General features: G+C 40.1%; 4 protein-coding genes, 1 long non-coding RNA gene, 1 other non-coding gene and 1 pseudogene across 31 annotated transcripts; 5 read left to right on the top strand and 2 right to left on the bottom strand.

Moving 5' to 3' along the window:
* The first annotated feature begins 11,028 nt into the window (after positions 1-11,028).
* Positions 11,029-11,715, top strand: LOC131765541 (chromobox protein homolog 1 pseudogene; annotated as a pseudogene).
* A 3,480-nt stretch (positions 11,716-15,195) lies between these two features.
* PFN4 (profilin family member 4) lies at positions 15,196-20,908 on the bottom strand. The gene is made up of 5 exons (XM_067008032.1): positions 20,897-20,908; positions 20,012-20,140; positions 19,368-19,505; positions 18,454-18,559; positions 15,196-15,224 (listed from the first exon to the last, which is right to left on the bottom strand). Exons 2-5 carry the CDS (start codon positions 20,126-20,128, stop codon positions 15,196-15,198), a joined length of 390 nt encoding a protein of 129 aa, XP_066864133.1. The 5' UTR covers positions 20,129-20,140; positions 20,897-20,908.
* A 204-nt stretch (positions 20,909-21,112) lies between these two features.
* On the top strand, positions 21,113-54,575 carry LOC131765531 (protein FAM228B). Of its 11 annotated transcripts, XR_010835620.1 has the most exons (11): positions 21,113-21,420; positions 21,996-22,123; positions 26,886-26,954; positions 28,730-28,921; positions 29,579-29,659; positions 33,055-33,142; positions 33,237-33,393; positions 42,577-42,684; positions 50,760-50,818; positions 51,396-51,464; positions 54,560-54,575. XR_010835620.1 is itself a non-coding variant. In XM_067008024.1 (10 exons), the coding sequence occupies exons 2-9, from the start codon at positions 22,028-22,030 to the stop codon at positions 50,815-50,817; spliced, it is 849 nt and encodes a 282-aa protein (XP_066864125.1). In that variant the 5' UTR covers positions 21,113-21,420; positions 21,996-22,027; the 3' UTR covers position 50,818; positions 51,396-51,482. The 11 variants fall into 11 exon arrangements, 9 of the variants coding, with proteins under 9 accessions (XP_066864125.1, XP_066864128.1, XP_066864126.1 ...); XM_067008024.1 differs by lacking the exon at positions 54,560-54,575 and having other exon boundaries at positions 51,396-51,482; XR_010835622.1 differs by lacking the exons at positions 50,760-50,818; positions 51,396-51,464; positions 54,560-54,575 and adding an exon at positions 48,225-49,529 and having other exon boundaries at positions 33,237-33,399.
* A 707-nt stretch (positions 54,576-55,282) lies between these two features.
* Positions 55,283-61,275, top strand: FAM228A (family with sequence similarity 228 member A). Its single transcript, XM_067006929.1, is given in 8 exon segments — positions 55,283-55,340; positions 56,177-56,333; positions 56,996-57,134; positions 59,158-59,269; positions 59,912-60,074; positions 60,175-60,259; positions 60,261-60,320; positions 61,234-61,275. Coding segments are annotated over 8 exon segments (816 nt in total).
* Positions 61,276-64,088: 2,813 nt separating this feature from the next.
* On the bottom strand, positions 64,089-209,497 carry ITSN2 (intersectin 2). Of its 16 annotated transcripts, none has more exons than XM_067008009.1 (40): positions 209,239-209,497; positions 183,246-183,309; positions 170,484-170,576; positions 168,319-168,382; positions 166,995-167,158; positions 165,455-165,661; positions 165,226-165,322; positions 164,257-164,396; positions 159,378-159,441; positions 158,231-158,368; positions 157,441-157,526; positions 156,494-156,756; positions 155,479-155,628; positions 152,651-152,791; positions 152,130-152,217; positions 146,097-146,236; positions 144,966-145,046; positions 135,187-135,323; positions 131,010-131,146; positions 129,866-129,963; positions 121,611-121,780; positions 121,160-121,304; positions 118,146-118,351; positions 115,862-115,926; positions 113,489-113,655; positions 101,717-101,762; positions 101,515-101,636; positions 99,693-99,789; positions 99,072-99,263; positions 79,681-79,802; positions 76,663-76,769; positions 75,207-75,390; positions 74,402-74,500; positions 71,303-71,470; positions 70,319-70,534; positions 69,626-69,747; positions 68,813-68,895; positions 66,143-66,226; positions 65,517-65,690; positions 64,089-65,003 (listed from the first exon to the last, which is right to left on the bottom strand). In XM_067008009.1, exons 2-40 carry the CDS (start codon positions 183,274-183,276, stop codon positions 64,846-64,848), a joined length of 5,046 nt encoding a protein of 1,681 aa, XP_066864110.1. In that variant the 5' UTR covers positions 183,277-183,309; positions 209,239-209,497; the 3' UTR covers positions 64,089-64,845. The 16 variants fall into 16 exon arrangements, with proteins under 16 accessions (XP_066864110.1, XP_066864112.1, XP_066864108.1 ...); XM_067008011.1 differs by lacking the exon at positions 209,239-209,497 and adding an exon at positions 209,123-209,235; XM_067008007.1 differs by lacking the exon at positions 209,239-209,497 and adding an exon at positions 208,924-209,210.
* On the top strand, positions 115,385-115,457 carry TRNAK-CUU (transfer RNA lysine (anticodon CUU)). Its single transcript has one exon. It is a non-coding gene; the product is annotated as a tRNA-Lys (tRNA).
* Positions 209,450-226,238, top strand: LOC136792177 (uncharacterized). Its single transcript, XR_010835623.1, has 3 exons — positions 209,450-209,732; positions 218,057-218,223; positions 226,146-226,238. It is a non-coding gene; the product is annotated as an uncharacterized lncRNA (long non-coding RNA).
* The last annotated feature ends 1,048 nt before the right edge of the window (positions 226,239-227,286 follow it).

Below are 227,286 nucleotides of genomic sequence, written 5' to 3'. Positions count from 1 at the left end.
TCAACAGTTAACCCCTGGGCAGTCTTATTGTGTCACATCAGGAGAGACATAATGTCTGGTTGAGTCTCATTTCATGTTGTAAGACATCCTGCATTCAGGTATTGCCAGGTGGCTCACTTCATTACGAAGTTCCCCCCATTAGGTTTTTCACCTGATTATTCAGTAGCCATTGATGATCATTCTGTAGATCAGTTTTCTCCAGCTTTATTGTGCATAGGTGTCACCTGGGGATCTTGTTAAACTATGTATTCTGATTCAGTAGGTCTGAATTGGGGCATGGAACTCTGAATTTCTAACATGGTTTCAGGTGAAGCCAGTGCTGATAGTCCATGGATCACACTTGGAGTAGCAAGGGCCTAGATTATTTCATTAGGGCCTTCCTTTCTTTCAGCAACTAATATTTGGTTACTGTGAGCAATAGCTTGTACCAAAAAACCCCAAACAGGTAAACAGTATTTACCAAGCTTCAAAATAATGATTTGATTTCCTGGCATCTTCCAAAGATGACTTATGATTTTTTTTTTAAAAAGTAACATTATAAATCATAGACTTCAGCATAGCTGAGGAGTTTCAACCTATTACAATTATTATTGTTTTTGAGGCCCAACTTGTCTCATTTTTGGCCAGTGGGGCCGTGCTGTTTGGTATGGCAAGATGTTTCAGGCTCATCTTGTACACTTCCTACTCAAATCTGGATTCAGTCATTTCTCAAAGGAGCCTCTTTCTATTATTGGAAAATGGCATTTAGAGACCACAATCTATACACAAGGGATGCCTGATTTCTATGGCTTTTGTTTCTAGTCCTTCTTAGTGGACAGAGCTAGGAAATAACTATTTTTTTAAAAGAAACATCAAGAGTTTCAACTGATATTTCCAAGTCAAATTTAGGATTATAGGGTTTTAACGTAACTCCTTTGAGTTTATATATATTTTTCCTGAAAATCATGGCTTCTAATGATCTTAGTATACTTGTTTATTTGATTTAATCTATGCTATATTCATATAATTGTTTCAGAATACAATTATTATTAATAGTAACATGATCACTGAAAACAGTTTAAAATTTCATTGCTGTTCTTTTTTTTTTTTCCATATTTACTTTCATTTTGGATGATCTGTCCATTGGTGTAAGTGAGGTGTTAAAGTCCCCCACTATTATTGTGTTACTGTCGATTTCCTCTTTTATAGCTGTTAGCAGTTGCCTTATGTATTGAGGTGCTCCTATGTTGGGTGCGTATATATTTATAATTGTTATATCTTCTTCGATTGATCCTTTGATCATTATGTAGTGTCCTTCCTTGTATCTTGTAACATTCTTTATTTTAAAGTCTATTTTATCTGATATGAGGATTGCTACTCCAGCTTTCTTTTGATTTCCATTTGCATGGAATATCTTTTTCCATCCCCTCACTTTCAGTCTGTATGTGTCCCTAGATCTGAAGTGGGTCTCTTGTAGACAGCATATATATAGGTCTTGTTTTTGTATCCATTCAGCAATCCTGTGTCTTTTGGTTGGAGCATTTAATCCATTCATGTTTAAGGTAATTATCAATATGTATGTTCCTATGACCATTTTCTTAATTGCTTTGGGTTTGTTTTCGTAGGTCCTTTTCTTCTCTTGTGTTTCCCACTTAGAGAAGTGCCTTTAGCATTTGTTGTAGAGCTGGTTTGGTGGTGCTGAATTCTCTTAGCTTTTGCTTGTCTGTAAAGCTTTTTGATTTCTCCATCGAATCTGAATGAGATCCTTGCCAGGTAGAGTAATCTTGGCTGTAGGTTCTTCTCTTTCATCACTTTAAGTATATCATGCCACTCCCTTCTGGCTTGTAGAGTTTCTGCTGAGAAATCAGCTGTTAACCTTATGGGAGTTCCCTTGTATGTTATTTGTTGTTTTTCCCTTGCTGCTTTCAATAATTTTTTTTTGTCTTTAATTTTTGCCAATTTGATTATTATGTGTCTCAGTGTGTTTCTCCTTGGGTTTATCCTGTATGGGACTCTCTGCGCTTCCTGGACTTGGGTGGCTACTTGCTTTCCCATGTTAGGGAGGTTTTCGACTGTAATCTCTTCAAATGTTTTCTCTGGTCCTTTCTCTCTCTCTTCTCCTCTGGGACCCCTATAATGTGAATGTTGTTGTGTTTAATGTTGTCCCAGAGGTCTCTTAGGCTGGCCTCATTTCTTTTCATTCTTTTTTTTTTTTTTTTATTCTGTTCTGCAGCAGTGAATTCCACCATTCTGTCTTCCAGGTCACTTATCTGTTCTTCTGCCATAGTTATTCTGGTATTGATTCCTTCTAGTGTATTTTTCATTTCAGTTATTGTGTTTTTTCATCTCTGTTTATTTGTTCTTTAATTCTTCTAGATCTTTGTTAAACGTTTCTTGCATCTTCTCAATCTTTGCCTCCATTTTATTTTCCAATGTCTTGGATCATCTTCACTATCATTATTCTGAATTCTTTTTCTGGAAGGTTGCCTATCTCCGCTTCATTTAGTGGTTTTTCTGGGGTTTTATATTGTTCCTTCATCTGGTACATCCTCTGCCTTTTCATCTTGTCTATCTTTCTGTGAATGTGGTTTTTGTTCCACAGGCTGCAGGATTGTAGTTCTTCTTGCTTCTGCTGTCTGCCCTCTGGTGGATGAGGCTATCTAAGAGGCTTGTCATTGCTGTTCTTTTTGTTCCTGGGATATATCCCCGGACATACCACTCAAATTATTGTGTTTTTAATTTAGCATCACTTGAAATTACCTCTTTCTGTGTGGCTAACCTATCAACTGGAAACACAATTAAGGTTATTTCTTTAATTTTGAATTTTAGAGATTTTTTTTTTAACATTTTAAGTTTGTTTTGAAATTATGTAAAACATTTACATGGTATCCAAATTAAATCTTCAAAACAGGGTACATTCAGAGAAATCTAGCTTCTATACCTGTCCCTTCCACACTGTTTCCTCCTACTCCCTAAGATAAACATTGGTTAACTTTAGTTTTTATTTTATTCTTTTTAAATATTTATTTATTTATTTGGCTGCACCGGGTCCTAGTTTTGGCACTCGGGGTCCTAGTTGTGGCACGTGGGATCCTCGTTGTGGTGTGTGGACTCCTAGTTGTGGCATGTGGCATCCAGCTCCCTGACCAGGGATTGAACCCAGGCCCCCTTCATTGGGAGTGTGGAGCCCTAGCCACTGGACCACCAGGGAAGTCCCTTGTTTTATTCTTCTATTTTTAAACAATAAGCAAATATGTATAGATATGTTCACATATTTTCCTTTTCTAAGATAAAAATGTAGGATACCAAATATATTGTTCTGTATTTTGCTTTTTTCTGCTAAACAACATATTTTGGAGATTACTCTATAGCAGTTTATGTTCCTTTTTATACCTACATCCATTGTGTGAATATACAGAAATTTATTCAACAAGTCCCCTCCTGATGGATATTTGGATGGCGGTAGAGAGATCTGAGATAGAGGAAATATGTTTGAAGGCCCTGTGGCTGGAGGAGGAGCAGGGTGGGAGATGAGGCTGCAGAGATAGGCATGGGTCAGTCTATGCAGACTTGTTGGCCCTGTAAGCTTTTTATTATTACTCTAGAAGGAATGGAAGACTACTGAAGTGTATTAAGCAGGGCTGTGACATGATTAAATCTGCGTTTGAAGAGCTCACTTTTATTGCAGCATAGTGTTTAGGTTAGAAAAGATGAGTGAGTATAGAGAAATCTTTTAGAAAGTATTGCAGTAGCCCAGGTGAAAGGTGATGGTGGCTTGGACTAGGGGAGATGGCAGCACAACAGAGAGAAAGGGAAAATTGAACGGTATTTAGAAAATAAAATTGACTACTTAGTGATCTTTCGGATATGGAGTTATAAAAAGGGTATCAAGCACGACCTCGAGATTTCTGGATTCTGCACTGGATGGATGGGAGCACTATTCTCAGAGATAGGAAGCCCTGGGAGAGGAGCAGATGTTGGGTGATGATTATGTGTTAAATTTTGAACATATTAAAGTAGAAGTTAGGGAATTTCCTGGCGGTCCAGTGGTTGGGACCCAGCGCTTTCACTGCTGAGACCCAGGTTCCATCCCTGGTTGGAGAACTAAGATCCTGCAAGCTGGGCAGCATGGCCAAAAAAAAAGTAGAAGTACCTTTGAGACATTTGAGTGGAAAATGTCAAGAAGTTGGTTTGATATGTGTGTCTTCAGCTCTGTTTCGGAGTTAATCAGGCTGAGAACCTTAGTTCTGTCTCACATTGGTCATAAAAACTGTCCATAGCTGTCCCCACGGGAGACAGGTCCTGGTCGGCACAGGGATTAGAGGTCAGGGTGCGTCGCGGCGTCAGTGAGAGGCTCAGAGTTGAGGGTGAGGGCAGTTTGAGGCCTGAGTTGGGGTCAGCAGTCAGCATCAGATGACAGGGTGGAAGGACTGTAGCTTTCCCTTCTGGCTGCTGCCCTAAAGGGCAGATAACCTACCTTTGGAGGAAGGGGTGACCATCTTTTGTCCAGTCCTGTGCTAGCCCTGCAGTGGGCAGAGAAGAGGCAGTACAGGCTGTGGATGGAGGATGAAGAAGGCTGGGGGACAGGTCACAAGTCATAGATGTGGCTGTGCTCACTGGAGGCTCACAACACCCCAAAGAGGCAGGCAGGTTATGAGGTCCAGATGGAGAAACTGAGATTCAGAGCTAAATGCCTTCTAGGACCTCAGAGCTAGTCAATGCAGAGCAGCTGCTTGAACTCAGGACTCCTGAGTTAGGCTGTCTCAGCAACACTCTCACCTAAAGGCTTCCATTGAAAGAGGAGGGAAAAGGGCAACAAATGGAGAGAAGGAAGGACACTGTAGAAATAACTGGGCCTCACAGGAGAGAGAAGGAGGTATTGCTACAAAGTTGTAGGGGAATTTATGAGGTTTCCCTTGGTGCTACACAGACTTTCTCCATCTCTGAGTGCACTAACCTCCCTAAAGGGTCAGCAGAGAGTTCTGCTGCAAACCCCAGAAAACAGGTTTGATTTTTTTTTAATGTATTTTATATGTGTATATATATATATATATTTATATATTTATATATTTATTTATTATTTTATTTTGGGCTGCATTGGGTCTTCATTACTGCATGTGGGCTTTCTCTTGTTGTGGCACATGGGATCAGTAACTGTGGCTCTCAGGCCCAGTAGTTGTGATTTGTGGGCTCTAGAGGGCAGGCTCAGTAGTTGTGGCGCATGGGCTTAGTTGCTCCGTGGCATGTGGAATCTTCCCTGACCAGGGATTGAACCCATGTCCCCTGAATTGGCAGGTGGATTCTTAACCCCTGTGCCACCAGGGAAGTCCCAAGGTTGATTTTCTTAAAACAAAACATCCCCTGCTCCAACCCCTTTTTGTCAAAATATAAATTTTGGGATTGGGTGGTAATTTTCAGATGAACTGGTTGCAGTGGCAGTATTCCACAGTCCTCTACATCTCTGGCCTCTAAAGGGACTCCCCAAAGGTTCATGGTTTAGCAGAACAAGAAAGATCTTCTGTGTTAGGAATGAAGTGGAAGCATGTGTCCCAGAAACCCAACTGATGTGAGGGTACAGCTGCTGCTGCTTATCCTGAAAGGTTAATGGGGGTGGGGCTATAATCTCTCCCAGATGTCCTCTGAAGGGTTCTGTGCAGTTCTGCTGAGTCACCTTAACACAGCAGTTTCTGTGGTAACCAAGCCCAAGCTAGGGCAGCCCAGCGGCTCAGTGGTGACTCATGGTTCTGGAACAGCCTAAAGGCTGACCTTTCCCTAGAGAAGCTGGGGCAGTTCACCTCTGGGTACTGTGCCAGCTTCTGTCCCTACATGACTTTCTCTGGGCTCTTCCTCCCCTCTCTCCATGGGTACTCCATCCTGAGGTTGGCAGGGTGAATCCCAGGAGCAGGGATTCAGGAAGGCTCTAGGAGAGGAAAAGGCTTGGAGTCCGCTTGGTGGAGTTGCCTGTTTGGTTACCTGCCCCTGCCATCTTCCTGGGCATATGGGCCCAGGGCATCCATATCGCTCAGGGCTCAAGACATTTCTTACTCCAGGCAGTGGTTTTCACACTTTTTTATTTGCAAATAGACAAAAAGCCTTTTCAAAAACTATGTGTCCCCTCTCACATTTTAAAGTTGAGATCTAAAATATTTCATCTTAAATTTAAGTAGTGCAAAAGATATGATTTCTGGTCCTAAATACTGAATTTAAAACTCTTATATCAGGCTTTTAAATGTGTCAAGTGGAATTCAGATTTCAGAGCAATTTGGTACTATAATCATCTAAAATGTACCCAAACAAGTTCTTCTTTAAACAGAAGTTTTAAAATTTCATTTTTCTTCCAATATTTATATTTTCATTCTACATAAGAATTACATCCTGCTATATTTTATGCTTTATTGATCATTCTTATCTGCAACAAAATATATGTAATCTGACATTAGTTTAAAATTTTATTTTCTGTGACCATAGGGCTATAAGTGTTAAATTTCTTCTGGATTTAATTATCATTACAATATTATTAGTGCACAGCTGATCAAAACAACATTATTTTAAATTATTTTTATGTTATTTAAAGTATTATTTCAGGGGAATTTCCTGGCAGTCCAGTCGTTAGGACTCTGTGTTCTCACTGCCGAGGGCCTGGGTTCAATCCCTGGTTGGGGAACTAAAATCCCATAAGCCACATGGTGCGGCAAAAAAAAAAGTATTATTTTAAATATTAGTAATTATTGAACATAAAAAGTAAAATTTTATTGGACTGTTGGTGAAGCTGAATTTTTCCAAATAATTATTATATCTGTGGATGAATATAAATTATTGCTAGAATGAGACTGGGCTCAATGTTAATTTCTTTCTGTTTTTCATTTTTATGGACAAGCTCTGAGAAACCTAATTTGCATAAATTAGATGGGAAATAAATTTCATTATAGGAATGTCAGCCAATTATTTGAATACCTCTGAGTTATATGATTAAAAACCATATAATGATCTATCATCAAAAACTATTTTCAGTGATCTATTAGCTGGCAACTTAATTAGGTATTCCTTCAATTTTGTTGAAAGCAAAGATTTGGAAACCACTCAACCTGTAGAGGATTAGTTACTCAGTCATAAGTGTCATTCCGGTTCTCAGCTTCTGCGATTATGCCAACAAATCTTTGCAAAGATTTATCAAATGATTATTAATTATTTCTGCTACTTTTCCACTTAGAGGCACTTTATTTTTATTTATTTATTTTATAAATTTATTTTATTTATTTTTGGCTGCGTTGTGTCTTCGTTGCTGTGTGTGGGCTTTCTGTATTTGCAGGGAGCGGGTCCACTCTTTGTTGCCGTGGGTGGGCTCCTCATTGCGTTGGCTTCTCTTGTTGTGGAGCACGGACTCTAGGTGCGCAGGCTTCAGTAGCTGTGGCTCACGGGCTCTAGAGCACAGGCTCAGTAGTTGTGGCCCCTTAGCTTTGTTGCTCCCCAGCATGTGGGATCTTCCCAGACCAGGGCTCGAACCCGTGTCCCCTGCATTGGCAGGCGGATTCTTAACCACTGCTCCACCAGGGAAGCCCCGAGGCACCTTGTTTAAATTGATATACTCAGGAGGATAACAAAAGTGTTAATTCCAATACCCTTTTGCTAAGACAATCTTTTTGGACCAAATCCTTTTACCTTATCATGTGCTTTAAATATATTTTTATTAGGGGAGGGGAGGGGTAAATTGGGAGATTGTGATTGACATATACACACTACTATATATAAAATAGATAACTAATAAGAACCTACTGTATAGCACAGGGAACTCTACTCAGTACTCTGTAATGACCTATATGGGAATAGAATCTAAAAAAGAGTGGATAATTGTATATGTATAACTGATTCACTTTGCTGTACAGCAGAAACTAACACAACATTGTAAATCACTATACTCCAAAAAAATTAATTAAAAAACGAAATACATTTTTATTAATATTTTGGAGTTGTAGACTTGACCCATTTATGAAAAACAGCTGTGACATTCATATTGGCAAAGCCAGCCATCATTGTTTTAAACTAATCAGCCAAATCAAATTACTTTCTATCAGAAAAATTTCTCATTTTTCAAGTAATCTTTTTTTTTTGGTTTTTTGGCCACAAGGCATGTGGGATCTTAGCTCCTCAACCAGGGATCGAACCTGCACCCCCTTCATTAGAAGGCGAAGTCTTAACCACTGGACCACCAGGGAAGTCCCTCAAGTAATCATATTAATTCATGTCCTTATGAAACTGAAACTGTCTTGCTTCTGAATTTTAAGAAACATAAAGACAGGAGTCTTTCTCTCCTAGCTGAATTATGATACAAAGATTTTCACTATTTCTCAGTGATGCTCTTTTTGCAATATTCTCTTGAGACTCTTCTTCACATATGATGTATTTTTGACACTGGAGGATGGAAGAGGTCATTAAATTTTAAAATATAGAGAACTTTCCTTTGGCACCCTGCAGTTTTTACCTTCCAAGCCAAGTATCACAGTAAGATTGGGACTGGATGAGAGTAGGCCTTTCTTTTGTATACTGGGAGAAAGGTGGTTGGAGATGGGAGATGGAGGAGAAGAACTGGCATTACTGCTCAATCACAACAGATAAATTTTAGGAAAGTACATATGGAAGTTGAAGATCTGGGAAAAATGAACCCCTTAAGTCCATTCATGCCTGTATGTGCCATTTAAAGTCTTTCTGAACTACCAGGACACATTTCCCTGGTTTGGAGCCCGCTGTTTCAGAAGATCACCTGCTCCCGGGCACTTCCACAGGTACTGTGTAGCTACCATCAAAGGGTCCCTTTTATGGGTCTCCCTGAGTAGCTAAGCCCAACTGGAACTTTGTAGTGAGAATTGTAGGAAGCAACTGGACCGCCTTACATAGGAGGGTTCCAGACAATGAGGCATTTGCCTTGATGAGGTTTATGAAAAAGGCTCCCACTAGGCACCCAACAGTGCAGTGTGTGTGTGTGTGTGTGTGACTGGGAAATGCTGGTAAGTAGCCAAGAGGCTTCATGATGGGCTTCAGTACTTTAGAGATCACTGTGATCCAGGGTCAGACCTTCTGCCTTGTAGGCTCAAAACCCCAGCTTGTCAGCATGTGGAGAGTAGGTGTACAGTCCACATAACTAAGTTGTAACATTCAGATGTCAATGTGCTAATTTAAAAGGAGAAATCATTGGCAAGAGGTCTGACCCCCAAATCTATAGGTAGATCTACATGGAAAGCCAAATGGTGAGCGAAGATTCTGGACAAGGTGGGATGATTGAGATGAACTGAATGTTTAAAACTTAATCTGGCTAAGACAGCAGGATATATCCACCTCTATGCCTGGTACAACCTTGCCATTAAGATCAGAAGTGATATAATAAAATATATTTAGCCTTTGTCCCTGGTTCCTGGCACAGAGTTCTGAAACTCTTGGAATTTTGTGAATGATAGGACTGTCTTTTGTTATTCATGCTAATGAGGGGCTGGATATCTTTAGAATGGGGGCTAGTCAGTAGTCTTAGAGGGTTGAAATTTTCAGCCTCAACTCCTGATCTCTGGGGAGGGGAGAGGGACTGGAGACTAAGTTCAATCAGGTGGCCACTGACTTAATTATTCATGCCCACTAATGAAACCACCATATAAAAACCCTGGAACAATGAGGTTTGGAGAGCTACCTAGTTGGTGAACACAATGATGTACTGAGAGGGTGGTGCACCAGAGCATGGAAGCTCTGAGCCCATTCCCCACCTCCGGTACCATGCCCTAAGCATTTCTTACATTTGACTGCTCCTGAGTTGTATCCTTTATAATAAAACTGTAATCATAAGTATGGCACTTAAGTTCTCTGAGTCATTCTAGGAAATTATCAAACCTGAAGGGGGGATGGTCAAGGGAACCCCCAAATTTGTAGCCAAGTCAGAAGTGTGGGTAACCTGAGGACCTGGGAGTTATGGCTGGCTTCTGAGGTGAAGGCAGTCTTATGGGGCTGAGCCCCTTAACCTGTAGGGTCTGCACTAACTCCAGGTAGTTAGTGTCAAAATGGGATTGAATTGTAGGACACCCAGTTGCTGTCAGAAAGCTGCTGCTAGAAAATACCAGACAACTTGAATTGTTTGCTCAAACATCCTCCCGCCTGGAATGGCCCAACTAGCCTTTGCTCCCATGACTCCTTATCTAGGCTTCCCTGGCTGACCAGCTTCCACTTTTTATGGTTACATCTCCCTTCTACACGCATCAGCATGTTCAGATGTTCTAGTCTTGTGGGCCTGAGTGCTATTCTTTGCATGTCTCTGCTCTAGTCCACCCTGCTTTGATAATATAGTGTGACTTTAGCCTGAAGCATTCGCCCAAGCCTTCTGTTTAGCTCTGGGCCTTGGCATGCCTGGACACCTTTGGAGTTGTATGTAGAAGTCCCCAAATGTTTCCTGGCTTGTCCTGCAAACCTCATGAGTATCTCTATATCGTACAGGAGCAACTTTCCAATGTCACCATGATTTAGCACTATCTGGATTCAAATAGTAACCTGCCTCTCTGGTCTCTGACTCAGCCAGTTCAACTGACTGCATTTCCTCTTTCTCATTTACTGAGGCACTCGGTAAGATTGCCTCAGACCCAATCCCACAAGCACAGGAAACTGATGAGTTAACAGCTGAATTACATATAACTCCCTCTCTGCCCACCTACCCCCACAAAAACCCTGCCTCTTATTAACCATGGTGTAAAACTTCTCTGTTAACAAAACAACAACAACAAAACTACAGAGAGCTGTAAAGTTGCTCATACTCTGACCCTGAAACTCCACTTCCAGACCTAAGGAAATAATCAGAGACACAAAGAATTATGTAAAAGTTGTAAACTGCAGTGTTATTTATAAAGTGAAAAAGTGGATATAACATAAATAACAAAGAGGAATACTATGTGATATGCAATGATTAAAATATTTTCTAAGCAATTTTAAATGAAATACAAGATTTTATGACATTATGCTATATGAACAGGGTGGGTTGTCAACCATCTGTGTTAATGATTTAGGTTAGGTTAAAATGTATATATTGTGGTCGCCACTCCCCTGGCCGGCCCGACAAGACGCGCCAGTAGCGCGGCACCGATTCCTCTCGGGCTCGTGGGTGCTGCTCTGAGCGGCGTCACCCTTTATACCAGAAAGCTGGCGGGCACTGTGGGGAAAAAACAAAACAAGAAGAAGGTGGCAGAGGTGCTAGAAGAAGAGGAAGAAGATGTGGTGGAAAAAGTTCTCGACCGTCAAGTGGTAAAGGGCAAAGTGAGTACCTCCTAAAGTGGAAGGGGTTCTCAGATGTGGACGACACATGGGAGCCAGAAGAAAACCTGGATTGCCCCGACCTCATTGCTGAGTTCCTGCCGTCACAGAAAACAGCACACGAGACAGATAAATCAGAGGGAGGCAAGCGCAAAGCTGATTCTCATTCGGAAGATAAGGGGGAGGAGAACAAACCAAAGAAGAAAGAAGAGTCAGAAAAACCATGAGGCTTTGCCGGGGGTTTGGAATCGGAGCAGATTATTGGAGCTACAGACTCCAGTGGAGAACTCATGTTCCTGATGAAATGGAAAAACTCTGATGATGCTGACCTGAACCCTGACAAGGAAGCCAATGTCAAGTGCCCACAGGTTGTCATATCCTCCTATGAGGAAAGGCTGACGTGGCATTCCTACCCCTCGGAGGATGATGACAAAAAAGATGACAAGAATTAACCCTCCTCAGTACCAGCCCCTGTCACATCTGACTGTGGGTTTCAAGTGGGGAAAGAAGGAGTTCTACTTGTCTTGACACCATAGAGGGGGATTGAGAAGATGTCCTTTGAAGAGCCAGTATAGTTTCTGTGCCCTACAGCAGCCCAAGTGCTTTAAAGCTGCTCCATGCTGTATAGTTTGCACACCCATCCCAGTGGAGGGGAAGGAGGGTCAGTGTTTCAAGGCAACCCATTCTGAACTTTGCTGAGAAAAGCAGAGGGCCTTCTATGAAGGACAAAACTTGCAGAATGGGATGTGGGAGAGCAAAAGATACTGTAGATCTTCAAAGAGCATCTCCACAACCCACAGCCTTCTTCCCAATAGTGTTAACTCTGCATTTTTACAGCGTAGCATGTATGTAGTTTTTGGCTATTTCTGGTGTATTATTTGGGGTGGGAGGGATGGGGTGGGAAAAAAGGGAGATGGGTTAGGATCATTTTTGTTAAAATTTGGGGCCTGTTGGGGGGAAATGGTGAAACAAAGGGAAGAACAACTAATGATGATTTGGTTCTGTGTCCAGAATATTTCATCCTTTCAAAAAATATCATTGGCAACCTAAATGAGGACTGTGAGAGACTGTTTAAAAGCTGTGAATGCCTGAAACTTAGAAGCCAAGGTGTTCCCTGCCTGAGCTTAATGCTGTTCCCAAAAAGCATTAAGCTTTGGTAACTTCTTAACTTCCCAGTTAAGTTACTGGGGGATGGAAACTGGTTGAGGAGGAAAAGTCTTATTGGAATGTATACACAGGCAGGTCATTCTTAGAGGTGCTAATTCTTGAAATTGACAAGAAGACCCTTTCTTTTCTGATTTTGAAGTTATAAATATCAGCTTCTCCATCCAAGCCACTGGCTGAAGTATTTGGGGAAGGGCAGAGGGTGGTATAGGAGATGGGAGAGTAGGCAAAGACAAGGGCTGGTGCTCTTAGGGTGGAAAACTCTTGGAGCCTCTGTTTTCTGAACTTTGAAACCATTAGTGACAGGGTTCGGTCACTGACAGCACAAGTTCACTGAGTCACTTCAAGAGTTGAATGATTTCTGAAGCCCTGGTCTCAGGAGAAGATTAAATTTGCATACTGAGGCAGTGGTTCGCTTTAAAACAAAACAAATTTTTTTAATCCTAAGAATTAACTAAAACCCCAAATGCTGTCTTGAATCATGAGATCCATCAGTTCTTTTTTTTTTTTTTTTTTGTGGTACGCGGGCCTCTCACTGTTGTGGCCTCTCCCGTTGCGGAGCACAGGCTCCGGATGCGCAGGCTCAGAGGCCATGGCTCACGGGCCCAGCCGCTCCACGGCATGTGGGATCTTCCCGGACCCTGGCACGAACCCGTGTCTCCTGCATCGGCAGGCGGATTCTCAACCACTGTGCCACCAGGGAAGCCCGATCCATCAGTTCTTGACATCATTTAGACCTGCATCTAGAACTCCGTTGTAAAATCTTTTTAGGCATGTGTGTTAGGTTTCTGTGAAAACTTTTGTGTACATGTAAAACTTCATACCAACACCGTCAGTTTTTGTCTTAATAAAACTATAGATTTATAAAAAACCATGTATATATTATGTGCACTGAAAAAAGACTGGAAGAAAATAACAAAAACTATCAACGGTTGTTTTCATTTAATGTGAAATTATGAGTAACTTATTTTCTCACGTGTTTTTATAAGTGTATATTACTTTTGCAACCAAAATTATAAAAGTTTCATATAAGTACTGTTTATACCACAGCACTGCTTGATGTCCTTTGAGTTACCATGAAGAAAGTAGCCTTTTCTCCTTTGGCCCCACCCATCTTCCCACTTTCATTTATCATTCTCTCATACATACTATTTTCCAGCCACACTGAACTTCTCACTATTCTTTTCACACAACAGGAACTTGCATATGCTATTCCTTAAACCTGGAATGCTTTTTGCTCTCTTCTATACTTACTTATTCTTCCAGATTTACTTCAAACACATTTTCAGGCTCCTGAATGCACAGTTGATTGCTTTAGGCTTTGTACTTTACAGTTCTTTTTTTTATATCTGTTACAGAATTTATCACATGGTAATGTGACTCATTTATAAATTTTCTTCACTAAATTGTAATCCTATCTGTGGTGGGGTGTATATATTATCTACTTTTGTATCAACAGTACCTAGCACACAGTAGGCTACTCAACGAATGCTAAATAAATAAATTTTAAATACTTTTACCTCTAACTCAGAAAAGAATCAAGCAGCTGAACAGATAACTGAATGAGCGGACTAGTGGTCAGCTTGACCACCCAGAACAAATCTGTAACAGTTCTTGGCACCCAAGCTCAGAAAAGGATTGTATTGGAGGTAAGCTCCTTGAAAGGCTGTTATACAAAACCTGAAAATGGGAGAATTTTATAAACATTAACAAAAGACACTTTGCCTCAGATAGCATGCTTTTGGAATTCAGAAAACTGCATGATAATGTCAAGAAATGCCAGTGGCCTCTGGTGTTCCCTCCCTAGGGACACTCAGAGGCTGTACAAGCAGACTGGCCTGGGGTTGCTATTAGGAGAAAGAAAGATGCACCATGGCCAGGAATGATCAGGGTAGAACCCTGAATTTTCAAAATAGGTTATATATACTCTCTACCCTCACCGTTCTGATCATCACCCAGGAGGTGACCAAGAGGAGATGAACCCTTTCTGGGGAAGGTTGTGTTCACTGACCACACTAAGTTGTGTGGACTAGGAGGAAGTGAGGGAGGTGGAGTCAGAAATCTTTTTGAGTTGATTTTTGAGAAGACCTTTCCAGTGCTCAACAAAATCAGATGCCTGCAGATGGTGGGGAGTGCGGAATGTCCCTCAGACACCTTGATGAGTGGCCTGTTGCTGGGTGGTCTTTACATTGGTTCCCCTTTTCCCCAGGTCCCACAGGGGTGATGTGGGTAGATGATAGATGCCACACATGCAGTGAGCTGCATTCTAGGACAGGAACACTGAGTTCAGGGAATCTACCTCTTTCAGAGCGAGCAGTAAGCAAGCTTGCTCTTGGTTCTGAAGGGAGACATCAGTTCATTTTTCAAGGTTGCTTCCTGCAACATAACCCTGAAATGGTCTGCATGAAGAGTGGTTAGGGCCTTGTATTCTTGGCATACCCAACAAGATGTGTGGGAATACAGAGACTCATGGAGGAGTCTCTCAACAGATACGCCCTGTGAAACTATCAATGCCTCATATTCATGCCAATGACAAACACTAAAAAAAAAAAAAAAAAAAAAAAAAAAAAAAAAAGGAACAAATAAAGTGGACTAAGTAATTCCAATTAAAGAAGAGGATCTCTTGAAATAAGAAAAATTGCTTCCTTAACTCATTCTTCCTTTTCAGTATCTTCTGCCTAGTATTTTTCAACCACAATACAAGGTATTACTTTTTCTTTAGGATCTATAGTTTTCTTCTAAAATCATAAAAGCTGTCTTTCATAGTCCTCTGATGACTTAATTTCCTTTTCTTCTTAGATATTCTCCTGAAAGAAAACAATATGGTTATTACTTATGAACAGTACATTATCACAATATGATTCATTCATTTATTCCATAAATGTTCATAACTACCATGTACTAGGCACTGTGTTAAGTACTTGGGGATACAAGGATGACTGGATAGTTAAGACCCAATCCCTGACTTCAAGGAGTTCATTGTCTATTAGGGGAGATATATGTGTGTGTGTATATATATATATATATATATATATATATATATATATATATATAAATAATTTTTAAAAGATATTAAAAAAAGATATAAAAGATATTAAAAAAAATTGAGACATGAGATAAGTAACTGGCTCCTGAGTGGCTATCAGCCTCATCCATCCCTCATGAGCATTCAGTCACTTCCAGGATAGCCTATCCCTTCCCAGAGTAGTGAGATCTTAGTGGAATGATGTCAGCCCTGTCCTTCTAAATAACACACATTCTTTGGAGTCTCTTGTGGCCCTAAGCACCCTTTAGTGCCAGCCACAGAATCTACATTACAGTGGTCAGGCAACTTCTCTGGTCTTCTCCACAGGATACCTGGGGAATTAGCCCTGGGCCACAGCTGATAGGATAGTCTGGCCTCTTTAGAACCTAATTGCTCATTTTCCTGGCTTCCTTTTCTGGATAGCTTTAATTTGATAATTAGCCCAGATGTACAAGTCTCGTTCTGTCCTCCTGCTCCTGCCCTACCCTGCTGAAACTGAACCTCCCTTAAATCCTGACACCTGCTCAGGAAAGATCCTCGGTGGTTGTAATTGTCTGTTCCTCCCATGTTGGAGTTCACCCCTCCTGTTAAGGTGCTTCCTAAGTTGTGTCTTGCCTACGCTCAGTCCTGTTTGCTCCTAGAATACCTCATTGCCAGCTGTGTAGCATGGTTTATGACAATCCATGCCAGGGAACTATTTATGATAACTGTGAAGGTCTGTACTTATATACATTTTGTGTGGGTGTAGTTTCTGTGATGGTAGTTAATTTCTCAATTAATCCTTTAAGATTCAGCTGTCTGAAAAATGGTATAGATGATCTTATTTGCAAAGCAGAAATAGAGACACAGATGTAGAGAACTAACTATGGGTATGAAGGGGGAAAGGAGGGAGTGGGAGGAATTGGGAGACTGGGATTGACATATATACACTATTGATACTATGTATAAAATAGATAACTAATGAGAACCTACTGTATGGCACAGGGAACTCTACTTAATGCTCTGTGGTGACCTAAATGGGAAGGAAATCCAAAAAAGCGGGGATATATGTATACGTATAGCTGATTCACCTTGCTGTACAGTAGAAACCAACACAACATTGTAAAGCAACTATACTCCAATAAAAATTAATCAAAAAAGAAAAAAGATTCAGCTGTCTGGAGCCCTCCCAGATTCTGCTAGGCAGAGGTCATTCATTTATTTGTTTATCAAACATGCATTAATTTCCTACTCATCATTAGACACTGTTTTAGGGACTGGATTAAGACGAAATTCTTGCCTTCTAGGGGCTCACAATCAAGGTAAACAAAGGACTCTAATGTCAGTAATAATAAAGGTATGCATAAAATACATAGCACAGTAGAGAGAAGCCCAAGATCTGATTTGGGTTTTCAATGGTGATTAGGAATTTGCCAACTGGATGTGAAAGGGCAGGGACAGAAAGGGAAGATATTTCAGGCAGATAGGGCAGCACGTATCACATAGAAGCATGGAAGGCAGAGACTATCTTAACCAGCTTTGATTTCCTAGTTTATTAGGATAGTGCAGTGCCCATACATGTAGGTCGTCACTGAGAATTCGTTGAAAGAATGAAAGATTGGCTGCTTTCCTCACTAGCTAGAGGATTCTACTATCTCAAAGGAGTGTTCAAGCAACTCCAACAAAAGACAAAAACTTTTTTTTAGAAATTTAAATTTAGGGGACTTCCCTGGTGGTACAGTGGATAAGACTCTGTGCTCCCAATGCAGGGGGCCTGGGTTCGATCCCTGGTCAGGGAACCAGATGCCACATGCTTTCTGCAACTAAGAGTTCGCATGCCACAACTAAGGAGCCTGCCTGCTGCAACTAAGACCTGGTGCAGCCAAATAAATAAATATATATTTTTAAAGTGACTACTAAAACTGCTAAAAAAAAGAAATTTAAATTTAGATTAAAAATCTAAACACAGATACAATTTATCATTTATTTATTTTATTTTTATTTTTATTTATTTATTTTTTTGCAGTACGTGGGACTCTCACTGTTGCGGCCTCTCTCGTTGCGGAGCACAGGCTCCGGACGCGCAGGCTCAGTGGCCATGGCTTGCGGGCCCAGCCGCTCCGTGGCATGTGGGATCTTCCCGGACCGGGGCACGAACCCGCGTCCCCTGCATCAGCAGGTGGACTCTCAACCACTGCGCCACCAGGGAAGCACCAATTTATCATTTATTAAGCTCAACTCTCATAGATATAACTTCCCAGTTAGTTCTACATTAGATCTTTATTTAAAAATGTAGAGACATGGAAGGGGAATGCAGCAGACACCAATAAGCCTGGCTCACAGTAATTTCTTTTTCTGTAGAAAATCCTTTTTTTTTTTTTTTTTTTTTTTTTGCGGTATGCGGGCCTCTCACTGCTGTGGCCTGTCCCGTTGCGGAGCACAGGTTCCGGACGCACAGGCTCAGCGGCCATGGCTCACGGGCTTAGTTGCTCCGCGGCATGTGGGATCTTCCCGGACCAGGGCACGAACCCGTGTCTCCTGCATCGGCAGGCGGATTCTCAACCACTGCGCCACCAGGGAAGCCCAGAAAATCCTTTTATAGAGGATGGCCCCCAACAACTACATCTCTGCTTTTTTACCCTGCCCTTCCCACCTCCTAACGCCAGCTGACTGATATAAGGGTAAACTATATGATCTAAGACTTGTCAGGTCAGGGTTCTAAAAGAAATTAAAGAGATAGGATGCAAGGCTTGACCATGACACCACCAGGAAAGGAGGCAGTCTGCAATGGGATGGAACAAAGCTGACCCTCTTAGGAGTAGAGACTAGAGAAGAGTACTAGCAGTGTTCCAGTCCCTGGAATCCATTTTCCTTGTGGCTTAGCTGCACTCTGTCCTTTCACCGGTTATATAAGTAACCCCGGTACCCTTTCAATAAATTCCTCCTTTCTACCCTAGCTGGTTTGATTGGGTTACTTGCAGTCAGACTTGACTACCACAGGGAACAAAGGCAGGCGTTGGGAACAAACTTACCCAATTTCTCTGTGGCTTCCACACAGACACTAGGATACATGCCCTCAGTGTAAGTTGCCACCAGAAGATACAGCTGGGTCTTCACAACAACCACACCAGTGTTTTCCTGGATAAAAATAAAACAGAATGCCCTTCTCTTGGTTCTAATTACAGGACAAGAAGTTACGTGCCAGCCACATTTTTCACCGTTTCCTGACTTCCATATTCATTATGTTTGTTTTTGGACTCTCCACTCTTTTTCACTAATTTTGTTGTCAAAAAGTTTTAGACTGTTGTAATAACAGCATGTGTATTCTGAAAAAAGCTCCAGAATTGATTGTAATATACCCCTATCCCAGTGAGAACAACAGATGTCATGGAAAGGAAATACATTTTGGAATTAAATAGCTCTGGGCTTGAATCCCAGCACCTCCATTTTCTGCTGTATGACTATGGAAGAGTTATTTAACCTAGTTAAGCCTCAGTTTCCTCATCTGTAAATGAGGCTACTTAGTTTATAATGTGGGTGAAGTGTGCCTAACCCATAATATAGGGCATCCAGAAATATGACTGTCATCCTCTTAATTCCTTATAGGCAACAGTGAACCACCAGACGTTTTAAGCACAAGAGTAATATCACTTTGTTTTTTAAAGAAGGAGAATGTAGAGTATGAGGGATAATTGCAGTGGAGAGAGACAGTTCAGGCAAGGTTCAGTTGATAAATTCTGGAATGAGCATTTCTCAAAACTAGGCTCTCTGTTAGTACTTTCTTTTACATGTGCCTTCCTGGCACTAGACTGCTATCTCAAACATTGCCATTGCAGTAACAGGCTTAGTCTGTTTTAAAGATGGTATCAGGAGAGGCACTGAAAATTGGAGTCAAATTCTTTTCTTAAGGTTTTTACAAAGTTGTCTTCAAATCTTGAACACTCACACTCTTAGCATAAAGAGAATAGTCGTCTGCCCGGACACATTTGTAGTCCTTCTCCTTGAAATACAATCCTTCTCTTCTGGTTCTCAAAGGGTTCTTGGCAAATCCATTCACAAGTGTTTGGACATCACTGGGCATTACCTGCGGAGGTTAAATAGACTAGAAGTTGGCAACCTATGGTGGGCTGGCCAAATTTGTCCCACTACCAGTTTTTGTAGGCCTGCAAACGAAGAATGGTTTTTACATTTTTAAGTAGTTGGAAAAAAATCAAAATAATAATATTTTGTGATATGTAAAAATTACACGGGCTTCCCTGGTGGCGCAGTGGTTGAGAGCCCACCTGCTGATGCAGGGGACACGGGTTCGTGCCCCGGTCCGGGAAGATCCCACATGCCGCGGAGCGGCTAGGCCCGTGAGCCATGGCCGCTGAGCCTGCGCGTCCGGAGTCTGTGCTCCGCAACGGGAGAGGCCACGGCAGTGAGAGGCCCGCCTACCGCAAAAAAAAAAAAAAAAAATTACATGAAATTCACATTTCAGTGTTCATAAAGTTTTATTGCAACATAGTCACTCCCATTCTTTTACGTACTGTCTATGGCCTATACAGAAAAAGATTTAAACTCTTATGCCCAAACCTGTTTTTTTCTTACACTAAATCCAGGTGATGCTACACATAGGCTCTGCTCCTGGAGTTTGATGAGGGCTGCACCGTCTACATGCTTTGTTCCCAGGAGTGTATCTAACAGCAAGTTCTGCAAATGGCTCATGCTCCCTCAGCCCTGAAAAAGGGAACTGCAGTTGAAACGATCTGCTCTGGCTAGCTTTTAAAGGCCCTGTGAATACAAATGTCCCTAAGACACCCTGGACAGCTTTAATATCAGCATGTGCACTTTGAAAAGATGAAGGGTGAAAATGGAGTTCCATCAGCCAGTGCCCACCAATACTCAAGAGGAAAACAGAATCATAGAAAATCAGTTCACAGAGAGGGTTATGAGTTTGGAAAATCACAGCTCGTAATTTTCTATCTGTGTCAATGGTTTGCATCAGAATCACCTAGGATTAAAACTAAAAAAATAAAAAAACCTGATGAAATAGAGAACTCCTGAAGTAAACAAGACTAAATGAGATATACTGGTCATGAGTCCTCACGTTCCTTTCCCGCTGACCAACATCAGTACCAACTATGGACACTAATCAATACCCCAGGGGACTAAAAACACCTTAAGGCACTTAAAGCGACATTTTCCGCACAAGTTCCCAAGTCTTCTTGGGCCCTCCTCATCGGGACAAACTCCACAAACACTCGTCATTCCAAGGGATCCTAAGGGCAGGAGCCCCTAGCCGGCCACTCCCTTCGCGGCGATTTGGCCCACGGGGCTTCCCTGGAGCGGAGTTACTGAGGGCGAGGGAGGGTGTGTTAATGTCCAGTCTGGTTGGCTGTGGAGACGCACAGGAGGGGCAGAGGGTTTGGGGGATCGCGGCCGGCCAGACCAGGAGAAGCCCCCTGCCTCTCGGGAAGGAGCCCAACACTCAACCAAAGGCTGGCTTGAATCGCACGCTGCGGTCAACGGACGCGGGGGGAGGCGGGGCGAGAGAGCGACGAGCCCAGCTATTGGCTGCGGCAGCTGCCCGTCAGCGAAAAGCGCTACGGCTCCGACAGCAGACCACGACCAGCCCTCGGGCGCCGGAGCTACGACTTTTCTGGTTTCTTCTCAGCCAGACGGGTCTGCGGTAGCGCACTTGCGCGGGGCTCAGGGACGCAACGGCCGAGTCTCCGGACCGGGCGGTCCCGCGGAATTCGGACTCCTCCAGCCGCCTCGGCGGTGCGCGGGCTCCTTGTCCGCCGCGGCGGAGGGGTCGCGGGGTGCTTCGACCGAATCTCTGGACGCGAAACGTTCTTAATCTACCGAGGCGACGGGCTCGAGCTGACTGGGCCTCAGGTGGGACGGGCTCACTCTCCCGCCGCAGCCGACGACTTAGGCGCCGTGGGCTGTCGGGCGCGGCCCTGTCGTGGTGCCAGAGAACCGAAGGCCCTGCTAGTCGAGGGAGGGGAGCTGAGGTACGTGTCGCGGCTGGCAGCTTTTCCTCCAGGCCGGGCGGAGGCCACACGCACCTTGCCAGCGGGGTAGGAGGGAAGGGGCGGGGTCGTGGGTGCTTCTCCCTCAGGCACGGGCTGGACGGGGCTGAGGGGCTGGAGGTGGCGGTTGGGGCCTCTCAGAGCTTGAAGACAAGCTAATTGGGTTCAAAAGCCCTTCCTTCCTTCTCTAAGAAACCCATCCTGGGTGTGCTTCAGGAGCCAGAAGGCTGCAACTCTGCCCACTCCGAAAACTGCGGATGCGTCTCTTAGAAGCCAGGCTGAGAATTGCCACACCGGCTCCATTGGGCCACGTTGTGGGAAGCCTGGGATTCTACGGGACGGCGGGTGGGTCTGGAGAGAGCTCCCCTGCTTAAAGGAGGCTGGCTCGGAAGACACCAGCAGAGGCCTGGGTGAAGGCCCCTCTCCTTAGGGAAAGCGTGGGTGTCTAAAGTTCAGAATCCGTTCCACGTCCGTTCACGGCCACGAATAGTGATTATTAATCAAATAGAAGAGAGAATAAATCTGAATTCTCGTTACTAAGCAAGCTAATTTTTTAGTTTTTCTAGGGGCTCTGTTATTTGTGACCACAATGAAAAGTTCAGACAATGATGTGATAACTGACAGACTTCCCAGGCTTAAGAGCTCAAACGAATGGCTGGAGCCCCAGCCACTTTCCTTCATGGAGGTACAGTAGTAGTGGCATTCTGAAGTTTATATTTGGGTGGTTGCATTGACAAGTGGCCTGTGCTAAATATATTATTCTCTGTGTTTTCTATTCTATTCTTTATTATCCCTTTCTTTATATTAACCTTGTGTTTACTTTGCTTTGCATTTTCTAGTTTAGCATTGGTTATATACCTTTTCTAGTATAACAGTTATAAAGTTTCTCTTGAAGCACTGCTTTAACTGCATCACCCAAATTTATATATGTTGTGGTTTTGTTTTTTGATTTTTTTCTACACAGCTTTATTAAGGTATACTTGATATACAATAAACTGCATGTATTTAAAGTGTACAGTTTGATAAATTCCTAGCTATGTATTCAAACATGAAACCATCACTGCAGTCGAGACAGTGAACATATCCAGTACTCCCAAAGTTTCTTCATTGTGTCCCTTTGTGAGTGCCCCCTCCCGGCCTGCTTTTTATCACTATAGTTTATTTTATTTTTCTTATATTTTATTTTTATTTTTTTAAATTATTTTTTTGAACTTAATTTTTTTTATACAGCAGTTTCTTATTAATCATCCATTTTATACATATTAGTATATACATGTCAATCCCAATCTCCCAATTCATCCCACCACCACCACCACCACCACCACCACTTTCCCCCCCTTGGTGTCCATACGTTTGTTCTCTACATCTGTATCTCTATTTCTGCCCTGCAAACCGGTTCATCTGTACCATTTTTCTAGGTTCCACATATATGTGTTAATATATGATGTTTGTCTCTTTCTGACTTACTTCACTCTGTATGACAGTCTCTAGATCCATCCACGTCTCTACAAATGACTCAATTCGTTCCTTTTTATGACTGAGTAATATTCCATTGTATATATATACCACATCTTCTTTATCCATTCGTCTGTCTCTGGGCGTTTAGGTTGCTTCCATGTCCTGGCTATTGTAAATAGTGCTGCAGTGACCATTGGGGTGCATGTGTCTTTATAAATTATGGTTTTCTTTGGGTATATACCCAGTAGTGGGATTGGTGGGTCATGTGGTAATTCTATTTTTAGTTTTTTAAAGAACTTCCATATTGTTCTCCATAGTGGCTGTATCAGTTTACATTCCCACCAACAGTGCAAGAGGGTTCCCTTTTCTCCACACCCTCCCCAGCGTTTGTTGTTTGTAGATTTTCTGATGATGCCCATTCTAACTGGTGTGAGGTGATACCTCATTGTAGTTTTAATTTGCATTTCTCTAATAATTAGTGATGTTGAGCAGCTTTTCATGTGCTTCTTGGCCATCTGTATGTCTTCTTTGGAGAAATGTCTATTTAGGTCTTCTGCCCATTTTTGGATTGGGTTGTTTGTTTTCTTAATATTGAGCTGCATGAGCTGTTTATATATTTTGGAGATTAATCCTTTGTCCGTTGATTTGTTTGCAAATATTTTCTCCCATTCTGAGTGTTGCCTTTTCATCTTGTTTGTAGTTTCCTTTGCTGTGCAAAAGCTTTTAAGTTTCATTAGGTCCCATTTGTTTATTCTTGTTTTTATTTCCATTATTCTAGGAGCTGGATCAAAAAAGATCTTTATTTTATTTATTTATCATTTATGGCTGTGTTGGGTCTTCATTTCTGTGCGAGGGCTTTCTCCAGTTGCGGCAAGCAGGGGCCACTCTTCATCGTGGTGTGCGGGCCTCTCACTATCGCGGCCTCTCTTGTTGAGGAGCACAGGCTCCAGATGCACAGGCTCAGTAATTGTGGCTCATGGGCCCAGTTGCTCCGTGGCATGTGGGATCTTCCCAGACCAGGGCTCGAACCCATGTCCCCTGCATTGGCAGGCAGACTCTCAACCACTGTGCCACCAGGGAAGCCCCCCCAAAAGATCTTGCTGTGATTTATGTCAAAGAGTGTGCTTCCTGTGCTTTCCTCCAAGAGTTTTATAGTGTCCAGTCTTACATTTAGGTCTCTAATCCATTTTGAGTTTATTTTTGTGTATGATGTTAGGGAGTTTTCTAATTTCATTGTTTTACATGTAGCTGTCCAGTTTTCCCAGCACCACTTATTGAAGAGACTGTCTTCACTCCATTGTATATCCTTGCCTCCTTTGTCATAGATTAGTTGACCATAGGTGTGTGGGTTTAACTCTGGGCTTTCTATCCTGTTCCATTGATCTGTATTTCTGTTTTTGTGCCTGTACCATAGTGTCTTGATTAGTGTAGCTTTGTAGTATAGTCTGAAGTCAGCTCCTTTTTTTCCCCTCAAGACCACTTTGGCTATTTGGGGTCTTTTGTGTCTCCATACAGATTTTAAGATTTTTTGTTCTATTTCTGTAAAAAATGCCATTGGTAATTTGATAAGGATTGCATTGAATCTGTAGATTGCTTTGGGTAGTATAGTCATTTTCACAACATTGATTCTTCCAGTCCAAGAACATGGTATATTGCTCCATTTGTTTGTATCATCTTTAATTTCTTTCATCAGTGTCTTACAGTTTTCTGCATACAGGTCTTTTGTCTCCCTAGGTAGGTTTATTTTTAAGTGTTTTATTCTTTTTGTTGCAATGGTAAATGGGAGTGTTTCCTTAATTTCTCTTTTAGATTTTTCATCATTAGTGTATAGGAATGCAAGAGATTTCTGTGCATTAATTTTGTGTCCTGCAACTTTACCACATTTGTTGATTAGCTCTAGTAGTTTTCTGGTGGCATCTTTAGGATCCTCTATGTATAGTATCATGTCATCTGCAAACAGTGACAGTTTTACTTCCTCTTTTCCAATTTGTATTTGTTTTATTTCTTTTTCTTCTCTGATTGCCGTGGCTAGGACTTCCAAGACTATGTTGAATAATAGTGACGGGAGTGGACATTCTTGTCTTGTTCCTGATCTTAGAGGAAATGCTTTCAGTTTTTCAGTATTGCGAATGATGTTTGCTGTGGGTTTGTCGTATATGGTCTTCATTATGTTGAGGTAGGTTCCCTCTGCCCACTTTTTGGAGAGCTTTTATCATAAATGGGTGTTGAATTTTGTCAGAAGCTTTTTCTGCATCTATTGAGATGATCATATGGTTTTTATTCTTCAATTTGTTAATATGGTGTATCACATTGATTGATTTGCGTATATTGAAGAATCCTTGCATCCCTGGGATAAATCCCACTTGATCATGGTGTATGATCCTTTTAATGTGTTGTTGAATTCTGTTTGCTAGTATTTTGTTGAGGGTTTTTACATCTATATTCATGAGTCATATTGGTCTGTAATTTTCTTTTTTTGTAGTATTTTTTTTTTTTTTTGGCGTTATGCGGGCCTCTCACTGTTGTGGCCTCTCCCGCTGCGGAGCACAGGCTCCGGACGCGCAGGCTCAGCGGCCATGGCTCATGGGCCTAGCCGCTCCGTGGCGTGTGGGATCTTCCCGGACCAGGGCACGAACCCTTGTCCCCTGCATCGGCAGGTGGACTCTCAACCACTGCGCCACCAGGGAAGCCCTTTTTGTAGTATTTTTGTCTGTTTTTGGTATCAGGGTGATGGTGGCCTCATAGAATGAGTTTGGGAGTGTTCCTTCCTCTGCGGTTTTTTGGAAGAGTTTGAGAAGGATGGGTGTTAACTCTTCTCTAAATGTTTGATAGAATTCACCTGTGAAGCCATCCAGTCCTGGACTTTTGTTTGTTGGAAGATTTTTAATCACAGTTTCAATTTCATTACTTGTGATTGGTCTGTTCATATTTTCTATTTCTTCCTGGTTCAGTCTTGGAAGGATATACCTTTCTAAGAATTTGTCCATTTCTTCCAGGTTGTCCATTTTATTGGCATAGAGATGCTTGTAGTAGTCTGTTAGGATGGTTTATATTTCTGCAGTGTCTGTTGTAACTTCTCCTTTTTCATTTCTAATTTTATTGCTTTGAGTGCTCTCCCTCTTTTTCTTGATGAGTCTGGCTAATGGTTTATCAATTTTGTTTATCTTCTCAAAGAACCAGCTTTTAGTTTTATTGATCTTTGCTATTGTTTTCTTTGTTTCTATTTCATTTATTTCAGCTGTGATCTTTATTATTTCTTTCCTTCTCCTAACTTCGGGATTTGTTTTTCTTTCTCTAGTTCCTATAGGTGTAAGGTTAGATGGTTTATTTGAGATGTTTGTTGTTTCTTGAGGTAGGATTGTTTTGCTATAAACTTCCCTCTTAGAACTGCTTTTGCTGCATCCCATAGGTTTTGGATTGTCATGTTTTCATTGTCATTTGTCTCTAGGTATTTTTTGATTTCCTCTTTAATTTCTTCAGTGATCTCTTGGTTATTTAGTAAGGTATTGTTTAGCCTCCATGAGTTTGTGTATTTTACATTTTTTTTCCTTATAATTGATTTCTAATCTCATAGCATTGTGGTCAGAAAAGATGCTTGATATTATTTCAGTTTTCTTAAATTTACTAAGGCTTGATTTGTGACCCAAGATGTGATCTATCCTAGAGAATGTTCTGTGTGCACCTGAGAAGAAAGTGTAATCTGCTGTGTTTGGATGGAATGTCCTATAAATATCAATTAAATCTGTCTGGCCTGTTGTGTCATTTAAAGCTTTTATTTCCTTATTAATTTTTTGTTTGGATGATCTGTCCATTGGTGTAAGTGAGGTGTTTAAGTCCCCCACTATTATTGTGTTACTGTCAATTTCCTCTTTTATAGCTGTTAGCAGTTGTCTTATATATTGAGGTGCTCCTATGTTGGGTGCATATATATATTTATAATTGTTATATCTTCTTCTCAGATTGATCAAAATGTCATTCTGTCATTTTAGGCATTAGCTAAAGAAGATATTGATGCAGCTATTCAATCAATATTATACAGAGAAAATTATATAATTAAGGTAAGAATTGGCTGCAGAATGTGTCTCAATTAAAAATTAAATTTTGTTTTTCCATTTCAGATGTAGTACATTGTCATTATAAAAATTTTAGAAAATATAGAAAACGATTAAAACACTCAATAGCCTTTAGGATTGAACTTAAAAGAACTCTGAGGTTGCTTTAATATAGTTCCTCTTTTCCTATACTTTGTGACGACTCTTTTATAGATACCTTATAAGAGTTTCCTCCTACTCACTTGTTCCTTCATGTTAGTGGGGCTTCTGTGGAGTCACTATGTATTCTTAAAAGCTTTAAGAGCTGTTACTGGAACACACTGACCAATTATTACTCAGGTATACATAAGTAAGAACAAGGCTTTAACTGTAGCAGGATGGGCTTAATTATAAGATAAGATGAATGTCTGTGTGAAGTGTACTAAACACTGGAGTGGGTAGCCTATTTTTGTTTTTAAGGATTTTCTTTAGAGTTGTTTAAAAAGGAAAGGAACCTGTTCATTGAGAATGGTTGAAATGTGCTGTGACTTGAAGTTAGGGAGGGATATCACCTGGAGAAGATTACAGGGTTTTTATTATTTTATTTTTTTCATTTTAAATTTCATGTTGTTGATCCTAGTAACCACATGATTTCATTCGCTAGATGAAAGGTATATGAGAAGTTTTGGTGAGAATGATTTAGTTTATAGCCTAATTTAGGCATTTTCTTTGCAGGCTACGTGTCATTTTTACCAGGTGTGCTACTGTTCTTTTTTTTTCCCCATAGAATATTCTTTTTCTTTTTTGGCTGCGCTGTGCAGCTTGTGGGATCTTAGTTCTCTGACCAGGGATTGAACTCGGCCCCTCGGCAGTGAAGGTGTGGAGTCCTAATGACTGGACCGCCAGGGAATTCCTCCATAGAATATTCTTCTTCCTCATTCTGTGTCATTCCTTCTCTTCCTAGATAACTCTGTTCTTTAAGGCCCATCCCAAATGTCTACCAATTTGGAAATCTTTAAAAAATTTTAATTATTTTTCTATTGTAAAATATATATAACATAAAATTTGCTTTTTAACCATTTTTGAGTATACAGTTCAGTGACATTAATTACATTTATGTGTTGAGCAACCATAACCACTATGTATTTCTAAACCTTTTTCATCACCCCAACCAAAACTTTGTACTCATTAAGTAGTAACTTCCCACCTCTCCTTCCGCAGCCTCTGGTAACATCTAATTTATTTTCTGTCTCTATGAATTTGCCTATTCTGGACATTTCATATAAGTGGAATCCTACAATATTTATCCTTTTGTGTCTGTCATATTTCACTTAGCATATTGCTTTTAAGGTTCATCCATGTTGTAGCATGTGTCAGAACTTCACTCCTTTTATGGTTGTATAATATTCCATTATACATATATACCACATTTTGTTTATACCTTCATCTGTTGATGAACACTGGAGTTGTTTCCACCTCTTGGCTATTGTGAGTAATGATGCAGTGAACACTGGTATACTAGTATTTGTTTGAACCCCATATATCTCTTGCTACATGGTCCCTCCTCCTGTTGTTTTGTAGATTTGTTTTGTAGTCTGTCTTCCAGGGAGAGCAGGCATGTTATCTAATTTATTCATGTATTCTTTGTTTCCAGTATTGTGTGTGTCACACAGAAGCCAACCAAATGATTTAATTAATGGATGATTTTTGTGGGTTATCCTTATGAATATAAACTAAGTTTAAATTTTGGAACAAGAAAACTTTAAGATAATATATTTGTCTTTCCTATCACTGTTTACTAGGAACTAAGTAAGTATTTAAAGCATCATGACTTCTTAAATGCAAGAAGAAAAGAGATATTATATAAAAGATGGGTTGATCATGTGGCAGATCCTCTCCAGAAGAAAATTATAGAAAATGTTACTTCACATAAGAAGATTAAAAAAAGGAGACAAGAGGAATTAGATGGTTTTTTAAAATACATAAATAAAAAGGTACTAAGAGATCATTTGTTACTTTTTTCATTTGCTTTAAAAACTATAGTTATCTTTATTTATAATCATCCAAACAGCCTGCCCTTCCCAATTGTGTATATGTGTAATCTGTACTCTATTATAGCACATACTATTCTTAAATCCAGGGCATGTGGAAAGGATGGAGGGAAAGGGTTAGGTCTGGATTTAAATGTGTACATTAGAATAAGCTTTATTTCTCCTATGTAATTGTTAATTTTATATACCAATTAAAAAAAATTGGACTCTAGGTTCAAGATATATGTTTTTTTTGTTTTTTATTCTGGAACTTGATTATTTACAAAACTATAAAATATTTCTGTTCTCCTGGCATTTTTAAGAGATCTGAGATGTTTGAATATTAAGTATATAAAAACAAATTCCTGTATCTTTTAGTGTTCCAACATCCTTTATTAAAATCTTGCAAATTTTAAGTAGATTCCTTCTTTCACTATAATATTTCTTACTTAGATACATTAAATTTAATTTCCAATTTGGTTTTCCCTTCCTTTTTGCATTTGTCACTGATGCCATTTCAAAGCATAAGAGAGGAACTGTGTGTTTGACTCGAGTCCTGTTATGCTCAAAATTAATTATGGACTTCTTGTTCTTGTGTGTGTTTTTATTTCCTTTCTATAGGGAAATGCATTTATAGAGCATTATGATCCAAAAGAATATGATCCTTTTTACATGAACAAAGAGGACCCGAATTTTCTGAAGGTAGATTTCTAATTTTAACTTTGGTATTATGTGGTTTGTTTTTTTGAGCAGTCCTAATATATAAGTAGTCCTTTAGTGATTTCCAACGAATGCAGTAAAATCTTAAGAATCATGTCCCAGCTCCATATCTTAGAAAGGAACATAAAAGCCAAAGTCCAAAGTAAATTAAGCCTCTGTAAAATTTGAAAATATTGTATAATAATTGGGTGATAGATAATGTTAAAAAATTTCATAGACTTTTAAATTTGTTACAAAAGTAATATATTTTTATGATATATAAATGAGAAAATCAATTTTAAAATAAAGAATAAGAGACCACTCACAATTCCATTACCCAGAATGAACTCATGAACATTTTTCTGTATATTTTTCAAGACTTCTTTCTAATTGTAAACCAAGTATACTTCAGTTTTTTAAAAAGACTTCTTTCTATGTGTAAGTATATGTACACCTTTTTATTTAACAAGAATGGGATCATACCACACATTAGGTTTTAAAATCTTTCTTTTCTCAGTTGTTTATGATTTGCTTTCTTTCTTTGTCAATAAATGTAAATATACAATTGTAATCAATGCATGGTATTCTGTTATTAATAGCTAACTTGCACTGAGGGCTTAACCAAATGTTAAGGTTTCTTTTTACTTTATTTCAGCATTCACTGCTAGTTTACAAATAAGGCAAGTGAGGCATAGGTAGGTTAAGTTACTTGTCCAAGGTTACACAGCTGTAAATAGCAGAGTACGAGTATGTTTCTAAACACATATACTATTTGCTATACCATCTTTTTTTAAAAAAAAATATTCCTTATTTTGAACCTGTAGATTGTTTTTTTTTTTTTTTTGCCATATGCGGGCCTCTCACTGCTGTGACCTCTCCTGTTGCGGAGCACAGGCTCCGGACGCGCAGGCTCAGTGGCCATGGCTCACGGGCCCAGCCGCTCTGCAGCATGTGGGATCTTCCCAGACCGGGGCGCGAACCTGTGTCCCCTGCATCGGCAGGCGGACCCTCAACCACTGCACCACCAGGGAAGCCCTGTAGATTGTTTTTGACCTGTTGTTATAAATGACATTATGATGAACATCCCTGTAAGTATTTATTTATTAATTTTTTCCTTTGAGTAAATTGCTAGAAGTAGAACTGCTGGGTTAAAAATTATGCATAATTTTAATTCCTATCACGAAATTGTCCTCCAGAATGGGTATATAAATTTGTATCTCCTCCTGAGAATCTATTTTTTCCACACTTTTGCTAATAGTGGATATTATTAAAGAAAATAAAACGAAAAACCTACCTTGAATCATAGACATTTTAAACTGCTGGTAGTTGCAGGGCAAAGCAGGTCTTTTAAGTTTTTCCCCAAATTGGGGTGTGTGTATGTGCTATTGTCCCTATTTTTATAGGTCAGAGTTAAACTGAGAGTTTAGAGTTAGATCCTTAGACATACTAACTAGTAGCATACCTGATAAGGGTTAGAATTGGGATTATGAAACCAGATCTTTTTTAAAAAAATAAAATTATTTATTTATTTAATTTTTGGCTGTGTTGTGTCTTCGTTGCTGAGCGCGGGCTTTCTCTCGTTGCGGTGGAGGCTACTCTTCATTGTGGTGTGCAGGCTTCTCATTGCAGTGGCTTCTCTTGTCACGGAGCATGGGCTCTAGGCATGCGGGCTTCAGTAGTTGTGGCTCGCAGGCTCCAGAGCGCAGGCTTAGTAGTTGTGGCACATGGGCTTAGTTGCTCCACGGCATGTGGGATCTTCCCGGACCAGGGCTCGAACCTGTGTCCCCTGCATTGGCAGGCGGATTCTCAACCACTGCACCACTAGGGAAGCCTGAAACCAGATCTTTTGGATACCAGAATTCCATTCTGTTCTTTCACCACGTTGCCACTCTAAATGAAGCTGATAGGTGACCTCTTAAGGTAAGCTGAGCCCTTTGAGGTTATAGCAGCAGTTCTCAAAGTGAGATACATAGAGCTTTGACAGCCCCAAAACCCTTCTAGGGGGTCCATTAGGCCAAAACTTTTCATAATAGTGCCAACTTTTATTTGCCTTTTTCATTGTGTTGACATTTGCACTGATGGTACAAAAGCAGTGTTGGGTAAAACTGCTAGTACCTTAGAACTACTTAAGTCAGTGTTACCAAATTATACTGGTACTGTACTCATATTCTTCACTGTCATGCACTCAACAGTAAAAAAAAAAAATTCAATTTCACTTAATGTCCTTGATCAAACAGTAAAAATATTATTAATTTTATTAAGTCTTACTCCTCCCTTTTTAAATTGAAGTATAGTTGATTTACAATGTTATGTTAGTTCCTGGTGTACAGCAAAGTGATTTGGTTTTTTAGTTTTTCAGATTCTTTTCCATTATAATTTATTACAAGATATTGAATGTAATTCTCTGTGCTATACAATAGGACCTTGTTGTTTATTTGTTTTACTCTATGTAGTAGTTTGTATCTGCTACTTCCAAACTCCTAATTCATCCCTTCCCTCCAAGTCTTGGTCTTTTCTACACATCTTTTTAATATTCTGTGTGATGAAATGGGAGGTATGCAAAGAGCATTTCTGCATACTGAAATACAGTATGATTGTTTGAATTGTGAGCTGAACTGGCTGATTTGTTTTTCATGGAACATCATTTTTACTTGAAAGAATGACTTACAGACTATGTTTATTAAGTCTTGGGTGTTTGGTAGACATCTGGAAAATTAATGAAATGAGTCTGTCACTTCAAGAAAAACAACTGACGGTATTTGTTGCCAATGATAAAATGTGAACTTTCAAACAAAAATTTGAATTTTTGAAATATCATACTGACCATCATGTGTGACAGTGTTCCAGTACTCAAAGACTTTACTGATGAAACTGGTGATGATATTAATGAATGTGATTATTGTATAATGAAATGTATTAACATTTGGAAGACCTCACATAACTCAGTGATCTAATTTTCTCTAAACAACCAATTCATGATATGGATAAAAGATTCATTCAGAGTTCAAGTTCAAGATGGACCAATGGATTTTAATGTAGCAGAGTCTGAATAATTCATTGATATGGTTTCAGATTCTGCATCATAACTGACCTTTAAGAAGCTGCCGCTTGTTGAGTTTGGGTATAGTATTGATATCTAAAAAGAATATCCACAGTGATCTGAAAAGGCTATTAAAACAAGAGCTAACCATGCTTCTTTGGCTGAATGGTCTTGCTAGGAGATGTATTGGAGTGCCACCATCTCTTTGTAATGTATTAAATATATATAATAATTAGATTGCTGTTAGTTTGTAGATGCTGTAATCTTGATTCTTCTGGCATAAGAGCCATACATGGATGCTTAGAATAGACTGAAAAAGAGCTGCAACCTAGTCCTCAAAGAAGTGTTTTTCTTGTAGGTTACCATCCCACCATTTCGTGACCCTTTGAAAAAGGCACAATATGACAAAGACGATGGAAAAAGAATTCTTCTTCAGTGTGAGACTGGTACTTAGTTTCTAATTGTTATGTGGTTTCATAACCCAAGAGCAATGGGAGTTGCATTTAAGGATACTAATTTAGGTTGCTCATCTTCCTACAGGCAAAATATTTACAATGAAAGAATTTAAAGAGGTTGAGAAGGCCAAACTGCATTCCAGATTTCCAGGAATTTCTAATTCAAGGCACTTTATGACTCCAAATGAGTGGATTAAACTGCCTACAAACTACATAGAAAGTGAATTTTGTAAAAGGAGCAGGTAATGGTTAGTATAATAGAAAATATGGAACCTCTTCGAATTTAAAAACTGTTTCTTGAGACAGTGATATATATATTTTCATAATTATGATTTTTTAAAAATATTTCATTTTTCAATGAGAAGTCTACTGTAATTCTTGTCTTTGTTCCTATGTATGTGATGTTTCTTTTTTCTTGGGTACTTTCAAGATTTTCTCTTTGTCTTTGGTTTTCATTAGCTAGTCTGTGATGTGTGTAGGTGTTTTTTTTCCCCTTTCTTTTTGTTTTATCCTACTTCGGGTTCAGTGAGATTCTTGTATCTGTGGTTTGATGTCTTTCATTATTTGGGGGGAAATTCTAGGCTGTTATCACTTCAGATATTTCTTATGCCCCATTCTTCCTATGTGGTTTTTAAAAAAATTTATTGGCATATAGTTGACTTAAAATGTTGTGTTAGTTTTTGCTGTATAGCAAAGTGAATCAGTTATACATATATCCACTCTTTTCTTAGATTCTTTACCCATATAGATTATTACAGAGTATTGAGAAGAGTTCCCTGTGCTATACAGTAGGTCCTTATTAGTTATCTATTTTATATATGGTAGTGTGTATATGTCAATCCCAGTCTCCCAATTTATCTCTCCGCCGTGTTTTTTTAACTTAAGTATAGTTTTTTTTTTTTTTTTTTTTTTTTTTTTTTTTTTTTTGTGGTACGTGGGCCTCTCACTGTTGTGGCCTCTCCCATTGCGGAGCGTAGGCTCCGGACGCGCAGGCTCAGCGGCCATGGCTCACGGGCCCAGCCGCTCTGCGGCATGTGGGATCTTCCCGGACCGGGGCACGAACCTGCGTCCCCTGCATCGGCAGGCGGACTCTCAACCACTGCGCCACCAGGGAAGCCCAACTTAAGTATAGTTGATGTACAATATTACATAAGTTTTTCAGATGCACAATGCAGTGATTCACAATTTTTAAAAGTTATACTCCATTTATAGTTATTATAAAGTATTGGCTATACAAAAATATCTTTACAGCTTATTTATTTATTTATTTATTTAAAAAAAATTTTTTTGTGGTACGTGGGCCTCTCACTGCTGCAGCCTCTCCCGCCGCAGAGCACAGGCTCTGGATGCACAGGCCCAGCGGCCATGGCCCATGGGCCCAGCTGCTCCGCGGCATGCAGGATCCTCCCAAACCAGGGCACGAACCCGTGCCCCCTGCATCGGCAGGCAGACTCCCAACCACTGTGCCACCAGGGAAGCCCACTTATTTATTTTATACATAGTAGTTTTTACCTCTTAATCCCCTACTCCTAACTTGCCCCTTCCCCTTTCCTCTCCCCACTGGTAACCACTAGTTTGTTCTCTGTATCTGTGAGTCTGATTTTGTTGTTGTTGTTGTTATAGTTACTAGTTTGATTTATTTTAAAATTTATTTTATTTATTTATTTTTGGCTGTGTTGGGTTGGGTCTTCGTTGCTGCACGCAGGCTTTCTCTAGTTGCGGCGAGTGGGGGCTACTCTTTGTTGCGGTGCTTGGACTTCTCATTGCAGTGGCTTCTCTTGTTGCGGAGCACAGGCTCTAGGTGTGCAGACTTCAGTAGTTGTGGCACGTGGGCTCAGTAGTTGTGGCTCATGGGCTCTAGAGTACAGGCTCCGTAGTTGTGGCGCATGGGCTTAGTTGCTCCGTGGCATGTGGGATCTTCCTGGACCAGGGCCCGAACCCGTGTCCCCTGCATTGGCAGGCAGATTCTTAACCACTGTGCCACCAAGGAAACCCCTGTTTTATTTTTTAGATTCCACATGTAAGTGATACCATACCATATTTGTCTTTCTTTGTCTGACTTATTTCACTAAGCATAATACCCTCCAAATCCATGCATGTTGTTGCAAATGGCAAATTTTCATTCTTGTTTTTCAAGGTTGAGTAGTATTCCAGTGTGTGTGTGTGTGTGTGTGTGTGTGTGTGTGTATCACATCTTCTTTACTCATTCGTCTGTTGATGGACACTTAGGTTGACTGTGTATTTTGACTATTGTAAATAATGCTGCTGTGAACATTGGGATGCTTTTGTTTTTTTCAGATACCCAAGAGTGGAAATGCTAGGTTATATGGTGGTTCTGTTTTTAGTTCCATTCTTCTTTTTTTTTTTCCTTTCGGAGGCTCCATTTATGTTAGACCACTTGATATTGTCCCTTAGCTCTTAGATACTCTGTTTTTATTTATTTATGTAGTTTTTCTTCTTGTATTTCAGTTGGACAGTTTCTACCCATCTATCTGTAAGTTCACCGAGTCTCTCCTCAGCTGTGTCCCATCTATTGATCACCATCAAATGAAGCTTTCCTCAGCTTTGTCTTATATACTGAAGAGACCATCAGAGGAATTCTCCATTTCTGATGTGATGATTTTTATTTCTAGTATTTCCATTTGATTTTTTTCACATAGTTTTAATTTTTCCTAAAATTCTCCATCTGCTCATACATATTGTTCATCTTTCCACTAGACTCTTTAACATATTAATCATAGTTATTTTAAATTCCTCATTTGAGAGTTCCAACTCAGGTTCATTCTGAATCTGGTTCTGTTGACTCCTTTATCTCTTGACAGTGGGATATTTTGTCTTGCTTTTTTTTTTTGGCATGTCTTGTAAGTTTTAACTGAATGCCAGGCATTAGAGGTAGAATAGTACAGACTGAATATTTATGTCTAGAAATGAATATGCCTTTTCTTCTGTCAGGCATTAGCATGGAGAATTGGGCTTATCTAGTCAGAAATTGAGCTGTAAATAATACCTAGGTATTATTATTGCTATTGTTACTTCCAATGCATCACAGACTTCAGATGCCTCTAGTGGTGGGATGTTGTAACCTTGTGCTTAGGGTAGGGGCTGGGGTACCTGAGGGATTTTCTCAGGTGTTCCTGTGCCCTCCTCAGTTTTTGGCTATCCCTGCAAGGCTGCATCACAGAGGTGGAGGGAGTGAGGTGTCTCCATGGTCTTGCTTCATCCCAGAAGTATTCTTTTTTATTTTAAAATTTATTTTAATTAATTAATTTATTTTTGGCTGTGTTGGGTCTTCGTTGCTGCACATGGGCCTTCTCTAGTTGTAGCAAGTGGGGGCTACTCGTCGTTGCGATGCATGGGCTTTTCGTTGTGGTGGCTTCTCTTGTTGTGGAGCATGGTGTCTAGAGAGCAGGCTCAGTGGTTGTGGTGCACGGGCTTAGTTGCTCCGTGGCATGTGGGATCTTCCCAGACCAGGGCTCAAACCTGCATCCCCTGCATTGGCAGGTGGATTCTTAACCACTGCACCACCAGGGAAGCCCCTGCCAGAAGTATTCAGCTGTTGCTTGTTGGTAGGCTCAAAGAGGGAGGTAAAGGAATGTTCTCTATTTTCTTTATCCTGGCCTCAGTTTTAGGCAAGCCCTATATACTTGGGCCTCAGAAGTAGGGTTTTCTTAGAGTTCCTTTCTCTTCTCCCTGTAGCACCCAAACACTATCTTATGTCTGTGGTTGTTCTTGGATGGTAGTTTCCTGCCCCTCTTCCAATAGTAGCAGACCTCTGCTGGGTATAAGTATAGGATTCTGGGCACAAGGCAATTTCTTGCGCCTCCTCCTGGGACAGAGGGTTTTTACTCCTATCCCTATCTTAGTAACAATAGAGCCTTAAGTCTGTCCTGGATATAAGAGGATTTCCCATCCCTCCTCCAGAGGTAGATAGCTTTTACTCCTCTCCCAAAAGCACTAGATCTTTGCTTATCACCCTGGGGGAAAAAAAGTTTGCTTCCCTTACCCCGCAGCAGCTTAATGCTTTGCTTTGTAGTGGGGAAGGATCCAGGATAGTGGGAAGGGCACTTGTTTACCTAGCACTGTCAATCTGTTCCTGCATATCTTTGCCACTAATGGGGGTTTTCTCTGGTTTTCTGCTCTGTGCCCCTTGTTAGCACCTAGTGCAGGCCCATGGAAAAGAGCTTGCTCATGAGTGTAAACACTTCTTTTTTTGTGTGTGTGTGGTACGTGGGCCTTTCACTGTTGTGGCCTCTCCCTCTGCGGAGCACAGGCTCCGGATGCACAGGCTCAGCAGCCATGGCTCACGGGCCTAGCCGCTACATGGCATGTGGGATCCTCCCAGACCGGGGCACAAACCCGTGTCCCCTGCATCAGCAGGCGGATTCTCAACCACTGCGCCACCAGGGAAGCCCCTTAAACACTTCTTGTATGAGGTCTCCCCAGCTATTCCAAAATGACATGCTAGCCCACACTTGGCCTTTAAGGATTCATTAAAATTTTAGCTGATATCTTTTGTTTTTAATTATTAGGCTTTATTTTATTAATTTTTATTTTATTTTATTTTATTTTTGAGGTATGCAGGCCTCTCACTGCTGTGGCCTCTCCCGTTGCGGAGCACAGGCTCCGGACACGCAGGCTCAGCAGCCATGGCTCATGGACCCAGCCGCTCCGCGGCACATGGGATCTTCCCAGACTGGGGCACGAACCCGTGTTCCCTGCATTGGCAGGCGGACTCTCAACCACTGCGCCACCAGGGAAGCCCTAGACTTTATTTTTAAGAGCAGTTTGATCAAAAATTTAAGCAGAAATAGAATTTCTGTATATCCCGTCCTCCCCATTCCCCACTTTAGTTTCCTCTATTAACATCTTGCATTAGTGTGGTACATCTGTTACATTTTGTGAACCAGTGTTGATTCATCCTTAAGTGAAAGCAGAACTCTAATAATTTTCTTATTTTTAAAAAATTTGCTACAAATCACACTGTAACTGTTATGTAAAACAGGAAATAAACCTTAAGACAGAATTCTGAAAGAATGGGCTTTCTACTTTTTTTTCATTGTCTTTGAGACTCATAAGCCTAACTCTAGTAATTAGGTAGGGTCCACCCAAACCAGGAATCTGTTCATAACAGATTTAACTCAGGTTGTATGCGAAGGTGATGATATTGAGAATATTGATTTTATAGTGAGCTAATAATGGGCATATGGTATATTCCAACTGCAGTATTTATTTTCATCCTCAGGAAAGTTCTGGAGATGACTAATATGGCAAGGAAAGTGTTTTCTTTGGATGATTTTCTGGATTTTTCTCTGTGTATCACATTGCTCCACTCTCGTGGAGGCTAGTATGTTTGGGGAAGACTGGCTTATCTGAGCCCTTGTACTAAATATTAGTCTTTGTATATATCATATGTAAATATCTTATATATTAATACTTTTAATACCTCTTTCATATTTTCCATCGCCTTTGGTAATTTCTTTGTATATATTTTCCAGTTTACTATTCTTTTTTCACTGTGTTCAATATTAAAATTTTAATTTCTGAAATTTTCTCTCCATACCCACCCACTCCATATGCCTGTTCATTCCTGATAGGCTCTTATTGTTTTCTTGTCTTGGTGATTGGATTATTTATTTCTTTAAACATTTTATATATTGCTATTCTACATTCTATATTTGATAATTCCAAATTCTGTATTTTGGGTGGATGCTAATAAATCTTTTGTTTTTCTCTGCTGACCCTCAATTATAATGGTTTGCTTTCTCGAATGCTTAGTGAATTTTATTTGTGAGTTCATTTTATCTTTGGGTGTCCTATTGGCCTAAATTGGGGAAACTTTTCTACACAAATGATTTGCTTCTGTTTCTGCCTCTGCCAGTAGCTGGGATGCCATCAACCTGGGCCTAGCCAGCTCCCTTCAAATGTCTAGGCTCACTCAGTGTGGCAGTCTCAAGTGTAGTGTCCCCACCTTATGGCTGGCATAGACAGGACTCAGTATTCTGTTAGCTCTGTTACTGGCATCTGCCCTCAGGGATTATTATCTGTTATTCCACCTGCCCTTGCTGCCCAGCATATGGCCCTAACTTCCCACACCTCTAGCGTCTACTACATTTGTTTGTGTGTGTTTTTCTTAAAGACCCCCTCCTTCTCTTGTAAGACTAGTGATACCTCAAAGGGTACATTCTATCCAGGGTCTAGTTGTTTGAAGTAAATGGATTCTCTCAAAGCAGTGATTTTCAAACTGTGAATTTCAAAACATACCGTAATGGCTTGTAAAGACTTACCAAGGTATACATAGGCATGGATAGTTTTAAGGGTCTCAACTTCCAGATTCTGAAGTCTATGTACTCTTTCCAAAAGTTGATCTGCCTGAGAACAAGCCTGCATTCATGTGACTTCTTATCCCACTTTTTAAAAGAGAGGCATATCTTTCAACCTGGGTATAAAAAATATTAAGGTACCAAATAAAAATACTGGCTTTTGAGAGACTTCCTTTAATGATGAAGCAAGAAAACTTAACCCACAGGTCTTTCTGTATTTCCCTGTCATATATATTTTATTTTACTTTAACTGATTAATTGATTGATTTAAAGGCAAGCTACAGAATCAGGGTACTTGGTCTGTGTTGGGTTGCTTTGAATTTGGAGTAGCTAAAGCTATATAATTTAGTGATGCTTCTTTTATTTAATTAATTAAATTTATTTTTAAATTTTTAAAACAAATTTATTTATTTTTGGTTGCGTTGGGTCTTCATTGCTGTGTGCGGGCTTTCTCTAGTTGCTCAGTAGTTGTGACGCACGGGCTTAGTTGCTCTGCAGCATGTGGGATCTTCCCAGACCAGGGCTGGAGTCCCCTGCATCGGCAGGCAGATTCTTAACCACTGCGCTACCAGAGAAGTCCCGATGCTTCTTTTAAATATAGCTGGGATGTTTTCTGGTACTGTCAGAATTTCAAAATATAATAGCTATAATCCTCTGATAACAGTTTTTTTGTGATTGCTTTCAGATTTGGTGTGCTTTATTTAATATGGTGGTTAAAATCTATTTTATCACATAATATCCTAAAATTTTCATTGCTTGTAAGGCCAGTACTCATTTTATCTTAATGAGTATTTGATATTTTAAAAAATCTATTAACAAGATACAAACTTATTTAAACTTGCAATGAAAAATTGTAGGTGTCAGCTTTAAAATGTTCAAGGGGTTATGTGGTTTTTCAAAACTCTTTTAAGGAGTATATAAAAAAAACTGCTTGAAGATCGCTGCCTCAGAGCTCCTAGTCAGCCATTATTATATATAGTATATTTTTTGTTCATATATATATATGTAAATTCCTTGAGCATAGTAATTGAGTGGCATAAAGTGCTTGTTTCATGGACTAATGAAGTAATGAGCAGGGAGAGGGGGAGGCCAAAGACCCTACTGTATAAATCTAGGTCACTGGAAGGATGGAGGTGCTATCAGCAGAAGATGGAACATAGGAGGAGCAGATTCAGAAATGTGATTGATGAGTTCAGTTTTGTTCATGCTGAGTTTTATATACTGGTAGTCCTTTCAAGTAAAGATGTATTACAGGTTGTTGGAAAAGTGAGACAGCAGCTCAAGGGAGAAGGGAATTTGAGGTTGGAGAACTAAATTAAAGAGTTGTTCACTTTGGAAATGAGAGTAAAAGCATAAGAATGGATTAGATAGGCTGAGGAGAGAATACTGGGGAAAAGAAAAATACTGAGATGGAAGGTTGTGCTATAAAATTTAGGAGGTGGGAAGAAGAAAAGGAGACAGAAGAAGCAGTCTGTGATTTGCCACAGATATCAGGAGAGGAAAGGGTGACAAGAAGGATCAGGCACTATGCCAAATACAGAGAACTGAGAAGAAACCACTGGATTCATTGACTAAGGACATTCCTGCCCCTACTTTTAGTTTGCTCTGAGCAAAAGGAGAGGTAGTTGAGAAGGTCTAATCCAATAATACTCTTCTCATCCAACCTTTCATTATCGTTTGGTACCCTTAGTATTTACTCTTATCTTAAGGTTCTGCCCCAGGATAGCTTTGCCTAAGAATGTTCCTGCAGACAAATGAGCCACTGCATTAGCCCTTCTCAGATATATTAACACAGAAACCCTTTTGTCCTCCTGTTAGTAGTGCTTTATACCCTAATCTAAATGTTTGCCATACCGATTTCTTTTACTGAAAACATATTTCAAAATCCACATTCTCTAGGAAGATTCATTCTGATTAAATCAGGATCAGACTGATCCTTTCCATTCTTTGTGTGGCTATTTGCGTGCTAGGTGTACTGGGTATGTTAGTTACGATAATGGCTCTTGGTTTCAGACAACTGAAGCCACCCCAGGAAAGGATTCATTTATTGAGGACTTACACCACTCATGAAATCATTGGGAGGTCTTAAGAAACAGGGCTGAATTTCAGAAATAACTCCCCAAATCACAGTGTAGAATTGGCTGGCCAAGGGATGTGTTGTTTCTGCCATGATCGGGAAACTGCTGAATCGGGAAGCTGCTGCTCCAGTGGTTGGCTTAGAACCCCACCAGCTCTGCTGTAATCTGTGCCAGCAAAATGGATGCTCCTCACAGGGCCAGTATCACCCTTCCAACCAACTCGTTTTTAAAGATTTATTTATTATTTATTTATTTATTTTTGGCTGCATCGGGTCTTAGTTGCGGCACGCAGGATCTTTCCTTGTGGCGCACAAGCTCTTCATTGTGGTGCATGGTCTTCTCTCTAGCTGTGGCCTGTGGGTTTTCTCTTCTTTAGTTGTGGCACGCTGGCTCCAGGGCGTGTGGGCTCTGTAGTTGTGGCGCATGTGTTCCAGAGCGCGTGGGCTCTGTAGTTTGCAGCACGTGGGCTCTAGTTGAGGTGCGCAAGCTCAGTACTTGTAGCGTGTGGGCTTAGTTGCCCAGTGGCATGTGGGATCTTAGTCCCCTGACCGGGGATCGAACCTGCGTCCCCTGAGTTGTAAGGCGGATTCTTTACCACTGGACTACCAGGGAAGTTCCCCAACCAACTCTTGATTGGGGCAAGACTAGAGGGATCGAAGGCACCTGCCTGCCACCTTATGGGAAAGGAGACTGGGAAATGGAGTGTTTGGGTTCTTTCTTAGGAAAAGCATTTTACATTTATGCTTGTAAATGACAATTTCTGTAGCTTCTTTTTACATTTAGAGTATAAGCCGTAGGATATAGGGAATACTTTAAACTTTACCTAGCTGATTCTAGGGTCTCAGTAAATAGTAAACCAGTCTCTATCATAGTTTCAGCAATTCTGAAAGACCCAAGAATGCACACCAGTTTGAAGTAATGATATTTTGGACAATATATGTAGCAGTCAACGTAACAATGATTTCTGTATAAATGCAAGCTAGTATTGTTTTCAGGACGTCCTCTCACACCTGTTATCTTATTAAAGGTTAAAAGTAAAAGTGAATTTTAACGAAAGTAGTTTTGACTTGAAACCCGCTGCAAAAACCCCTCATCTTCTGAAATCCCAGGAAGAAGAAAAAGCAGTTGTTTACAAGTAAGCCTATTATTCCATAGCTTTGTTCTTCTTTCATTTAACATGCTTGGCTGTGTTTTCATCCCCTGCCATCATTTTAAGTTGCTGGAGTCGGTGCCAAGGAATACACCAGACTCTTGTGGCTGGACATCAGGCATTTCCCACCACTGGGAAAGGTGGCAACTTTCCTCAGCTTTTTCTGGTTTTAAAGAACAAACAGCTGACACATTCAGAAATAACAAGCATAGACATAGAAAAAAGTTGTTAACAACTCATATTAAAGTTAAAGGTTAGGAGGTTTTTTAATGAATTGGAGTGGTAAAAATGGAATTTTGGACTAGTTCTGGTGGGTAGTAGCTGTTACAGTATTGTACCCAGAGTGAAGAGAGGTTATAAACAGAAAAGTGGTACATACTACTGTGTGTGTAACATGGCAAATCATCTCAATTTACTAGTTAATTGAATTAAAAGTAAGAGATTTCTCTACATAGTTATATAACTGGTTAAGTATCTGATTGAAAGTAATGAGACCCTCAGACATTGTTTTCTTGTTTTTTTTTAATTTCCTTTTTTGAATTTTATTTTATTGTTTTATACAGCAGGTTCTATCTATTTTATACATATTAGTGTATATATGTCAATCCTAGTCTCCCAATTCTCCCCCCCCAACTTTCCCCCCTTGGTGTCCATACGTTTGTTCTCTACATCTGTGTCTCAATTTCTGCCTTGCAAACCGGTTCATCTGTACTATTTTTCTAGATTCCACATATATGTGTTAATATACGATATTTGTTTTTCTCTTTCTGACTTCACTCTGTATGACAGACTCTAGGTCCATCCACATCTCTACAAGTGACCCAATTTCATTCATAAAAATGGCTGAGTAATATTCCATTGTATATATGTACCGCATCTTCTTTATCCATTTGTCTGTCGATGAGCAGTTTGGTTGATTCCATGACCTGGCTATTGTAAATAGTGTTTCAGTGAGCATTGGGGTGCATATGTCCTTTTGAATTATGGTTTTCTCTGGGTGTATGCCCCTCAGACATTGTTGAAGGGAAGGTAAAATGGTGCAGCAACTTTGGAAAACAGTTTGTCAGTTTCTCAAAATGTTAAACATTAAATTACCAAGTGACCAGTAATTTAACTCCTAGGTTTCTATCCAGGAGAAATGGAAATATATGGCCACATAAAGGCTTGTGTATGAGTGGGTGTACATGACACCATTATTCATAATAGCCAAAAAGTGGAAACCACCCAAATGTTCATAAAGTGGTGAATGGATAAACAAAATGTGGTGCATCCGTACATGGAATATTATTTGGAAATTCAAAGGAAAAGAAGTACTTACACATGCTATACAACACGGATGAACTTCAAAACTATTGTACTCAGTGAAAGAATATAATCACAATTTTTATTCTATTTATATTTAAGTGTAATGTTCAGCAAAAGCAGATCTATAGAGACAAGAAGTTCATTATTGGTTGCCTGGGGCTGGAGTTGGGAATGGAGAGTGACTGTAAGTGAGCTTGAGGTTTTGCACTGATAGAAATGTTCTAAAATTAGATCATGGTGGTGGTTACACAACTCTGGAAATACACTAAAAATCATTGATTTGTGCATTTAAAATGGGTGAATTTTATGGTGCATAAATTATATATTAGAAAAACTTGATAATAATAAAAAAAAGAACCTAGCAAGGCAGAAGATAAGTGAGGCTACATGATGTTTAGGAGGTTGGCTTACAATTCTCTGTTCCTAAAAAGCCCGAAAGTAAGCTGCAGTAGTTTCCCTTTCCTCATTCTGAATCAACTCAGAATTTGTTGAATAAATACAATGTGGCAGAAGCCAGAGGGCTCTTAGAGATGTTTGATTCTGACATGTCCAGCAGAGAGAACAACTGGTTGCCTCATGAGGGTTTTTTTAGTGATTTAAAGTAGAAACAGATAACTGTTAGAGATGGTGCTGGCCATTGTGGACTTCTCAGTGTTTTTGAGGTGTGGTTTAACACTTTGCTGCTTTTTTGAATGGGAGCTGAAGTTGAGGGATAATAGGAAGTATTGAAATTAAGCCCTATTCACTTGGTAGCTGAAGTCCTTAAAAGATGGAATGCCTTAGCATCACTCTTGTCTGTTAGGCTCCAAAAGAGTAATAACTTCCTCTGCAATCTGTAACTGCCATGGTCTCATACATATTTGTATGAGTCAGGTTTTAGGATAATAAACATCTTAATCCTATTTAATTTTTATATATTTTATAAAGGAGAGGTTTTGTCCTTTAATGTCTTTTATAGCAGAGTGTGACTCATATGAAGGAGAATGTTGCATTGTTGGAGTACCTAGGGACTTAAACTAGAGGCTTAAACTCATGAGCTCCGCCTGGAGGAAGGAGGAAGATTATATTTTCTTCCATGAATTACGGAAGCATACCAGTTACGGCATCGAGGTGGAAGAGGCATATTTGTCTCTGATAGAGTTAGACCTTCCCAGGGAAGCCACAGTGGACACCTCTGTGAGGGGGTCATATATGCCAGAGGACCCTCACTCAGCTATTTGATTAAGCAGCGATGAAATTTCAGATGAAAATGTTACTAGAGCAAGGTAATGCTATTTATTTGGGTTTATTTTTCAAAAAAATGTGTACATTCATATAGAACTCATCAGCTTCAAATTTAAATAAAATATTAAATGCTACAATTGAGTTGATAGGAGAATTTTTTCCTTTCCGGTTCCTCCCTCTGGAAACACAGGGTCATCCTTTCTGGAAAAAGAACCTCTGTTTTATCAGGAGGGATAGAATCCAAGTCCCAAAGAGACCAACTCTAAAGGGCACTTTTCTTCCTTGAACTTTCTTGAGCTAGGAGGTAGACAGAGATGAGGACCAGGATGCGGTGAGAGCGAGCTGGTGTAGTTCCATTTTGTAATACACAAGGCAGCAATTGCTGATACCAAAATCTGAGCAGCTTGGAACAGCTTCTCTGTATGGCAGTCTTCCCAGAAGACAGGAGGCAGTGGGCTACCCTTCCTACCCTCTCTGCCTGCCAAAAGGGAGTGAGTAGAAGAAACTGAGGTAGGTTTTCTTGATTCAGAGGGAGTGAAGAGAGTTGCCCCTGGCAGCTGCACAATAGAGGTGTCCTCTAGAAGGTGGACTGTGGGATTTCCCTAGCTCCTTCTCCTCATTTTGCCCTTCTTCCATCCCTCCACCATCTCTACCATCTCTCTACCACATTTACCAGTTATCACACCCAAGCCAGGCCCCACATTTTGTTCCCCTTAATTTAGCCAAGAAAGGCAAAAATTTTCAGAAGGACCATATACTAAATTGAAGTAGTAAAGTTTAAAAAGTAAAATAAAAGTTCCCAATTGTAAAATGTATAGAAATGTAGTTGTTCACAGAGCACAGATTTCTTATCCTAAGGTGACTCTAGTTAAACTTGGGGCCATTTGACTTGTCTAGGCTAGCCTACTGCTTCCCAATCTAGGGGCCACTTCCCTTCAGTTCTCTTCTCTACACCCTGTGTCCCGAGTCTCTGGAGTGTAGCTTCTGTTAGGAGTGGATTTGAAGGAGAAGTCACAGCCAATCCTCCCCATCTCCCAGTTAGAAATCAACAGAGAAATTATTCGTTTGTCTGAGTCTACAGTCAATCTATCATTCTTCTTTTCTGACTCTATTTTCCCACTCCTAAAGGATAAGGGGGCTACTTTTTTTTAACTCACAGTGAATGTATTAAGATTTAATTTTGTGGTTTCACTCCTTTTACTGTCATGTTTTAGTATCCTCCTATGTGCTTGCTTGCTTTCTTCCTCAAATTTTAACAAGAACCTTCTCTGAACCAGGCAGTGTTTGAAAGGCTGGAGACTAGAGGTAAACAAAACAGATAAATCTCTGATCTCAAGGCACTCACATTTTGATGGGAGACAGACAATAAACAGGCAAATATATAATATCACTTGAGCTAGTAATTGCAATGAGGAAAATAAAATAGGAAGTTGCTGGAGAACTACCCAACCAAACAGGTTTAAATGGACACTGAGGAAAAAAAATACAATAAGTTGCTTTGTAATCATACCCTACACACCCTTCTTATGTACTGTACTGGTTATGGGTATCTTGATATAACCAGCTCCAAACAGGATTATTCTTTTTTTTTTTTTGGCCATACCACATGGCATGTGAGATCTTAGTTCCCCTACCAGGGATCGAATCCGTGGCCCCTGAAGTGGAAGCACGGAGTCTTAACCACTGGACCACCAGGGAAGTCCCGAGGATTAGTCTTAATTTTGCACTTCTGCCACTCTTCCTGCCAAATTTCTCTTAGTTCAGTGAATAGGACTATAATCCAAAAAGGACCCCCAGGATAAAAGTCTAGGAGTCATTTTTTATTTCTTGCTTTTACTCAGTTCCTGCATCTTATAGGTAATGAGCTCTGTTAGCTGGTTCACTTCTCAGTTCTTCTCTACTACCACTTCACTACTACTACTGTGATCTTACCTGGCCTATTGCATTAGCCTCCTAACTCGTTTCCTGCTTCTGCTCTCGCCCCCGTATAATCAGTTCTCCATGCAGCACCATATTCTTTTAAAAATGTTAATTAGATCAGAATTCTCCCCTACTCAAAACCTTCTAATGGCTTCCCCTCACACTTTGAATTTTATTCTAACTCCTTTTCATGGCCTCTAACCTCCTATATACGATTGGGCACCTGCCTCCTCCCCACCCGTATCACCTTTCTTTCCATGCTCACTATGTTTCTTTTCTTGTTTTGTGAACACGCCAACCTCACTCCCATCTCAGGCTTTTGCCTCCACCAGTCCATCTGCCTGGAACACTCCTTCCCCAGATCTTTCCATGTCTCATTTTCTCAGGTCACTCAGACTTCTGCACAAACATCATCTCTCCAGAGAAGCCTTCTCTGACTTCTCTACTTAAAATTCGCTCCCTCATCCATTCCTCCACCCTCCCACCTCCTTTACCTGTGGAGAGGTTGGATCCAGGACTTGAGGTCAGGACAATCCATCATTATAAGAGGAAGGAAGGCAGAGGGCATAGACTTGGATGAAACCAGCTTGGTGAATTTTGTGAAGGAAGATTGTTTACTTCTGTTTAATTCGTTTTCTCACAGAAGTCAGAAGGTCATCCATCAGCTGATACGTGAAGGTGGACAGAGATTCAGAGGTTTGAAAAGAGAAGGGAAGAAGGGAAAATAGTATTTTATAAGTCACAATAATTCTAGTGTAAATTAGCACTCCAGGCATATTGACATCAGAAAGCAGGACCATAGGGGTCCCTCAAATCATATCACACACACATCAGTGCTCTACCCCACCTATAATAGGGTTGGCTCTGTCCCAGAAGCTCTTTGTCTGTGAATCCAGATAGAGTGAGGAGAGGCTGAGTCAGGAGATTTAGGTGGGGGACCCTGCCACCAAGTCAGTTAGTGCCAACAGGAGGGCTAGTTTTCAGGGAGATCAGCTCAGCTAAAGCAGAGGAATTCTTTCTGCTCTTGTAAGCCCCTCATCCCTGTATCAATTACACTTTTCTGTCATTTTCAAAAGATTTTAGCAACCAAGGAGCACACACCCTGAGCCTTGGCTGGTAAAAGAGGACACAAAAGAAGGCTGCTTCAAAGGAAGCCATCTGCCAGCAGGAATCATTCAGGATGAGGACCAAGAAAGGCACTCAAGAATTGTTCTATGTCTAAGAAGAGCATCTGCAATAAACTTCATCTTTGAGTCCAGTGTCTGTATGATAATTAAGAAATGACAATACTGTATATTGACAGTTATTGCAAATGTATTTCCTCCAGGAGTTAAATGTTGGCCTGAAGGATACAATAAAAATACTAATAGCTACCTTACTTAGCACCCATCTCAATTCACTTGCTCTATCCCTAAATTGTCAGGCACCCTTAAAATCCACACCCACATATTCTCCCCAGGTTTCTCCAACAGTCTTTAGAAAATTTAAAAATTCATTTTGATTACCCACGTGCTGATTCTGAGTCTGCAAAGTTACAAAAATTCATTTTGATTACCCACGTGCTGATTCTGAGTCTGCAAAGTTATAAAAATTCATTTTGATTACCCCTCTGGCTCATGTTGAGTCTGACTCCTAGTCACAGAACACTTAGTAGGACCTGGAGCATAGGAGGAGAGACTTGTTTCCCTTAGGCAAAAGGGGCACTAAAAATCAATTCTCGCTTCTACTTGTAGCCCTGGATCATACAGATAAATGGTAAGTTCTCTTTAGGATTAATTTACATGACGTAAATTTATATATATGTATAATTTTAACTAAAACCTGGGGTGGTGTCGGATTGGACGGTTGAAGGCCCGGCGGGTGAAGGCGCGTCGCGTGGAGGAGCCGGGGTGGCGGTGAGGCTGGGGGCGGGGCGGTTCCTTCCTCTCTAAGCTCCCTGTGGAGAGAGGTGTAGGGAAGAGGGGCTGGGGTCTTAAGCGTAGTGCTTTAATTTGTTTTTAGAGGAGCTCCCCTTCCCCTCCCAGAACAGTGAGTCGACATACCACCGGCCCCTGAGCGCCCCAAGCGCAGAGCCTGAGGTGGGGAGCAGAGGGCAGCCCAGGCCTTGCGACCACCCGCGGCAGCCCCTCGGCTGTGTGGCCTAGGTGGGCCCAGCCCCGGGCACACCCTGAGGCTTTGCCTGATTGGGTCCTTAAGGCCACGGGTCGGGGAGCCTCATCACCCCCTTTCTGAAACAGGTTCAGAGGCACCAAGGATTTATTTTTTGTTTGTTTTATTTACTGAGTCTACTAAGTAGCAGAGCAAGGATACACTGCTTTCTGAACTCGAAAGACCTCACTTTTTCAACTGTAATCGCCTATCTCAGTTTACTCTTTCTTCCTTCGGGGATTCTGTTATTTATGGCAGCCACGAAAATGTCCAACTATGATAAACATTTTGGGCCAGAACCTGAGTCAGTTGCTTTGATGGAGGTAAAATGTGGCATTTGGGGGCTGCCTTTGGGTGGTGGGACATAAATCCCTTGAAATTAGAATCTATTGTGTCTTCATCACAGTTGTTTTCCCCAGAACTAGAACAGTGCCTGGCATAGACTCGGCTCTCAAAGAATTCGCCGATGGAAATGGCCAGGGGTCGCACTTGGCCCAAGGTGGTTGTGGTGTTTCCCGTGGTCACTGCAGCGTCAGGACAGCAACGGAGCGGCTGTGGGTAAACAGCAGTCCCTGAGCTGCCCTGCGGGAGAGGCGGGGGAAGCCAGGTCTGGGCTTGCCAGTTAATTCTTGATACTCCAGGGTCTGGTAAAGCAATGATTTTCTCATAAAGTTTCATTATTTTAAAGACAGAAGCTCTTGGATATTTCCTCTATTTTACCCCTTTTACTGTGGTGGCAGTAAGAGTGGTGAGAGTGTGTGTGTGTGTGTACGTGCATGCACACAGAAAGATGAATTTCAAAAGTGCTGCTAGAAATCATTAACATCTTCCTTATATTTTCTGACAAAATCACCAAGAAGGAGCTATCAAAAACTATTTCCTTAAAGGAAGAAAAGGTGGTTCAGAAATCTGACATACAACCAATAGTGTGTATAACATTTGCTAATAATGTTAATAGGATGGCTAAAAAATGTGATTTCTCAAGATGATTGTCAGTGTATGTTTCTACTTCTTCAGATAAATTGATTTATTCTAAATTTGTGTTGTATTAGGAGAAAACATTTAATTGTTTTATATGATTTTTCAATTTCATCTTAAAATAAGTGTAAGAAGGCTTTATTTTAAAGCATGAATCTGTTTATATTATCAAGAGGGTTGTATTTTGGAGAAGACCCTAGTTAGCTGTTTGAATATCATTTTAGATTTCATGTGAAGCTGTTAAATATACCGGTAAAAATATAACTCTCCGTTTTGAGATTTCTCTTATTCACAGATTTGGTATTTGAGTTTGAGGTTTAGTTTATTTTGATGCATTTGTTGTGGCAGAACTGAAAGACGAGCCAGAGATTGAATAACATAGTTTGAAGAACCTGTATCACTTTATACTAGATAATTCTTTTAGGTAACAGAATTTCTCTTCCAGGTGCTGAATTTTTATTGCCTTTTCATTTGTCCCTACTTAGTTCTATAAGAGAAGAAGCTGGAAGATCAATTCATAGTGATCCAAATGAAAAGCCCTAAAGTAAGGATTTAAGTGCATCAGCTTTACCCAAGCTCATAATGGAAACAGCAAGTCCCTAGATGTAAGACCATCTTGGTCCTTGGCCAGGAGTTCCCAACTAATTGGCTCTGGACCCGTTGAACTAAATCAAACTTCTGTAGTTTTGACTTATTAATAAGTTTTAACTTATAAAGAGACCTAGCAGAAGTCAGGAAACTTCAAGGGCTTTTAAAACATACCTACAGACTGCCTATAAAGAGGCTTCATTTTATAGAGGATCCCTTTAATTAGTATGCTTTCTTGGTACTTTAAAAATAATCATGTGATGTAAGGGATTTGATTCAAAATCTGGGTGGGGGCAGGAGATTGAGTAGGGATTTGGATGAAATAAGATCGACTCTGAGTTGATCATTGTTGAACCTGGGTGATGGGTTCATGGAGAATTGTGTTTGAAAATTTCCGTAATAAAAAGTTACAAAATATGTTTTGAGGTACAGATGTTAGATTTACACTCAAACTGTTGGTAAAATACACTGAGTTTTGTCACTGGCTTGTTTCTTCAGGATCTAAATGCTAATATTTAATTCTGTAATTTTAGGCATTGGCTAGAGAAGACATTGATGAAGCTGTATACATGATATTATTTAGAGAAAATTATGTTGCGAAGGTGAGTTGGCTACAGAGGGTGGATTCCAAGTGTGTTCTAGGTAAGCAAGAGTGATACAGAGCAGTGTGGCCAAGAGGATGTTACCATGTCAAAGAGATTCATTTTTCTGGGAGAATGAATCTCCTCTGAATCACCCATTCATACTACATAGATCTGAGATTGTGCCAGCTCCTTGCAGAATCACTAAGAGGTTGGGAGTCCCAGATCTATCCTTAAGGGATCTGAGAGATTGTTCTAACTGCTCCCAGTCTTTGTCCTGGTACTGAATAGAAATTCTTTCCTAAAATTTACCTCTCTCTCATATGTTCCCACATCACAGTGGGAATATGTAAAGCCACGAGAGATGAATTAGTATTTAAGGATAATGACCAATCAGTACTGATCGTCACTATGGAATTAATACATTTAAGGAGGTTTTCATCTCAATGAGAGGGATTGAAATTTGGTGTATAATACGTTAACATTTGTACTGTGACTTATAATTTATAAAGGAAGTTTATATACTCATTTGAGCATCAAAAGAGGTAGATGGGTTTACCCTCCTTTATAAAAGAGTCAGAGAGGTGCTGATGCAAGTCTAGTGCTCTTTTTCTTCTACCACTTTTATCACAGTCTTTACTGATGATGAAGACTGGAGACATGGAATGGTGACCAGGGAATGCTTTGAATTCTTAAAAAGAAACAGGAGTTTTCTGAGTTAGGAGTGGTTTGGATGTGGTTTAATCTGGAGGCACAGTTGTGGTATAGAACTGTTCATGGGTTCTTTCTGCTCTGTGCTCTCAGGTTCTCTTTCTGGAATTTATACTGTTCTTCAAATATCTTATTCTATGACTTTGCAGCCTGAATGTGCTGAGAGCTTAGGAGTGGGAACAAGTGCCCACCCCCACTGCGTATTCAAATGAAAATAAATGGAAAACTTCTTAATAATTTGTTTTCCTTGTTTGTATCACTTCCTTAGAGATTGGATACATATTTTCAGCATCTGGATGTTTTTAAGGAAAGGAGAAAAGAGTTGTTACGTAAAAAATGGACTGAAAATGTTCCAAAGCCTCTTCAGCAGAGAATTTTGGAAAAAGTAATTTCATATAAAGGGTTAGAAAAAACAAAACAAGAGAATTCTGAATATTTATTAAAGCACACAAATAAAACGGTATGAGAATTTTTTTTTGGCAGCTTTAGAATCACTGGAGCATGGGGTTTTTATTTTTATTTATTTAATTTATTTATTTTGGCCATGCCACAAGACATGTAGTTTGTGGGATCTTAGTTTCCCAACTAGGGATGGAACCCGCGCCTCCTGCAGTGGAAGCGTGGAGTCTTCACCACTGGACCACCAGGGAAGTCCCATGAGTTTTTTATTTAATGAAGCATTATTTGAAAAGTTGGGTCAGCATTTTCATTTATGCAAAGAGTCTCAAATTTATTTTTGTATCTAAGATAGAATTCATGGAACTGTAATACAACCTACTGCATTTTTAAACCTGAAATTCCAGGTAGAGGGAGTAGAAGTGTTGATTTGAAACTAGATTTATCAGGAATGCTTTTAGGTAAATGTTAATAGAGTAACAGTGGCTTAAACCATAAGAACATTTATTGGTTAATAAGAAATAGAGGGATAGGTGGTCTCATGGTGGGTTCTGGCAGCATAACAATGTCATTAATTATCCAGGTATTTTCCTGTTGTTCTATTCTGCTATCTTGAATATTTTCACTTTATGCCCGTCACCCTCACATTTGGAAGCACATTTGGTTGCTTACAGCTCCAGGTATTAGGTCTGTGTTCAAGGCAGGAAGAAAGGGTGAGAAATGATGCCAAGGGGTCCTTTTCTTACACCTCATCTCATCCTTTGATCAGGAAGCAAAGAGAGTCCCCAGAAGCTCCTAGCAGATTTCCCCTCAGGTCTCATTGGCCATAACTGGGTCACACCCCAAGTCCTAGCTAAAAGCAGAGCCAGGAAAGAGTGTGTGCCTTTCCAATCTCTCTAATAGGTTGTGGGCAAAGGAGAAGCGGTTTCCATGGCTGTTGAGTTAGCCAACCATTAGGTGAGGGGATCACCAGTTTATACCCTCTGTTATTCAGTTTGGTTTTTACAAAACAAGAACAAAATTTTGGCTTCTTCTATGGAAGATTTTTCTATTTTAACTTCGAGATCAGGACACTCTTTTGACATTAAGGCCCACCTAAATTTCCAGGTATTTAGCAGAGATATAGAGAGTAGTTTGACTGGAATGTTAGAGCATTTAGTTATATTTACTGAGCAAAATTTCTGGATGTGTATGTTAACTACTTCTTCCTAAATGCCCTGAGACAGAGCTCAAGGTTGAATCCAGGTCACTTTGAAACCAAAGTGCAATATCTTACAAGTATGCCCGGAAATGTGATCACACAAGTGTAGGATGGGGAAGCCATGCCTTCGAAAAGCCATGTGTTGAAGTCCAAGTGATTTAAAATGCCAGTAAATTCAATGTTAGTCAGCCATGTGAGCTGGCTTCCAAGAAACCATCTGAGCTCTTAGACTGTATTGAGAGGCGGTGCTTCGAGTGGGAAGCATCAGGCCCAACCTGTCCACCTGGGGATAGTCACCAGTTACAGAACTTTTAGAAGAGGGTGGAGCTGGACAACACTTCACAGGAGGAAAAGTGGAAAGAAATACAACATATTTAGCCCAAGGCAGAGATGATACAAGGGGAAATGAAACCTTTAAGTACATATTGTAAAAGGCTGACATGTGGATGAAGAGTAGATGTGTTTTGTGTTGCTTCACGGGGAGAACTGGCAGTGATGAGGCAGACTTCAGCTCTGTCTTAAGGACAAGCTTTCTGGTGGTTAGAATGACCAAGAGAGTACCTGCCTAATGGAGCAGAAGGTTCTCAAACAAGGCTAGTGGACGACTTGAGACTAAAGCTGGATGATTACTTCTCCCAGAAGGTGGTGGACTCTCACTGCAATCTCAATTACTTCTGAGGTTTCTTCCAACCCTTTGAATCTATAATTGTATATAAGAAATGGAATAAAGTATTTGGCTTTTTTGAATCTTGCAAAAACATGTTTAAATGTAATGCTTTGTTCTTAAGTGTACTTTTTTTTTTTAAAGGAAATTATATTTGGAGACTTTTATGATCCTGAAGTATACAATCTCTTTTATATGATAAAAAAGGACTCAAATTATGGAAAGGTAAGTAAGTTTCTTATGTTTACCTATTTATTCTCAGAAGCTCTGGGGTTGGGGAAAACCTGGTCATTTTAGAAGTCTCATAGTTATTCTGCATTCATTTAAAAAAAATCACAAAAGCATTTCCTCTGAGTTTTAGATTAGGAACCCAAAGTAATTTCGACTACTTGGGAATTAACATTGTGAAAAAGGCACTTGCATGTGTGTGATGATTCATCCATTCATTCATTCATCCATCCACTCACATTCAGCAAACTGGAAGCCCAGGAGGTAGGGGAAGATAAGTGGACAGTGAATGTGACGAGAGTGTCACAGAACCAGTGCAGGGAGAGCTTTCTAGGGGAGGTGAAAGGAGGGATGCAAGAAAGGCCGCCCAGGGAGCCAGTAGTTGAACTTGTAATGAGTCTTCACATTTTAAACCGACAATATAGGCGTTAAAATTTTGAGATGTAGGTTTCAGGTATTTTACTCCTGTGTAGCAAAAGTGACCATCTGATAATACTATTCATTAAAAAAATGTGTGTGGCTCTGAAGGGAAAAGTGGTTTATTTTGCCTCTCCTGAAAACCAAGGCAGATCATGGTTGTGAAGATAGGAAGGTTCTTTTGGCTCTGGGGGACTCACTGTATTGTGTTAGTTAGTCATCATGCTGTCTCCTCATTCAGTGGATGTTGTCCTTGCAAACAGCATTGGGTCAAGGTCAAGTGTGTGGGGAAGTTAAGAAGGGAAAATAGTCCCTCTGTCCAAAGCCTATACTTGGTTGGGGGAGGATAAAATCACCTTCCTCCACGACCTCTGTAGCTGGTCCCTCACCCTCAGCACACTGATGTTCTCCTGCCCTGCGGTTCTCACGGGCCCTTAGAGACCAGTGGTCAGCCCCCAAGGGGGCGCTCTTCCTCCCAAGCCGGCTTAGGGCTCTGCCTTGTGCTCCTAAAGCACCCGAGCTGACGCCTCTCGTGACAAGGTGGTCGTTGTCTATGACTTGTCTGTTCTAGACTGAGAGATCCTCAAGGACAGGATCTTGCTGGGATGCAGCACGTGGTGGCATTAGCAGATATTTGTTGACTGATGCAGTGATACTGTAGAACTCTGAACAAGAGTATGTGTCTTCTCTTTGGGTGGCCCTTACTCCATTCAGCCACTTAAGGCTCAGTGAAATATCCTAGTGTGAGGCAGGTGGCACTTACGCTTCCCTTGCTGTGTATGACATTATTCCTGGGTCCTTATTCTCAGCCGAGTTGGTATAGAGTAAGGCCACACTCGAATGTTTCAGTCAGATTTAAAATGCTTAATACAAACGGTACTTGGGTCCTCAAAGAGTCATTTTCTCACAGGTTATGGCCCCACCGTTCTGTGATCCTCTGTTTAGAAGACAGCAAGAGTTGGATGAAGAGCAGACGGCTGTTTTTTAGTACAAGACGGGAACTTTGTGATCATGGGGCTTTGTCTCTAGAGACTTCAATTGTCAAGTGATTTCCTACTCCAAGAGTTACTAGAGTTGACTTTAAGAGTGTTGATTTAGATTTTTATCTTCCTGTAGGAAAACAATGTACCTTAAAAGAATTTAAAGAACTAGAGAAGGCCAGACAGTATGCCAGATTGCCCCAGCTGACTTTCAGTTTCCACAGAGTGTTTCCAAAAGAGCAGCCCAAAGCTTCTGCAAGGCCTGTGGGAAGCAAAACTCGTAGCAAATGCAGGTAGGTCTTTTTGCTGTGTCTATAGTTTTGCCTTTTACAGAATGTCATATAGTTGGAATCACACAGTATGTAGCCTTTTCAAGATTTTACTTTCATTCTTAAAGGCTGTTCTCACAGGATTAAGAATGTTAGGTTGGCAGACATTTTCTTTCAACATACATCCCCCGTCTTTTGCTCTTTCAATTGCCCATCCTACTGTTGTTCCTTTGAAGATAATTATCTTTTTCTCTGGATGCCTTTAAGATTTTCTCATTGTCTTTGATTTTAGTAGTTTTCCATGATGTTTCTAGATGCGGATTTCTTTTTATTTATCCTACTCAGGATTCATGGGTCTTTTGGTATCTGTAAAGTGATATCTTCAGTCAGTTCTGGGAAGTTGTCATTCATTTTCTCTTTGATTGTTACCTCTGCCATATTCTCTCTCTACGTTCTTTCTGGTACTCCAGTTAAACATATTTTAGATTTTCTCATTGTACTCCCTGTCTCTTACCGTTTCTTGTGTATTTCCCATCCTTTTTGTTGCCCCATATTTGATACTAGGTACTTTTACTAATTATCTCTTCAGTTGTGTCTAATAATCTGTTGTTAAACCTACCCACTGAGTTCTTATTTTCAATTGTTTTATTTTTATAGTTCTAGCATTTTATTTGGTTCTTTTTCAGATGGGTTTTGGGGAAGGCTGTCTATACTCAGGGCTCTGATTTGACTCCCCCCTCCCCAGGGTGGGGTGGTGTTCAGAACAAGGTTGACTACTCACTTTCCAGGACAGCACCAGGCCCTAGGAGGAAAGATCCACCAAAGGTATGCCGGGGGCATGGAGGAGTCAGTCCCTGCTACCTGATGTTGGCCAAAGCTCCCAGGGGACAAAGTAGCCAGAGATTGCCAGCTCATTCTGGAAGGGCTCTTTCCTCTCTGGAATTGTTTACACTGCTGTCCAAAGACTTTAAAATATGAATTTTGTGGGGCCGGGAGGAGATGAATTCTTTTTATTTTTCTCTAGTTTTTGCAGCAGGAGTGTCAGTCTGTGCAGACTTCTAAATTCTACAAAAAAAAAAAAAAAGAGAAAGAAAGAGAGAAAGAAAGAAAGAGAGAGAGAAAGAGAAAGAAAAAAAAGAAAAAGTCCTGTTGTGTTTTCTTGGTGTTTCCTTTTTATCCCCCCCATCCTGAGTTTTGCTGGAATGAACAACACTACTTTGTTCCTGTTTTCTTATGATTTGGAAGTTTTATGTTCTATTTCTGGTTTCATGGTTTCTTTATCGGTTTTAACAAATATTTGTTTTTGTTTTTGTTTTTGTTTTTCACATCTTTATTGGAGTATAATTGCTTTACAATGCTGTGTTAGTTTCTGCTTTATAACAAAGTGAATCATCTGTACATATACATATATCCCCATATCCCCTCCCTCTTGCGTCTCCCTCCCACCCCTCTAGGTGGTCACAGAGCACCAAGCTGATCTCCCTGTGCTATGTGGCTGCTTCCCACTAGCTATCTGTTTTACATTTGCTAGTGTGTAGATGTCCATACCACTCTCTCACTTCGTCCCAGCTTACCTTTCCCCCTCCCCGTGTCCTCAAGTCCATTCTCTATGTCTGCGTCTTTATTCCTGTCCTGCCCCTAGGTTCTTCAGAACCTTTTTTTTTTTTTTTAACATCTTTATTTGAGTATAACTGTTTTACAATAGTGTGTTAGTTTCTCTTTTACAACAAAGTGAATCAGTTATACATATACATATGTTCCCATAACTCTTCCCTCTTTTGTCACCCTCCCTCCCACCCTCCCTATCCCACCCCTCTAGGTGGTCACTAAGTACAGAGGTGAACTCCCTGTGCTATGCTGTAGCTTCCCACTAGCTATCTAATTTACATTTGGTAGTGTGTATATGTCCCTGCCACTCTCTCACATCGTCACAGCTTACCCTTCCCCCTCCCCATATCCTCAAGTCCATGCTCTAGTAGGTCTGTTAACAAATATTTTTATTTAAATGTCAATAATTATTTAACTCCCTATCCCCTAGCAAGATAAAGACTTTATATTGCTTTATTTCCTCATCTCCCTTCTCTGGCTCCTCAGCCTTTATAGACAGTCATAGCTCCTTAACTGGTATTCTGCCCTTGGGTCTGTCTCTTCTGATGGACTCTCTACCTCTCCACCTTTTTGAAGTGATCAACCCTCCCCAACAGAAAACCCTTCAGTAGCTTCCCATAACCCTTCCAATAATGTCCAGACTCAACATAGCACATAAGGTGCCCTCTAAGCCCTGCCACCTTTTCGGGCTTCTTCTAAAAAATCCCCACTCCCTAAAGAAAAGAAATATACTAAAGAACAGAAATATCTTGGTCAAGTCAGCACTTGAGAGGATTATCACACGATGATGTACCTCTACTCCCCCATTTGCCTCTTGCCTCTGCAGCGAGCCCCTTGAGGGAAGGGGCTGCTAACTTATCTTGGTGCTCCCAGCACTTAGCTGGAACATTGTAGATGATGAGTAAATGCTTGTGGGATGAATGAATGAATGAATGAAGGAGGGAAGGAAGGAATGGAGGAATGAAGGAGGAGGTGATTTCTCTAGATAGGCCTGGGCTTCCCAGGGCAGGAGTGGAGACAGCCCTGGGAAACATTCTGAGAGGACACTCCTGGAGGTACCTCAGGTGGCTGTTCAATAAAAGTAAGAAAAGGACTTAAGAGCAAGGTGGCTATGTTAGAGACAGTTTGATTACAAAAAGCAGAGTCCTTCTCAAGTTAAAAAAAAAGGCAAGGGGGCCTGGGTATGTTAGAAAGCATCAGTCTGTCATGGAAGCCACAGTCAGTGTCTCCGTCTGTTCAGGCTGCTATAACAGGATACGATACTGAGTGGCTTATAAATGACAGAAATATATTTCTCTCAGCTGTGGAGGCAAGGAAGTCCAAGATCAAGGTGCCGGCAGATTCAGTGTCTGGTAAGGGCCTGCTTTCTGTTTCACACTGTGGAAGGGGTGAGGGAACTCTCTTATGCCTGTTTTATAAGGTCACTAATCCCATTTATGAGGTCTCTGCCCTCATGACCTAATCACCTCCCAAACACCTCACCTCCTAATAACATCACATTGGGGGGTGTGTTTTAACATCTGAATTTTGGGGGGACACAAACATTCAGACCATAGCAGTCAGAAAGATAGCCAGGCCACTTGAGGGACCATGAGGCCGGTCCTTTCCTCTTTGGGACTATGTGGCCTTCGTCAAAGCTTCTCTTTGTGAACCTGCTTCCTTTCTCTTTCTCTGCTGTCTTGCGCATGTCCTGGAAAATGGATGCCCTGGTCCTGCCTTTCTGGTCTGAACCCTCTAAGGCTGCCTGGAGCCCCTCTGTCCCAATTACAACTCTAGGGACTGAGGCTCTAGGCCAGGTGCCTCAGCCACAGCCTGAGAAGGTCATATGACTTACTGCCTAAAAGTGGCATCAGCAGAGGTGTGGGTGGGGCAGACTGATTGATTGACGGCCACCAAGTGATGTTTTCTCAGTCTTTCTCTCTCTTTTTTTTTTTTTTTTTTTTTGCGGTACGCGGGCCTCTCACTGTTGTGGCCTCTCCCGTTGCGGAGCACAGGCTCCGGACGCACAGGCTCAGTGGCCATGGCTCACGGGCCTAGCTGCTCTGCGGCATGTGGGATCTTCCTGGACCGGGGCATGAACCCGTGTCCCCTGCATCAGCAGGCGGACTCTCAACCACTGCGCCACCAGGGAAGCCCTCAGTCTCTCTTTTTCATAAAGTGAGTATTTAGTTCATTAACTTAATTTTCAGACAGTTATTGAATGGTACAATTCTGTTTATACTGAGTTATGATAAATTTTTTCTACTTTTTTTTGCAGTCCTGAAAAGCTTGTCTGTGCAGAAGAGAAATATCTGCTTGATAAAGAGAAAACGACTGGTGACCTAAGTCAGACTCTTTTTGAAAAGGCAGTTTTATTCCTCGAAGCTTGGCCAGGAGAGTAAAAAGCATGAAAAGAAGAGTCTGGTGAGCAGAGCTCTGGGGGAAACAGTGCTGGGATGGCAGAGTTGTGTAACATCCGACAGATAGCAAGCAGAGTCCAGAATCCATTGACAAATCCCTTCCTCTCAGACAGATTCCAAGGGCAGAACAGGCAGTAGTAGCCAAAGAAGGGAGTGAGAAAGAGGAGGCAGAAGGAGGATTTATTTCATGCAGAAGTGGTGGGGGGTCTTCTGGGCTCAGTACTGCTGCATGGAAAGGCACCCTTTAGCAGGAGAGCCTTGGGTAAAGACACTCAGGAAGGAGATTGTGGGACCCCGGACCCCACTTCTGGGGGACAGATTGTGCCCTTCATAAGGTGAGGGAAAACCTGGCCAGAGGGGATCTTCCCTCCAAGATCTTCTCAGCTCTTTTTTTCTGAGTTTTTGCTCTCCTGCCATTATTTACTGCTTATTACATCCAAACCAGACCAAAAATTTTGTTCTCCATAGTTTGGTCACAATAGGTGGGAATCTTTTGAAATGAAATTTATACTAAAAAAAAAATTAGGGCAAAATGATAGTTTATATATATGAAAGGCCTTTATGTGCAGGAAATTTCCATGCACAGATTTCCTACCCAGAGCTCACACCCCGGTTGGCACAGCTGACAGCTCACGGTCTATTTCCCCTTCCGTCCTCTCTCCCACACCCTGTACCCTGAAGCCGGAGGGTTAGGACACTTCCAGGGTAGGCTTCGGGCACTTGGTAGGTAGCGGGTTCCTGCCACTCTGAGCAAACTGTAGATTTTTGCGTCTCTCCTTCACTCACCAGCCTGGCTCTTTCCCTCCACCACACACAAAGCGCGAGGGGCTGTCCTTCTCTCTAGCTTGAAAACCTTGTTAGATAGGTATTTTGTGACCCAACTCCTACCCAATCCTGTTTTTCTCCTGTCTGTCCAGAGAGAAACGGATGCCTCTTATGTGGTAAGTTACAACCTTTGAGCGTAATTCTATCTGAGAGCACGGGGAGCCAGCTCCTCAGTCAGGTTGGAACGTGACTGTGGTCAGCCAGGCCCTTACGGTAGGACAGCCTAACTGTTGCTCTCAAGAGATCAAAAAGTGGAGTGTGGGTTATGTACACTGGAAATTTATTTTTTGCTTCTGTACCAGAGCCGGTGGATCAGCAGGTTGGCAGGCTGTCCCTCTTTCATGCAGTCTTTCTGACTGGCTGAAGGAACGTTTCTCATCTCCAGCACCTGGCTGCCAATCTTGCCTCAGAAACTCATTCCTGTGAACCTCAAAAGGGAAGAGGTCATGGAGGAGGTCTGCCCTGGGGGTGTAGGTGGGCCCCCAGGACCAAGTCATAAGGCGGCCCCTAACTGCAGGGGGCAGGGGGTGCTGGGAAGAGCAGTCCCTGCTGCTCAGCACTGTGGCAGGGAGAGCTGGCGTCTCACGGACAGCTGGTCCTCTCTGCCACACCACAGAAAGTTAGTGCTGTGTGGAGTCCAGAGACACGGGAAGCCCTGTCTGAGAGGTGCAGACCCCAGAGAGAGTGAGGGTAAGGTGAGGGGAGGGCTGGCTGGGAAGCCGCCTGGAAGATGAGTGTCAGTTGGAATCAGCTGGGAAGTTCCTCCCTGTCCCGTGAGCCCCTCTTCCCCACCCTACACTCAGCTCTTCTGTCAATAGGTTTAGGAACCAGACGGCACAGACCCAGATCCTGGGTGGCTGGGGAAGGCCAGCAGAGGTGGGGGTCACAGCCCATGGAAAGAAGAGTGATGACAGCAGAGGTCCTGGGGCAGCACCCGGCCACGCCCGGAACTGCGCCCCATAAGGGGCCGTTTGTAACAAAGCTTTGCTGACCTTTACTTTGCAGTGTTTCTACAACAGTTAAAACGCTGCCAACATTTTTCCTCTCCAGAAGTGGAAAAACAGAAGAAAGAAATAGAAAGTAGAAGATCAGCAGTTTGCTTTGCTCAGTGCAGCTCAGCCTGACCAGCCAGACTTTCCCTAAACTGAGGAATATCCAAATAGTAAGTTACTGTTTATTGAGCTCTCCTTGTGAATCAGGAACTGCGTGAGGTACTGTGTATTCATTTAAAATATTTCCCAGCAAGGTAGTATTATCACCTCCTATTACACAAAGCTCAGAGGTTTGCTAACTCGCTCCAGGTCAGCAGCACGGTTTGAAAGTGGTGGTGTTCTCTATCCCACGTCCATTCCCTCTGGTGCCAAAGCACACGGTCATTCACCAGGGCACTCGATCTCCTCGAAGTCACTCAGACTTTGTGATGTTAGACTGCTCAGAATTTGGGTCCCCTTTCAGAGGGTGGAGCTGTCCCGCTTGCCCGCCTGGGCACCCTGATCCTGAAAAGCACAGGAGGGGCTTGCTGGGCCCTCCTCCAGCCACTCAGTCCTTCCCCCGGAGGGGTAGGTATTGTAAGGTAGTCCCTTCCTTGCCCTTCAGAAAATCAGCCTCCCGTTTTTGTCAGGAGAGAATGTGATTTCTTACGGAGCAGTGCCACGTTCCTCCATCAAAGGGGGTGACTGGACTTGCTGGAAGTACTGCCATTAACTATCCTCTGTAACTTCATAGTTGTCTGACTCACCTCTTGCAGGCTCCTCTGTCCTAAGTCCCACAAGAATGCTAACATATCTAGACATGGAGACATGGCACTAGCCACATTCATCCCAGTGAGGAAGTCCCACATTCCCAGGAAAGGATTATCCTATAGCTATGGTCACAGGTAACCCCAGAACTGGTTTTAAGCCTGCCTGACCCATCAGTGGCAGCTGTATGCTTTCAAAGTCAGCTGGTCAGAGGCAGACTTGTGAACATCAGCGCACGCCTGCCTCCATAACCAACACAGCTCAAGTCTCAGAACCCTGTAGAAGATCAGCAGTTTGCTTTGCTCAGTGCGGCTGAACCTGAGCAGCCAGACTTTCCCTAAACTGAGCAACATTCTTAATTGTCTGGGTTCAGATATTGAGGGTCTCTTCCTTTGACACTGGGGCGTATTTCTTTTAGGTCTGTGTTTTAGCCCATCAGTGCCCAGGATCAATACCTGGAATGATGGATTTTTTTTCCTTGAATATTCTGAATTGTTTTCCAGTTTTTCTTTGTCCAGTGATTATTTTTAGGCAGAAACAGAGACTATGGTGAGGGGACATTTGAATCCTTCCTTCTAGCTGCTAGAGAACCTGGAACACCTGCTCCCTGAGAAATCAGGACTTCTGCAGCCTGTGTGATTCCTTCCAAAAGGCAGATCTTTTTCCAGTTGTACTCACTAACCCAGGGATTTAGTGTGTAAGAAAGACCTTATTTTTATCAGTGTTCAAGACAGAGTTCACATTTCAAAATCCAGAGGCTGAGTAAACAGCTCTGAGAGGTGTGGATGTGTCTCTGGCAGCATGGGGGCAGGGGGAGGGAGACAGGTGCTTCTGGGGCTGGAGGGGCTGAGGGACCGCTGATGACCTTTAATACCTGTGCGTTTTCTTCATGGCTGAGTTACCCCTGAGCTGTCTGCTCAGCTAGGCAAACAGAGGCACCCAAAAGGGAACGCTCTAGCTCCCCCAGAGATCATCCATTCTAGCCATCAAAGAAACCAAGCCCCAGAAACAGGAGGTAAAGTGACCAGAGTCACAGAGCAAGTCAATGGCAGTCAGACGAGGCCCTGGGGTCTCCTGACTACTCCCCCGCCACATTCTGTCCTTGGTTTTTCTCACCGTTGCAGAAAGGAGACTTGGATTCATTACAAGCAGCCCCTGAAATTACCTTTTAAAAGCCTTTCACATAGAAAGTAAATCAGTCAGGCTTTGAAGTTACATTCATAAACATATTTTTATTCTCTTTCTGTACATATTGGCAATGATAAAGCTTAAAGATGCATGTCCTATGACATACGCAAAAACAAGGAATTTACATAAATAATTTATACATCAGAAAATTAACGTTGAAAAATATTTTCCGCATCATTAGAGTTCACAGTATTTAAAGTAAATCAAGCTTTCCCCCTTAGATTTCAAACTATATTGTCTCAGCAGAGAATGATAAAATCTAATCAGGAATAAAATGATCAAGTTTCTGTTTTTATTCAGTGCACAAGTGGACACTATTTCCGTAATCAGGCTGTTCCCACGCTGAGGCTGCAGCATTTCTTCCCAGTCCTTCACCTCCTGAGTGGCTGTGACCCGGCGGAGGTCACGTGGTGTGGAATGGTTACAGTGTCACCCAAACCACCCACAGTGGACACATTCAACCAAGTGGTAATTACGTCTGGTGGTCTGATGCCTCATTTCCACGTAATACTTTTTATAGCCCTGAAAATGGAAATCCTGGCATCTAAACACAGCCGAACATGTTAACACGAATACAAGGCACTGTGCTATGGGGTTTGGTTTATTTATAGGGAAGATCATGTTTGCATAGATTGCTAGCGATTTACTGTGCAATAAAATAGAGGCCCCAGCACGTGTGGCCTTGTGATGGATGAAGCGGCGTGACGCTCCGCCAGCTCAGGGGCAGCACCGGCTATCTTCTCCAGCCCCAGCCTAGTGGGCAGATCCCTAAGGCCCCTACAGGACAGTTTTTTGCTCAAAAAGCTGCAGGTCAAAGCGGACCCAGACCTCCCCGGTGGGGACCTCATGCAGCAGCAGTCGGCGGGTTGTAGGGCCTTTGCTCTCCTGTTCTGTTCGAATTTTTGCCACTGGAACTTCAGTGCGACCCAGGAAATCTGGTGAATAGACAAGTGAGAGTCAAAAGTCTTCTTTAAAAAACTGTTAAAAAACCATCACAGAAGGAGTGTCTGAAACAGGATTCATAAAACTTTCAAATTCAAAACAAGTAACTTCTTTTGGTTAATGGCTGTTGGATACTGTGAATGGATGGATGCATGGAGAACAAGATATTTGTGTGAGGGAAACTCAAACTGCTGGGAATCCAAGCCTCTTTGGTCAGGGAATGGCTCACCCATTCAGTAGGTGCCAGGAGCACACCATTTCCATTAGGTAAGCAGGGCTGACTGGGGTCAAAGACCTGAAACACACCTGAGGCCACCCCCCCTTTCCCCTGAGAAGGTACCCCACCTGCAGCCACTGAGAGCTGCTGAGGACCATGGCCTGTGTCACTGCCCTTAGGTGTCTTGGGGTGAAAACAAGGCTAAGCACCCTGCTTCCAGACCCCAGGTCCTAGACTGTGGGGGAAGCTTCATATCCTCGCCCCCACCCCCGCCCGAGTTATACTGTACCATCTGGTGAAAACTGGTCTCTGTCGAACATCGTAAGACACAGCACATCCTGATAAAGATCCTTAATAAAGAACTGGCAGTTAAAATTCCACTTGGGATTTAGTGTGTCCTGAAGGGTTCTGGTGGTGTAGCTCTGGGAGCCCATGCTGATTTCACAATATGGATTGCTCTTTCCTGAACAAAAACAAACCAATATACATGTGGCATGTGGCATGTGACAACAGGGCCTTCTTTGAGCAGACCAGGATCTAAACAGATGTTTCTCTACAGACCATGGCTGCAGGGGTCACTGCCTGAGGGTCTGCGTCTGCCTTGTGGTCTCTGTTCCCAGTGCTGACAGCGTCATAAACCTGGGGAGGGACTGACTGTAGGCTCGAACGCCAGGGCTCTCCCCATGAGCATGTGTCAGTGCAGCTTGCTTCCTGCTTTCTCCACTCAGAAGCACTGAGGAAGGAGGCATCGGTATTTATTGGGAAACTAGAGTGATAATAATATTGGTCCAATAACCATTTTAGTGGCACTGGAAATACTGACTTTTTAAAAGTGTCCCGTTATTCAATGTTCAGAAGAGTCATCAGCAAAGAGCAGGGTAGTTACCACACCAGTTGAATGAAAGAAGCATTTACCATTTGGTTTACAGGCTTTTAGTTCTGTAGCTTCAATGACATGCACCATCAGACGCCCGATGCCTGAAGACTTTTGAGAGCGAGCTACAAAAGAGGAAGACGAGTGATGTTAATTTCTTCTCTGAAAAGGCAGACAGCACAGTGATGAAGCTAAGCTGTAGATATTCACAGTCTTGTCTTTCTGACCAACCCCAGCACTCCCCAGCCTCACCTGCCACTGAACTGGGCCTGGCAGCATCTGGCTGCTCTGACTTTGCCCAGGCTGTGTCGCCTGCTAGGGTACCTCGCCACCATCTCTGCCCATCAGCATCCTACACATCCTTCACCGTGCAGGTCCAGTCTCACCTCCCGGATCCCTCCCCTCCTCTGTGCATCCCACAGCCTGCTGGGTCTGAACTTCTGTGTCAGTCCATCCCCTCTGTCAGGAGGGGCCATGGCAGAGCACAGATTGTTTATTCATCCTTGTATTAACCCCTCAACTGCCTAGCAAGTAGTAATAGTAATAACATCATCATACATTATATTCATTCAGCACTTAAAAGCAGCTAGCATTTATTGGATACTTACTTTGTGTTAGGCATGTGATCGACTTTTACATAAGTTATAATATTTACATTGCACATTTACAAGGTAGCTCTTTATAACTGCCATTGTCATACATGAGAAAACTGAGTCTTAGAAATGACTATAACATGCTTATGTCACAGCTTCTAAACGGCAAGGTCAAAACTTAAAACATCAGATACCAAAGTCCACTTTCTTTTTTTAGAATTTATTTTTAATTGTTATTATTTTTTGGCTGTGCTGCGTGGCATGTGGGATCTTAGTTCCCCAACCAGGGATTGAACCCATGCCCCCTGCAGTGGAAGTGGACTGGACCACCAGGGAAGTCCTCAAAGTCTACTTTCTTAACCACTCACCATAATTCCAATTACATGTAAACACTTTAGCTTATAAACTTTTACTTAAGACCTTATTCTATTTAAGGAGGTACTCAGAAACACTTTTAATATGGAGAGAAATGAGTTAGTGAACTCAGATTATCTTGGTAACTATAAAGTTAGTTAAGCAGGGTTTGCCCTTAGGGGTTTAAAAACTAAAAGAAAAGCTGCTTGGTGAGCTACTGACTTTCCAAAGCTCAGGGCAAGTAGAACCTTCTCTGTGAGAAGTGGCCCACCCCTCCTATGGGTCCACCCGCCCAGCAGGCACTTGCATTCAGTTCCCCTTGAAGGCAGGGCTGGGCCATATTCATTTTGTAGGCCCAGTTAAGCCTAGCACAGGGCCTGGCACAGAGTAAGTAATAAACGTCTAAAGAATGGAACACGTGGAAAGTGCATAAGATGTACAGATAATGGTGTTAAGCAAAACTAAGAAAAACTTTGATTTATCTTCGACCAATTAAGAGATCATTATATGCTTTCTGAAAAGATTCAATCATTGATTTTTCAATAGCATGCCTTTAAAGTACCATTAAAATAGGATTCAATTAGCAAAAGCCAATTTACATATACCTTTCAGGAGTATATAACAAAATAAGGGAAACCTGAATAAAAAAACATAAAGAGCTGCAACTCCAGCAGCCAGGAACCTAAGTGGGAGGACTGGTCAGGGAAGGGCCTGGTGGGAGACTGGAGGGTCTTAATAGGGCTGTGCCACCAGGAGAGGACAGGACTATGCAAATGGGGAAGAGAACCATGGAGAGAACATGCGGGACTCAGCAACTGTCTAGAGATGCGGGGGGATGGCGGTGGTCAGCACATTTCCAGCGTGCACCCAAGGACAATACTACCGTCCACTGAGATTCTCGGGAGGAGCTACTTCTCGGAGGAGGTTAATTAATCCCACGGGAGGAGTGGTGCGAGTGTTTCTGGAGAGCAGGGGCTGCAGGGACAGCAGGCCAGCCGTGACCACTGAAGCTGGGGTGACTGGGAGAGAGGCTCAGAACTCCCGGGGTATGGTGGGAGGAAGCAGAGCTAGGAAGGAGATGATGAAAGAAGATCTGATGGTAGAAGGACCCTCAGGGGTGTCATGGGGTCCAGGGGAGGGAGGGACCTCAATTTCCTGCTGTTGGGGAATGCGAGCCAAGTTGTTGGGGGTGGTCACTGACGTCGTGTGAGCAAGCCATTCGCACAGAGTGATGGGACAGCAAGCGGAGTGAAAGGCTCTGAGTGTGGGGTCCCTGGCTGGACCTGGAGGAGGGCTGGGGTAGAGGCTGGGTGGGGGAGGAGGAGCAGAGTGTGGATGAGCTGAGGGGAAACAGGCCGTAGAAGTGAAGTTTGATGGAGCAAAATGGACCAAGCAGAGGTGGGGCTGGTTATGCAAAGGACAGACCTCTCTTCCTGGAAACAGGAGTGAAGAGTGTGTGTGGGGAGGAGGGACAGAGACTTTGCCACAGAAAAGGGAGGTCTCGGCTCGCACTGGATGACCCCTGTCTATGTAGGGGGCAGTGCGGGGGGCTCAGGGAGGCCCCCAGGAGGTTTGAAACGGCTGTGGGAGGCCGAGCGGGCTCTGCTGAGCTCGCTCGCAGCAAATCTGGTCTTTCAGGCTGTCCCTGCTTATCCCCTCACAGCAGGAGCAGCAGCCTGTGCCCTGAAGCTGGGACCCCGCCCAGTGCCCAGGGCCCCCTGGTGGCTGGTTCCAACCCTCCCAGCCCCCCCCCCCCCCCACTACCTTGATAAGCCTTCTCCCGTTTCTTCTTTTCGGTGTCGATGTACTGCTCAGATGCCGCCTTGATCTTCTGGACCCAGGCCGTCCTGGAGGAGAAGCAGAGAGCGCCATCGGGCAGATGTCTCACACGTCTCACAGGTCCACCAGGAGCCCCAGAGCTCTGTGCTCGCTAACCTTGGCTTTGAGAAGTTCCCAATCATAGACTCCACAGTAATTCAACTGAAGGACTTGTTTGCTAATTGAGGATCAAGCTGAGAATTTCTAGAAAGTTCTTGACGGCACCAAGCACTTGTCAGGTGCTGGGCGCACAGAGATGGAAGATGCAATGGCAGCTCAGCACGACAAATGACAGGTTCTATTGCACAGAGAGCTGTGCACACAGAGGAGGAGGAGCTACACCCAAAGGACAGAGGACGCGTAGCTGGCCAGGCAGGGAGGCAAGAAGGCACCCATGCAGAGGGCGGTGGGGGAGGGCAGACAATCCGGCTGGAGTGCAGGGGTGGGACTGAGACCCAGAGGCACGGGACGGCCTCAGAGAGCAGGCGAAGGAGCACAGACTGTCCCTGAGGTATTGCAGTAGGAAGTGAGGTGTTGGCTGTCCCACGTCAGAAGATCCCGAGGAGAGGCTGGAAGCAGGGAAGTGTGTTAAAGGCGTTTACAGTAACCTGGCACGTCTAAACCAAGGCCTGCCAGTGGGACTGTGGTGGAGGGGGAATTAGTAGGGCGTGAGCACGGGCTGGAGGTGGGTTTATGGCGGAGGGAGAGGTCAGGCTTTCCCCTAGGCCTCAAGGCAGGTCACACGTGGTCAGGACTGACCTCTCGTTAATGTTGTCTGTTCGGAGGGTGTAGACCCGGTCAATGTGAGAAATGTGGAAGACAGGCTCATCGCTGGAAGGGTCTGTGGGCAGTTTCACCAACGCTTCATTCAGGAAAATGGGCTGAAAGAATTAGGGCCAAAACACAGGCTGTGAAATGGGTCAGAACACTCCACCCTCCTACATCCAGAGAACTGTCTGTTCTGAAGAGCCTTGTCGAGAAGTAGAGGGGTCTAGCTTCCAGAGCCCTTTACTTAGGAGAAAAGAAACTGCCTCTGTTTCATGAAAGTAAATATCTAGTGTAGATCAGATGTTACTAAAGTGGGGACAGGAGCTCCGAGTGTCTGTGACAGCTCACGCGACAGGGTCTCTCCTCCAGGCACTGACAATTGACCCTTGCGTCAGCCTTGGTTTTACAGAGAGACCCCATGCAGAATGTGGACGGAGGTGGGCTCGCACATTGTGCTTGCTGGGGAGGAAGCCGGAATCCAGCTAGTGGCTGTCAGCGGACAGGGAAGGCCCAGCCACACCAGGCTTCTTCCTTGGGAAGTGACAAAGGAAGCGTGAGCCGTCTGGAGGCAGATGCAGAGAGTCCCATGAGGATAGGAAAGGCTCAGGCTGTGAAGGAGGTCCTTAAAGTAAAGGAAACACCTCGTTGTGCTCTTGATGCTACTGCCAGGAATGTGACACTTACCATTTTATACATTTTGAATTGAGCGTTGGACTTAGAGCTGAAAAGTTTCTCGGAGCCCGAGGAAACAGCAAACTGCTTGACCATGTAGGTGAGAAGCAGGAAGTCATTGAAGAGGAACCCATGCAGCTCCTTGTTGCTCTTGGTCTTGTACAACTTTCCGCTGTGCAGGAGCTTGCGGGGCCCCAGGCAGTTGGTGAGGGAGTTGAAAACAAGTTGCTTAAAGAGAAAGAAACTGTCACTTCGTTAACTCCCAGCACCCCGGGTGAGGCCAGTGTCCTGGACCTGGTGCACAGTGGTTGAGAGTCTGCCTGCCAAGGCAGGGGACACGGGTTCGAGCCCTGGTCTGGGAGGATCCCACATGCCGCGGAGCAACTGGGCCCGTGAGCCACAACTACTGAGCCTGCACGTCTGGAGCCTGTGCTCCGCAACAAGAGAGGCCGCAACAGTGAGAGGCCCGCGCACCGCACCGCGATGAAGTTGCCACAACTAGAGAAAGCCCTTGCACAGAAACGAAGACCCAACACAGTCCAAAAAAAAAACACTGAATAAGCTTTGCATTCTCTTCTGTAACCGCAATGGAGTCTTTGGTGTTCTATAAGTTGAGTCTAAATGTTTAAGATTAGAAACAGATGCTTAAACAAAAGGGGGGGAGGTGCGGTAGATCTTCTAGGTGGGAATGTGGCTGTAATCATTCACTTTTACACAGAAGATCCTTACATTTATTTCTCTTCCAAGTTCAAACTGGCACAGTGAAAATAATTACTTTAAAAAACCACAGAATACTGATTCTACCGGCTGAATTCAAATAACTCAAAACATCTCTCTTTATGAGAGAGGAAGATGACAACCAAAGAATGGGCAGGATGGTGAGTCTGCATGGGCTGAGCTGAGAGGCACAGACCATCTATGCTAGGGGAAGGCAAGAACCCGGTTCCCCACCCAGAGGCTGCCTGGCGGCACCCACCCCAACCCCACAGGCCTCACCTCCGCGAGACCTTCACACTGCACGTGAGTCTGGATCCACTCCAGTCGGTCTGAATTTTCCTTCTCCCGAACTCCTTCATTAACTTGCGAGCAGAGCTCCTCTGCCCGCTCGAGGGCCAGCTTCAGAGAGGAGTGGTCTACGTGATTTTCTGGGGTGTTCTCCAGAATCTGGAAGAGAGGGGGCTGCATCATGTGGGATGTCTTAGTCTTCCACCTGCCCTGCCAGCCAGGTGCTGGGCGCTGGAAATACAATAGTGGGCGAGACAGTCCTTTATCCCTGAGAGGCTCAGGGCTCCCGAGTTCTCGGGGAGACAGGTGACTCAGTGACAAGAGGGTGGGCCAAGCGCTACATAGACCAAGTGCCCTGTGGGTCTCTGGTGGCCCTCTAGCTGGGTCTGGGGATAGGCTGTATGTGTAAGGGTGCCTCCCTACTTCCCCCAGTAACTTAAGCCATGTGCCTTTAGGGTGAACCCTCCAGTATAAACTGACTGCACCTTTGATAAGTATGTTAACTTCCTGAATAGAAACATTTCATTACATTTTTTGGGTCATTGATCCTTCTGAGGAATCTGCTGAAAGCAATGAATCCCCTGCCACGGAAAAAAACCAATAAAACCATGTTGTCAGCATGTAGGAAAATACATTCATTTCACTGGGAAGTGACTTCACACTAATGTTCCAAAGGTAAAGAGATAGAGAATGCAAATTTGTGTGGTCCCTCTGGAAATCAGCAGGCCCATCAGTAGACGACTCCTGTGCTTCATTTACAGTTCCAAAACGTGAAACAGCTCTGAGAGTCTAAAGCTTTTTTCATTACTCATTTAGTGGCAAAACTTGACCTAACCTGAAGAGATGAACTTTTAAAGTCTACTGATAGTGATTATTCATGAATCTCTCTGTAGGACTATTAATGTGTTGCTTATCGGTGCTGCCCAGGCTTTGTTGGGGTGTCGTGTAATATACAGCATTCTAATTACATTCTGAATTCTGAAATACATCTGGCCGCAAATATTTCAGGTAAGGGACTGTGGATTAATGTATATTAACGGGTCCATTTGGTATCAGAACTGTGACATTAGCTCTGTAACATAAGGTGTATATTGAGTTAACATGGCTTACATACCAGAGATCAGGCATAATCAATAAAAGCAACAGTCTTATATTATTTCTACTGTTTTTCTTTGTAAGATGATTAAAGTTACCTCAATGATTACCTGTGGAATAATCTTTTGAAAGTCTGCCTTCTCCTTAGAAGGCAGATCAGCTCGAGAGGCCAACACTGTTTGTGTCAAAAAGATGAATGGAATTTTAGAGGAACTGTGCAGTCAGCCAGCTGAGGTAGGATACAGCCAGGGAACAATGATGAGCTGTCTAGGACACTGAGTTGGAGACTGCTGGGACGTCTGGTTACATATTCAGTTGGTGGATGAATTCAGATCTCAGCAGGAAGACTGGACCCCAAGGTCATACTAACTGTGGACTCCTGCCACAGCTGGAGACCTAGAGGGCATTGCCCTGCCTAGACAACATACACTCGTGACCCCGAGAGGCCAGGGAGCTTCCTGGGAAGGGGGAGGACAGGTATCCCAAATGACCATGGATACCTCTTTTATTTGCCCACTTCAAGGATTTATCCCTTCAGACTGCATGTGCCCCCCGCCCCCAGCTACGGTGCCTGGTACACGCAGACACACACACACACACACACACACACACACACGTGCCCCCCGCCCCCAGCTACGGTGCCTGGTACACGCAGAGACACACACACACACACACACACACACACACACACACACACGTGCCCCCCGCCCCCAGCTACGGTGCCTGGTACACGCAGAGACACACACACACACACACGTGCCCCCCGCCCCCAGCTACGGTGCCTGGTACACGCAGACACACACACACACACACACACACACACACACACACACACGGTGCCTGGTCCACCAGACACACACACACACACACACACACACACACACACACACGGTGCCTGGTCCACCAGACACACACACACACACACACACACACACACGGTGCCTGGTCCACCACACACACACACACACACACACACACACACACACACGGTGCCTGGTCCACCAGACACACACACACACACACACACACACACACACACAGTGCCTGGTCCACCAGACACACACACACACACACACACACACACACACACGGTGCCTGGTCCACCACACACACACACACACACACACACACACACACACACACGGTGCCTGGTCCACCACACACACACACACACACACACACACACACACACACGGTGCCTGGTCCACCACACACACACACACACACACACACACACACACACACACACACACACGGTGCCTGGTCCACCACACACACACACACACACACACACACACACACACACACACACGGTGCCTGGTACACGCAGACACACACACACACACACACACACACACACACACGGTGCCTGGTCCACCAGACACACACACACACACACACACACACACACACACACACACACGGTGCCTGGTCCACCAGACACACACACACACACACACACACACACACGGTGCCTGGTCCACCACACACACACACACACACACACACACACACACACACGGTGCCTGGTCCACCAGACACACACACACACACACACACACACACACACACACAGTGCCTGGTCCACCAGACACACACACACACACACACACACACACACACGGTGCCTGGTCCACCACACACACACACACACACACACACACACACACACACACACGGTGCCTGGTCCACCACACACACACACACACACACACACACACACACACACGGTGCCTGGTCCACCACACACACACACACACACACACACACACACACACACACACGGTGCCTGGTCCACCACACACACACACACACACACACACACACACACACACACACACACACACACGTGCCCCCCGCCCCCAGCTACGGTGCAGTGCCTGGTCCACCAGACAGTGGAGTCGGACCATGTGGTGGGTGGCTGGTGTATTTGGAGGCTCCCTATCAGCCTCTGTGAACCTCAAAGGGTCCTGCTTCTCCCAGCCGGGCACTCACACTTCTGATGAGGAGGGGGTAGCGGGTGATCCTCTGCATGGGCTTCAGCAGGAAGCTGGAAAGGGGCATTCCTTTACATCGAGGGTCAGATGCCAGCTTCTGCAAAATAATTGAGAGGCTTGTGAGGAAATCATAGCCTAAGGAAAACAAGGAAACATTGGCTATTCTCCTTTGACCACCTTTTAGATTTCTAACTTCTTTTAACTCAGGATCCAAAATGATACATATCAGGTTAACAGCAGGAATATCCCACTTCATGTGCCAGAGCTAGCGGATGCTTTCCGTTCTTCCTTACGTGCGTCTGGCAGCCTGTGCGAGCCCTCCCTCCCACTGCTGCCGGAACCAGACTGTCTTCCCAGCCCACTGACCCTCTCGGTCTTCCTCACTCCTCTCCTCTCCTCTGCCCAAGATCCCACACGACTGAGCCCCACAGTGTGACCAGGCCAGCTGTGGAGCTCTACACTTGCCAAATTACTCTCCGTTTCCCCTGCATGTCCCAAAGGCACCTCAATACCTCAGCATACCCCCAAGTGAAGTCCTCGTCTTCCCTCATAAAAGTATCCTCTTCTACCCCTATTCCTATCAGAGTTGGTAGCAAAATCATGGCCCCAGTGCCAAGAAAAATCAATTCAACATGAAAGGCAACTCGAAGCAATCCGAAAATTCTTTGCCATATCTGTGTTTCCTTTGGAAGGTGATGGAGATGGCCTTCTCCACTGCTGAGATTCCCCACCGTGGCGCCATACACCCCTGCCTCCTGGCTCAGAACAAGGCTGGCCTGCCTACATTCCCAGAATGGAGTTACCTTTAAAAATTCTTTGAAGTCTGCGTGTTCATCTGTCTTCTGCTGTAAAAGAGCTGCTCCATTCAGCTGACAGCTGCAGAACCGGATGTAAGCCTGCATGTGGGACAGCTCAGCTGCCAGGATGTCCCCAATCATCTGCACGGGCATCTTCTCACCCCCAGTCTTCTTCCGTACTCGCAAGGCCCTGAAACCAACACACACTCTCACTTCCCATTTCTAACTGAATGTGCTTTGCAAATGAAGGATGAATACCTTGCGAGACTTAACGGTAATGACGACCAGTGAGTTACCTAAAAACCTCTGGCGCCATGAGGGAAAGGTCAGGAGGAGGAGGCAGCGAGGGCCTAAAGCCCTGCCTGCCCAGCCAACCTGGGTGAGCTGCTAGAAAGAAGAAGAAAATGAAGTCTGTGCACTTGGGTGTTCCTAGGTCTTTGGAATTGTTTTGGATTCAGCTTTGTTTCTTAGCAAAGTTTCTTCTGAAAGTTTTCTAACTTGTTTTCAGCTGAACCAAGAAGAAAGAAATTTCTACCCTCTGCAAGGGAAAAAAGGAAGCAGGAGCCCACAGAGGCCAGGTGTGGAGGCGGCATCGTTCCCAGAGAGCTGCTGAGCGCCAAGGAGGGCAGAGAGGCAGCAAGCGCTGGGACTGCTCATGCCTCCCCACAGGAGCCTGTCCCCACGGGCATAAGGGACAGAAAATCACCACAGGAAACGGAATTTCACACTGGACTTAGGAGAGTGCCAGACCAGCCAGTTATGTCTAGGCCATGAGCTGCAGCTTCTCTCCTGACTCTATCTGATGCAGAGTCAAGTATATTTTGGAACCACATGTTGATATATTGTTTGTTTAATGATTTAATTTTTCCTTTGCTTAATCAAATATTTTCTTTGTTATATTTCTTTACTTCAATAATTATGCATTTCAGAGTTAGAGAGCATTTCATAAAATGATGATAAAATTAAAAGCCTGAGGGAGGGACTTCCCTGGTGGCGCAGTGGTTAAGAATCCGCCTGCCAATGCAGGGGACATGGGTTCGATCCCTCGTCCGGGAAGATCCCACATGCTGTGGAGCAGCTAAGCCCGTGCGCCACAACTACTGAGCCTGTGCTCTAGAGCCCGTGAGCCACAACTATTAAGCCCGTGCACCGCGACTACTGCAGCCCATGTGCCTAGAGCCCAGGCTCTGCAGCAGGAGAAGCCACTGCAATGAGAAGCCTGCACACCGCAATGAAGAGTAGCCCCTGCTCACCGCAACTGGACAAAGCCCGCATACAGCAACGAAGACCCAACGCAGCCAAAAATAAAATAAATAAATTTATATTTTAAAAAAAAGCCCGAGTGAACAGAAAACAGTGGAAGTTCTTTGCTAAGCAGCCCTGGCTGCAGAGAGTTAGGTGGGAGTCTCAGCCCTGGGGCTGGGGGCGTCTGCTGCAACGACAGGTGATGCTCACGACTCACTTCAGCAGCTTCGTGTTCGACATGATGAGCTCCTTCCAGTTAACAAAGATCAAGGCCATTTCTCCTTCAGTGAGAAAACCTGGTTCTGCCATTCGTTTCTGAAAAACCTAAATTCACAACACAAGGGAAAGAAGTCAGCTTAAGTGCAGTACACAACCTGTGTGGTCTAAATAAAACATTATCTTCATACACTAAAACTAGGATGATCGTGGCACTTTTTTTTTTTTTGCGGTACGCGGGCCTCTCACTGCCGTGGCCTCTCCCGTTGCGGAGCACAGGCTCCGGATGCGCAGGCTCAGCGGCCATGGCTCACGGGCCCAGCCGCTCCGCGGCATGTGGGATCCTCCCGGACCGGGGCACGAACCCGTGTTCCCTGCATCGGCAGGCGGACCCCCAACCACTGCGCCACCAAGGAAGCCCCGCCCCAGCACTTTTAAACAAATATATTGTGACTGTTAAATTTTAAATTGCAAAATTTCCCTACTTTTTGCTATTTCTACTCCTATCAGGGCTGATTCTAAGGATTGAATCCAGCAGTTTCATCAAGAAGAGGAGATTCTCATACCTACCTCCTCAGGGTGTTATACAGGTTGAATAAACCATGGATATAAAGCACCCACACACTGGAAGAGCCTGCAGAACTGAGGGAGCATGGCCGTTGTCAGGCTGAGCACCTCAGGGGTCTGGAAGCAGTTTGTGAGAAGTGCACCAAAAGAAAGAGTGATGCCTTATCCTATCCTCAAGACTGGCCACCAAGCACATGTGGATTTCAGAGGTTAAATGATAACACTTTGGGAATCCATAGCACTTAAGGTTTCACAAAGTTCTGATATGCACATACATGCACACGTGTATGTGTACATGCACACGTGTGTGTGCGGGCTTCTCAATTAACTTCATAGATGATGTAGGTCACGCTAAGTCAGGTATTATTATTCCCAATTGACCCACGAAGAAATAAAAGCTGAGAGAGTAATTTGCTCAAGGTCACAAAGCTAGAATGTGGAGGAGCCAGAACTAAAACAACTTTTTTTTTTTTTTGCGGTACGCGGGCCTCTCACTGCCGTGGCCTCTCCCGTTGCGGAGCACAGGCTCTGGACACGCAGGCCCAGCGGCCATGGCTCACAGGCCCAGCCGCTCCGCGGCACGTGGGATCTTCCCGGACCGGGGCACGAACCCACGTCCCCTGCATCGGCAGGCGGACTCTCAACTACTGCGCCACCAGGGAAGGCCTAAAAACAACTTTTTGATTCTAAGTTCAAGTTTCCACTGAACAACTAGGGAATGACTTTAAAAGCCTTTTACAGAAATGGTGAAGTCATCTGAGACAACTCTTCTCACGTGAAATCTCTCCAAAATACACATGATGTTACCCTCCATTGAAACTGTTCTAAATTAATGTTTACTGCATTGAGTTGAACCTGGATTCAAAGAACTCAGATAAAAGTGCTATGAACTAACGTCTCTAAACCGCTACGGTTCCAGAATCAGACTGAAGATGTCTGGACACTCCTATGAGAGAGAGCCCTGGAAACAAGGTCGATCTGCCCTGAGGTTGCTCCTGAAGGACAGGGAGAGCATCTGATTGTCTGTTCTTTCACTCGCTGATTACTTTATGTTACTGTTTATTCGTTCTGTTTGCCTGCTTTGTGCCAGCCTCAGTGAGGTCAGCAGAGGATGAGGTGGCTGGGTCCTCCGGGGCCCTCCATGGGAACGGTAATGAGAAGCCCTGGCCTGTGGGCAGTGCTTTTTACCCTAACCCCCTGACCCCAATATGATGCCTCACCCCTCAGAGCGTCTTGTGAGGTGCGCAGAGGGAGAATAACCAAGCCCAAGTGGTTAAGAGGCTGGCCTGAGACGGGGCGAGCGCCTGGCCCCTGTTCACCTTCTGTGCTAGTCAGAGCGGTTCTCCACACCCGTTTACAACCCGTTAGGACTGGAATCTGACCAGCAGCAGGGCTGACACTTGTAGGGGTTAATCATAAAGATGGGCTTTTCTTCCAGGCCATCCATCCTGGTGAGAGAAGTGCAGACAGGCATAAACACACCTAGCCACACGTAAGTTCAGTCCTGTTGGGAAGGCCTGTAAAGGGCCAGCCTACGTTTGGGGTGTAGGACAAAGGACACACAGTCTCTGCCCTCAGGAGCTCACAGCCTGGGGGAAGATAGACGTTATCAACCGAGAAGTGCAGGACAGTGAACGTCTGAGATCCCAGCCCGAATTCAGGGGAGAGAATGAATCAGGGGCAGGCCTTGCTGGGGCAGATGCAGGACTCAGCTTCTGCACCGTGTGTTCTCAAGGCCACGGCCACGTAAACAGTGCACCTGTTGGGCCTGAGCGGGGACACCTGTTCTCTTTAAGTTTTTTTTTAAACTGGTCTCATCTGAGGGCCTTGACACATTTTGTGGGAACTGAAAGCCATGGAAACAAAAGCATAATAAAAGTATAAAATCTTACTTTGTTTGCTCAAACACGAACCATTTAAAAGTGCCACTCTAACGGCTGTCATCTGCTTAGGGGTTGCTGGCAACGTTAATAGTCACAAACACACACAGTAAATATATGAGATTTGGGAGCTATTTTACAGTACACTGGTTTTCCAAACTGATATAAAGGTTGGGTGAACACTCCCACTGCCTCACCATTCCTCTGGAAATAAGTAAACTTTATGAAAGCGTCAGGTGCCAGAAGAGCAGTGCAGAATCGCCAGAGAAAAGTCTGAGGCAGATCCATTTGCTGTAGAGCCTTCCCACCTACTCCGTACCCTGGTCTTTCCTGATGGGGCCTCTACCACATCCGACTGAGGCGCTGAGCGCCTTTTCTCTCTCTCTTCACTCTGAATTACCTAATCTGGAGAAGAGCCGACTCGAGATCTTCAAGGCCTCTCCAAGGGTCAGAGGAAGCACTCTGAGGGTGTGAGCGCTCCCGTCACCGCGTGAGAATTCACTCGCCAAAGGTGATACCTCGCCACGAGGCCCCACCCCGTAAGGAGCCGGCGGAGCCCGCGACGCCCTCACCTCCACGACGAGCTGAAGGTCATCCGCGTACCGCTCCTCAGTCTCAATCAGCTCATGAATGTAGCCCTGCCTTTTCCTCTCCACTGGCTGCATGGTGTCCAGGGTTTGGAGATCTGCACACCCTGTGGGAAAGCAGGGCAGAGTTTCAAAATATTATTTTATCTTCTTCGGAGAAAACAGACATGAATCATCAGATACACGGGGTTTGCAAATGTTGCCGGGAAAGAACCACATGGCCTGCCAAAGGGATTGGGACTCGGGCGAACAGCGCACACCTGCAGAAGTGCGATTAACCACCGGCCACTCCAGAGCTCCAGAGCCGCAAATTAGCAACACCTGTAACTGGCTGCAACGCCTGCGATGCTCGGTGTGGCCCCAATTTCTTTGCCAAATAAGTAATGACAGAATGAAGGATTTTCAGAAATGGCCTCAAAGAAACCAGGACTGTGCGGAGCCTTGTGAAGAATCTATGCTATTCTCACCGTCTTGAGACAGTTTCAAAGTATTGTAATGATTAAGTGAATCAAATGCTGGAGACCAGTGTTTTCCAAACCGCAGGTCATGAGCTATTGGTGGGCCATTCTATCGATTTTTTTAAACAAAACCAAAACAAAATAAATAACTAGAAACTACCACGTGCACAGGATCTGTCAGTATTGTCCTGTGAAAATTTTTAGTTAGGTATGTATTTGAGGATGTGAAATGTATTTCTTACTGTGAGCCACTGTTTAAAAAATGTTTGAGAAACATTTCTCTAGATTTCTCCAAGTTAAGTGCTCAGTTAGGAAACCTGAAGTCTCCAGGGCCCAGCAGTTCCCAGCAAGAGGACTGTCTTAACCCACTGGAACAAGGGACTGGTGGTTCGGGGTACACTGAAGCCACGGGGGCTTTGAGGGCAGTCCCCAGCCGTCTCGCATGGCATCAGAGTGAGAAGTACCATAGTCACTGCGGATCAATGTACAGCCAGGCACATGGGAGCTGAGCTCACTGTCACACTGGGAAGTGACGTTAACCCAGAGTCATTCAGTAAGAAGCTGAGGGCCTGCCGTAGGCCCAGTGGGAGGGGAAACGCCGCAGAAAGCCCTTCCTCAGGCAAAAAGAAAAAGCAGGTAGGTAGGTGCCCAGCAAGGGACAACATGAGGCGGTAGCGGTGCACATCCGAAGCAGGAGAGACGGGGAGGCAACACGAAGGTCTGGGGAGCGGAGGACGCAGGAGCAGGGCCAGCCCTGCGGGGCCTCCGCAGCCCGCAGTGTTCGGACCGAGGCAGACGCCCTGCACGGGGACAAAGGCACAGAGCCACAGAGGCGGAAACGCCAGGATCACACCGGCCTTTTAAGGGGGTGGGGGGGTCTCTTTCTGACTGTTTTTGATTTTTTATGTATTTTGTATAGATTTGGGCTTTCATAGAGTCCTCACGAAGACAGCTGTTCTATTTTCTGCACATGCTGCCGACAGCTTTAAAAAAAATCACTCCCACAGTCAAACAAAAATTGAATAAGGCAGAAGTCACGTCTGGTGCTACCAAGATGAAATCGCAGTGCCACTCATGTTCAGACTTATCCAGCTTTTCTGGGGACCGTGTTCCATCCTGTTCTGCCAAGGAGACCTGCAGGAATGAGCGAGAGCTAGGGACGCGCAAGGCGAACACAGGTCCCTGCCTGACCCGGCTGCACAGCCGGAGGCTGGATGCCAAGGCCGACGCCTGACGGGGAATGTTGCTGATCACGTTGCCACCCAGCTGACGCTGGTGGAGCAACTGCAACGGTTTCTAAGGTTGCCCTACTTCTTTGCTAGTGGCTTACAGATCTCGGTCCTTCACATTCTGCCATATCCACATACTATCTCTACTCTTACTTATGAAATATTTTTGTTCACGTTTGAGCTAAATGTCTAGGAAATCATGGGTTTGAATGTGATGGTTAGGTTTCTTCTAATAGTCACTCCCATAAACATATAACCATTGAAATAAATCGAGTCCTCCTGGGCACTATTTTTTGGGCCATTGTGTTGTGCACCACCGGGATATCACACTTTGGGAATCGATGATTGATGTTAAAACCCACAAGCACTGGCCTATCTATTCAGTATCTTGGGATAATAGGAAAAGTCTCAGGTAGTTTATCGTTTCTAAGGCTGGGACGTACACGACATTAGCTTCATCAGGATGAACGTGGGACGATCCTTGTACTCCAACCCTAGCTGACACCTCTGCATTTCGTTACAATGGTTCTTAAATTTTTATTCTCCAAGTTTCCAACCTGACCCCTAGCCCCACTTTCAGATGCTCTCACCTCTGACACCAGGGGAAGAAAATAAAGGCATGACGCCCCTTCCACTTCCAGCCCCATCTTCCTGCCCACTCGTCCCTGTACTTCCTTCCTGTGTCAGGGGGTGAGGGGAGCCTACTTCTTCTAAAGCCAGAATCCCTAACCTGCCCCCTCCTGCAGGACCTTCCCTGCCCTTCACACTTCCACCTTCAGTCTTCACTGGTCCCTCTCGTCTATGAACATGGCTATGTGTCCATCCTGCCACAATGTTTAAAACCAACAAGCACCCCTCCTGCAACCCTGCTCCCTCCACAAACACCTGTCTCTAGTCTCACTGCCAAACGTCTGACAGAGGAGGGGTCTGACACTCATTCCCCCCGCCTCCAGCTCTCTCTGTCACCTGTCCAACTTAAGGTACAATGGCTTCTGTCCCACCACTCCACTGACACTGCTCTTGTGGAGGTAATGGTGACCTTGAGCATCGCCAAATGCAGAGGTCCCCTTGGGAGCTGGCGTCCTCCTGCACCTGCCCAGAGCCCTGACACCTGTGATGGATGAGCTGCTGCTTCCAACACTCGAGTCTCTCCCTTAGCCTCTGTCTCTTCTTCCGGGTGTTTCCTTCTGCATTTCTGCCTCTGCCTGCCTCCAGGCTCTCTGGTCCCCCCAATCCAGGAAATATTAAAATATGTTCCTGGCATTCCTGACCTGCAAGGTCAAACGAATCTGGCTTTACATTTCTCTGCTAAGGTGACAAGGCACATCTGCATACTATGCTCTGAGAAACCCTGCTCTAAAGGAACATTTGAGTGAACCCAGAGTTCCCAACACTTATCTGACCACAGAACCCTCTGTTTTGAGGGGAGAGTGAATCTTTTGAGAACTGAGGAATTAGGGTTTGTGGACAGACTACACCCCTCTACCATCCTCTACACCTGCACTGTCCAATAGAGTAGCCATTAGCAACATGTGACTACTGAGCACCTGAACCATGGCCAGTCCAAACAGAGAAGAGCTGTAAGTGTAAAATATACACCAGATTTCAAAGACCCAGTAGAAGAATCCTAGAATGTAAAATAATGCATCAGTACAAAAATTATTATACCGATTACACACTGAAATAATATTTTGGATAATGCTAGGTTAAGTAAAAATAATTATTAAAATTAATTCCATCTGTTTCTTTTTACTTTTTAAAATGTAGCTGCTGCACTATTGTGGGAAAATGGATATAAGGGTTACTTACCAGAGTACAGTGACACAACTTTATAAGAAAATACAGTTCCCTTTATTCCAAAAAAATAAAAATAAATAAAATGTAGCTGCTGGAAAATTTTAAATTACATATGGGCTTGTATTTGTGACCTACATTATATTTATATTGAACAGCTCAAGCCAGCCTCTACATTTTTTATCATGTTCTTTCCCAGACAGAATGTTCAATGACTTCTGTTTTTTGCAGAATGAAGTCCTAGCTCGGGGAGGGGGGGGACGGAGCACAGGGCTCCGGAGTCTCCGTAATCCAGAAGCAGCCTGCCTCTGACCATGCAGCCCACCTTCTACCCACCCTGGCCTGGGCTCAGTCCTCATGATGTGCTGTACAAACTGTCCATGGCCTGGCTGTTTGCACTCCTGTTGTTGCCTCTGTCCATGGCCCCTCTCTGCACAGAAGCCATCTCACTACCCCTTCAGGGTGCAGCTCATATGATCCTACTCTAGGGAAACCTTTTCCATCCCCGTCCCCAGACTGCCTCTCCTTCGTGTTTTCATGGTACTGGCTTGCATCTATATTTTAAATACTTCCCACAATGTAACATGTATTGTAGTTCTTCTGTATATAGTTAGTATGTCCTTCTCTCCCAGTGGAGGTTAGGGACTGTGTCTAACACAGTCTATAATATCACACTTAGCAACGTTTTGACCACCGAGGTCAGGAAATACTTGTCAAGTGGAAGACTATTGTGTTGTCCCCAGACCCATTTCTCATCTTTCCCCTGCTCTGCTCCATACTGCAAGGAGGCCAACCTCTAAGGCTACTTTTGTAAGCTCTTTCCTTCATTGACTTCTGCCTGAGTTTGGCTAATGAGAGGAGACTGAAGACTACAGGGTGGACTAGGGAAAAAGTCCTCCTGCCAGAATGGTGAGATGACAAGAAAGCATTTAGTCCCTGCTGGGTAAAGCACAGAAATGCTGGGGCTGCATCTCACATAAATTTGGAGTTCAAGAATTCCTCAACTGATGAAATAACACAAAACTTGGTCCCTGGCTGGTGATAACTTCAGGGTGCTTGGCTAAAGAAAATGTACAACTGGTCTGGAGGGTCACTCTCACAGCCTTGGTTCCACAGGATTTATAGAGAAAAACTAAGTCTCGCTAAAGATGAGTTCAAAGTAAAAAATTACAAAAAGCAAGGAACAATCCACCATTCATAAAAAACTGAGGATTAGAACAAAAGGAGATGTAAAATATATATGTTTAAAATAACTTGAGACATATATGAAGGATCTGAAACCCTAATTCGAGTCTAAAAATCCCAACAGGAAGATATGAAACAGAAACAAATAAAAAGGTAAATATTATCAAGGAAATAATAAATTAATAGATGAGGCAGCAGATCAAACACATTGGAGGAAACAATTAGTAAATCTGAAAACAGAGCTGAAGAAATTACTTAGAATGCAGTCCAGAAAGACAAAAAGATGGAAAACATAAAATGAAAGCTAAAAGATACGGAGGATGGAATGATAAGGCCCAACACACATCTAATGGGAGTCTAGGAGGGGAGAACAGAAAGAAAGGGAAGAGGTAATAACTGAGATTATAATGGTTGAAAATTTTCTAGAGTTGATGAAAGATATAACTCCACAGATTCAGGAGGAAAAATGATACCTGATTAGGGAAAAAAAATAAAAATAAACCCATACCTAGACTGTAAAACACCAAGGAAGAAAAAATTTGTTGAAATAGTAAGAAAGAAAGAGCCGAATAACTATACAGGAACAGCAATCAGACTGCACACAACTCAACCCAACAACAGGGAGTGTTGAGAAAAAAATAACTGTCAAACTAGAATTCTAATTACACTATTGTTCATGGAAGAGGGAGAAATAAAGGCATTTTCAGGCAAAGTTTAACAGCATTTACCACTAGCTGATTTGACTAAAGGGACCATTAAAAAAATGTACTTTGGGGCTTCCCTGGTGGCGCAGTGGTTGAGAGTCCGCCTGCCAATGCAGGGGACACAGGTTCGTGCCCCCGTCTAGGAAGATCCCACATGCCACGGAGCAGCTGGGCCCTTGAGCTGTGGCCGCTGGGCGTGTGCGTCCGGAGCCTTGCTCCGCAACGGGAGAGGCCACAACAGTGAGAGGCCCACGTACCGAAAAAAAAAAAAAAAAAACAAAACAAAAAAAAAAAACAAAAAAAAACCACATAAAAAAACGTACTTTGGGAAGAAAAAAATTGAAAAGGAAAAAAAGATGTAAGGAGTGGTAGAAAAAAAATAAGAAAAAGGAATGGTGAGCAAAAATACCAGTAATTATGTGAAAAAAAATTATTGACAGTAAAAATAACAATAATAATAATGAATAAGTTGGTGGGATAAATTCAATGTTAATTTTTTAAAAAGAAGCAAAGAAAATGCATGGTAAATAGAAAATATCAAATAAGATAGACATAAATAAAAGTATAAAATAGTTCTAATAAATATAAGTGGCTTAAATCTGTCAGTTAAGAGAGACTCTAGATTGGACAAAAGAATTCAGCTAGATGCTATTTACAAAGACACCAGAAACATAAAGTTACAGAAATGTTAGAAGTAAAGGGCTGTGGGACTTCCCTGGTGATCCAGTGCTTAAGAGTCCATCTTCCAATGCAGGGGATGCAGTTTCCATCCCTGGTCAGGGAACTAAGATCCCACATGTCACAGGGGAACTAAGCCTGTGCGCTCTAGAGCCTGAGTGCCACAACTAGAGAGCCCATGTGCTGCAACTCCTGAGCCTGTACACTCTGGAGCCTGCATTCCACAACTAGAAAGCCCGTGAAGCGCAACTACTGAGCCCGTGTGCTCTAGGGCCCCCACACCACGACTAGGAAGAAGCCCATGCACTGCAGTGAAGAGCCCACATGCTGCAACAAAAAAAAAGATCCCTCATGCTGCAACAAAGATCCCACATGCTGCAACAAAGATCCCACATGCCTCAACTAAGACCCAACACAGCCAAATAAATAAATAAATAAATAAATAAATGAATGAATAAATAAATAAATAAATAAATAAATAAAAGACCTAGAAGAAAAAAAGTAAAAGGCTGCAAAAAACTATACAAATGCAAAATATAAAAGAGCAGTGGGGGAGGATTCATTAGCAACAGACAAACTAGGCTTCCAAGGATCTGTATGACACCACAAAAACTCATGGAAATATAATAACTCTTATTTGCAACGAATGGGACAGCCTCAAACTGTGAAATAAAAAACTGATAGAATTACCTCCCTGATAAATTGGGAGATGGGGATTGACATATACATGCTACTATATATAAAATAGATAACAATAAGAACCTGCTGTATAGCACAGGGAACTCTACTCAATACTCTGTAATGGCCTATATGGGAAAAGAATTTTTTTTTAAAGTGGATATATGTATATGTATAACCGATTCACTTTACTGTACACCTGAAGCTAACACAACAGGTGGATTGATACTTTCCTTCTTCTTACACCTCACCTTCAATCCACCTGTGGCTCTATCTTCAAAATAGGTAACAGTGGTCCATAATCTGACCACTTCTTACCTCATCCACCACTGTCATTCTGATCCAAGCCACTGCCATCTTTTGCCTGGATTGCTGAACGAACCTCCTACCAGGTCTCTTTGCTCTGACCCCTGCCCCCCAACCTCCAATTTAATCTAGCAAGCCAGAGCTATCCTATTAAAACATAGCACATCATGTCACTCCTTTGATCAAAACCCTTCAATGGGTTCTTCTCACTCTGAGCAAAAGCCAAATTTCTTACAGTCAGCCCACAAGAACCTCAATGGCCTCCCCCATCTCCGCAGATACCTCTCTGTCCTCATTTCCTCCTCCTCTTGCTCCTCCCTCGTTCCAGCCACACTGGCCTCTGTGCTGTTCCTCAAGCATTACAGGCATGCTCCTTGCATGTGCTGTTCCTTCTGCCTAGAATGATCTTCCAGGCATCCACATGGCTTCCTCCAGACAGCCATCACATCTTTCAAGTCTTCGCTCACATGTCACCATTTCAGAGAAGCTTTATCTGAGTAACCTGTTTAAAATTGAAATCCCTCTGGATCCACCTCTCCCCACCTAGCATTCCTTTTCCCTAACCTGCTTTATTTTTCTAAGATACTACACACTTACTTGTTTTGTTTGTTTTCTGTCTTACCCTACTCAAATGTCAGCTCCAAGAGGGCAGGAATTTCTGTCTATTTTATAATCTGTTATGTCTCCCGTGCCTGACACATAATATAGGTTTTCAACAAGTATTTATAGAATGTGATATGAAGATACACTCTGAGAGTACATGGATATTAACTATAGGCAGTCAGAGAGAATGATGAAAACTTCCTGGGAAGTTCTTTCTGGTAGACAGGAAGAATGGGAAAGTAGGAAAAATGAGAGATCACGGCTACCACCAGGTCAAAGTTCCCAGAGGAATAATTAGCGGTAGGCTGGGCCACAAGACCCCCGACACTTGTGTTTAGGATGTGGAGAGTGAGAGACAAAACATGAATAATGAATAATGGTTATGAAAACTGTGTCCTACTACAGCTGGGAACCACCGTTCTAAATTAACAGTGCAAGCAAACAAACAAGATAGCTTAGAAAGGAGGAGAAAGATCTGCGAAGATTCCAAAAAGTGAAGGACAAAAGGCAATTTGTGATGACTGATACAAAGAGGGCTTGTTCAGATTATGTCATAAAGTCCCAGAATAGTCCTTGCCCATTCTGAGGAGACCTACGCCTCTGAACAATGCTATTCTCTGTGCGCCCAAAATTAAGATCCAGAGTATCACATAATGGTTTTCAGTCTCACTGTGTTTAAGCTCAGTGAAAAGATGAGATTGTAACAGTAAATCCAGACGGCTCAACTGCATGCATTTTCTGAAGGCTGCCTTTAATACTCAAGTTTTATCAGGGTACTGGAAATTACTGGGTATCTTATTTTGTAAGAGAATAGCCTTTTATCCGCTTGGCAAATATTTACTGAGTGCAAACTGTGTACCAGGTAGCATGCTCCCACCATGAAGCCATACATATTTGCGGTTTCGTTTTTGGAAATTTAAATAATTCTTGAACAATTTTTTTGTATCTTTTTTGATGCCTGTCAAGTTCTATGTCATCAGGTGTTAGGTTGCTTGTTTAAGCACAAAAAGGGCTATTTGTGTTATAAAATTGGGCTGTTTGTGTGATTCTAATGCTGTAGACCATCAGAAAAAGCAAAATATTTGACTATCAGAAAATAGCCACATTCTAGAACTTACAAAAGCAGCTCTGTTGATAAATGCAAGTGGATTTGCATTTATCAAAAAAACCCAATTTTTTATTTTTATTTTTGAATCTATGGTAAAATGTTATAAGCCTAAAGACAGCAAAGACCCCCCCAACAGTAGACAAAAGTGCAGACTTTGGCCTCAGAAAGCAATTAGTTTCAAGCTGATTTTTGCATCACCTTCTAGTCTGCCAGACTTGACCCTGTATCATTGACTCAACTATTAATGTGCTATTCAGAATATAGAATATTAGGAAGAGATGTCATGAAAGTTTCTTCATGTTCACCCAGCACAGAACTTCCAGTTTTAACAATACTAATAACCAACATGAGTGTCACAATTTACAACCTCTGATCAATTCTCTGATTAACAAATATAACTTTGACTCCTACTGTATAAATACATGGAGAATCTGAGGCTTTGGTGGTTAAGTAACTTACTGTAGAATTTAGAGCTACTAAATACCTAAATCTAGGTCTCTTGATTCAAGTCTTACACTTTGAAATGCCAGGCCACTTTAAATGATGCTTACACTGCAATCCTATTTGAGGTGAAACTCTTGACAACAGCATGTACAAACCTAACCTGGCCTTATGCTTGTTGAACTGAATTCTAGAGGAAAAAAGGTTTTAGTATAAATACTTGGAATGCCAAAGAGCCCAAAGCACTGAAAACCAACAGGGCCTTTATTCGCCTTTAACTCTTTTTTGTGTCTACGTAACATAATTGGTCCCTTTACATACCCTTCTACTTGGTTGCATATGCAATTAACAACTTGTATCTAACAGCTGATTTCAAATAGACTGTACCCTTCAGTGCTCTGTATCAGTAAGCCCATTACTACAGTACTGACCTGGGGCAACAGGGGTTTCATATGCACTATGTTTTTTTCTTGGTATTACTAAGCAGACTGCTACACCTCTACTTTACCCAATGGTATGATTTTGTTTTTTAACATCTTTATTGGAGTATAACTGTCTTACAATGGTGTGTTAGTTTCTGCTTTACAACAAAGTGAATCAGTTATACATATACATCTTCCCTCTTGCGTCACCCTCCCTCCCACCCTCCCTATCCCACCCCTCTAGGTGGTCACAAAGCACAGAGATTGATCTCCCTGTCGGCAGCTTCCCACTAGCTATCTAATTTACATTTGGTAGTGTATGTATGTCCATGCCACTCTCTCATTTCGTCACAGCTTACCCTTCCCCCTCCCCATATCCTCAAGTCCCAATGGTATGATTATACAACCCATATTTTCCAACTTGTTTATGACTGCATAATACTATGCCCCAAACTGCTGAGTCTAGGACACACTAATCCTACAGCAGTGCCTGACTCTGATTTCGTGGTGGTTAACAGATGACCACTGGTGACACAGGGATCCCAGTAGCAGGTCCTTCTAGTACCTTGAAATGTAACTTGACCAGCCTGGATTCATTTAAAGCAGTTAATTCTCTTTACTCTCTTCTCCCCTCTATCTTGTAATTTAATGATGATTGTTCTAATTTTGTGATCTGAAGTAACAGCAACTCCAAGTTAGTGAGAAGTGGCTAAGAGCACCAGCTTTGGAGACAGATGCTGACTTAAGTTTTAATTCCATCACTTACTAACCCAGACACACACCCCAAATGTTTAGTCCATCACTTAGGACACAGCAAATGCTTGGTAAATGTTAACTGTAATTTCTAGTATCTATGTGTTAGACACTGAACTGGTGTTTCATAAATCCTTTAAGTCTCATCTGTAATACAGGTATTACGATCTTCATTATACAGATGAGGCTAAGGCTCCTAGGGGTGAGCTCATAGAGTTACGATCCAAAGCAGCCCTCCCACTACACTTCCCATTACACTCATTTTATCACTCTTTGATTTAATCACTCTAAGTGATTCTGCCTTTGACAACAGCATTAAGATATTACTCTTAAGCACATCTTTCATAATTTGTTGTTCTCATTTAAAATAAAGTTTTAAAAGTGATTATGAAGATAATTTACTCAACTTAAAAATGGGCAAAGGGAACTTCCCTGGCGGAGCAGTGGTTAAGAATCCGCCTGCCAATGCAGGGGACACACGTCCGAGCCCTGGTCTGGGAAGATCCCACATGCCATGGAGCAACTAAGCCCCTGCGCCACAACTACTGTGCCTGCGCTCTAGAGCCCGCGAGCCACAACTACTAAAGCCCGCACGCCTAGAGCCCGTTCTCTGCAACAAGAGAAGCCACCGCAATGAGAAGCCTGCACACCACAATGAGTAGCCCCCGCTCGCCACCAACTAGAGAAAGCCCGTGCACAGCAACGAAGACCCAATGCAGCCAAAAATAAATAGATAGATAGATAAATAATGGGCAAAGGATCTGAACACACATTTCTCCAAAGAAGACATACACATGGCCAACGAGCACATGAAAAGATGCTCTACATCATCAGTCATGGAGGAGGTGCAATTCAAAACCATGAGATGTCACTTCATACCTACAAGGAAGGCTTTAATAAAACGCCAAATGATAACAAGCGTCAGTGAAAAATGTGGAGAAACAGAAACCCTTGTACACTGCTGGTGGGAATATAAAATGGTACAGCCACTTTGAAAAACAGTCTGGCAGTTCCCCAAAAAGTCAAACCATTTGACTCAGCAATTTCACTCCTAGGTGTATACCCAAGAAAGATGATGACGTATGTCCCCGCAAAAACTTGTACGCAAATGTACATAGCAGCATTATTCATAATAGCCAAAAGTAAAAACCCAAATGTCCATCAATTAACATATGGATAAATAAAATGTGGTACATCTAAACAATGGATTATTATTTGGCCATAAAAAGCAATGTAATACCGGTATGTGTTACAGCATTATGGACCTTGAAAAGATTATGCTAAGTGAGATAAGCCAATCACAAAAACCTCACACATTTTATGGTTCCATTTATATATGTCCAGAGTAGGCAAATACATGGAGCCAGAACACAGATTAGCTGTGGCTGCAGGGCAGGCAGGGTACACAGGAAGATGCGAGGGTGGTAACTAATGGGTCCTGGGTTTCCTTTTGAGGTGATGAAAAAAATATCCTATAATTGATTATGGTAATGGCTGCATAACTCTGTGAATATACCACTGAATTGGTATAGTTGGGGGAACTGTATGGAATGTAAATTATATCTCAATAAAGCTGTTACCAAAAAAGCGATTATGTTCAGCTTTATCCTTCTAGATGTTATTCTTAGAGATTCTTATCCTTGTTTATTAAATTCAGTCCTTGCCTCCTCATATCTTCTCTGATTTTTCATCTTGCCTTTTCATTGGCTCAAGTGGTGGTTGTACTGTAGGAACCTCCTTATTATGAAAATGGTGGCAATATTAGCACCCTAGTGTAGAGGTTAAGAGCATGGACTCTGGAGTCGGACCACTTGGGTTTGAACCCAGCTCTACCACTGACTATCTGTGTAACCTTGAACAAGTTATTTAACTTCTCTGTGTTTTCATTTCCATGCCTGTAAAAAGAAAATAGTAATGAGGTAATAATACATTTGAGGGCCTTAGAAAGGTGCCTAGACTAATAAGTACTCAGTAAAGAGCACTGGGACTTCCCTGGTGGTCCAGTGGTAAAGAATCCACCTTACAATGCAGGAGATGAGGGTTCGACCCCTGGTCAGGGAACTAAGATCTCACATGCCACGGGGCACCTAAGTCCACGCGCCACAACTACCGAGCTCGTGCATCTCAACTAGAGAGCCTGCGTGCCGCAAACTACCGAGCCCTTGTGCTCCGGAGCCCATGCGTCCTGGAGCCTGCGCGCCACAACTACAGAGAAAAAACCTGCACCCCACAACTAGAGAGAAGCCTGCACGCCACAACGAAACGTCCCGCGTGCCTCAACGAATATTCCGCATGCCGCAGCTAAGACCTGACACAGCCAAAAATAAATAAAATAAATAAATAAATAATAAACCTTAAAAAATATAAAGAGCACTTTTCCTCTTTTCTTTTTACTGGTATGAGCAACAGTTATAGAGCTAGAGCTTCATTATTTTATAAAAATGGTAGCAATATTAGCACAACAATCACTTTATTTTCCCAGAACCTTTGTTTCGTCTTCATGGGTTCCTTTCACTACCCAACCCTTAACTGCTGATACCCTCAAAGGCCTTATTTTTTCCCCCCGAGTCATCTCATTTACTTTCACTGGCTCAAAAACTATCAACAGGCATTCATGCCACCAGCTGATGTATATCCGATGCTGTATATCTTAATGATATCTCACTACCTGCTGGACAATTCTATCTGGATGTCCCACAGGTACTGTGCAGTCAAAACCAAACTCATCTCCTTCCCCCAACTCCGATTCTTTAATGTAGCTGGTGGCACCATGATTCCGCCCTGTCACCAAGATACAGACCTGGGAGTCAAACTGACCTTCCACCTGACCACGCATCCCATCAATCCCCAACTCCTGCCAAGGTTCCCTCAGAAACAAGTCTTAACTCAGCTTCATGACTTTTTCTCCACCTTGGCTTCATATCAGAATCACCTGAGGAGTTCTTAAAAATCCCCACGCCCAGGCCCCACCACAGGCCATTTAAATCGGGACTCAGGCATCAATAGCTTGTTAAAGGTCCCCAGGTGACCCCAATGAGCAGCCAAGCTAGGAACCTCTGGTTTAGCCCTTGGTCTGCTCTCAAGCCTCAGCATTCAGTGTTGCTGGCTTTCCACTTCCACTGCAGCAATTATGAACTTCTTATAAACGCACCTCTCCTCCTCCGCCTGCTGCTGCTTGTCTCCATCACACTCTCCACCATCCCACCCTCCAATCTGGCTTACTCCGACTTACAACTCTGGCAGTTGCCTCCTCCAGGAAGTCCTCTCTAACTCACCAATCTATGGTTGAGTTAGGTATTCCTCCTCTGTACTCTCTTGGTACCCAGTAATATCTAATATCAGTGTGCTTAGAAGGCTGTTTAATACTTATCTGCTTACATGCCTGATTCCCTCACAGTTAGGCACTACCTGAGGCCAGGACCACCTGGCACTCATTTTCATATTCTCAGCACCTAGTACTCTGCATTTGCTTATGCAAATACTCAACATATGTTAGTTGAATGACTTTCCAGAGATGAGCAAAGATTTTGGAAAGAGATTGTTGATGTCAGACATTGATAGATGGGTTGGATTTTGATCCATTTTTTTTTCACTCAAGGTGAAACCACCAACTTGATTATTTAACTGTAAAACTGTGCTTAACTCTGGTACCCCCCAAGCAACCACTTCAGTTTCTTTCACTGCATACAGACTCTTATTTTGTACTAAAAATATCTTAGTCTACATTTGCAGTGAGTATTGTAAATTCCTTCCAATCTTTTTGGAGAAAAAGTTGGAATAAAAATTATAAATAACATCATAGTCTATTATTATCCTAGATTATATTTTCTTTTACTTTCAAATCAAAATTTCTTTTGCTTTTGAGATACATATGCTTATCTTGGATCAAACTATCTCAATCTTTACCACTTAAAATTTTCTTTTGTCCCCCTACTATAAAACAATTTGCTGGTCTGCACCCAAGAGACTATGTTAAGGAAAAAGAGACATTCCAAAGAAATTCAATCAGGACTACATATAAACAATTAGTTTTAAAGGATGCTTCAAAAGAAATACACAATACAAGTAACGTAGTTTGTGTCCTTTTAATAAACACACTTGCATAGTTATATTACAATTTTGTAAAAATAAAAACGGATGACCTCATGCCAAGCGTTTCCAGCATTTGCATAATCTCAAGACCTTTAATACTACAGTTTTCAAGACGCACGAAATAAAAATTTAAGGCAAAAAAACAGCACTTTGCAACAATTTAATAATTTATTACATTACAGTAGCATCACAGCAGCATCCAATAATGCCACTTCAGGCAAAAGTCTCTCAGTATTCCCATTACAGATTCTATTTACAAGAATTTATAACCTGGTAAAATTCATCCTAAGAAAACTTGGCAAATAAAGCTTTGGACTGAAATTGGCATTTCTTTCTCTACTTTTCCTTCCCCCAGTTCCTATTTTAAACTATCAGTATTCATATTATATTTTAAAACACTAAAATAGCAGTTACATTGTTTTAATAGTTGTATTATTTTAAAATGATTCCTTAGGATAAAGTTTTAGAGGAAAGTATACAACAGGTAGGGCTGATTTAGATTTTCAAGTTTTCTAAAAAAATCAGCTTTGGTCTTAGAACTGATTTTTTCATTGCTGAAAAACCCATCAGGTTTAATCATATACCTTAAAAATGATTATCACATATTGCAATTTTAAAATAAATTTTCATTCTTTACCTACTACAGGGTTCAGATTTGTTCATTCTAAAATTTTACGTTCCTGATAAACTCCTTCCAATGCTGCTTTCTAAGTAAATGGAAAGCTGCCTCTTACACTGAATGAGAACAAATACACGGGTGAATACGAGGTATTGCGAAGGACTGCATGCTCTTTTAAGAAGGACAAGTTATTATCATATGTCATACCATTTCCTTTACTTTTAGTTTCTTCTCAAATACATGACAAAATACCTAAACAAAGAGGGGTATTTCTGTAAATACAGTAAATTTATTTCCCAGACACTCAGCTTAAATATGCCATTATGTGATTTAGTCCATAGGTACCTGATGAATATGTTATTTGCGAATTGATTTTCAGACACTAAGCTCTACCTGAATGTCATTCTTAATAATCTATATTTATCAGTGTAAAATTGAAGCAATTTGAGCTACAAAAATACTTTTGAAATAATTTATCAGTGTATTAAATAAACCCAAATTCAAAATTATAAGGAGAAAATGTTATACCAAATCATGTGACTAATTAAGTGGTCTAATTTCTAACCTCAGGGTTTAAAATGGATTTAAAGTAACTGCCCTTATTTTGAACCCAACTAATGGTTGCAAAAGCAAAAAGTTCAGAAAATAAAAGGCAAGACCAAGTAAACTGTACAATTTAGAAGATCAGCTGAATTCACAAGGACTCAATCTTTACACTCTATCCTTTAGTGACTGCAGGCAAATCTGTTATGCCACCTGTAAAATGGTATTATTGCTTTCCTATATGTCATATTTTATAAAAGTACCATGATGATGCCAAATGCTAAAAGTTGAGGTGGTCTAATAACTAGAAATCCCTGCCTCAGGGAGCACACATACATATCACCATACATCCCAATGATGTATTTTGGAACACAAACATTTGAACTTTGTGACGTTCTAACTAAACTGTTGATTCTTTCTCAAGTGTTGTAAAGTTATGATTTAGGCAATGTATGACTAAAATCATTCATTTATAATGAATAGGCTCATTTACATAAATATTGCACAAAATATGCCTCTAACTTAAAACTCAGATATATAAAAACGTATTTCACTCTTCTTAAAGAACTGTGTGAGGAAATAAGACTCTGTGATTGTATGTACACTTTTCCTGATAATACTTGGACATTCATAAACAGTAGATTGCACTGCAGTTTGTAAACATTTTAAATTGCATAAACTTCTCACTGATTTTCAAATATAGTTTAATACTGTCCACTAATACTCCCTTTTGTTTCAGCTAAGTACTCTCACGTTTATTAGGTTATAATAATGTTTATTATCTTTAAAGTTTTCCATTCAAGGAAAAGAAGTAAAATCCTATGCCAAAGTAGCCAATGTGGTTGAAGAATAGATAGTAGCCAGAGAATTCTGAATGGTAAAATCAACCTTCCAGCCACAAAGCAGCTTCATGGACATAGAGGAATGCCAGCTCTCACACATCTTTCCTTCACTGAATTCATTCTCAACTAGATAGAGACTGTCTGCCTGCTTCATGGGCATTTAAATTCTTCAAGGATTCCTTATGATCTTTACTAAATACATTAAGAAGAGTGTCAACCAGTGTCCCTTTGTGACCTGGGACAAGTAGTCACCTAATTTAAATAGATAACATGATTTTTGACTTCAAAATGTACAGATATAAATGCTCTAAGGTAGGGAAGGTTTCATATCTCATGGTCAATGAAGGGAGCCTTTCATTCCTCAAAAATAATCCATTTTTAGCTCATTAGTAAAGAAGTAACAACTGACCGCTGCAGCACATGAAGCTTCTTCATGAGCCCAGACCACAGAGATCCCAAGGGAACTCCCATATACAGGACTCATTCTTGGGCAGCCAGAACAGATAAAACATACCCTGCTCTGCAAATATTGCTGGGGCAGGTCACTTTCCTCTTCTGTGAGATAAGAAAAGCTCCCTCAAAGTGTTATTGCTCCCACCCCAAAATACACAGAAAATAGAGAAAAGGATATTTCCAATTCTTGGCCTTTAAACAAATTTAAATATTGGTACTCATAGTGGCATATCAGAAAGTAATAGTGCATATTGAGGGACAAATCACATATTGAACCAATTAAGAGCTCACTGTGATTAGGATTAGATCGAACATAATAGCAAAACATAAGCAATTCTGAATTCTGTAATGAATATACATGTTGCAATCACATTAGAAAAGCATGGCAGCCCATTCCAAACCAGCGAGAAAAGTTTGTGCAAATAGTGGGTCTTTGTGTGTTTGAACTCCCACCATGTAAGGGCAAACTCAACATGCATGCTAATGACCTACAATTACCAAATTAAAAAAGAAGAAAAATGCTAAAGGATGCGAGAGTGAACAGCAGGGAAAGCCACACAAAGACCCACTATCCTTTAACTTGTTACAAATAAATTTTAACTGTAAATTAGAAACACGAAGAAATAATCACAAGTGGCTCTAACATTCGAACGAAGTTAACGAATTGTGTAGGAGATATTTGACCAGGGCTGCCTGCCCTGCCTCCACGCTAGAGTCAAACTTGGATAGTGGGTCTCTGGGGTGCTTTCACACTGGAAGACAACATTGGGTCCTATAAAAAGAAAAATGAGGAATAAAATGAACATAAAGCAAATCAAGTGGGTGAGAAAAAATTCTACTGATTACATGCAACATCAACAAATTTGAACTATTAAAATTCTCAACCTTTAGAAAATATCCTAACTACATAATAAAATGCAAGTAATATTTATAAGGGCTACAGAAACACAAATGATAGTCTAAAACTTAACCAGTTTTCACTGACTCATACACTCCTGGCTGTTCCTTTAGAACAGCTTTTATCTGTTCTTTGTATTCCTTATTATATACGACTTAATTGGAAAAAAGTTCCACCACTGAAAAACAAGATAAACAACAACAAAACCTTTGGAAAACTATCACTTTACACTGTAGACACTATAAAAGCCAAATGTACTGACAAACCAGAATGCCTCCAGGGATCACTTAATCAAAGATCTTCCAGACCCAGCAGGTTTGAAAAGCACCTTCCTCTCTCAGGTCCAGGAAAGACACCTCAGGTATTTCTAATTAATCAGATAAACTGGCAAGCACTGAAAACTGCCAAACCATCAGCAGAGTATAAAAATGGTCATTCATTTAGGTAATCCAAGTTGTTACAATTTTCTTTACTACCTCTCCTGAAACCCTGAGATACTTTTAGGAATATTCAAACCATAAAAAATTGGACTCCACCTCCAAATTGGGAAATTCAGTTGCTTTATCTAAAGAAAAGTCTCCCAAAATCAGAACGATCTTATAAGCTCTAAAGTGAAAATAATGCACTAATATTTTAAAATTATAGATATAGTACAAAGTAAATTCACAATACTTGCACTGAATCATAAACACATCTCAGCTTTTTACCATTTATATGTTCTTAGAAGCTAAGTTAAAACGAAAGGCTAAAGCTTTTAGATAATTTCACACGAATGATAAAAATATAAATCATGATACATTTTATTTAAGACAAAAAAATCAAAAGGGTGGGGAAAAGTGACATCTATTTTATAAAAGTAAAAAATATTTCCAAGTACTGTTTATTCTCTAATTATTAATGCTATGTTTATTCTCAAATATAAGAAAGACTAGGTAACTACCAAGAGATAATTTTATGTAATACCAAATCTCATACATTGAGATCTGGACCCTTGTTATAAAAGAAGTGAAATAGATCTTAATTCATATACCTCTTGCAGTATGAGTTATCTACCTTTAAAAAAATCACCTAATGAGTTTTGCAAGCACTTTATTTATAAAATAAATTTTATAATTTTCTTTAAAATTTTCTCCTAACCTGGATGATGTGTAAAAATGTGGGAAATAAATGAGAAGGTTGCAAAATTAATAGCACCTGTACACTAAAAGGGTCATTTTGAATAGGCGAATAGGGTAATTGCCAGCTACTCTTTGTTAAGCTGAAAAAGGCTGGTGTAAAGGGAAGTTGCAGTATAGACTGTTATCATACCAAAGAACCCATGAGAGAATTAGAACTTTTTTCAGATAAAATCTAATAGTAGGGTCTAAAGCTAGGAAAAACGTATTTGAAAAAAAGCAGTATAACTTATCATCTTGTGAAAGTTTCCTGTTATATCTTCTTACTTTAAACGTTAATATAACATTTGCTAAGAGTGCTAAGTTTAAGATCTGATTCAGAGCAGTAATGAATGCAATGCTGCACATTAAAGCTTATGCACTAGTTAAGAAGTAAATAATTTGATACTACTCACACTGCTGACTTGGATCTGTGTCTGTCGTCATCTTAACATAATTTGAAGGAAAGAGACCAGTCACCCCATTGATTTCTCCTTGCCACCAGTCAGGGTCATCTTTGTTCAAAACATTAATAAGTTGCCCCTTGGAGAAATTTAGCTCATCCTCATTATTTGCTATATAGTCATACATGGCGATCACCTGACACACTACCAGAAAAAGAACAAAAAAGTAACAAATTAAACAAAATAATTATTCCTACAAGGATCATATGTTAAAATTCAGCTAAAATTTCCCTTTAGCTGTTTTCTCCCACCCTCCTTCCCCCATTCCCTGTTTTACAAAATCAAGAATTTCCCAAATGCAGTTAGAAATCCAAGCAGCTCGTTTGCTTTCAAGTATGATGGTATAGCAATTAAAATATTTCAAGTAGTGAGGTAGTTCAAGTATCACCGGACAGTTGGCTGTTTCTACACAGAACTTTTTAGAAAGGAAGTTCTCACTGCAATATTACTTTTAGGCAGAGGTAAGGAAAGAACAAATTTTAAAATATTTTTCAAAGAATGAGCTAATCTAAGAAGTGTTAAGTTTTAACAAAATTTCTCTAAGATGAAATACAAGTTAACCCATTTCCATACCAGGATGAAAGGCAGGTGTAGTTCTTTCACTACTTGGACCCAAAAGTTTAACATGGCTGGCAGGGAACCATCCCTTCTGTCGCTTTTTTCCTCTGGCCTATAAAATTAGCAAAAAGAATATAAAAGATGAGACTAAAGACAATTATTGAGACATAAACTAAAAATGAGAAAAACGCTGGCTGTGTAGTAAAGAATTTAAACTTGCCCAAAGAGAGGTCCGGTCTTTGCCTTTGGCTCCTGGAAGGTAATAAGGTAATCTCTAAACCTCTGGAAAGTCTTGACTGTTAAAGAGTGTCTCACTTTATGTGGGGGCCTTAACCATGTCAGATAGCCTAACGATGTGATTTATGGTGGGCCCTCTGGGTCATAGTATGAACTCAACCTCTGGAGGGACTGGAGACTGAGTTCAGCCATGTTAGCAGTCAACTGTGTCTACGTGATGGAGCCCCAGTAAACACTCTGGAAACCAAGGCTCAAGTGAGCTGCTCTGCCCGGCAATACTCCATGGCTATTGTTGCCAGGAGGATTTAATGATGTCCATGACTCCATGGGCAGAGGACAACTGGAAGCTCTGTGTTTGGAATCCTCCTGAACTCTGCCCCATACATCTCTTCCCTTGGCTAATTTTAATCTAAATCCTTTTGCTGTAATAATCCATAACCATGAGTATAATAGCCTTCTGTGAGTCCTTATGGCGAATTACTGAACTCGGGAGTGGTCTTGGGGACCTCCAAACTTACGACTGGTGTTAGAAGTGCGGGTGTCTTGTGAACACCTGAATTCTGCATCAGCCTTCCATGTCAGTATTAAACAACTGGAAGATTCAATATGCATCTCAACAATATTTGTAGAAGTCTATTTGGAGATCTTTCAGGCTCAAATTTCTCTGCATATTTCACACAAATAATATTTATAAACTAAAAAAACCTTTCTAATGTTCTCCTAATAAGTTCAAGTCAACACTTAATGATATAGCTCACAGTAAATACCTCTTGGGGCTTTGTTAATAATTAATCAGGAGATCATAAACAAAATTTGTGGAAAGCAACATCTCCCACTTAGTTGAGTCAATCTTCAAAGCAAATCAGAAGGTGAAATTTCAGGGGGTTAGTCAAGAAGATACTAAATTTTCAACCTCCACTTTTCTTTAGAAACTGTTAAGACCCTGATTTGCAAGAATGACGCTAAGTTAATCCTCTATATTACAATCATATATCAATTTCATGTAAAAATCCAGCTCTTACACCTGTCATCATCTTTTAATCCTAAAATGCTTTTTAGTTTTAACTAGTAAGGAAATTTTAAGAGTGAGAAAAGAACTCCTCTTTCTGTATCAAAACATGCAATTACTATCTCTGTTAACATTTTATGAAAAAACCAGGCTCATTTACTCCTGCAGTTCCTTTCCTTGCAATGCTGTTTCAAAAACATAAGACTATGGGGGTGGCGGGGGGGACTGTCCAGTGAATAGTGTTTTCTTAGCACTCAGCCTAAAAGTCATACTGCAAGCCTGGGGTTATCCCAGGCAAAGATGACGCTAAGCTTTCCTTTAAGAAGGTGTCCTGTGGTTTATTAAAACAGCTATTATTGGAAAACAATTATGTCTTGAGGGAAATTACTCTTCATATTGTTACTTGTAACATCAACTATGCTAAAAATAAACAGGGAAAAGACAAGAGAGAAACATAAGATACTAAAATGGTAATAATGACTACCTCCAAGTGGTATGATTATAGGTGATCTAAAATTTTTATTAACCTTATTTTTCTAATGAGCATTACTTTTATAATAAAATTAATAAACGCTATTTAAAGGTTATTACCTGTAACTCCCCTTGCCACCAGCCACTTGTATTTTTCTTTAGAATTAATATTAACTGTCCTGGTGCAAGGCTAAGCTGTTCAGAACCAGAAGCCACATATGCCGAAGTTACTTGAGCAATCTCTGAAAAGAAGAAAAATAAGAAACTGAATTCAAGACTATTAAACACTTTAGTAGTTTTTCAGCTTCATTATTATACATACCAGGTTTCTTGTTTGATGTTCCAGATTTGCTAGCACTCCCAAAACCCTGTAAGGAAAAGATATACTGTTTTATCATTTTCCAACAATCTAGATGTAAAAGTACAAAGGCTATTAGGAACTAGAGATTTTAAGTTCCCAGGGTCCTTGTTTCTTTCAAGTAAGGGCAAAATAATGATTAACCTTAATAAATTAATTAATCAAATAAATTAAGAATCCAACACTTATGGGGAGATCTGGTTCTGACAGAATGCATTATATACAAGTAGCTGATGTTGGCATCCACTGACTCAACAGGAATAGCTCATTTTCTGAATCTTTCCTGAATATTAAACGTAAACACAAATACATTTCATTTATCAATGGGGTTAGAATCAATGTCTACCACATATAACAAATGTGCTCTGGGTATGTTAAGGCATATGTGAGTTTAGTTCCTGCTGCATACAAGGTAATGTTATTTTAAATTTTTTGCCATGTTCCTCCTGAACTTGACACAAGAACAAAAAATGCATACCCCAGCAACTACGACCTGTTTGACTTTATAGGATGAGCAAGACAAGGGAAGCGGTTAAATTTGTTTTTCTCTTAGTGAACACAACTGTAGTAAAAGCACTCAAGCAGAGTTGATGGTAGTCAACAGCTAACATTTTTTGAGTACTTACTATGTAACAGGTAGTGTTGCAAGAATTTTATATATATTCACTTAGTTAGTTTTTGCAATAACACTATTAAGTAATTATAATTATCCTCATATTACAGAGAAGGAAACTGAAACACAGAAAGGTGAAGTAACTTATCCAAGGTCACCTAGCCTCTAAGTGGCAGAGCCAGAAGCCAACCTAAGCAGTCTCAATGTTTCTCAATGTGTGGTTTGTGGATCCCTGGGGGCAGTCCTTCTAGCCCCTTTCAGGGGTCTGGAAGATAAAAACTACTTTCATAACAGTACTAAGACATTATTATTTGCCTCTTCTGCTGTACTGACATTTACACTGGTGGGTAAAATTGCTGATGTCTTAGCACAAATCACAGCAGTGGTGCCAAATAACACTAGTAGTCGTGATACTCTTCACAGCCACATGCTCACAGGAAAACAAGGCCAGTTTCACTTAGGCATGTCCTTGATCAAGCAGTAAAAATTTTACTAAATCCTAATCCTCAGATACACATCTTTTAAAGAGTCTGGGTGACTAAATGAAGTGTGCCCAAAGCATTTCTGCTGCATACTGAAGTACAAGGGTTGTCTCACAGAAAAGCCTTAGGTGGTTAAATTGTGTCCTAAACTAGGTTTTTCATGGAACAGCATTTTTATTTGAAAGAATGACTAATGACAAATTACTCAGACTTGAGATTTAGCAGACATTTGCTCCAAGATGAATAAAGTAAGCCTGTCCCTTCAAGTCAAAGAGCTGACAGGATTTCTGCCAACGATAAAACTCAAGCTTTCAAGGGAAAACTAAAATTTGGGAAAACTGGTATCTACCACCATGAGCTTGACAGCTTCAAAGTACTTAAGGACTTGTCTATGTTAACAAATGCGATTTACTTTTTATTGAAGTATGGTTGATTTACAATGTTGTGTTCATTTCTGTTGTACAGCAAAGTGATTCAGTTATACATATATACATTCTTTTTTTAAACATTCTTTCCCATTATGGTTTATCATAGGATTTAAAAATAATTAATTAATTAATTTTATTTATTTGGCTGCGTTGGGTCTTCCTTGCTGTGCGCAGGCTTTCTCTAGTGGCGGCAAGTGGGGCTACTCTGTGTCTAGGCGTGCGGGCTTCAGTAGTTGCGGCTCTCAGGCTCTAGAGCACAGGCTTAGTAGTTGTGGTGCACGGGCTTAGTTGCTCCGTGGCATGTGGGATCTTCCCGGACCAGGGCTCAAACCTGTGTCCCCTGCATTGGCAGGTGGATTCTTAACCACTGTGCCACCAGGGAAGTCCCTATCATAGGATACTGAATACAGTTCCCTGTGCTATACAGTAGAACCATGTTATGTATCCACTCTATATACAGTAGCTTACATCTGCTAACCCCAGCCTCCCACTCCATCCCTCCTGCAACCCCCTCCCCTTTGGCAACCACAAGTCTGTTCTCTATGTCCGTGAGTCTGTTTCTGTTTCACAGATTGGTTCATTTGTGTTATATTTTAGATTCCACATATAAGTGATACCATATGGTATTTATCTTTCTCTTTCTGACTTACTTCACTTAGTATGATAATCTCTAGTTGCATCCATGTTGCTGCAAATGGCATTATTCCGTTCTTTTTTATGACTGAGTAGAATTCCATTCCATACATACATACAAATATATATATATATACATATACACACATATATATATATGTATATATGCCACATCTTTTTTATCCATTCATCTGTTGATGGACATTTAGGTTGCTGCCATGTCTTACCTATTGTGAACAGTGCTGCTACAAACACAAGGGTGCATGTATCTTTTTTCTTTTAATTTTTTTTTTTTTGGTGGTATGCAGGCCTCTCACTGTTGTGGCCTCTCCCGATGCGGAGCACAGGCTCCAGACACACAGGCTCAGCGGCCATGGCTCACGGGCCCAGCCGCTCCGCGGCATGTGGGATCCTCCCTGACCAGGGCACGAACCCGTGTCCCCTGCATTGGCAGGTGGATTCTCAACCACTGTGCCACCAGGGAAGCCCTTCTTTTAATTTTTATTGGAGTATAGTTGATTTACAATGTTGTGTTAGTTCCTGCTGTACAGCAAAGTAAATCAGTTATACATATACATACATCCATTCTCTTTTACATTTTTTTCCCATATAGGTCATTACAGAGTATTGAGTAGAGTCCCCTGTTCCCAGTAGGTCCTTATTAGTTATCTATTTTATATATAGTAGTGTGTATATGTCAATCCCAATCTCCCGATTTATCCCTCCCCCTGCATGTATCTTTTTGAATTATAGTTTTGTCTGTATATATGCCCAGGAGTGGGATTGCAGGATCATATGGTAATTCGATTTTTAGTTTTCTGAGGAACCTCCCCATACTGTTCTCCATAGTGGCTGAATCAACTTACATTCCCACCAACAGTGTAGGAGGGTTCCATTTTCTCCACACCCTCCTCAGAATTTGTTACCTGTAGACTTTTTTTTTTTTTTTTTTTTTCGGTACTTGGGCCTCTCACTGTTGTGGCCTCTCCCATTGCGGAGCACAGGCTCCAGATGCGCAGGTTCAGCGGCCATGGCTCACGGTCCCAGCTGCTCCGTGGAATGTGGGATCTTCCCGGACCAGGGCACAAACCCGTGTCCCCTGCATCAGCAGGCGGATTCTCAACCACTGCGCCACCAAGGAAGCCCACCTGTAGACTTTTTAATGATGGCCTTCTGACCAGTGTAAAGTGGTACCTCATTGTAGTTTTGGTTTGCATTTCTTTAATAATTAGCCATGTTGAGCATGTTTTCATGTGCGTATTGGCCATCTGTATTTCTTCTTTGAAGAAATGTCTATTTAAGTCTTCTGCTCATTTTTTGATTGAGTTGTTTGTTTTTTGTTGTTGTTGAGTTGTACGAGCTGTTTGTATATATTGGAAATTAAGCCCTTTTCTGTTGAATTGTTTGCAAATATTTTCTGCCATTCTGTAGGTTGTCTTTTCATTTTGTTTATGGTTTCCCTTGCTGTGCAAAAGCTTGTAAGGTTGATTACGTCCCATTTGTTTATTTTTGTTTTTATTTTTATTGCCTTGGGAGACTGACCTAAGAAAACATTGGTACGATTAATGTCAGAGAATGTTTTGCCTATGATCTCTTCAAGGAGTTTTACAGTGTCATGTCTTATGTTTCAGTCTTTAAGCCACAAATGTGATTTTCTTAATATTATATGATGAAATGTAGCAATATGGGGAATATTTGCATAATTCAGTGATTCAATATTTCCCAAATGACCGATGAATGGTGTTATTATATTCAGTGTGCAAAACAAACTGGTGAATTTAATGTTACAATAAGAAATGTTCACTGATAAGGCTTCAGATTCCATGTTGTAACAAACCTACAACAATTTAGCACTTCTCAAGTTTTGATGTAGTAATATCGAAGAAGAATATCTGCAGATATCTGCAAATGTTATTAATATATTTCTCTTTCCTCTCATATCTGCGTGAGGGTGAATTTTCTTCAAAGACTTCAACCAAAAGAATATACCATTCTTTTCACTAAACTTTTTTGGGGAGGGAGGAATACATAGTTGTTTTTCATTAAAAGCATGTTCTTTGGGGCTTCCCTGATGGTGCAGTGGATAAGAATCTGCCTGTCAATGCACGGGACCCTAGTCGGGGAAGATCCCACATGCCTTGGAGCAAGTAAGCCTGTGTGCCACAACTATTGAGCCGGCACTCGAGAGCCCATGAGCCACAACTACTGAAGCCCGTGTGCCTAGAGCCTGTGCTCTGCAACAAGAGAAGCCACCACAATGAGAAGACCATACACCGCAAACGAAGAGTAGCCCCCACTCACCGCAAATAGAGAAAGGCCACATGCAGCAACGGAGACCCAACACAGCCAAAAATAAATAAATAAATAAAATAAAGACAATCCTGCAGCCTGTGGCTGCAGTGAATTTGATAGAATTCACAGGTGAATTCTATCAAACATTGAGCTAACACTCATCCTTCTCAAACTCTTCCAAAAAACTGCAGGGGAAGGAACACTCCCAAACTCATTCTATAAGGCCACCATCACCCTGATACCAAAACCAGACAAAGATACTAAAAAAAAGAAAATTACAGACCTATATCATTCATGAATATAGATGCCAAAATCCTCCACAAAATACTAGTAAATAGAATCCAACCACACATTAAAAGGATCATACACCATGATCAAGTGGGATTTATTCCAGGGATGCAAGGATTCTTCAATATATGCAAATCAATCAATGTGATACACCATATCAACAAACTGAAGAAGAAAAACCATACGATCATCTCAATAGATGCAGAAAAAGCTTCTGAAAAAATTCAACACCATTTATGATAAAAACTCTCCAGAAAGTGGGCATAGAGGGAACCTACCTGAACATAATAAAGACCATATACGACAAACCCACAGCAAATATCATTCTTTTTTTTTTTTTTTACAGTACGTGGGCCTCTTTCACTGTTGTGGCCTCTCCCGTTGCAGAGCACAGGCTCTGGACACACAGGCACAGCGGCCATGGCTCACGGGCCCAGCCGCTCTGCAGCATGTGAGATCCTCCTGGACTGGGGCACGAACCCGTGTCCCCTGCAACAGCAGGCGGACTCTCAACCACTGCACCACCAGGGAAGCCCCACAAACATCATTCTTCATGGTGAAAAACTGAAAGCATTTCCTCTAAGATCAGGAACAAGACAAGGATGTCCACTCTCACCACTATTATTCAACATAGTTTTGGAAGTCCTAGCCACGGCAATCAGAGAAGAAAAAGAAATAAAAGGAATACAAATTGGAAAAGAAGAAGTAAAACTGTCACTGTTTGCAGATGACATGATACTATACATAGAGAATCCTAAAGATGCCACCAGAAAACTCCTAGAGCTAATCAATGAATTTGGTAAAGTTGCAGGATTCAAAATTAATGCACAGAAATCTCTAGCATTCCTATATACTAATGATGAAAATTCTGAAAGAGAAATTAAGGAAACACTCCCACTTAGCACTGCAACAAAAAGAATAAAATACCTAGGAATAAACCTACTTAGGGAGACAAAAGACCTGTATGCAGAAAACTATAAGACACTGATGAAAGAAATTAAAGATGATACAAACAGATGGAGAGATATACCATGTTCTTGGATTAGAAGAATCAATATTGTGAAAATGACTATACTACCCAAAGCAATCTACAGATTCAATGCAACTGCTATCAAATTACCAATGGCATTTTTTACAGAACTAGAACAAAAAATCTTAAAATTTGTATGGGGACACAAAGACCCCGAAAAGCCAAAGCAGTCTTGAGGGAAAAAAGTAGAGCTGGAGGAATCAGACTCCATGACTTCAGACTATACTACAAAGCTACAGTAATCAAGACAATATGGTACTGGCACAAAAACAGAAATATAGGTCAATGGAGAAGGACAGAAAGCCCAGAGATAAACCCACGCACGTATGGTCAACTAATCTATGAAGAAGGAGGCAAGGATATACAATGGAGAAAAGACAGTCTCTTCAATAAGTGGTACTGTGAAGACTGGACAGTTACATGTAAAAGAATGAAATTAGAATACTCCCTAACATCATACACAAAAATAAACTCAAAATGGATTAGAGACCTAAATGTAAGACTGGACACTATAAAACTCTTAGAAGAAAACAAAGGAGTAACACTCTTTGACATAAATCACAGCAAGATCTTTTTTGATCCACCTCCTAGAGTAATGGAAATAAAAACAAAAATAAATAAATGGGACCTAATGAAACTTCAAAGTTTTTGTATAGCAAAGGAAACCATAAACAAGACGAAAAGACAACCCTCAGAATGAGAGAAAATATTTGCAAACGAATCAATAGACAAAGGATTAATCTCCAAAATATATAAACAGCTCAAGCAGCTCAATATTAAAAAAGCAACAACCCAATCCAAAAATGGGCAGAAGACCTAAACAGACATGTCTCCAAAGAAGACATACAGATGGCCAAGAAGCACATGAAAAGCTGCTCAACATCACTAATTATTAGAGAAATGCCAATCAAAACTAAAATGAGGTATCACCTCACACCAGTTAGAATGGGCATCATCAGAAAATCTACAAATAGCAAATGCTGGAGAGCGTGTGGAGAAAAGGGAACCCTCTTGCACTGTTGGTGGGAATGTAAACTGATACAGCCACTATGGAGAACAGTATGGAGGTCCCTTAAAAAACTAAAAATAGAATTACCATATGATCCAGCAATCCCACTACTGGGCATATACCCTGAGAAAACCATAATTCAAAAAGACACATGCACCCCAATGTTCACTGCAGCTCTATTTACAATAGCCAGGTCATGGAAGCAACCTAAATGCCCATCAACAGATGAATGGATAAAGAAGATGTGGTACATATATACAATGGAATATTACTCAGCCATAAAAAGGAACGAAATTGGGTCATTTGTTGAGACGTGGATGGATCTAGAGACTGTCATATAGAGTGAAGTAAGTCAGAAAGAGAAAAACAAATATCGTATATTAATGCATATATGTGGAACCTCGAAAAATGGTACAGATGAACCAGTTTGCAGGGCAGAAGTAGAGACACAGATGTAGAGAACAAATGTATGGACAACAAGGGGGGAAAGTGGTGATGGTGGTGGTGGTGGTATGATGAATTGGGAGATTGGGATTGACATGTATACAACTAATATATATAAAATGGATAACTAATAAGAACCTGCTGTATAAATAAATAAATAAAATTCAAAAATTCAAAAAAAAAAGGCCAGCAGCCAAGGAGGAAAGAAAAGGATTCTAAGACTGTCAATTCATTAGATTAGATTAAGGTATTCAAGTCAGTAAGCAAGGTTTGGGAGGCTCTAGGATTTTTGTTTTGTGATGTTTTAAAGTTTTTAATATCTTCAGAGCTGAGTTACATATTTGGTCAATGACAAACCTATAGTACATCTATGATTTCAAGTTCTTAAAATGAAAAAGACTCAAGCCCAAGGAATATTACATAAGGGAATATTTTGGCTAAGACAATCAGGACTTGAGTAATATCTTCCTGTTTCTCAAGAATAACAAAATCTACCTTCTGGTTTTGGATGCAATGTTTTAATTGTAGTCTACATCATTAATATAAGGATGTTAGAAAGGGAAATATGGTCTTTTTTGGGGGGGTAGTAATTTTGCTGCAGTGAACTGAATAAATAGCAATAACTCTTAAGGGAATTTTTAAGAAAAAGGAAATTTTCATGATCAAATTCTAAACTAAGAAAGCAATGTAAGTTACTTTATTCTAAATTAGCACTTTACAATAAGGTAAGCACAAAAGCAATGATTTTATATTGTTTTCCTGGCTGCAGAAGATTCTATTCAATTCCATGAAATACTAAGGAACAAAGGACTAGTACCACAGAGTGCCTACTATGTGGTAGGCACTGTATAGTAACTTACAGGGCATGTAATCCTCAATGAGGTACTAGTATCCTCATTTTTCAAATGAGGAAACTGTGGTTCAGAGAAGTGAAGCAACTTGTCTGAGATAAAATCCAGATCTGTTTTAATCCAAGGCATGCAATCATCCCACCTCCCCACTGCGACCCCAGGGAGTTAGCTAGTGTCTGATGATGGATATGACACTCAAAAATATATAACCAAATTAATGCTATAAATGCCTTTAGAGATAACACATCTTGGTACTTAAAGGAGAGAAAGAGAGAGCGATCTCACAGAGCTGGAAATGGCAAGTTCAGGCTTAGCCTTCTCAGTAGAGAACAGTCTGGAATTCTTTGGCACAGCAGAGCGGCAACCACCTAACCAGAACCCGTAAGTGCTGCCTCAGAGTCCTCAGAGACCAGTAGAGACACATCCCATCAGGACACGGGAGCTAGTTGAGTGTCCCTGAGAAAAGGCTAGGCCCAGCACATTTCCGGCTTACGCTACGCATACCTGCTTGCTCTGGCTCTTGCCTGGCTTGTCGGCTGCACCCATCTTATTCACTTGCTACCTTTTTCACTAATGCTGCCCCTCGTGGTTTTTCTCGGTTCCTCCAAGCTCTCTCTCCCTCTCCTCCCACCTTAGGGCTATTGCACATGCATCTACCTGCAACGTACTCCAGTCTATCAGGATTTTTAGATGGAATCATCAGAAACCGACTCTGGCTGATTTAAGCCTAAGAGAAATGGAGTGTATTGGGTGGCTCACAGAATTTCCAGGCAGGCTGCAAGACGAGGTTTGGAGATTAGGAAGAGACAAAGCAAAGCTGGACAAACAGAACTTCAGGCAAAATCACACCCAGAACCAGCCTGAAGAGGGCTCTGTCGCCTTTGCCTCTGAAAGCAATGCTCCCTTAGACAAGGATATCCTGGAATCACTGCTCCAGAAACTGAATATTGCTACCACACTCATTGCCACCAAAAGAAATTCTCAGCTCTGCTTTTTGGTATCACTAGTTCCTGATTCACTGCCTCGGACAGATGACTCTGACCAAGCCTGGGTCATGTTTCCAAACTCTAACTGCAAGGAAGGCTAGGAAAGTGAGTAGGTAGGCTTTGGAGAAGCCTGCCCCTTACCAAGACTCACACCGTGGGAAGGAATTCAGGAAAGGAATTCAGATGCTAAATAGCCAAAAAGTTCCACCCCTCATTTCTTCCCCTGCTTGCCTTTTCAAGACTGGCCTCTTTACAGTGCAGGTCTTTGTTGAACCAGCACCTCAGAGGCCTTCCCTTGAGCACCTCATCTTAAAAGATCTTAAGTCTGTTGTTACCTGCACCATGTTTGTTCCTTCACTGTAATTATCACAGTCGATCATCATTTATTTGGACTGTACCTTTCATGAGTACCTTGACTGCTTTGTTCACCTGTTTCCCAGTGACCCCGACCAAGCCTTACACAGATACTCTCAGTGAACAGCTGTTGAATGAACGAGTAAGTGCATGAATACTTAAGAAGGCAGAGACTCTATCTGCTTAATTTTCTCTGGATTCAATGTAGCTTTACGTTAAAGGAGTTTCCACACATTACACTGGGAATTAATCGAATTACTTTATAGGCACCGTCACAGTCTTATTAATCAGTACAATACCATGTTCCATTTTGTATTTCCATTATTATTATTTTTTACTTGAGTGGTAATGCTTATCTAATTGGCATGCAATCATGCTATGGATTTTCACTAGGCAGTTTCTGCTCATAATTGGCCACTTTTCTTACCTGAACACAGAGATTTAAAAATACGTTTGAAAAGGTATATCTTGCTCTCTGTAAAAAATCAGGTATAATCTTGTGTGTTATTATATGCCAAGTGTTTTCTTATAGAGAACTTCATAATTGAGATCCAGACGTGGCATTAATGACGACTTCCTGGCTATGTCAGGATCTGAGATCATTAAACCTTTTCAGGAATGCTTCCCCACCACTACGCTGTTAAGTCCCTTAACAGTGCCTTAATTGGGGCTTTTATTGACTGCAGCAGCTCAGTAAAGATGTTTTTAATTCATCATTAGCTTTACAGTAATGAATGTAGCCACTCAGTCGCCACTTCCAGCAAGCTGGCTCCTGGCTCCGTGCCTCTGGACTTTGAACATGACTCTGGTCTAGTACTTCTCCACCACAAGAATCTGAGACCCTGACGTCTAGAGTCTTCCAGACCTTTGCATTTTCCAGAATGTTCAACAGAGGCTTGGACACATATTAATTATTACTCTGTTGAATGTTGGCTACATGAGGTTGGTGGCTATTTTAAAGTCTCTTTTAAATGTGTCTGTGTTCTATTTCCACACGTAATGTAGTGCTTGTAAACACTGTCTACAGAACTGCAACTGGCTCCTTGTCCCACCACCCTGGGAAGTCTAGAGTTTATGCTAAAAGGGCTTATCCCTTCTAAGGGTCCTTATCCCACTCGCAAAATTGTGTACAATATTTGGTGTGTAGGTGAATTTGTTCAAGGAGAGGCTGTAATTTTCACCAGCCTCTCTGAGTTAGAAAAGTTTAAGAACTACTGCTCCAGAGGCTTCTAAATCTCAAATTGTCTGTCAGAAGTATAGGTGGAGAAAAATTCTACCTACTTGCACACTTCCTCTCTCCCTGTATTCCTAAAAGAGGAGAAGTAGTGGTAACAATAATGATAATAATAAACGTTCATTGGACACATACAAAAAATAATAATAAAAAATAAAGTAGGGGGCTTCCCTGGTGGCGCAGTGGTTGAGAGTCCGCCTACTGATGCAGGGGACACGGGTTCGTGCCCCGATCCGGGAAGATCCCACGTGCTGCAGAGCAGCTGGGCTCGTGAGCCATGGCCGCTGAGCCTGCGCATCCGGAGCCTGTGCTCTGCAACGGGAGGGGCCACAACAGTTAGAGGCCCGCGTACGGCAGAAAAAAAAAAAAATTAAAAAAAAAAATAAAAATAAAGTAGGATAGGTTCTTAAAACGAGGAAAAAAATATATTTATACATACGTGCTTATGACTTTTATGTGTGAGAATATAAACTTTAAAACAGAAAAAAATAAAAATAAAAATTTTTAAAAAACAAGTTATATCATCATATAATGGGTTTAATTTTGTTATTTCAAAATGAATTAATAAATATTTTTAAAATTTGTTTTAATTTCTAACATGAAAAGTATTCTAGATATAATCCATATATTTTCAGAAACTTTGGAGTCCCTAATAATTTTTAAGAATGTAAAAAGTTCCTGAAACCAAAAAGTCTGAGAACTGCTACACTATATCATACTAGTGGTGGGATGAAAAGCAGCAGGAACTCAGAGTGTGGGCTGGGTCACATTAATGTCAGAGCCTTAAAGATTTACAGACTTCTTCAAGGCGGTCCCTTGTAAGCCTCCCTGAACCCAGACCATTCCCTAACTTCAGTTATCATGAGGCCCAGCCCTATCTATGGCTCTTGTCCTTGGAATTTCATGAAATAGTTTTGCCCTTATCTCTCTAACAGGATCCCTATAATAAACTACATTTTACTGGAGCTACCTTAAGTGGTTTCCTTGTAACCAAAGCAGCCTGACCAAAACCATATACATGCATCTGTTTGAAATATGAACCTTGATCAACAGGAACGGAATGCTTCTGTTTCTATATCAAAATAATTCTACCTCGTGATCTTTTGGTTTGACGTAATTTGATGGAAAAATTCCAGTTCTATCTCCGATACTTCCTGTCCACCATTCTCCATCTTTCTGGGTCACCAATATTTCTTCACCTTCAGTGAAAGTCAAATCTCCAGGTTCTACACTTGAATACGGATAAAGTGCAATATACTCTGTAGGAAACAAAGCAAAAAGAAACTAGTTTTGGTTGCAAGATTTCAGAAATAATAAAAAAAAAAATGTTGATCTCCAAGATCTTGAGTAATTTTGCTGTAAAAGACCTTGTGACTTAAGGAAACTTAATGTAAAGAGATGTTAAGGTAGAAAATGGAATGAAGTAATTATTTAATAATTTCTTAGAAAAAGATTACATCTTTGACTGAACATAAAACTTTATCACAGGGCTTCTTTTTTCCCCCCGACTGTATTGTCATCACCATCATCATGTCACAGAGAATAACCCCCAAACTACAAATAGATATCAGTATCTTTACAGAGACTCAAGACATGAAAAGTTTTTTTTAACCTTCTTACATATAGTTTAATCTGCTAAATTCTTTTTTCTTTAATTCTTTTACATACAGTTATGGAAATGCCCACTATTCAGCTGACACCAGTATGAGAGGCCAATTTCCATCACAATGGCCCAGCTCCTAGCACAGTGCTTGGCATAGAATAGATGCTCAATAAATATTTGTTCATGAATAACCTTAAGGGAAATGTCTAAGTTTTTATACTGGCTTTGTTTTTTTGTTCAGGTGATTACTAGTACTTAGAAGAAACAGTCAATGACCAGGTTTTAGAAGTCTCTTTTTCTTTCTTCTAGTACTATTTGTATTTGTTGACATGAAATTTGCTCTGTAGATCATAAACCGGAGATGGCCAGAAACAGTATCCAGAAACTAGTTACTATCCACATTCCCATATTATTCAACTTAGCTGACTTAACAAGATGAAAAATGATTACAAGGTTAAGGTATGTTGCAACAAGCCAGGTCCTTTCCAAAATGCTCCTCACCACTCTTCTAGGATCAATCCACTGCAGTTATTCCACAGTAAACCTCTGGTTGCAGCCTTGCTGGTGACTCGAGTTCCCTAACCTTTCACAGCTGAGCCTTGGCTCATACCTTTCCCTCTGTCCACCAAGCTTTCTCTTCATCACTAAGCAAGAACCTACTCATTGTTTAAGATGACTCAACATGGCCACCTCTGTGAATTCACAGGTCCTACTCAAAATTATGTTTTTGTTCATTCATTATAGAATTTATTACAATTATATGCCTAGCCTTCCCATTTTACTGTGAGCACTTGGGAAGTTGTATTTTATTCATCTGTGTATATTTCAGGCTCTAGCATACAATCTCTATAAACTGTTTAATTTACCATTAAACTGATTTTCTTGAGTAATATAAACAAAATGTACTTAACCTGTTCAACTAATTTTACAGTGAATATATAATTCATTTATTAATCTATACAACTATTAAATAAAAATACTGTCTGGGGCTTCCCTGGTGGCGCAGTGGTTGAGAATCCGCCTGCCGATGCAGGAGACACGGGTTCGTGCCCTGGTCCGGGAAGATCCCACATGCCGCGGAGCAACTAAGCCCGTGAGCCATGGCCGCTAGGCCTGCGCGTCCGGAGCCTGTGCTCCGCAACGGGAGAGGCCACAACAGTGAGAGGCCCGCATACCGCAAAAAAAAAAAAAAAAAAAAAAAAAAAAAATACTGTCTGAAATCAGAGGAGACATTTTCCAGCACATTATCAAAATTAAGATACTCAAACAACCCAAAGGGCAATAAAAAATTTCTTTGTAATATTTATGATTAAAGTGTATCTTGATTTCAAATCCTACTTAATGATTTATATGGTACACTGTAATTAAAATACAATTCGGGGAATTCCCTGGCGGTCCAGTGGTTAGGACTCTGCACTCTTACTGCTGAGGGCCTGGGTTCAATCCCTAGTTAGGGAACTAAAAATCCCACAAGCCGCACAGTACAGCCAAAAAAAAAAAACCAAGTGCAATTCATAAACAACTAAATGTACTGAAATTTCCTTATATTCTAAACATCTATAATCTAGATATATAATAAAAGGAAAACAAAAAACTTCATGCTATCTCATTGCAACACTTATCTATGATCTTATTTATTGAGGCAGTCTATGCTGAATTTTTATAGTACTGATTTTCTAAAAGCGTCAAGTATTTTCATCTATATATTTTCTATATCCTCAATATTCATGTGAAATAGAGCGGGAGCACGTTTTCCTAACCTCACTTTAACACTGAAGACACAGAAGCAAGGAGAGTAACAACTGTGGGAAGTCAGCAGCTAATTTGACTTCCATCTAATTTATAAACTGCCAAGAGCTCACCTTCTCCCACTGTACAGGCTGCAGAGGTAGGTTTCTTGTTTACAGCTGCATACAAAGCTTCTGGTCTGCCAAATACACACACAAACAGATTAAAAAATAATAATAAAATAAGACATCAACAAGTAAATAAACAAAAAACATGATTTGATGAAAACAGGAGGTTTTAGCAGTGCATTCTTTTAAGGGCTAAAATTAATTAAAATATTGTCTCAGTATACAGGCTAGAAATACCCTCATACGCAAAATCCTAGCGGATTAAGAACTGCCTACTTACAAACTACTAAATTTTTTAAATCTACTGAGGTAATTTCAATATGATTTATAAATAGTTTTTCAAATGTGAGATATTTTGCCTTTCTAAAGTAACTTAAAAGACATGAGGCATTGGTAAATGGGCAGTTATTTGGTAAAGCACACATGGGACTTGGCTTCGTTTAGAGAAAAATAAGGGCAATATGTAAATTTTACTACTTGTTTAGAGCACAGTACATTTAAAAATATGTAAAAATAACAGAACTTTATTTTTACATTTTGGAACATACATAGCTTTTATTTCCAACTTAACCCAGAAAACTGTTTTCAAAAATTTGGAAAACTGTGGCATTTAAGAATAGACATCTGTAGAATATACCAGGGCTCCCCAGGACCTGTGAGTAAATTGTATAGTGAAGCAGTTTACAGGTTAACAAAGGGGACCCTTACTACAACTCATGGGCACACTGAATGGACTGCCTTGGTGAATTCTCCATTACCGCAGCATTTCGAGTTGCATGCCTTATCTGTTAGAAAAGATCAGTAATTGAATGAAAAGTTAGAAGAAATGTCCTTTAAGGCATTTAAACTTAATCCCTTTGTGTTTAAGTTTTCCTTCTCTGTAAAATGTCATGTAGTTTAAATAAGATAATTACTATAAAGGGTCTAGCACAGTGCCAGCATACACATCAACTATGTATTATTGTTGTTCCTGTCATTACACACTCTAAATCTAAAATTCCATGTCAGTTTGAAAAGTAAATTTCTGCATTTGAACTGAAAATTGATGTACAGAACCTTAGCACTGAAAGGATTTTTAAAGACTTCTTACTTTATTATTTTCATTCAATCAATTAAAAAACTAGAGACGAGGGCTTCCCTGGTGGCACAGTGGTTGAGAGTCCACCTGCTAATGCAGGGGACACGGGTTCGATCCCTGGTCTGGGAGGATCCCACATGCCGCGGAGCCGCTACGCCCGCGCGCCGCAGCTACTGAAGCCCGCACACCTAGAGCCCCTACTCTGCAACTAGAGAAGGCCCACGTGCGGCAACGGAGACCCAACACAGCCAAAATTAAATAAATTAAATAAATAACTTTATTAAAAACAAACAAACAAAAAAACTAGAGACCAAGCAGGTTACCCCATACAGTCTGGCAAAAATAGCAGAATCAGAACTCAAGGCTCTTGATTTCCAAAGACCCTGTTCCTTTTCAATAAATCATTTTGCTTTTCTATTTAGATCAACTTCCATATAAAACACAAGTGATAATTACCCACAGCTATATTAGAGTACTTATTTGTTTGTATTAAAGATGTTTGATGACCTGACTCCCTTACAGACTGGGAAACAAAGGCCAGAGACCTTATCTGGTTTTGTTTTTTGTTCATACAAAAGTTCATTCGATTATCCTTTCATTCGCTTCTCTCCTCGTTTACTAAGCAAATATGATTGAGCAGCTACTATGCATTAAGATCACACTAGGTACGGAAAAACTGAAAAATGAACAAAAAAGACGTGAATCCCACCCTCCTGGAGTTTATGACCTAATAAGGGATATAGGTAAGAAAGTAAATAACTACGACACAGTGTGTCATGAGCTGTAAGAAACGTGATGTTCAGGGAACTCGGGAGGCCCAGAGATGGGAACGCCTCACTCTGGCAAAGGTGAGGCCCTCAGTATTGATTTATCTAAATATTGACAATTTACAGAAAATAATAAGGGAGAAACCTCCAAAGGAAATGAAAAATAACTTCTCTAACTGACCTGATATTAGTACAAAGAAAGCAACAGATCTAAAATTTTAAGCACTTTGAAAACTTTAGGAATCTGAAATAACTAGAATAAAAGATATTCTAAAATTGGTACAAATCATCTGAGGTATGATTTTTTTCACTCTAGGAATCACCCTTCTGATATCAAGCTCAAGCATAAACTTTTAATTTTCCTGCACAGCCAACTGTACTGTGGCTGACTCATCAGTGAAAATACCAACATCCACACCTCATGTAAACACACAAAAATGCTTACTCTTCCCGCCTGACTTCACTCCCAGGGATGATTTTGACGTAAGATTTTGGAAACCATCCTCTTCCTCCATGCACCTCCCCAAACCACCAATTTTCCTGCTGCTCCAAGACAGTAATGATATCATGTTTTGAGAAGTTCAAGTGGTTATCTTTCTTTGCAGTCCAGGAACAAAGGGCCTGTGCTTTTAGGTTTTCTACAACCTGTCCCTGTGAAGTCAAAATCACAAAATTAAAAACAAACAAAAAACACAATGGTAACCATGATTTTTGTTTTCTAGTACATAACATACTTACTGTTCAAACAGCAGACCAGTTTGGTGTGGTGACTTAATCTACTAACCGACTTAAAATTATGTATGACAGACAACCACCTGAATAGCCTTCCATTAAGTTAAACACCCAACACCTACCATTCAAGGAAACATCTTGGCACTGAGTATGCCAGGTATGGAAGGTAAACCCTGGGTACGCAAGAAATGTACTCATAGATCCATCAAGTATGTATCATAGAAAAAATGAAAAGGGAAACCCTTTCTCTCCTCCTATTTCCAAAGTCTCCTCACTGCAGTGGATTCTGTTTATTCCACTAGGAATGGAGACGCAGTTGTGATGGGCCTCCCTCCCCTTTTGTTTTCTGTCTCATAACGTCTTCGTATTCTTATTCATCCTTCTTTCTTTCCTTCTTCTCTCAGAGGAAGGAGTGTTTTCATTTTGTTAATAGGGCTAGCCTCTTTATCTGTGCTCTAAACTTTCTATCATGTCCTCCCACCTTCTAACAATATTCTGTAACACTGTGAATTCTCTCTCTTGAATCTTTAATTTTCCACTTCTCTACTTACTTCTACTTCTTTTGTTTAATTCTTAAAAAATATTTATTTATTTATTTGGCTGTACCGGGATCTTAGTTGCTGCATGCAGGATCTTTAGTTGTGGCATTTGGGATCTAGTTCCCTGACCAGGGATTGAACCCGGGCCCTCTGCATTGGGAGTGTAGAGCCTTAACCACTGGACCACCAGGGAAGTCCCCTTACTTCTACTTCTAACTTCCTTAAAGAAAGAACAGTCTTAAACTTTCTTTCCAATTTCACCCCTCAGTCCATTCTAATTTAGGTTCTGTAACCATCACAATATTGAATCTCTTGACAAGATCATTGATAACATCAGAGCCAAAAGCTTCTTGCAAACCCTTACCTTCTCTGATCTCTGAACAGTGCTGACCATCACTAAAACCCCTGCAGTTCATGAAGTTCACTCTCTCGTGACTGATAGCTCCTCTTTGGTCCAGTCTCCTTCCCTTCCTGTTTTACATAATTTCCCTAATCTTATTTACGCCTATGATTTCTCAAATCTGTATCTTAATTATAATTTTATCTTTTGAGCTCCAGACTTGTAAATCAAGCTGCCTGCTGGGCCTTCCCAGCAGGTTGTCCCTCCTACAAATACCTAAGTTGCACATCTGAAATGTAATCATTTTTACTTTTTTTTTTTTTTTTTTTTTTTTTTTTTTTTTTTTTAATTTTTGTTTTTGCAGTACGTGGGCCTCTCACCGCTGTGGCCCCTCCCATTGCGGAGCACAGGCTCCAGACGCCCAGGCTCAGCGGCCATGGCTTACGGGCCCAGCTGCTGTGCGGCATGTGGGATCTTCCCGGACCGGGGCACGAACCCGCGTCCCCTGCATCGGCAGGCGGGCTCTCAACCACTGCGCCACCAGGGAAGCCCAGTAATCATTTTTAGAATCCGCAAAACCCACTCCTCCAGTACTGCCATCCTCTCAGTTACTCAAGCTAAAGACCCTGAAGAGGTATGTTTAAACTCCAACTTCTTCCTCATTCTTCACATTCAATGAATTGCCAATTTTATGTTGACTCCTAATACTCTTATAAGTCCATCTCCTCTTCTATATATTTTCATTACTGGTTCACATCATCTGTTACTTAGCTATTGTAATATCCTCCCTTTGTTGGTCTCCTCCCTTTGCTTCCTTCCACCAATCTGGCCTCTATACTACTGCCAGAGTTATCCTTCTAAAATATACACTTCAACTCTCCTCTTAAAAACCTTCATGGGCTTTCCACTGCCAGTTGCTTAGCATGGTATTAAATGCTTCACAAATAAACCTCAACCTCTCTCTCCAACTTCACTTAACCCTTTCTTCATGAATCCTGTACTCTAGCCACACTATAAACAATACTTGTTTCCTATAAACTCCTCTTGTTAACATGCCTCAGTGACTTTTCCCAAATTGTTCTTTCACAGGAATAACTTTCCTTGTTTGGTGAAAGCTTGCTCATTTTTGAAGGCTTGACTGAAATGCCTTACCTATTGTGAAGCCTGCTCCAATTCCCACAGATAGAATTGAAATGCTGTCTCCTCTGTATACCCCTCAAGATTTCATAAAATATCTTTATTACAACATTTCTCATACAGTTATTTATTTATATGTTTGTCTTCATTAGATTATGACTTCTTAATGGCAGAGGCTTTTTTTTCCCATTAAATTTCTAGCACATAATAAATGCCTGGAACCTGTGGTCACACAATAAACATTTTTTGAGTGAAGGACTCTATTCTGATGAAGTCTGCAATTTCTTTTTAATAATGTTAATGTAACAATGCTGGCATCTCGGTTACATCTAAACCAGAGGCTAAATATATTTATAACAGTTCTCACACAAATGACTTACTTAAGGAAAACACAAACAAAAAAACCCCAAGCCCAAGCTCTTCTTACAATAACTACAAATTAAGACTATAATCAGATTTGTAAAAATGATATTTTGAGCTGAGAAACCTTAGCTGGTAGCAACTTGCTACTATGAGAATAAATTGTTGAGAAACCTCTAATAATAATTTCTTCAACCTCATATCACATATGAATGGTAAGAAAAGAAACTAAATAATACAAACTCTGGTTAAATGAGTAAATGATGGCCTTGTACAAAAATCTTCATTCTATTTTATGTGAACCAGGAACAATGTCAAAGAATAAAACACAAGAAAATTAAAGATACATACCTGTCCGTGAATAGGTGATGTAGATACAGGGGACACAGTGCGAGTAAAAGCTGATTTTTTCTGCCATGATGTGTTAACAGTTAGGCTTGAAAATGATACATTTTGATAATCAGTCACTGATGCTGGTTGATTTGAAGAAAGTGATCTATAAATATAACAATATGACTTAAGTATACTTAATTGTTTAGAATCTAATGAAGTACTACCAATTTATCTATTTGTATATAATATACATCGTGTTGAAACACAACTTAGGCAAAAAAACAAATTTATGAACTACTGACCCATGTTTTTATTTACTAAACTTCAGAATTAAATTTATAACAAAAGGTTCTCTTAGAGAGCCCAGTGCAGATTACAATATGACTAAATAGCAGGTTGACACAAATACATATTAGGTGTTCACATATTTGCAGAGACGTGTAAACTCCATTATTAGCTAAAAACTTACTCAGAAGTTGAGGTAGCAGATAAAGACACTGTAGGAGGAAGTAAGGCCTTCTTAGACGACACAGATTTTTCAGATGTTATTTTTTCTACATAGTTGCATGGAAACCAGCCAAAATTTCCTTGAAAACTACCATAAAGCCAACCAGGTTCTCCTATGGTTTTTTCATCAACCTATGGAAACAAAAAGTAGGGTTAACAGTGGTTAGAAAGCCACTTATTTACAAAGGAAAGAGATGCAGACCACTGTCTAGCAGCCTAATTTTCAGAATTAAGTCCGTCTAACTAAACAGCTAAAGCACTTTCTACAGTAGATTATTATCTCTAATGACGGACAAGGTGCCTTTTTAAATTTAAATTTTATCTAAGTTAATACATAAAAATAGTTTACATTCCTATCAGAGTCTTTTTGAACTCTCTAGGAGAAATAGAAAACTTTTTGTGAATACTATTTTCCAACTGGTAAAACACAGAGGTGATTTATAGTTTCATTTCTTCTCCCAGACATTTCCCTCCTACAGTCTGGCATCCTCTGTCCTCACAGCACCCCTTCTTCCTCTTCTTGGTCCTTTGTCCTTTAAACACTGATGATACCTCAAGTTTTATCACTGGCTCTCTTAGTTCATACTATACACTTCTGGAAGAGGCCCACTCACTTCTATAGTATCAGTCCCTTATACGATATATTTGCAGAACTGACTTCTTTTTTCTAATGGGATAAGCCTGTACTTTCAACTACTTCCCAGATATCTTCAACTGGATGATCCACAGGAACATCCAACTCAAGTCTAAGATTGAACTTGTTTTCTTCCCCAGTCTACTCCTTCTCCTAAATTCCTGTATCTCTGTTATTCTTACCATCAAAGACTTAAGTCATTCTAAATAAAAATCTTTGGATAGGGAGGGTGGGAGGGAGGGAGATGCAAGAGGGAAGAGATATGGGGACATATGTATATGTACAACTGATTCACTTTATTATAAAGCAGAAACTAACACACCATTGTAAAGCAATTATACTCCACTAAATACATTAAAAAAAAAAAAATCTTTGGCTCTTACCTCTCTTACACTTCCATATCCAAACTGTATTGATTTTGCTTCTAAAAGCTCTTTCAAATTTCTTTTTCAACCCTACCCTCCTAACCTACTTCAGGCTTTTTTCATTTCACACCTAGATTACTGTAATCTTTACTCATCCTTCAAGATTCTGTTAACTGCCCCCAAACTAGGTTAGAATTATCTCATACATACTGTCATGAGATAGCATGCATTATCATACTGTGTGATTCTTTATTTACATGTATCTCTTCCATTTGTCTGTGAGCCTTTTAACTGATACCCATTGTCCAGCATAATACCTATTTGCTTAATTCATTGAATAAATATGCCAACTATGTCTCTGTTCTCCACTCCATTTCCTACACTTTTCAGATAACCTTTCTAAAATAGACTTGACAGTGTTTTATCTATCAAAATCATGTAGAATTTGTATGGTGATTCCATATCCATTAAGATTTTTAAAAACACTTTTTTGAGGTATAATTAGCATATTATAAATTTCACATTTAAGGTATTAAATTTGGTAAGTTTTGACATATGTATACAGTTGTGAAAAATCACACAACCAAGATAATAAACATATCTATCATCCCAAAATGTCTCCTTTTGCTCTACTGAAAGCACTCCCTCCCACTCCTCCACTTGACCCACACACCCCACTCCAGGAAAACACTGGTCTGCTTTTTGTCATTATAAATTAGGCTGCATGTTCTAGAACTTTATATAAATAAAATCACACAATATACATCCCTTTCTGGGGGGTCTGACTTTTACTCGGCCTATTATTTATTATTATTTTGAGATCCATCCATGTTGTAGTGAATGTGAATAGTTCATTTCATTTTATTGCTGAGTAATATTACATTGTATGATGTACCACAATTTGTCTGTTTACCTGCTGATGGAAAATTGAATTGTTTCCAGTTTCTGGCTATTACAAATAAAGCTGCTATAAACATTTGACTTTGTATGGACATATGCTTTCAATTCTCTCAAGTAAAGATCTAGGAGTGAGAGGGCTGGCTCATATGGTAGATGCATGTTTAACTTATTTTACTGATAATAATGACTTCACTGAGATATAATTCACCATACAATCCTCCCATTTAAAGTACACAAATCAATGGATTTTAGTATATTCACTTATGCAACCATTATCACAATCAATTATAGAACCTTCTCTATTAAAAAGAAACCTTGTACTATGTTGTATCTAAGAGTCTAAGAAATCCTTGAGCAGCCCAAAGTTGTAAGGATTTTCTCCAATGTCTTTTTCTAGAAGTTCTACAGTTCTAGATTTTACATTTAAGGATTTACCTCTGATCTATTTTGAGTTAACTTTCATACACTTTGTAAGGAATAAATCAAAATTCATTTTTGTGCATATGGATATCCAAATGTTCCAATGTTATTTGCTTTTTTGAAAAGACTAGGACTTCCCTGGTGGTGCAGTGGGTTAAGAATCTGCCTGCCACTGCAGGGGACACGGGTTCGAGCTCTGGTCCAGGAAGATCTCACATGCCACAGAGCAACTAAGCCTGTGCACCACAACTGCTGAGCCTGCGCTCTAGAGCCCACGAGCCACAACTACTGAAGCCCGTGTGCCTACAGCCCATGCGCCACAACTACTGAAGCCCGTGTGCCCTAGAGCCCACATTCCGCAACAAGAGAAGCCACCACAATGAGAAGCCCGCGCACCTCAACAAAGAGTAGCCCCCACTCGCCGCTACTAGAGAAAGCCTGTGCAGCAACAAAGACCCAATGCAGCCAAAAATAAATAAATTTATATATATTTTTAAAAAGACTATCCTTTCTCCACTGAGTTGCCTTTGCACCTTTATAAAAAATCAGTTATATAAATATGCAGGTGTAGATCCATTTATTTGTTCTGTTCCACTTCTCTATTTTCCAATCTAGATACTAATACTACACCATTCTGATTGCTATAACTTTTATAATAAGCCTTATAATCAGGTAACATAACATCTCTAACTTTGTTCTTCTTTTTCCCAAGTGGTCTGGTTATGAATCAGCTTGTAAATTTTTACAAAAAAGTGGAGAAGTACTGAGATCTTCCTGAATGGAACACTTGTAGGATAGAGCCTGAGGATTTGCCCAAACTGTTCTCATTTAAGTATTATTTCCTAAGCTCTGTATTTATCTAAAACAGAGATAATTTAGGGAAAAAAAAGATGTTAAAAATATATAGATAATATGTATAAAAATTCTCAATTAAAAAGGGCTACGCTTTTAATAAGTCTTATAAACTTAATGTGATTGAGAGACGCCGATACTGCTGTTTCTGTTATCTTGTGCATGAGACCTATTAGACGTGTGAAAATACTGATCCCCTGGAAAAGAAGTCTGCGTTAATATAATTGTAGATTCTATGTTGTCATATGTAGCATATCACATAGACAACTGTCTGGCTTGGAAGACTTTTTGAAATCTGATTGCTACTCAATGACTTTCTGTTTTAAAGAGTGTTAAGGGGCTTCCTTGGTGGTGCAGTGGTTGGGAGTCCGCCTGCCGATGCAGGGGACACAGGTTCGTGCCCCGGTCTGGGAGGATCCCGTGTGCCGTGGAGCAGCTGGGCCCGTGAGCCATGGCCGCTGGGCCTGTGCGTCTGGAGCCTGTGCTCTGTGACAGGAGAGGCCGCAGCAGTGAGAGGCCCACGTAACGCAAAAAAAAAAAAAAGAGTGTTAAACAGATCACATATGCAAGTAATAAGACCAAAAATCTTAACACCAATGTATACAATTAAACCGCATAGCTTATATTCTTAAAAAAAAAAAAAGCCTGGTGGGAGTTTGATTGAAACTGCCTTGAATCTATAGAACAATTTGAGGAGAACTGCTTTCTTATCAATATGGAGTCTTCCAATCCATAAACATGGTACAGCTTTCCATTTATTTAGGTCTTCCATTTTTCTCAACAATACTTTGTAATTTTCAATAAACAGGTCTTGTACATCTTTTGTCAGTTTTATATCTAAGCATTTCATATTTTAAAATTTCAATTTCTGAATATTCATTGCTTGTAGGTAGAAATACAACTAATTTCTGTATTTTGATCTTGTTTCCTGCAACTTTGCTAAACTCACTTATTACTTCTAGTAGCTTTTTTTTTCTTTTTAAGATTCGATGGGATTTTCTACACAATCATGTCTTCTGCAAATTAAATCTTACTTCTCCATTTCCAATCTTGATGTCTTTTATTCTATGCTGAGTCACTGCAGATCCATTACAATTTTTATCCTAGAAGATCCCATCTCTCTAGTTTTAAGCTCTTCAAAGTTCAAACTTCCTAGTGTAGAATTCAAGGCCTCTGAAATTGTGATTTCTTTGTCAAGTACCAACTTACCTTTCTAGCTTCATCTCCTAATATCTGTCCCATATTCTAGGCAAATGATTATGTGACATTCTTTAAACACACCAGGCTCAGTGTTTTTGTTCAAGATATTCCTCCTGCCAGAATTTTGTCGGGTTTAGGGGAAAGAACACAGACTTTGGAGTTAAGAGAACCATGTTTCAGTCTTAGCCATGCCACCTGGCTGGTAATCTGCTGTAAGGTAATGAATATCATCTAAAGTCTCAATTTGTTCATCCATAAATTCTGGGGGAAAATACCTGCCCTACCTTCCTCCAGGTTATTCTGAGGATTAAATTAAGAATATTTATAAAAGTGCTTAGTAAACTGTAAAGCTCTAAACAAGTATAAAGCATAATACTTTGAGCCCTTTCTCCATCCTATCCTTGGGGAAAATGTTCCCAATGCTATTTGGTTGTGTTATTGCTTCATCTTCCAGGTTCCTACAGCACTTTATTTCTTTAAATGGTTAATCTAAACATATCACATTATATTTTGTACAATTATACATATTTCTTTTTTCTTCTTAAACTCTGCCTTCCTTATTCATTTTTATATATCCCCAGTAGGCACATGGCTAGAAACTCAACAAATGTTAACTTGAATGGACTATTCTAAATTAGATAAACAACAGATTCAAAGTTTAATTAATAACAAATGGATTTATTATCAGGCAACTTCATTTGTGTTTATGGTAAATAATTCTCATTTTAATGCCATATGTCTGGCTATTTATTACATCATGAATGAGATATTTTAAAAATCCCTCAATCTAAGCTGCTTTGGTTAACTACATAGATAGTATCATAACTATCTAATTACCATAAAATGGTGTTCTGAAATAGAACAAAAGGAACCATTGATAAAATATTATCCTGTAGATCTAGTTAAGACTAGTTTAAAATAGCTAATCCAGGGCACTAAAAATGAAGGCAAGAACATAATAAACCCTAAGGAATATGCAACCTAAACCTGATTTAAATATTTGGTCTAAAGGCAAGGAATCACTGAAAGGTATGAGTACTGGCATTCAAACACTAAATTCCTCCTTTTCTTACAAACTTTTAAAAGCAAAATTTCTTTAATACTATTTCCTAATGTTTTTAACCTTCTGAAGAAGAAAAGGCCCTATCATTTATTATTCAGAGTTAGACCAGGTTGGCTCTGTAAGGGGTCAATTTTAACCAATTTCATACCTGTCGTTCATAGTTCTAACTGATTTCTAGTTGTCAATTTACATGGAGAGTTAAAATAGAAAATTTTACATAAATTCTCACAGACCTAGGGAAACTATTACTTCAAAAATAGCATTAACAGATAAGGATAGAAAAATAGGTTGTCATGAAAAATGTTGCCATGGTTCAGTGGAATTTATCATCTCTTTCACTTTCACTCAAAACCTCCTCGGCCACCTTCATTCATTAAGTTGACCAGATGTTGCCTCCTATTTTACCAACAATACAGAAGCCCTCAGATTTGACCTCACCTCTACCTCAGCACAAGTTATGATCCCATCCATCCCTTCGTCCAGCCCTCCAATCACAAAGGAAAATGTATCTAGCCCTTCCACCTCTCCCTCTTCCTGTGCTACAGACCCCAAGCCCTCCAGATTATCAAGAATCTTCCTCCTCTCCATCCACTGGTCAGAACAGAGAGGTCTGACAGGGAGGCATGAGGTGCCTTCCTGAGTGCTCTGTGTTCTGTACGTTGAATTGAGTGGTGGTTTCAAACATCTATATACATGTACAAATTATTTGAGCTGTACACTTATGGTTGTGCACTTCACTCAATGTAAATTACATTTTAATTAGAAAAAACACCTCCCTCCATTAGTGATTTACTCTTTCTGGTATCATTAACTCTTTTCCTCTGCAGATCCTTTCTATTATTTAAACTTGCTCAAGCTTCTGCCAAGTTAAAAAACAAGAACAACTTCCCTCAACCCACATTCCTCATTATTTATCACCTTTGCTCCCTCCCCTCTTTCAAAAGTCAAGCTCCTTCAGAGAGTTTCATATATTCATTGTCTCCTCTTCCTCCATTCCAACTGTTCCTCAACTCACTGAAATCTGGCTTCTTCCCCCACCACTTCACTCAACTAATACTCTTCTCCTCAAGGTTAACAATAACTGTGCTGTTGTTAATCTAATGGTTATTTTTTTAGTACTGCCTTATTTTTACATGTGGACCACTCTTCTCAAATGTCCCTGACACTAAACTCTGCTCCTACCTCTAGTCATTCTTTTATGGCTCCCCCTCCTCTAACAATCCCTTCCATGTCTGTGTTTTTCAGGGATTGCATCCTCAGTCATCTTCCCCCTTCTTTATTACACGCTTGGATGAGCTCTGCCACAGTTGTCTTCAATAACCATCACAACACACTGAAGACATCCAAATTGGCCTCTAGTATCTCTGGATATCCAACTGCTTCCTAGAAATCTGAAACTCATCCCAAACTGAACTCATTACAATTCCCACTTAAATTTCCTCCTTCTAATCTTCCTGTCTTAATGAATGAACACCATTATCAACCAAGCTGTCCAAATCAGGTATATGGTAGTTAACTCATGACTCATTCTTTACGTCAAAGATTCGGCACAGAACATAAGCACTCAAGAAACTCCAGCTAACATTATGTTCCTGCTGTCACTACCACCAGACTGGCTCTCTGACCGTGGGAGACATCTGCTCTAAAGCTGGTGGCAGTCTACACCCTTCCTTCCTCTACTTCTTTAGGATGTCTGTCTTTCTCATTAAACTATAAACTCACTAAGAGCAGAGACTGTCTTGTTCACTATATCCCTAGCCTATTATAGCTCCCAACAAGTATTTGCTGAAACAAATAAAAGATATAACCAAAAATATAAGTAAGCTCTTGACCAAACATGCCCAGAGCTAGGCTACACTGCTTCATTCTTGGACACTACCTCATCATCACCAAGTAGAAGAGGAGGAACGGCAGGGCCAGAAGACTGTGGACTTAAGCTCCTCAGCTGAGGAGCAGCTATGGCACTGTCACTGTGGCAATGGCAACAGAAGGAATGTGTAGCTGGGGATTGTCTTGAGCATTTGAATAGATGGTTCTGGTAAACCCTATTCCAAGTATCATTAAACATTTGCTACCTAACTGATAAAATACACCAAACTGGTGACAGTGCAGGTTAAAAAAGAAAACAGACACTGGGCTAGGTATTCTAGGTAATATTGCCTTTATTTACTATGAAGAAAACTGAAGCCAGGATTAAAATTGAAGTCGGTATGCTTCTAAAGCCTGTATTCTTTCCAGTAAATCACATAGCTCTGTCAAATGCTATTCCCTGCATCTTCTCTTATTCATCCATTTTACATGGTTTGTGATTATACAATAAAAATCTTTTTGTTCCAAGGAACAAGGGTCTGCATCTAATTAGAGCTATAGAAACTAACTCCTTCAACTCTTTTAATGGTTGCCAGAAAATAACCAGCTCCCCCAAATTTCATTGGTAATTTATTAATATAACAGAATATCACCTTTTATGACATAAAGCAGTATGGCAGAGTGGAAAGAACACTGGATTTGGAAATCAAAAGACATGTACTTGCACCCCACATTGGCAGTGTGCTGCTGACAGTCACAACTTGTGTTAAGGTCTTCCTACCTAGAATATGGCAGTAATAATAACCGTCCTATGCAGCTCTGTGGTATGTCATAAGAACCAAATGAGGTAATGCTTAAGATATATTTTTAAAATGGTAAATCACTATATAATAGTATACTAAATATTATTATAGAAAGTAATATAGTACATTGCATTCAGCTTACTCATGAGAAAAAAAGATTTTGTTTCCTACCTGTATTATATCACCAGAATTAAAACTCATTTCATCATGGTTCCTTGCTTCAAAGCAATATAATGCTCTGTAATTTACCAAAGCACTGGCTGGCTCACCTAAAGAGAAGATAATTGTCATTATTTGCTTCTTTCATATATACACATCTTTGCTATGACTCAATAAAGAGCTTGAGAAGAAAAAAACTGAGCATCAAACAGTATCATGAAAATCCATTTAATATAGGCTTGTTAGAATTTAAATATTTTCAATAGTCACAGAATCAATATAAAAACAAACAAGGATATTCGTCTTAAGTAGGAGTCAGTAAAACAGAGATGGCTTGCAGGGTGTGCCATACGCATGGATGAGGGAAGGTGGGGTGGTAATTGAGCTGTGTCAAGTGGAGGGAGACTAAGTTGCAAAAGGCTTAATTTGATCTGCGGAGGTCATAATATCATAGGGAAGAAGAGCACAAAAGGGAGGTCACAGACAGAAGGTTAGTCAGTAAACAGAGTTGACTACAGATGTATCAGTACGGTTCTAAAACAGTACAAGAGTTCACAAGTGTACTTGACAATAGATGAAAGATATTTTACTTTGCTCATTTGTAGAATAAATGCTTTAACTTAGAAAATTTTCAACACATTGTATCCTTAGTAAGGATTCAAAGGTTTGTGCAATTCAGAAGAAATACAATAATATTTAAAGTATTTTAGAAATGCACTCTGGGGTGTATCAAAAACAATGTATATCTTCTGAGAAAATTTCAGTGTGCAAAGACTTAAAACTTTACTGTTGCTTCATTAAAATAAACAGTTTAGTTATACTGGTGGAATAAAATATTTTAAACTATTTACTTCAATTATGAAAACTGTGTCAGGGTTTATGCACTGTTAGTGACGCCTATCTTCTTTTCTTTGTGTTGCTTTAAGATTTCTACCCTCAGTCTGTTTGTTTTTTTTAAATTTTCTCAGTCTGTTTTAATAAACCCACAAACTTCTCATCCAAGTTTAATTTAGCAAAAGGTCTTTTCTGACTCTAAGGATTAGCATTCATTTTAATTTTCTTTTTTTTGAATCTCATCAGAGTCTATTTTTTTCTTGTTGCTTTTGTTGCTCTGTTTCAGAAAAATCAAATCAATTATTTTCATCCTTATCCTTACTTTGTTTCTCCTCAGCTTTCCACTCCACTTCTTGAACTTTTTCTTGTGTTTTTTCTTCTTGGAGTCGCTTTTGTTTTTCTTCTTCCTCCTTTCTCAGATTTTCTTTCCATAAGTTTTCTTTTCCTTGTTTTGCTTTCCTTTACATGAAAGAAAAAGAGTTTGCATAATGTCCTAATTTTTTTATGCAAAATAAAAATGTAATAGAAGATCTTGTTCCTGACAAACTAAAGAAAAATTACGTATTTCTTATATGTTTAAATATAATCTTAGGGACTTCCCTGCTGGCACAGTGGTTGAGAATCTGCCTGCCAATGTAGGGGACACAGGTTCAAGCCCTGGGCCAGGAAGATCCCACATGCAGCGGAGCCACTAAGCCCGTGAGCCACAACTACTGAGCCCACAGGCCACAACTACTGAAGTCCACGCACCCTAGAGCCTGTGCATCACAACTGCTGAGGCCATGCACCACAACTACTGAAACCTGCATGCTCTAGGGCCCACATGTTGCAACTACTGAGCCTGTGTGCTGCAACTACTGAAGCTCATGCGCCTAGAGCCTGTACTCTGCAACAAGAGAAGCCACCGCAATGAGAAGCCCGCACACCTCAATGAAGAGTAGCCCCTGCTCACTGCAACTAGAGAAAGCCCGCGTGCAGCAATGAAGACCCAACAGCCAAAAATAACAAAATTTTTAAAAATATACAATCTTATATAGCTACGTATTTATTATATATAGCAAAGACATATTAGTAGGGGGCTGTGGAGAAACCATGGGGATCAGGGCTGAAGGGGAAAGCCAATTAATCAATCAATTAATCAAGAGAGAAACTAAGCACAAGTGGATGAGCTATAGGGAGTATGACTAACAATTTCTCACACTCTCAAATTTCTTCCTGCCAGCCAACCTCCCAAACCCAAGAAAAAAAGTGGAAAAAAACTGTAATGGAACTGTTCAGAAAACAAATCTAACAATTATATCTAAATTTCCTTCCCTTCTGTCCAGATTCTTCACAAGGACTGTTGTCAAACTCTTATTCCCACTATCCTAGCTAATCCCTGTTTTTGGGATTTAGTCATTGCTGTGAAAATAGGAAATGCTGCTGGACAGATTATCTACTTCTTATATTATCACTTAAAAGTCTTTCTCATTTGTTAGATTTTAGATAATAGAATATTTTTCCTCTATAGGTCCATACTTCTGTACATGTTTCTATGACATTTGATATAGCTGAAGCTTGGTTTCTAGCTGGTCAAGATGGTCTAAGATCAGCTTAGTTGTTTTAGTATTGGAATTAATGCTCACTGGAGTTCTTCTTGCATATACTTTTTATGATCTTACTGAAGGCATAGCAGTCACCACTAATTAGCACCTTCTTCAAGTCTCAGCACACATTATCAGGGGCTATGAAGACTGTGACTGGATGCACCCCTAGGATTTGGGGGCATTTATGCCCCACGAAGGTGAAAGTCTTGGCTTAATTCCATATCTCTATTCCTGTAATTCCTGGAGGAATTTGGAAATCCTGGATAATTCCAAAAACTGTACACCCACTCAGGCATGAACTCTTCCTCCTCATCCCCCAAATGTCTTATACTTCATACTCTTGGTTCATTATCTCACAACTAACTTCCTCTCAACCCTTTGCAAATCCTCCTACACCCTCTATCATTCTGCAGAGTGCTTTCTCTAGCACTTTCTGTAACTGACATCCAGCTCTCCTTTGAGAAGCATGCTTCTCTTGCAGTCCTTAAGCAATTCTGACCAATATTCCCTTTCCCAGGTCTCGGTAACTTTCTCTGACACTCTCCCAGGCCTAGGATGACCCAACCTACCTTTTTTTTTTTTTTTTTGCGGTATGCAGGCCTCTAACTGTTGTGGCCTCTCCCGTTGTGGAACACAGGCTCCGGACGCGCAGGCTCAGCGGCCATGGCTCACGGGCCTAGCCGCTCTGCGGCATGTGGGATCTTCCCGGACCGGGGCACGAACCCGCGTCCCCTGCATCGGCAGGTGGACCCTCAACCACTGCGCCACCAGGGAAGCCCCCAACCTACCTTTATTTAAATTCCCATAGCATTATAAACACCACTATCAGAGTACCTGCCACATATTCACTGGGATAAAGAAAAGACTAGAGAGTTAAGAGAATAAAAAATTAAATTTTGGTGAAGTTTCTATGTGCATGTTTGTGGATGAGAAACTGGTCCACGGCCAGAAGATGCTTCAGAAGTTGGACAAAGAGACCACATCTACAATGTGAAAACCTATTACCAATAGCTTGGGACGAGAAGGCAACATACCTGAGCAAATGGCCAAAAAATCAAGATGTAGTACAAAGACCCAGCTCTGGACCAATTCTACATGTTCTGATTTCTTCCCTCTACTAAAGCAGGATAATGTGCAAGGGCAATGAATAAAATGAAAATGTGTATTACTAATACAGTCTGTTGGCCTGAAAGGAATTGTAAGCAATGATGGAGAGATATCAAGATACCTGCATGTGTAAACAGAAAATTCTTACTAGCACATGACAGTCTCCATCTCTGTCAATCAAGAAGATTATTTACTACTAATGAATGAATGAATGAAAGTCATTTTATTTGAGGATGCTCTTCAGAAGACTTAATATGTGTGGAACATTCTGCATGTGACTGGATTTATTTTGATGACTGTCAATTACTTTGACAACTACTCGTTTTACTTTTTATTTTTATTTTTTTATTTTTATTTTTTTTGTGGTATGCGGGCCTCTCACTGTTGTGGCCTCTCCCATTGCGGAGCACAGGCTCCGGACGCGCAGGCCCAGCGGCCATGGCTCACGGGCCCAGCCGCTCCGCGGCACGTGGGATCTTCCCAGACCGGGTCACGAACCCGTATCCCCTGCATCGGCAGGCGGACTCCCAACCACTGCGCCACCAGGGAAGCCCTCATTTTACTTTTTAGAAATGGACTTCTTATATCTAAGGGAGAGCCCAAAATAAATTCAAATAGAAAAAAAAAAAAAAAAAAAGAAAATTCTCACACAGGGGCAACTATGTGCAGCACCGCACAGTTCCCTTGTGCAACGTTAAGTGGCACAAGTTAGGTGGCAAATAAAAGCCTTAATTTGAACTTTACTGGGTCTCCACGTCTATATTATTCTGGTATCTCTTGTTAGGGAACCACAAAAGTAGGGGTCTTAGAATAAAGAATATTATAGCTATTTGTTTAGCTGTCTGACTCTCCTACTAGAATTATGAGAAATCTAGGGGCAAGGAGTAACCCAGAGTCTACCGGCATCACAGTCAACAGTGACCACTCAGTAAAAATGTGTTAAAGTGGTTATTCTAAAGCCATTAAGAAAAGAGCCCTGCTATATGGTAAGGTGTCTTTCTTGCCTTCCCAGTAACTATTAGCTCTTTCATAGACATTATTGTCTACTCTTCTCCAGGGTAAAGAAATGTTGGTTTGTTGATATTTGTTAACTAATTATAATAATTTCTGACATTAGAGAACTTGGGAGAAACATAGGAACACATCAGAAATAGAATCTTACCGATAGAAAAAAAAATCCTGCAAAGTCTCTAAATGAATGGTTCTAAGCTTCAGATACCACAACTGTCTCACTTTTCCTTGCTATAAATGTAGGCAGTTGATATAGCTCAGATATATACAAAGAAGCCTGCATCAACATGGCATTTCTACACTCAATATTACCCTCTATAAAATTAAGTACTTGGTTTTTATGATTTTTCAGGAAACGGTAATGGATTTATTATGGAGAGAGAGAAATAATGAGTGCTTATTACCTGCAAAACACTATACTTGGTTCTTTAGTTTTATTTAATTCTGAGTTACTTATGAAGTATGCATTAATGTTTCTATTTTTCAGATGGAAAAACTGAGGTTCCAAAAGGTAAAGTGACTTAACCAAGATCATCCAGATAGTAAGTGGTAGATCAAGAATTCTAAACCAAGTTTGACTCCAAAGTCTGTATTTTTCACTAATGGAACATAAAATTGGTTACTGTAAGCTCAGTCCACAAAAGAAGGACTGAACTTCTAAAACTTAGAATCTAATTAGCATCTTAGGATAATCATTTTATTCCCCTTAATTTTTCATAGTCAAACTAAAAATATGGGCAACAAAATTAGAATTCTCATAGCAATATAGTATAATAAATTTATCAACTATATTACCTTATAGCCTCGTCTTCTAGTTTCTTTTTCTGTATTAGCTCTGATCTTTTTCTTTCAATTTCCCTCAGTTTGTCACGTTTGATCTTATAAAGTTGTTCAAGGGCTAACTGCTGTGTATTGTAGCTTTCTCTCAGTTCCTAAGGAGAAAATAAAAAGTCAACGTGGCATTGATTTAAATATTTTTGTCTTATGCAAAAATGTGGCAACTGCATTAAAAGATAAAAATCATAAAGCATGTTAAACTAAAGTAAAAAGATTAAAAGTCTTAAAAAATCTAGATGATTGAAAAATTCTTGAAAACAGTATTTAAGGTATGTGGTCAATGAGGACAAATGCATGTTAAAATCATCTGCTTTTATATTAATTCATTTCTAAGGAACATAGACTCTTTCACAAGCCAATTCTTTGATTTGGTACTTCATTTTCAATAAAAAAGCAATCTATTAAAAATACGGGGAAACAATTTGATTATAACATTTGAAGGGGAATTTTGTTCAGTCATATTTTTGACACATGTAGTTTAACCAGTTACCCATAACTTTTACCCAGTAAAATACTGAACTAAACACAGAAGCACTTATTCAATAATTTAATAATTATTCAATATTTATTTAATTTAAATAATATATTAAATAATTTAATAACTAAAAATGGAAAAGATAATGTCTACCTAAAACCATGACTAGAATGGGCCAAAATAATGAAAAGTATTCCAAACAGGAATTAAAATAAACAACTGTTTATTGAGCATCTAGCTCTGTGCAAAGTGCTATAAAGATTCACAGCAATCCAATCCAAGGCCGTCTTGACTCCCAAGTCTATAGTCCTTGTCTTCAAAGAGTTCAGTCTCAAAGTAAAGTGCCAAAATCTGGGATATAGATAAGTGCCTTCGCAGAAACTTGTGATTATCTGTTCAGCATTTCCTTTCCCTCTTCTGCTAACTGCACCCTTCCTCCTTTTGGGAAGCTGATGTACCCCCCAATCCCACCCTTGTATGTGGTTTTGATGAGTCTGTCAGATTCCGTGCTCCTCCTACTCCCACCCAAGTGTGGTCACTTGATCTAAACAATCACAGCATCTCACCTCCCTGGCAAGAATGACTGGTTCAAAGGATGTGCACATGATCCAGGCTGGGCCACAATCCCTTCCCAGGATTCAGATATACTGAAGAGGGGAGAAAGAAGTCTTTCCTTCACTAAACTCATCAAAATGGGATAAGTAAACCTGAAGCTGCTCCACTTCCTAGTGAGGCCATCAGGGGTAGGAATGAAGTCAAAACAGGAAAGAGAGAAGCAAAGATCAGAGATAGAGTTGGAGAGAGAGGGAGTGCTGGGAGGACCAAATCTCCAACTTCATTCCTGTGTCTAGGAACTGCTCCAGCTACTGATTCAGTCAATGGTCTTAGTACCCTTGCAATAACCACTCTTTTCAGCCGAACTATTTTGAACTGAATTTCTTTACTTGGAATCTACAGAATCCTGAACAAGGGAGTAGAAAAAGCCTGGGATAAGGAAGAGTAAAAAACCCCCCAAAACAAAGAAACTCCCACAAAAACCTAAAGTAAACAAATGAGACTTCATGGCAAAGGTGGGAGCTTCAACAACATTTAGATAGAATTTTGTGGTAAAAGATGTCTTGGGGCATCTATCTACACACAAAAACAAAACTCCAAACCACAAACAAACAAACAAAAACAACCTAAGCTCTACTTCTTAATATTTTATAGGTGAACCCTTTTAACTTGATTGAAATGGTAGATCTGAGTAAATGTGGTATCCAGAGACTATGCTCAAAATGTCTAAGATCAAGACTTGCAGCTTAAGACAACAAGAATACAAATACTACACTCATAGCAAAGTTTTCACAGATCTCAACAGTAGTTCTCTTTGTTGCAACTTTCTCTAAACTCTATTGACGGGACTTCCCTGGTGGTCCAGTGGTTAAGACTTCGCCTTCCAACGCAGGGGGTGCAGGTTCAATCCCTGGTCAGGGAGCTAAGATCCCACATGCCTCGTGGCCAAAAAACCAAAACATAAAACAGAAGCAATATTGTAACAAATCAATAAAGACTTTAAAAATGGTCCACATCAGGGCTTCCCTGGTGGCGCAGTGGTTTGAGAGTCCGCCTGCCGATGCAGGGGACACGGGTTTGTGCCCCAGTCCGGGAAGATCCCACATGCCGTGGAGCGGCTGGGCCCGTGAGCCATGGCCGCTGAGCCTGCGCGTCCGGAGCCTGCGCTCCGCAATGGGAGAGGCCACGACAGTGAGAGGCCCGCGTACCGCAAAAAAAAAAAAAAAGGTCCACATCAAAAAAATTGTTTAAAAAAAAAAAAAAACAAACAACTCTATGGAAAAGCGGAAGACTACAATGGTTACAATCTGTGGAGAAGCAGTGTGGTTTAGTGATAGGGCACATGGAGCACGGGTCTGGAATAAGAACGCCAAGGTCTGAATCAGGTTCTATCTGTGACTAGCTGAGTAATCTTAGGAAAGTTACTTAACAGTCTTCTCATCTGTAAAATGGGGTTAATTATAGTACATGCCTCACAACACTGCTATGAGGACTGAGTGGGTTAATACACATAAAGTGCTTACAATAGGGCAGGGCACATAGTAAGTCCTCAATAATTATTAGCTATATTATTGGCTAAAGTCATAAATAGAATTATAAGTTTAAAAGGAGAGTGAAGAGGAGTCAAATTAATGTCTGATCTTAATACGGCTGTAAGGTTAGCTCTCTAACTTGTCCTTTAAAATCCTGTTCCAAGTCTTCCTTCATTAGCCCATTCCTCCAGTGTGTGAATTAATGAGCTCCCTTGTGCTCCCCAAGACGTTCTGTGCATTCTCCTATCACAGGCAGCGTCTTCTGACTGTATGACTGTCTCCACTGGAGTGAGTTTCTTGACAACAGGACTGTCTTTCATCAAGGTATCCCCACCCAAGAGAGAGCCTGGTACAGTGTAGTTATTTAATTAATATTTACTGGATGAATGAAAATACATAAACCATAGTCTATGCATATTTATAAGATTTGAAGAGCACCACAGGGCTTCCCAAAAACATTTCCTCTGCCTGACTTACAATGATCCTAGAAACTCTTATCATTACACTCACTCCTCTGAGTTAAGTCATGCTTCCAGGAGGTCCTGGTTAAATCCATCAGTTAACTATCACTTTGCTGTACAGCAGAAATTAACACAACATTGTAAATCAACTATACTTCAATATAAAAAAAAATCTATCAGTTAACTGAAAAGAAGTAAACAATCTGCACTTACAAACAGAATTGTACTCCATATTAACGGAATAATAGATCATTCTTTTCAGGTTAAGGAAGTTCTCTTCCATTCCTAAAATTCTAATAACTTTTTCATTTTTTAACCATGAATAGATGTTAAATTTTATCAAATACCTTTTCTGCATTTAGTGAGATGAGCATACTATTTTTCTCCTTTAATCTGTTTATATGGCAAATTACAGTCAAATCATCTTTGCCTGGCTAAGATAAATCCAACTTGGTCATAATGGAGTATCCTTCTTATAAATTTCCACATTCAACTTTTCAATATTCTTTAGAATTTTTGCCTCTATGCTAAATTGGTCTCTAATGATCCTTTTTCATACTATTCTTATCAAATTTTGAGGTTTATGATAGTTTCATACAATAAGTTGGGAATATTCCCTCTTCTACATTTTGAAACAGATGTATAAGACTGGAGTTATTTATTCCTTCAGTAAAATTCTGGGCCTGATTCTCTTTTAGGGAAGATTTTAAACTATGGAATTAAAATATTTTATGACAATAGAGCTACCTAAATATTTTATTTTTCTTGAGCCAGTTTCAGCAAATTCTGATTTGTTTATTTCACCTATGTTTTCATATTTATGTGCAAAATTTTTCATAATAGTCCCTTCTCTTTTATTGTTTGCAATGTATTTAGTTATAGCTCCTTTTCACTCCTTTATTTTTATTTTTTTTTAAATTAAGTCTTGCCAAAGGTTTGATAATTTTATTAATCTATAAAGAGAGTCAAATTTTGGCTTTCTTGATTCTCTGTATTAAATATCTGTGTTCTGTTTCACTAATTTCCTTCTGCTTTTTTCCCTTTATGTTAGTCTTTTTCTAGCTTCTTAAGTTGAACACTTAGCTTATAAATTTTCATCTTTTTTTAAAAGAATATAACCATTTAAGGCCAAATCCTGACTCTCTGGTTTGAAATACTGCTCGCTACCTGTGTGACCCTGGGCAACTTAATTTACTCCTATGTGAAATGTGAACAAATAATAGGACCTACCTCATCAGGTTAATATTAAGGATTAAATAAATTAATATAAGTAAAACATTTAGAACAGTGCCAGTCACGGATAAAGCCTTTAATAAATCCTAACTATTATTAGTATATCTTGATTTATGAATTAGAAAACAGTTATTGACTCCTGATACGGAATATGGGGAATCTGCTCATTTACACTATCCACCATCTCCTCTCCATTTTCCAGTGTTTGTTATAATTTAAAAATATACTTATTCTACTATTTCATTTTCATAAACATTTGACAACATTTTGCAACACAATTTTTCTCCAAGTTTTTATTTTGAAAACTTTCAGATCTACAAAAAATTTGACTAAGTTGAAGACACTGATGCTTTCACCCCTAGAACTTCATCATTATTCTACATAACTATGGTGTCAATGTCAGTACCAAACTAAAGAAATTTAACAGTGACATAATAATCTTAATACAGAATTCATATTCAAAAGATGTTCCCTCCCAATAGTATAAATATTGTCCTTAATAACAGCTTTTTTTTTGGCTCCATAATCCAATCAAGAACCATACACTTCATTTTGTCATTGTGAGAAGATTTCATCCATCTTTTATGAGATTCACATTTTTAGAGTGTGGGTTAGTCAGTTATTTTACAGTCCAAACCACAATTTGAGTTTGTCTAATTATTTCCTTACACTTACACGGATGAAATATTTTTTGGCAAAAATAGTATAGAAGTGATGTGTCTTAAAAAAAAAAAAAAAAAAGAAGTGCTGTGTCTTTTTCAGTGCATCATATCAGGAGACACATAATGTCAGCTTCTGCCATTTGGGTAATGTTAATTTTGACTGCTTGGTTGAGGATGGCTTACCAGTTTCTGGCCTGAGTATTTTCTTTGCTCTTCACTGCCATTTCTAGATGATTATTTCTTCTTACTCTTATGAACTCCATCTTTTTCTGAGGCCCAGAATAACATCCAGCAGTACCACCCTCCCATTCCTCTTTACTGTCATCTATGGATCACCTGGTCACTGATCCTCATTCATTCATTTTCATTATTCTTCCAGTCTTTGACATCAATGTAGATGACCCCATCAAAACCTCAACTTAGACTGATCTCCTCAAACACAGGGAGGGGGAAGTGTAAGCCTGGACAAAGTGAGACAATGGCATGGACATATACACACTACCAAATGTAAAACAGATAGCTAGTGGGAAGCAGCCGCATAGCACAGGGAGATCAGCTCGGTGCTCTGTGTCCACCTAGAGGGGTGGGATAGGGAGGGTGGGAGGGAGGGAGATGCAAGAGGGAAGAGATATGGGGACATATGTATATGTATAACTGATTCACTCTGTTGTAAAGCAGAAACTAACACACCATTGTAAAGCAATTATACTCCAATAAAGATGTTAAAAGAAAAAAAAAAAAGAAAGGTAGGGGTTGAAATGGTAACCTGGGAAATATCAGTCAAGTAACAATTAAGAGCATGTGGTTTATTTGATGCTGAGTTGAAAACTATAAGAACTGGTGTGCAGGGTGCTGATAGGACTTGAGCAGCTCTGCTAAGTCATTCTAAGTGACCAGAAACTATGAATTCAAAAGCATTCTCAATGTTCATTCTTGGGGATAAACATATGTATTTCAGCACACCAGAGGAAAATTTTCCAAGTGAATATTATACAGATAAGAAGGATTAATTATCCCTTGGCATTGTTTCTTTCCTGCCTCAGAATTATTGAAAAAAATACTGAAAAACACAAATAGGATTTACGCAAATGTAAGTATTTGACAACAGATTTTCTGTATAGTTTTATAAAACATAATTATAATAAAGTGTATTTGGTTTAAGAAGGTTATAAAGTTTAAGAGCATCACAGTAGAAGGATTATAACTTTCTATTGTGATAAAATCCATCGAAAATAAAACTTCCCATTTTAACTAAAAAAAGAAAAAACAACTGATCTCCTCAACAATGATTTTTCTTTTACTCCATTTAATCTCTCATTTGCATTATTATACCCTGAATCTTGTCATCATCACAAAGAGAACTACCACTGATCAATATCCCATTTTCCAAACATAAGTTCTTATCCTTCAAGCTTTTCTTATATATGGAACATCCATTTCAACAGGTTTCCAACCTCACGTCTGAGACCTCCATTCTGCTGACCCCATCATCCTCTCTTTTGTCATCAGCACCCCTTCCTCTCTTCATATCCCTTCATGTCCAGTACATATTTCAGAGTTCATGTTTATCACAGTTACTGTGTTAAGATCTGTAGCTCCCTTGTTCCTCCCTCTCTGCCCATGTCTATTAAAACCTCAAACCCATATGAATCTATTAACCTATGTCATCATCCTTTTCCATGCTTACACATAAACAGCTGAACTTTGGTGGGGAAAAAAAAAAGACACAATTAGGCCTGCTGTTTTCAATTTAAATTCATGAACTCCAACTTCAAATAGGCATTCAAAACTGCTCAGGACACCTACTGTTTTCCTCTACTGAGCTTGCACTTCCCACCCCCACTAAGATGTGTATTTCATGCCTACTTTTCACTCCTGAAATTTCCCAATCTTCCATCATTCTTTTCACTACCAGCCAATAATCTTGCCTCATTAAGCCAGACTGGAATTCCCTCATCTTTCCATCTCAAAAGCAATAAAACTTCCTGCATCTGCATCCATCTCCTCCTAGTCTAGTTTGAGTTTTTCCATGTCCTCAACCACCCATGAAGACTCCTTGTAATGATCCAACTTGCTTCTGATTTTAGGTTTTGAAGCTATCAACTTCCTACTCTCTACCAACAAATTTAACCGACTTCACACCTATCTTATCCCCATATGTTACACTGGAAGTATTCTTGTTCTCTTGTCCTTCAATCTATGCTCCAGATTATATCTTAGTCTGCTTCCCTGGGACTTTGCTCTATCAATTATCACTACTTTATACAGTCAATCTCAATCTCTCACTTTCCTCCTCCTTCCCTTCCTCTCTCTTCTACTTTCAGTCTTGTCTTTCTTCCTTTTTTTGAATTTAAAAAATAGCCTTTACTTAAAAGAATAAATTACATGGAATCAGAAGTTTCCCTAAAACCTGGGATACATGGTTTTCTTGCTGTTTTTTGACTGATTTCTTTCTACTTTTTTCTCATAAACTCTATATACCAATACTAACTCTAAATCCTGTATATTTTCTGACTGAGAACATTCAAAACCATTCATTCATTCGACAAGTGTGTATTGCCATACATGATGTTCCATGCACTGTTCGAGGTGCTGGGAATTCAACAATGAAATATTTGGCCTGAGCCTGGCAATCATCTTTTTTAAAAAATTTTTTTGCAGTACGCGGGCCTCTCACTGTTGTGGCCTCTCCCGTTGCGGAGCACAGGCTCCAGACACACAGGCTTAGCGGCCATGGCTCACGGTCCCAGCCACTCCACGGCATGTGGGATCTTCCCGGACCGGGGCACGAACCTGTGTCCCCTGCATCGGCAGGCGGATTCTCAACCACTGAGCCACCAGGAAGCCCTGGCAATCATCTTTAAGACACTGAGATGGATAAGGTTAGTTACCTAAAAAGCTTAATTTTCTCCATTTCCATTCTTCTGTCCTAACAGAAACTACCCATTCCTCATGTATCCATATGCTGCACAAAAAGGTGATACCACTTTCAAGGGTGGTCCTAATTATTCTTTTATTTTTCAACTTTATTAAAGTATAATTGGTAAATAAAAACTGTATATATTTAAGGTATACAATTTGCTGCTTCAATACACATATACACTGTGAAATGATTACCATAATCAAGCTAATTAACATATTCATTTCCTCATATAGTTACCCCCCGCTTCTTCTCTTCTTCTCTCCCCGCCCTTTCTTTCATTCCCTCCCTCCCTTCCTCTCTTTCTTTCTGTGGTGAGAATGTTTAAGATATATACTCTTAACAATACTGTATTGTATAGTTGAAATTTTCTAATTACAGCCACCATACTGTGCAGTGGATTTCACAACTTATCCATCTTGCATGACTGAAACTTTGTATCCTTTGTCATCTTTCTTCAACAAACAAAGTTTTCCTCATGCTCTCTTTTCACTCTCCTAGAGTTGTTCACATGCACTCCACCCCTCCTCAGCTCCCATTCATTCCTGATCTGCCGCAATCCAGCCTCTGCTGGTCACTCAACTGAGTTGGCACTTTCAGTAAGGTCTTCAAAGGTCTCCTTGTTGACAATTCAATGGATACTTTTCAGTACTAAGTTAACTGACTGCTCTGTATCATTTCCAATGACTATAGAAAGCCTCTTTTCTTGCTTTCTGTAACAACAGTCAGTCTCCTGACCACTCTGACAGTATAGGTTTCATTCCCTCTTACATTCCTAAATTGCCTCTGATGAAACCTCAACAAGCAGTGAAAGGTTGGAAGGCAGGAAGCAGAAGGAATAAAGAAAAACAAGAGACAAGAATAATCTGCTAGCCTGTGGAGAATCAAATGCTAACTCAAAGAATCAGACTTCTGTGGGTGAGTACAGTCCACAAATATCATCAAACTGCACTGTATATGTGAAAAAACTTAGGTTTACATTTCTGTGTGATCTGCAGCAAAAGTTCTAAGACCAGATAATCTGGCCATTCATGCTATAACCATAAAGGAAAGGATGATACCATCTTTCCAACTGCCCTATCTTTGCTTAGGTAACAAATGAGCTCTACTTATGTTCTTGTCTTCACTGTGTATATATATGTAATCGCCCTATTGTCATCCATTCTGGTACTGAGTAGAATACAGTCAAAAATCTACCAGGGTGGGCAAGTGGTAAATATAAAGCAACTTTCTTTAAACTAAATTAAAACAGGAATTCATTGAATGTTTTAAATATTCTTTGTGCTATCTATACATGACAAAGTAAACTACTTATTTATAAATATGATTTAAACATTTTTATCTGTGGTGCAAGCATATCTAAACATGAGGCCTGATAACTAGACAAAACTAAAGCTGCACCTGCATTATTGGTTCTTTAAGATTTTTCTTAAAGAAAAATCTTATAGCAGTATTAGGAAGCAGTCTGATATATACATGACATAACCTTGCACTAGATTTCAAAAGGTATAAGTTTTATTTTAAACAATAATTTCAGTGATATGGGTAAATAATTTAATCTCACATTCCCTTAGTTTCCCTTTTAATTGAATGAGTAATCATCCCATCAGTTAGCCCAACTCACAGGGATGTTGTACGGGAACCAGGAAATATTTCTCAATGTCTTGGGCTCCTTATGAGAAAGGTTACCCTGGGCAACCCTACTGATTCCTGGCATTAGACTCAAACAGGCAGTGAGACAGCAGAAGGATATTTAAGCAAGCAGAGAGAAAAATGTCTATACTGTATATGTTATTTCAAACAAGGATTATTTAGATAAATGCAAAGAATAGTCTAGTTTTTTAAAAAAGAAAACAGTAAAGTAACTCAAAGAAAAGGAGCTAGATATTAGAAAATAACCTTAAGTAAGAGGAAGAGGTTGTTGAGACAGCTTAGCAGAGACAAAAGGCACTGAAGAACAGAGTCATCCATATTCCCACACTGTAAGATAAGGCAGATAAAAAGCCAATTAAACTATGTACAGATTTTTTAAAAAATAATGTAGGGAAGATAACTTGGCTGGTTTGTCTGTCCATCAATGACAAATTATTTGGTTTTCTTTAAATTTTTTTCTACAGAATATATGCTTGTGTAGAATGTATTATTAACATTATTCATCTCAAACTTCCCTTTCTTAACTGAAGCCACCATGGTTTCTTTTACCATTCTGTTTACTCTATGGTTGCTGTAACATTATTCTAAATAAGTTAGCAAAATGAAAGTCACATGAAGAGACAGAGAGCTGCCTGAAAAGCTTTGTAATATGTTATGCTCTAAAAACTTCATGCTTCATTAGCAAGGGAGTAACTGAAACTAGTCCCAAATTTTAATCATGTGCCATTACTCTGGTTGCTAGCTTTTAATATTTTCTTTCACGGGCATGGCTTCAGTATACAACTAACACTGCACAGAATGATAAGCATATGGTATATGTTTTGGACATCTGTTCTGCCACTGCAGCAAATAATGAATCATGAATCTACTTTTCATGCAAAATTTTTAGTGCCAAATTATACTTTGGATTTCATTGGTTATGGTATTATTTCACAAAGGTTAATTAAATTGTTTTAAAAAAAAGAATTTAGTGTGTTAAAAGAGCCTCTACAACCTGGACTATTTAAAATTTTCCGTATTTCCCATTTTCAAATTTGCCTAAGATCATTCTGGCTGAGATCTAATACTGACAAATCTAATCTAATCTAATCCTAATACTGACAAAGGTAATTATTTTTTAAATGTATAGATGCCAATAAAAAGTCATCCAAAACTGGAAACTATGGTAAATTATACGTTTATTTACACGACTCAATGTTTATAATACACAGAGAACATTAAAAACAATCCTGCAATTCTGGTATGGCTCAAATTATAAAATAAATTATGAAATGTACTACATATAACAATAACAGCTTCAGTTATTCAATCAATTAAATCAAAATAAGGAAGGTAAAAGGCAGCTAACTAAAAATGAATATAATAGAAGATAAATACCTTTAATTGATTGTTAAACGAATCCATTTCTGATAGCTTAGATGCAGTTTCTTTTTCAAGAGCATCTAATTGTTCTTTAAGTCTTTGGCATAATTCTTCCTTTTCTAATGATTTTTTATGAAGTAAAACGACTCCTAAATCTGAAATACAAACATCATACAGTTTACATTTGGTAGACATTCCTGTCATTACCAGTAATTAACATGTACTGTCTGGTCAAATTAGTATAACTAGAGAGCCAAAGGCTATACACACATAAGGTGGATCAACTCAAGGGAAAAAACAATCAGCAGTCATTTCCCTTTTTCGGATCATATCTTGGAAGATCCTCATATGGAAATGTTATAAGCATTGGTTCTGTACTCAAAAGTACTAGAACTTGAAGGGACGCTCCATTTTGGGTAAGGTGCTTCACCAATCTGATCCGCAGGCTCTCCTGTTCAATGGGCATTATATCACCCACCTCATATATGAGGTGATGATATGAAGCCATTAGTATGGAGTCTGGCCCATAGTAAATACTCAATTAATAGCACCTATTGTTAAAGTAGCTTTCTATTTATTCTCAGCGCTCCCAAGAATAGGGGAATATTCACTACAAGGACTGAATAAATAGTACTAACTGGATCATTCAGTGGTATTGGTTTAGGAGGTAGGAACAGAAAGCTTCATTTTATGTAACCTTTTCTTACACATTTAGGCAAGGATGAAAAAACTGGATGGAAATATGCGATGCACATTACATTTCAATAAATTAAGATAGCAATCTTACCATCTATTTAAATACAGCTGACCCTTGAACAACTCAGGGGGATTGGAGGGCTGGCCCTATGCCCTGTTGAAAATCCAAGTATAACTTGCAGTTGGCCCTCAGCATACGTGGGTGCAGTTCCTCCGTATCCACGGTTTTAAGTTCTTGGATTCAACAACCACGGATTTGTGTAGTACTGTAGTATTTACTTATTGAAAAAAATCTGCATAGAAGTGGACCTGTGCAGTTCAAACCCACGTTGTTCAACGGTCAACTGTACATATTTTAAAACTTTATTGTATTTTTTTAAGTACAGAAATCTAATACAAAATTCAAATAGAATGAAGCATATGAAGTAAAAAGTAAAAGTCTCTCTTCATCCCAACTCCTTCCCCCCTCTTAGGTACCTGATATGTGCATATTCAGCATTTCCATGGGGCTTTAATGGGATCACGCTGTCTACACTGCTTGGCAACTTGTTTTAAATTTAATAACACACCTCACCATTAAAGACATCTAGACCTAGCTCATTCTTTAACATTGCTCCCTGGCAGTCCACACTATGGCTATTCTGTAATTTATGTAACTATTCCCTTTCTGATTGCCATTTAGGTTGTTTCTGATTTTCTACTATTAAATAAAAATGCTGCCATAAACATAACTGGTATGTACATTTTAACACAAACATGGAAGTGTTTTTAAAGGCTAGGAGGAGAAAGAATTGCTATGTAAAAGAATGTGCACACTTTAAATTTGGACAGAAACTGCCAAACTGCCCTTCCAAAAAGCTGTACCAGTAACAATGACACCAAATTACCTGTTTCTGCATATCCCTATCACCAGATACTAGCACTCACTTTTCTTCCTTTTTTTTAAACATCTTTATTGGAGTATAATTGCTTTACAATGGTGTGTTAGTTTCTGCTTTACAACAAAGTGAATCAGCTATACATATACATAAATCCCCATATCCCCTCCCTCTTGCATCTCCCTCCCTCCCTCTCTATCCCACCCCTCTAGGTGGTCACAAAGCAGCAGCTGATCTCCCTGTGCTATTCGGCTGCTTCCCACTAGCTATCTAATTTACATTTGGTAGTGTGTATATGTCCCTGCCACTCTCTCACTTCGTCCAGCTTACCCTTCCCCCTCCCCATGTCCTTAAGTCTATTCTCTACATCTGCATCTGTCTCTTTATTCCTGTCCTGCCCCTAGGTTCTTCAGAACCATTTTTTTTTAGATTCCATATACGTGTTAGCATATGGTATTTGTTTTTCTCTTTCTGACTTACATCACTCTGTATGAGAGACTCTGGGTCCACCCACCTCACTACAAATAACTCAATTTCATTTCTTTTTATGGCTGAGTAATATTCCACTGTATATATGTGCCACATCTTCTTTATCCATTCATCTGTCGATGGACACTTAGGTTGCTTCCATGTCCTGGCTATTGTAAATAGTTCTGCAATGAACATTATGGTACATGGCTCTTTTTGAATTATGGTTTTCTCAGGGTATATGCCCAGTAGTGGGATTGCTAGGTCGTATGGTAATTTTATTTTTAGTTTTTTAAGGAACCTCCATACTGTTCTCCATAGTGGCTGTATTAATTTACATTCCCACCAACAGTGCAAGAGGGTTCCCTTTTCTCCACACCCTCTCGAGCATTTATTGTTTGTAAATTTTCTGATGATGGCCATTCTGACTGGTGTGAGGTGATACCTCATTGTAGCTTTCATTTGCATTTCTCTAATATTAGTGATGTTGAGCATCCTTTCATGTGTTTGTTGGCAATCTGTATATCTTCTTTGGAGAAATGCCTATTTAGGTCTTCTGCCCATTTTTGGATTGGGTTGTTTGTTTTTTTGATATTGAGCTGCATGAGCTGCTTGTAAATTTTGGAGATTGTATCACTCATTTTTCATTTTTGCTAACTGGCAAAAAGATTATTATTGTCATTTTAATTTGTATTTTCCTGACAACTACTGAAATCAAATAAACATCTATTTATATGGCCATCTACTTACATTTATCAGCCATCAGCTTGAATTGTCTTGTCTCAACCTTTGCTGGCTTTTTCCTCCTATTGTCTTGTCTTAGTTTCTGATTTGTAGAAGCTCTAAATTCTTGTTGTATCATACATATTTCAATTTTTTTTTTACTGTTTATGACATCTTTCATCATGAAAAAGTTTTTCATTTCATCAAAAACGAAATATTTTCTTTCATAGCTCTATGTATTGTTTGAAGAGACTTTTCTGACACCAAGATTATAAAAACGTTTTCCTTTGTAACATCTTTTTCTAGAGTTATATTTTATGTGTAGCCTCCCATTTTACCTAGAATTTATATCTGCATAAAGTGAGGTAAAGAGCTTCTTCACCCCCCTTTCTACTATCCCTCAAATCACTTAATGAAGAGATAGTAACTATCAAAAGACTATCCCTTCCCCACTGATGTTAAATGCCAACTTTATCTAATCCTAAATTTATATATATATATATATATATATATAGGCTTGTTTCTAGACTATTTAGTTCCAGTGTTCTGTTTCTATTTTGGATCAATAATACATTATTTTAGGTACTATACCTTTCATAACTCATGTTTTGGTATATGATAGGGCTAGACTCCTCCCCCCACCAATGTTTTTTCTTTTTAAGTCTTGGCTCATCTTGTGTATTTTCTCTTCTAGGTTAATTTGTGAATTATCTTGTCAAGTTTCATTTAAGGAAACCTGAATAAAACTGAATATATGGATGAATTAGTAGAGAACTAAATAACATCTTTAAAATATTGAGCAAGTTCATTCAGGAATATAATATGTATCTACTTATCCAGGAATCTTTTATGTCAATCAGTAAAGTTTTATGGCTGCGCATTTCTTCTCTGTTCATTTAATAATGAGAATGCTGATGTGAATGAGACCTTTCCCCCCTTATTTTCTAAATAAACACTTTGATATATAGTAAAGCTACTGATTTTTATATGCTGATTTTGTATCCAGGCACCTTGTTAAATTGTCTTATAATTCTAACAGTTTTCCAGTATTTCAATAAATATTTAATCATTAAATTATACATCTGCTACATGCAAGGCCCTGCACTTTGTTCAATGATAGGTAAAAGTGAAGGATAAGGCATGGGTCCTATTCTTGTCAAGGTGAGAGACAAGCAATGGGAAAAACAACAGTAAGAGAATATTCACTTAGTATTCAAAATGAGCATCAGTAATAATGGATGCTTTCATACTGAATGTGATCATATCACATCTATGAGCACTGTGTTAGGTAACTGAAAGAGGCAACATGGTAGTGTGGTGGGCTTTAGGAGTCAGACACACATGAATTTGAGACCTACTATTACATGATCTTGGGTATTTACTTATTCTCTGTGAACCTCAGTTTTTCCAAGCTGCAGAATGGAAATAACAACGACTACTTTACAGGGTTGTTGTAAAGATGAAAGGAAATAATGCATGAAAACTGCCTAGCATGGTGCTTGGCACATGGCTGATAATTTTAAATGGTTACTATTATGGACAGAAACTCCAAATAAAAGCTTCCTATTCTAAACTGGACTACAGCAAAGATTAATAAACTTATAAAAGCTAAACTGGATCACATTCCACAGAGAAAGACTACTCTACCAGGCCCCTAATAAGACACATTCTACATTCTCTTCACAATCCAAATACTAACAATGAAGATGACAATATACTTTCTACCCTGCACAGATCAGGAGTGCTGCCTTATCCTGCCTCTAGAATGGCTGTGAGGGGTAAGGTAGGAGCTGATACACTTCGAACGGCCAAGAAAAGCATCCTGTGCAAGGAAGATTGTCTGAGACGAGACATCAGTGGAAGGTGGGAGACATAATAAGAGTAGTTGACAAGATCAAATTTTCTATTCCTGGTATTTCTTCGATGTAAAGGGACCTTTACGAGAACAACATTCCCAGCTTCTTTCTAACTCTTGAATACTTGGTGAGATCAAGATAAGGACCCGGGTATACACAGCCCTATACCTTTCCTACCCCTTGCGTTCTTGAGGTTGAATTGCCTACAGGAATCTGCATTCTTTTTTGTTCATGCACCCAGTATCTTACAGGGGCAGCTGTGCTGCTCACAGATAAGCCATGCGGTTTAACATCAGCTTTATTAACAATGAGATGATATTCTGGTCTCTCATGTCTTGCTCCTTTGCCTTATTTCTTAATTTGTTCAGAATTTAGGCAAAGAAGAGGGATGAACCTATTTACTGGCCCGCCTAAAAAACCAAAAGTGTAATAAAGAGCCCTAGAATGAAAAAACTGACAGATACTCAGTGGGAGACATTTAGGATACTTTAGCTAGTTCTAACACATTTGCAGAGTTACTTTTCTTTAAATAAATCTTTCTTCTGCTACATTGTTATTGGCATGCTATCCAATGTAAGGATTTTTTTTTTCCTTCAGTTTCCTGGTTGAGACTTGAATCAAGAGAAAGGTTATATTCTCATAAATTACACTGGAATATTTTGTTCCACAGGTGTCAGAGGGCCAAGGTGGTAAAATTCTTTACATGAATCTCAAAGTAAGATGGTATAAAAGGTCTAGGAAGAGCATACCAGTCTGCTTAGGCCTATCACTGCTGCACACTATCACCCTAGAATCCAACAGGTTTGGCTCCATAGAAAAGTCCCCTCATGAACAGTTCTTTACAACTAGTGCAGGATTTTGCCAAAATGCACATATAGCCTTGTGTTCAAGCCAAACTGAGGTCTTGTTTAACTGTATCGTAACATTTTATTTGATTGATATTTGAAATATATAAATAAAAATGATTATCAATGGGCTTCCCTGGTGGCGCAGTGGTTGAGAATCCGCCTGCCGATGCAGGGGACACGGGTTCGTGCCCCGGTCTGGGAAGATCCCACATGCCGCGGAGCGGCTGGGCCCGTGAGCCAGGGCCGCTGAGCCTGCGCGTCCGGAGCCTGTGCTCCGCAACGGGAGAGGCCACAACAGTGAGGCCCGCATACCACAAAAAAATTAAAAAAAAAAAAAAAAAAAAAAAAAAAAGATTATCAAGACAGGAAGTCAGACCACAATTGTTATTTTATTTCTATTTACATTTTATTGCTAAAAATGCTCCAACATGAGGTAATATTTTTCACATTATTAAAAAATTTTAACTATGGACAAAAAATGTTATTTATAACAGAATAATGCTATTTTAAAGTGTAACAGAATATAACTGATACATTCAGAAAAGAATAAAAGAGGCAAAACAAATCTTAGAGACTTACCAGGTGTGTTACCGAGCTGCATATTTTTAATTCTTTCATGTAATAATTGCTTCTCTGGTACCAAATAGATAAGCTTATTTTGATATTCCTTATAAAAAGAAAAAGAAACTGTAATGTTGTCTAAGAATTTTCTGAAAATGTAAAAACATGATTTAATCACTCTTGAAACAGTATAGGAATAATACATAGAATAATATGTAAATTGCTTACAACTTATGGATAAACTAAAATGGAATTAAATGATGTATTTATTTATTTATTAAAGACTTAAAACTCAAAGTGGTAAATGCCCAGATATTGTATAAATATTAAGCAGAATTTAACCAGATGTTAAGCACAGTTTTAGGGAGTCCATGAGATTCCTGATATTATACAAGATTGTGTATATCTACATGCCTTTAGGAAGGATGTCTATGAGAGACTCAAAGAGGTTCATGACCCCAAAAGTGAAAACCACTCTATTAGGAAGAATTATTAATAACTGCTCATGTTTAAGGACAATTCAGCAGCAAAGGACTTACCTGAAGCTCCTGTTGAAGCTGCCTGATTTCCATAATTTCCAGGTCACACTGCTTATCCAGAACTTCCAGCTCAGTCTTTTGAGTTTGCTTCCTGAGTCGGACGTCTTGAAGTCTGCTTGAGATCTGCTGATGTTTGCCATTCTATAGGAAGAGAAACATATGGTAACATAAAATGCTAATAGGAAATGTTCCTATCAAGAGAACAATATTTTTATTTAAATTTAAAATGTCATTTATCATTTATACTCAGTCTAAGATAAATGTCTAAAACCAAGTTAAGGGCTTCCCTGGTGGCGCAGTGGTTGAGAGTCCGCCTGCCGATGCAGGGGACACGGGTTCGTGTCCCAGTCCGGGAAGATCCCACATGCCGCGGAGCGGCTGGGCCCGTGAGCCATGGCCGCTGAGCCTGCTCATCCGGAGCCTGTGCTCCGCAACTAGAGAGGCCACAACAGTGAGAGGTCCACGTACCGCAAAAAAAATAATAATAATAAAAAAATAAAACTAAGTTAACTCAAGAGAGTTATTAGCAGGAAACGTACCACTGTGAGTGTTAAGAGCCTATTATGTTAAGATGAGAAAGCACAAACATAACACACTGAATTTTTTTTTCTGAACTCAGCATTTAGGCACTAATTCATAATATTAAAATATAAACAGGGCTTCCCTGGTGGCGCAGTGGTTGAGAATCCACCTGCCGATGCAGGGGACACAGGTTCCTGCCCCAGTCCGGGAGAGTCCCATGTGCCGCGGAGTGGCTGGGCCCATGAGCCATGGCCACTGAGCCTGTGCGTCCGGAGCCTATGCTCCACAACAGGAGAGGCCACAACAGTGAGAGGCCCGCGTACCACACACACACACAAAATATATATATATAAACAATCTCTTAGAATAATGAGGAGGAATAAGTGTGTGCATATGACAATTAGCATTACATTCTCTGAACTTCTAGTTCTATCCTCAATGCTGCCATCTAATTCTTCTAATTAAACAGTGTACAGGAGGGCCTTTTGCAGACACACTACTCTTCTCCTATACCAATATTCCTTTCCCCTTGGTCTAATTAAAAAAAAAAAGAAAACAGAACAAAAAACAGCAGAGATTCTCAATGGAACTAATAAGAAGGGTGAGGTGTTATGAGCTGCACTGTGTCCCCCACAATTTATATGTTGAAGTCCTAACCCTCAGTAACCTCAGAATATGACTGTATTTGGAGATAGGACATTTAAAGAGGTAATTAAGATTAAATGAAGTATTATGGGTGGGGCCTACTCCAATCTGACTGGTATCCTTATAAGAAGAGAACATTTAGACACAAAAGAGACAGCAGAGATGCACAGGCAGAGAAAAGACCACATGAGGACACGGCGAAAGGCAGCCATCTGCAAGCCAAGGAGAGAAGCCTCAGAAGAAATCGAACATGCTGACACCTTGATCTTGGACTTCCAGCCTCCAGAGCTGTGATAAAAATTGCCACCTGGTCTGTGGTATTTTGTTATGGCAGCCTTAGCAAATAAAGTGGGGTGAGGAAAAATGAGGCTCCTGGTTAAAAATCACCAATAATGAAAGTTTTTACTGAAAAGTATGTTTCATATTTGAGAAATACATGCTGAAGGGAATATGCTGTGTCCACCCTGGATATCATGTTATTATCTTCAGCAAATATAAGTATATGCCCTGGACCTTTCCAGACTCTGCACATTAATCTGTGCTACTGCTTGGTGTGTTACCCCAGTTCTTGGGGGAAAAACAATCAAAAGGTTTCCTCCCATTGTATTTTTAAGGAAAAACACACAGTCAAGATAACGGTTCAGACAGATACCCAAGTAGCTACACAAAGAAGTTAAAGTTTTTAGGACCATTTTGTAGTAGTATGGCATGATTAACAACTGTGGTATTCTTTCCTATTCATTTGAAGGCATAAAACAGTACCTTTCTGATGAAAGATATTGTTATTTTTTTAAAAATGTAATTTAATTCATCAACCAAATAAAACATTAGACTACAATTAAACAAGATGTATATATGGCTCTACTACATAGCTACACATGCATTTTTTGCAAAACCTTACTGTATTATCAGGTCAGGCTTATGGAATTACAGGGTTGTAGCAGAATAGTATGCCTTACTCAGACCCTTTCTATCTTCTCACTTAGCATTTCTAGCAAAGTCTTTTAACAGATACTCTGACATCTGATGTGTAAAAACTGATAAGCATAATGGCCAATATTAGTTAACAACCATAGTCTGTTAAAACTGAAAGGAATCCTAAGAGATCATTTAGGTCAGCAGTTTCCAATCTTTTTCTTTTTAGCAGTAGAATCCTTTTTTCCAAGCAAATTTTAGATAAAACTCCAATAAAAGTACAGCAGATAAATGTGGTGATTCTCTGTTGTGAAATGTGGGATGAAGAAGTGGGGAGAGGAGACGCTGTCCTAGCGCCCAGGCTCTCCTCTCCCACCTTCTGGTGATCCTTCTGTAGACCACCTTCCAGAGACCAGTTTGAAAACTGAAAATCACAGAACCAGCACAAACCTTTATTTTATAGATGTGCAAAGTGAGGCACAGAGAAGGGAGATGTGTTGCCCAAGAGTACCTTGTTTATCCATATCTGAATTTAGACCACAACATAATTCTCAGCATTTCGAGTCACTATCCTTTTTTAGTAAACTATGCTGTCTAAACTGTTAAAAAGCACATATGAAAATATGACTATTTAATTACATTAAAACATAACATATTCATGAGGTAGATTTAAAAAACAATAATATTTTCCAACAGGTAACTCTAAGCATCATTCAGATAAATTTCACTTAAACCTATAGCCATACCAGTGCTTCCAACTCGAGATGAAGGCTTTTCTTTTTAGAGTTTAACCTGACAATTTCTTCCTGTTCTCTATTCCTTCGATTGAGAAGCTCCTGTCTACGAATTCTCTCCCATTCTAAACGACGTTGTCTTTCAAGTTCCTGTTTTGCTGCCTGAAAATAATGAATTAAAGTTAATTTTTAAATTAACAATTTTGCCTCATTCAAAAACTGATGGAATAACAAAGTAAAGATGAGTCAGCACTTAGCATTTAGTGGGCTTGAGTTTCTAAGGGTAACTGGGCAAACCTAGTTTTATCAATGGACCTAAATGAAAGACTTGCACAAAAGCAAATTCACCCACCAGAACTTTCTGATTGCTTCATAGGGCCAATCTCTTGCTGTAGTGACTTTTCCCTTAATAAACAAAAGAATGACTTCCTAAATGCAAATGTTAGTAGGAATAACTGTACCTTTATTCTGTTATCAGGGAAGAAAAAAATTTTATTTACTTTATTTCAGGGCCACTGGTAATTGACTGTGGTCCACACACAGCCCTTGAAAACACAGCCAGGCCTCCCAGGGACCCCACACAGCACCAGTTATCCCAAGGACCTGCGCAAGCCCACCCTCGTGATCCCTCTCAAGGCCTTCAACTCCCCACTCTCTTCTTTCTGCCTCTCCAATTACCTGGCCTTTTACTCTGGATCCTAAGCTTACTTTCATTTAATGACCTGATCACACTGACTTCTTCCTCTGGCTCCTCACTCGACTCAGCTTTGCAACCAATCTTGCGCTGACTGAGATATCACCTACAGACATGCTTTCTCTACCAGCTGTCAGCCCTGAAACCCCTCGCAAGCAAGGACCCTCTATCTGTCCACAGGAGAAGGAAGATTCAGATTCGTACAGGGTAAGAATGAACGAATGATGCTGAGAAAAAGCACAACAAAAATTACCAGTTTTTAATCAAATGAAATGTAGCCACTTACTAAATGAAATGATTTTCCTGGGAAATAAAATAACTTAAAAAAATAACCTCTCGTCTTTCTATCTCTTTTCTCCTTTCTTCCTCCCGTTGTCTCTCCAATTCCCTCTGCCTCTCCAAGCGTTTTTCTAATTCCAGTTGTTTCTTCCATTCCTGCTCTTGTAACTCTCTCTGTTTCCGCTCCCACTCTTCCTTTTCTTTCTGGGCTTTGCGCTCTGCCTCCCTCTGCTGCTGCTCCATCATGGCCTGGCGTCGCTTCTCCAGTTCCATGTTCCCCCGCTCATAGTTGGCTTTCCGCTTGTCCTCGAATGTAACTAGATAAGGTATATTGTAAGCATTCTTCAACATCAAGCCTACTGAACCTGCAATCTAGTTTCAACGTCCTCATGCCTCGTGATCACGTGACTGCTATTTCTCTGTGGATACTTCTCCAAAGGATAATTTTAACTCAAACGTAAATAGTAAAATATTTACTTTCTTATAAGAATATTCATTTTTGGAAAACAAATCTCTAAGTTTGAGTCCATCTAAGAGAAAAATAATTTTACTATTCCTGCCAATGAAAATACTTTACAATATTTTTCTCAGCATTTTCTTCAAGGATAACCAAAGTTGTATGGCTATATATGTCATATGTCATTAATTTTTTAATATTTTAAAATATCTACACATGTACTTTTTCAACCAGTAGTTAAAATTTTTTTAAAGCTCAAGATTTCGTTACAAAGCTTGCTATAATGATTTTTCCAAAAGTGGGAGAAACACTTTAACTAGGACACCTAATACATACACTCTTGCCAAATATACATACCTGTCTCTTCCTCTCAGTTTTGACTATCTCAATTTTACTGATGTTGAAATCCATCCCATTCATCAAATAGTTACTCATATAGCATATAAAATATTAAGAATTTTAAAATTCTAAATATACATTTATATTTCACGGTAAAATTTAAGAGAACTCACAATAAATATACAAGTTGGACACTCGATGTTACCTGGTAATTTTTTCTGAGGTTCCTCTTCTTGTATTTTCTGATATGAAGGCAGAGTTCCATTAATGGAATCAATTTGCTTTCCTCCTCTAAGAAAAGAAAACAACAAATAAATTTATCATCATGAGATCTGAGAATTTTTAGACCAGACTATATAGACTACCACTGACTAGAGCAATTTAATATTTAGAATGTAATTAAAGGTATTTAAAATACAGTGTGGTCCATAGTTACACTGCACAGCAGTATATGGATTATCAAGCCAGAGAGATGTGGATTCAAATCATGGTTCAGCCAATATCTATTCTTGGGTAAATTTATTCTTAATCTCTTTTTTTTAAGTTTTGGTTGTTGTTTTTTTTTTTTACGTTACGCGGGCCTCTTACTGTTGTGGCCTCTCCCGTCGTGGAGCACAGGCTCCAGACGTGCAGGCTCAGCGGCCATGGCTCACGGGCCCAGCCGCTCCGCGGCATGTGGGATCTTCCCGGACTAAGGCATGAACCCGTGTCCCCTGCATCGGCAGGCGGACTCTCAACCACTGCGCCACCAGGGAAGCCCTATTCTTAATCTCTTTACTCATCAGTTTCCTTATCTATAACGTGGTGAAAATACACACCTACTTCTAATATCTACTCTCCTCTCAATGTAACTCATTAAATACCAAAATCAAACGGCAATGTAAATGTTTGATTTTCCACGAAACTAGAGCAGAGGCCTCAGGATATCCCAAAGTAATAATCATGTCTGCCAAACAGGATCGAAACAACACCCCTTCATCTACAGAGGCACTCACCTAAAAGACGGAGGGACAAGCTCTGGAGGTAAAGTCAGTGGCAATGGCTGTCCAGCTTTGGCCATATCAGTGAGGTGCATTGCAAGGATAAACTCCTCAGCTTTTAGCTGCCCATCACCATCAATGTCAGCCAGAGTCCTAGAGAAAATTAGAAAATTCACAACTTAGAAAGTCTATTCAGAGTAAAATATTTCCAGAAGAGTTAGTTAGTTAGTTAGGTATGTATGTATGTATGTATGTATGTATGTATTTATTTATTTTGTGGTACATGGGCCTCTCACTGTTGTGGCCTCTCCCATTGCGGAGCACAGGCTCCAGACGCACAGGCTCAGTGGCCATGGCTCATGGGCCCAGCCGCACCGCGGCATGTGGGATCTTCCCGGACCAGTGCACGAACCTGTGTCCCCTGCTTCCGCAGGCAGATTCTCAACCACTGTGCCACCAGGGAAGCCCCAGTTTTTTATTTTTAAAACAAGAATAATGACAGTAGAACAGCTTGGTTAACATATTTTAGTGAAAAGTAAATACACACAGAAAAGTGAGCTAATTTTTACCCTTAATTTTCATATCACAAAAGAGAGGGAAGAAACATTGAAATGGAAAGGGAAATATTCCTTCTGAAAAGGTGGCTTGTCTTTGTTTATGGTTAATTCACCCATCAAATCACATTTAGCTCCACATTAAAAATCAGATATTCTCTAATTCTCCATAGAAGGCATTATATAAAAGCAAACAGGTTTTACTTGTAAAATAATTAAATGCCAAATTCTTTTTTTTTTTTTTTTTTGCGTTATGCGGGCCTCTCACTGTTGTGGCCTCTCCCGTTGCAGAGCACAGGCTCCGGACGCGCAGGCTCAGCGGCCATGGCTCACGGGCCCAGCCGCTCTGCGGCACGTGGGATCTTCCCGGACCGGGGCATGAACCCGTGTCCCCTGCATCGGCAGGCGGACTCTCAACCACTGCGCCACCAGGGAAGCCCCCCCAAATTCTTGAGGATAACATTTTACAAAGCAATTTTATTTGCTTACAGGTTTGCATTAATTTTCACATGCTTGCTTTTATGGAATGTTTTTGAGTCACAAACTTTTACAGAAACAGTATAACAGAGAATGTATAGTTAAAAATCATAATCAACGGGCAAACTCACCAAATAGTAGCTAGCTGAGTTTGAGAAAGGTTTGACTGAAGAAGGGCATTTCTAGCTTGAAAACCTGATTGTGTGAGAAAAAGCATAAAAAAATTCTTTAGCCTCTTAAAGTCATGCAAACTTAAATAGCTGTACCCTTGAAATAACACTGCTGCTATCCTGGGATAGCATCGGTTTTTACCATGCACTAGACACTGAGCATTCAGTAGTCATCAAAACAAACACATTCCCTGGACCAAGGAGTTTAAAGTCTACAGTTAGTAGAATCAAGTGCTCCCATGTCCTTTCAAAAGATATTGGTACACACAAGTGACTGACACGAAGGATTAAGCCAGCGACACAGAGTATTAGAGGCCAAGCTCTCAAAGCACAGCTTCCTTAAGCATTTTCAGATATTCTCTTATCCTTCTGATCATTCCTTTGTCTCTACTCTTCCTCTTCTAAATGACCTGTAAATGCTGGCATTCTTCACAGATCTATCCTGGGCACTCTTTTCTCTCTGTGCATTCATATCCATTTCTATGACTTTAAGCAGCACCTAGAGGCTGAGGATTCCCAAATGTACATCCACAGCCCAAACCTCTCCTCTAAGTTTAGACTTCTATATCCAACTGAAAAATCAATGTATGTATTTTATAAACACATCAAACCAAATACATATAAAACTACTCTTTCAATCCCCATCCAGGTCCCTCTTCCTAATCTTCACCCAAATCGTTCTTCCTCAGTCCTCCCTTCTCTATGAGTGGTACCACAATCCATCCAGTGGCTCAAGCCAGAAATCAAAAAGTCCCCTCTGAGCCCTCCCTCTCCTGTACGCCCATGTCCAACATCAAGTCCTACAGTTCTACATAATTGCATGTCTAGGTCCTTCTCACCTGTGAAGTCGAAATCTAATGTCACCTTCTCAGAAAGGCCTTCTCTGTCCACCCTACCATTCAATACATTTCCTGCTTTTATCCTTTATATCTCAGATCATAATTTGTAATGTAACATTTGCTTGTTTACCTGTTTGTCTATTTCCCCTATTATATGCTAAGTTCTATGAAGACAAAAGCCTTGACTGTTTTATCCACTAATGTATACCTCACACCTAGTAAACAGATGCTTAATAAATATTTGCTAAAGTAATGAAGAAAATTGTAATCCAAAATTATCCTTTATCTAAGGTGCAACGGGGGCTTACTTATGTGATAGCAACTGATAATAACAATAGCTAACATTCATTGAATGCTTACTATGTATGGTAAACTGTTCAACTTCTGGGAGAGAACTGTTTTCTCTTCCTCAGTGTGAGAAAACAAAAATATGTCTCTGTAACAGGCTCCTCATCTTCAATGAATATATTCCAGAACAGAAAATCCCTCTCTGCTTCAGAGGAGCGTTCACTCCTGGTGAGCTTGTCTGTGGCTTTCTGACCATGATGAATCCTGAGGCTTCTCTAGGGAAGGTCACCTAGTCAATAAAGCAGGTGCTACACCTTCCACTCTCAGGTGCCTAAGCCACAAGTGCCAGAAGAGTCAGCCCTACCCTGCGTTTAGCCTGAGTCAAGGACTCTCCAAACAACTCTGCACAGAAGAGATACAACTGCCAGCTCTTCCTCAGCAACAACTTGCACTACAAAGCCAGCATAGATGCCGTTAAACCAATTGCTTCACTGAGCTCTGAACACAGAGATCTGGATAACCAAAGCTACATATTCAATATGGAACAAACTCAAATATAGCACATATCATAACAAGCAATCAAATGTTTATATTATATAATTTTAAAATCTTTTCCATTCTCTTTTTATCTGGCCATTTAATAGAAATCACATAAAGGAAACACTGGAAATAGCTCACAGCCTCACTCAATTAATAGTTCTCAATAGATTTTATATAAAAAGTGAGATTTGAGGAGGTTTTTATGTTAAAAGGAGGATTCTTCCTAAAGAAAGGGCAGGCTATTTCAAACCTGAAGAAAGGTTCTATAAAGTTTCAGCTCTTGGACAAAGATAACAAAGCAGACCCCTCACACTAGGCAACAGAGCAAACAACAGGAGGAAGGGAAGGAATGCATGCAATGGTTAAAAGTGCACTGGAGGAAGGCTTAAATGTGTGCAGGCCATGTGAGTAATACAGAGGCCAAAGAGAGGCAGCAAAGGAAGCTGCACTAAGGAAGCTCACTCGAGCATGCACACTACTGGTCTGCCAATACTCTGGATATCCTATTTCCTGCGCCTAAAATGCTAGTCCCCCCACTCTCTACCAGGCAGTCCATTTATCCTCTAAGATCCAGCTCAAATGTCACCTCTCCTGTGAAACGCTCTCTTACATCCTCAGCATTAGTCATTTTCTCATCTGTATTAATCACAGCACTTTTAAAACACTATTCACAGAGATTGTGTGACCTACACTATGGACTCTTCAAAGACATGGGCCATGTCTTCTTGTCTGCATTCCAGTGTCATACTGAGTGCCCAGAAGATATGTGACTCAGGAAATATTTGAGTCAATGAATCAATCTAAATAAATCATGACTCAGGGTTTATGGGGAAGAGAGGAGGAAGAACAAAAAGGAAAAATTAGATCACTAACTGCTATATTCACTGAACAAAGCATACCACATAAGTCTAGGTTAGCCCTGTCCTCATATACGTGGGGCTCATGCTCAGTTTCAGGACACCAGAGACAACTTCTTCTTTCAAAGAAAATCAATCCTTCCCTTAACTACCTACTCTTAAGTCTAAGAATAATAACATTTTCTGAAAACACAATACACACCCTTCATGCAATGTGTCACATTCAAATAAAGTAACATTAAGGGAACGTTTCCTCACAGTTGGCTCCCCACTGCCCTTCATACTGCAACACAAACCCACTTTTGTTTATACTCTATGTTTGCAGTACATACACAAAGGGTACTAATTTTAGGTGTACTGATCAGTGGATTTTTACATGAGTATGCACACATGCAACTAACACCCACCTCAAGATACAGAATGTTTCCAGCACCCCAGAAGGTTCTAACATGGTCCCTTGTTCAACAGAGTAACTACACTATTCTGATTTTTATCACCATCAATTCAGCTTCCTGTTCTTCAGCTTCATATAAATGGATTAAATATTATGGATCTTTTGTGCCAGACTTCTTTGACTCATGCAACATCTGTGAAATGATCCAAGTTGTTGCATGTATCAGCAGTTCATTCATTTTTATTGCTGCAAGGTATTCTGCTAAAGAAATACACCATAATTTATTTATCCATTCTCCGGTTGATGGACATTTAGGCTATTTATTTTTTGGATGCTGTGAATGAAGCTGCCATGAACACTTCTGTACATGTCTTTTTAGTCCACTTCTGTTAATCTGAAAACAGAAACTTCTTCAATGCAAAATGTAGGGCCCAAAGAAGTTCATTTTTTCAAATATGAGAATTGTCTGACTTTATGTTAATCTTAAATACTATAGTTTGAATATCATTTCACAGAATCTAAGATGCCATTGATTACAAGACACCCCATTATTTTATGTAACACTAAGAAGGAAAAATCACTGCCAAAAAAAAGAAAACATGACACAATGCTAAGATACCACTGATGATAATACACATCCCAATTTCAGAGATGTTAAAATGCAAACAAACAAACAAAAAAAAGATTACTTAAAAATATAGTATAGTTCCACATAATTTAACAAAGTTATAGAAATTTATAGTTCTTATATAATATTTGACACATATATAGTATAGTTGTAAGTTATGAAGTATACTAATAAAAGTCACCCATTAACCTACTATACAACTTAAGAACTAGATCATTACTAAATTCTTTGAAGCTATCTGTGTTCCCTGATTTTATCTCCATGCCTCCCCCAGAAAAGGCAACTACTATCCTGAATTTTGTGTGTATAATTCTCTTGTTTTTTTTTTAAAAGATTTTATTACATAGATATGTATCTTTAAAGAAAATACTGCATATTGCATATTAGCTTTTCCAATCAATTCCAAAAGTTTTATTGCTCCCTTGCCCCAATGCACAACTAGAGACCCCATATTCCTATTTCATATACTGCTTTTCATCCTCCAAACATGTCGTGTACTTTTTGCTCTTAGGATTTCTTCCTCGTCACCCTCAAATGCCCTCACCTTCAATCTCTATCTGAATCCTAACTTTTTTCTTTCATGATAGGGCTTCAATGCTCCCTTCCTATAAGATGTTTTATCTTATTTCTTCAGTATTAATATCTCCTATTCTATGTTCCCTAGCACTTTAAAGCTCTATTATTTTTAAGCACTCATTTTACTCTGTCTAAACTATAATTCGTTGTTAAGTGAAGAGAGAGGCGAAAGTTAGAAGATGGGAATTCTACTTGCCTATTACCCTCTATTTATGTCCCCCTTCACTATCCTCAATTCGTGAAGTTTGGATGTTTGTTCTAGCATGGACTCAAATGTTCTATGGGGATCTCAGGTCAGGTTTTATGGCTACATTTGGGTTGGAGCTTTAAAGGGGGAACAATGCTCACATGAGGTGTTCGGAAGGACAAGCAGAGAAAGAACCAATGAGGAAGGAGACTCTCAGGGAAACTGAGCTGCAGCTTAGTGCCACACTCTCTTATCACATGAAGTTCTCCATTCACTGCATTGGAGGATGAGGTTTGACCTTCTCAAGGGAGAGGTCTTCTTCCCAAAAAGTTGGGTGTGCTCAACTTGATTATAAGAACTTTGAACTCTTACACAACCTAAATATTATTTGTATTTATCAAATGCCTGCTAAATTTTTTGGATGTTAGTTTTAAATGAGTTACAAAATACAACTTCAAATAAAATTTCTTTAATAGAAGTCCATATAAAATCATAACTCTCTCACATTCTTAAGCACTGTACGCCGCTTACCTGAGAGGTATCCACTCATGCTTTTGTCAAGACTATTAAATTTTTGCCGATATTTTAATCTTGAAGGCTGAGGAACTGCCCACTCTGAGGTCCCAGTCTTGGGTGAGTTCCCTGAGAGGGAAGCAGTTGAGGAAGTTGAGCTGTAATAAAATTTATTTAAAATTTTTGTTACTAAATAAAATATGTTTAGTTAAGTCAGAGACAATAAGAATCATACCTTATATAATACAACAGTAATTATTTTTATACTTGATACTGAAAAAAAAATTAATCAATTATCCTTATTCTTAGGAAAGCAAATACCATATGAAGTATAGAACTACCATATACCAAGAACCTACTATATGCCAGGCCCCACATCGTCCTAGGGTTTTTACAAATATTATTTCTAATCCTCATGACAAACTTAAAAGGTATTACTGTCTCCATCCTTTAGACGAACAAACTATGGCTCAGTGATGTTGAGAAAAACAAGGTCACACAATCAGTGAGTGTTTAAACAAGGATGCAGACATTGTTCTTCTGGGTCATTGCTTTAAAGAGTATTATTGTGATTTATACGAGTGGTGATGAATGAACATTGATGCTTTTGTGCTTTCTGAAATTTTAAGGACACTCAATCAGCAGCTTTTGCTTGAGAAATAATAATGTACAATGATTATGAGATGTTTTGAGAAATATTTTTGAAAGGAAAAATGTATAGCTTTGCACAAAAAATTGATTGACTAAAAATATAGCAGAATAGTTTTAGTTTACATAAGATATATTTTTCAAAAGTAAAATACCACAGTTAATAATTCTTAAATAAAATTATTTTATGTGAATTACAAATAGTAAATTTACCAAATGTTTACATTTGGCCACTATAAGGTAAAACCTGGATAAGCTCAGAGCTTTAAAAAAAAAAAGTCATTTGTTAAATACTCCTTATTGAAAGCCTAAAAAGTTGGAAGTTTTAAGTATTCATACCTACTGGATCCTAAATCAATCAGAGACTGGGCTTTCTGTATACTAGCACCACCAAATCCTCCTATCATCAGACTGTAAGACGATGTATGAGGCAATGCTAAAAAAACGAAAAAACAAAAAGGTTCATACTAAATAATTTCACAAAGTATGAAGGAAATCTATCTATTAGGATGCAAATATAACAGTTTCTTCATATAAAATACTGAGTCATTAGAAACAAAGCACTTACTTGAAGAAGAATAAGGAATGGATAAAGGCTGAATGAGACTGGCAGTTCCATTTGGTAATGATGAAGTGCTAACAGAAGGCACTAGGGGAGCAGGCATCATTAGGGGAGGACGGGTGGTCCCTGAAGTCGCAGAGGACAAGGGAGTTGCTATGGGTGCGACCGGAGGCAATGACTGAGGAAGGGACAGATTGGGCATGCTTCCCATTCCTAAGGACAAAACAGAACACATTCCCCAGTGCTGCTAAACCAATTATAAAACACATGACAGAAAACAAGTTCACAGTACAGTGAGCAGCCGCTATGTTACAGAAACACTGTTGGCAAAATAGTTTTAAAAACTTCACTAAAGCAGCTTGGACCCGGTGCAGTGCAGGAGGTAAGCTACTGCTTTTAATATCAATATCCTGACCTGTGTGAACTAAGTGAATGCCTACTAAGGAGTTAAAAATTCTCTTCTAGTATCATGAATAAAACTAAAGAGCCTTTTCCAACTAAATATTAGTATCCTCAATGAGAGAATGTATTACCTGATCAAACGTGGGGTTTTATGTAGGGATAATAAATACAGTGCTGTTAACACACACACACACACACACACACACACACACTCTCTCTCACTCCCCAAACTCTCCCCTCCCCCGTAAAGGATGTTCTAAATACTGCATACTTTAAGAGAACCATTTATGCACACACACTACGTGCAAGAAGAAAGCATGCCACACGTTTCGCTTTTCTTATACGTAACACAATACATATGGATTCAAGGACAATTCTTTAAAAGGAACAAAGTGATGACTCATTTGTTTACTAACTGCAGAATATGAAGTACACTATATAAATATGGTTACACAAGGATTTGCTATTATCTCTAGAATTCACTGCAATAGTGAAAGAATTTAGTATTTTAAGGTCTAACATCTGGAGTAGAACATGTTTCAGATACATAGAGATATCTAATTGAATGTTCCGTTCCAATGAGTGCTTCTCTCAAATAACAGGAAAATGGCTAATCAAAATTAATGGAAAACGAGTTACCTCTGATGAATATGCAAATTAAATAGCACGAAGTCTCCAACTTTTAGCCCTAAATTTAGCTGGCTAATTAACCTTTAAAGAAATTTCTACTTATGTATAATTTTAAATCACCCCCCCAAATCAAACCATTTCAAGTTTAAATTGTTCACATTTTTTGTTATGCATACAGAGTATAGAGGAAACTAATTAAGAATAGTATTTAGGATCAGCTATAACTAGCAGGATCATATAATTTATCATCCAACTGGGAATTATGAAAGGGAACACTAACCAGACTAGGTGCCAGGACAACAGGCATAATCACAACTGTCCCTGGAAAAGTGGGACACATGGACTCCCTAGCTATGACAGCGAACTTAACATTCCTAGTCTCAGACATGAAAGCTAACTTGGAGTCTGGGGACTGTCATTTTATGCCAACAAATCCTTTTCTGATTCTCAAATATTATGCCTAGGAATCAAGTTTAACTATCAAATGCATCTAATTAAATTAATAAACACATACCAAAACGAGCAGAAATTAATGGAGAGAACATAGGAGGTTGTTTCATAATAGGGGGAAGAACCACAGGCAGCTGTTGGCCTTGAAGCTTTAGTTTGATGAGTTTCATAGCTATGGAGAACTCCTGCTGATCCATCTTCCCATCCTTGTTCAGGTCTGATAAAGCCCTAAAAGCACAATGAGGGCGGTAGATTTTTGTTTTGATGTATTGAGCTCCCTTGATTTTAAGAGCTCAAGTCACTCTTTTATTCAGGATGGAACAGGGCCCTCCCCACAGAACCTGACAGCAGATCAAACTAATGCATCTGCTACTTAGTTTGGAGGGTGATAGATTGTTATTCAGGGTCAACATTACTTTTTTTTTTTTTTTTTTTGGTGGTACGCAGGCCTCTCACTGCTGTGGCCTCTCCCGTTGCAGAGCACAGGCTCCGGACGCGCGGGCCCAGCCACTCCGCGGCATGTGGGATCTTCCTGGACCAGGGCACGAACCCGTGTCCCCTGCAACGGCAGGCAGACTCCCAACCACTGCGCCCCCAGGGAAGCCCAACATTACTTTTGAAGAGAATGATAAAATGGAAACAATGACATAGCAGTTACATGTAGATCATCACTTAATTAAATACGTGTGTGTATAACAAAAAGCTAAAACCTGTACATTAATATATATACTGACCAAAGATAGCATCTAATAAAATACTATCAGTCTATATAGTATCTAGATACCTTTGGGATGAATTCCACCAGTGCAGATGCAAAGAAATTATACAAGATTATAACCATTGTAAACAATTTATTCAATTGTTCAAATATTTACTGAATGCTTGCTATGTACCCGGCACTCTGCCAGGCATGGGAATATTCTGAATGGAAAGAAGGATGGAGTAGGGGTTGATGTTTATTGTAAATACATTAAAAAACCAAAACCTTAGATATTATAAAGAACAATTTCTTTAAGGTAGGAATAAGGGAAGGGAGGGCTAATATGGGGTTTATAGATGATGATATAAATGAAACAACTACAAAATAACAGAATGAAGATCAAGACTCTTGCTAAATTGTAAAGAAGTGTTTTTTAAATAGAAAAACACTTAGAAATTTCCTTTCCTTAGAAATTCTAAGGAAATTAGAAATTTATCCTATAGAACAAAACCCCAATTGGTTTTTAGTCATTTACTCAATAAAATTTATTTTCTAAAATGCTGAAGAAATACTCTTATTAACAACAGACTACAAGTAAAAACAACTTTATGTTAACACTAAGTATTAAAAATAGAACAAAGTCAGACTATCAGAAAGTTAAGCTCATCTACAAAAGAAAACATTTTACCATATTTCAGCTAAAACAGGAGCCGGCAGGCCTGACTGTAAGAAAAAGGTACGTGCTTGATCACCTGAAGACAATAAAAACAAAAAAATCGAACAGTGTATTAGTAAATGGAATTACTTTGATGCCTCTGAATAATAATAATGGCCAATAATAACAATGTCATTGATTTATCTTAACTACAATTATTATTATTTTTTATAAACTGATTGTTGACTGATTAGCTGCGTTGGTCTTCTTTGCTGCACGTGGGCTTTCTGTATTTGCGGCGAGCGGGGGCTATTCTTCTTTGTGGCACGCAGGCTTCTCATTGCGGTGGCTTCTCTTACTGTGGAGCATGGGTTCTAGGCGTGTGGGCTTCAGTAATTGTGGCACTCAGGCTAAGTAGTTGTGGCTTGCAGGCTCTAGAGCCCGGGCTCTAGAGCGGAGGCTCAGTAGTTGTGGTGCCCGGGCTTGGTTGCTCCGTGGCATGGGGGATCTTCCCAGACCAGGGCTGGAACCCGTGTCCCCTGCATTGGCAGGAGGATTCTTAACCACTGCGCCACCAAGGAAGTCCCTAATTACAATTATTAAAGAAAAATTATGTATATTACTTTAATAAGATTTAGAAATTTTAAAACAAAAATGTCACAACTGAAGTTATATATGTTTTAATCAGTGATGAAAGAGTACATTATTCATCTTAGTTTTTCCTCATAATTGGGGTCTTATTTGATAATACACCTATCTAATAAAATTTATAGTTAAAAACACTATTCCCTAGAAGAGTTCTAATTTTAAAAAATACCAGGTTTGGGAAAGATACTCCTCATGGGTGTCTGATATGTCCTATATGTCCTGCTGTGTATGCCAAGAACATAAGATCCTAACTGATCTCTACCTGGATCATGTCTCAGAATTGGGTTTGCAGTGAGCAGTCTTGAAGGATGAGGTAATGTTTCCCTCTGGGACAAAGAATAAGCTTGCTTACTGCTTGCTGAAAAATGGTGGGTTCCCTGAAGCCCAGTGTTCCTCTTCTATAACACAACCACTGCATGTGCAGCATCCTTCTGGGCCCCCTGCATGGCCCCTATGTGACTCAGGGGACGAGGGAAATGGACAGAAATATGCCGATGCTCATGCTACCAGCTGTGCCATTAGAAAGAGTGTCCTTGGTCTCTGACTCAGGAATTCTGGGTCTTCTGCCAGCATCCATGAGACAGTAACAGACCAAATTATTACCTTGTAAGTAGGGTAATCAAATCCCAACCCGGATACCAGGTAAGATAGTTTTTATTACAGAAGTGCAAAAAACATTAAACTACAATGTTTAAGAGGATGGACTCCAAAGTCACACTGAAAGGTTTCCAAGCCCAGATCACCACTAACCATCTCTTAGGCAAGTTACAGAACACCTCAAAGTCTCAGTTCTATCATCTTTAAATACAGACGACAGGGCAACGTCACAGGCTTGATGTGAAGGTTAAAGGAGATAGTGCATTTAGTATAGTATCTGAAATACAGTAGAGATTTGGTAAATATTAGCCATTATATTTACTACTACTGTAAATAAAGCCCTAAGGTGCTTTAGCATAGAAAAGTTTCACTTATAGAAAAAAACTTGAAAGACACACCTAAATTAATCCTCTTTTGGTTCTGGGGGACTTCTTGCAAAACAAGGGCTATAGCATCAACAATCAATGCTTATAAAGCCTCCCAAAGACAGAGGGCTAAATGTTAGGAAAACAGATTCCAGAAAAAAAAATTCTAGATTATTTTCAAGAAAATTGACCTGATATATATATTTCTACTAGGTTTTAGTAATACTGATCATTATACTAGTAACTGGCACAACATATTAAGAACACATTAATAAATCTGCTTAGGGAAAAAAGTCTCAACTACCTTGGAAATAAATGGAAAACTTTCCAGATATAAGGTTAAAATGTGAAACTGGACAATTAAAGTTTAGGATCAGGAAAAGATCTTCTATTATGCCAAAACCAAAGACAACAAATTAAGATGGTTCCAGGTAAAATAAGAAAGTCACATTTTTAAAAAATTCTAGAATTCTGATTGATATGAATTTTATCATTAAATAATACAAATTGATGGCAGTCAAATTAAAACTAATTGTAAAATACTACATGAAAAGGAGCATAATTTACAAATAAAATATAAACACAAACCTGTTATGTAACCTCCTGAGGGTTTGAGGTTATCAAACTGCTTGTCATGCTTAGTCCGTTCTTCAGAGGTAATAGCCCACATGTTTGGCCCTCCTAAAACATAAATGAAAGACAAAGATTTTATAGTGTATACATGAGAATACTTAAATACAATTCCAAAATGTAAGCAAGAATCACAAATATCCATTTAATGACAGTACTTATTACTGAAGTGACACAAAGAGGAAAGCTCTATCATAGCCATACATAGTATGGCCCTAAGGCTTTTCACTCACTCACCCAATTAACATCTACTTGAACAATTACTGTGTACGACTCACTGGAAGTGGGCAACAAGCTAAATACTAGAAATGAAAAGATGATTAAAGTATTATTCCCATCCTCAAGGAACTCTTAACTCTAGAAGATGACTATCAGCATTTACAATGTTAACCTGTGAAGCATCCTAAGCAGAAATACATACAAAAAGCTGTGCTAGTACTGAGTTAAAAGCATCAATGATGAGCTAACAGGAAAGGTAAGACCGAGGCACAGCCTTGAAGCTTGGCTTTAATTTTGCCACGTGAAGAGGTGGGATAAGGGCATTTCATACAAAAAGGGCGTAGCATGAGAAGTCAAGGCATGTTCAAGACACTGCAACTGCACTGATAGCTAAAGCACCACGTGAGTGTGGGAAAGTGGTTAAGAAATAGGTAGGAAGAATTAACTTTAAGGGGTCTTAAATACCATCCTCATCTGACCTTTACCCTGGAAGTTACAGAGTGCCATCTGGTACTTTTTAAAGTAATTTTTCAATTTGAAATACTTTTAGATTTACAGCAAAGTTGAAAAGATAGTATGCAGTTCCTGTATATCCTTCATCCAATATCCACTATGTTAACAATTTACATAACCACAGCACGTTTGTCAAAACACATAAGTTAACACTGATATACTACTACTGGCTAAACTAAATACCTCCACCAGCAGGACTAGCTGGTGAACCCCAACACAATTAGACTCTGGGTACTGGAAACAGCACAAATCTTTGTTACTGAGGATTCTAACAAGTGGAGCCTTTGGCAAAGGGAAACAGCCTCCAGCTGGGTCTGAACGCTTGATTTAGGCAGGCCTAGTGACTCTCTGGCCTGATAGTCCCATTTGGGGGTGGGACAAACTTAAATTCCACAACTAACAAGGTGAGAAGGACCCCCAAAAGCCTTGCTTGCCAAATGGAAATGGTATATTCAAGAATACAGAACAGCCTTGCCCCAGCGGCATTTTGGCTTTGTATGAAAAAGTGGCAGCCAATCCTCTGAGGGGAAACTTTATTCCTACTCCACTGTCTGAAGCAAAGCTACTGGATCAATGAGGTTCCCTGAAATGCCTCAGCCTGATTCACTAATGGTTTATAGAAGCTGAAGCTGACAGTGTCCACTGGGCTGCCATGACTGTTCAGCCTCAGAGCTATGCAGAACCAAAAGGAGACACAGTCATTCTCTTCAGTGGGCAGAACTCAGATTCTTGGGCTGTTGCCAGTGGCCCAGCTGTTTGGTTTGCCACTTGGAAAATTACAACCGACAGATTAAAGGTAGCCTCTTTGGGGCTTCAAACTGAAAACAAATTTTAATTGCTAATTGAATGGTCTGGGTCACTTATGTAGCTACCCATGGCAAGAGCCGATTCTCTAATTTAGACTGAAATCAAGCTTCTGATTAAGTCTGACTCTGTGTTTCTGATGCAGAGGATACCACTGCATGCCAGACTTAATGATTCCTGTCTAGGAGGTCTCACTGCACAGGGCATTGCCCTTTTTTGCCTCTCGGCAGATGGACTACATCAAACTTTTGTTCTCCCCCTAGGGCTACTGGTGGTTCCTCAAGCTGTTGACACTTTTTCAGGTTACCAATCATCCCCCTATGTCCATACTATTGTGGCCCTTGAAAGTAATCTGTGTCATGTTTTTAGCTTTCTGGACTATTTGCACTGATGCTAATGAATCATTTATCAGAAAAGCTGTTCAACAATGCATTAATGATGTCTGACTCTGCTTCCATAACCTCCTCCTGGTTCACCTTACTTCTTAAACTAAGACAATCTGGCCACTGAATGTGCTGTCCCTAAGAAAGGGATCATCATCGCCTCTTAGCTGGTTGGTGCATCCTCCAGGTGGCAGCTCAGCTAAAAAGGGACCTAGAGGAGTCAAAGTTAATTCTGGTTAGGGTTTACAAAAATGTCCCTGTTCCTCTTGCACCTAACACTTCTAGAACACTAGAAAATAGTGAAGTTACAGCTAAATGGAACACCACGATCTTTTGGCAGTGGAGAGCAATGAGCAGGTGTCTGAAGAGACATACCTTAGACCCCAAGAGGTATGGGAATAGGAGAAGCATGACCTTTTTTCTTTCAGAACTGGCCCTGGAGTCTTCTTCCCCAAGGAGAATGCGCTGGTGTGGCTCTCCTAAACTGCTGGAAGCACCTTAAAATTTATGTGACTCTGAGTCTGCCATCCCCCCAACAGATGGCTTTCACTACCATCTGATTCTCATCCACTCTCAGTCTTAGGAGGCCATGTGCACCTGAGTCCCAGGGGTATGGATTTCTCTGTTCCTGCCCCTCCACCCTGGGGCATCCAAACTTCTCCTTGTATCTGTGCTTGGTCTTGGGAAGCACTTTCCTGTTGCTCCACCAGCAGTAGTAGGAGTAATACCTCTGCTTGGTATTGGTATAGAATCTTAGACACAAGGTTTCCTTCCCCCGCTCAGGGGTAGACAGGTTTTTCTTCTACCCTTACCCCAGCAGCAATGTGTCTCTGCCTGTGTCCTTGGGGTGAGTTTTTACTGACCCACTCTCAGTGGCTTAAGGTTTTTACTTAATAGGAAAAAAAGATGCAAGGAAATGCATGGTACTTCATGTCTGTCTGCCTACAGCTGCCTGCAACTGAGGCGGGGGGGCTCTTTCTGGTCTCCTGCACAGCCTCCACCTTTCTCATGAGCACCCAGTTAATGCCCACAGGAAACAGCTTGTAAGTATAAACTCCCATTGTGTCTATGGCCCCCAGTTATTCCAGACCAACATGCTGGCCCTCATTTGTCTTTTGGTAGTTCATTGAAATTTTATCTTATTTCTGTAACAAATGCCCTACTTAGCGTACTGTTTGCATCCATAAAGTTTGAGGTTAGATTCTGTGGAGAACCGCTCCAACTTCCTTGGAGTCATAGAAATCCTTCAATTTGCCATCAGTCCCATGTTCCACCCTGCATTCCAGCCCCCTTTACTCAACAGCTCTACTGAAAACATCAGTCCATTTATTTATCAAACATGACTCTCCTATGCCTATGTTGAATCCAATCTAACCTGCTTCATAATTTCTAGAAACTTTCAAAGTTTCTGGTACACCGATGGTGACATCATTTCCTAAAGCTACCTTGGATTTTTTTTTTTATGTTCTCTTTGATAATTTAAATAGGATCCAGGAAGAGAAAGGCCAATAACATAGAATTAAATCACTATCTTGAAACAAGACTTAGTGTTGAGTTATATTTCAATAGGAACAACAAAGCAGCTCCAGAGAAGAAGGTGGTCTGAGAGGTCTAGAAATATTCTATGAGGCAATTAAGGAACTAAAGATATTAAGCCTGAATAATAAAAGGTTAAAGAAGAAAAAGTAAAAAAAAAAAAAAAAAAAAAAAATCCTTTTAAAAATCACATCAAAATACAAAAATACTTATGGATAAACCTGACCAAGGAGGTGAAAGACTTATATGCTGAGAACTAAAACACTGATAAAGGAAACTGAAGATGATTCAAAGAAATGGAAAGATACGCCATGCTCTTAGATTGGAATAATTAACATTGTTAAAATGGCCATACTACCCAAAGCAATCTACAGAATTAACATGATAGGGATCAAATTACCCATGACATTTTCCACAGAACTAGAACAAACAATCCTAAAATTTATATGGAACCATAAAATACCCAGAATTGCCAAAGCAATCTGGAGGAAAAAGAACAAAGCTGGAGGCATAACCCTCCTAGACTTCAGACAACACTACAAAGCTACAGTAATCAAAACAGTGTGGTATTGGCACAAAAACAGACATATGGATCAATAGAAGAGAACAGAGAGCCCAGAAATAGACACACACCTATGGTCAATTAATCTTCAACAAAGGAGGCAAGAATATACAATGGAGAAAAGAAAGTCTCTTCAGCAAGTGGTGCTGGGAAAGCTGGACAGCTGCATGTAAATCAATGAAGTTAGAACACACCCTCACACCATACACAAAAATAAACTCCAAATGGCTTAAATACTTAAATATAAGATGACACCATAAAACTCCTAGAAGAGAACATAGGCAAAACATTCTCTGAAATAAATTGTACCAGTATTTTCTTAGGTCAGCCTCCCAAGGCAAGGCAATAGAAGTAAAAGCAAAAATAAACAAATGGGACCTAATCAAACTTATAAGCTTTTTAAAAAAACTTTTTATTATTTATTGGAGTATAGTTGATTAATAGTGTTGTGTTAGTTTCAGGTGTACAGTACAGAGATTCAGTTATACATATACATGTATCTATTCTTCTGCAAATTCTTTTCTCATTTAGGTTGTTACATAGTATTGAGCAGAGTTCCCTGTGCTATACAGTAGGTCCTTGTTGGTTACCCATTTTAAATATAGTAGTGTGTACATGTCAATCCCAAACTCCCTAACCATTCCTCCCTCCCCCCAATCCCCCCTGGTAACCATAAGTTCGTCAAACTTACAAGCTTTTGCATAGCAAAGGAAACCATAAACAAAATGAAAAGACAACCTATGGACTGGGAGAAAATATTTGCAAATGATACGAATGACAAGGGCTTAATTTCCAAAATATACAAACAGCTTATACAATACAGTAATAAAAAATAAACCAATCAAAAAATGGGCAGAAGACCTAAATAGGCATTTCTCCAAAGAAGACATACAGATGGCCAACAGGCACATGAAAAGATGCTCAACATTGCTAATTATTAGAAAAATGCAAATCAAAAACCTACAATAAGGTACCACCTCACACTGGTCAGAATGGCCATCATTAAAAAGTCTACAAATAAATACTGGAGAGGATGTGGAGAAAAGGGAACCCTTCTACACTCTTGATAGGAATGTAAATTAGTGCAGTCACTATGAAAAACAATATGGAGGTTCCTTAAAAAACTGAAAATAGAGTTGCCATATGATCCAGCAATCCCACTCCTGGGCATATATCCATATAAAACTATAATTCGAAAAGATACATGCACCCCAATGTTCATAACAGCACTACTTACAACAGCCAAGACATGGAAGCAACCTAAAGGTCCACTGACAGATGAATGGATAAAGAAGATGTGGTATGTATACACAGGGGAATACTACTCAGCCATTAAAAAGAATGAAATAATGCCATTTGCAGCAACATGGATGGACCTAGAGATGATCATACTAAGTGAAGTAAGTCAGAAAGGGAAAGACAAACGCCATATGATATCACTTATATGTGGAATCTAAAATATGACACAAATGAACTTATTTACGAAACAGAAACAGGAAACAAACTTATGGTTACCAAAGGGGAAAGGGGGTGGGAGAGAGATAAATTAGGAGTTTGAGATTAGCAGATACAAACTACTATATAGAAAATAAACAACAAGGTTCTACTGTATAGCACAGGGAAATATATTCAATATTCTGTAATAAACCATAATGAAAAAGAATATGTATATATATGTGTAACTGAATCACTCTGTTGTACACCAGAAACTATCACAACATTGTAAATCAACTATACTTCAGTTTAAAAAAAGATTTAAAAAGACATGGTAGCAACTCTAAGTGTTTCTACAAGTTGTTATGCAGAACACGAAGAGGTTATTTGCCTTCCATACATGAATTAGGAAAAGGACCACCATTTTGAAGAAAGTTAGGACTGTATGAAGAGGAAATCAACCCCACCAGAAATTACTCTTTTGTTACCAGAGGTGTTAAAACAGACAATGGTCTACTAAACCTGAAAATATCTGAGGGTCTCTCAAGCCATGAAAAACAAACAATGATTTTATGATCCTTTCCATTTGCTCTGAACATGAGACCCAGTCTCAACTCACTACCCCCAAATACATCTTCACCCTCTTCCTTTCATACCTAAATGGCAGCAGTGGAGCATAAAGGAAGACAGTGGAGGTTCTGCTCCTGTTTGCTAACCAGTTTTGTGACTTGAGCAGGTCTTTAAACTTCCTCACTCTTTGTTTCCTTACCTAGGACTTGTAAGAATGGTGTATGTAAAGGTGATTTCAAAAGTATAAAGTATGTAGCAGGCAATACTTGACTAGCCAATGTCCTACACACCAGAGATATGCAACCTCTGGCTGAATCACCAGGGGAGCTTTAGGAGAAAAAAAGCTATTCCAGCAGACCAAGTAAATCAGAATCTCTGGGGAATGAGGCACAAGCTTCACAATTTTTAAAAAGCTCTCCAGGTGATTCTTTTGTGCAGCCAGGGTGGGGAACCACTGTCCTATACAAACCAGGTTTGCACCTTGCCTCCTCTTCTTTCTATCACTCCGCAGAATATTCTGTTCCACCTCTACCCCTCCAGCCAACTCAGGACAACTAGCAAATAATGCTGTCCAAAGGCAACAACTGGTGGCTGTCAAAGTGAATTATGTGGTCCCTTTCTCCTAAGGATGCCACAGGCATCTTGCAATTCTATCATGTTAAAAGATGAGTTAATCTCATCTTACTTTTTCTCACAGAGATATACAAAGATCTTTTTTTCATCCCCTTTACCCTACTGTTCTCTCAACTCTTGACCATCTCAGAGAAACAACTTTCCCTCTCTTATCATTTGCTTTAAAGTCCAACAACATTAGCAGAATAGTAGTAGTACTTAGTAGAAGCAGCAACTACTATTTACTATTACTTTACACCACCAACCATGCTAAGCATATTAATATTACGTTTAATTTTTACAAGAGTTCCGTGAACAAGGTTTACACAGGTTACAGACGAAAAAAACAAAGCTAGGGAAATTAAATAACTGGCCTAACACCATATAGCTGATTTAATTTTTAGCTAGAATCTTCCTGTACTTTAGAGTATAAGTCCAAAGTTTCTGCTCTTAACTATTACACCACATTGCCTCCCTGACTACTTTCATATATATTTTAGTTTAGCAGTATTATTTTTGTAATTTAAAAATGACCAGCAACAAAATGTAAAGGAGATACATATAAATTGACATTTGAATATAAAAACGTGTCTCTTTTACATGTCAAAGCAACCAAATTTTCCCTTGGAATAATGTATCTTAAAAAATTTGGGGGGAAATTCCCTGGCGGTCCAGTGGTTGGGACTCCATGCTTCCAGCACAGGGGGCCCAGGTTTGATCCCTGGTGGGGGAACTAAGATCCCGCAAGCTGCGCAGCATGGCAAAAAAAAAAATTTTTTTGGAACACTTTTTTTTTTTTTTTTTTTTGCGGTATGCGGGCCTCTCACTGTTGTGGCCTCTCCCGCTGCGGAGCACAGGCTCCGGACGCACAGGCTCAGCGGCCATGGCCCACGGGCCCAGCTGCTCCGCGGCACGTGGGATCCTCCCGGACCAGGGCACGAACCCGTGTCTCCTGCATCGGCAGGCGGACCCTCAACCACTGCGCCACCAGGGAAGCCCTGGAACACTTTTTATATAACGAATATGTAGAAAAATGTTAACCGTGATACTATTATTTACTATTTAACAAGAAAGAAATCTATACAAAACAAAAACCAAGAACAACAAGAATGCTGGTAGTGTATCCCTATCTCAGAAAAGTAAATTCTTACAAATGCCATATACATAACATCCTCTTTCTCATCCCATGACATATGTTCCCTTTACTTGGATTGCCATTCGTATCACCGTCTTCCATTTCAAACTCTCTCTTTCAAGGTCCAGGGCAGGTGTCACTTTCTCCGGGAGGTCCCTGACACCTGCAGGTCAAATTAATTGCTTCCTCCTCTAGATTCTCAAGAGACTTCTCCATGCTTCTATAGAGCACTTAAAAAGGTTCTGTAACTGTTTTCTATCCATCTGTTCTACCAGACTATGAGCCCTTGGAAGACAAGAGCTTTGTGTGTTTATCGTTCTATGCTCGGAACCAGCAGAGTACCCAGCACAAACACTTAAAAATGATCGAGGAATAGGGCTTCTCTGGTGGCGCAGTGGTTGAGAGTCTGCCTGCCGATGCAGGGGACGTGGATTTGTGCCCCGGTCTGGGAAGATCCCACATGCCGTGGAGCAGCTGGGCCCATGAGTCATGGCCACTGAGCCTGCGCGTCTGGAGCCTGTGCTCTGCAATGGGAGAGGCCACAACAGTGAGAGGCCCGTGTACCACAAAAAAAAAAAAAAAAAAAAAAAAAAAAAGATCGAGGAATAAATGTCTGAAAAAATTAGAGGGAGTAGAGAAAAAGCAGAGAGGCAAGATCAGGACTTGGGGAAAGACAAGAGTCATTTACAAATCCTTCACATATAGTTATATCAGCTTTCTGTGGAGGTCTTTAAAGCTATATATTCAATATGGCTAATAATCATCTATACTTCATTTCTGACTACCTTTTCAGTTTATTCAGCTTCTGCCAATAAGAAACCAAATATGTTTAGGTATGTAAACTCACACATATTTGCTGACTATAGTCCATAAAAATCTGCCTTACAAAGTTGTTTCCAGGAATGCATATCACTGAAATATAGGTGCCCACTATAATTTTAAACACTAGATGGATTTAATATTTCTTAGCCTTAAATGACTGGATTAAAAAAAAATCTATAAACATCCTCTCTTAAAGACAAGATTTAAGATTAGAGTTAAAAATAAAGAAACAGGGAATTTCCTCACAGTCCAGTGGTTAGGACTTGGTGCTTTCACTGCGGTGGCCCAGGTTCAATCCCTGGTCCGGGAACTAAGATCCCATAAGCCTTTCATTGGCGGTGGGGTTGGTGTGGTGGCGGGGAGGAAGGGAGGGAGGAAGGAAGGAAAGAACAGATGTACTGAAGAACTAAAGACCTAAAATAGCTAAACCTACACACTTTTTAAATAAATACCATACACATGGTAAAAAAAAAAAAAAAAAAAAACCCTACTTTATTAGTTTATCATAAAATAAATAAATTAACCAATCATGATTCCTGTGACTAGGAAGGCAAGTAGTGTGGCTACAGAACTGATTTACTACTGTATGACTTGGGAAAAATGATGCTGATGATAAAAAAATAATGACCACAACAAAAAGGATTACAAAGATGGAAGCAACTCACCTTTATTGAGCCCTATTGGTCAGGGACTTCAAATAAGTAACTCACTGACTGCCACCACTACCTTATACATAAGCTACTACACTATTACCCCCATTTTACAGATGAGGAAACCCAAACTCATTGTGGTAAAGTAACTTGCTCAAGGTCACACAACTAACAAGTGGCAGAACTGAGATTAGAACCTAGGTAGCCTGAACTCTCTATACTACACTGTCTCCCAATGTACATAGATAAGATGCTCACATTCTCTGTACCTTGACTGCCACCTCTATAAACAAGAGTATTACCTAACTCCTCAGGGTCGTTGTAAAGATTACATGTAATATGTAACATAGCCACACTAAAAAACACTAAATATCATTTTTTATCTATTAGACTGAGAAAATAACAATAGCTAACATTTAACAAAACTTACCATGTGTCATGTACTTTTCTAAGAGTTTTACATGTATTGTTTCTATTAAGTCTCACAAGAATTCTATGAGGTAACTATTATTACTATCACTGTTTTTCAGAGGAGAAAACAGAGGCATGGCAAGATTAAATAATTTGTCCAAGGTAACAAAGTCGGCAAATGTTAAAGGCAGGATTAGAATCCATGCAGGCTTAATTAAGGGTCTTAATCTGCACCTTGATGATAATTAAAAAGAAATAGACCTACAAATATGTTGTCAGTTGATTTCAACAAAAATATCAAGATAATTCACTGGTGAAAGAATAGTCTTTTCAATGAATTGTGCTTAAAGAACTGGACATCCATATTTTAAAAAAAAAAGAATCTCAAACTTGTACCATATACAAAAATTAACTCTAAATGGATCATATCTAATGTACATGTAAGAACTAAATTATGAAACTTCCTGAAGAAAGCAAAGAAGAAAATCTCTGTGACTTTGGTTAAGGCAAGACTTTTTAGGACACAAATGGCACAAACCATTAAAAATTTTTCAATAAATTGAACTTCATCAAAATCTAAAACCTCTGCTCTCATAAAGAAAGTGTTAAGAAAATGAAAAGACAAGCTACAGACTAGGAGGAAATATCTGCAAAACATATGTGATAAAGGACATTTATGCAGCATATCTAAAGAACTACAGATTCAACTCAATAAGAAGACAATCCCTGCTTTTAAAAATGGGCAAAAGATCTGAATAGACACATCAAAGATACTCAGATGGCAAATAAGCATATGACAAGATGTTCAATGACAGTGATCATCAGGGAAGTGAATACAAAAACCACAATAAGATATCACTACATGCCAATTAGAATGTCTGGAATTTAAAAAAAATGCTGGCAAAGATGCTGGGCAACCAAAACTCTCACACATTGCTGGTGGGAACGCAAAGAGATAATTTGGAAAAGTCTGGCAACTTCTTATGAAGTTAAATATATATTTACCATAATAACACCCCAACAATAACCCTTGGGGATTTACTCAAGAGAAATAAAGACCTATTTCCAGATAAAAATCTGTCATCTGATGGTTATAGCAGGTTTAGACATTACGTCTAAAGTTCCAAAACCTGGAAGTAACCCAAATGCCTTTTGCAGATGAATGGGTAAACAAACTGTGGTACACATTTACACAATGGAATACTACTTGGCAAGAAAGAGAAGTATATGCAACGCCGTGGATGAATCACAAAAGTATTCTGTTAAGTGAAAGAAGCCACAAAGATACAAAAAGGCTACCTATTGTGTATTTCATTTATATAATATTTTGGAAAGACAAAACTATAGAGACAGAAATCTGATCAGTGGTTGCCAGTGGCTAAGGGTAAGGTGAAGGGACAAAAGAAAATTTTAGGTGATGGAAATGTTCCACATCCCGATTTACATGGCTATACGCATTTGTCAAAACTCATCAAATGGCTTCCCTGGTGGCGCTGTGGTTGAGAATCTGCCTGCTAGTGCAGGGGACACGGGTTCCAGCCCTGGTGTGGGGAGATCCCACATGCCGCGGAGCAACTAGGCCCGTGAGCCACAACTACTGAGCCTGCACATCTGGAGCCTGTGCTGCACAACAAGAGAGGCCGCGATAGTGAGAGGCCTGCGCACCGCGATGGAGAGTGGCCCCCGCTTGCCACAACTAGAGAAAGCCCTCGCACAGAAATGAAGATGCAACACAGCAAAGATAAATAAATTAATTAATAAACTCCTACCCCCAACATCTTCTTTAAAATAAAAAAAAAAAAAACTCATCAAACTATTAAAAAGGGGTGAATTATATCTCAATAAACCCAACTTAAAACAAAAATATAAAGCATCTAACACATGCCTGTCACATGGAGAGTGCTAAATAAATTAGTTTCCTTACTCAACCCAATCCCAGGGAACAACATAATTAAGGAGAAGGCAGAGCATTAAAATCTTTCTCAGGCTCTTCTTGTGATAAAGGTACTCTTGCCAGAAAATACTGAAAGTGAGGCTTTTTAGTCAGAAACCTTATGACTATTTTAAGTCTGAACAGTCTGGTTGGGGAAGCTTGAGCTGCTCTAACATACATCATCCCCAGGCAGTGACAGACTGCTTTCCTAAGACTACAGAGAAGTCTGTTTCAGCAGAAGGGTATCTGTGTCAATCCTTATCACATTGTAACACTTCCTTATATACTACTATCTCCTCACCTTTCTTTGGGTACCTGTTTTTGCAGTGGCCAACTCACCCTATCTGATAATGCTTACTGCTTAGTTCTTCATGACTCCAACCAGCAACCTTCACACATTCATATATTGTACATTCATTCAACAAACATTTATAGGGCACCAATGTGTGTAAGGACGAGTGGTACAAAACTAAAATGAAACCCTTAGATGAGCTCAGAGATTTCTAATATTTAAGGGACACCACCAGCCAAGAGAGTCACACACAACAACCATGATTAAATATCATGATTAATGTTACTAACAGAATAAAAATGTTCTAAGTCATATGAGAAGGAATAATTTTTTTTTTTTTTGCGGTACGCGGGCCTCTCACTGTTGTGGCCTCTCCCGTTGCGGAGCACAGGCTCCGGACGCGCAGGCTCAGCGGCCATGGCTCACGGGCCTAGCCACTCTGGGGCATGTGGGATCTTCCCGGACCGGGGCACGAACCCGCGCCCACTGCATCGGCAGGCGGACTCCCAACCACTGCGCCACCAGGGAAGCCCTGTCCTCCAGTTTTACGCATTAAACACAATGTTTGTTTAGGTTATTCTTAACTGCTCAAAGGCAAGCACCACATTCCAGATGATACTGCAGAACATGCTTATACTGAGCCATGGGATTTACTGCATAATATTCTACTAGAAGATACATGCAGTGTTCTGAAATAAACTATCTAAATACTTTCAACAAGAATACTTTAAGTTTTTCATTTATAAGTTTAAGGAAAAATATCTAAATGGATATTTTATAACCTTTACCAAAGAAAAAAAATCTCATAACCTCTTTCTCTTGCCACAAGCAGGAAGCTACTTACCATTCATTGCTGTGGGAAACTGAGCCATCATGGTCCTGAATTTTCCTTGCTAGCACTCAGCCATCTACAACATGAAAACATTGTGCCATTAATAACACAACAAGGGCAGATTGCAGCTTAGTGCTTCTGCTAAGGAGTAGGAATGTCTGTCCCCTTCAGCTCACACATCCAACAAAAAACAATGCAGGGCTTCAGCTGCTGCCGAACAGACAGAATTTACATTTGGCGAAGGGTAGGAGACTTTGTTGGGTAATGGTGCTGCCTTTAAAATAAAACTATTTTAGAAAAAACAGTCATACTTAATAGCAAATACTTAATAGAGAAACCTTTGGCATGAACCAATTTTGTAGAAATTAATTTGGGAAAGAGGAGGGTTGTTACAACTAGACAAGAATTTATTTCAAAGAAATCAACTCTATAAATTAATTGTACAATAACATGGAAATCCATAATACTCTTCTTCAAAAAAAATCCCCAAACAAGAAAAATATCCAAAATAAATGTAGCATAGCTGTAATTAAGTTCTACAGGTTTATAAAAATGGACTAAAAGTAACTATCAAAACATGTATGTTGGGCTTCCCTGGTGGCACAGTGGTTAAGAATCTGCCTGCCAGTGCAGGGGACATGGGTTCGAGCCCTGGTCCGGGAAGATCCCACATGCCGCGGTGCACGGGCTTCTCATTTAAATATTAACATTTTTAGAAGCCTGAGGAAAAATGTTTGCACAAGTCATCTGAACAAAGAAGGCATAAAGAGTTGCATGTCGTGGTGGAAGGTGTCACCAGAGAAGTTGGCTGACTAGCTGCCAAGAAGTGTTACAAGGTACCATATCATAGTGAATGCAGTGTGCTCAAGGGGAAAGATGACTGTACCAGTATGACCACCAAGGTAAGTCACGAAAAAACTGGTATATAAATCCAGTTCGTTCATTTACAACGATAAATTTAATGGCTAAGAGAACAAACAGCAGCTTTTCTTCCTATAAAGCAAACGATCATCTACTAAATTTTGGCCAGATCACTGTTTGGTAAGCAAAGGAATTTAACTGCGATTAAAATGTTTCACGATATCAGGCATCAGCAGTCTGACACACCTACCTACACAACAGGCATAAGCAAGGACTGGGCAGTAGGGATGAGCAAACCCCCAATAATGCTTGCAATGGCACTGCCAGTTTTAGTCTTCTGACTCCCAGCTTCTCTGTACGTTACCATGATAAACCACGCTCCCTCTCAAAGTGCACATTCTTTTTGTAAGCTTCACTGCAATGGAACTTTAAACCTTTTACAACACTTAGACTTCACCTGTCACTACACTCTTCTTAGGTAGGAGGAAATTTTACCCATGTACCAGTTAGTTTTCTTCACTTCTTTCTCAAAAGGTAATGTTAACTCCAGGTTTCGAGTTGCTTACTATATAGAAAAATAGTACCTAAACTATGGTGGGGTGGTCAAGAACTCCTAGAGGAGGTACTGTGTAGAGAGCTTCAACAGGTGAGTAAGAATTAGTTATAACTATAATGTTAAGAACCTTGTACTTGAACCTGTGGCTGACAAGTTTTAAAAGGTTTTAAGGAGGGACACAGTCATATTTCACTTAAAATAAGACGGTCAATTGTGAAGAAAAGGCCAAGCCTGCATCGGGGAGATCAGTTAGAATATCTGGCACCTGATCTAGAACAGTGGCCTCAGGAAGAGAGGAGAAGGGATGACTGGAGAAGCAATGAAGTGTTTAAAGCAGGTAGAGGGGCTTCCCTGGTGGCGCAGTGGTTGAGAGTCCGCCTGCCGATGCAGGAGACACGGGTTCGTGTCCTGGTCCGGGAAGATCCCACATGCCGCGGAGCGGCTGGGCCCGTGAGCCATGGCCACTGAGCCTGCACGTCCGGAGCCTGTGCTCCGCAACGGGAGAGGCCACAACAGTGAGAGGCCCGCGTACCGCAAAAAAAAAAAAAAAAAAAAAAGCAGGTAGAACTCAGGAACTCTTTAGACATACGAGATCATGGAGAAAAAGGAAGCAAAGAGACGACTCCCAGAATGATACTCTGTGAGACTGGGTGAAGCGTGGTGTCACCAGCTAAATAAAGTGAACACAGAAGGAAATTTCATACATCAAGTTTTGATTACAATGTCCTCAAATATAGAAATTCTACAAACAGGGGCTTCCCCGGTAGCGCAGTGGTTAAGAATCCGCCTGCCCGTGCAGGGGACACGGGTTCGATCCCTGGTCCGGGAAGATCCCACATGCCGCGGAGCAACTAAGCCCGTGCACCACGACTACTGAGCCTGCGCTCTAGAGCCCATGCTCCGCAACAAGAGAAGCCACCGCAATGAGAAGCCCGTGCATCACAATGAAGAGTAGCCCCCACTCTCCACAACTAGAGAAAGTCCGCGCACAGCAACGAAGACCCAATGCAGCCATAAATAAATAAATAAAAAAAATAAAAAGAAATTCTACAAACAAGTATAACACTTTTACCTCCCCAATTTTAAATTATTACAAGTAATGTTAAACCAAAATAAGCCAAATCTTGCAAAGAAACTACTGACTTAAGATATGCAGTAGCTAGGACCCCTGTTTTATTAGGAGAGAATTTTTTTCCCCAAGATTTAATTTTTTTAATTTATTTTTTTAGGCAAAATATACTTTAATATATCTGAAAATACAGTTAACATTAATTGCTACCATAAGTATAACTTTTAAAAAAGATTTCCTTGACTCCTTTTTGTTCTAATCTTCATTCTGCTTGATTAATTTGTAATTGCCAACTATTTACTTTGTACTCTAATATGTTTACTGCATCCACTTTTTAAAAATTAATGTTATTGGAGTATAGTTGCTTTACAATGTTGTGTTAGTTTCTACTGTACGGCAAAGTGAATCAGCTATACGTATACATATGTCCCCTCTTTTTTGGATTTCCTTCCCATTTAGGTCACCACAGAGCACTGAATAGAGTTCCCTGAGCTATACAGTAGGTTCTCATTAGTTATCTATTTTATACATAGTATAAACAGTGTATATATGTCAACCCCAATCTCCCAACTCATCCCACACCCCTCTCCTGAGATTTTTTAAATGTGGAAGAAATCCTCCAAAAGCATTACCTACAATGCATTTTATAACTGCATAAAAGCACGTGCATTTCCAAAGATAGCTTAAAGAAAAAGCACAGGCTTACAAAAGACAAATAAGGAATAGGATCTCACAGTCACAAAGCCTTTATCAGTTAGATCTAGGTCTAAAACTTACAGATCATCTATCTAGAACCTCTAGCTAGTCATCATGTACTCTGTGAATACAACAGAATGCCACATAACAAATGCTCAATCATCACAGGTATAATCCTGAAATAAAACCAAAAAAATGAATCGAATAATGTGAGGGGCAGGGAGGGCAAATCCCCTTAGGGAAGCTGAAGGCACTGGTATTACAGAATATTCTTCACCTGGTACATGGGATTTAGCCACCCATGCATGTAGGTACCACATTATAAAATGTATGTACATAGGTTACATCTGATAGACTGTGGTAACATCTGAATATGGTAGCATAATTTGTTGGAATCAATAAGCTTCTTTTTTAAACTTTTATATATGCTATATTTAGAAATTTTTAATGCAAAATATTACATTATCTTTGCCCAACTATATCTGGATTGTTCAGATGACTTTTAAAAAATTTATTTATATACATGTTTGTATGTGTATATATATTTCAGATTATTTTCCATCATAAGTTATTATAAGATATTGAATACAGTTCCCTGTATTATATAGTAAATCCTTGTTGCTTACCTATTTTATGTATAGTAGTTTGTATCTGTTAATCCCAACCTCCTAATTTATCCCTCCCCACTCCCTTTCCCCTTTGGTAGCCATAAATTTTGTTTTCTGTCTGTGAGTCTGTTTCTGTTTAGTATATATATTCATTTGTATTTTTTTTTTTAGATTCCACATATAAGTGATATAATATTTGTCTTTCTCTGCCTGACTTACTTCATTTAGTATGATAGTCTCTTGGTCCATCCATAGAACCATTAAGCTTTTAAAGCCTACCATTTCATATCTGTTATGTTTATACCAATTCTCTCTGGCCTACTGTAGAATAATTACTTCACGCTTAACAATACTAATCTATATTTGCAGAGAAATAATAACAATTGAAATTTTGAAAAATATAACAGATACATTTGATATTTTTTTAAATCAACATTTTTACATTATGTAATCATAAAAGTTACTATTTACTAAGTGCTTACTATCAATGCAGTACACTTTATTAATTATCTGTCTTGTTCAATAGTCATTGAGAATCTAAAATATTTCAGGTTCTGTACAAGCAGCTTCACACACAGGAGCTTGTAGACTAGTCTAACAGGTGCCAGACAATGCTAGGTACCTTTGATAATACTAATAATCCTCACAATATCCCTGGAGGACAGAGATACTGTACTCATTTCACACTTGAAGAAAGTGAACGATTAAATTACTTGCCAAAATTTAGTAAGTGATGAAGCCAGGATGCAACCCTAAACCTGTCTAATTCTAAAGCCCATGAACTTCCCATGGCCTTTATCTGCCTTTTTCTCTCTTAAATGGGGATAATAATTAATGCTGAGTGGGTCACAGGTTCCTGCAAGCAGCAGATCAACTTACTCTCGCTACATTTCTAATGGAAAAGAAACAAAAGCCAGAGATGTCCTCCAACACTTAGGTCTACAGCAATCACATACATAAATTAGGGAGTGCTAATTATTTCTTACCTCTTGGTATAACCCTCTGAGAGGAAGAAAAGGATAATCAGCATCTCCCCAGTTACAGAGCTGATGTCTGTTTCAGGCACGTGTAATTGAAGTCAGCATCCAATAAACACCTCTCTCTACTCCTTAAAAGGGGTAACATGTAATGATCGGCAATCTTGGCAGTTTGCAGTTATCCTATAATTTGAACACCGTGCTAATTATCAATGGTTTTAGAATATTTATGTGGAGATTTTCCTGCTCATAAGTGGAGAACTGACATTGTTACCTTTTTAGAAACCAAGAAAATATGTGTGGTAGATAGCAGGCATAAAGCAAAGACCACTGCTTCAATTTAATATAATCCAAATGCAATTTGGAGAATGTGGTAAATATATTCATACGAAGGCAGAGAAAAGTAGAAATGCTTGAAAAGGAGTAGGAAATTCTTCTTCTACAAAGGGTCAGTAAGACCCAGAAGGAAAAAAAATTGTAGCCATTATAAATAAAAAATAGCTCAATTAAGGTTGGATTTGTTTAGAAACACAGAATTATAAGGAAACAATTACAGTAATTATTTAGTCTAAAACCCTCTATTTTCAAGATGGGAAAACTAAAAAGACTTCTATGAGCTCATATAGCTAGTCAGTAGCAAAACTGGTCCTAGAAACCACATTTCTTATGTCCAATGCTTTGTTTTTAAGTTTCCCAACTTGCCTGATTATATCACCTGGGACATTTTCTAGTTCTACAGATTCCCAGGCCCATCACCGGGAGATTGTGACTCAGTAAGTGGGTCACTACATTAATTAGGGCATGAGCCTCCTAAAATGGTCTTCCTGCCTTCCACAGAGCTACTAGTTTTTTCCACAACATCTACGATGCCCTTCCACTTAAATTCCCCCACTGATTACAAGTTAAAGCTCAAACTTCTTAGTATGGAATATGGCACCCTTCAAAATCCCACCCCAATCTACTTTACCACACGCATCTCTAGACACTTCCCCTAGATTCAGATGTCCTAAGTACACCAACCTTTCTCCTTGAAACAGAGAGGCTTTTTTCACTCCCCTATTCCTTTGTAAAGAGCTGTTCCCTGTCACGTTCACCATACTTTCTTCTCATTCTTCAGCTCCCAACTCAAATGTCACCTCTTCTTTGGAAGACTTACGTCCTCTCAGGTAGTCAGTCAATATCTCCTAGGTATGCCCATAACATTGTTCATCCCACAATAGCTTCACTTATCATACTGTATCCCAATTTCACATGTTTGCCTGTTTCACTTGTTCTGGACACAGACCATTTTTATTTACCTCTATGCCTAGTGCCTAAACCAGATCTACTTGCTAAACAAATGAACTGGGTAAATGAATAAGATGGTTGAGATATGGGGGGAAAAAAAAAAGAAAGCGAGGGAGGCATGGAGAAAGGTAGTATTGAATTGAATATGTATGCAGAAAAGAAACCTGTAAGAAAGCAGAACAGGCTGCAAATTACTTCCTTGAAACCCTGCAGGCATCAGAGCTGTGGATTTTAAACCAAATTGTTCCTTGCAACATGGGCCTTCTGTAACTTGTTTATTTCTTTTCTTGTAAGTACACTTTTAGAGATAAAAGTTTATTTCCCATTGAATTCTAAAGGTTTTTTATTGGGATGAGGAGAAAGGCTTGGGTTTTTCAATTTTACTTTGAATTATGTTGGTTGAATGTTGATTAGTGTAAATAATTTGACTGAAGGTCTGACATTCAAATGCAAGATAATCAAGTTCTTGAAGGCATATCTTATAAAACTTTATCCAGTGCCTCCTCCACTTCATGTGCTACATACATAAAAGGGAACTCTCCAAACTTTCTGATCAGTTTGGAAAAATGTTCTTTCCCCATCTGATTCCCAAGGAGATCAAGGTCAGTTCCACGAGAGAATGATTAAAGCAAAATACCTACTTCTTTATAGTTCTTGCAGTAATATGAAACTTACAGAGTACATATATTCTCCATACCTGTTCCCTATCTATCTACTCATTCATTTTTTTCTTTCATCTACATATTTATTCATCAAACATGAATAGTCACAGAAGTCATGACTAAGCCATTAGTTTTGGCAATCTGTTGTGAGTACAGTTCCAGTATGGTGAGCTGGCTGTAAAAGTCAAGTTGAAGTAGATTAGGCAGTAAACGGGAGGTGAAATGTAGGTGACTCAAGAAGTATGGGAAGGGGAAGAACGGGTGGGAGGAGAGATAAGAGGCTTTAGGAAAGAGGAAAGATTATAAGGGTTTACTTTTCAGATGGGAGAACAAAACTACTTTTAGAGGAAGAGGGAGAGATTTAATTTTGAAAAGGGAAAAGGAAAGGAGGTTACCTAACAAAAGTCTGGGTCCAGAGAAAGTGGAAGTTGACAGCTCTAGAGTAAAAGTTAGACTCTGGGACAGAATAAAAGACAGGAAAAGTGGTAAAGATGAATATACACAAGTTTGGAAGCAGAGGAAAAAGAAGCTGAGAAAATGAGAAAGTAAAGTTGCTTTTCTTTGCAACCCTTCTTTCTCTCTTTTCTTTGGGCCCAGACAAGAGTTCAAAGGCACAATAGTCCCAGGCCCCCAGGTGCCTAAACACAAATTTCTCTCCTTTACAGGCCAAAAAAAGAGAGGGTCACATGCAAATCAGTTCCCATGAATCAACCAGACATGTGCATTTCAAATTAGCTCATGCCTTATACATCAAAACATTTGTTAAATGAATGAATGTGGGGAAAAAATCTCTAGGCAGAAGTACAATAGTACATGCAAAAGCAGAGGGAAGAGTGTGGTCTGGGAAAATAGGCGGCAACTTATTCATATGAAATACTGAAGAGCTAACAACAATGCAAGGAACTTAAGAATAGCTGTAAAGATAAGTATTGCATCAATACTTAGCTAATACGAACTACAGAAATGATCCCTGAAAGTATAGTCTTAATACCTAGCTAAAACAAATGTAAATCAGCACAACCTTTCTGGAAAGGAATTTGGAAACATATTTATAGGCTGCCTTATTACAAAAAGAATTAAAGCCCCCACAAAAATACAAATCACATTTAAGTAAAAAGTAGATTACTAAATGAAGTAATATAGAAAATAAATGATCACTGTACTTCAAACTTTTGCATATGTTTGACATTTTTCATAATAAAAGTTGAAAAAGAAAACTAGCTTTTGACCTTCATGCATCTGACGGGACCACTGGCTCTCCTCCTTCACTGCTGTCCCCTACAATCACCAGAGTAATTCCTTGACTGCTTTAACACCTAGCTCACTATCTACTCTCCAGCATTATTCCCAAAATAATTCTTGGAGATGTCAATATTCACACAGATGATCCTGCCCATATCTTGGCCCCTAAGTCTTTGACCTCCTTTGTTCCAAAAATCTTACCCTCCCATCTTATTTTAGCCATCTACTCCCAGGTCACACCCTAGGCCTTGTTATTACCAATAACTGTACTCTTCTGTAATCCATTTCAAATCTGCCATGCCCCTTTCACCAGCACCATCTCAACAGCCCCATCTCTCCAGTTCCCTAACTCCAACAATTCTTTAACCCTACCTGGACCTACAAACTATTGGTCTTATCAACTTTTCACTGTCCCTCAATCTTCCTTATATCCTCACACCCTTCCTGATGTCCTAATGTCCTGCCTTACCCAAATTAAATACCACAGTCCACCATTATAAGGAGCTAGTTGTATACACCCTCAACTTCACTCTCCTCTCTCCCCTACATACTACAGATCTGGCAAAATCTCAGTCTTTTCTAAATCCAACTCTCTATAGTTATTCCATGACTGTATAAATGAAGTTGCTGACTGGTCTCACTTTAGACTCCTGAGCACTAACTCAAGTGGACCCTATGTCCTGCCTGACAAGTCCACATTTCCCTAGTCCCTTTGCTTTCCCACTCGCTTAGATGACTATTTCACACTTCGCTCTTTCAGTCTCCCAGACTTGTAACATGTTACAAATATTTTTTATCCAGTTTGTTGTTGTACCAACTTTGTTATACCTTTTTGTCAATCTTTTCCTTTATGACTACTGAGTATGCTATCCTGCTAAGAAAGGCCTGTCTCACATCAGAAAATTGGCCAAATTTTCTTCTAGTACCTGTATATTTTTCAAAATTTATATATTTGATCTATCTGGATTTTTATTTTAGAACAGACAGATATGAGTCTAAATTATTTTCTCCACTCTTGCACCACTAGTGATGTCTATCACTTTTTCTGAGACCATTTATGAAATAATTTGCTTTTCCTAATTGATTTAAAATGCATCTCTTTTCTTATACACTAAGTTTACTCACAGCCTATATTTCTGTTCTGAGGGTCTTCCTGTGTACTCCTATCTCAGGGTTCTAATTACCATAGTGTCCAAATATGCAAATCCCTCTCTACTCACTATCCTATTTTTTCATAATTTTTGAGGCTATTCTCAGATGCGTATTTTTGCATCCTTCAGTAGATCCCTCCTCTTATCTCCTTTATTTCTAGGTACTTTATGGTTACAGTAAAAATGACATACTAACTTTATATATTTTTGGTATACAAGAAACATATTCATTTTGGTAAATTTATATTGCAATGAATATGTCTGGTTCATTTGCCTGCTTGGTCCATGGTTGTTTGTCTCATGACAAAAACATCAGCCAAATTCCAATAGGAGAGCATACTACAATATACCTAACCAGTACCCCTCAAAACTGTCAAAGTCATCAGAACCAAGTAAAGTTTGAGTAACAGTCGCAACCAAGAGGAGCCTAAGGAGCCATGACAATTAAATGTACTATGGTATGGGATCCTGGAACACAAAAAGGACATTAGGTAAAAACTAAGGAAAAGTAAATAAAGCATGGACTTTAGTTAATAATAATGTATCAATATTGGTTCATTAATTTTAACAAATGTACTGTACTAATGTAAGTTATCAATAATGAGTAGAAGGGTATATGGGAAACTCTGTACTATCTGCTCAATTTTTCTGTAAATTTTAAACTGTCCAAAAAAAAAAGTGTATCCATTTTTTAAAGAAGGCAAATACCACAGAAGTAGAAGGTTTAAGGTAAAATATGTGCCTTTAAATTTGGCAACAGTCATCCAAAACAAAATACCCACTTGGCCCATTTGTAAGAACTTACCTTAAGAAAATAATCCAAAGGAGGAAAATAGAATGCAAAGATGCATATCACAGTATCATCAACAGTAGAAAAAAATACAAATAAGGTAATTTATCTAACAGATAAAGGAACAAGAAAATAAAGTTATATTAACTTAGAGTAGTATGTGTCTATTTACAAATGATAATTTCAAGGCCATAGTAGATACGTAATGTTTATGATACAATGTGTTTCTAAAAAATACAAAATTCTAGAATAGGATACAAATATTCAAAATTGTTAGCACACGTCAAGGAATAGAAGAAAACCTTTTGAGGGAAATGTATAATAAATGTTTATTATACATTCACTAGATAATAATATTCACAACAGTTTTACTTATAATAGCAAAAAACTTGAAACAAACTAAACATCTGAGAACAGGAGTATGGTTAATAAATCATAGCCTAATACTAGGTAAAAACATCACAGCCATTAAAACTTATGAAAATTATGAAACAACACAGAAAAAAAAATCTTCCATGTAACGTGTAGACAAAAATCTACACTATGATTACAACTACGTAAAAATTATATATGGGTGTGTGTGCGTGTTAGCACCTACCTCCTCTTCCTGGAGGTTGGTGAGTGGGGCTGAAAATTCCCACCCTCTAATCCTCTAGGTCTCTCTGGTTGTCCAGCCTTATGTTGAGGCTATCCAGGGGTGTCCCTCTCAGTCACCTCATTAACATAAGCTCATGTATGATGGAAAGCAGCTTTCCTATCACTCAGTGAATTCCAAAGGTTTTAGGAGCTCTGTGCCAGGAATCAGGGACAAAGACCAAATATATTGGTATTATACTACATCATCTTTTAACCCTATAGCCAATATCAATCACTCAGAGCCTCTCCCTTGTCAATTTCTTAGTCTATTTTAAACAATGTTAAGTAACAAGTCTGTTTTACCAAAAACATTTAACTGAAATTACCAATCTCATCTCAAATCCAACCATGCTACATCCAGTGCTAAAAGAGGAAAAGTATACTCCACACACACAGTACTGCAGAGGCCTAAAGAGACTGAATCCAAACTGATGCCACACCTAAGCAGGGCCCACATGGGAGAGCGTCTACCGGTTACTGGTAAATTCCAATCTCCACCAAAACACAAACAGAACAAGAGAGTAAAGGAAAGAAAAACTAGTGGCCAATGGATAGAAAAGCATTCATCCATTTTCTTACTCTGGCAAGCCAAGTAACTTTTTAAAAATATCAATACATTTCAAGTAAAGCATGCAATCACTGCAGCAAAAATAACACTCTTAAATAGAACATCCCAATCATTCAAGAAAGTGAATATAAAATAATAAATATGCAATGAGGACTTTAAAGGCAAACTCCAAGTTCTGACAGGGACAAAAATTACCAGGAAAGAATAAAATAGAGATATTCTAGCATGGAATGAGTCACACTTTAAAAAAAAGTGTAACCAGAAAACATCTATCGCTGAACAGCAGCACCTAACCAAAGTAAGGTCTCACTTTCCTCAAATACTTCAAATCACAAATTTACAAATTCTCTTCACCCATCTGAATTCTCTAATTTTGAGGGGTCATGGACTTTTTTTTTTTTCTTTAAAGAAATTCGGCAAACCCAGTTTCTCTCGGAAAAAACACAAATGCACAAAATGTGGCATACAATTTCAGAGGTTTCAGGCTTCCAAAGTCAATCTGTGGACTTTCAGAGATTCATGTATTCCATAGTTAAGACCTTTAATTAAATGTACACTAGTACCCATTTAAAAAATTTATTAGAGTGGGATATCAGAGTGGAAAAGAATCTGTCCAATTATGTAGTCCATTCATTCTCAAACTATTCTAACCATGGCCCACCTAAGTGGAACTCTTCCAACCTACACACTTGCTCCTATTTTCCAGTAGAAAAATAACTCCATGATGAAGAAATTATAGCAATGAAACAGTTACACAAGAGCAAAATGGTCAACAAAATTAAATCTAACATAAGTCTTCAATTACAGTTAATTCAAGAGTAGCAGAAACAGGAACCAAATCAAACTCAAGACAATCCCATGATGCACTGAAAATACTATCCATCAGTGTGGGCGTGCATAGTAGGAATTTTTCAATTCAATTCAGTGCTGCCAAAGTTTTGTAGAGCTAACAGATTTCTTCGAAGAAAACTAAGAACCCTGATGAAGCTCTAGAAACTGGCTAGTTTTAGTTTATGAACACTAAATTTCAGTAATCCTTAATAACTCAGATCATAAGTAGCCTATAGGAATACATAAAAATCAAAGACTATGGAAACGGAATAACAATAGCCCCCAAGAATTGAGGAAATAACTTGCATTTTAGTTTCATTCGTCAGAAAAAGCCTTCTGACCTAGCACATGTCTTGAACTTATCTGGGAAGCAGCAACAGAATCCAATAATTTTCAACCACTGTGATTCTGTGATTCTGCTCACCAATAGTATAAAATCTAATCTCCTACAAAATTGGATCCCTCATACCTTGCTGGTGAGAATGTAAAATGATTTAGCTGCTTTCAAAAACAATTTGGCAGTTCCTCAAAATGTTAAACATAGGTTACCATAAAACTCAGCAATTCCACCCCTAGGTATGAACTCAGGAGAAATAAAAACATAAACCTACGTCCATACAAAAACTTGTACACGAATGCTCACAGCAGCATTATTTATAATAGCCAAAAGTGGAAACAACCCAAATGTCCATCAACTGATGAATGGATAAACAAATGTGGTATACCCACACAATGGAACCTTTGGCCATAAAAAGGAACTAATTACTGATACATGCTACAACATGAATGCACTTTAAAAATACTACAGTTAAGTGAAAGAAGCTAGTCACAAAAGATCACATATTCTATGTTCTCATTTATATGAGGTGTCCAGAATAGGCAAATCCATAGAGACAGAAAGTAGATTGGTGGTTCCCCAGAGCTTGGGGTATTGGAGGGAAATGGAGAGAGGTTGCTAATAGGTATAGGGGGTTCTTTCAGATGATGAAAATGTTCTAAAATTTGTGATGATGCTTGTACAATTCTGTCACTCTAATAAAAACCACAGAGCTGTAAACTTTAAAAGGGTGAACTTTATGGTTTATGAATTATATCTTGATAAAGCTGATTTTTTTTTTTAAATCTAATCTCCTTCACATGGCATACAAGGTGTTTTAAGGTTTATCTTCTGCCTACTTTTCCACTCTTGGAATACCTTCCCCCTCCACCTCTGCCCCATCTTATTCCTATTCCCTCTCTCTCTGAATCTGAGTAACTACCTACCTTCTCAGTGACACTTCCACTTACAAAAGCTTTGTTTGCCACATTCTCATTTTATCTTGTATATATCTCCATTAAACTACATACCAACTCGTAATATAGCCTTTGTTTTCATTCCTGCCCACCTCTATTAGACTGTGAGTTCCTGTGAATGTCTCTTCATCTTCATATACCTAGTGCTCAGCAGTCAGCCACATGATAGGTTCTAAAATATCCTTTAATAAACACAAATGCTTTGACTCTAAGAGATTAGCATCCTTTCAACTGCACTGATGACAAGCAAGTTGACAGTCTGGAACTTGAACTTTGAAAGCAGATCAACCAATTGAGTTCTAATCCCAGTGCAGTTACTTCTTAGTTTAGTAGACTTCCACATGACAGTTTCAATTTCCTAACCTATAAATGTGGATAATGCCAGGCTGTTTTAAGGCTCAGCTATCATGTCTGTCAAGCATCTGGCACACACAAGGTGATCATAAATGATGGCTATTACTACTATTATTTCAACATGATTTGCAACTATAATACAGTCAGTCCCTTACATATGAACCTTCAAGTTGCAAACTTTAAGATACTAACATGTGTTCGCATGTCCAATCACGTGCTGGGTGTACACTGTCACGTGCGTGCATCCTCTACAAGTGGTTGTGCTTTTGTGTACTCTACTGTACAGTACTATATAGAGTTCAGTAGTACAGTACCTTTATTTCAAGCCCAGCATGTCCGGAAGAAAGCGTAAAAGCAACACTGACGTAGATGGTACTGCTAAGAAGTACCAAGCGATAGCGACGGAAACAAAAGTGAAAATAATTGAGAGAGTGGAGCGACAAGAGGAAGAAAAAGTGACTGAAGAACCGAAGAGATTCATGACACAGGAAATGGCAAGGGGATTTTCTTTATTTGAGGAGGCACTGTTAGTTTTTGATGCACAGGATCTGAACGTAGAATCATACACGAAGGTTGCAGCAGTTCAGAATGCAATCCAGTGCTACCGTGTCTCATCTATGACGAGAAAAAAGAGCTACTACCCAAACATCACTGGATCGTTTTTTTCAAGACGGTAGACAGAACTGAATCCAGCAAGGAACCAGAACCTATGCCATCAACGTCAGGCATGGGTGAAATTGCAGCTTGCCCTCCGTCTCCTGTTGCTGACGACCCTTCAGCTCTACCATCTCCCATCTCCTCTCTGTCCTCCAGTTAGTAACTCTTCTTGCCTTTTCACTCGATGCCAGCCCCTAGATGCCAGCTGTTGTGCTGTACTACTGTATTTGTCAAGGGACTGTACTGTAAGATTAAACATGTTTCTTTATTTTGTTTGTTTTTTATGTATTACTTGTGTGAAAAGTATTATAAACCTATTACAGTACAGTAATATACAGCCAATTGTGTTAGTTTGGTACCTAGGCTAATTCTGTTGGACTTAGGAACAAATTGGACTTACGAACACGCTCTCAGAATGGAGTTCGTTCGTATGTGGGGGATTTACTGTAGTTGGCTTGATTTTACTGAGTTGGTATAACAAACCACAGTTGTAACCAATTACTAATAAAAAGGACATGTTTTTCTTACAAATATTGATATTTGAGTAAAAGGTGACCACTATGTCTACCGAGAGGCTTAGGGCCCCAAATACACAAAGCATGTTGAGACTCAAAAGCTTCAAAAAGACAATTGTTCTATACAAACTTAGTTCTTAGTTCTAGTTCTCCAACTTAGCATCTTCAGTTTAAGATGTGTGAATATAAATTGTAAGTTTGGACTTTCATAAATGTTAAGTTTAGCCCACAAAGAATCAACCAATAAAGAGGGCAAAAAAAGAACTGGAATGGTAAACTAATACTGAAGTAGCTAGCGCTCCAATTATATCAAAGATTTAAATTAAACCAATTTTAGAAGAATTAGTCAACAACTCTGAACAAGACAATTCACCCACACGAAGGGGGAAAAAACATCTAAGAATAGCTTGTGACTCAGCCTGAACTGCTGTAAGGGGAGGGTTGGGGGAGCTGGCTATTCTGTCTATTCTCTTCTGTCTCATATCAGGACTAAATATTAAAGCAAAACTATTTACTTGAATGAGAAATATAGAGGGAAAAAATTCAGGTAGATTCTTCACCTTCAAGTAAAATATCACCTCTTTGAAATAAAGATAACTTTCTAAGTTTTGAAGCCATGGAAGAAAACACAAAGGAAATAGTAAAAATTCACTTCTATAAGTATTTTAAACTTCTGTTGAAAACAAAATTAAAAGATACACAATTGGAAAAAAAATCACAACAAATATGACAGCCATTATTTTTAATATACAGAGAACTACTAAAATAATGAAAACAAATAGACAATTTTCCAAAGAGGAAATAAAACTGGCTAATAAATGTTAACATCACTAATAATCAAGAAAATACAAATGAAGTTTTCTTTTGTTTCTCCTTATAAACTTATTCAAAAAACCCACAACAATAGACACCAGATAGTCAGGGCTAGCAAACGTGAGAAGAGATGAGTACTACAGACATACTCATGGGGGTGCAAATTGGTAGAGCTCTTCAGAAGGCAGTGTGAAAATATACAGCAAGAATCCTAACAACGTTCTTATCCTGTAAGTCAATAATTTCACTTCTGGAAATGTGTCATAAGGAAATAATAATAAATGTGTGAAAGACTTTACTTACAATGATATTCACTGCAGTTATTAGTAGTTACTACACAAAAAAATTGGAAATAATATGAGCATCCAATAATGGGAGAACACACTGAGCCAAGTATTATGCTGCCACTTAAATTCATAATGATATGTAAATTATATCTCAATAACCTATTTTTTAAAAAACAATTTCAGCTAGACCATATAATAACCTGGAAATTGGTTATGCTCTTATAATTTATGATATACTATAAATGTGTACTTATCATTATTAAAAATAACAGCGGCTAACAATCACTGAATACTTACCAAATACCAAGCCTGACACTCAGGTCTTTACTTGTTGTCACTGTTATCTCATTATCATTGATATCATCATTATCAGGGCCATCCTAGAAGTCCGAGACCCAGGGCCACTCACCCACTGTGAGGCTAGCCCAAGATAAATCACACTTTAAAGGAGGTCTCAGTGTAAACATTTTCATAGGCCCCTTGACAATATTTTAAAAAATAGCTTGAAGTTAAATTTTAATTATTTCAGAAAAGAAAGGTAGAGTACCCCTGACCCACCCCCCTCCCTGCAACCACAGCCCAGAGCAGCCCCAGCTGACCTAACCAAAAGACAGGTCTGATTATTATTGTTACATTTATTGAAATGTCATTATGAGATGGTCACACTAAACATAAATTATCTCTTCATCCTCATAACAACTCTAGGGATAAATATTATTATGAAATTTCCACTTTTTAAAGAAAAGAAAACTGAGGCTTAGTGAGATTGTTACACTCATAAAGCTAATGAAAGGCTAAGTTGGAACTAAAACCCCAGACAGCACAAGCCATGTTCCTAACTACAGTGTTGTATTGTAAAACATGTACAAAAATATATATGCAAAAACAGAGAAAAGAGAGGGTGGATGGGAGACACCAAAATATGGTTGTCATTGGTTGTTGGACTTGGAATAACCTTTTTCTCCTACCATTTTTCCCTCTATTTTACAAAATTTCTTCAATCAACATGCATTATTTTCGTAATGAAAAAAAGTTTCAGTTATATGATGAGACATAAAGAGGAAAGGAATGTGAAAAACTATCAAATTAAATGACAAATAAATTACGTTGTTAATATATAAAGTGCTCACTTGTTATTCTTCTAGATCAGCAGTCAGTATACCTCAAGATTACGCTAGTGGAACAAGAGAATGTCCCTTAGCCTCTTATCAAAGCTAGAAGAACAGAAACGTAATGAATGCTGGAGAAAAAAGGAGTTGAGATCTTATCCAGTGTGCTGACAGCCAGGAAAAGGTGTGCAGGAACCCAAGTCTCCACAGACAAAAGCTGCATGGTTCCTTCTCTCCCCAAGCCCAAGGCTTCTACTTCCAGCAAAGCCTGCCAGTGGGCCTACCCCACCAAGTCACCAAACTTCCCTGGGCGTTTCAAAATCTTACCAAGTTTACACCAGGACCCTCCAACTTCCCCTGTCCTCTCACACTGAAAAAAAGGGGGAAGTCAGAAGAGAAAATGAACCCTGTTTCATAGCAGAAGAAATCTAGAAGGAAGATTTAAATATTCTGAACAACAGACCAGGTATGCTGGGTGAAAGAAGACCTTATTTCATCAGGCTTTCCCAGAGGCAAGGTTGATAATCCTCAAAATCACTCTAAATAACTTGCGGTTCCCAGAATGGGGAATTTCCACATCTGTTTTCACTTGGTTTTAGTCTCTGGGCCCTCCCTCTCTCCCTCCTTCCCCACTGGCCTTCAAAGCCCAGTTCCAAGGTTACTTCCTCAGTGTAAGTTTCTTTATTTTACATACTGGGAAGGTTGATTTCCTTCTTGATATCACCAACATCATCATGAGCACCTTTAATTCAAATCAACAAATCTTTACGGAGTCATCAGAGGTATAGCACCTGTATAAGATGTGTAAGTGCAGGGAATACACAAGAGGAATAAGACCAAAACTGAGTATTGCATGTAAGTGCTATAGATATAAAGAAAAGACAGAAGATGGGCACCTAACTTTGCCTTAAGACTAGAAAGTTGTTAGATGAGTAATCCCAGAGGAAATGACTCCTAAACTGAGTAATGAAGAACTAAACAATAGGCGTCAGCAGTAGGCTAGGAAGAGAAAACAGATTTTTAGGAACTGGGAACAGAAATGGTCAAGTACACAGAAGAAAAATCTGTTTGAAAATTTAAAACATAATGTCAGAGGACTTTGTAAATGGAGCCAATAATAGCACCTACATCACAGGGGTGTTGTAAAAGTTAAATGAGTTCATAAATATAACGAATTAGAATAGTGCTACACATGGGGATTACTACATAAATGTTAGCTATGATCATTATCACTGATAAGAATCAACTTACAAAACTAAGAAACAAAGTTGGAAAAAAATTTACACCTTTAGGCAAGAGTTAATATTCTTTTTTTGTTTGTTTTTGTTCTCTTTTGCGGTACGCGGGCCTCTCACTGTTGTGGCCTCTCCCGTTGCCGAGCACAGGCTCCGGATGTGCAGGCTCAGCGGCCATGGCTCACGGGCCTAGCCGCTTCCGGGGCATGTGGGATCTTCCCGGACCGGGGCACGAACCCGTGTCCCCTGCATCGGCAGGCGGACTCTCAACCACTGCGCCACCAGGGAAGCCCTAATATTCTTAATATATAAAGAATTCTTAGAAATAACCAAGAGAGGAACATGCCAACGAAGTGAGAAAAGGGCAAAGACAAATATTTCTCAAAGAAAAAAAATTTAAGTCTAACCTTATTAATATTCAGAGAAAGAAAAATTAAAACAAGGGTCTTTTATCAAATTATCAGATTAAAGAAAAAAATGCCAGTGTTTCTGAGGAGGTGGGGAATAGGACTGATTACATCTGGTAGGAGAACACTTTGGTACTGACAAGTTTTTCTAGAAGACAACTTGGCAATACATTTACATGGGCCTTAGGAAGTGTCCATACCTTTTGATCCAATACCACTGCAACTACTAGAAATTTACTCTAAGGAAATAATCATAGACGTAAACACAGATATGGTTACAAGGATGTTAACTGTAGCACAATTTAAAATAACAACAACAAAAAAAACTATTAACTACCTTAATGTTAGATAACCAATATGAGACAGTGATATGAGCACAGTATATAGAGTCAGACTAAGTTCATAACCTATGGCTGCCACTTATTGGCTGTGGGATTTTGGGAAAATTACTAAACCTGTCCTTGTTCAATTTTCTCAGCTGTAAAATAAATAATAAAAGAACAGCTCTTATAGAGAAGCTAAAGACTAAATGAGCAAAAATATGTAAAGTGTCTCAAAAGTACTGATAACCAGGATATAGTAAATGCACAATAAATATTAGACATTATTAACATACCATAGTAGCAAGGCAATATTATTTAGCCAATAAAAATTATATTGTAGATAAATATATAATAAAGTAGAACCATGGTTTTTGATAAATGCTAGTAAGCTAAAAAGCAGATTATATAAGCAGAGTATATAATTCCATTTTTCCCAAAGAAAAATTTCTAGAAGGAGATCTACTAAAATATTAAAACTGAACATTTCTCCAGGTAATATGAATTAGGGACTATTATTTTCTTCTTTCAACTTCCCTGTAGCTTTCCAGTTTTACACAAGGAACATTATATTACTCATCACAATAAAAACGGTACAAACAAAAAGTCTATAGAATTTAAAAACAAACACAACAGCAATTTTAGAAAAAAACAAATTAAGGTATCTATTCTAAACTATTTGATAAATCTCTGCTCTAGGTTCATGTTGTGCCTGAGGTTTTTTGTTTTTTGTTTTCTGGCTTAAGTTACTAGAAAATAGAAATATTAAGAGATCTGCTGGGTCCAAACCAAATAGTAAATGATAAACATTTCTGTTAAATACAATGACCTGAAATACTATTAAATTTACTCATAAAATGTGTACAATAATCCTTCCCCAATCTTGAATTCCTTAATAATTTTGAATGAGGCCAATTTACTTCTCTCAATTTATCCTCACCCACCTACCCACACATTCCCTAGCCTCATTTCCTACCTTACTTTTCTCCACAGCACTTAACAAATTCTAACTCCTAGACATTTTGTCTCTGCTCCCCCTTCTTGAATACAAGTAGCACAAGGGCCAAGGTTTTTGTGTATTTTTTTCACTGTTTATATTCTCAGTGGTTGGGCCAGTTCCTGGCATGTAGACACTCGTTATTTGCTAAAAGAAAGAATTAAATTCAATACCAAGAATTACAAGTGATTTCTGTTGGGTTTAACTTTTTAAAGAGGAAAGACAGTGTTTGAGAAAAAAGAAAAGAAAGTTAAAGCAGGTGGCAGAAAAGGTGGAAAGAGGGGCTTCTTTTTTTTCATTGAAGCCCCTGGAAAAACAAAGATGGGGTAAAGTCAACCTAATGAGGAAAGCAATAGCAAAGATGGATTTAAGAGAGAGCTGCAGCATGTACTTTTTCAAAATGGGATTACCACCAGGTCATAAAGACTATAAAACCCAGGTATTGGAAAGTAGTGTTCAGAAGGTTTTGGGTTATCTGTCTCTAACCTAAATGGCTCTTTCCACCTCAATCATCCAAGTGACTTCGCTTTCCAGGACCCAGTGGAACCCCGGATCCTGGATGTAGGAGCTAGTATGCCGGAAGAAGAAGGCAAAAACTCCAATCAGAATCACGGAATGAAGACCAGACACCACAAGAAAGGAGAGGTGGTGAGGGAAAGCCTTCTAATACAGGTTGTCTAAGCATTTCACTGGAACTTTAGCAGAGGGAAAGCCTAAAATGTTTCTCGTGAGGAGACTAGAGTAAGGGAAATTAAATCTCAAGTCTTAACCATGGCTTCTCCTCTACAATTCCGGTTTTTAGGGCTTACCACAAAGTTAGAGAATGAATGCTACACAAGTGTTCCCAGCCTGCATCATTCGCAGCAAACTTCATTAATCCTGAAGTTCTCACTTATATTCACCAAAAAGTATCTCATACTTACTAAAATTAAAGTCATCTAGTGTTAACATAAATTGAGAAATTTATTAACTTGACCTACTTAATTCTTATATTTAAGCAGTCATTCTTAAGTGTGAAGGAGGAGTGGAAGGGGGGTGAAGAAAGTGTCCAAATACGTATTTTAAGCAAAAATGAAACAATAAAGCAACAGTTATCAGTGTCCTCCTAACTGTCGGAGCAAACCCTGCTGGGTCCTTATCTGTGTGGACTCCGTGTTTCACACTGCCACCGTCCTTGATCATTCTTTCCCATTATCAACCTCACACTAGCCAAGCACTCCTCACACTGAAAAGTAGAAGTTATTTAAGCAAATGGATTCAAAGACTTTGAAGTAATAATCCAAAGCTGTTGTTTCTTTTGCAGATATACAACATTTTCTTATTTCAGGCTATGTTTCCCCATCTCCCCCCCACAAATTAAGGGGACTAAAAGGGCAGATTCTTTGTTGGGAGATGGGATTGTGGCTAAATTCTACTCTATCTTCCAGCCTTCTTTTAGGAATGTTTTGATGGTACGATTAAAAATTAAGGGCTAATGATCATCAAAAAATCTACAAACAATAACTGCTGGAGAGGGTGTGGAGAAAAGGGAACCATCTTGCACTGTTGGTGGGAATGTAAATTAATACAGCCACTATGGAGAACAGTATGGAGGTTCCTTAAAAGACTAAAAATAGAACTACCATACGACCCAGCAATCCCACTACTGGGCATATATCCTGAGAAAACCATCATTCAGTAAGAGTCAGGTACCACAATGTTCACTGCAGCTCTATTTACAATAGCCAGGACGTGGAAGCAACCTAAATATCCATCGACAGATGAATGGATAAAGAAGATGTGGCACATATATACAGTGGACTATTACTCAGCCATAAAAAGAAATGAAATTGAGTTATCTGTAATGAGGTGGATGGACCTAAAGTCTGTCATACAGAGTGAAGTAAGTCAGAAAGAGAAAAACAAATACCATATGCTAACACATATATATGGAATCTAAAAAGAAACAAAACCAAAAATTGTTCTGAAGAACCTAGGGGCAGAACAGGAATAAAGACGCAGACGTAGAGAATGGACTTGAGGACACGGGGAAGGGGAAGGGGAAGCTGGGACGAAGTGAGAGAGTGGCATGGACATATATACACTACCAAATGTAAAATAGATAGCTAGTGGGAAGCAGCCACATAGCACAGGGAGATCAGCTCGGTGCTTTGTGACCACCTAGAGTGGTGGGATAGGGAGGGAGGGAGGGAGACGCAAGAGGGAGGAGATATGAGGATATATGTATAGCTGATTCACTTTGTTATAAAGCAGAAACTAACACACCATTGTAAAGCAATTATACTCCAATAAAGATGTTAAAAAAAAAATTAAGGCCTAAAAAGCTAATTTCTTTTCCAGTTACTAGGTTAAAAAAAGTTTTTTAATAAATAAAAAATAAAAAGGAAACTAAGTTTAGTTTTGAAATTTCTCATCAACGTAAGTTGGAATAATAACAGGTAACATTTATTAAGCACTTATACTAAGCAGAAGTCACTGTGCTAAGCACTTTATATTATATACAACAGCACTATGAGTTGGTAATGTTACTTCCCCCATTTTACAGATATGGAAACAGAAGCTTAGAAAATTAAAATAAGTTGCTCAGGGTTGCTATTTAGTGTTGGAGCTGGGAGTAGGAGGCTTAACTTGAAAGCCTGTGCTCTTACCTACCACAGTTAAGATAAAAATAAATAAAAAGCTTCACAAATAAATCATTCAGTGTCCTGATATAGCTGTGAAATTAATTTTTAAGTGAATCTCTCAAAATAATACATTTGCAAATGAAATATGCTGCTCTCTTAGAGTTGTAAAAATACATTATCTCTTGATGTATTCACTGCCCTACTTCTATTTCTGCTCAGTTTCCTCCCCCCTCCCCCACTTCCTCTCTGCCTTCAGTTCCTCCTTCTCAACAATACCTATATGCACACTCTACTCAATAGGACTCTTAACATTAGCAGCTGTGCTCTGTAGTTAAAGGATGATAAAAAGTCAGGAATGAACTCAAAAGATAGCGTTTCTGATGCATCTTCATCTTTAGAACTATTCTTTTACAGAACTAATCCTAAACATGATTTTTCTACTTCATACTTGGAATCCACTTTTAACAATTCACACCAAAAAATCTGCTTTTTTAGCTTTTCTTCATAAATAGTTATTCCATACATTTTTCCATAAATAAGGTATTGAAAAGATCAGAATATAAAAAAAGAAAAACAAGAAAATGCACTGCTATATGGTAATAAAATACCACATTTTGAGAAATGTGATTAGTTTATTTTGAATCATTCCTGGAACTTGTTAATATAAATGCTTTACAAGTAAATATAGTATATAAAAATGCTAGTTACTTATCCATGGAATAATATGTACTTTCATTCATCTACTCAACAAATATTTATTGAATGCCCAACTAACCTTTTGTTTTTGTTTTAATTTCTGAACCAAGATGAGTGTACCAGATAAGGGAACAGGTGCTGAAGTTAGAAGGATCCTGGTTTGCAACCTGGCTCCTGTACTTACTAGCTCAGTGACCTAGAGCAGCTCAGTTAACCTAGAGTAGTCAGTTAACCTTCAGGTTAACATTTCATTTATCTATTTGATGGGAGGGAAAAGAACTACTCATAGGGTTTTTGTGAGCTTCAAATGATTATATACCACAGCACAGGGCCTGGCAGGCAGTAAGTGCTCAATAAATGACAAGAATGGTAAATACATTTTAATACTGAGGAAAGTAGCTGAAAAGGGAGATGGCTGATAATGGTCTTTTTGTCTTACTAGAAAGAAATTTGTGAAACTCTGCATTAAAGAGACAATAAAATAGAAATCTTAGGGTTATGTAAGAAAATTTCCACTTTAAAAAAGAGATATGTTAAGTATATAGAGTGAAAAAACTAAAAAATAAAGATAAGGAAGAAAGAAAGAAATGGGTAAAGAAGATCTTGAAAGCTGCTGAGTTTGGGTGACGGATGTACAGAGGTTCCTTTTACTATTCTGATTTTGTGAAAATACAAAAATTTTTAAAACCATAATTCCAGTCCCAGCACATGCCTAACACATTTCCTCATTTTCAGGAGAGATCAGGATTTTATCCTTGAAATGTGCTGAACTAACAATAGTACCTCCCTGCTCAATAATTCAGTACAGGTCAAGTTTTCTCAGACAATTCTACCTTTCGTTATAAAGGTAAACAAAAGGAACAATTACATGCATTAAAGTATAAAATGCAACCTTTTCTGAGGCTCATTAATACTACACTAAAACAGCAGCCATGCACATTTTTTCCATGTCCTCCAAAAAAACCCCACAGAATTCTGTCTGTCCTTAAACGGAAGCTTTTAAAAACAACTTCCACCTCACATACTTATGAAATAATAAAGGATATATGTCAATCATATCTCAGTAAAGCTGGGGGAAATAAAGAAATTACAAGAAAATCGTAGGCACGGCCAAAGAAACAGCACATCAGAATTGCTACTATCTTTAAATTTTGAGGGACGTCATAATTAATTTATGTAAAGGTTCTACTTGATGTTTCTAGATTGCGTTTAGGTTTTACCGCTGATTAACAGCATAGCAAACAAGCACAGGGAGAGAGGCAATTAATTTTCTTAAGAGGCTTAACCTACAGAGTCTAGGCTACCTAAATTAAGCTGACTGGGACAACATAAAATTTCAAGGCACACCTCGCCTATTTCTGGTTAAGCAAGTAAACACTAGTAAAAACAAATTAGAGCATTTAGTAAAGCAAACATTTTCGTGTTAACCTTAATTCCTATCACAAAGCGGTTGGCTCCATCAAAAATACGCCTAATTCCTAAATAATACAAATGAAGCATACTTGCCATCAGCAATCATTCGACGATGAAGCACAGGATTAATAAATCCAAATACAGCATCCTTCTACAAAATGCAAAGCCATCTGCAGTTTCAGCCTCGGTTTACCCATTCACTATGCATATGCAGGCGTCTTTTAAAAAAAATTATAAAAGCAATAAACTTTACTCTGGTCCAAGAGATTACATCTCTCAGTGTTTCCTATACACCCTGGAAGTCAATAACGCTAAAGTCAAATTGCAACATTTCCCAACTTTGGTTTAAGGTGAGCGGTGGACGCCGAGCATCCGCCCACTGGCCTCTCGTGACTCGGGCTACTTTGACGCACCGGGATGCGGCTCACCTGACATTCCGCACCAACCCTTACCAAGAAGGAAAACCAACTCCGTGAAAATAAAATGGGGCTCCGAGGAAGCATGCGGGTGCCCCTCAGGGCTGGCTCTCTTCTGCCCGCACCCCGAAAGCGAGGGGGCCACGCCGCCCCCGGCCCGCCGCGGCGTCCGCACCTGCCAGAAGAGGCCGCGGCCGGGGGCCGGGGCTCGGCCGTGGAGAAGGGGCAGCCCGGCCCCGGCCCCTCGTCGTCCGCCCTGGCTCCGCCGCGGGGGCAGGAACCCGGCGCCGGAGGTTTCCGCCCGGCGCCGCCAAGCCCGCCAGGGGCCTAGCTCGGGCTCCGCCCGGGCTCCCGAGGGCCCGTCCGCGTCGTACGGGGCGCCCAGCCCGGCCCGCGAGCCTCCCTGCGGCGGACACGGCGGCGTCCGCACCTGCCCCGCGCCCTGCGGCAGGCCCGGCAGCAGCTTCACCCACCTGGCGCGCCACCGCGCCTCCCGCACGTCACAGCGCGGCCCCGCGGCCCTCGGCACCAGCGGCGCGGGCGCGGGCGGACGCCGGGAGACCCTGCCCAGCCGCCGCCGCTGCAGCGCCCGCTTCGTAGTCAGGCAGCCGCCAACGAACCTGTTGCGCAGCCTGTCACGGCCGCTCGGGCTCCGCGGCGCCGCCTCAGCCCCACAACAACATGGCGGCCGCGGCCTCCGCAGGAAGCCGGGGGGCGGGGTGGGAGGCGACGGTCCGGGCAGCTGACTGCCCCGCCGCTGCCCGGCACCGATTCTCCCACCCTCGGGAACCCGAAATTGGCGCGGGCGCGGCTCCTCACCCCCAGAACCCCAGGGCAGCGGACCCCGCGGGCCTGGTCCTAATGTTCCGCTCTCCCCTCGGGGAAGCCCTGAAGCCCCGGACGCGGCAGTCCTTCCTGGAGGGGCGCCGACCCACCTGGCTCCTCCTCCGCGAGGTGACATGTGGAGGCTGGGTGGTGCTTTTCCCGCCACCGCAGACCCCCCAGTTTTGGAAAAGGGCCAAACGGTGTATGAGGCGTGCCTGCTGCCCCTCCCGTGGCGCTCTCCCTGGAGCCTTCTCACTCACTACAGTATCTTCGCCGACCTGGGAGCTCGATTCCCCTGGAATGGGGAGTGGGACGGGAGGAGGTTGTTCCCACCCTTGCTCATGGGTGTGTTAGAGTCCTTCCCCTCAGGTAGCGGAGAAGGATTCACTGTACCCAACGGTCGTCCATGCAGCGTTCCTCACCCTCCTCCATCGCAAACAAAAAAAGGGCAAGAAAGGGGCCTTCCAACCCTCATCCACGCGCAGAGCAACTACCCCGTATACTCTGGCCGAGCAGTAAGAAGACAGTCACCTCTCCGTGAACTCCACGACCTGCGGGTCTGCGGATGCTGGACGTTCTTCCCCGCCTGATAGCTGCCTGACAGGTGAAGCTCAAATTCAGTGTCTCTTTTTTTTTCTCCCCTCTCAGCTCCTAGTCTCTTCGCAAAAGACTAGATAACACAAGTCACCGCCATTTATGGAGGACTTGCCCTTGACACAGCGCTCCTTCAAGAGAAAGGCTTTTTGTTAGTTGGGGTTAGAGGAGTCAGTGGTTCCTCTGGGCATAACAGTGGGGGTCCGAGACCCAAGAGTTCTGTTGGCTTTCAGAGGCAGGGGCGGGGCTGGTCCCATGTGCAAAACTCATATCCCCATGACTTGTTGGAAAAGGAGAAATCTGTGCAGATCAGATGATCCCATGGCTTGCTTTCATTCTACCTGTTGAGGCATGTGAAGGTAGCAAGGCTGGCTTGAGAGGCATGACTCCAAAGCCCAGGCCTATCTGAACTAGTCAACCAACTCTTGTGAGGAACTTAGCAAACATGAGTGATGATAAACAGGCTTTTCCCGCTCTCACACTCAGTGTTTTTCCTAACTCTTCAGTTTGGACCTGACCAAGACCTGACAGACAGGTCCTGAGCTTCAGTGACACAGAGAGACCTGACTCCTTTGCATTAGCCTAGGAAGTCCTTTATCTACTAGAGACCAGTCAGTCTATCCCTTATCTGCTGGGGACTAATCAGCCTGCAAACAAACCACCCAAGCTAGAGATAGCACCCTTGAGCACATGGTCTCATTCCCATGACGGACATCACCACTTAATTGTGATCCCTTTCAGAGCCCCTACTTCAGTCCAGGCCTCTGAATCCTTCTCAACATAGTGCTCCAGAGAGTTGGCTTGTAAGGCGAAACCTGTTTTTAATTCCAGATAGGCAGATTGTTAGCCAGTCTCCACTTCCCTCCCATCATTTGATCAATGTCATTTGTGTTTCTGGGTTCTGGACCTGATGCAATTCACCCTGAGTCCTCTTTCTTTCTGAAGGAGGAGCCAAATCCTTGGCAAGACAAACATGAACTTTATAGAAAGGAATGGTTATAAAGAAGTAAAGAACATTTTTAAAGTCTTCGTAAAATAGACCAAAAAGCTAAGAACCTCTGATGGAAATTGACGTCCTGAATACAACTGGGAGCCTATAGTACCCCAAACACTAAAACAATTATATCTCAGGGTTCCATTCAGAGCTCTGAGGCCAGTTTGTCCATCCTGTCCTACTCTTCAGCATTGATGGTACCTCCACCATCCCAGTTCTTTGACTTCCTCTTCTCTCCACAGGGCACGCCTTGGAGCTGTATCTATAATTTCTCTCCTTAGTATTTCCCAAATCCCACCATCTCTTTTTTTCATCTCCAGCACCAACTGGAAATCAGATACCTGGAGGAACTAAGTACTACCTAAGGCATATAGATGTACCTGCCAAGTCTAAAGAAGTTTAGGAATTATTGTAGGGTGAGAAGTTAGGTAGGGGGCTTGGTATGTTGCATTTCTCTTCCCCAAGTTCTGCCACAATTTAGGATAGATTCAAGGTGTGTTCCTGGTGACCTAGCTTTTACCATGGGAGCATTTAATCTCAATCTGTTTTCCTTCCCTGTACTGATCCTCCCTCCCAACCATATATATCCTATGTTCTAGCAATCTCTGTTTCTCTTAGTTTTCAAAGATTCTATCCTTCACCCCATTCCTACCCAGTCAACCCACATAAAAATTCATAGTAATGGAAAGAGTTTAGAGTAGAGTACAGAAGCAATTCCAGACTCTAAGCATCTCATAAGATAAATATAGAGTAGGAAGAACTTGGAGCTCATATGTAAAACCTCTACTAGTAATAAATCTCCCAAGACAGTGGTCTAAACAATTTATAAAGAAATTAAGAGAAAAGGGGCAAAAATAGTCTTTAAATTTACTCAGATACTTATTTTTGATGTGCTTCATTCTTTCCTGATGATCCAAGTTTCCATCTGATATTTCTCTTTAACTGAAGAACTTGTTTTAGTGTTTTTTATAGTGCAGGTGTGTTGGCTACAAATCCTTTTAGTTTTATTTTATCTGAAAATATTTTTATTTTGCTTTCATACTTGAATGATATATCCCCTGAATATAGAGTTCTGGATCGACAGGGAGTTATTTATTTATTTATTTTAAAAAATTATTTATTTATTTTTGGCTGCATTGGGTCTTCGTTGCTACGCACAGGCTTTTTCTAGTTGCGACGAGTGGGGGCTACTCTTCATTGCAGTGCGTGGGCTTCTCATTGCGGTGGCTCCTCTTGTTACAGAGTACAGGCTCTAGGCACGCACGTTTCAGTAGTTATGGCACACAGGCTCAGTAGTTGTGGTTTCTGGGCTCTAGAGCGCAGGGTCAGTAGTTATGGCACACAGGATTAGTTGCTCCGTGGCATGTGTGATCTTCCTGGACCAGGGCTTGAACCCGTGTCCCCTGCATTGGCAGGCGGATTCTTAACCACTGCGCCACCAGGGAAGCCCAGGGGGGTTTTTTAGTTTCAGCATTTTAATGATGTTTTTCCATTTTTTCTGACTTCCATGGTTTCAGATGACTGTAGGCTGTTGAGCAGATCATTTTTTTTCCTCTGTGTAATATGTTATTTTCTCTTGCTGCTTTCAAGAGTTGCTCTTTGGCTTTGGCTTTCAATAATTTGACTCTGATGTACATCAGCGTGAACTTTTTTGTGTTTATTCTGCGTGGTGTTCATTTATAATCTTGTATCTGCAAGTTTCTGTCTTTCATCAAATTTAAAAAAATCTTAGCCTTTATTTTTTTAAATACTTCTTTTCTGCCCCTTTCTCTCTCATCTCCTTCTGGCATTCCAGTTACATGTATATTTGACTATATGGTACCATCTGGGGTTCATGTAAGATGTGCTTTAGCAGTGGAGCAGTGTTCCACCACTGAACACCAGAAAAACCTGGCTCTACCCTCCTGATCCTCAGGGCATCTGGAGATAGAAGTGGTGAGTAGTTTGATTCTAAAGCTGTGCCCCCTCTACCTTCTGTCTTTGGTAGGAGTTAGTCCGCCTCTACTGTTAGCAACTGTACTTTCCAGCTAGGGTGTCTCTTCTGTTCTATTGTAGAAAATAACACAACCTCACAGTCTTTCCGTGCCACTACCAAACACACACACACACTTATATACTGTCACATTGATTCTATCCCTTCTGAGAAATACATGGAAAGTAAGGTTTGTCCCTTTTTTACTTTCTTTTTCCTCTTAAAGCTCACACAAAAGAATAGATGTACTGACTGGTCCTTTGCATAAAGAACTAAAGTCAAAGTTAACCTGGGAAACCAAGCTGAGGCTGCCCTAGTTTCTGAATATAAAAACAGATGAAAGCAGGCCAGGAATAGGGGAGGTCAGGGTCCAGGAAAAGGCCTTGGGCTTCCTTTGACACCTACAGAGGTACCTCGTTTTATTGCACTTTATTGTGCTTCACAGATACTGCCTTTTTACAAATTGAAGTTTTGTGGCAACCCTGCATATCAAACAAGTCTATCGGAGCTGTTTTTTCAAAAGTATTTGTTCATTTTGTGTCTCTGTGTCACATTTTAGTAATTCTCACAATATTTCAAACTTTCTCATTATTTATTGTGGTGATCTGTGATCATGATCTTTGATGTTACTACTACAACTTGCTAAAGACTTGGATGATGGTTAGGATTTTTAACAATGAAGTATTTTTTACTTAAGTTATGTTCGTTTTTAAGGCATAACGCTGTTGCACACTTAATAGACTACAGTGTAATGCAAACATAATTTTTATATGCACTAGGAAACCAAAATATTTACTTTATTGCAATATTTGCTTTATTGTGGTGGTCTGGAACTGAACCCTCAAAATTCCCAAGGTATGCCTGTATTTGCTGATTCATAATCTGATATTTGTGTTCCTTTGGTAAATAGTTACTAAGAACCTATTGTGTTCCAGCTACTGAACACAAGGAGTTAGCAAGGAAGTAGCACTAGTGGGGAGCAGTTGAGACTCAATTTAGAGGAATGGTCAATGGGACAAACTTGTTCCTTTGCTCTTATCTTAGCTTCTTGACCTCCCATACCCTAATCTGGAGCCCTAGAGCAGATGAGAAACAGAGAAGTAGAAATAGGAGTGACTTTAGGGGAAAAAGGAGGGAAGTTCCCTAGTGTGAAGGAAGGAATGTTCTCATTATTGGGGTACTTGTTCCCTGCAAAATTTGAGGCTCTGGCTTAAGGCCTGATGGTACCGGAAAGGCAATACCTGGTTGGGGCTCTGTTCCCACCCTGTTGGTTGTTTGGCCTGAGGTGTCCCAGCACTGGAGCCTCTAGGCTGTTGGTTAGGGCCAGGTCTTGGTGAGAAAATGGTGGCCTCTGAGAGGGTTCACTCCCCACAGTGAGCCACAGCTGCCACCCCCCCACCCCCGCCTCTGTAGGAGACCCTCCAATACTAGCAGGTAAGTCTGGCCCAGTCTCTTATGAGGTCACCGCTTTTTCCCTGGGTCCTGGTGCACATGAGACCCTGTGTGTGCCCCCCAAGAGTGGAGTTTCTGTTTCCCCCAGTCCTATGGAATTCCTGCAATCAAACCCCGCTGGCCTTCAAAGACAGATTCTCTGGGGGCTCCTCCTCCCGTTGCCAGACCCTCAGGCTGGGGAGCCTGATATGGGGCTCAGAACTTTCACTCCTGTGGGAGAACTTCTGTGACATAATTATCTTCCAGTTTGTGGGTCGCCCACCCGGCATGTATGAGATTTGATTTTATCACAGTTGCACCCCTCCTACTGTCTCGTTGTGGCTTCTTCTTTGTCTTCGGATGTAGGGTATCTTTTTTGGTAGGTTCCAGTGTTTTTTTGTCAATGGCTCTTCAGCAGTTTGTTGTGATTTTATTGTTTCTGTAAGAAGAGGTGAGCTCATGTCCTTCTACTCTGCCATCTTGTCTGTGATCCAAGGTGATATACTTGAAACTTGCCCTGTCTTGACTTCCCTCAAGAACAAGATGAACATTTAAAAATTAGAGCAATGGGGGGGCTTCCCTGGTGGCACAGCGGTTGAGAATCTGCCTGCCAATGCAGGGGACATGGGTTCGAGCCCTGGTCTGGGAAGATCCCACATGCCACGGAGCAACTGGGCCCGTGAGCCACAACTACTGAGCCTGTGTGTCTGGACCCTGTGCTCCGCAACAAGAGAGGCCGTGATAGTGAGAGGCCCACGCACCACGATGAAGAGTGGCCCCCGCTCGCCGCAACTAGAGAAAGCCCTCGCACAGAAATGAAGACCCAACACAGCCAAAAATAAATAAATAAGCCATTAAAAAAAAATAGAGCAATGAAATCACTGCCTAAAATGAGGTCAGCAACCTGAAGTCAGTTGCCATCCTCATCCACCCTTCCAGGAGAATTTTCTGCCTTGGAGGTTAGGATTGGGTGCTGGTGTTATTTGCCATTTCTGATTTTTTTCCTTTTGTGTTGCATGTATCCAATAAACAGACCTTTCCCCCCATTTCTGGTATCTAGTTTTAAAGTGCTTAATTCAGTAGACACACGTAGAAGCACAAGAAGAGACAAAAATAGACTGCTTGCAAATTAATTTAACCTCAGAAGCCATTCTTCAACAGGTGGATATTTTTGGCTTTTTTTACAAATGAAAAATGTGAGTGTCAGAAAAACTACAGCCCTTGAACAAAGCCATAAGTGCTAAGAATGGCTGGTATCCAGTTCTAATATTTAACAATCACCACCACCATTGTTTGCTGAGCATGCCAGTCACTCATATAGTCTCCAATCCTGAAGATAACAGCGTATAGCAGGTATTATAAACCTAATTTCACAGGCAAAGAAATTGAAGTTTAGAGGAATTGGATCATTTTTCCACAGTCACATATTTAGGAAGTGGAAGAGCTAGAAGTTAACTCCTGACTTTTATGACTCTCAAGTCCGTGCTCTATATGAGACTTCCTCTCACTGTAGTACAGTGTCAATAATTTCTGTTTTGTATTAAATGTGCATAAGTAACAACTTCCAAAATTATTTATCTTGGAAGAACATTTACCCAAAATATGAAGATGCAAATAGTAGGTCAAGCTCCTCTTTACAGTCAGACACACTGCGTGTTACTCCTGGAGCTTGGGATTCCTCCCTCTGCAGCCAGGGCCTCATGTCACTGTGCAATTGCCCCTTCTCTATGTTGGCCACAGACTTCCAGGCTGTGACTTACATTGGCTTGCTTCTTAGATTCCTTTAAGAGTCTGTCATGTAAATAACGTAACTCTTTAGGAAAGAGAATCCACCCGATCATTTGAAGAGTAGAGGCAGCAATGGCCTTAAGATGTACCCTCCGTCTGACCAATGTGAGCCATAATAACTAATTAAATGAACATCTTGCCATTCATGACCACCCACACTGACCCAAAGTAATTTAGTAAGGTTGGATTACTCAAAATACTTAGAAAAGCTTCATTACATTCCAAATAGGCAGTTTAAGGAAAATGAAATCTTCTCAATGGCTGTGTCCAGTTTTAATTCTGTGAAATGATCTTATCTAATTACAAACCATTTTTGTTCTTCTTTATTGAGGTATAATTTGCAGGCAGTAAAGTACACACATCATAAATTTGCCAGCTCCCAGATTTTATGTAAGTAAAATCACACAGTATGTACCTGTCTGTGCCTGGCTTCTTTTATTTAATGTTGTAAACAATCCACTTTGAAGCAACAAAATTTTTACCACACTTTTGAAATAGTCTGCCTAGAATTTACTCATTTGTGGCAAGAGGAACTAAAAAAGATTTCAGACTAAGTCATGTTTAAGAGATCGCCTTTTCTCTCATTTTCATCAAGAGGTATTTAATGAAAACCTTTGTGTAAACGTTATGCATCCATCTATCTGTCCATCTCTCACTTTGGTCCGAGAAATAATTTCAAGTTCTTTCTATTGCTGCACTAAGAATTTTCAGTTCTGTGTTCTGGAAAATGCCAGCATTGTTTTGGTGCTTAAGAGGGTTGTTGACCAAAGTCCCCATAGCCAGCGAGTCTTAACTCTCTACAATGTTCTTTTCCTAGAATTCAATTTTTTCTTCAGAGAAAGGGGGTTGATTTTGTTTTTATTTTTATTACCCAAATAACATTGTATCAATAATTATAAATAAATTTAGAATTACATCTAGATTCTAAATAATGTAGTTGCACCATTCCAACAAATTAAACTTTCATTCTACTTCCAGGACTTGTGTATATGGATATATATTTATTAATTGACTGTAGTCATAGTGTAATATAATTTTATTTTTAGCTTTTTTTCACTTAACATTATGTCATAACTATTTTTCTACAATAGTATATTTTCTATATTTTCCATATTTATCTTCTTTTTTTTTCTTTTTTTTGGTACACGGGCCTCTCACTGCTGTGGTCTCCCCCATTGCAGAGCACAGGCTCCAAACGCGTAGGCCCAGCAGCCGTGGCCCGTGGCATGAACCCATGTCCCCTGCATCGGCAGGTGAACTCTCAACCACTGTGCCACCAGGGAAGCCCCATATTTATCTTCTTTAAAAAGTGCATATTATGTAGTGAATGAATACCATAATTTACTTAAGGATTCTCCTATTGGCTGATTTTAATTTTTTGTTATTATAAATAATGTGTAATTTTTTAAAATATTTATTTATTTATTTGGTTGCACTGGGTCTTAGTTGCGGCGGGCAGGCTCCTTAGTTGTGGCTTGTGGGCTCCTTAGTTGTGGCATGCGAACTCTCAGTTGCAGTATGCATGTGGGATCTAGTTCCCTGACCAGGGATCGAACCTGGGCTGCCTGCATTGGCAGGACAGAGTCTTATCCACTGTACTGCCAGGGAAGTCCCAACATGTAATTTCTAAACACCTAAACATATATAAAATACATTTCACAGTAAACATTTTCACAGATATCATTTTTTCTTTTTTTGGTGTCCATCCTTAGAATTAATTCTCAGAACTTAATTATTGATAGTTTCTACAAAAATGTATTTATTTAATCTGCCATAGCAGCATAGGAATATACCAGTTTCATTACACCCTCATCAAAGGTATATTTCATCTACATTTAAACTTTTTAATTACTAGGCAAAGTAATCTTTCAACTCGTTTTTCTTAGATCAGTCCTGATGATCAACATTTTTGTTACTTTTTATTAATAAAGTTAATTTTTTTCTCCTATGAACTATTCACATTCTCTGTCCATTTATATATTATGGTATTCCTATTTTACCAATTCATATGAATTCTTAATGTATACAAAAGAGGGTTGTTTTAAAATCATCATTTAGTCATTGTCTTATTGGACAGATTATTTTATTCTCTACTTACCAGATAACATGGATTGATTCTTATTTATCTTTCACAATTCTTGCTTTCTAGAAATATTTAGTGTGTGCCTTTTATATGCCAAGAATGTGCTAAGCGAAGAGGATATAGCAGTAAACAAGATAACATGGTGCCTGCTCATATTAGATGCTCAATAAATGTCACTGGATGCTGAAAAAATAAGTGTTATAACAGAATAATGTCATCTACAATTCAGCAAGGTAATTATTGTTGAGTATTTCTCAGGAGTCCTTGAGGAGGTTTCTAAGATTCTCCTACCTGATCAGAATAGTCAGGTGGTTCTTTTCCAAGTTCTATTTTTAAAACTTTTTTCTAAGATATATGTACTAATAGTACCACTTTGTAGAAGTTATCTTTTACTACATTGTATGACCTGTTTGAACACAAGCTGCTGGTGGTAATCTAGGAGAGGCCCGGTTTGTTTTCATTGTAAAGTACTACTCTATGCAGTAGAACTCTTAAAACATACTAAAAATCTTTGTTTTTACAAATTTAAGTTCAATGTTTTCTAAGGCTTTTGATACATTGAAAATAATGTTATGCTGGGCAAGGATATTTATCAAATTCCTACAGAGAATAGCTCCTTTGATGAAGTCTACTGAACGAAGCTTCTTTACCTATAGGTTCACCATGGTGAGATTTTTTTCCATGTGTTTCAAAGGGACTTAGTCCCACCCTAATAATTTAGGCAAATGCTTTTCTTATGTCTTTGTGTAAGGAAACATAAAACTCTCAGTTCCATGTCAGAGTGACCAGGTTGAGTTAAGATGTTTGGTTGGAAATAACAGGAGTCAACTCAAAGGGCTTAAGCAAAAACAACAACAACAACAACAAAAACTATATAAGGTTATAGGAGGGTACAGTGTTGAATGCTGAATAGGTACCCTCTCTCATCTCTGCAGTTGTGCTTCATTTTCTCTCTGTAGACTGACTTCCTATCCTTTTCCAGTTCTCCTCGCAAGGTGGAAGATGCCCTCACCTCATCCCCACCCCACCCCCACCTCCACCTCCATGTTCTAGATCTAGTCACCTAAGGAAAGGTTGAATTGCTCAGTTCTAATTTCAGATTCCTTGGGATGAGACTCTGATTGGTCCAGCTTGGGTCAGGTGCCCACTCCAGGCCCAGTCAGCTGTGGTCAGGGGGGTGGGGTCAAGCTGTATAAACAAGTCTGACTCAGCTCCACTCTTGTGATTTTGGGGTTGTAGTGTCTGGAGGCCAAGGGGAAAGGAGGAGCAATACAAACAGACAGATACCACAAAAGATGTCTCCTGCAATATTTTTGTCAGGCAGACATATTGGTAGTGATGGCTGGTTTTTTTAATGAAAGAAAAATAAATATTAAAATCAGTTTGCAGTATTCTGCTATCTTTGGGGCTCTTCTTACAACAGCTTGATATATTTTAGTTCACTGAGATGGTTGAGGAGAATCTAGGTAATATCAAAGGGTTTTATATTGCTGTTTGATATTTTTCATTTGGGACAACACGAGAGAGTAACTGAAATTATATTACAACTCTAGTGTTCTCTTCTTAAGTTAAATGTTCTTCGCATGAACAGTGGCATTGTTAGAAGATTGAAACAAAAATACAAAATTCTACCTTCAAACCAGCAAATAATTCTGGTTAGAATTTTGGTTAACTTCTTAGGGATTTATAAAAAAAAAGTTTCCTGAAGTTTGTGTCTTTCAAGTTTAGCCTTGCTTTTAATTTGATGCAGTGTATAGTCTGAATTGATTTGTTTTTTTAATCTGTGTCATAAGCCTTGGGGCAGGGACCAGGTTTTGACATGTAGTTTGGCACTTTATACTGCACTCTCAATACTTTGAAAATATTGATTAATAGTTAGGTGTTGGGTTTTGGGCACAAAACCCTAACTATAAGTAAAATTAACTTTAAGAGCTATTTTGGTGTATGATGAAAGTGAGATATGAAAAACTTTTTATGGCTTCTTAGGAGTCAAGAATGTTCCAGTGGCTGAAACATGTTGAAATTTAGAATACATGTATGTAATTGCCTGATGAATATGAATGTCTGGTGGTTTTAATGTTAAAAGTTCTAAAAACACTTATATTAGAATTAGTATCACCAAGGTTGGATTAAGAGTTTAGAGGCCCTAAACTCATGTGTGAAATTAAAACAACAACAACAAGACAGACACCAAAATATACTAAACCTTAAAGTAAACATCAAGAAATCCAATAAGTTCTATTATGTGTTTGTTTTGTAATTTAGCATGATGACTATTTGAATGCTTTTTAAAAAAAACTCTCTAATATTGAAGTATTTCCAAATAGTTGTGTGTGTGTGTGCACACACAAGCATTGCTAGCACCCTAAGAATGTGCTTAGTTTGCCTTTTGGATGATTCACAGTAGGTACACCACGTTCTTAGAATGTTAAGTAGATTGTGTGGACTTTGGTTCCAATTACCGAAAATTTGGATAGCTAAGTTGGCAACCAAGGAAGCTACACTAAGGGGCAACTCCTTTATGACCACTTCAAGAGAGAGAGCTAGGCCCGGTGTCTTCTGCCTCATGTGGTAGAGGCTCAGTTTCATATTTGAGCGTAAAAATTTTACCCCAGGGTGGTACTGGTTGAAGAGCAAGTGAGCAGTTGTAGAAGGCCTTGTGTGATGGTTCCTAACTTCTTCACCAAAAACCCATTCCATTATTTCCCCTTTAGATTTGGAATATTTTTTCCTAATTAAAAAAATATACTTACTATATAAAATTTGTTGTATGTCAGCGTATAAATAAGACGCCTTTTCAAGAAAGGGAAATTAAGAAAATAAGACAATCTTCAGAGTTAAACTACACAAATACAAAATTGCAGAGAAGAAAATAGACGAAAATTAATTTAAAGAAATGGAATGGCTCCAGATCTGAGCAAATTATGACAGTATATGCTGAGGGCATAATTGGAAGGAAATGGAGATTTGTTAGTCTGGAGAGATTTTTATAAAAGAGCATCTGAGATGAATTTTGGCAGTATCCATCCAATTACTACTGTCCTGGGAAGAGAAAATCTCACACTTGTGGTAGTTATGGTTTCATCAGAAAGGCCATGTTTATTGAGGAGAAGAGTACTAATGCCAGGTTGCATTAAACTTAAGTTACTACCTTCCCCTGGTATGATTCCAGTCTAAGTAAACAACATTCTAATCATAATTTGAGTCCCTATGTAGTTCACCCCACAGGGAAAAAAAATGTGCTGGTCATGCTTAGAATACTATTCTGGCCCATGTGACGGTGATAATTCTCAGCACAAATTAATACATTATCCGAGTTTGTTCATCAACCTCTGTAAATATGGTTAATGTGAGGGATGATCCCGAATGGGCTGACAAATGGGCTTTTGAAGCCAGCAAGACTGACAGCCAAGGAACCTCACCAAAGAGGTTTAGACTCTTGGAGGGTGGAGGATGTGTCCAACTCATCTCTATCCCCAGCTTGTAGCACAGGGCCTGGCACCCAGTAGAAACTGTGTTCATTTATCTGAACTAGATACTCCTTAATGTTAAAGCCTATTTTATAATTGCAATCTCATTTTATAATTACTCAAAAGTATAACTCACCAATCAGAAATATTTTTTAAACTTTAAAAAATTTACCTTGGTAATATACATTTTGAAGAAAATATATAAAATAGATATAAGTGAAAAGAAAAAAACTAACCATCCAAATTCAATTACTTGGAGAAAACCATTGTTAACATTTTGGTGTATACGCTTTCAGACATTTTTTATGCATAAAGTACATATATGTTTAAATATCTATATTCTTACAAAAATGGTATCTTACCATAATGCAGTTTTGTAGCTTGCCTTTTTTTTAAAAAATTAAACTATATGGTGAAAAATCTTCCTGTCAATAAATAGTCTGTGGGGCTTCCCTGGTTGTGCAGTGGTTGCGAGTCTGCCTGCCGATGCAGGCGACGTGGGTTCGTGCCTCGGTCTGGGGGGTTCCCACATGCCGCAGAGCGGCTAGGCCCGTGAGCCATGGCCGCTGAGCCTGCGGGTCCGGAGCCTGTGCTCCGCAACGAGAGAGGCCACAACAGTGAGAGGCCCACGTACCACACACACACACAAAATAGTCTATGGAATCATTTTTAATGACTGCATAGTATATTCCTTATGGATGTACCATAACTTGAACATTCTCCTATTGTTTATCATTTAAGTTCTGCCCATTTCTTTGTTATTATAAGCCACACACTAAAGAACACATTATTTCTTTAGAATAAATTCCTGGAAGTGATATTGATAAGTTAAAGTGTATGCATGTTTTAAAGCTTTAGATGTATAGCCAAATTGTCCTCTAGAAAAACTGCTTTAAATTATTCATTCACTAGCAGTGTTTGAGAGGGCCCATTTTCCTACCTTAGGCTTTTTACAACTTAGTATCACTTGGCAACCCAGGAGTTTAGGGCCACTACAACCCACAGGATCCTTAACAACTAATTGGAACCCCAGATGCAGCTTTTCCAGTCACCCTCACCATGCTCCTCAATCCCAGCCCTTGTCCCTCCAAATCTAACTCTAGCATCCCCCCCCTTCCTTTCTCCCTCCCTCCTTCCATTTTCCCTTCCTCACTCCCCACTCCCCTCTTTCCTCCCTTCCTCCCTTCCTGTCTTGAAGTTCCTTCAGGGAAGCTGTGAATGAGCTCTGAGTATGATCACCAGACAAAATACAGGATGCCCAGTTAAATTCGAATGTTAGGTAAACAACGAATATTGCCTGAACATAGTATAAATAGTTTTTCTACTAAGAAAATTTATTATATATTGTTATCTGAAATTCACATTAAACTGGGCAACCTGTATTTTCATTTGCTAAATCTGGCAAGCCTACCTGAGTATTCTTTAATCTAATACCATCTGCCGTAAATCTAGTAAAATTCCTCAAAATATCTGATATTTGGATGCTTCTCTTCTCTGTCTCAATGCTGACACAGATTATTCCTTACTTTACATTTCTTTGGTCATTTTTTGTGGGGGAGGGGAAAGGGGAAGGAAAGGAATCAACCGTGTCTTCTCAATCTGCCATCTTTTCCCAGAAGTATAAAAGTTTTATGAAAAATGAAACAGAACAGTGAATTTGAAGGCTATAAAGTAGGAGAACATTCATGACTTATCATTTGGATAAATTGGTTACAAAGCATGTGTTATGATCTCATTTCAGTTTAAAATATACTACTTTTATTTTAAATTTTTAAATTTTTAATTTTTAAAAAAATTTTTAAATTTTTAAATTTTTAAATTTTATTGATTTACAGTGTTGTGTTAATTTCTGCCATACAGCAACGTGACTCAGTTATACATATATATATTCTTTTTCATATTCTTTTCCATTATGGTTTATCACAGGATATTGAATACAGTTTCATGTGCTATACAGTAGGACCTTGTTGTTTATCCATCCTATATATAATAGCTTGCATCTGCTAATTGCAAACTCCCAATCCTTCCCTCCCCCACCCCCTTCCCCCTTGGCAACCACAAATCTGTTCTCTGTCTGTGAGTCTGCAATTTTGTAGATATGTTCATTTGTGTCATATTTTAGATTCCACATGTAAGTGATATTATTTGGTATTTATCTTTCTCTTTCTGACTGACTTCGCTTAGAATGATAATCTCTAGGTCCATACATGTTGGTGCAAATGGCATTATTTCATTCTTTTTAATGGCTAAGTAATATTCCATTGTGTATGTATGTGTGTGTGTGTGTGTGTGTGTATTTATAGATATAGATATATACTACATCTTCTTTATCCATTCATCTGTCGATGGACATTTAGGTTGTTTCCATGTCTTGGCTATTTTAAATAGTGCTGCTATGAACATAGGGGTGTCTGTATCTAAAATATGCTACTTTTAGGGACTTCCCTGGTGGTCCAGTGGCTAAGACTTTGCCTTCTAATGCAGGGGGTGTAGGTTCAATCCCTGGTCGGGGAGCTAAGATCCCACATGCCTCATGGTCAAAAATCCAAAACATAAAACAGAGGCAATATTGTAACAAATTCAGTAAAGACTTTTAAAAAAATGGTCCGCATCAAAAAATATCTTTAAAAATACTACTTTTAAATTATAGAAAAAAATAATTTTTAATAAGATTCTAAACTCAGACTTCAATTATATTCCTCGTTCTGCCTTTCCAGCAGTTTTACCTTGGACAAGTTATTTAGCCTTTCTAAATCTTTTTCTCATCTTTAAAGGGGACATACATTCTTCGTTGTAAGTTTATTTGAAGTAGTGATATAACAAGCATAGCATTCTGGCATATCCTAGGCCTTTCCTACCTGTACACTGAGTGAGAAAGCACACACAGGACAGTCTTGATGATTGGATTACTCTGTTCAATTTTTGTTTTTTATGACACATTCTAGGGAGTCTTAGATTAAATTTAGCAATATTATTCAATCTAGTTTTGGGTCTGGAAAAATAAAAAGGCTTTAATATTTATATACATTCTTTCTAAGTCAAAATGTATGTGTTTGTGTGTATTTACTATATATTCAGTTATATATATATATCATCAAGATTAGTTGTGTGTGTAAAAGATTTTTGTATTCTTATCTCCAAATACTCCACCAGCCACCTAGATGGACACCCCACTAGATTGCTGAGAAAAATATATGAATGGAGAATAAGGACATTATTTTTTTTGCAGGCTGGGAATTTGGCCTAATTTCTAGCCTAATCTTCTGCTAAGCCAGGCAGGACTTCAAGAACAAGGCCTGAGTAAAAAGCAGGCCTCTCAGGTCCTTTGCCCTCAGGGCCACACTTGATCTTATCCTAGGAAGAGTGAAAAAAAGAATGGAAAAGGAAACCAAGAGAAAAAGAGCCCCTGTTCCATAAACCCTGACAAAGACTCTCCTTGACCAAAGCCGAGGCTCCTCTGAGAACATTTTCTCAACTAGGCTTCAAACTTGGCTTCCCGCACAAGCCCAGGCCTGCGTAGCCCAGTTTTAGCAAGAATCCTGCCAAGTCAGTTTAGAGAGACTTTCTCACCCTTGATATCTGATAACTCTCAATATCTGATCAAGTTCTTCACCTGTACCTTTGGTGTCTAAGTCCTTGGCCAGCCTTCGGCAAGAATCCTACTAAGTCAGTTTAGCAAGACCCCACCCTTGATTTCTCCTCTTAATAATGTTCCATCCACTGAATTTTCTATCTACCTACCTCCCCCTCTCTGCTCCTTGGCTGTAAATCCCCATTTGTTATTATATTCAGAGTTGAGACTGATCTTCTCTCCCTCGGGATAGTCTTGACACCTACTGCAATCTTGAATAAAGTCTTCCTTACCATTTAAGCAAGTGTCAGAATAACTTTTTCCAGCTTTTTTGAGATATAAATGACATATACCATTGTGTAGATTTAAGGTGTACAACATAATGATTTGATACACAAATACATTGTGAAATGATTACCACAATAAGGTTAATCTCAGATAGTCCTGATACTTTTTTTTTTTTTTTTTTTTTTTTTTTTTGCGGTACACTGGCCTCTCACTGTTGTGGCCTCTCCGGTTGCGGAGCACAGGCTCCGGACACGCAGGCTCAGCGGCCATGACTCACGGGCCCAGCCGCTCCACAGCATGTGGGATCTTCCCAGACCGGGGCACGAACCCGCGTCCCCTGCATCAGCAGGCGGACTCTCAACCACTGCACCACCAGGAAGCCCAGTCCTGATACTTTATCGGGAGGGGTGTGCTGAGAACTTTTGAGATGTATTCTCTTAGCAACTTTGAAGTATACAATACAGTATTGTTAGAATAATTTTTTCTTTAACAAATCCAACCAAGGATACCTCAGCACCACTTTTTAAAAAATTAATTAATTTATTTTTGGCTGCGTTGGGTCTTTGTTGCTGCATGCGGGCTTTCTCTAGTTGTGGCGAGCGGGGGCTACTCTTTGTTGCAGTGCATGGGCTTCTCATTGTGGTGGCTTCTCTTGTTGCAGAGCACAGGTTCTAGGCACGTGGGCTTCAGTAGTTGTGGGGTCAGTAGTTGTGGCTTGCGGGGTCTAGAGAGCAGGCTCAGTAGTTGTGGTGAACGGGCTTAGTTGCTCCGCGGCATGTGGAATCTTCCCGACCAGGGATTGAACCGGTGTTCCCTGCATTGGCAGGTGGATTCTCAACCACTGCACCACCAGGGAAGTCCCAGAGCACCACTTTTTAAGATGCAAAGATTTAAATAGGAGCCAGGAGGAAAGGACATTCCACAGGTAAGCAAGTGCTTTTAATCTTTTGGATCCTTACATTCTTTGCTCCACCCTTAGTAATAAAGCCCCCAAACGTCCTTGACCTGTATCAGATTTCCTCCCCCAGGGAATGGAGCTTGTGTGTGGAAATCCTTGGGCTCCCCCTAACGGGTAAAGTGTGCATCCAACAGTGACTGGCAGATTGTGTGTGTGTGTGTGTGTGTGTGTGTGTGTGTGTGTGTGTGTGTGTGTGTGGTGGGTGTTGGGGGTGGGTTTGTTGTTGCCTTTGTTGTTTACCGTTAAAGTCAGGAAACCTAGGGTGTTGCTTTCCCTCTCCAAGGAGCTTAGCAGAGCATCAGAAATGTCCTGTCTGCACCTGCGTGCAGCTGATTCTTCAGTTCTTGCTAGTTCTCCACTTGGGACTCATGAAATGGGTAGTTCAGTCCTTTTACAACTGTTCCTTTGATGTTCTACCCAGGGAGCCAGAGAGCTGGTTCAGGACATATCAAGTGCAACCCAAGTGTTTTTCCAAGTATGGACCAGCTGCATAAGAATACCCTAGAGTGTTTTTTAAAAATGAAGACTTCTGTGTCCCGCCCCTAACCTTCTGAATCAGAATTTCTGGGGCTGGGTGTTGGGGAGGAAGGCAGGGAAGGTGAGGCAATTCTTATGCACCCTGAGGTTTGACGATCAGTGCTATACACTACTTGAGAAGGCATTCCCCTATTCTATGTCTCATTTAAAATTATGCTGGGGCTTCCCTGGTGCCGCAGTGGTTAAGAATCCTCCTGCCAGTGCAGGGGACATGGGTTGGAGCCCTGGTCTGGGAAGATCCCGCATGCTGCGAAGCACCTAAGCCCGTGCGCCACAACTACTGAGCCTGCACTCTAGAACCCGCATGCCACAACTACTGAAGCCCGTGCACCTAGACCCTGTGCTCCGCAACAAGAGAAGCCACCTCAATGAGAAGCCCACGCACTGCAACGAAGAGTAGCCCCCACTCACTGCAACTAGAGAAAGCCTGCGCGCAGCAACGAAGACCCAATGCAGCCAAAAATAAATAAAT

This window comes from Kogia breviceps, chromosome 11 (genome assembly GCF_026419965.1).
Source record: "Kogia breviceps isolate mKogBre1 chromosome 11, mKogBre1 haplotype 1, whole genome shotgun sequence".
Lineage (NCBI taxonomy): Eukaryota > Metazoa > Chordata > Mammalia > Artiodactyla > Physeteridae > Kogia > Kogia breviceps.
Note: the sequence above shows the minus strand (reverse complement) of the source record. Positions and strands in the feature narration are given on the sequence as shown.

Excerpts from the sequence above, each read along its gene's own strand:
- ITSN2 (XM_067008009.1), bottom strand. The coding sequence starts at position 183,276 with ATGATGGCTCAGTTTCCCACAGCAATGAATG. Across the intron at positions 115,927-118,145 it reads AGTGAAGTCAGGCGGGAAGA|ACCAGAAGCTTTGTATGCAG; the intron begins GTAAGCATTTTT and ends TGTATTTGGCAG. Across the intron at positions 71,471-74,401 it reads ACCCCCTCCTCATCAGAAGT|ATTCTGGAGAACACCCCAGA; the intron begins GTGAGTGCCCGG and ends CCTCTCTTCCAG.
- PFN4 (XM_067008032.1), bottom strand. The coding sequence starts at position 20,128 with ATGAGCCATTTGCAGAACTTGCTGTTAGATACACTCCTGGGAACAAAG. Across the intron at positions 18,560-19,367 it reads ATTCTCTTTATGCTAAGAGT|GAAAACACTGGTGTGGTTGT; the intron begins GTGAGTGTTCAA and ends ATTTTTATCCAG. Across the intron at positions 15,225-18,453 it reads GGAAGCCACAGAGAAATTGG|GAGAATATCTAAGAAGAAAA; the intron begins GTAAGTTTGTTC and ends GTTTTCTTTCAG.
- LOC131765531 (XM_067008023.1), top strand. The coding sequence starts at position 22,028 with ATGAAAAGTTCAGACAATGATGTGATAACTGACAGACTTCCCAGGCTT. Across the intron at positions 33,143-33,236 it reads TCTTCTTCAGTGTGAGACTG|GCAAAATATTTACAATGAAA; the intron begins GTACTTAGTTTC and ends ATCTTCCTACAG. Across the intron at positions 33,394-37,724 it reads GAATTTTGTAAAAGGAGCAG|GTATGCAGGCCTCTCACTGC; the intron begins GTAATGGTTAGT and ends TTTATTTTTGAG.